The sequence below is a fragment of the Rhododendron vialii genome, chromosome 11a, assembly GCF_030253575.1.
Source record: "Rhododendron vialii isolate Sample 1 chromosome 11a, ASM3025357v1".
NCBI classification, from domain to species: Eukaryota; Viridiplantae; Streptophyta; class Magnoliopsida; order Ericales; family Ericaceae; genus Rhododendron; species Rhododendron vialii.
Window position 1 is genome coordinate 34,300,828 of NC_080567.1, and position 272,427 is coordinate 34,573,254.

At 39.2% G+C, this 272,427-nt stretch overlaps 30 protein-coding genes, 2 non-coding genes and 1 pseudogene across 50 annotated transcripts; 12 read left to right on the forward strand and 21 right to left on the reverse strand.

Annotated features, from left to right (window-relative positions):
- Positions 1 to 4,271: 4,271 nt before the first annotated feature.
- On the forward strand, positions 4,272 to 5,050 carry LOC131308645 (pathogenesis-related protein PR-1 type-like). Its single transcript, XM_058335599.1, has one exon. The coding sequence runs from the start codon at positions 4,287 to 4,289 to the stop codon at positions 4,779 to 4,781; it is 495 nt and encodes a 164-aa protein (XP_058191582.1). The 5' UTR covers positions 4,272 to 4,286; the 3' UTR covers positions 4,782 to 5,050.
- Positions 5,051 to 13,188: 8,138 nt separating this feature from the next.
- On the forward strand, positions 13,189 to 13,863 carry LOC131308646 (pathogenesis-related leaf protein 4-like). The gene has a single exon (XM_058335600.1). The coding sequence runs from the start codon at positions 13,208 to 13,210 to the stop codon at positions 13,742 to 13,744; it is 537 nt and encodes a 178-aa protein (XP_058191583.1). The 5' UTR covers positions 13,189 to 13,207; the 3' UTR covers positions 13,745 to 13,863.
- Positions 13,864 to 20,001: 6,138 nt separating this feature from the next.
- LOC131308648 (pathogenesis-related leaf protein 4-like) lies at positions 20,002 to 20,647 on the forward strand. The gene has a single exon (XM_058335601.1). It carries the CDS (start codon positions 20,031 to 20,033, stop codon positions 20,526 to 20,528), a length of 498 nt encoding a protein of 165 aa, XP_058191584.1. The 5' UTR covers positions 20,002 to 20,030; the 3' UTR covers positions 20,529 to 20,647.
- A 2,241-nt stretch (positions 20,648 to 22,888) lies between these two features.
- On the forward strand, positions 22,889 to 24,568 carry LOC131307150 (pathogenesis-related protein PR-1 type-like). The gene is made up of 2 exons (XM_058333557.1): positions 22,889 to 23,135; positions 24,081 to 24,568. The coding sequence occupies exons 1-2, from the start codon at positions 22,889 to 22,891 to the stop codon at positions 24,299 to 24,301; spliced, it is 468 nt and encodes a 155-aa protein (XP_058189540.1). The 3' UTR covers positions 24,302 to 24,568.
- A 727-nt stretch (positions 24,569 to 25,295) lies between these two features.
- LOC131308649 (probable xyloglucan endotransglucosylase/hydrolase protein 10) lies at positions 25,296 to 28,102 on the reverse strand. The gene is made up of 4 exons (XM_058335602.1): positions 27,856 to 28,102; positions 26,975 to 27,075; positions 26,677 to 26,870; positions 25,296 to 25,881 (listed from the first exon to the last, which is right to left on the reverse strand). Exons 1-4 carry the CDS (start codon positions 28,043 to 28,045, stop codon positions 25,479 to 25,481), a joined length of 888 nt encoding a protein of 295 aa, XP_058191585.1. The 5' UTR covers positions 28,046 to 28,102; the 3' UTR covers positions 25,296 to 25,478.
- A 2,690-nt stretch (positions 28,103 to 30,792) lies between these two features.
- Positions 30,793 to 41,921, forward strand: LOC131308650 (GPI mannosyltransferase 1-like). Of its 2 annotated transcripts, none has more exons than XM_058335603.1 (5): positions 30,793 to 31,172; positions 37,663 to 37,935; positions 39,960 to 40,142; positions 40,328 to 40,872; positions 41,055 to 41,921. In XM_058335603.1, exons 2-5 carry the CDS (start codon positions 37,665 to 37,667, stop codon positions 41,367 to 41,369), a joined length of 1,314 nt encoding a protein of 437 aa, XP_058191586.1. In that variant the 5' UTR covers positions 30,793 to 31,172; positions 37,663 to 37,664; the 3' UTR covers positions 41,370 to 41,921. The 2 variants fall into 2 exon arrangements, with proteins under 2 accessions (XP_058191586.1, XP_058191587.1); XM_058335604.1 differs by having other exon boundaries at positions 30,799 to 31,172; positions 39,972 to 40,142.
- LOC131309032 (small nucleolar RNA snoR100) lies at positions 39,305 to 39,412 on the forward strand. The gene has a single exon (XR_009194705.1). It is a non-coding gene; the product is annotated as a small nucleolar RNA snoR100 (small nucleolar RNA).
- Positions 41,922 to 44,793: 2,872 nt separating the features above from the next.
- Positions 44,794 to 46,439, forward strand: LOC131307811 (uncharacterized). Its single transcript, XM_058334503.1, has one exon. It carries the CDS (start codon positions 44,794 to 44,796, stop codon positions 46,198 to 46,200), a length of 1,407 nt encoding a protein of 468 aa, XP_058190486.1. The 3' UTR covers positions 46,201 to 46,439.
- Positions 46,440 to 47,737: 1,298 nt separating this feature from the next.
- Positions 47,738 to 48,871, reverse strand: LOC131307812 (agamous-like MADS-box protein AGL62). Its single transcript, XM_058334504.1, has one exon. The coding sequence runs from the start codon at positions 48,581 to 48,583 to the stop codon at positions 47,927 to 47,929; it is 657 nt and encodes a 218-aa protein (XP_058190487.1). The 5' UTR covers positions 48,584 to 48,871; the 3' UTR covers positions 47,738 to 47,926.
- A 992-nt stretch (positions 48,872 to 49,863) lies between these two features.
- Positions 49,864 to 52,281, reverse strand: LOC131307815 (uncharacterized). The gene is made up of 2 exons (XM_058334508.1): positions 51,552 to 52,281; positions 49,864 to 50,884 (listed from the first exon to the last, which is right to left on the reverse strand). The coding sequence occupies exons 1-2, from the start codon at positions 52,130 to 52,132 to the stop codon at positions 50,149 to 50,151; spliced, it is 1,317 nt and encodes a 438-aa protein (XP_058190491.1). The 5' UTR covers positions 52,133 to 52,281; the 3' UTR covers positions 49,864 to 50,148.
- Positions 52,282 to 60,155: 7,874 nt separating this feature from the next.
- LOC131307819 (uncharacterized) lies at positions 60,156 to 60,968 on the reverse strand. The gene is made up of 2 exons (XM_058334514.1): positions 60,527 to 60,968; positions 60,156 to 60,419 (listed from the first exon to the last, which is right to left on the reverse strand). The coding sequence occupies exons 1-2, from the start codon at positions 60,954 to 60,956 to the stop codon at positions 60,385 to 60,387; spliced, it is 465 nt and encodes a 154-aa protein (XP_058190497.1). The 5' UTR covers positions 60,957 to 60,968; the 3' UTR covers positions 60,156 to 60,384.
- On the reverse strand, positions 60,967 to 61,433 carry LOC131307151 (uncharacterized). The gene is made up of 2 exons (XM_058333559.1): positions 61,379 to 61,433; positions 60,967 to 61,310 (listed from the first exon to the last, which is right to left on the reverse strand). The coding sequence occupies exons 1-2, from the start codon at positions 61,431 to 61,433 to the stop codon at positions 60,967 to 60,969; spliced, it is 399 nt and encodes a 132-aa protein (XP_058189542.1).
- A 1,419-nt stretch (positions 61,434 to 62,852) lies between these two features.
- LOC131307818 (agamous-like MADS-box protein AGL62) lies at positions 62,853 to 63,789 on the reverse strand (annotated as a pseudogene).
- Positions 63,790 to 69,861: 6,072 nt separating this feature from the next.
- On the reverse strand, positions 69,862 to 71,539 carry LOC131307152 (uncharacterized). Its single transcript, XM_058333560.1, has 3 exons — positions 70,900 to 71,539; positions 70,763 to 70,792; positions 69,862 to 70,547 (listed from the first exon to the last, which is right to left on the reverse strand). The coding sequence occupies exons 1-3, from the start codon at positions 71,471 to 71,473 to the stop codon at positions 69,862 to 69,864; spliced, it is 1,290 nt and encodes a 429-aa protein (XP_058189543.1). The 5' UTR covers positions 71,474 to 71,539.
- A 5,735-nt stretch (positions 71,540 to 77,274) lies between these two features.
- On the reverse strand, positions 77,275 to 79,672 carry LOC131307153 (uncharacterized). The gene is made up of 4 exons (XM_058333561.1): positions 78,739 to 79,672; positions 78,558 to 78,587; positions 78,412 to 78,447; positions 77,275 to 78,224 (listed from the first exon to the last, which is right to left on the reverse strand). The coding sequence occupies exons 1-4, from the start codon at positions 79,670 to 79,672 to the stop codon at positions 77,275 to 77,277; spliced, it is 1,950 nt and encodes a 649-aa protein (XP_058189544.1).
- A 4,253-nt stretch (positions 79,673 to 83,925) lies between these two features.
- On the reverse strand, positions 83,926 to 93,048 carry LOC131307814 (aspartate--tRNA ligase, chloroplastic/mitochondrial). The gene is made up of 15 exons (XM_058334506.1): positions 92,571 to 93,048; positions 91,676 to 91,819; positions 90,573 to 90,682; positions 89,844 to 89,955; positions 89,646 to 89,717; positions 89,470 to 89,561; positions 89,040 to 89,160; positions 87,211 to 87,333; positions 86,782 to 86,977; positions 86,509 to 86,696; positions 86,340 to 86,411; positions 85,743 to 85,841; positions 85,554 to 85,634; positions 85,409 to 85,466; positions 83,926 to 84,421 (listed from the first exon to the last, which is right to left on the reverse strand). Exons 1-15 carry the CDS (start codon positions 92,940 to 92,942, stop codon positions 84,249 to 84,251), a joined length of 2,013 nt encoding a protein of 670 aa, XP_058190489.1. The 5' UTR covers positions 92,943 to 93,048; the 3' UTR covers positions 83,926 to 84,248.
- A 2,501-nt stretch (positions 93,049 to 95,549) lies between these two features.
- Positions 95,550 to 139,898, forward strand: LOC131307813 (serine/threonine-protein kinase TOR). The gene is made up of 57 exons (XM_058334505.1): positions 95,550 to 95,930; positions 97,874 to 98,212; positions 98,286 to 98,360; positions 98,760 to 98,932; positions 99,514 to 99,612; positions 101,134 to 101,293; positions 101,407 to 101,550; positions 101,669 to 101,838; positions 101,934 to 102,138; positions 102,214 to 102,408; positions 103,565 to 103,717; positions 105,593 to 105,714; positions 105,839 to 105,938; positions 106,018 to 106,113; positions 106,488 to 106,618; positions 109,488 to 109,590; positions 109,667 to 109,843; positions 109,919 to 110,011; positions 110,115 to 110,150; positions 110,714 to 110,812; positions 110,906 to 111,004; positions 111,093 to 111,255; positions 111,342 to 111,466; positions 111,570 to 111,622; positions 119,282 to 119,405; positions 119,492 to 119,677; positions 120,330 to 120,482; positions 120,552 to 120,704; positions 121,459 to 121,530; positions 121,616 to 121,750; positions 121,896 to 121,957; positions 122,122 to 122,219; positions 124,317 to 124,426; positions 124,503 to 124,676; positions 124,759 to 124,824; positions 126,623 to 126,691; positions 126,780 to 126,890; positions 128,130 to 128,270; positions 128,368 to 128,496; positions 128,612 to 128,771; positions 128,882 to 129,096; positions 130,741 to 130,947; positions 133,435 to 133,548; positions 133,659 to 133,862; positions 134,177 to 134,257; positions 135,059 to 135,133; positions 135,214 to 135,280; positions 135,376 to 135,536; positions 135,718 to 135,891; positions 135,981 to 136,109; positions 136,197 to 136,280; positions 136,915 to 136,976; positions 137,079 to 137,151; positions 137,259 to 137,393; positions 137,916 to 138,092; positions 138,178 to 138,443; positions 139,641 to 139,898. Exons 1-57 carry the CDS (start codon positions 95,814 to 95,816, stop codon positions 139,657 to 139,659), a joined length of 7,413 nt encoding a protein of 2,470 aa, XP_058190488.1. The 5' UTR covers positions 95,550 to 95,813; the 3' UTR covers positions 139,660 to 139,898.
- LOC131307816 (uncharacterized) lies at positions 116,753 to 118,395 on the reverse strand. The gene is made up of 2 exons (XM_058334509.1): positions 117,218 to 118,395; positions 116,753 to 116,903 (listed from the first exon to the last, which is right to left on the reverse strand). The coding sequence occupies exons 1-2, from the start codon at positions 118,335 to 118,337 to the stop codon at positions 116,869 to 116,871; spliced, it is 1,155 nt and encodes a 384-aa protein (XP_058190492.1). The 5' UTR covers positions 118,338 to 118,395; the 3' UTR covers positions 116,753 to 116,868.
- Positions 139,899 to 140,759: 861 nt separating the features above from the next.
- On the reverse strand, positions 140,760 to 147,922 carry LOC131307817 (inositol-tetrakisphosphate 1-kinase 4-like). 4 transcript variants are annotated; one of them, XM_058334511.1, is made up of 10 exons: positions 147,372 to 147,922; positions 145,310 to 145,391; positions 144,952 to 144,984; positions 143,629 to 143,749; positions 143,294 to 143,386; positions 142,948 to 143,067; positions 142,672 to 142,845; positions 142,265 to 142,320; positions 142,010 to 142,094; positions 140,760 to 141,348 (listed from the first exon to the last, which is right to left on the reverse strand). In XM_058334511.1, the coding sequence occupies exons 1-10, from the start codon at positions 147,578 to 147,580 to the stop codon at positions 141,257 to 141,259; spliced, it is 1,065 nt and encodes a 354-aa protein (XP_058190494.1). In that variant the 5' UTR covers positions 147,581 to 147,922; the 3' UTR covers positions 140,760 to 141,256. The 4 variants fall into 4 exon arrangements, with proteins under 4 accessions (XP_058190494.1, XP_058190493.1, XP_058190496.1 ...); XM_058334510.1 differs by having other exon boundaries at positions 142,265 to 142,332; positions 147,372 to 147,916; XM_058334513.1 differs by lacking the exon at positions 142,948 to 143,067 and having other exon boundaries at positions 142,265 to 142,332; positions 147,372 to 147,916.
- Positions 147,923 to 152,550: 4,628 nt separating this feature from the next.
- On the forward strand, positions 152,551 to 157,363 carry LOC131307820 (pyruvate kinase isozyme A, chloroplastic-like). The gene is made up of 7 exons (XM_058334516.1): positions 152,551 to 153,249; positions 154,199 to 154,286; positions 154,404 to 154,594; positions 154,809 to 154,927; positions 155,475 to 155,718; positions 155,958 to 156,192; positions 156,665 to 157,363. The coding sequence occupies exons 1-7, from the start codon at positions 152,719 to 152,721 to the stop codon at positions 157,048 to 157,050; spliced, it is 1,794 nt and encodes a 597-aa protein (XP_058190499.1). The 5' UTR covers positions 152,551 to 152,718; the 3' UTR covers positions 157,051 to 157,363.
- Positions 157,364 to 160,263: 2,900 nt separating this feature from the next.
- LOC131307822 (uncharacterized) lies at positions 160,264 to 169,960 on the forward strand. 4 transcript variants are annotated; one of them, XR_009194236.1, is made up of 6 exons: positions 160,320 to 160,726; positions 162,832 to 163,055; positions 164,736 to 164,843; positions 165,610 to 165,782; positions 166,499 to 167,801; positions 169,407 to 169,960. XR_009194236.1 is itself a non-coding variant. In XM_058334521.1 (4 exons), exons 1-4 carry the CDS (start codon positions 160,519 to 160,521, stop codon positions 165,730 to 165,732), a joined length of 663 nt encoding a protein of 220 aa, XP_058190504.1. In that variant the 5' UTR covers positions 160,264 to 160,518; the 3' UTR covers positions 165,733 to 166,077. The 4 variants fall into 4 exon arrangements, 2 of the variants coding, with proteins under 2 accessions (XP_058190504.1, XP_058190503.1); XR_009194235.1 differs by lacking the exon at positions 166,499 to 167,801; XM_058334521.1 differs by lacking the exons at positions 166,499 to 167,801; positions 169,407 to 169,960 and having other exon boundaries at positions 160,264 to 160,726; positions 165,610 to 166,077.
- LOC131307823 (amino acid permease 6-like) lies at positions 166,527 to 171,031 on the reverse strand. The gene is made up of 7 exons (XM_058334522.1): positions 170,051 to 171,031; positions 169,353 to 169,580; positions 168,991 to 169,084; positions 168,677 to 168,891; positions 168,410 to 168,552; positions 167,624 to 167,851; positions 166,527 to 166,952 (listed from the first exon to the last, which is right to left on the reverse strand). Exons 1-7 carry the CDS (start codon positions 170,130 to 170,132, stop codon positions 166,527 to 166,529), a joined length of 1,416 nt encoding a protein of 471 aa, XP_058190505.1. The 5' UTR covers positions 170,133 to 171,031.
- A 2,788-nt stretch (positions 171,032 to 173,819) lies between these two features.
- Positions 173,820 to 176,978, reverse strand: LOC131307821 (amino acid permease 6-like). 3 transcript variants are annotated; one of them, XM_058334519.1, is made up of 7 exons: positions 176,812 to 176,978; positions 176,119 to 176,346; positions 175,796 to 175,889; positions 175,482 to 175,696; positions 175,214 to 175,353; positions 174,430 to 174,657; positions 173,820 to 174,335 (listed from the first exon to the last, which is right to left on the reverse strand). In XM_058334519.1, the coding sequence occupies exons 1-7, from the start codon at positions 176,867 to 176,869 to the stop codon at positions 173,910 to 173,912; spliced, it is 1,389 nt and encodes a 462-aa protein (XP_058190502.1). In that variant the 5' UTR covers positions 176,870 to 176,978; the 3' UTR covers positions 173,820 to 173,909. The 3 variants fall into 3 exon arrangements, with proteins under 3 accessions (XP_058190502.1, XP_058190501.1, XP_058190500.1); XM_058334518.1 differs by having other exon boundaries at positions 173,910 to 174,335; positions 175,214 to 175,356; XM_058334517.1 differs by lacking the exon at positions 176,812 to 176,978 and having other exon boundaries at positions 173,910 to 174,335; positions 175,214 to 175,356; positions 176,119 to 176,470.
- A 3,985-nt stretch (positions 176,979 to 180,963) lies between these two features.
- Positions 180,964 to 183,606, reverse strand: LOC131307825 (RING-H2 finger protein ATL22-like). The gene is made up of 3 exons (XM_058334523.1): positions 182,784 to 183,606; positions 181,349 to 181,710; positions 180,964 to 181,307 (listed from the first exon to the last, which is right to left on the reverse strand). Exons 1-2 carry the CDS (start codon positions 183,388 to 183,390, stop codon positions 181,379 to 181,381), a joined length of 939 nt encoding a protein of 312 aa, XP_058190506.1. The 5' UTR covers positions 183,391 to 183,606; the 3' UTR covers positions 180,964 to 181,307; positions 181,349 to 181,378.
- An 852-nt stretch (positions 183,607 to 184,458) lies between these two features.
- Positions 184,459 to 188,628, reverse strand: LOC131307826 (tubulin alpha-3 chain). The gene is made up of 4 exons (XM_058334524.1): positions 188,246 to 188,628; positions 186,386 to 186,620; positions 185,919 to 186,289; positions 184,459 to 185,379 (listed from the first exon to the last, which is right to left on the reverse strand). The coding sequence occupies exons 1-4, from the start codon at positions 188,336 to 188,338 to the stop codon at positions 184,723 to 184,725; spliced, it is 1,356 nt and encodes a 451-aa protein (XP_058190507.1). The 5' UTR covers positions 188,339 to 188,628; the 3' UTR covers positions 184,459 to 184,722.
- Positions 188,629 to 189,374: 746 nt separating this feature from the next.
- Positions 189,375 to 193,897, reverse strand: LOC131308419 (protein SHORT HYPOCOTYL IN WHITE LIGHT 1-like). 4 transcript variants are annotated; one of them, XR_009194430.1, is made up of 5 exons: positions 193,674 to 193,896; positions 193,396 to 193,590; positions 192,243 to 192,308; positions 189,622 to 190,100; positions 189,375 to 189,463 (listed from the first exon to the last, which is right to left on the reverse strand). XR_009194430.1 is itself a non-coding variant. In XM_058335341.1 (4 exons), the coding sequence occupies exons 1-4, from the start codon at positions 193,839 to 193,841 to the stop codon at positions 189,945 to 189,947; spliced, it is 585 nt and encodes a 194-aa protein (XP_058191324.1). In that variant the 5' UTR covers positions 193,842 to 193,896; the 3' UTR covers positions 189,375 to 189,944. The 4 variants fall into 4 exon arrangements, 2 of the variants coding, with proteins under 2 accessions (XP_058191324.1, XP_058191325.1); XR_009194431.1 differs by lacking the exons at positions 189,375 to 189,463; positions 189,622 to 190,100 and adding exons at positions 190,206 to 190,222; positions 190,254 to 190,589 and having other exon boundaries at positions 193,674 to 193,897; XM_058335341.1 differs by having other exon boundaries at positions 189,375 to 190,100.
- Positions 193,898 to 196,927: 3,030 nt separating this feature from the next.
- Positions 196,928 to 198,455, reverse strand: LOC131308065 (F-box protein SKIP22-like). Its single transcript, XM_058334878.1, has 2 exons — positions 198,105 to 198,455; positions 196,928 to 197,266 (listed from the first exon to the last, which is right to left on the reverse strand). Exons 1-2 carry the CDS (start codon positions 198,409 to 198,411, stop codon positions 197,070 to 197,072), a joined length of 504 nt encoding a protein of 167 aa, XP_058190861.1. The 5' UTR covers positions 198,412 to 198,455; the 3' UTR covers positions 196,928 to 197,069.
- Positions 198,456 to 198,852: 397 nt separating this feature from the next.
- Positions 198,853 to 203,850, reverse strand: LOC131308064 (probable zinc metallopeptidase EGY3, chloroplastic). The gene is made up of 6 exons (XM_058334877.1): positions 202,977 to 203,850; positions 202,602 to 202,799; positions 202,206 to 202,430; positions 201,219 to 201,457; positions 200,066 to 200,220; positions 198,853 to 199,314 (listed from the first exon to the last, which is right to left on the reverse strand). Exons 1-6 carry the CDS (start codon positions 203,838 to 203,840, stop codon positions 198,959 to 198,961), a joined length of 2,037 nt encoding a protein of 678 aa, XP_058190860.1. The 5' UTR covers positions 203,841 to 203,850; the 3' UTR covers positions 198,853 to 198,958.
- Positions 203,851 to 205,475: 1,625 nt separating this feature from the next.
- On the forward strand, positions 205,476 to 223,471 carry LOC131307331 (pre-mRNA-processing protein 40A-like). 7 transcript variants are annotated; one of them, XM_058333787.1, is made up of 31 exons: positions 205,476 to 205,694; positions 207,126 to 207,226; positions 208,364 to 208,426; positions 208,524 to 208,778; positions 208,855 to 209,046; positions 209,157 to 209,230; positions 211,386 to 211,455; positions 213,103 to 213,155; positions 213,243 to 213,300; positions 213,388 to 213,716; positions 213,813 to 213,888; positions 213,996 to 214,094; positions 214,180 to 214,248; positions 214,321 to 214,398; positions 214,536 to 214,622; positions 214,737 to 214,771; positions 214,926 to 215,031; positions 216,723 to 216,803; positions 216,899 to 216,991; positions 217,066 to 217,119; positions 217,211 to 217,327; positions 217,460 to 217,558; positions 218,254 to 218,301; positions 218,377 to 218,469; positions 218,560 to 218,667; positions 218,778 to 218,842; positions 219,567 to 219,669; positions 220,039 to 220,326; positions 220,496 to 220,616; positions 222,435 to 222,519; positions 223,346 to 223,471. In XM_058333787.1, the coding sequence occupies exons 2-30, from the start codon at positions 207,155 to 207,157 to the stop codon at positions 222,491 to 222,493; spliced, it is 3,045 nt and encodes a 1,014-aa protein (XP_058189770.1). In that variant the 5' UTR covers positions 205,476 to 205,694; positions 207,126 to 207,154; the 3' UTR covers positions 222,494 to 222,519; positions 223,346 to 223,471. The 7 variants fall into 7 exon arrangements, with proteins under 7 accessions (XP_058189770.1, XP_058189771.1, XP_058189775.1 ...); XM_058333788.1 differs by having other exon boundaries at positions 213,816 to 213,888; XM_058333792.1 differs by having other exon boundaries at positions 207,175 to 207,226.
- LOC131309092 (small nucleolar RNA snoR100) lies at positions 215,639 to 215,743 on the reverse strand. The gene has a single exon (XR_009194759.1). It is a non-coding gene; the product is annotated as a small nucleolar RNA snoR100 (small nucleolar RNA).
- Positions 223,472 to 233,930: 10,459 nt separating the features above from the next.
- On the forward strand, positions 233,931 to 234,703 carry LOC131307796 (phytosulfokines-like). The gene is made up of 2 exons (XM_058334486.1): positions 233,931 to 234,188; positions 234,316 to 234,703. The coding sequence occupies exons 1-2, from the start codon at positions 234,069 to 234,071 to the stop codon at positions 234,436 to 234,438; spliced, it is 243 nt and encodes an 80-aa protein (XP_058190469.1). The 5' UTR covers positions 233,931 to 234,068; the 3' UTR covers positions 234,439 to 234,703.
- Positions 234,704 to 248,054: 13,351 nt separating this feature from the next.
- On the reverse strand, positions 248,055 to 253,411 carry LOC131307154 (serine carboxypeptidase-like 16). Its single transcript, XM_058333563.1, has 16 exons — positions 253,282 to 253,411; positions 253,182 to 253,218; positions 252,836 to 252,981; positions 252,411 to 252,487; positions 252,168 to 252,290; positions 251,964 to 252,066; positions 251,689 to 251,729; positions 251,238 to 251,339; positions 251,026 to 251,112; positions 250,578 to 250,746; positions 250,427 to 250,454; positions 250,192 to 250,311; positions 249,990 to 250,103; positions 249,870 to 249,885; positions 248,780 to 248,818; positions 248,055 to 248,348 (listed from the first exon to the last, which is right to left on the reverse strand). Exons 1-16 carry the CDS (start codon positions 253,409 to 253,411, stop codon positions 248,286 to 248,288), a joined length of 1,395 nt encoding a protein of 464 aa, XP_058189546.1. The 3' UTR covers positions 248,055 to 248,285.
- Positions 253,412 to 266,902: 13,491 nt separating this feature from the next.
- LOC131308637 (protein CYSTEINE-RICH TRANSMEMBRANE MODULE 11-like) lies at positions 266,903 to 268,127 on the reverse strand. The gene is made up of 4 exons (XM_058335591.1): positions 268,073 to 268,127; positions 267,871 to 267,975; positions 267,340 to 267,430; positions 266,903 to 267,136 (listed from the first exon to the last, which is right to left on the reverse strand). The coding sequence occupies exons 2-4, from the start codon at positions 267,971 to 267,973 to the stop codon at positions 267,064 to 267,066; spliced, it is 267 nt and encodes an 88-aa protein (XP_058191574.1). The 5' UTR covers positions 267,974 to 267,975; positions 268,073 to 268,127; the 3' UTR covers positions 266,903 to 267,063.
- Positions 268,128 to 272,427: the final 4,300 nt, after the last annotated feature.

Sequence of the window (272,427 nt, forward strand, 5' to 3'; positions counted from 1 at the left end):
TCTCCTATATGTTGTGGATGGATTGGGATGGAGGAGGAAAATGAAATAAAAAGGTGGAACAAGTCGATTAAAAACTTTAGCTCTCGTGTTTCTATCAGGTTAGAGACTATGACTAGGTAATTGACAAAGCATCGTAACGGTGTTCAATAGGATTTCATTAACCAGTTTTGCTTCATGCCTTTCTGTATAGACTGAGACGAAGTCCTTTGATCTGGATTCTGCAATCATTTTTCATTGTTTCAGGTTTCCGCAGTTTACGATCAAACCAAAGAAGACTGCAATCGTTTCTGTTCTAAGGGTATTAATTTGGTAGGCTACTAGTGGTGGCATGATATATCTGCTGAGTCGTCGACCATTCTTGTCCTTGGAACAAGTTCACCGCGTCAAAATCACTTTGCCAAAGTCGATTTTGGCATGCTACAGTTCTAAGTAAAAAAGGGGGGGAAAATATAGCAAAGCTATTGTACCGATGTGGTGCTACTGTGGCACAATTGTGACTTTTTTTCCCTTTTGAAGGACATGAGAGGAGAGAGGAGAAATCAGTTCTGTTTGGGGTGGCAAGGTTGCAAAGCTAAACTTGTCATCAAATTTGGCACAAAAACTGACTTTTGCAAAAGTTTGGCATCAAGTTTGACTACCTTTTAACCTCAAGGGGTTGGCGGGTGGTCAAGGTCTCGGACTTAGTGGTATCATCTCCTTTGAGGCCAGTCCCTACGATGCATTTGCAACGGCTTTTAGTGGATCCCCCGCTAGTGGACAGTGGGTTTACTTAACACATCACCCAAATAATGTGTTAAATACCATCCAGATTAAGCATTATTCAGGCGACTGGTCTTTTGACAGTCCAAAATTCGATGTTTTGATTATTCCATCTAATAGAAGATTTGTAATTTGACTACCCATGTTTTGATTAACGCGTACTATCTTTCAGTCCTTTTTTCTCTGTTCTTCTTCTATCTTAAATCCTGACCGTCACGTAATTGACCATAGCCAGAGGTGTGACGGTCTAGGCAAAAACATAATCAGTCTACTGATCGTCGAGTATGAGGAAAAGTTGATCTGAAAATTCTGCTCTCTAGGAATATTATTAGTACTCACTTTGATTACTAAATAATCACATGTGCTTAAGGTTTAGATGATTTGATTAAAATCACACATGCTTGATACATTTTTTTTTTGGGCTTGATACATTCTTGCAATGCATTTTATCAGAAATTTGGGGTTCTTGGGTTTATTCATGCATGCGTGTTGGAGTTTCTCGGTCTAAACCTATGGTTCTCTGACTCTAATTTCTTGAGCAATTCTGGAAATCAATTTTAGCTAATTAAACCGACCTGATTGTTCGCACCCGAAAGTGAATTAATCAATTCACCAGCTAAAAGGAGGGCTGTAAACGAACCGAATTGAGCCGCACTTGGGTTCGGCTCGGGTTCGTTAAGGTACTAATCTGGCTTGAGTTCGATTCGAGCCTGAACAACTTGGCTCGAGTTCGGCTCGTTAAAATTTTTCAAGGCTTGGGTTCGGCTCGGTTGGGTTCGTTAAGGTAGTGTCTTGCTCGAGTTCGATTTGAACCTAAACATCTTGGCTCGAGTTTGACTCGTTAAACACAAATGAATCGAGCCGAGCCGAATCTAAGCTCGAATTGAGCTCCTCAAGACTCGGGTTTGGTTCAGCTCGGCTCATTAAACTCAAGCGAACCCAAACTCTCTCGTTGATCGTATAGAATTTTGAAGAAAAATAAGTATTGAATTATATATAGAACCTTAAAATTTTTTATATTTACAAATAGACCCCTATTGAATTATTAATTAAATTTAAGTATAGGTTCGCGAGCCTAGCTAACCGAGCCGAATACCGTTAGGCTCAAGTTCGGCTCATTTACAGAACGAGCCTAGAATTGAGGTTCAGGTTCACTTCGTTTAGCAGATGAATCGAACTCGAACAAGTTCTTGCCGAACCGAGCCTCGAACAGTTCGCAAATGGCTCAGTTGATTTAAAGCCCTAGCTAAAAGTAATCCCAGTCAATTTCTACATCATAAATTTGCTAAGATGATAAACCAGAAGCCCAACCAACCCTTATAAGGTCAGTTATGTGTGCTTCAAGTCTTTATGTAGTTTTCCATGGAGGACTTGTTACTAGGTTGACCATGACAACGATCGAGGGCACTAAATAATTTTCCATATTTAAGGACTCGCTATAGTCTCCTGAGAACATGGCCGCGTGATTTGAGGAAGAAAGTAATGAAGCAAAATTATCGGGGGAAAGTTCTAATTGAATGTTATTTTTTTGACTTTTGTGTACAGAAGATTTCTTGACTGACGGTGAATCATGTCCGTCGATGGGTCATGAGTACTTCATCAACTTTGATATATAATTAAAAAATAAACATGGAGAAAAAGATACATGAAATGGAATGAAATGCACTTTGGAAAATCAAAGTATGGTTACTCATGAAACTCTTGTCAATGCATTTGTCATAGACGTGACCAAGTTGCTAAAGCCCCATATCTCACCTATGGTCGAACTCGATCGGGGAAGAAAAAATTCAAACTTGATAGGGGATTATGATGACTAGGTAATCGATCGGTGCCGTAAACATAAGTCTAATACTAAGGTATGTTTGATAAAACTGAAAAATGAAGTAATAATTGAAATTTTTTTTTTTGAACGGGTATTAATTGAAAGTTGAATGCTAAAAATTTTGGTGGTAGAGTGGTGGTCGTGGTAGTGGGGGCGACGGCGGCGGCAGAATGTTTGTGATAGTGGTGCGCGCAGTAATGGTAGTGGCGACAGCGATAGAGTGATGGTGGTGGTAGCGGAGGTGATAGCTAGTGGCATAGCGGTGGTGGTGGTCGTGATGGCTAGAGTGGTGGTGGTTGTGGCGGAGGTGGTGGTGACAACAATGATAGTGGCAGTGGTGTGGCGAGTAGTGGTGAACGAGGGATGGGTTGAATACAAGCACTAATGAATTCAGTCAGAATTAAGTAGGTCAAAATTATTATATTTTTCTCAATTTTTTAGCTTACATTTTAAGAAGCATTTATTTTTCTCAATTTTTTAGTCTTTTAAGTAACGTAAAATATAGTTATCGAACCTAATCACTTATTACTTAATTCCTACAGTTTTAAGTGCCGAATTTGGGTTATCTGGCCTTGATTGGCTTCTTGCTGATGTTGGTCTGTCTTGGGTCTTAGATTGGCACAAAATTGTTCTTAACTTTGTTTAAGTATATGATGCCGTTAAATTTTCGCTCCCGTTAGTCCTTGTCACAATTTCAAAGATTATTTTTGAAAAATTGCCTTTCAAAAAAGAAGAATTTGGGTTATCTGGCAATTTATGTATGATCGGCATTTCTCAAAAGTATACATGCAATTTTCGGTTCGTTCTTCAACACAAAAATATAAACCATAAATCACACAATCAGAAAAAGTAATCATGAAATCCGTCTGAATATTGTTAGAAAAATAGTCTCTTGTACGAGTATCAAATAAAATCAGAACTCCAAGCCTGAAACTCGATGGAAATAAAATAGTGATCAAAACGAGTGTGACACTCTGTACATAAGACAAATTTCGCACTACAATTAGAGGGCCTGGCGAGCCAAACTTGTGTGTTTGCACTCTCTCAAAGGATCGACTATGACTCAATGAAGTGCGTATTAGGAAAAATTAACCACACAAATAAATGAGGGGCATGATATTTATAGACGAACTAATGACTCTACGAATGGTTGCCAGGAGAAGGAACACCTTTGTTTATTTAAGACGCGTCCGTCCACAATGAACAAGTGTCACTCAAAAGACACAACTCTTACATTCGCACCTAAAACAAATTACCATTTCTAAAATATTTTCCAACACCTTCTATCTCGTTTGAAGGAGAAACACTTACATGTGGATGAAATTTGATGAGATTAAATTACATTCACCGGCGTTCAAAACAGTGGGTTTTCCACCACTGTCATTGTGGGCCCTACCGTGTGCTTAATGGTGATCCGAATCGTTCATCTTGCATGTAAAGCCCGCAAAGTAAACTATTCGAGCAAAAAATCAAATTGATTGGACATCGAACATAGATATATCAGAATCTAAATTCTAGTTTATAAAATAAATGGTCATAGTCGTTTTCTAACTTACCCAAAGGTGACGGCACTTAAAATCGCATGCATGACGTGTTCTAATCCCTTGAAAATTCTACCTAACGTACCATAGGATTTTCCACAATATTTCCCTATAAGTACCCCTTGACCATCTCCTACATTCTTCATTCACAAAATTAACATAAAATGGGGTCAAGTGATATCACCTCCTTGGCTCTTGTTTGTCTCACGCTCTTAGCAATGCTCCATTCCTCCCATGGCCAGAACTCCCCACAAGACTACCTCGACGGCCACAACTCCGCTCGATCGGCCGTTGGGGTGGGCCCCATGACATGGGATGACAACGTGGCGGCATTTGCCCAAGACTACGCCAACCAACGTATTGGCGATTGCGCTCTCCAACATTCTGGAGGCGGAGGAAAGTACGGCGAGAACATCGCCATCGGAAGCGGGGACTTCATGACTGGGGCCAAGGCCGTGGACTTGTGGGTCGGGGAGAGCGCCAATTATGACTATAACTCGAATTCGTGCATTGGTGGGGAGTGTGGGCACTACACTCAAGTGGTTTGGAAGAATTCGGTTCGGCTTGGGTGCGCTAGGGTTCAGTGCAACAGTGGATCGTGGTTCATTACTTGTAACTACGATCCACAAGGCAACTTTATTGGGGAGCGCCCTTACTAGAGGAATACTAGTATGTTTTATCAGGTCCATGCGTGAGTGATTAAAATGTCTCCGAAATAAAATTAATGGTAGTACTGTTGGTTGCAGTATAAACGGAGATGAAATAAATTAGTAACAATTAAGCGTTTACATCGTGGCTGTCCTCTTTAATTTTCTAAGATTCAACTTCATGTACCATGTGTGATGTTTACATAGTATGATATTGAGTTGGCTTACGTACATTTATAATTAAGCATCTAGTCAATTCCTATATACCTATCCATTCACCACAAGATTCTTTCCATAAAATTAATTTGTTTGAACTTGTTTCATGACTAGTTTCAATTCCTCTCCAGTGAATCGAAGCTTAATTTTGTGGAACTCTGAATACCAAGGGTTCTCAAGCTTAATTCGTTTTGAGATCCAAGTACATTGACTATGTACTGCTTAAAATGAAAAGAAAAGCACTCTTAATTGAATAACTCTTCACCGGCCATCCGATAAAGGCAACAAACAAGCTTTAGTTTCCGAAACAAGGGTAGAAAAAACGCTAAAAGTGACGTTGTTTGGTAGAGGTTTTGGGAAAGGTTTTTGAGGAAGTGAGTGAAGAAAGATAGAGAGAAAGACGCGCGAGGGTAGTAACTGAAGAAATTTTTTAGTGAAAACCGTGCACACAAGGAAGAAAAGTTTCGAGAACCCAAGGGGCAAATTAAGCTGATTGATCCAATTAAGTTACTCCACTCCCCGCGGATTAAACCTGTTTCTATGCAAGAATATTATTGTTTCAGAAAGTTAGGCTAATAGGCCAAATCCAATGACTGATGACTGGAAAAATTAATGTAAAAAGTTGACAAAGACCCCCACTATGTACATGACAACACAAGACTTGGACATTTGGGAGGTTTCTAGCTAGCCTTCTTCTGTAACCTTTGATCGTCACTTTCCTCGGTTTGCCATCTAATCTAGAGTCCGGTTTTGGTTCACGCTCAGTACCAAATGAGGGTAAATATTACCGTCACTTTTATTGGTTCCTTCTACCTTGTAAAAGTATCCAGAGTGGAATAATCAAAAGTTGTCACATCATCTTTCGATTATCCATTTAAGGGATTGCTGAAGTTAGCAATGTAAAAGTCCACAATAGTACAATTAAAATTAAATAATTAAAACTTGCCATATCACCTTTTTAACTTACAAAAATCTAGAAATTGTAACATAAAAAATAATTTTTTTTAAATAGTTTTCTAACTTATAAATGAAATCTGTACACCATGGCCCTTCTGATTGATTTATGAGGAAGACTGAAAAAGATATACAAAAGCTCGATCGTTCTATTATAAAAATATAGTTGAAGTTCAATCATCCGAGCACAAACGGCATCTAGATTGGATTTTCCGAGAAATAAGCACCATACATTGCCCGTTCAATGATCAGAACAAAAGCAGCAAGGGAAATACCAAGGTGGACTAACTATTTTTTTTTCCCTAAAATTATTTAAAAATCAAGCCCTGCAATGGATGTTTTTTACTATCGAAGTAAAAAACCAAGGTGCACTACGCAAATTTGAGTAATTTATACACAAAATAACACTACACAAGCCTAAAGCTCCCCCTTCATTCCTCACATCGCAAGACGCAAGCCACCTTCGCTTCGCTAACAAATATTAACTCATGAGTGTGTGGGTTATTGTCGGAGCTTGGCTATCATCGAAGTTCTTGTGACATAGTGCCCCCACTAATACATATTCCTGACTACGCCATTAGTACATTATGGTTAGACCTAGTGGAACCTATAAAGTTACAAAGAACCAATAAAAATGAAAATAATGTTCAACCAATGGTAAATGAAATCAGGCTCGATCGGTAATCTATTAGAACGTTTACCTTCAGGTTAGTTAGGTGTGCATGCTTCAAGTCTTTCTTTAGCGAGAGCTGCTACACGTACAGACAAACATGCACAGCAGCCGCGCACAGCAGGGTTTTGCGTCTGTCTCAAGTTCAACAAAGATGATCGGAGCCGTTCATTTTGTTCAAAATATTTAGTTTATGATCCCTACAAAAAATCAGCTCAAACATATGTCGATAAGAGCACTTATGAAACATCTAATTTTGCTTCAAAATTTAGGCCTGAATTCTAAAGAAAAGTTGAATGTTTTGTAAGCGTCTTTACCGATATCCAGTTGAGCTAATTTTTTATAGGGACTCTAAACTAAACATTTTGAACAAAATGAACAACTCCAATCATCTTTGTTGAACTCGAGACGGGCACAAAACCCTGCTGTATGCGGCTGCTGTACATATTCATCTGTACTGATATTCTTTCTGTTCTTTAGTTTTCCATGGAAGACTTGTCTCACTATATGGTTGACAATGACAACGACAACGACGGCAGGCAGCGATGTAGAAAGTGATGATGGCCACGATGAAAAACTCGTTTCATCCGTGAATAATTTCACGGGCAAGCCTATTTTAAGAGGAGTATTTATTTCGTGTTCCGTGGGCCGTGGTGCGTTGCTCCGACTCCTCTTTCACTATAACATTATACATTTGTACGTAGGCCATGCACTTTGTGATGAATAATACACATATTTGTCATGAAAATAAACGATGGGACAATATCTCTAGAGCACTTAATAATTTTTTCCGTCTTTAAGGACTCACTATAGTCTTGTGAGATCATGGGGGCTGCTATAAGCAAAACAAAACAGTGCACAATTTCACTGTTCATAAATATTTTGGACAGTCCGAACTTTAAAAGAACTCTTTCAATATTCTTTTAAAATCTGAATCACTAATTGTCAAGACAGACAATGAGATAGGGCACAGCTGCATGCTGTTGTGTTTGCTTACAGCAACCCCTACTCCCTAAGATCATGGCCACGAGATTTGAGGAAGAAAGTAATGAAGCGAAATTATCGAGGAAAGTTCAAATAGATGTTTCAAGTTTTTGGAGGGCGATTCATGACCGTTGATGGGTCATGACTTTTGAAGATCGATACATGAAATGGAATTGGACTTGGACTTGGATTTGCCAAAAAAAATTTGTTTTTTTTTTTGGAAATTTAACCACCCAAAAAAGACCAAGGGGATAGCCTTGAAAAATCCCAACGCATACATACAAATTCAAGCTAGGGGCTGAGAATTACAAGAAAAATCAGCTAATACTAAGAGCTTCAGAAGAGGCCTTGACAGACTTCCACGAACACAAATAAGCACGAATATCCTCGAAAATTTTCTTAATCAGCTACGAATTAGAGCTAGCCCGAGTTTGTAGAGACCCTAGAATTTCTCTCTCTCCACAAGTGGTATATATCCAATACTATATTGCTAAGTGACCATTAATTTTATTTTACAAGTACTGGTCATACGTAGGGTTTGTTTCCTCCGAAGGTCTTATAATCGAATTTTCTTAGGTGCTATTAACTTCTTTAAGGCCAATTTATACAAAATTTTGTTATGGCTTTAATTGGAACCCCCACAAGTAGGCGATGTGATTGATCCCCGAACTAATCAAGGTGCAAGTATGCTGACTTAGACAACATAATATGTAAAATAACTTCAGGTTTTTGAGGTAGTGAGTGAATAGAGATAGAGAGAAAGACGAGGATACATAATAACTGGAGAGAAATTTAGTGAAAACCGTGCACACATAAAGGAAGAAAAGTTTCGAGAACCCAAGAGACAAAGCTGATTGATCGATTCAATTAATTAAGTTACTCCACTTGAGATTGATCGGGTCCCCGCGGATTAAACCTGTTTCTATGCAAGAATATTGTTTTAGAAAGTTTGGCTATTAGGCCAAATCAATTGACTGATGCCTGGAAAAATTAATGTAAATAGTTGACGAAGACCCCCCCACTATGTACATGACAACACAAGACTTGGACGTTTGGGAGGTCTCTAGCCTAGCTTCTTCTGTAACCTTTAATCTTCACTTTCCTCAGTTTTAGTATGACACATATTTGTTGATGTTTTTTAAGTTGTTATTATTATTATTATTATTATTATTATTATTATTATTATTATTATTATCAAATTATAGAAATGTTTAAGATCATATTTTTTTCTTTTTTGATCCGATGTTGAAGATCGTGATACACAGAAAAGCTGTACGTTTGAGAGCCATTTCAATTTTCAACCACAAAAAATGCAATAACCAAGAGAATTTTGGTCCGATGAAACAATCCCATATGACAAAGCTTTCTTATATAGTAATTCTTTCCATGGTCCCACCTGAAAATAGAGATGTCTTGCTTGATGATAGAAAAGTGGATGTCCCTCCACTATGACACTTCGGAGTAGATCTGTCAATGGACCGAATTCGATCCGGATCTAATCCGAAAAATTTGATCTGAATTCAATAACGTAAATCCGATAATCCGAATTCGGTAATCCAAATTCAGATCGGATCGGATTAAATCCGTTATCAATCCGATCCGAACTTTATTATTAAATTTTTTTTAAGAAAATAGTAAATTTTTTATTTTGAAAAAAAAAATGTTTAAGAAGTTGTATTTTTATTTTTAATTTTTTAATTTTTTTTGGAAAATAATTTTTTGTATTTTTTTGAAAAAATTTTTTTTTTTTGCTAAAATTTTTGAAGTAAAAAAGTTTTCGGATTGGATTCGGATTTTCGAATCTGATCCGGATTTGTCAAATCCAGCTCATTAACAAGCCTACTTCGGAGTTATTTGGTAAATGTTTTGAGAGAGGTTTTTGGGATAATAAGGAGAGATATCTTTTTTAGACATACAGTATACATCAGTGGAGCCCGGTTAGTAGGGTGTTAATTCAACTGGGGGTCAGAGGCTATCCAGAATCCTGAACCCCAAACCTACTTCTCGTGGGATTGTCGAGAGCAAAGCCCGTGGGAAATAGCAGCAGTAGTGACAGACATCGAGCACTGGGCCTCACAAAGGAATTGGATTTTCTATGGTAATTTATAGATCAACTATGTTATATGCTTTCAAGCTGCAACCGTATAAATTAAACTCTCGAAGAAAATATTTCCCTTTGCACCGGCTTTTAGCCGGAATGTACATTTCATTTAAAATGGTGTCATACGGGTTCAAAATCTATTAGGTGTTGTCATTCTTTGCTGGATCAATTCATACAAGATTTTATCCTGACTTTAATTGAGGTGTGTTTGCGTAAAGTGGTCCGGGCACTCCGAGTTATCGGGAGAAAAGAACGTCAATGATGGATCCGAAATTCTTCACACTGCTCCATCGGTAATCTATTGGAAGGTTTATCTTCAGGTTAGTTAGGTGTGCATGCTTCAAGTCTTACTTTAGTTTTCCATGAAAGACTTGTCTCACTATATGGTTGACAATGACAACGACGGCAGGCAGCGATGTAGAAAGTGATGATGACCACGATGAAAGACTCGTTTCACCCGTCAATAATTTCACGGGCAAGACGGCAAGCCTATTTTAAGAAGAGTATTTATTTTGTGCCCCATGGGCCGTGGCGTTTCTCTGACTCCTCTTTCAGTACAACATTACACATTTGCACGTAGGCCATGCACTTTGTGGCGGATAATACACATTTGTCGTGAAAATAAATGGTGGGACAATATCTCGAGAGCATTTAATAATTTTTTCCGCCTTTAAGGACTAACTATAGTCTTGTGAGATCATGGGGGGCTGCTATGAGCAAAACAAAACAGCGCGCAATCTCACCATCCATATGTGTTTTGGACGGTCTGAATTTTAAAAGAACTCTTCTAATATTTTTTTAAAATTCGAACCACTAATTGCCAAGACAGACAGTGAGATGGGGCATAGCTGCTAGCTGCACGCTGTTGTGTTTGCTTATAGCAGCCCTCGCTTCCAGATATCATGGCCACGAGATTTGAGGAAGAAAGAAATGAAGCGAAATTATCGAGGAAAGTTCCAATAGATGTTTCAGGTTTTTGGAGGGCGATTCATGACCGTTGATGGGTCATGACTTTTGAAGATCGATACATGAAATGGACTTGGACTTTGATTTGCCAAAAAAAAAAATTTATTTTTTTTGGAAATTGAACCACCAAAAAAAGACCAGGGGATAGCCTTGAAAAATCCCAACGCATACAAACAAATTCAAGCTGGAGGCTGAGAATTACAAGAAAAATCAAAGAGCAAAAACATCACGTATGTATCCCGAATAAAAGTAAAGAAAAGCCTTCCGCACGAACACAAATAATTAAGCACGAATATCCTCGAAAATTTTCTTAATTAGCTACTGCACCGAATTAGTGCCCAAGTTTGTAAATTAAGACCCTAGAATTTCTTTCACTCCACAAGTGGTAGATAGTATGTATCCAATATATTGCTAAGTGACCATTAATTTTATGTTACTAGTACTGGTCATACGTAGGGTTTGTTTCTTCCGAAAGGTCTCATATTTAAATTTTCTTAGGTGCTATTAACAATAGACCCTAGAATTTCTTTAGAAAGATTTCATTTGTTTGACTCGTACTTAATGCCAAGCATTATTGCTTTGGTTTCTGTCCGGATGTTGGGTCCGGTTTTTATCCCGGTGGGTCTTCTCGTGGGGTTTTGTTCCGCTCTCATTTTTTCAGATCGGGTGATTGATTTTTCACAAGTTTAATGTTATCTTTCATACGGAGCTCCGCAATCTTGAGACGGTAGTATCTGGGTACTAGCTCCACGTTAGACGGCCATGTTAACGGTGTGAATAAGTGAACATTTGGCTCTTGTATAGACGCTAGACACTAGTTTCATCTCTTAGTCTTTTCATATATTGTGTCTCTATATCTCTGTATTTGGGTGGAAATATGTATTTACCATATGTCCTGTTCAGTATTCGGAGTTCATCTGAAAATGTCATATAGCTTGATTAATGAATTTGCTTCTTCCATTGAAAAAAAAAAAGTTTCTTTCCTATGCCCCCTATGTGCTGCAACATGATTGGCAGGGCGTTATATAGTTGTTCAAGGGTTAGCTGTGATTAAGTTATTCTCTTTTGTTTTTGGCTGAGCAAGACTAGCAATCTTTTTATTTTTTGATACACACCCTCTCTTTCCTTTCTTTCTCCTCTCATCACTACCAGTGTCTATCTCTATCTCGAGGGCACTTAATAATATTTTCAGTCTTTAAGGACTCGCTGTAGTCTTGTGAGATCATGGGGGGCTACTATGAGTAAAACAAAGCAGCGCGCAAATTTACCGTCCATAAGTGTTTTGGAATGTTCGAATTTTAAAAGAACTCTTCTAATATTTTTTTTAAATCCGAATTATTAATTGCCAAGACGGACTGTGAAATTGGGCACAGCTACAGGCTATTGTGTTTGCTTACAGCGGTCCCCGCTCCCATAGATCATGGCCACGAGATTTGAGGAAGAAAGTAATGAAGCGAAATTATGGAGGAAAGTTCCAATAGATGTTTCAAGTTTTTGGAAGGCGATTCATGACCGTTGATGGGTCATGACTTTTGTCCCAAAATAATTGTACTATTGAATGTAAAAAAAAAAAAAAAAACATGGAAAAGAAGATCGATACATGAAATGGACTTGGATTTGCAAACACCTACGTGGCTGTGTAGCGTCAGTAATAATTAAATTATATCCAAAAAAAAATTTGGTTTTTTTTGGAAAGTTAACCACCCAAAAAAGACCAAGGGATAGCCTTGAAAAATCCCAACGAATACAAACAAATTCAAGCTAGAGGCTGACTGGCTGAGAATTACAAGAAAAATCAAAGATCAAAAACATCACGTATCCGAGAATAAAACACCACTATTTTGCGCCACGTTGCAAAACAGTGGTCCCAATCAATAAAGCATAGTGACGTGGCGCAATATAATTGATTTAAAAAAAATAAATATTTATACTAACGATGTAAAGAATTTAATCTCATTCCTTAATACTAACAGCTTCAGAAGAGGCCTTGACAGCCTTCCACGAACACAAACAAGCACGAATAGCCTCGAAAATTTTCTTAATTAGCTACTGCATCCGAATAGAGCCCAAGTTTGTAAAGTCGACCCCAGAATTTCTTTCTCTCCACAAGTGGTAGATAGTATATATCCAGTATATTGCTAAGTGACCATTAATTTTATTTTCCTAGTACTGGTCATACGTAGGGTTTGTTTCCTCCAAATGTCTCATATTCGAATTTTCTTAGGTGCTATTAACTCCTTTAAGGCCAGTATATACAAAATTTTGTTATGACTTTAATTGGAATTTCCATAAGTAGGCGATGTGATTGATCTCCAGATTTATCCAAGTACGTGTATGCTGACCTAGACACCATTATATGCAACATAACTTGAGGATAAGGAAAAACACATGCAAATGGATCAAATTGGGATATGCTTATTTAGTCATTTTCTAACTTACCTAAAAGTCGGATCAAAAAAAAAAAAAAAACTTACCTAAAAGTGACGGCACTTAAAATTCTACCTACGGACCATAGAATTTTCCACAATATTTCCCTATAAGTACCCCATGACCATCTCCCACATTCTTCATTCACAAAACTTAAAAATGGGATCATCAAGTGATATCACCTCCTTGGCTCTTGTTTCTCTCACGCTCTTAGCAATGCTCCATTCCTCCCATGGTCAAAACTCCCAGCAAGACTACCTCAACGGCCACAACTCCGCTCGATCAGCCGTCGGGGTGGGCCCCATGACCTGGGACGCCAACGTGGCAGCATTTGCCCAGCAATACGCCAGCCAACGTGCCGGCGACTGCGCCCTCAAGCATTCTGGAGGCGGAGGAAAGTACGGCGAGAACATCGCCGTTGGAAGTGGTGACTTCACCGGGGCCGCGGCGGTGGGCCTGTGGGTTAGTGAGAAGGCCGATTACAACCATAACTCAAACACGTGCGCTGCTGGCCGGGTGTGCGGGCACTACACTCAGGTGGTTTGGAGGAAATCGGTTCGTCTTGGGTGCGCTAGGGTTCGGTGCAACAGCGGGTCGTGGTTCATTACTTGTAACTACGATCCACCAGGCAACTACGTTGGGGAAAGTCCTTACTAGAGGCATAATACTTTTCGTCGCATGTATGAATAAGTGACTAAAAATGTACTGGAAAAATAAAATCAATGGTACCATTGGTTACTCTATATGGAGATGAAATAAACTATAACAAGTTACTATGTGGTTGTCAACTTCTTCTAAAGTTATTCGCGCCAATTTTGTTTGCATGAAGCTAGTTGGAATTTTCTTTTTTTCTTTTTTTGAACGGCAAAGAATTTCACGAATCATAAATTAAAGATCAAAGATGAAATCAATACAATAGGAGGAGACATGCATTTGATAAGCCTCAAAGAGTACAATTACTTTTCTACTATCTCTATTCAAAAACAAAACCTACCTCCATACCAAAGTTCACAATTTTTCTACACAGTTATTGTGAGATCATCACGCTTTCAATATTTGATCCATGTGATGTTTTAAATACACTAATTTTGAGTGCAAAATGAACGGTGCCGATTAATTATAATGATGAGATCTCGGAAGATTCCATCAAGATCCACAAGAGCCGCATTTTGCACTAGTGCGCACTACAAGGTCTCCTCCTCCTGCAAATTGGCCGGAGTTATAAAAGAAATAGCATAAAATGATACTCCCTCCGTTCCTATTTAATTGTCTACTACAGTTTTGCGTGCATTTTCAACGATTTATATCTCTTGACGTATATCATGTTTTATATATTTGAAATCATTGTCTTATAGAAAAAATTGAGATCTATCAAACAAGATTCATATTGCATATTTTTAGCAATATACGTCGAGAGATATAAGCCGTTGAAAATGCACGTAAAACCGTAGTGGACAATTAAATAGGGACGGAGGGAGTAAGTCCCCAACTTAATTATTCCCCGTTCTTTTGAACTTAATTTAAACTTAACTTAAATCTATGAGTTTTATCTTTATTTGAATTTTTTTCGCATTTGTTAGTTTTGCGCCAAAATTTTGTAATTCGTCTCGACGAGAGGAATAGGAAAAGTAAATTTTTTTTTACTTTTACCCAAATATTTTAAGAAATAACTACTTTTGTAATTGGTTAATAAAATCTTCTTTTTCACCGTTCAAAAAAAAAAAAGAAAAGAAGAAAAAGAGAAAATTGTGAAACGTTGACGAAGACCCCGACTCTGTTGATGTCGACCCTCTCGGTCGGTCTCCTGAGCTTACCTGTCTTATGGGGTAAGAATGTAAGATGCAATGCGAATGGTGCTATTGGTAAAAACAAAAAATCTGTACAAGTGGATACAAACCCTTTTTTGGGTCCATTTTGGATCTCAAAAATATGATTGGAGTCGCTCATTTTGTTTAAAATATTTTGCTTATGGTCCCTACAAAAAATAAGCTTAATCCGATACCGGTAAGAGTATTTACGAAACATCCAACCATGTTTCGTAAATACTCATACCGATACTGGATTAAGCTTATTTTTTGTGAAGACCATAAGCAAAGTACTTTAAACAAAATAAGCGACTCCGATCATTTTTTTTTGAGACTCAAAGAGGAGTTTATACCCACTGGTACAATTTTTTTGTCTGTACCAGTAGACTTTCTGGATGCGATATTCTCCACACAAGACTTGGAAATTGGAAATTAAGGTTTCTACGTTCTAATCTTGTTTTGAAACCTTTGACAATCAGTTTAATTTACTTAGTTTCACCAGCTAGATTTGATGGTAATTTGATTATATATATATGCTCTCTAAGTCTAAGGTATTACTATTCATAATTAGACTAAATATCTAGAGCAAAATCAATTAACTTCTGTACTTTCGGAAACCCCAGTTAGCCATCAGTCTATATTGTTCAAACCCAGAAGCGATTTATGAATAATCCAACTAGACCTCAATTTGAATAATCTTTCTCCAATTTTGCGTTGAGAGATTAATTCAGTATACAGTTGACCTTAAGGAGAATAAATTATTTACACCGCCGGTGTAAACATTTGTTTCCTCCAAATCAATAACATTGCGTCACGTTGCAAAACAGTGGTCCCAATCAATAAAACATGGCCGTTCGGTCTGCCGCGGGGGTGGGCCCCATGACTTGGGACTACAACATCGCAGCATTTGCCCAAAACTACGCCAAGCAGCGAATGGGAGATTGCGTTCTGGAGGTGGCATAAAGTACGGCGAGAACACCGCCGTTCGAAGCGGCGACTTCACTGGGGCTGCAGGGGTGGGCCTGTGGGCCTCAAAGAAGCCCAATTACGTCTATAACTCGAATTCGTGCGCTGCTGAACAGGTGTGTGGGCACTACACTCAGATGGTATGGAGGAATTCGGTTCGGTTCGGGTGCGCTAGGGTTCAGTGCGATAGTGAATTGTGGTTCATTACTTGTAACTACAATCCACCAGGCAACTACGTTGGGCAGCGCCCTTACTAGAGGCATAATACTTTTGGTCGTCGCGTCTATGCATAAGTGATTCAATGTGCCAACAAAATGAAACTAATGGTATCATTGGTTACAGTATAAGAAGATGAAATAAACTAGCAAGTAATTATGTGATCGTCTAGTCTTCTAATTAATTAAGGTTTAATTTCATATGCTTTTGAGATTTGCTTACGTTCATTAGCACCTGATCCCTCAATTCGATCCTACATAGATCTCCATGATCTCCATTCGCGAGTAACAAAATTCTTTGCATCAAGCTAGTTAAGTTGAAATTTGTTTCACTAGTTTCCTCTCCATTGACGACCAGGGGTTGTAGCCTAGTGGTAAATTGCTCACTTTCAAGTGATTTGGGGGTACAGAGATTTAAAGGTTCGAGTCGTGGATCGAGTCAAATTATGCCCACTCAAACCTTTTCCTCCTGCGAAGCCCAGTATGATTTGCTAGCCCTTGGTGGGGAGGTAGAAACCTATGAGTGATTGGTCCTTCTCAAGTCTTGAGTTCTTATGATCACACCAAGGGAAAATTACTACTGCAGGTGCCCTTATCTCCACCTTTTTCCTAGGAAAAAACGAAGATAGAGTTTCCTTTCCAATGAACTGAAGCTTAAGTTCATGTGGTCTATATAGATCAACTATGTTATATGCTTTCAAGCTGCAACCGTATAAATTAAACTCTCGAAGAAAATATTTTCCTTTGCACCGGCTTTTAGCCGGAACGTACACTTCATTTAAAATGGTGTCAAACGGGTTCAAAATCTATTAGGTGTTGTCATTCTTTGCGGGACCAATTCATACAAGATTTTATCCTGACTTTAATTAAGGTGCTTTTGCGTAAAGTGGTCTGAGCACTCTGAGTTATCGGGAGAAAAGAACGTCAATGATGGATCCGAAATTCTTCACACTGTTCTACCAGGAATGCTGTGGAAAAAATAGAGGCAAATGCAATCATGCATTTCCCGAAGACTAGAGAAAATTGTAAAAAGTTGACGAAGACCCCACAGTGCATTCTCCACACATGACTTGGAAATTAACTACTCCTATTTTTTGGAAAAAAACTACAATACACACCCCTCATTTAGGTGTGTATTATATGCATCCCCAAAATGTTATGAATTATAGAGAAAATATTACGAATCGTATTGCTAAAAAGTTACGAATCGTATAAATGTTACGAAATACGCCAAAATGTTATGAATCATAATGAAAATGTTATGAATCGTACTGCTGAAATGTTATGAATTCTAGAATAAAAGTTACGAAACATACTAAAATATATGAATGAACTATAAAATATGTGCATATGGTACACCATTTTAAGATGTGTGTATTAATAACTTTTCCCTATTTTTTTCCCTCAAATTATTTAAAAATCAAGCCCCGCAATGGATGTTTTTTACTATCAAAAGTAAAAAACCAAGGTGGACTATGCAAATTTGAGTAAGTTTTACACAAAATAACACTCTACACAAGCCTAAAGCTCCCCCTTCATTCCTCACACCGCAAGACACAAGCCACCTTCGCTTCGCTAACAAACATTAACTCGTGAGTGTGTGGGTTGTTGTCGGAACTTGGTTATCATCAAAGTTCTTGTGATGTAGTGCCCCCACTAATACACATTCCTGACTACGCCACTGACTATGGTTAGACCTAGTGAGACCTACAAGGTTACAAAGAACCAATAAAAATAAGAATAATGTTCAAACAAGGGTAAACAAAATCGGGCTCGATCGGTAATCTATTGCAAGGTTTATCTTCAGGTTAGTTAGGTGCGCATGCTTCTAGTCTTTCTTTAGTTTTCCAGGGAAGACTTGTCTCACTATATGGTTGACAATGACAACGACGGCAGGCAACGATGTAGAAAGTGATGATGGCCACAATGAAAGACTCGTTTCACCCGTGAATAATTTGAAGGGTAAGACGGGCAAGTCTATTTTAAGAGGAGTACTTATTTTGTATCTCATGAGCCGTGGCATTGTTCCGACTCCTCTTTCACTACAACATTACACATTTGCACGTAGGCCATGCATTTTGTGGCGTATAATACACAAATTTGTCGTGAACATAAACGGTGGGACAATATCTTGAGGGCACTTTAATAATTCTTTCCGTCTTTAAGGACTCGCTATAGTCTTGTGAGATCATGGGGGGATGCTATGGGCAAAACAAAACAGCTCGCAGTTTCACCGTCCATAAGTGTTTTGAAAGGTCCGGATTTTAAAAGAACTCTTTTAATATTTTTTTAAAATCCGAACCACCAATTACCAAGACGGACAGTAAGATGGGGCACAGCTGCACGCTGTTATGTTTGCTCACAGCAGCCCCGCTCCCTGAGATCATGGCCACGAGATTTGAGGAAGAAAGTAATGAAGCGAAATTATCGAGGAAGAATAGATATTTCAAGTTGTTGGAGGCGATTCATGACCGTTGATGGGTCATGACTTTTGTCCCAAAATAATTGTACTATTGAATGTAAAAAAAAAAAAAAACATGGAAAAGAAGATCGATGCATGAAATGGACTTGGATTTGCAAACACCTACGTGGCTGGGTAGCGTCAGTAATAATTAAATTATATCCAAAAAAAAATTGTTTTTTTTTGGAAAGTTAACCACCCAAAAAAGACCAAGGGATAGCCTTGAAAAATCCCAACGAATACAAACAAATTCAAGCTAGAGGCTGACTGGCTGAGAATTACAAGAAAAATCAAAGATCAAAAACATCACGTATCCGAGAATAAAACACCACTATTTTGCGCCACGTTGTAAAACAGTGGTTTCAATCAATAAAACATAGCGACGTGGCGCAATATAATTGATTTGGAGGAAACAAATGTTTACACTGATGGTGTAAAGAATTTAATCTCATTCCTTCCTACTAACAGCTTCAGAAGAGGCCTTGACAGACTTTCCCGAACACAAATAAGCACGAATATCCTCGAAAATTTTCTTAATTAGCTACTGCATCCGAATTAGAGCCCAAGTTTGTAAAGAGCCTAGTATTTCTCTCTCCACAAGTGGTAGATAGTATATATCCAACAGTATATTGCTCAGTGACCATTAATTTTATTTTACTAGTACTAGTCATACATAGGATTTGTTTCCTCCAAACTAGGGCTGCAAACGATCCGAGCCGCTCGCGAGCGGCTCGGAGCTCGGCTCGATAACGGCTCGGCTCGGCTCGGTTCAAGACAAAAACGAGCCGAGCTCGAGCTCGAGTCCTGAGCTCGTTTCATAAACGAGCCGAGCTCGAGCTAGTCGAAACTCGGCTCGAATTGGCTCGCGAGCTCGATTATATAATATATTTATATATATATTTATATATATATTTTTTTACATATTTATATTTATTTATATATATATTTATATATATTTGTTTCATAAACGAGCCGAACGAGCCGAGCTCGAGCTCCGAAAATACCTATCGAGCCGAGCTCGAGCTCGAGCTCTGCAGCTCGTCACGAGCTCGAGCCGAGCTCGAGCTCATTGTTTTTGAGGCGAGCCGAGCCCGAACATGCCGAAACTCGGCTCGGCTCGGCTCGATTGCACCCCTACTCCAAACGTCTCATATTCGAATTTTCTTAAGTGCTATTAACTTCTTTAAGGCCAGTTTATACAGAATTTTGTTGTGGCTTTAATTGGAACACCCACAAGTAGACAATGTGATTAATCACCCGGATTTATCCAAGTGCTTGTATGCTGACCTAGATACCTTTACATGTAACATTACTTCAGGATAAGGAAAAACACATGCAAATGGATCAAATTGGGATATGCCTATTTAGTCATTTTCTAACTTACGTAAAGGTGACGGCCCTTAAAATTCTACCTACGGACCATAGAATTTTCCACAATATTTCCCTATAAGTACCCCATGACCATCTCCCACATTCTTCATTCACAAAACTTAAAAATGGGATCATCAAGTGATATCACCTCCTTGGCACTTGTTTCTCTCACGCTCTTAGCAATGCTCCATTCCTCCCATGGCCAAAACTCCCAGCAAGACTACCTCAACGCCCACAACTCCGCTCGATCAGCCGTCGGGGTGGGCCCCATGACCTGGGACGCCAACGTGGCAGCATTTGCCCAGCAATACGCCAACCAACGTGCCGGCGACTGCGCCCTTAAGCATTCTGGAGGCGGAGGAAAGTACGGCGAGAACATCGCCGTTGGAGGTGGTGACTTCACCGGGGCCGCGGCAGTGGGCCTGTGGGTCGGAGAGAAGCCCTATTACAACTATAACTCAAACACGTGCGCTGCTGGCCGGGTGTGCGGGCACTACACTCAGGTGGTTTGGAGGAAATCGGTTCGTCTTGGGTGTGCTAGGGTTCGGTGCAACAGCGGGTCGTGGTTCATTACTTGTAACTATGATCCACCAGGCAACTACGTTGGGCAACGCCCTTACTAGAGGCATAATACTTTTCGTCGCGTGTATGAATAAGTGACTAAAAACGTACTGGAAAAATAAAATCAATGGTACCATTGGTTACTCTATATGGAGATGAAATAAATTATAACCAGTTACTATGTGGTTGTCAACTTCTTCTAAAGTTAATCGCAGCAATTTTGTTTGCATGAAGTTAGTTGGAACCTCTCTTTTTTAACCGCAAAGAATTTCACGAATAGTAAATTAAAGATCAAAGATGAAATCAATACAATAGGAGGAGAAATGCATTTGAAAAGCCTCAAAGAGTACAATAACTTTTCCACTATCTCAAAAGTCCACATTTTTTCTACACAATTATTGTGAGATCATCATGCTTTCAATATTTGATCCGTGTGATGTTTTTAAATACACTAATTTTGAGTGATGTCCGCAAATTGAAGGGTGCCGATTAATTATAATGATGAGATCTCGAAAAATTCCATCAAGATCCACAAGAGCCGCATTTTGTACCAGTACGCACTACAGGGTCTCCTCCTCTTGTGAATTGGCCGGAGTTATATGAAAGAAATAGCATAAAATGATGAGCGGCATTTTGCACAAGTGCGAACTACATGGTCTCCTCCTTTTGTAAATTGGCCGGAGTTGATATGAAAGAAATAGCATAAAATGATAAGTCCCCAACTTAATAACTTGCATTTGTGGTGGTAACGATCACTTCAAGATCTAGCTAGTTCAAGTAGTGGAAACATCTTTGTAAATCTCTCTCTCTCTCTCTCTAAAGAAGCCGCCGCCCCCCATCTCTCTCCTTCCCCTCCCCCCAGGGTTTTATGCCCCAATGGGTGACGAGAGGAGAGGGATTTCTCCCCCTCGTGGGATTTTTCAATCTCCCAATTCTAGATCTCAGAGGTTTTCTCTCTTCCCCCCTTCACACCCATTCTCCTCCTCTCCAAACCACCATCTGCCGCCCCTCCTCCGCCTCTTCCGCCGTGCGATCTGGCGGCTTTTGGATGTAGTGGCTTGCAGATCGAGGTTGCCGAAGGCGTCCTCTTCCCGCCGGAGTGGGAGATCTAGGTGGGTGGATGAAGTCTGCTCCGGTTCAGCGGACTCCGTCTAGTTCAGTTACTGATTTTTCTTTTTTTTCTGGTTCTTTTCTTTGGTGTCCTCTGTATGGGATTTCTCTCCGTTTGCGGGGCTTCTATCACCTACGTGTGGGTGTTTTTGGTTATTTTCTGATGTGTTTCGTCTGCTGGAGTGATGGGTTTAGTTGGAGTTAGCCGTAGTCTTTGAACTGAGTCCCCTCCTATTTGATTTCTTGATCCCTTATTTAGGGATAGAATTTCCTCTTAATGTACTGTTTCTTGAATATATATTATCAACTGTTATCGTCGTGGAAAAAAAAAAGTAATGGAAACATTCTATAGTGGAGTATGCAGGAATGCTGCACAAAAAATGTTGCCAATTTCGTCTATCTGATGCATAAATATTTCACGATGGCTAGAGAAAATTGTGAAAAGTTGACGAAGACCGCGACTTTGTTGATGTCGACCCTCTTGGTTGGTTTCCCGAGCGTATCTGTACTCTTATGGGGGTAATATGCATGCAATATTCTCCACACAGACTTGGAAATTGGAATTAAATTAAGGTTAATTTCTACTTTCTCACTCAGTACCTTCTCTTTTGAAACCTTTGACAATCAGTTTAATTTACTTATTAGTTTCGCCAACTAGAGTTGATGGTAATTTGATTATATATATGCTCTCTAAGGTATTACTATTCATAATTAGACTAAATATCTAGAGCAAAATCAATTAACTTCTGTACTTTTGGAAACATCAGTACTCTAGACCCTATGTAATATCGTTCAAACCCGGAAGCGATTTATGAATAATTAATCCAAGTCAATTTCTTGAATCAAGAAATATAATTTCATGACCCAACCAGACCTTATAATATAAAAAATTACGGTGCTGCAAGTCTCTCTCCAATTTTGCGTGAAAGACTTGCTCAGTATACAGTAGGCCATGACTAATTTTCCATCGTGAGTACTCTTGTGACAGAGAACATGACAACAACATCTGAGGAACAAAGTAATTAATGAAGCAAAATTTTTAAACATTCCATTGTTCTTATATATTCTGCGCAGTAAACGTAGAGAGCGCGATAATTTGTGACCGTGGAGTCGTTAACAGATCATGATTGACATACAATGAAGAAAAACGAGGAGATCAGATTAATTAATGGGACATCAATGTCTCCTACTAATACAATCATACTGTGATCCCGTACCTATACCATAGAATTTTCCACACTCTTTTCCCTATATATATAATAATTAAGTACCCCATGACCATCTCCAACATTCTTCACTGGCAATAACTAAAATGGGGTCAAGTGATATCACCTCCTTAGCTCTTGTTTGTCTCGCATTCTTAGACTCCCCACAGGACTACCTCAACGGCCACAACTCCGTTCGAGCTGCCGTGGGGGTGGGCCCATTGACTTGGGACGACAACATCGCAGCACTTGCCCAAAACTATGCCAATCAGCGAATGAGAGATTGCGCTCTCGTTTATTTCAGAGGTGAAGGAAAGTACAGCGAGAACCTCGCCATTGGAAACGGAGAGTTCACCGTGGCCACCTGTTTACACCATTTATTAACACTACATCGAATGATGACACGTGTCATGATTAGTGGTTAATTTGGCCTAATATAGCAGTTTATCCTTCTTTCAAAGGCAGTCACACATAAGATTAATAAAATGGACTAAGTTAATTAGTCGAGTGTTTTCCTAACTGTTTGTTACACATGGCAGACGATTATAACGTGAACTCGATTACAAGAAGATACAGAGCAGTTCGTTAACCGCCCAACCCAGAAGTTTGAAAAAGGGAACTGCCCAAATTTAAATCAAGGGAGGGAAAGTACTCAGATTCAAATTCAAGATGAGAAGATGACTTATAAATAGAAGTATTGAAGAAGTTTACAAGGACACCCAATCGCCCAACGGCTTATCTTTTTATCTTTTCAAGGAGTAGTTGTAACTTGTAATCATTCACTCGATTGTTCCAATTACGGATGATGCTATGGTGTCCCCGGTCATTTTAGGGACACCATAATTTTTGGCATAACTTTACCATTATGAGTATAACTAAAACCAATTACAAGCATAACAGAACCCAAACAAGGCATAACCAAGGAATATCCAAAAAACCAACCAAGGCATAACTAAACCCAACCAATGCATAACAAATATCTTATGCCTTGCTATGGTTTTGGTTATGCCTTGCTATGGTTCTGTTATGCTTGTAATGGGTTTTGGTTATACCCATAATGGTTTTGTTATGCCAAAAGTTACGGTGTCCCCAAAATGACCGGGGACACCGAAGTCATTCCCTTTACTTTAAAGATTAATAAAGTCCATTTATTATTCTTCTTCCATATTTTATCCACTTCATTGTTTGCTTTCAAAGAAGTCCTGAAAACGGCAAGGAACCAAACTCTACTTTTCCGCATTCACATTCCAGCATATATTTCAATCATCTCCATTGATTTCAATCAATCGAGAAATTTGGCAAACACCGCTATTGTGGGCCTGTGGGCCGCAGAGAAGCCCAATTACGACTATAACTCGAATTCGTGCGCTGCTGGCCAGGTGTGTGGGCACTGCACTCAAATGGTCTCGATGAATTCAGTTCGGCACGGGTGCGCTAGGGTTCAGTGCGACAATGGATGGTGGTTCATTACTTGTAACTATGATCCACCTGGCAACTACGTTGGGCAGCGCCCTTACTAGAGGCATAAGTTCATGTAGTCTATATAAATCAACTATGTTATATGCTTTCAAGCTGCAACCGTATAAATTAAACTCTCGAAGAAATTATTTCCCTTTGCACCGGCTTTTTGCGGGAACACTTCATTAAAAATGGTGTCAAACCGGTTCAAAACCTACCAGTTCATACAGGACTTTATCCTAATTTTAATCAAGGTGCGCTCGCGTAAAGTGTATCCTGGAACTCTAAGTTATCGGGAGAAAAGAACGTTAACGATAGATCCGAAATTATTCACACTGTTCTACCAGGAAATAGGAATGCTGTGGAAAAATAGAGGCAAATGCAATGATCGATGCATTTCCCGTTGACGAAGACCCCATTGTCGACCCTCGGTCGGTCTTCTGAGCCTACCAGTCTTTATGGTGTAAGATGCATTCTCCACACATGACTTCGAAATTAACCTCTCTTTTTTATAACAAGGTGTCCGAAACAGCTTACGTGCATCTCCACTAAGTTTGGAGAACCATATATAAAATCACCGTCCACTAGCGAAGCCGACTTGCAAATTAACCATTGGTTTTATTATTAGTTTTGCCAACTAGAAGTTGATCGTTTTAGCATATGAAATCAGTTGGCAATGAGTGCAGAGCCTGTTCAAACTCGTATACTAGTGTCGACTTTGGAAGGGAATAATGAATTACTATGGGACACTTCTCCCTCCATCCCAATTTGTTTGTCCACTTTTTAACTTTTACTTGTCTCAAAATATTTGTCCACTTTGAAAAAGTAAGGGACCAAAAGTTACAAAATTCCCTTTTTGTCCCGAACCATTTGAACTAAAATATCTTTTTCAAAAAGTTAGGAGGACAACTTTTGAAAAATTGAGCATTTCATAGGTGCAATAACTGTGTTTTCTAAAAAAGTTGAATTTTCCAAATTGAACAAACAAATTGGGAGTCATATGTTTATTTTCCTATAGGCACACCTCATTTAAAATAAAGTAATGAGTACCCTCAAATATTGGAAACTTGTGCAAAAAGAGATAACAAAAGGTTCCTTTGCTTCCAAGCTAGGGTAGAGATACTTTGACCCAAATTACCTTAAAAAACCCTTCAATATTATTTAATGTAAATTATACACAAATTGATCATGAGAAGAAGCAAAAAGAGGGAAACAAATTGGCCATCAACCCTTTTTTGATCAATACTTTGGAAGGGAGCACTCCTTTGGGAGGTTGTTTTGGAATCTCTTGCTGTCCTGGCAATAGTCATAAATGAGGTGGTTCTTCCTGACCCATCTGAAAAGCCTCCTCTGCGCCCACGTTAGAGAGCTGGACGTGTCCTGGTTCCACCAATTCGCAGGGCTGGCTTCCCTGCAAAATCTCGGATTGCCCTTCCAGACGCAGGCATCGATCTTGTAGTTCCTGAACGAGGCCGTGAAGGGGCCCTTGGACCAATCCACCTTGTCTTTGCCACCGCGTGTCGCCCAGCTGTCACCGTTCCACAGGCTGGTTTTTATGCTCATCGGCTGCCGCCTTGGATACGCAACCCCCTTGTCTGCATGGTTTCTGCATGTTCTGATGGGCACCCAATCTACCATGAAACTACAATGGAAAGCAAACAGAAGGAAAAAAAAAAATTCAAGAGGTAAAGAGATAGGAATTGCACAGTATGCGACGAATTGTTTCTTCTTTCTATTGGCTGTTTTACAAACAGATTTTTTTTACGCGATTGATTCTCAAGAAATCATGATTTGGGTTGGTGTGGTTTTTTCGCTTGAAAACAAAATATCTACCAAGCGATAATCAGAAGTTTCATCAAGAATGATGTGACAGTGGTATTCTTAAAAGCAGGAAACAAAAATTGTGATCCTTGATCCTTGATTCGAGATGAATGGAATACTCTCTCCACCCCAAAATCTTTGGTCTTTTTCGATATTCGTTCCGTTCTTTAAACTCTTATATCTCTCAATTTATGATATTTTTCATAATTTTAAAAACTTTGTGTTACAGATCTAATCAAGAACTATCAAACTCGATCCATATTGTATATATTTGGAAAGTCATATTCGAAGATATAAGAGTTCAAAGAACGCCACAAATATCGAATGAGTCCAAAAAATTTGGGACGGATGGAGTGCAAAACATGACGTAATTTTGGAACGGAGGGAGTACAAAACATGACGTACTTCTGTGTGAGAATGTCTTTTACAAAAGCTCTGTTTGTATAGTACTATGTGTCCAAATATACCACTGCCACGTCATTCTCGATCGTGTTTTTCTCAGAAATTTGTAAATCTTTTTTGCTTTTGGAAACATCAGTTAGCCACCAATGCTTGGATGAATAGAATTTGGGGAAAAATCGACATGATGGACATCGTCGTGTAATCAAATACTTACACAATTTGGTTGAGGTTCCAGAGTATGGAATAGGTGTGAAACTCTGTTGTGGGATCAAACCACAGAGATATTCTCTCTTCTCTGTCACCGTACCCATCAGCAAAAACATTGGTTTGGAGCATATATGGCTGCCCGTTCACGTTTCCCAGGAATTCAAAGTCTAATTCATCGCGATTTGGCTGATCCGATGTCATCTGCATTTTTTTTTTTTGAAACCAAACAGAACCTTAGTTGGAAAAGTGATTATAAGAGCAATTAATGGCCAAATAACAGTACTAAGAAAGAAATGATCTCTTACATAAAAGGCCACGACTGTGCCTGCGGAGTCGCCTGGTATTAGCTTAATTTGCATATCAATCTGACCAAATAGGAACATGTCGTTTGATGCAAATCCAGAGCCTACACAGGTTTATCAATATAGGAATGAGTAAAAATAGGCAAACAAAAAGTTTAATGCTGAGTTATAATCTTAAAATGTCACTGTCAGGTTATTCTTGCTAATATTTTGTATAGAAATTCTCTACTATAATTTAAGAATGTCACTGCAACATTATTCTGCTAAATATTCTGTAACGAAACTGTATGATATAATCAACATTTTTCATAGAAGGAATAAGTTAAAAAGAAAAAATGATTAGGGTAAAATGTCATAGGGAATGGTTTTTATACTCTCCTTTCATCCACATCCGCATCAACTTCTTTTTTGGTCTTTATCTATGTGAAATTATGAATTAAGAAATTACCCCTACAGTCTAATTGCGCTTTTCACTCCTAGAAGGCAATCTTGTAACTTCATGTGAATAGATAAAGACGAAAAAGGAGTGCATGTAGATATAAATGGAGTGCAAATATTATTTCTCTAATGCTATTACTCTATTAGTGACATAATATAAATTGAGTTGTGAGCTTAGGTAGAACCATTCTAGAACACATGTGGGGAATTTTAGCATTCGTGGGATTTGGAGAAAATCTTATCAAATCAATGGAAAACCATATAACATTAAACCTATCAGTTCATGAACCTTTACTAAGTAAATAGCATTACCCAACAGATTAAACCTTTGAGAAGTCTTTCAGTTATGCACCATACTGCGAAAAATATTTGAATAAACATTCTGAAAGAACAGCATCATATTAGCAAAACTCGCGTCATATTACGTGTTTGATAGAGTTAACTACCTGAATCCTTGTCAAGCGTCAAGCTTCTAGTTGTGCCATCAGCAGAAGTGTTTACATGGCTAGGAGACCATGTCACGAAGAAATCTTTGTTGAAATCTCCGGTTGAGACGATTGAGGCAGTTGAAAATTGCAACAGATTCACAAAAAGAAGCCCAATGAAGATTACAAGGCGCAAATGTGATCTGATCATGGTTTTGGATGAAGTTTTTTGGAGGATGATACTGTAACAGTAACATGCAGAGGGTATATATAGGTACTTGCATTGTAGGGTGTCCAAAATGTGAAGGGAACAGAGTAAGGTTTCTGTTCAAGTAAGAATATCTTTTGGAGGAAGCAAAGAGGAATGTTGGGTTGTTAACCTCCCATGGATATGGTTTTCTTAAAGACCTTTACAGCCTCATTTCATGTTTGATTTTCATGATATTGTTATAAAAGAACTAATTTTTAGTCGGTTGTGACTCGTGACCTGGTACGATGACTCCTGTTCCGTCTTTAGAGAATTGTGACAGTGAACCAAGTCATGAAAATTATCTTCTTTTAACATGAGTAAAACTGCATACTGCCTATTACCTTCCGGACTCGGATGAGAGACTTCTTTACTTTAGTCACCTAATTTCATTCATATATAGGTCCTTATAAGTGGAGGTAATTCAGACAATTCTACAACCAAGTGATATGGAAGCAAAGCGGTGCCAGTTGTTCAAATTTTCTTGTGAAGGGGCATTATATTCCTAGTCTGAAGTGTACTCTTAGGTTTGATTATTAAAAAGTTTAGAAAAAGTTGAACTGTCAAGATGTTTTCTTTCTCTTGTGCTTTTCTTTTGAGGAAACCTTAGCTCTCTGAAGCTACTTTATTATAGCTTCTGGAAGATATTCCTATGATTTTAGTCTTTCTGCTGGGCTCTTCATCTAAGAGAAGGTTACATCTGTCAAGGTGTTTGCTTTGTCTTGTGCTTTTCTTTGGAGGAAACCTAGCTCTCTAAAGCTCTTTGTCATGGCTTCTTGAAGATATTCCTATGATTTAGTCTTTCTGCAGGGCTGCTTATCTCAGAGTTCTGACATTGGTCACATAATCCTTCAAAATACATTGCGCTTCCGCTCTCAATCTCCGCACTGCACTCGTGCTCTCAATCCCAGTAGCTTGAGATGTGTTTCAAAGACTCTTTCTCGCTCCCGCTATCCCACGCGAATTATGTGACTTAAGTTCTGACCCAATTCTCTAATTAAAAATGGCATCACTTCAACTAACTAAATTACTAACAATCTCAATGGCAATTGAGAATGATAAATCATATGCACTTTCTTTTTAAGTATAAACCAAGACCCCAATAAGGCCATGACTGCTATTTTTGCTCTAAGAACTGTTAAGAACAGAACTTCATCCTCATAGTTATACCGAAAAGAATAAAACTAATCCGCCACTACGGTTGGTTGCAGTGCCTTGGTTCTTACCGTTATTGCAGTTAGTACCTTCAGAAGCAAGAAGACCCATGTTTTGGGAGTATAAATGAAGCAGCTAATCATGATTTCTGGTATGTCCCATGTTTTGGGGAGTGTAAATGAAGCAGTTAATCATAATTTGTGGTATTTGTTAAGGAGATGATTCGGTGTTGATTTAGACGCTTTGTTTGTTGGATGGAAAGAACAAATTAAAGCGCAGAGTTTGGAGCTTACTGTAGCTTTAATCAAACTTTCAAATCATTAGCAACAACTAGAGCTGAATTGTAAAAGCCACAAGAAAAGCAAACCAAGTTAATGTAACATGAAGCTGCATTCTAGACCTCGTCGAGAACAGTAGTCTCACGATGGTATGTGGCGAATATTGTCGACGAGGTCTAAAAATTGAACGGTCTCGAAAATGAATTAGACTAGACTGTACAATCTATTTGAGGGACTAGAAAGTTCAAACTCCCAAATAAATCTACGGTCAAGATAAATGAAGGTGGTACTAGTTTGAAGTTAGGAGAGTACATAGAAACAAAATAAAATGAATTCAATAGCGGACAGTATTGTATTTTCTCAAAAGATAAGGGCGCCGCTATTCGCAGCCCTTTATTTTCTCTCATAGCCCACTACATTTCAGTAAATGGTTGTTGAAAATCATAAATAACATTTCGGTAAATTGCTGTTGAAAATAAGATTATATTTCGGTAACTACATGTCGAAAATATGTTCAACTTTCGGTAAACAACTGCCGAACATACATTTTCAGTAAATAGTTGTTGAAAAAAATATTATATTTCGGTAATTGAATGCGAAAATATATCTCAATTTCGGTAACTAACTGTCGAGTATAATTGAAAATTTTTAACGGGCTATGGAAGAAAATAGAGGGCTGCGAATAGCGGCGCCCAAAGATAAAGTACAGTAAAGTAAAGAAAAAATAATGATTTTTGCATGCATTTTGTTGACAAAAAGAATTTTGCAAGAGAACAAAAATTTCTCCCCTATATTAACATGATCTGAGGATTATGCAAAAAAATATTTCTCAATGAACAAATAGAATGACTCCCATAACTTTATCAACAGATGAACACAGAGATAATTACAAGAAAGTTATTTTTCTGTCCTTTCAATAAGCTTTATTTTTTGTAATTTTTTTTAGTTTTTGGTCGTAAATTTTGGCGTTAATCATTTGTCTCAAAGAAATGAATCAAAAAAGTATGACGTTGATCGAAGTTCAAAAAAGTTCAAAACAAAAATACTAATTGTTTAGTATTTTTTTCGTTTTTAATAAAAAAATTTTTGGTCATACATTTAAAAAAAATTTAGACTTCTATCATCGAAAAAATGATTAAATTAAAAGATTATATCGTGAATTTAATAAAACTATCAAAACAGAAAAGGAAAATAAAAATAATACTCCTACTTTGTTTTACTCCACTAAAATTTAGAGAGAATGGGTAAGAACTAAAGAACCAACCAACGCGGTAGTCCGGGTACCCGTACTCCTTTCTCTCGGGACATTCACGGGCCGGCCCAAGGATAGTCATTTTCCCCTGTTTCTTTGCCAAGAATACACCCTGCCCTGAATGGGGTGTTTTCCGATTCGATTCTTCCACCAGAGTCGTTACCGGCGTTGACCCCAACCCCGTCACCTCTCGCCGGAAAGTCGGCCTCCTCTCCGACCACTACTCCAACTGCTTCTGCAGTGCCGTCCCCACCACGTCGTTATCTTCAGTGGGATCAGTGCCGTATCCTCCTCCAGCATCCCCACTGCATCTCTCTCCTCTTTGTTCTCCCCTTCTCTCTCCCTCCCTCTCTAACTGTCAAAACATGGCAACAATGAAGAGATACAGGAGGTAGAACAAAACCAGGTATTTAATCTCTTATCTCCCTCTTTTTTCTTCTCGAGTGAGTGAATTGAGTAAATGCAATTGGAAAATAATAGCTCAGATCTGGAGGTCAATTGCACCTAGTATTCAATTGTACGTATTCAATCAACGGGGAGTACTGGGTTTGCTGAAAATTAGGTTTTTGGGTTACGAAATGAAAGCAATCTTGCATCAATTAAAAAGTAACTTTATGAAATTCACGAGCTCAAAAGTTATGAAATGCACGAGCTCAAATATAATGAAATTCACACGTTGGTTGTTGTGTTTCGAAATCCATTGAAATTTTCGAGCTCGGAGCTGATAAATTTCACTAGGTGATTCTTATGTCGTTTTCACCACAAAATCCAGTTAAATTCACGAGTTCGTAGTTAATAAAATTTACTAAGTGATCTTACGTAGTTTTGAAATTTCACTAACTTTTGTGAAATGTCAGAATTAGTGAATTTCACTAATTTTTTGTGAAATTAGTGAAATTTTGCCGGCCCAAAAAGGTCACCAGCCGAAAGTGGTTGCTGGGTGGAGGTGAGAGGGGGTAATGAAAAAATAGTAGAGCGTGAAAGTGTATTTAGTGAAGGATAAAAGGGTAATCTTCATTGTGAGGTTGTTCTTGAAGCCTGGAGGTAAATAAAAACTGATTTCATCTTTAATGGGAATTAATATGCATTTTTCTATCCTTAGAGGTAATATGCTGTTCTCTCTCTCCAAGTCCTGGACTGCCGATAGATCGCTCTCTGCTACGAACCACACGCACTTACACACCCATTTATACACACACTCACAAGAGCCCACACACGTGTGAGTGTGGGTGTGTAAATGTGTGTGTAATATGGAAAAACAAGAATATAGAGAGAGAATCAAGAGAGAGAAACATATCGATCTTTATTTCTTTTCCTTGAACTGATTACAGGACTGAGATCGTGCTTTATACCCAGCACTCTCTCTCAAACAGAATCTATAACAAACTAATTATACTCTGCAAACTGTAGCCAACTAATTACACAAAACTCGATTAACTAACCGCTAAACAAGATTTACTAACAGCTAAGTATACTTGGAAACTTAACTACCTAACTAACTAATGTGATTGCTTGACAGCCCCCTGCAAACTCATGGGAGTTGGCTGGACCATGAGTTTGGCCTTCAAGAACTGAAACCTTTCCACAGATAGAGATTTAGTAAAAATGTCAGCGATTTGAGCCAAAGTACCAATATGATGCACTGAAATGTGTTTACTCAGAACTTTATGCACTGAAATGTGTTTACTCAGAACTTTCTCTCAGATGAAGTGATAGTCAACCTCGACATGCTTGGTTCTTGCATGGAAAATAGGGTTAGAGGCCAGTGCAATAGCAGACTGATTGTCGCACCAAATCAAATGAGGCAAAGTAGGGAGAACATGAAGATCAAGAAGTAATTGTTGTACCCAAGTTACATCAGCAGCTGTCTGAGCCAGGGCTCTGTATTCAGCTTCTGTGGATGACCGTGCCACTGTGGGTTGCTTCTTAGCACACCAGGACACCAAATTTGAGCCTAGAAATAGACAGAAACCTGTTGTAGACCTTCGGTCTACATGATCCCCTGCCCAATCAGCATCACTAAATCCTGTTAAAGTTAAAGGACCAGGCATAAAGTGGAGACCCTGGTGTATGCTGCCCTTGATATACCTCAGAATACGTTTTACAGCTACATAATTACTCTGTCTTGGGGCATGCATATGTTGACAAGCAAGGTTGACAGCAAAAGAAATCTCAGGTTTAGTTAAGGTAAGATACTGAAGAGAACCAACCACTGTTCTGTACCAATGTGGATTCTCAAAATAAGGATCAGGATCTAAGAGAGCAGGTTTGGTAGAAGATGGTGAAGGACTAGGTTTGCATTCATACATTCCAGCTTTAACAAGTAGATCAGTAGCATATTTGCTTTGAGAAAGAATAATGTTCTTACCATGTCTCAGAACTTCGAGACCCAGAAAATTGCTAAGAGTGCCAAGATCCTTCATCACAAACCTGGAACTGAGAATCTTGATAAGCTCGTTAATGTAAGACGTGTTACTACCAGTGATGAGAATGTCATCAACATACACAAGCACTAAAGTAAGGCCTTGATCTGTCTTGAGAGAAAAGAGAGAAGGATCTGCCTTGCTATTGATAAATCCATGTTGAATAAGAAAACTGGAAAATAGAGAAAACCAAGCCCTTGGAGCTTGTCTCAGACCATATAGAGCTTTGTGCAACTTACAAACATGGTAAGGATGAGACACACTCTTGTAGCCAAGAGGTTGTTTCATATACACCTCTTCTTCAACAACTCCATGGAGAAAAGCGTTGGAGACATCAAGCTGTCTAATTGCCCAATCATAATGAACAGCAAGACTAAGAACAACCCTGATAGTTGGTTGTTTAATGACTGGACTAAATGTTTCAGTGAAGTCTAAACCCTCTTCCTGTTGATTTCCATTGGCAACAAGTCGTGCCTTATATCGTGCCACACTGCCATCAGAATTTTGCTTAATTTTGTAAATCCATTGGCAACCTATGATATTTGCCCCTAGAGGTGGTGGAACAAGAGACCAGGTGCCTTGTTTAACCAAGGCCTGATATTCTTCAGCCACGGCAGCTTGCCACACAAAATGTTTAACAGCCTCTGAATGGTGTGTAGGTTCAGTGTTAGGGGTGGGAACAGAAGAAGTGACAGCAGTCAAACTCACAATAGTTTTAGGTTTAACTATCCCATGCTTAGCTCTAGTGGCCATAGGATGCTGATTAGTAGGAAAAGGGGTGTGTTCTGTGCACGAAACCTCAGAGGAGGAAGAAGAAGAAGAAGAAGAATGGGAACTATTAGAAGAATGATCAACAGAACTAGAAAATGGAACAAGTTCAGAAGGAGAAACAGGAGATATAAGAGGAGCTAAAGGAGAAGAAGCAGAAATAATAGGAGTGCTAGAAGGAATAGAAGTTCTAGGATCAACAAGAGGAGTAGGGATAGAAACTGAAGTGGAATGAGATGGTGAAACAGATACAGGCACAGAGATAAGAAGATCATCAAATGAGGTTACAGGAACAGTAAAGGAAGAATCAACAGAAGATGAGTCAGATTTAGAAGAGACAAGACTGGGAGAAGGAAAACTATTTTCAAGAAATTGCACATGCCTAGAAGTGTATACCTTTGTGGTTTGAGGATCATAACATCTGAAACCCTTAGTGTTATCACAGTAGCCTAAAAATACACATGATCTGGATTTAGGAAGTAACTTGTGACTTGTGTATGGTTTAAGCCAAGGATAGCAACAACAACCAAAGGGTTTAAGATTGTAGTAATTGGGTGTGGTGTTATACAGACGAACATAAGGAACTTGATAGTGCAAAGAAGAATGGGGTAAACGATTGGCTAAGTAAACCGCAGTGATTAAAGCTTCGAGCCAAAAGGTAACAGGTAAACTAGCTTGAAGTAAGAGAGTGATAGTGGTTTCAATCAAATGCCGATGTTTCCTTTCAACAACACCATTCTGTTCTGGTGTATGAGGGCAAGTTGTCTGATGAATGACACCAGTGGAAAGAAATAAATGAAGAAGAAAGTGGTTAACAAATTCTCCTCCATTGTCACTTCTAACAATCTTAATGGAAGTACCAAATTGGTTCTGAACATAAGCCTTGAAATCCGAAATCTTGAACTTAACTTCGGATTTATAATGCATAGGGAACAGCCAAGAAAATCTTGAGAAATCATCTATGACAAGAAGATAGTACTTGAAACCTTTATTAGAAGCCACAGGGGATGGACCCCATACATCCATGTGTACTAACTGAAAAGGTGCTGTAGTGTGAGTTTCAGAGATAGGAAACTGAAGTTTGTGACTTTTAGCCATGTGACAACTATTACAGTCAAAAGAAACAACTCTGTCGACAGGTAAACTGAATTGTTTTATTAAGGAAACAAACAAAGGAGTACTAGGATGCCCTAGTCTTCTGTGCCAAAGCTCAGAGGAAGTAGATCTACTAAGGAAAGCAGGAACAACACCAGTGTCTGAAGTAGAAAGTGGACTAGAAGTGGATGACACTGACCTATATTGGCTCAGAATGGGGTATAAACCCTTGTGACATGGGCCTCTGTACAGAACTTGAAGAGTGTGCTTGTCCTGGATAACAAGACCATTGGAATCAAATGTAAGCAGACAATGATTGTCTTTAGCAAATTGATGAACAGACAAAAGATTGTGAGTTTTATGTGGAGTACAAAGAATGTGAGAAAGCTGAAAAGTAGTATGAGGTGTTGGAAGTAAACCCGTACCAGTGTGAGTGACCTGCAGTGTATTCCCATTACCAACCATGACACCTTCATTCAGAGCTGAGGAAGGAGAATGACCCAAATTGAGGTGCTGCATATTGTTAGTAATTTGTGGCCCCACTATCAAAATACCAAGGTTGTGAGACTGAATCATCATTGTAAACAGATGCAGAAGAAGAATCTAAACCATAGAAGGCAGTAGACGGTTGTGAGATGCGAGGATTTCCTTAGAAACCAGTAGAACTAGAAGGCAACTCATAACCACCAGTAAAACCAGCAAAAGCAGTTTGAACAGGTTGCATTGGGTGCACTGAATGAGTAGGAGGAGGTCTGAATCCCCCATTAGGTCTGGTCTGTCTGGTGAAATGCTGAGGAAATCTCGGTGATGATGATGAAAAAGGAGAATAAGGAGGTGCATGAAACTGATAGGAACCAGAACCAGCAAGCATAGAAGGTATCCATGGAGAGAACTGATAGGGATCTTGATAACCCCTCCACTGAGAACTTGACATACCAGTAAACCCATTGTTTGGTCTATAATAACAGTAATTAGTGGAGTGATTAGTTCTGCCACATATCACAAGGTCCTTTGGGATAATAAGGTCCTCTACTCCCTCTACCTCTTGGAAAATGTCTAAATTGCTGAGGAAACGGTTGGTGAGAGGTTGGTAGAAACTGATTAAAACCAACACCCTGAGTCGGAGATGGAAATTGGTTAAAATTAACCCCCTGAGACTGTGATGCACCAATATGAGATTGAGAAACAGAGTTAACCAAGGGCACAGAGGAAAGAATGCCTGTGTCATTATGAGATGATGTTGGATTTCCATGAGCAGCAACCAAAACGGTATTGTGCACCTCTGTCTCAGCAGTTTCTCTACTTAACTGTTGATCTTCACTTTTCATCATTACCACAAGTTCATCAAAACTCACATTATGACCTCTGGTGCGTACAGCCCGTACAGCAGTTCTAAGACCATTAAACAAGTTAGGTAAGCCATGTAAAGCACGAAAAACAAGTTCATCATCTTCAATTGGACTACCTGCTGCAGCCAATTTTTGTGCGATTTCCTTGATATTATCAATATAGACATCAATAGTAGATGTTTTGGTCAGATTATACAGCTGATCCCTAAGCTCTTGAACATGAGTTTCTGATAAGGTATTATAGCGATTTGATAAAGATTCCCAAACATGATGCGCAGTGCGTAACCCTAGAACATAGGGAAGTGTGGCTTGGGAGAGAGAAGCAGTTAAACAAGACCGAAGTTGTGAATCTATCAAACGCCATAGAGAAAAGGTATTATTCAGAGTAAGTTCACCTTGAGTATCACGAACATGTGTGGCTGGAATTTCAACCGTACCATCAAGATAACCAAGAAATCCATTTGCTTCGACAACATTCTCAACCTGAATTCTCCAAAGTAAATAGTTGGTGCTATCCAACTTGATGTTGACCAGAGAGTGCCAATTTGAAACGAGAAAGGCAAGCGCCGGAGGTAACGTAACAGCAGTGGTTGTGGTCGACATTGCAATAGTTGAATTTAATGTCATAATCGATAAGATCGATGACCTAATTTGCTGAATGTGGAAACGAACAAGATTGAGAAGATAACAATGACCTAATTTCGTCGAAGAATGAGAATGATGACCTAATTTCGCTGTTGTATCAAAGAACTGTGTTTTGATCGAAGGAATGATGACCTAATTTCGCTGTTGTATCAAAGATCAGTGTGTGAATCGAAGGATTTTCGTCTCTGTAATGGCTTTGATACCATATGGAAAAACAAGAATATAGAGAGAGAATCAAGAGAGAGAAACATATCGATCTTTATTTCTTTTCCTTGAACTGATTACAGGACTGAGATTGTGCTTTATACCCAGCACTCTCTCTCTAACAGAATCTATAACAAACTAATTATACTCTGCAAACTGTAGCCAACTAATTACACAAAACTCGATTAACTAACCGCTAAACAAGATTAACTAACAGCTAAGTATACTTGGAAACTTAACTACCTAACTAACTAATGTGATTGCTTGACATGTAAGTGGGTGTGGCTCTAGCATTTTTGTTTGAATATGTAAGAATTCTATTGTTCCTTACATCATTTTTGGATCCGTTGCAATCAACTTCAAGGTGACTACTCTGTTAATTTCATGATTTTTTTTCCCTCCTGTCTTGCAGCAATGCCGTCAATAAATCTGCGTTCTCTGCTTCTGTTCTCAGCAATTCTTCGACTTCTTTTGATTCTTTATGGAGAATGGCAGGACACTCATATGGAGGTCAGATATACAGATGTTGACTACCTTGTGTTTTCTGATGCTGCTTCCTTAATGGCCTCCGGGAAGTCCCCCTACGAGAGAACAACATATCGGTACTCCCCTTTGATTGCATTTCTTCTCATACCAAATTCTATGATCCATCGCTCATGGGGAAAGTTTCTCTTCTCTGCTTCAGGTATGGTATCTTATGTTTTGTATGGAGTTTTACATCTGTTGAGGAAAATACCTTTAGAGGAAAACATAGAAGAATAAAAGGAAACATTCACGTGATTGCATGTTCCACCATTCAAATTTACTGTTATATCCATTTTATATTTTTGTATCAAGGTGGATCTTTGGAAAATATTGGGTATTATCACCGATCATTAAATGTCTGAAGAGTGCCCGCTGGTTCTAATCATTGGACGTAGTACTTGTTATATTTGTATTGCAATCTATTTGCATTGTCTTAAAAGTTAAAGCTTTGTACCTGTGTTGCTGTGACTCATGCCACTATTTATCACGCTATTCAGTTTTGTTACTTTTGTTCAAACATCATGTACGTCTGTGTAGAATGGACACTTCGTTAGAGGTGACGTATTGCTGTTGGATACTTGTCGATCACCAACACGCGTCCGACACTCAAATCCGAAGTGTCCTATTTTTCTTTAATGTGTTTTATTTGGACACTCCAGAAACATTTTTAAAAATTTTCTGGAAACTCTTACGAATACTCGATGGACACTCGCAAGACACGTTGGGGGTGTTAAACGTTATAGTAGAGTCAAGTTAAAGCTTTGAATTTTTTTCCCCATATGACAGATGATGTAAGCAACCACTTTGTGCATATATTGCCAAAGGTTAGGTCTATCTCCAATCATCCCCCGCACATACCCCCAATGATTGGGGACTAGATGGGTTATGTTATGTTGTTGTTGTGACAGATGATGATATATTTATTATAAAGACAAAGGTAATGAAACTCTTTTTGTTGGAATTCTTTTGTGAATGGTCTAATGATAAACGAGATTTAAGTCTTTTATGGTGTTGAATTGGTAAATATATCTATGCGTGGCTCCTTAATTCCTTTCGCCTACTCTTGAAGAAATGGAAATAGACTTATTAAAATAAAAAACACAAAACAAATAAGGCGAGTGACCTTGCCTTGCCAAGGACGAGCTAACAGGGAGGGCCCACTAAGCACTAAATGGAAGGAGACCCCCTCTCAACCAGCACATGGGGGTTCAGAATTCAATAATGAACCAAGTAGAAAGGAGATTACACCAATGGGGGTTCTAGTCTATCGTGCATGGTGTCAGATTTATAATGATTACGACCAGGATCTGATAAAGAATCTCATACTGTAACCGCCAAAGAGAGAGGGGTGGGCAATAGACCATCCCAGCGGCAGTGCCGGATCCCAGATATATACAGTTCCTTCTTTTCCTGTGCTTCCGGGGCTTCCGTTTGAGCCGGAGTTTGATGTTCTGCTTCTCCATAAATATTTGATATTCAGCGTCTCCATAAATATTTGAGAACGTGTGCATACCGATGCTCTGGACTATCAATGAAGGAAGCATGGTAAAGTGTACATAAATTGATTTGGGTTTCTAGGCCTGCCTTCTCTGATGCCATTTGGCTTTGATTTGGAGGCATGGTTTTACAACAAAATGCCCCTGTAGCTCCTCGGTTCTTGGAGGTTTAGGGGGGCCACTGTTTCAGTGGTATTCTGAGAGCAGCCACTTTGTGCAAATATTGCCAAAGGTTAGGTCTGTCTCCAATCATCCCCCGCCCATACCCCCAATGATTGGGGACTAGATAGGTTATGTTATGTTGTTGTTGTTGTTGTAACGTGTCCTCCAAGTTTTTAAAATTTGCGTGCCAGCATGTTGGTGTCGCGTCGTGTCATATCACATGTCCGTGCGGGTGCTACTTAGAAGTATGTGCTTTTGCTAAGATATTTCTCATAAACATCACTTCTATCCAGCTGTAATTGTGGGAGGGGTTAATATATCTTCCAGACAAGTATGGGCATGGCTTGCAGGGAAACTCCTGATTCCCCATGAGTAATTTTAAATTCTGTCTTTAACTTCAGACGTTAACTGAACAATTTAATATCTGTCTATTTTATTTACAAGTTGGTAAATTTCTTTTTGTCTTTTGTCTCTAGTCTCATGTATTTTGTTTATCCTGAAAAGATTCATCCTGTTCGTGCTGCAGATTTACTTGTAGGGTTGTTTATCCATAACATTCTGAAGCTACGAAAGGTGCCTGAGAATCTATGCACCTGTTCTGTAATGGTATGGCTCTTCAATCCATTTACCTTCACTATTGGAACCCGTGGGAACTGCGAGCCTATTGTTTGTGCGATGGTTTTGTGGATCATTATGTGTCTAATGAACGGTATGACATCCTATGTCTCTGTATTAACTTTTGAAATGAGTATCATTACAGATGTCTCTTAGGGAACCAGATTCTAATTAATCTGATTTGATGCCTTTGATTAAGTTCGTTCCAATTAGGATCTACTTAACAGTTGCCACCAAAGGTAGACGCTAAAGGATATGTCATGTTTTTCCGTTCTGCAGGTAGTTTGTTACAAGCTGCATTTTGGTATGGGCTTGTTGTCCATGTACGAATCTATCCTATAATCTATGCACTTCCTATCATCTTAGTTCTGGATCCTTTCCACTTCCGGTCTCATAAAAAGCCTGCTCTTACGGAATGGAGTTCTAGTAATGGAAGGTCAGCCCAAAATTTAAGCAGCAAGAATACTGGTGCATACAATTTATGGGTTGCGTTGACCAGCATGTTTACAAAAGAGAGACTTATGTTTGGGCTTATATCGGGAGCTGTATTCTTCATTTGCACTGGGATTTTTTTCTATCTATATGGCTGGGAGTTCTTGCATGAGGCACTGCTGTACCATCTTACTCGTACAGACCCAAGGCACAATTTTTCGATCTACTTCTACCACATCTATCTGCATTATGAGCATGAATTCTCGGTTATAGAAAAACTCATCTCTTTTCTGCCTCAGTTCATAGTACAGCTGGCCCTTGTTTTCCGCTTTGCACTGGATTTACCATTCTGTTTCTTTGTTCAGACGGTAGCATTTGTAGCATTCAATAAGGTATGCTAAGTTCTGTGATTTATAGCATGTTGTAATATTTGAATGACTTTCTAACATTTGAATTTAGCTGAATGTACATGAGCTTAATAATGAAACTAATGCTTTCCTAGTTTTTACCGAGAAATTTGTTCTTGTCAGACACGTGATTTCGATTAAGGTTGAAAAGTTCATTTCTTTGACAGGTCATTACAGCACAGTACTTCGTTTGGTTCTTCTGTCTGTTGCCTCTGATATTGCCATGGAGTAATATGAAGCTTAAATGGGAAGGGTTGTCGTCCATTTTCATATGGATGGGAGCTCAAATCCATTGGCTAATGTGGGGTTATCTTCTTGAATTCAAAGGCAAGAATGTCTTCCTACAGCTCTGGGCTGCAAGCTTAATATTCTTAGCTGCTAATACCTTCGTCCTTATCAAAATAATCTTCCGCCAAAGATTCTCGCCATTGTTCAAGCAGTTGGGGCCTGAAAGTTCCAAGGGAACAACGAAACATGAGTGAGAGAGTATGGGCTCCAAACTTGAAATGGACAAAATGTGTGCACTTGGTTATGGTATTTGCAAACTCGGTCATCTGAAGATTTATGACGTGGACAATATTTCAGTTTATGATATGGATGATGATCAAATTGAGCTTACTTCTGGCTCATATCCGGGCAAGATACAATCTGGAGAAACACCAAATGGCCAAACGCCAAACGCATACCTCGTTATGACTTGCTTTTAGAAACTGATGGACTGGATAACTCTTAGTGTAGGATCGTAGGTCATTCTTATTTTTGATTTTGTGAGTTGAAATATTTTGCTTGACGAGTTGGAAATATTGCAACGGGGAGGGGTTTTTTTTTTTTTTCCAATGGACAACGAGCATTGTCAGAATCACCCAGTAGGGAGGAGGTATACGGATGACCACCTTCGAAAGGCATGTTTTCATACTTGGGTTTCGATAACCATCTACATTTTCAGCACTTCCTTTTGTTTTCATATCCTATTTGCTATTAGTAATTGTACTCCAGCTTTCTGGTGCAATGCATACCTAACATTACTTGTTTTATCCTTGTTTTCTGTGGATTTAAGTCAAACATGAAATCCGGTGAATTTGGTTTGACCTTGATTTAGTCAATAACTTGAATTGAAAAATCCTTCCAGTATCCCTTTCTGCGGATGTGGTCTCATCCTTTTACCAAAGCAACCATTTACTTGCACACGGTGGCCTCCACTAAGACAGTTGCTTGAATTGACATAACCATTTTTTGGGTCATTGGTTGGACCTATTTTTTCTATGTCATGGAGGAGATACTGTTGCTTTGCAGGGTTGTGGGGTCTTCGTGAAATTATACGATAGTCCGGAAGTACCGCCGCTCGGTATTTCGGACCACTTTATAATCACATATTTTCACAAGATCTACAACTAAGTGTATGAATTTTACGGAAATGTGTGATTGTAAAGTGGTTCGGAGTATCACGTGGCAGTACTCTCAGATTATTCAATACTCCCTCGGATTTACTCTTCTTCTTCTCTTGTTTGAGAAGCTATGCGTCCAGGGATGGTAAGAAAAAACAACCCCACGTACCCGACGCTAATGAGGAGAAACCCAATTTTCAAATGAGCCAAATTTTGAAGGAAAAACATTAAAAATAGTAGATTTGGATAAAAATAAAGATCTAGCTTTGAAGAAGGCATACCCAAACGAAGTTTTGACCCAGAATTTTACCAATCCATCTATGGGAACTGACGAGAAGTGCCAAAGGTGCACAGATTGATGTGGAGCCCACCTTTAGAATCCATACAAATAATCATAAGAGAGATGTTAAGAACACATCAATTTGTCACACTTCAATCACATCTCTCTCACATACATGTGGGTCTCTAGCGAGTCCCCAACATTTATTGTGGAATTCTCACACATGCATGTGAAAATTCTCACGCACGCATGCATTGTGGAATTCTCGCATTTTCCCAATCGAAACTATTTGAATGGTCTCGTGAAAAATCAGCTCAATTGTGCACTCCCCAATCTGTTAACGTAACTTTGAAATTTTATCGAAATTTAGGTGGAAAATAATCAAACCAGGGCCGGAGATGATCTTTACCACATTTAACCCGAATTAATTTCCATTTAAAGTGTGGTCAGTGGAAACCTGGCCCATGTTATTTACACTGTCGCGGGCATTAACTCACAAGTGTCCCGTTTCTGGACCCAACCTTCCAACAGGCCGACACTCAGAGAGAGAGAGAGAGAGATAAGATAGAGAGGGAGCTGTTGAGTCCACACCACACACGACCACTGAAGAAAAATCATTGACTGCAAAGAATACCTTCATTCCTTTGAACTTTTCAAGATCCAACAGGAAATCTACGCGACTAAATTAAAAAATTTGTACCTTTACAACTTCCTGGTGCTTCTTTAGCTTCTCCAGGTATGTCTTTTCTTAGTTTCTCTCTCTTGGTTAGTACCCATTTCCACAATCTGATTTTGAACCTCTAATACTAATTACCAATCTTTGGGCTCCATGAGAGGATATGAGATTAGAAGTGGAGTGATCATTCATATGACTCTGTGAATTGATTTAGCTAATAGTATTGCTCTTAAGGAGTTCTAGGGTTTCTAATTTCTATGTTTGTGGTTTGATTAGGCCAATTTGGGGGGGGCGGGGTGGTCTTTCATCAGTGATCACTTTACCTTCCTTCTTTGCCATTCTGGGTATTTCCTTTCTTTAGAACAAAATGGGGGCCTGAACTTGCGATCTGGGTTGTTTGATTACAGTGTAGAAGACGATTTGGTCGAAGTAGAAGGATTTAAAATCGTTTTTTGATGTATTACACTGCTCTCTCTCACTCTCTCTGTGGTTGGTTTGAATTGTGAAGGCAATGCACGGAACAAACTCACACTATTACTTTGTAATTTGTCCAAAGGGTATGTAGTCTGAAATGACAAGACAGACATTTCCTTCTTGGATTTGGATTTTGCACACTTTGTCTTTGTAAAATATGTTTTTCTTTTGGGGGCGTTTAGTTGGACTGAGATACGTTTTGCTTATAATCATTAGTTATTAGCTTAATTCTATAAATTTGCCGAACCAATTCAATTGATCAGAGTAATGCCCGGCTTAGGGTGGCTAAAATTTACAAATATTGAGTGGTGGCATCGGGTAAAATATGTTTTATGGGTTTGTCTGCTTATAATCATTAGTTATTAGCTTATTCTATAAATCTGCCGAACCAATTGAATTGGTCCATGTAATGCCCGGCTAAAGGCGACTAAAATTTACAAATATTGAATACACTTTTTTTTTTTGGGTCAACATGAATCCATTTCTTACAGCTGTCTTTGAATTGGTATTCATTATTTTTTGTGAGGAGTTGACTGGAGTATTTTCAAGAACTTAAAACTGTGACCAGGATATGTTTTCACTGTGACCAGGATATGTTTCCGAGGTATATTTTTTTACGTATATATTGTGGATAGATAGTTGGAAACTTGTTTTTACCATACATTAGGTTCACAACAGAGCTTGTAACTCAAGCTCACACTTATTCTTCACCCGAGAGAAAAGACCCTTCATTTTAAGTTTCCTTGCGTCGAGCTCCCCATTGTGGTGAGATGATGACATTTAATCTTGTAAATACTTGATAACCAAGTTTGTAATCGTTCAAGTGGCGGTGTATCTCCTTTAATTTAAATATAGTACTGTTCAGTTGTACATATTGATTTCCAGGAGCAGTAGAAGTTGAATTAACTAGTTCAATTTTTGTCAGAATTTGAAGCACAGAACAATTTTCCACCATATTGAACCTTTCCTGCTTGCAGTTTATGAAATTTTGGTTTGGTTTGGTTTGGTCTGTGATGCTTTTGTGTACAGGTTAAGTGACTCGTACTGAAACTGGAAGAAGATCAAGATTCGACTACTCCCAAATTACAATCATGGTCAAGCACTCTCCTGGTAGAAACTACAGGTCCAAAGGAGTCAGGGTCAAGCATGTTCTTCAAATTTGTGTGCTGCTTGCTATTTGCTTTTGGTTAATCTACCAAGTCAAGCATTCACATGATAAGAAGAAAGAGTTCGATGAAGATGATGCAAGGATGTCAGTGAAAACACACGCTTCAGATGAAGTTTTCAAATTTGGAAGAAAGGATCTCCAACCTCTATTGAATGAAGAAACTTTGAAAAATGGGAAGGTTGATGAAGAACTAGAAGAAGAAGAAACTGTAGCAGAAGGGAACAAGAACGAAGAGGAAGAGCAAGAAGAAGATAACAAGAATGAAGAGAAAGAGGATGAGGCCAAAGGTGGAGATGACGAGGGAGATGAAGGTGACGAAGAGAAATCTGAGACGGAGGTCGAGCTTGAGGATTTTTTTGTAGATGGAGAGAAGGAGAGAGAAGAAGTTGATGAGAACGAAGCTGAAGAAATGGATTCAGAAGATATAGAGGGGGGTCGAAAAGGGAACATGAGCTCTTTTCAGGAGCACGAACGTGATGGAGGTAGTAGTAGGAATACTCACGAGGCCCGAGAAGAAAATTACAGGGCTGATGATGCTTCAAGTGCAGTGACTCATGAAACTGAACCTGAAACAGGTATGGACAACTCAAAAGAGAATACTGAGACGAAAGTTGTAGAAGAGGTAAGTGAAAAATCTAATACCACTACCGGCGTGAAGTCTGAGAAAGGTGAAACGGGTGAAAATTTAGCAAATGTGACTGTGAAAGAAGATAGGGGGTCGGAAACCGGTTTGGACAAATTAGAGGTAACCTCACTTTTGAATTCTACAGTTACAGCACAGTCCAGCAATCTACTGGAAGTAAGCAATAACTCAACAGATGGGAGTCTGTTGCAGAACGGAACAGAGATGAAACCAGATGTAACTGAACCTCAAAATGCTACCATAGCTCTGGTAAAGGAAAATGATTCCGACACAGCTTCCAATAATGATCAATCCAACTCAAATTTGGTGATTTCTGGAAACACTGGAAATCCTGATGCAGTGGTCGCTGGAGAGTTCCCAAATTCCTCTACGACTACTACTTCAGATACTGCTTTATCAGAAAAGGTCGTTACATCTAATTCGTCAGTCGAAGTGGAGGGACAATCTGGGTTATCAACAACAGAGGAAAATGCCGATACAATGCAGATTGAGAAGTCAGAAACCAGCAATGGAACAAATAAAAGCCGGGACTCATCCGAATCTGGGAATGCAGATGCAGTTCAACACGATCCAATTGATTCTACTGATTCTTCTGCTGCCTCGGACGAGAAGGATGTTCGGTCAGGTGGTACTTTGCAAGAAATTAGAGCTGAGGGAACCGAAAATGGAGACGCTGCAGCTCAATGATAAGTTTGATTCACATGGCTTTTAGTTTTCTCGACGTTTGATATAGTAATTGTCTAGTTTGCTTTTGCTTGAGTATAGCATTCTGCATTGATTCTGGTTTGAATTAGTCACTAATGTCTAACTAATACTATGGCTTTTACTTTGCATGCTAAAGTGCAGGCAAATTGAAAATATTTAAGCCTTTAGTCTGTATTATCTACTGAACATATGGAACCGATATTTTAATCTTGTTTCTTCGACGCCATTTTGTTTTTATTTTATTGCCTTATCTCTTCTAGTAGCATAGATATCGGTTATGGGAGAACCTAATCGCAATAAATCATACAGTACTTGTGTATTTCTAAGGACATAAAATGCTTTATTACAGATAATCATCATAAGTGAACAAATAGAATTTTACTATTGCAATATATTTTTATTCGGTTAATGGTTTGGCAACTGTTAGCCGTACAGAATATGAAAAAAAATTCAAGTTTGTCTTTCTGCCCTTAGGAAAAAGAGTTGTACAGCACGAAGAATTATAACCCAGAAATCAAAATTAATTTTATTATTTGATTCTAAATACTATACTTTTGTGCTGTCAATTTTATTTTATTTTTAAAGCAGGACCTACATTTTATAGATCTTGACCTGACACCTAGGATATCTCTCGGTTTCAATATTTTATATAATATCCCAACTAACAAGTCACTAACGTAGGATCCCAACAATGGAGTACAAAACATAAGAAAAATTAATGAAATTATTAAATGTGTCTTTGAGTATACGAGTACGGGGATGAATAAAAAAATTGATAGTAGAACTTTTTTTTTTTTTTTTGATCCGATAGTAGAACTCAATTTATTGTTTAAATTATGGCAAAGCCAAACAGGTCACCAACATAGGATCCCAGCAATAGACAACAAGTAATAACAAGAAGAGTACTAGTCCTGCTATGGGTATATTCATTTGGTGTACATCAAATATACAACGTGTTTCACTGAATTAATGTCAATAAATAAGTAAACCGTTTGTGGAATTACACAAATTCCCAGGTTTGCTAAGTGAATCTACTATTATCACACCAGTTGATTGGATGTCCAAATAGTAATTTCTCAATCAATTATTTCATTGCAAAATAGTTACCTCAAAATATATGAATAAGAAAGATCATTTTTTTTTTTTGTGTGTGGCCTAGAGGAGTATCTAAAACTGACGACCAAATGGAACTAACGATTATTGCCATGATTTATAAAATTTGCATAAATTATCATATTCGACCCCTTTCAGTACAGGAGATGCTGCCGAGTGGCATCCCCGCCGGCAAAGGGTTGTCAAACGGCTGATATGGCCGTTCATCTCGGTATGAATGGTTTGGATTAAATCTGAGTCCATACAAATCTGAGTCGTCAATTGCTCAACAAAAATTCGAGCCGTCGATTGCGAAATAAATAATAGCCGGATCAGCCACTCTACATCCGTTTTCTAGGGGTGCTTGGTGGCATTTCTCATTCCACCCCTTTAGCGGCACATAATCCATATATCGTGTAAACAAAAAATGAAATCTTAACCGACAGACACATCCATTTTTAGTTAATGTACATTATTAATTGAACCAAGAAATTATTAATCAGCTGCATTAGTACTCATGATGGGTAAAAAAAAGGTGGATAAATGAAGACAATTAAGGCTAGTGGGCTAGTGAGTTACTAGCTTTGATACCACCACTAAATTGGACATGGAAAACTCAGAAAAATCCGTGGCCATAACCAATATTTTGGACATGAGGAGGGGCTGAAGAAGCATTCATCTGATAGGGTTTGATCTCAACCGAATCAACCATTCCGATACCGTTCGCTGAGAAAAATGGTGAAGGATTTACATTACCCTCCACGAAAAGCTTATCGGTTTGATTCGTCACGTTTTTCTTGAGCACCTCCATTGAATCCCTAAGTTGCTCAAGCTCATTCAACCCCAGCTCATCTATAGGTTTTTCCCACCAATACTTCCTTTGGCTAGCTAATTTTCTCATGTGATCTAGGGTTTCACCCCTTTTTTTCTCGGCCTCTAACTCGTTGAGAACTTGAGTTAGTTGTGAATTGAGATCTCGCACACTAGCGTTCCGGTGTGCATCAATGAGGTGGCGTGTGGTGGTGTTTGGTGGAGGGTTTCGACTAAGGAATTGGTCGACAATTGAGTCCACGTTAGGGTGACCAAAAGAAAATACTTTCCCGGCCGGAGAGAAAACTATGATAGATATTTCAACACCACAAAGCGTGCAGAGCTCACTCGCCTTTTTGAAGAGGCCAGAACGCCGTTTTGAGAAGGTGACTTGTAAGTGGTTTTTAATCTCTATTTTCGCGATCTTGATCTTTTGGCGACCCATGCTTGGCTTCTTTGCCATGACTAAAACTATTGAGGAAAAAAAAAATGTTTATCTTGTTTTTTCAGGTGTGCTTGTGGAGATGATTAGAGGTGAAAATGGGTTATTTATAGGACCTTGAAATTTACTCTTAAAGGTGTCAAAAATAATTGTCCATTGAAGTTTGATTGCAAGTTTCGTTTTGTGTCTTATAAATGTAGTGATTTGGGAGTTAGAAAATATTGGGATCTTAATGCGTGGATATGTGAAGTTAATTTTCTATTAGTTTGCATAATCAAAAGCTACTAGTTGACTTGGCATGTCAAAGTAGTCATTTGTTTAATTGTAGAGATTTCATAAGGTCTGACCTGTAAGAGAATAAAACCTAAAAGGGAAAAAAGGCTAACTGATCCTTTTAATAGAGTGGGTGTTCATCATAACGTAAAAAATCTTAAATATGAACGAAATCAAGCCCAATTTTTTTCATCTATTTTTCGTGTATATGTAAGTCACCTATCACCACAAGATTTGTAAATAGTTGGTCTCACATACTATAACATTATTCTCTTCCGCCTTAATTTGGATGTGTATTATGTTATAAGGCGTTAGAGCGTTTTACTCATGAAAAGCGGATAAGAACATATAGTAGTACTACGAAAGGAAGATTCATTACGAACTTATTAGAAGGGAAAGTGCAAGATTGAGAAGTGATAACTATTCGTGTCGTTGCAAATGGAAGGTAATAGGACGGAAACGCATCGCAGTTACCTTGAAAATTACCAAGGAAGTGCTCATAATCAAGGTGTAAATGCAATGCAATGCAATGCATTTTCACAAAGAAAAACAAAAAACAAAAGGATTGAAAACTCCAAAAAGGCTCATAATTCATGTAATCAAACTTTTTATTTGTCTGTTTCGTTTTGAGAAAATAATTAGTTTGGGAATGAAAGGTTTAATAGCATCATCCTAATGTTTGTAACGCATATGTAATGGAATCAATTGATAACAACATTGTAACACATCTGTTTTAGAACTTTCAAATAACAAATGTTGTCATATACTTGAGCAATTATCTTTGAGAGAACATCGTATATGTTCGTATATATCAGCAGTAAGCGCTATATGCGCACCATATAGTAACTTTTATCTTCGTATTTTCACTTACAACGTACAATAATCATAGCGATTAGTATTGAACAACGCCACCTCTCATTCCAAATCCTCGCTTCGCCAGCCCACGACATCTAGATAATCAGTTTCATTATTAATATCATGTCCCAATACAGGTCACCAACATAGGATTCCCCACAAAAGACAACAAATAAGAGAAATGACTAAATTATTATTAATGAATATACAAATAAATAAGTTGATGAATACAAAACCAATAAATATACAAATTACGACTTCCCCCAATAAATAAATAAAAAATTTCCTAAAAATTGGTGTGTCGATTCACTGTACACATCGGGTTCATTGTCTCTCCTGATAGTAATTTTGAAAGGGAAAACAGCTAAAAATCGCTGTTGGTTAATAAAAAGAACCCAAAAATCCAACCACCGGACCGGACGGTAGCCACAGTGACCAAAACGACACGGGAATCCGCATCAAACGACAAACTCCTGACTCTGCTGCCGCCTCAACCCCTTCAAACCCTTTCGCAGATTCTGACTAAACGGCCGGCAAGCCTCCACGCTCAGATCCATCGCGGCCGCGACCGCCACGAACGCCGCCGCGTCCTCCGTGCACGCCACGTGCTGCACCCCCACCTCCACCTCCGCATGCCTCCCGCCGCCCTCCACCGTCGACGACATCACGAACCCCCTGTACAGCAACTCCGCCCAAGACGCGGACCCGGACCCGGATTCGTCACCCGACTCGAGATCGAAACTGCTGCTCCGGCTGGACGCCGGTGACGCGCCGGCGCCGATATCGATAACGAATTTGCCTCCGGTTTTTGCACTGAGGGTGGAGCTGACAACGGTGAGGGGGGCGTCCCCGCCCCCGGCTACTGCCGCGTCGGGGAGGAGGTCGAAGCGGTAACCGAGGTGGTTACCGCCTCGGCTACCACGTTCGCGCCACGCCTCGAGTCGGCCCCACGGCTTCCATGTGTTGTCGCCGGGTTGGAGGATGAGCCACGCGCCCGGGTTGGACCGGCTGACCCGGTCCGTGCCCGGTGAAGGGACGAACGGGGTCACCATTGAGGCCGCGGCCACGGGCGAACCAGATAGGTCGTGGATCGTAATGGACCATCCTTTTCTTTCTTTAACGGGTTGGTCTTTGTTGCCCGCTTTGAGTGAATTCAGCCACTTCAATGAGGTGCTTGGCTCTAATACTGATGACCTGTTTAAGGAGGAAACAAATCAAGAATGCATCAAGTTAGATCCCATTTTAAGAACAGCCCAAATCTGATATATTGAGATACGATTATGAATGAATTTCTTTCTTGAAAATATTTTCAAAGCCAATTTTTGGGATTTGGCTATGCTGCCGAGCATTTCCTTGCTTAATGGGTGCAGAGCAAATCGACCTGATCGTTCATTCCGGTACGGACAGTTCAAATCGACTCTGAGAGCATACAAAATTGAACAATTTATTGCTCGGTTAAAATCTGAGCCGTCAATTGCCAAAATTAGCGGCCGCTCTGCACTACTCTATAGATGCTGCTTCTCCCACTCCCTTTTGTTTTGGGGAATTATGAAAATATTTCAGTTTCCTGTAAAGAAATTCTTACCCTTTTTCAACCGGTATCATTTACTCTCCAAAAAACTGAGAGAATATTCACGGCTTCACACAATCTCATTTGTCCATGCGCAATCAATAACTGAGACGTGTTTTTAATTCGGACCGTTCAAAACGCTTTGAGAGCGCGCAATTGAGTGCTGTAAATACTATTTACGGTAACAGCCATAAAAAGTTTTTCTGCTCTAGTAAACATAAAAAAATACTACAGTACATGAAGAAACTGGTTTTTTAATGCATCCCAACTTAGTCACAGAAAAAAACTAACCTGGATCTTTGAACGTGGTCACCGGAATTTCTGAGGCTGAACTTGCAAGTAAAAACAGGCTGTCTCACATTCCCGTTGACCTGAAACACTTGAGGACTGCATTCGGGTTCCCCATCAAACCGAAACACAAATCTCGGGTCGGGTTCCACCTTCACATTCAAATGCAACTGCATAGCCTCCCTTTTCCCCTTCGCTGCTTCATCAACCAAAACCCACCCATTCTGCACCACAACACTTCTGTTACTCTCCACTGTTTTCCCATCCAAACGCACCGCAACGCTCCCCAAAAGCTTACCCGAACTGAACCCGCAACTCTTCCCGCTCTGACCCGTGTAGATCTTGATTTTCAAGAGACAGTTTGACTTGTGAACCAGTTTGTCGAATTGGGTTTTGGATAGGTTGAAGCAAGTGGGCTGTGGCGATGGTATTGATGTGATTTGGGAAGGGAAGTTTTTGAGCTTGATTTCGCAGAAGCAAGGGGAAGAGGACGGGTGGACGGCTGAGAAAGCGGGTTTGGGTGATACCGGGGATTTTAGCGCTAAGGATCCGACTATGACCCGGATGAAGGGGCAGGGGTCCATGGCTGCTGAGGGCTTCCAATTGCGGTTGAGGATTTGATTCTTTCTCTGTTGCTCCACAAAGAAGAAGGGTTTTTTTTTTTTTTTGTGGGCAAGACAAAGGAGAAGTTAATTAATTGTAATTGTGACTTTTGAGGGGAAGAGGAGACAGAGCAATATATAGGGAGAGAGAAAGTGGGTTGACACTTGACAGAGAGAAGGGGACAGGCTGGAGCTAGACATGATTGGGCCTGGGAGAATAAAATATGGAGAATTTTAGGATTTCAGTCACTTTCAGAGTCTTTTCTTTTCTTTTCTTTTCTTTTTTATGAAAACACAATAGAAATTGATTACAATCTACCGTATTTAACTAATTCAAACAGATAAAACATCCAATTAAATGAAGGATTCGAATCCAGCAATGATGGTCAGATGAGCCGCGAATGCTATTTCGTATTGACCAGTTGTCACGGTAGTTGTATATTATTCTTGTTACTTGAAATTTGAAAATATAAGGAACTAGACTACAAGAGGCGTTTCATCTTGACCGACAATCTCGATAAGAGTTTAAATTGCAAAATGGAGTATTCTAAAGGATAAATAATCTTATTGTGTATAAAAGTTGTTCATAAATTTAGATCATTAAAAGTACTGCTACGATCTTGTAGGCAAAGTAGTCATATAAAACCATTTGGATTATCTTAAATGAAGTGATTTCATAAAAGGATAATGAAAGTCCGTTGATGATTGTCATTTAAAAACCAATCCTTGAGACAACTAATCAAGTTGAATCTCGAATCTTTAAAAACACTCTTCGTCAAATTCATATTTCCTAATACTTGAGTTATTCAGAAATTTAAATTATATGTGTTATGCGATGCACAAAGAACTTTCTTCTCTCTTTTTTTAGGGGATTTTCTATGTATCTAAACTTAGGATGAATTTTCCCTATTGACTAAATAGACCAAATTGATTAAAGTCTATGTTTTCACGAATTTCTAAATAAGACATTCTCCTCATATACATGAGATAAAATATTATTTTGTGGAAACAGTTTGATTATTGTTATTAGTCTAAAGATAGCAAAATTTAGTAGAAACTCACTTTTGTTTTCACGAACTTTTTTTTCAATCAACATTTTTCAGAACTTCGTATCCCTATTTGTTTAAGACCAAGTTTCTCTAAAACCCAAAAAATACGGATTTTAAAACAGGCATACATCAATTAAAAGTTCAAAAGGCGAAGTTAGCATTTTTAATTAAGAAAAACTAAAAAAATATTTCTGTAATTGACAAACCACATTAATTAATTAATTGTCCCATAAAGAAAGGAAAACCCCATTAAGGCAAGTCGATCGCGGGGCCAGTGTGGGAAATACGACGATAAGTAAAGCGGTGCGCACGTATTTTTCCTTAAAGAGAGAGAGAGAGAGGGAGAGAGAGAGAGAGTTGTGCGCATGTACTCAAAGGTTAGGTGCCAGCAAACCAATCACTGTAGAATTAACACCTCTGTCACCTAGCAGCTCACGCTTTATGCTTCCCAAGTCTTGTGTTGTCCTTCTCTCTCTCTCTCTCTCTCTCTCTCTCTCTCTAAATTTGCGGAATGTTTTTTAGGGTGGGCGTGGACTTCGATTCCTCCTACCAGGATACAGCCGTTAGACAGCTGTGTGATATGGGGCCTTGGAACAGTTGAACCAATGACTTTTGCTAAACAAAATGCCAGTTAGACCAAAGTTGGACTCTAGTCCAATCTTTCACCAAATTCTTGTTTCCTTTGCCTGGCTAAAATTGCACTCTCCACCCGTGAAGTCTGTAGGGTACTCCCAAACTGTCATCCTCAAAAACAATGAGTACAAACCGGCCTATACAAGGGTTTCCCGCCTCCAATTGGTATTGCTGTTATGATGTACTCCCTCTGTTCAAATTTGTTTGTCCAAATTGAAGAATAAAACTTTTTCAAAAAACACAATCATTGCACCTATGAATGCTCAACTTTTCAAAAATTACCCTTTTAACTTTTTGAAAAATAGTACTTTAGTTCAAATGGTAAGGGACAGAAATGTAATTTTATAGCTTTTGGCCCCTTAGCCTTCCAAAATGGAAAAATATTTTGGGACAAATAAAAGTCAAAAAGGGGGACAAACAAATTGAGACGAAGAGAGTAATGTGCATTCGTCCCGAGGCGGCAAAATGTATCGTGTAGGCTTTCCGGCCATTTCCAAAATGCATGATGTAGACCCCCCGTTTTCTCTCCCTTGAAGTCCTTTATGGATTTTGAGTTGGAAATAAAGCAGTGGCTTATTCTGTGTTGTGTCACCATTCATTCATTCTCGGGCATAGCTTTCCACGAAATGTGGCATGGGACATCTGGCGGCGGCTTTTCTCAAGGTTGTGATATGATTTGCTAACTTGTCGGATTTTAATTATCATGATCCGGTTAGAAAAACCTATGTAATTTTGGAATGTTTAAATGGATGCTTGTTACTACTCAATTTTAACCAAAAAAATTTATTGAAAAGTGAAACCTAAGTTTTCTTTTATGAACATTTTTCATTTTCCACACAAAGTCTCGGGGGATTAAATTTTTATCGTAAAATTTAAAGCAGAAAGAAGCCATATGCTACAAGATTCAAGCATCAACAAACATTCATAAGGATCACATTTTACCACCTTTCTGCTTCAATTGGACCAAAAAGCCAACTCTTTCCTTCCTTTGTTTGATGCTTTACTATCTCGAGCTTGAGCTTCTTTTGTGGAACTATCTTCGAAGCATTTTTCTCATGTAATGGTACACTTCCGGCCTTACCTGGCATTGGGAAAGAGATCTTATAAGTAACCATTTTCGTCAGAAAAGTTGATCGTTGCCTATTAGACCATATCGACCAAAAACCCAAGAAGTGCCCAGTATAGTAAAGGTTTAAAGTTTAAGGTTGAAAGTGAAAATCTAGTAATACCCCTAAAAAGTTTGTTCGCCTTAAAAAGAAAAGCTCTAAAGTTTGAGGATGAAAGTGAAAATTGAGCAGTATGCTGGAATATCAAAGTGATTTTCCTTTTTGGAATTGTATATATGTGGTTCTCTAAAAGGAAACGGTATAGGTCCCACTGCCTACCACCATCACCTAATTTTGTACTGTACTACTATTTGAGAACTTTTAATAACAATGGTGGACATATATTCTACTACGAAAGAGAATATTGAAGCTTCTAAAAAGAATTTTGGCCACTTCAAGTGTATATAAGAATAATATGTTGATTAATTTTTAAAAAAATGTAAAAAAAACAGCTGTGTTTGGAACTTCAGAAATAAATGGAAGGAAGGAGAAAAAAAAAAAAAAACCTTTTTTAGACGCAAAAGAAACAGAAAGTAACAATAAACAGTTGTTGAGCAATATTCAAATTTCTCTTCTTTTTCTTATAGTAATTACTTTTCTTTCATTTCTTTTTCTTTTAAGGTTGATAAATGGTGGGTGGGACTAAACCAAAATTGTGTTCGGAAGCTCAAACCTACCAATGCTAAACCCATGTTTAAAAAAAAAAAAATGCATTTTATATATATATATATATATATATATATATATATATATATATATGTATGTATATATATATATATATATGTATATATATATATATATATATATGTATATCTACATACACACAGTCTAACTTTATAGTTTTGCAAGGTCCAAATGATGCCGGAAAAATAATAACTTCGTAGGGAAATTTTTTTTAATGCAACGGTTATTTTTACCGCCCTCGCACATAATGCGGGTCCTCTGTATGTGAGAGAGGCATTACAAATAATCGTTACATTGAAAATTTTCTCCAAAAGTAAGCCCACTTCATAGGAAATACTTCCAGTTGATTAATCCGTTCCGGAAACGGAAAAAAACCCTTATTTTTTAAGAAGGTAATTTCAAACTCAAAAATTATGAATTTATTGAAATCTAGAAATATGCAATATGGATCTTGTTTAAAAGATCTCGAAAGATGCCAAAAAAATTGAAAAATTATTTTTCATTTATATTATTTTTGAGTTTGAAATGTGAAATAAGCTACTTATTTTTTAAGAAGATTTCTGGAACGGAGGTACAATTTTCTTCTACCCTTAGCGGCACATAATCTAAATCTCATGCAAACAAAAATGACAAAGATCGTTTTTTCACCTTCATTGCTACTCTCTGGGCGATATGGAAAATCATAAATGAGTCCGTAGGTCGATTGTGTGTTTTGTTTTCGGCTTTCCTCCGTGCAGGGCCGAGCAGAGGTCTAGAATTCTGGGCTGATTTATCCTGAGAACGGCGAGGCATTCACGAATTGCTTGCACAATGTGGGCAGTGATAAACCTATATGGGAGAATCAAAAATAAATATGCAGCGGAAAAATACTTTCCTTCTGCCATGGTGTTTAAATCTTGAGAAATTCGGACACCGTTTTGATCTTGAACCAAATTATGTAACACTTACAACTCTCACTGATTTGTTTGGAGAGAAATGGGTAGGATTTCCAATCTATTCTATATCACGTTAATCTCATAACTTTATGGTAATCACAGGCCTTTATATAGATAGACAGGGACCCTTTCCCAATAGTCACAACCTAATATGTGACTCTTCACCAAGAGTCACACCCTTTCCAATAGTCACACCCCTTAGACTTCCTTCCATCAAGAAAGTATTAGGCAACTATTCATAAAGGTACCATTATATGGGTAATTAACTTAAATCTAATATCCAAGTTTTAATAAATATAATACATAAATATAATAATAAGATGACAAGTCATGTGAGCCACACTTAATAAAATATAAAACTAACATTCTCTCACTTGGCACACATGATATATATATTTTAAAAATTCTTGGATAAAAGATATTAAACGCTGAATATGGCCATACAAAAACTACCCAAATAATAACCATTAGTTAAGAGACTTAACACACAAATCATGGCAGTTATGCTACTAAGATGAACATTTCCTTCCATGTATTACAATGTACAAGTCTCTCAATAACCCGTGATATAATGCTTTATGAATGACTTCCAACAAGTCATTCGGGTCCAAAAGTGGCATATATGTCCCAATAGACAACATGTCATAAAAATACCTTAGATGTGCACAAATTAACATGTTACTATATTAACAAACGCCAAAAGTACAAATAACAAGAAATCAAACCAAAAGTTAGCTAACTAAACCCATACGCTCAACATGCTTCGAAAATACTTTAACTGTGAGCCCTTTTGTCATGGGATCTGCAACCATCAAATCTGTACTTATATGCTCTATAATGACTTCTTGTTTCCTAACTCTCTCTCTAACAGCAAGATACTTGATGTCAATATGCTTGGTCCGACTTCCACTTTTGTTGTTGTTAGAGAAGAAAACCGCAGCCGAATTATCACAGTAAATTTTTATTGGCCTAGATATTGAGTCCACAATCTGAAGCCCTGTGATAAAATTCTTTAACCATATAGCCTATGAACTTGCTTCAAAGCATGCTATAAACTCTGCTTTCATTGTTAACGAAGCAACAATTGTTTCCTTAGCACTCTTCCATGATACAACACCTCCGGCTAGCATAAAAACATATCCCAAAGTGGACTTTCGAGAATCTTGACAACCCGCAAAATCTGAATCTGAATATCCAACCACTTCGAGACAGTCGACATGCTTATAGGTAAGCACCAAGTTCTTGGTTCCTTGTAGATACCTTATAACCTTTTTAGCGGCCTTCCAATGGTCTATCCCTGGATTGCTTTGGTACCTGCCAAGCATTCCTACAGCAAATGCTATATCTGGCCTTGTGCAAACTAAGGCAGGCATCAAGCTACCTACGGCAAATGCATATGGAATACTCGTCATTTTTTCCTTCTCCAAAGCATTTTTCGGACATTGAGTCAAGCTAAATTTGTCACCCTTCAAGATAGGCGCTGCATTAGGACTACATTCACTCATGTTGAATTTCTTCAAAACTTTTTCAATGTAGGCTCTATGAGATAGTCCTAATGTTCTTTTAGATCTATCTCTATGAATCTCTATGCCTATGACATAGGAGGCTTCACCCATATCCTTCATTTCAAAATTTTGAGAAAGATACAATTTAGTATCTTGCAGTAGGCCCAAATCATTAGTTGCAAGCAAAATATCATCCACATATAGAACTAAGAAAATATACTTACTCCCACTGATCTTAAGGTATATACATGTATCCACAACATTCTCTGTGAAACCATAAGAAGTAATGACATTGTGAAATTTTAAATACCATTGTCGGGAGGCTTGTTTTAGTCCATATATAGATTTCTTAAGTTTGCAAACTAAGTGACTATTTTTATCAGAATAGAAACCCTCAGGTTGCTTCATGTATACTTCTTCTTCAAGATCCCCATTTAAGAATGTTGTTTTGACATCCATCTGATGTAACTCTAAATCAAAGTGAGCTATTAATGCCATAATTATTCTAAATGAATTCTTCTTAGAAATTGGAGAAAAAGTATTATGGTAATCAATGCCTTCTCTTTGAGTGAAACCCTTGGCTACAAGTCTAGACTTATATCGTTCAATGTTACCATTCGAGTCTGTTTTAGTCTTATAGACCCATTTACAGCCAACTGCTTTGACTCCTCTAGGTAACTCTACAATTTCCCAAACTTGATTCTTAGCCATGGACTCCATCTCTTCCTTCATGGCTTCATACCAATAATTAGAATCTTCCCCGTTCACAGCATCAGTAAATGAAATAGGATCATCTTTAGGTCCAATGTCATAATCAGACTCCATCAAGTACACTAAATAATCACTAGACATGGCTAACTTCTTTATTCTTGAGGATTTTCGTATTTCTACAACCTCATTTACATTTGGAGGATTTTGAGTTGAAGAATCTGTGTTAACTTGCCTTTGTTGATTAGTTGGAGCTTCTCCATTTTCATGTTCATGAAGAATATCTTGCTGGCTATCTTGTATGACAACCAATTTTCCTTCATTCTCAGGCATAGTAATAGAATTCGGTGATTGCTCCTACTCAATTCTTTGGGATTTACTCCCACTTATGTCAATATCCTCAATGAACTTAGCATTTCTAGCCTCAACAATTCTAGGTGTGTGTGAAGGACAATAAAACTTATAGCCCTTTGACTTTTTTGCATAGCCAATGAAATATCCACTTACTATTCTTGAGTCTAGCTTCTTTAATTGTGGATTATATACTTTAACCTCAACTGGACAGCCCCATATATGCATATGTCTCAAACTCGGTTTCCATCATTTCCATAACTCAAAAGGCGTTTTAGGAACTGCTTTAGATGGAACCCTGTTTAAGATGTATACTACTGTCTTTAAGGCTTCACTCCACAAAAATTTAGGAACACTAGAGTTGCTAAGCATACTCCTTACCATATCCATAAGAGTACGATTTCGCCTTTCTGCTACACCATTTTGTTGTGGTGTACCCGACATGGTATACTGAGCAATAATGCCTTCATCCTTTAGAAAATTAGCAAATGGACCCGGTCTTGTCCCATTTCTGTGTATCTACCATAATATTCTCCACCCTTATCAGATCGGACTATCTTGATTTGTTTTCCTAATTGTTTCTCTACTTCTTTCTTATATTCCTTAAAAGCATCAAATGCCTCAGATTTATTAAACAGAAGATAGAGATACATAAATCGAGAATAATCATCAATGAATGAGATAAAATATCTCTGACCATTTAAGCAAGGAGTAGAAAATTCACAGATATCAGTGTGAATGACTTCAAGTAGTCCATCACTCCTTTTGGCACCCTTACTGTTCTTGTTGGTCTGCTTTCCTTTTATGCAGGCCACACAAGTACCGAAGTTGGAAAAATCTAAAGTCGTCAGCACTCCATCTTTTACCAACCTCTTAATCCTATCCTTGGAGATGTGTCCCAATCTCCTATGCCATAATGCGGAGGATGTCTCATCAATAATGTTACGCTTAGTGCCAATGTCAACATGCAGGGTTAAAAGACTTTGTTCAAAATTAGGATCCAAATTCAATTTGTATAAACCACTAACAAGTGAACCAGAACCAACAACTGAAGTATCTTTAATAAAATAAAAATGTGGTCCACTAAATTTAAACTCAAAACCATACGGTACTTGTTTAGATACAGAAATCAGATTCTTAGAAAACGATGGAATCTAAAATGTGTTTACAAGATCTAAAACAAAACCACTTTCTAAAACTAGTCTAAAAGTTCCCACAGCTTCAACGTGTGAACGCATCCCATTTCCAGAGTAGATGCCTTGTTCACTTCCAGTCGATTTCCTTAGGCTGAGAAATCCCTGCATGATATTGGCAATGTGAATTGTAGTACCCGAATCAATCCACCAATCATTTTGATGAACATTGACAAAATTTGACTCATAACACACTAGAGACCAAAGATTACCTTTCTTTTTAAGCCAGTCCTTATACTTAGAGCAATCCTTCATGTGTCCTTTTTTCTTGCAGAAGAAACAAGCATCCTTCTTGCCATGACGCTTAAAAGATTGTTTTCCAATCTTCTTCAAATTTGGACCATTCTTGCCTTTCTTTCCTTGTTCAACTTTATGTGTCGCAAAATGAGCACTCTCTATATTCTCATGCTTCAACCTCTCGTCTTCTTGAACACACATGGTAAGAAGTTCATTGATGGACCATTTTTCCTTATGTGTGTTGTAAGAAATTTTGAATGGTCCAAACTCAGCAGGAAGAGAATTGAGTATGAAATGAACAAGGAATGAGTCAGATATCTCAATCTCCACGGACTTCAAGCGAGCCACGATGTCCCTCATTTCCATAATGTGTTCACGCACACTCCTAGAACTGTTATGTTTCATTCCTGATAACCTATTCATCAAGTGCCTTATCAGAACTAACAAACTGCTCTTCAATAGCCTTCATGTAGTCATTTACCTTGTCGCATGACGGGATCGAGTTTCTGATGCTAGAACTGATATGAGTCTTTATAAGCATCAAACTTAAGCGATTAGATCGCTCCCAACGATCATAGGCAACCCTAACCGCAATTGAACTCTCGTTCGTGGGCTTTGGTGGTTCATCCTCACGAATTGCCAAATCGAGATCCATACACCCTAATGCCAAAAGGACTTTGTCCTTCCACTCCGAAAAATTTTCACCACTTAAGAACGGAATACGAGAAGACTCACTAGACATTAAAGAGGTAGTACCAACTGCAATATTAACCAAGAATATGTATGAATATCAATGCTTTGAAGTAATAAACTTAATCTGAACCAACCAATGTTAAATTCAGTAACAAATCTAAATCTTCCTGTGGGTAAAGATTGCAACATGCATTAGACTCGTTAATTTTTTATTTTTTTTTTAGTATAAGACTAGTAAGCAAACACTTAAAAGAAAAGATCTCATCCCTGTGGATTAAAGACATCTAAACTTTTATTGTCTAACTTACTATCTTAATCCAATTATGTATAATTACTCCCCTGTGGGGCCAAGTAAAATTCATAACCACATAATTGCAATATGAAAATGCCAAAGTAAATAACTCAACATAAGTTTATTTTAAGATGCTGTGGCTATTCTTAAACTATAGATTTTGGCATTATTCATCAAAAGTAAACTAAGTCGCATGAAGTATAGTTTAACCAAAGTACATATGCATTAAATGAATATGCCTTAATATCCAAGTTTTAATAAATATAATACATAAATACAATAATAAGATGACAAGTCATGTGAGCCACTCTTAATAAAATATAAAACTAACAGGCAGAGCCGCGAAACGTCTTAAAGAAAGCGGCCTAGTCCACGACTCAACCCAGACGGCATTCTACAATTTGGTATTCTGTTTTCAATAGCAGAATCTCGAGGTAATCCATTCTTGTTTTAAAGCAGTTAATCCAACACATATCATCGTGGATGGGGCTTGGAATTGAAAGAGGGGTGCCGGCCGCAGTGGTCTTGGTTTCCATGCATCCTATATATCCAGATGGTTCACTTATTCAGCAATGCTCCGTCGCTTGTTGCAGCTCAACCCCTTTACAAACAGAACTTATGGCTATTTTACTGGCAATCACCTGGGCACTGCACCGTAACTTTAACGTTATTTTTCTTTACTCTGATTGTTTAAATGCTACTCTCTTGCAGCTTGCGGGTCGGTCTAAATCCCATTATGCCGACACTTTTTTGTTGCACAATCTTGGCCAAGAACTCTTGAAGTTAGATTTTTGAAGGATCCTAAAAACCAGTGGAGGTACCAAAAAATGCTAAAAATTGGAAAAATACTGCAGGCGATAGCCAGCTGGATCAAAAATCAACCAAAAGGAAATATTGGGATTCCTTTGGGATATAGCCGTCTGGAGTCGCCCACTAATCATAACAACTTTTGTTATATCTATAAATTTGGTGTTGTACTGCGATAAGTTCGAAATGGAAGATATATTCTATAGAAGGTTGAATGCAAAGACGCACACCTATCCCATTGCCTAGCAAAACGGGTTTTGTTGTCCCATACTGCTTGTCCAGATGCAAGGGGGAACACCTTTTTGGACCGGAGTTGCTAGCCTACTACTGACCCTCAGCTTTTGTTTGCATCTTTGTTTGCATATATTTGTTGTTGTTTGCCCATTTTGTTGCCCCTTGTAATCTGTAAACTGTAATCCTTTATCAATGCATCTCTATTATGTTCAAAAAAAAAAAAAAAAATTGAAATCTTAGCCGGCAAATACATCCCTAGACAATTAATGTTCATTATTAGCCAAACCGAGAAATTAGATGAAATTAATCATCAGAATTACTGAATTAGTACTCATAATGGACTAAACATAACTGAAAAGGATTAATAAATTAACAATTAAGGCTGGCTAGTGAGTTACTAGCTTTGATTCCACCACATATAAATTGGACAAGGAAAACTCAGAAACATCCATGGCCATAGCCAAAATTATGGACATGATCAGGATTTGTTGAAGAACCAATATTGATTTGATAGGGTTTGGTCTCAACTGAATCAACCATTCCGATGACAGCGTTCGCTATGAAAAACTGCGAAGGATTTATGCTTCCCTCCATGAAAAGCTTGTTCGCATGATCTTTGCATTTTTCTTGTGCTCCTCCATTGAATCCCTAAGTTGTTCAAGCTTATTTAAACCTAGCTCATCTATAGGTTTCTCCCCCCAATACTTCCTTTGCCTAACTAATTGCCTCTTGTGATCTAGGGTCTCACCCCTTTTTTTCTCGGTCTCTAATTGGTTGAGAAGTTGAGTGAGTTGTGAATTGAGATTGCTCACACCAGCGTTCCGGTGAGTCTCGATAAGGTGCCGCAAGGTGGAGTTTGGTGGAGGGCTTCGACTAAGGAATTGGTCGGTGATTGAGTCCACGTTAGGGTGACCAAAGGAAAATACTTTCCCTGCAGGAGAGTAAACTATGATAGCGATTTCAACGCCACAAAGCATGCAAAGTTCACTCGCCTTCTTGAACAGACCAGAACGTCGTTTCGAGAAGGTGACTTGTAAGTGGTTTTTTTTGTCTATTTTCGCGATTTTGATCTTTCGAGGACCCATGCTTGGCTTCTTTGCCATGGCTAAAAACTGTTGAGCTAGAAAGGTTTATCTTCTTTTTTTCAGGTGTTGGAGATGATTCAAGGGTAAACATGGGCTAGTTATGGGGACTTTTACATTTACTCTTAAAGCTGGCCAAAATAATTGTCTGTTGAAATTTTATTTCCAATTTCTCTTTGTATATTATATATATAAATGCAGTGATTTAGGAGTTAGAAAATATTCTACTCTTAATGAGTGGATATGTGAAATTAATCTTCCATTAGTTGACATTATAGAAAGCGAGTTGACTTTGCATGTCAAAGTCAGTTGTTTAATCATAGATTTTCAATCATTCTGTTTGACTAGTAAAAAGAAAATGATTGAAAACTCTAAAAAGGCTCATAATTCAGGTAAACAATTTTATGTCTCTTTTTTTTTTTTTTTGGAAAATCATTAGTTTGTGAATTTAAAGGTTAATTATCTGCCTAGTGCCTGTAACGCCCAAGGATGAATGAATATTCATTAGTTTGTGAATGAATGTAATTCAGGTAAACAAATTTATGGGCTTTTTGACTTTTTGGTCCCCAAAATATTTCTGCCGTGTCATTTTGGTCCCCAATATTTCAATTGCTAACATTGCATCCCCAAAGTATCAATTTTGTCTTTTAATGGTCCCTGCGGCTCACGCCGTTCCTTCCCTCCATCAAAACCAAGGGCAAGCTTGGTATTTTCACCCCCTCTCTCCCTCAAAACGGAGTCGTTTGGTTGGAATTTGGAAAGATTGATTTTTTTTCTTCCTTGGTTCTCTTAGGGTTCTCATTGAAAGCCTTAAAGTCAAAAAAATAATTATGACTCTTTAGGATAAAATGATCAAAAAATTAAGATCTTCGCACAGGTTCAAACAGATTGAAAATTTGAACACTTAATTTTTTCACTATATTTTTTAATGTATAAACAGCCTAAAAAAATCAAGTGTTTCAATTTTCAACCCGTTTGAACCGGTGCGAAGATCTTAATTTTCTGATCATTTTATCCTAAATGGTCATAATTAATTTTTTGACTTTAAGGCTTTCAATGAGAACCTTAAGAGAACCATGGAAGAGAAAAATCAATCTTATATATTTTTAGGCTGTTTATATATCAAAAAATTAATTATGACCCTTTAGAATAAAATAATCAACAAATTAAGATTTTCGCATCGGTTCAAACAGGTTGAAAATTGAAACACTTGATTTTTTAGGCTGTTTATATATTAAAAAATACGGTGAAAAAATTAAGAGTTCAAATTTTCAATCTGTTTGAACCTGTGCAAAGATTTTGATTTTTTGATCATTTTATCCCAAAGAGTCATAATTATTTTTTTTGACTTTAAGGTTTTCAATGAGAACCCTAAGAGAACCATGGAAGAGAAAAATCAATCTTATATATTTTTAGGCTTTAAATTAATTATGACCCTTTAGAATAAAAAGATCAAAAAATTAAGATCTTCGCACTGGTTCAAACCGGTTGAAAATTGAAACACTTGATTTTTTAAGGCTGTTTATATATTAAAAAATATGGTGAAAAAATTAAGTGTTCCAATTTTCAATCTGTTTGAACCTGTGCGAAGATCTTAATTTTTTGATCATTTTATCCTAAAGAGTCATAATTATTTTTTTGACTTTAAGGTTTTCAATAAGAACCCTAAGAGAACCATGAAGAAAAAAATCAATCTTTCCAAATTCCAACCAAACGATATCGTTTTGAGGGAGAGAAGGGGTGAAATACCAAGCTTGCCCTTGGTTTTGACGGAGGGAAGGAACGGCGTGAGCCGCAAGGACCATTTAAAGACAAAATTGATACTTTGGGGATGCAATGTTAGCAATTGGAATATTGGGGACCAAAATGGCACGGCGGAAATAATTTGGGGACCAAAAAAGTCAAAAAGCCCAAATTTATGTTCTCCTGTTTTTTTGGAAAATCATTAGTTTGTGAATGAATATTGTAATAGTCATTGATAACAATATCGTAACACCTTGGACCAATTAATCTTTTCTAGAAACTTTAATTAACTACCTTGAATAATAGAGTGAGTGGATGACTACGTTCATGTAAATCTCAATCATATATGCATCCCTCGATTTCATAGTGGCGGAGTTAGAATTTTGGCTCAAGAGGGACCGACTTAATAGACATATTTTTATCTAAACATACACTTGTTATACTATAGAGTTTTTGTTTTCCAATGTAATACATTTGTATATTGAAATTATTCTACCATAATGCTTATATGAATCCTTTTATTCTATTTCTATAGGTTACTACTACACTCACATACTTATGCTTTATTTATGAAACAAAATGAGAAATAAAAATGTAAAATAACTTGGTTTTCATTAAATCAAACCAAAATTGTTAAGACTATAAGAAATTAATTAAGACACTAATAATTTCAAAATTACTCAAAATTATAAATCATATAAAGTTAATTTTAAAACCGCCTGACCCAATAGAGCTCATTTCCGGTATTACTTTTTTCTCTTATTTTCCACATATTTACATTTTTTTTGTTACCGATTTTTTGAGGACTGTAATATTCGATACACCATTTTCTATTATTCTAGTTATATAGATTAAATATCTCAAATCCAATGCCAAACTGCACAAGAATAGGCACCTGGCAATCAAACTCTCACACACTTTACTTATTTTTGTGTCTGGGCCAGTTTATATCGAGTTTTATCTTAGCTTTAACATGGACCTTGCAAGTGGACATTGAGAATCTGATGCCCAAATTAGTCGATTCAATAGGCTTGGATATCTAAGTTCTCAAAATAGAGATTTCAAATTTTAACCATAAGTTAGGACAACCAAGATACATAGTACTACTAATTAGGGCTGCAAACGATCCGAGCCGCTCGCGAGCGGCTCGGAGCTCGGCTCGATAACGGCTCGGCTCGGCTCGGTTCAAGACAAAAACGAGCCGAGCTCGAGCTCGAGTCCTGAGCTCGTTTCATAAACGAGCCGAGCTCGAGCTAGTCGAAACTCGGCTCGAATTGGCTCGCGAGCTCGATTATATAATATATTTATATATATATTTATATATATATATATATATTTTTACATATTTATATTTATTTATATATATATATTTATATATATTTGTTTCATAAACGAGCCGAACGAGCCGAGCTCGAGCTCCGAAAATACCTATCGAGCCGAGCTCGAGCTCGAGTTCTGCAGCTCGTCACGAGCTCGAGCCGAGCTCGAGCTCATTGTTTTTGAGGCGAGCCGAGCCCGAACATGCCGAAACTCGGCTCGGCTCGGCTCGATTGCACCCCTACTACTAATCAAGACTAGCCCAACTCTTGACGTGGCCTATAGCGAATGCTGAAAATGTCATTTGCGGGTATTAATTATCAAAACACATCTTTGGCCGTCATTTTCCCATTTCTTAAAACCCAATGTTGCAACGGAAAATTTTGCAAGCCAGCTCCGCTTTTAGAGTTTGTCTCTTGCAGACCCTTTATATTGTACGGGGCCTAAGCATCCGGTGGATGACCAAATGGGCCGGCTTGTAAGACCCCCAAGTTGCAAAACCTCTACAACTTGTACTCTTACACTGTGGGCCTTTCGACGGGGATATTAACTCTTTATTGGGCCCTTTTGATAAGGGAAATTTTTGCTACCTAAAACCTTGGGGAAGGAGTTTTGCTTAGGCCTTTAAAGGCCGTAATTGCAGTCTGTAACCCAAAAATATGGGCCCAAAAAATTGGAAGCCCAAGACCACTGCAGATTATAAATATGGGCCCATAATCAGGATTTCATATGCCTAGGGGCCACAGCATATACAACTCTGCCAATTATACCATGAACAACTCTTTATTATTAAGTCATATTTTGCATACAAAATCAGTGGGAGGCCAAACGTAAAGGTTTAAAAATAAAATAAATAAAAATACAAGATAATTATGGGCTTTTTGTTTTCAAATAGGGGTGGCCCTGCCCCCATAAGCCACCCATAATTCCGTCTTCGGCATGGATCATGAGTTAAATAAAAGTAGTATGCGTAATTTTAGAAAGGCGAAATCTCATGTATATGCTCGCAAATCACACCAGAAGTTATGGTACCACGAGGAGTAACTGCATTTAACCAAAATTTCCATGAGATAGTCATAGGTTAACATAATCAAGATGAAATATAGAAAACCAAGTAGTTGGAACTTTTTGAAAGTTTCAAGGCTGTTTTTTTTTTTGTGGTTGTTTTGGTTTTAGGCTGTTGGGTTGTTTTGCTGCTTTCGTGCTTCTTGTGGTGCTGTTCGATTGGCTCCTTACTTTCCTTTGAGTGTGGTTCTCGGGTGACTTTTGTCATTGTGCCCATGATCATTTTAATCTTCGTTATCTTCTTCAAAAATTAATAAAATATTTTTTTTGCCGATGAAAAAAAAAAGATGTACTTAAAAAAGCAATATTATTACTAGAAAGCTTTCAAGCTAAAACACAACAACAAAAGAAAAGAAAGCACACGCAAAAGATCGAGTACGGTTGCTACTCGCAAAACAACGAACATGTAAAAACATTAAAAGAAAGCTAGATTGCAGCCAAAGACCGCAACCAAGCACCACCACAACAACAAAGCAAAAATCAAGAAAAAAAAAAAACCAAAAATGGCCAGACCAACGATTTAAACGACACAAAAACAAATTGGGGATGCTTTTATTTCAATCCATCAACGAACTGATCAGGAGCTTGGACCCTCCCCAAGATCAAACGATGAAGGATTCGCGGCCTCCTGCTCCTTGAGTCCAACCACTCTCTCCCTCACCTTCTCCCTAAGCTTCACCATTTTATCTCTCAGTTCCACAAGCTGTTCCAAACTGAGTTCCTTCATGGGAACCCTCAGCAAGGGATTCTTGTTCTTTTCAGCCTCACCCGCTTTGCGAAGCTCTTCGGCTCGCTTCTTTTCGACTTCCAGTGCATTTTTCGATGCAATAAGCTCGTTGTTTAGCTTATCGAGGTTATGCTCTCTTGCCTGATTGGAAACGCAAGATCGTCGCCTAAAAAAGATTAGTCCTATTTTGCGCGCATTTCTTATTTTCACCCTCCTGACGTTTTGACCGCCCACATTTTTCTTATCCATGGCTTAAAAATAAGTCTTCTACCAAACAAGAGAGACTCTGAGGAGGTGTGTGTCATTTTGAATAAAGAGAGGGGGTATTTATAGGGGTTTTCTCCTTGCTTTTGGGTCCCAAATGAATTTGTTACGAATTAATGATTACCCAAATTTGCTGAGTAAGAATAGATTGTGAAAATCTGTATGCATTGAATTAGTAGCTATGTTTGGAGATTTTCGAAATCTCGTGTAAAGCACAACTAGGTTATGTGGTGGAACAATTTCATGCATTAATTCTGAGACAAGATCTTCTGTGTCGAAAATTTCTGTATCTCTCTGTCGAGGGGTAAATCACACAATTCAACGACTGAAAAACCCCTCGGCACAGAAATTTTCAGGACAGAGGAGATCAGACCCCCTTAATTCTCCTCGCTAGTAGCTATGCTTCTTGTATTTTTTCTTCTTCTCATACAATTGACATCAACTAACCAATTTTTTTTTTTTTTAACAGCGACATCAACTAACTTAAAATACAAATAAAATGTTCTTAAAGAAAATCATAAGAAAACATTAAGATCGAATTCAAAGGGTTTTCCACATAATAGTTTTAAAAAGAAAACTAATCGTTACGAGGATAGCACGGTTAATCTTTTCTTTTAGGAGGAAAAAAAACGATAGGGCATTATAAAAAATAGATTTATTTATGGAAAATTAAATGCCTATATGTTTTATCCTATAATGCTTGTTGCCATTACATCCCCTTATCCATGGAAAATTAATTCAAAAGCACAATCCAACTTACAATGATGAGCTAATGAACAAGAAAAACATCCTGCAAATGACAATGACAATGACAACGACAACGACAACGACAATAACAATAACAGCAACGACACCAACAACAAAACAAATTAAGAAAGAGAATGTCGTAATCAGCATCTAATAACAAGCGACAAAAAGACAAATGTGGCTAGTATTAGCTGAATCTAAAGCAACATAGAGTACCATTTTATTTCATTTTAGATTGCCAACATAAGAGACATATAAAAAAAAGAAAACAAAAGCTGTGGATAAAGGAACTTGTAACTAATTGGTGCTTATAAATCAGCACACATGCATCTAAGATAATCAGTAAAACCCACCACCAGAACCGGCGCCATCACCGCCACGTCCATAAGAACTTGTTTGTTGAGAAAATGGAAAAGCACCGCCGCGACTTCCACTGCCACTGCCAAAAGAACTTGGTCGTGAAGGAAATGACAGAGCACCACCTTGTCCAAAAGAACTCGGCCCTGGAGGAACCGGAAAGATATTGCCATCATCGCCACGTCCAGAAGAACTTGATTCGCCAGGAAATGGCAGAGTACCACTAATACTACTGATGCCTCCGAGAGAAGTACTAGGCCATGTGGAAAATGGCAGAGCACCATCACCACCTCCAAAAGAACTTGAACCCCTAGAAAATGGCAAAACACCACTGCCACCGCCTCTGGAAAAATCCTTCCCTATGGAAAATGGCAAGGCATCACCAACTCCAAAAGAATTCGGCCCTGTCGAAAATGTTGGAGTGCCACCACCTCCTCTAGAAAAATTTGGCCCTGTCGAAAATGACAGAGCACCACCAGAACTGCCACCTGCTCCAAAAGAATTTGGTCCTGTCGGAAATGACAGAGCGCCACCAGTACCACCACCACCTCGGAAAAGACGCGACCCTTTGAGAAATTGCGAAACACAAATACCACGTTCTCCAAAAGAACTTGGACCAGGGGGGAAAGAGAAAACATCAGTACCACCTCCTCCTAAAGAACTCGTCCCTGCGCCAAATGGAAAAAAACTTTAAGAAGTCGACATGTTCAAAAATTTCAAGATAAGTATGAGTCCTTTTTGTATAATCTTGCTATTAAACCCATTGGTTAGACATTTTCATTCATTTTCTTAGAAACTGTTGATCACTTGCATGGTGTGATTCATGTATGCAATTAATTAAATAACGCTAAAACGGAGAAAATAATTAATCATCAGGAAATACAAGCACCTCCACCTCCAAAAGAACCTGACCCTGCAAGAAATGGGAAAAGTTTAAAAATTGCATACCTCCAAAAATTCAACATAATTATGGTGCTTTTAAAGAACTAACGGAGAATTAATCGAATCAAGCACACGCACCTCCACCTCCAAAAGAACTCAATCCCTGCGAAAAGTTCGAAGGATTTTGTTGGTGCTCTTGCATGAACTTTTCACTTTGCTTTTCCACGTTAGCCTTGAGCCCTTCCATGGCACCTTCCAACTCCATAAGCTCATCCAAGTTCAGCTCCTGAAGAGGAGCCTTCCACTGGCATTGACGATGGCTCCTGCTCAAAGCTATAGCATGGTCAAGCACAGTTGCACGCTGCCTCTCGACTTCTAACATAGCCTGTATGTTGGCCAGCTTGATATTGAGGTCATGAGCACAGGCGTTCCGATGAGCCTCCATGAGCTGGTTGGTGGGGCGGGATGGTGGAGGGGTCCCAGTCAGGAACCTGTTAGTGATTTCTTCCACACTAGGGTGGCCAAAGGAGAAGACCTTATGGCCGGGTGAAAAAACGATGATCACCACCTCGACGCCACAAAGAATGGCTATCTCACTGGCCTTCTTGAAAAGGCCAGAACGACGTTTCGAAAAGGTTACTTGGAGGTTGCTTTCATTTTCTATCCTGGCCATGGCAATCCTTTGGCGACCCTTACTAGTCCTCCTTGGCATAGCTCTTTCCAGGGCTAGGGCGCCTATGAACTCACCGGGGGAGGGGGAGGGGGAGAGGGTAAAGAGAATGACAAGGTGGAGTTGTGCACTCTAAAACTGCTTGTGTTCAAGTGATATTTATAGAGTCATTTCGAAATTAGCTAGCGTTGTAAGCAAGTTACAATACACTATCAAGTTTGCGGGGGGCCGTACGCGCCTTTTTTTATTTAGATAACTCAGACGTCCGGGCCAGTAAGTGCCGTTATTCGTTGGAAATCTGCATATTTATGAGTGGCTAGTTATGGACAATTTGTTTTCTTTCCTATCTAATCTACATACGGAATTGAACATTCTTATGAGTTGGTTATTGTCCTGGTTGGGTGTTTTTGAAATGAGTTTGACTGATTATTGCTATGCATGCACCAAGTTTGTATAGGCCTTATTGGGAATTTTGCCTTGTTATAGTAAGTTTTTTTATTCCAGTTTTTTGGATATAGTTCCGAAAGCCAGCCACTTACGCCATAGGGCCACGAATAGAGGTTTTTCGAAAGTCCATTGTCTTCTGCCATTTTCTTTTGTTTTTTTAAACGACTACAAAGATTAAGCGAAACAATGGCGGCAAAAGTCACCCAAGACCACCGAAAAAAGACAACAAGATGCCAAGTAGGGTAAAAGCACAGTCGACAATGTTGAGAATTAAAAAATGTACATAAATTCTTTTAATAAATAAGCGGAACCTTAATTAGGACTCTAAACAGGGCCGCATTGGAGGGACCGCGCTTACGTGACATCATAAATGTGGTTAATTTTCCAGATTTAAGTCATATCTACGGAATTCAATGAAAACGCTCTTTGTGGAGTACTAGTATTTTGTCTAAATTAAGTTGCAAAATACAGTGTGTGGAATCTCTTAATTAAAAAATGGCGATGGAGACTGTGTCCTAATTAATGGAGAAAGTTAAAATAAATGTGTGTAGATTTTGCTTTAAATGATTGTGGTGTTGGCAATATCTGGGAAATTAAACCACGTTCAATTTCGAAACGGTAGGCGAAATTAAAATCACGATACTACTAAACGTGGAAAAATCATCAATGTGTCTCGAACTAGTTTTATTAAAATCACAATACTACGAGTTAATCGTGTTGAGCTTATCTCTATTGGGATAGTACGTACCCGTATATATATATCCGCGTGTATTTGGGTAGTGTTTCGAATTGACCGCATTATATGTTTTGAATTAGGCTTGTCTGCAGTCTATACGTGAACTGTCGGACAGTGTTTTTAACAGTTGAGATTTATAAAAAAAAATTCCCGGGAAAAAGTTTTATAAAGTTTGGATCATTTGATGCAAAGATGAACGGCTGAAATTAGACTGCATGGACTCTCTGTAGTCCAACTGCAAAGAATCCATCTCGTATATTTTATGCACATGTAATATATACTGTATAGTTGCAATACTTGAAGTAGAGAAACAAAACAAATTGACATACTTCGATATACCGTAAGTAACCTTAGTTTTAACACCAAGTTAACATGGTTAACATATTATGGACTCAAATTTTGTTTAATCAAATTAAAATTCAAACCATTTTTATTGAAGGAGAAAAAACTACACTTGGATTGTTGTACTGGCTGACATTCCGCTTCAGGCCGGTACAAGCCAGTGTTTTGGCCGACATCGCAAGCTTAGTTTACTGTTTTGTTTCTAATACTGGCTGGTAGGGGTGTGCAAAAAAACCAAGACCCGACGAACCCGACCCGACCCGAAGGGTTTCGGGCGGGGCCGAACATGTGGTTCGGTCGGGTACGGGTACAATTTTCCAAAAAAATCAGTTTTCGGTTCGGGGCTCGGGGTGCTGTTTTTTCTTACCCGACCCGACCAAACCCGACCGGACCCGACCAAAAAAATCGGTTACGCGGACGGGTATCCCCCCCTCCTTCGGTTCGGGTTCCAAAAAAGTGGCACCCGTCGGGTCGGGTCGGGGCCGAACCCGCCCCGTCCGCCCCGTGCCCACCCCTACTGGCTGGTAGCCTGGTACCGGACTGTTTTTTTTTTTTTTGCAACAACAAAAAGATTTCATTAATTTTTTAGAAAAATAACAAAGATTAAACGGATCTTGAGCATACTGACAAAAAACCACCCGAAAACCAACACCAAATGATGGCAAGAAGTCAATCAAACCAAAAAACCTAAAATCATTAAAACACCACAAGGGACAAGCCCGCAAACCAAAACCACCAAAACCACAAACGACTGCAGCAAAGGCAACCCATACTAAAGACTAGATAGAACAATTAAAACACAAACTACACCCACACCCGAAACACATAATACCAAATACTTCCAAACACACCCGAACCCCAAAAGAGACAAAAGGCGAACAAGATAGAAACCAAAGCAACAGAACTGCGCATTTAAAACTCCAAAGAAAGGGAGGCATCTTCCCCGAGATCGTCATCATCCTCCAAATCAACATCAATCTCCAAATCATCAAGAGCGTTAATCCTTTCTGCTAAAATTCGGCCGCCTGCATTTCGACAAAAGTCTAGCACCTAAATCCATCGTCTTACGAGCTTTCTTAAAAAGTAAAGAGTTTCTCAAAGAAGAAGGGATAGATCATTTTATTTTTAAGCATAGATTTATCGGTCTTAACCCCAAAATCCGCTAGAAACTTTTTCTTCTTAATCTTCCTCTTTGACCTTCTCAATCTTCTTTCCATTTTATGAATAGCCTTGAGGGAAGAACTCATGCCAATAATGTTATATCCACCCCTAGTCTGCTTACTATCCACATGGTTCCCAAAGTTGGAAGAAAGGGAAACGTCCTCAGCAATCCCCACTCTGTTTCTTTTACTATAAATCCACACGACCCTTTCTTTTGTTATGTATTTTCAGCAATCCCCACTCTGTCGAGATGCAAGAATGCCTTTTGTTGGGATGCTCCTTCCTTAATCTCTGTAATTTTTTTTTGAGATTGATAAAATTTCTTTTTTCGTTGTTTAAGGAAACTAAGAATATGAGATTAACCTCCGGATAGATTAGTGAATAGGAAGAACAGATGCGGAATTTATTAATTATCTTCAGAACCTTGGCTTTATAGAAATCTGATGGGGAAATTAAGGGAAATTCCAACGGTAAGACGATTTACACGGATTCCCATAAAATAGTTGCACTTTTGAGTTTCCTCTCGATGAGTATTTTGGTTGACATCTTGTCAACTTTTCTTAGGCCCTAGGCAGCATACGATTGTGACTTGTGAGAGTATGAGAGTGCCAACTTATTTGAAACGTACTATGCTTTTTGACTTTGTGGTGATGTCTTTGTAGCTTTGGTCCTTTTAATCTTTGTATATTTTTTCAAAGATTAATAAATCCTTTTCTGTTATTCCCAAAAAACTGTCAATAGATGCAGTTTGGTCTAAAAAAAAGACAAAATTATTCTATAGTTTGGCCCATCCGACAAGAGATCCTGGCTCCGTCTCCGAGCAACATACGGAGTTAGTCATCACATTAGGTATAAGACATGGTGGAACATGTCACGATAAACAATATTCATAATCTAATTCTCTAATTGGATCGTGATGAGTTAGCTAAAATCAATTTGGGTACATGCCCTAAAAGGGAGAAATCTACACTATAACTCTGCATCATTAAAAAAGTTATGATACCACAAGGGGTTTGACTGTACTTTTTTTTTAAACAGCAAAAAATTTCATTGATCTTTGAAGTTGTTAAAAAGATAATAAGACAAGGAGATAGGCATCATATGAATCATATTCTTAACAAAGCTAAAAACAATCCTATGCCTGGCCTGAAACCCAAACCCTCAATTGACAAGGAGCCAACTAAAAACACCCAAAAAAATGAGTCCACACCTAAAGGGTCGAAGCCCAGACCCACAAAAAAAAAAAAAAAAACCTAATCCCAGGTTTGACTGTACTTGAGAACATCGCGATTTCCAAAGACATCCATCATAAGTATGAGCACATGGTTTGTTTTTTTATAATTCAAATGTTCTGGTCAGTTTATACGCACTTCGACTGATTCTGTGAGAAAGTATATGCAAACGGTAAGTCGTAAATTATGTTAGAGAGTTGTAGTAGCGCATGAAAAACCAAATTATTAATTACTAGGGTCTTTCCAATCATAACAGCAAGCATCACTCTCTGGATCCCAAGTACAGAAGAAGAGAAAAAATACACACAAATACAAGACTCTTGAGGACTGTGACTACTAGTACTAGAACAAAAACAAAGCGATAACGGAAAGATGAAGCTAGAGTTGCGGCAAAAGCCCGCAACCAAACAACCCAAACAACAACAACAACAAAATATAAATGACAAAACGCGAATTAAATGGGGAGAGGAGAGATGCTTTTAATTCCATCTATCCGATCCGAGAAACTCAGGAGCTTGGACCCGCCCCGTGATGATCAAATGGAGAACGATTTGGCACGGCCAGCTTCTTCTCGATCTGATCCAATCTGTTCTCCACTTTCTCCCTCATCTCCACCAGCAATTGTATCGACTCCTCAAGCTGTCCCACGCTAAGCTCCTCAGGCGGAACTGTCAACAAGGAATACTTCTTGTTGTCGGCCTCCATTGATTCCTGACTTTCTTGACATCTCTTCCTTTCAATTTCCACCGCACTTGTCATCGCCGCGATCTTCTTCTTTAGCTCATCAATGTGATTTTGCTCTCCGGCCTGGTTGCAAAGGCCGATGTCATGCTCTCTGGGAACACCAAATCGGCGTTTCAGGAAAGTTAATTGTGATTTACTCGCATTCTTTACTATCACCAACATAACTTTTCGGCCATCCAAATGTATATTTTTCTTATCCATGGAAAAATAAATAAAATCTCCTACCAAGCAAGAGTGGTTCCAAGGAGGTGTGTGTCCTTTGAAAAATGGAGGACTATTTATAGGGGTTTCTCCTTGCTTTCCAGGCCAAAATATTTATTAATCATTTACCTATTATGCTGAGTAAGAATAGATTTTATAAATCTGGGTAAATTTAATTCGTAACTATCTTTGGAGATTTTTCAAAATCTCATGTATTTTGGTAATATAACTAGGTTATGAGCTGGAAGAATTTAATGCGGTATGTTAAAACGGTTCGAGTCTCACAGGTGATGAGAAAATTATAAGCAGACTTCTAGACAGATTTCAAAGGATTTTTCATTTCTAACTGTAAGTAAGAAAATTAATGATAACGAGGGTAACAAGGTAATTTTAATTTCTGTTTTCTTTTAAGAAGAGAAAAATGAGAGTGGAAAAAAGGAAAAGAGAGGACAAATTAACGCCTCCACCTGCGATAATCTGAACTATCTAGAACGTTTAGTCGGGCGGTACGTATATGCCAATCTAGTTTGGATGTACTTTCTTTGATGATGATGTTGTTGTTCCCTATCTCTATAATTGATCTATTATATCGGTTACTCAAGTTAATAGTAGAAGAATCGAAATGAAGAAATAACAACAATACGACAAACGAATTAAAAGTAACGAATGACGAAAAACAAATTCGGATACATATACATATAATATCTTTACTTTCACGGGATTTCTAATCGGTTCACTTAGAATTACTTCCAAAAATCTTGTATTTGGAATGAATGATCAAATAACAACAGGAAAGAAACAAATTACGAAATGACACGACGGGAATACGACCAAAAAGAAACGATAAGAGTCTATTGCTTCATGCGATCGACATCTAGGTTGTCCACGAAAAAACAAAAGCTGTGCTGCTGAGCAAAAAAACAAAAACAAAAGCTGTGTATAAGGAAACTACCGCTAATAAATCAGCGCAACTTAGATAATCACTGAGACCCGCGACCAGTGCCACGGTTAGACCCACGACCACGGCCACGGCTAGGCCCAGGTGGTCGCCCACGTCCACGGCCACGGCCAGATGGATTCGGCTCTACATGCAAAGCACCACCACCGCCTTGGCCGGATGGACTCGGCCCTATGTGCAAAACACCACCACCACCATGGCCGGATGGACTCGGCCCTATTTGCAAAGCGCCACCACGGCCGGATGGACTCGGCCCTATATGCAAATCACCATCACTTCCACGGTCAGATGAACTCGGCCCTCTTTGCAAAGCACGGCCACGGCTACGGCCGGATGGACTCAGCCTAATACCAGCACGGCCACGGCCCCTGCCCCTGCCCCGGCCCCGGCCCCTGCCACGGCCAAGGCCAAAAGAACTTGGTCTCGGAGGAAATGGCAAAGCACCACCGCTTCCAAAAGAACTCGGTCCCGGAGGAAATGGCAAAGCACCACCGCTTCCAAAAGAACTCGGTACCGGAGGAAATGGCAAAGCACCACCTTGTCCAAAAGAACTCGTCCCCGGAGGAAATGAACTTGATTCGCCAGGAAATGGTGGCAAAGCACCACTGAAGCTGCTGCTGCCGCCTCCAACGGAACTGGACCATGTAGGAAATGGCAAAGCACCAGCACCACTACTACTGCTACTTCCAGCAGAATAGGACCATGCAGGAAATGGCAAAGCACCGCCACCTCCAGAACTCGAACCTGCCGAAAACATCGGTCCTGAAGAGAACGGCAAAGCACCACCAACACCACCTACAAAATAATTCAGCCCTGTTGAAAATGCTGGATCAACACCGCCACCAACACCTCCGTGAGAAGTCGACCCATCGACAAACTGCGAAAAACCACTGCCACCTTCTCCCATAGAACTTGGACCAGGGGGAAAAGATGGAAAAACATTGTTACCACCTCCTCCGAAGGAACCGGACGCTGCGAGAAAATGAAAAAATTTGTAGTGTTACGTACGTGAATTTAAATTTTTGAAGACGAAAGTAGAATAGAACTACTTTGTAGTAAACCTAAAATATATACGTGCATGTTGTGATTCATGCATGTCTAATTAACTAGAAATTTCCTAAAAAGTGAATAGTAATTAATTATCATGTAATACAAGCACCTCCAGCAGCACCACCTCCTCCAAAAGAACTCGAACCTGCGATAAATAGGGAGATTTTAGTAATTATCTGCATTCAAATATTCATGTATGTAATTAAAAATTGCAAATTAAAGAGTGAAGAATTGATAATCATGAAGCAAAAATACCTCGACCTCCGCCTCCAAAAGAACTTGGCCCTGCGTGACATGGAAAAAATAATTCAGGAATTGAATAAATTCAAATATTTAACACAAGTGTGGTACTTCTCATATGCCTACAATATACGTTCATGTATGTAATTAAAAATGGAAAAATAGGGAAGAAATAATAATCATGAAGTACAAGCACCTGCACCTCCCCCGCCTCCGCCACCACCACCGCCTCCGCCTCCGCCTCCAGAAGAACTCGCCCCCGACTGAAAAGCCAAAGGATTTTGTTGTTCCTGTTGCATTCGCATTTCCACATGCTTTGCCAGGTTAGACTGGAGATTCAACATGGCACCCTTCAACGCCACAAGCACATCATGGCTCAGCTCATCGAAAGGAGCCTCCCACGGGTGCTGGGTCAGACTCACGGCGCTAGCGTGGTCGAGCGCGGCCTTCTTCTGCCTCTCGGCTTCAAACACAGCCTGCAAGTTGGTCATTTGGCTATTGAGTTGACGGACATTGTCATTCCGCTGCGCTATCATGATGTTGTTGGTTGCGTCAGACGGGGGAAGGGCCCGAGTCAGGAACCTGTCGACGATCTCGTCCACGCTAGGGTGGCCGAAGGAGAACGCCTTGTTGCCAGGAGAAAAGACGATCAACGCCAGCTCGACACCACAAAGGATGGCTAACTCACTGGCCTTCTTGAACAGGCCGGACCGACGTTTCGAAAAGGTTACTTGGAGGTTACTCTCATTTTTCATTTTGGTCAGGTGATCAATCTTTTGGCGACCCTTATTCCTCCTTGGCATAGCGTTTTGGTCTTGGTCTGGAACTTGAGGCGCCGCCTGGCTTGGGACTTGAGGCGTCCTGGCTTGGTCTTGAGGCACCCTGTCTTGGTCTTGGTCTTGGTCTGGGACTTGAGGCGCCTTATCTTTGTCTTGAGGTGCCTCGCCTTGGTCTTGGTCGGGAACTTGAGGTGCCCTGGCTTGGTCTTGAGGCGCACTGCCTTGGTCTGGGATTTGAGGCGCCTTGCCTTTGTCTTTGTATTTGTCCTTGTCGTCCTTGTCGTTGTCGTTGTCTTGGTCCCGGTCCTGGTCCTGGGCCCGAGTCCGGGCTTGGTCCAGGACTAGCGCCATACGATACGACTATATATATATAACCCCAACAAGGGAAGAGAGGGAGAAGAAAATGAAAGGTTTGGGAAATTTGTGAGTTCTAAAAAATACTTGCGTTAATTTTGTGGTATTTATAGGGTTCGAAGTCATACCTTTTGGGTCCACTAATTCCTTGTATGATTTTGTAATTAGGGCAGTAAGCAAGCTGCATAATCAGGTTCAGGGGGCCGTACTTAATTAGTACGTACCATTATTGTTTTTCAAAATTCACCTATTTATGAGTGGATAGTTATGGACAATTTTTGTTTTTCTTTCCTCTTTAATCTGCATATGGAATTGAACATTCTTGTGAGTTAGTCATTGTCCCGGTTGGCTATTTTTTAAAACGAGGCGGCTCATTATTGGTACGATATCCACCAAGTTCGTGATGTCGTACGTCTTGCTTCGTGTCCCTTTAATCTTTGTGTTCTTTATTCAAAGATCAATAGAATCTATTTTTTGCTTTTTAAAAAAAAGTTCGTGTATAGGTTTTTGCAGGGGAAAAAGAAGTAAAACACTAAAAATTCCCATCAAGTGTTAAAGAGATTTTTCAAGGGGAAAAAAATAGTTAAAAGAGGGTGAATGTCAGCTTTATTTTATTTTATTTTTTTGATACAATGGAAAGCAAAATTACAAAACTCTATTGCGAATAATGCTTCGCCCCTTTCCCTCATCGATGTACTCTCCTCAATTCTTAATATATGTCTTATTTTAAACTCGCCACTGGGGCAATTAGGCGCTAAGAAAGAAAAATGAACGCGGAAGAGCACCCAATTAGAAAATGCATTCTGATAACATTTTAGTAAAGAGATTAAATTATTTACACTGCTGGTGTATATAATTTATTCTCTTTAGTAAATTACTTACCAAAAAAACATTTTATTAGTAAATTAAAGGAAAGAAATTACTCCGAACCGGGCCACATCGTTGGGGTAGGTGACATCATAAATGGGTCGTAGACACATAATCGTGTGCCTTGTGAAAAATGGAAACGAATTAATTTTCCCGCAAGAAATAGAAAGCAAATGCTTCTTATTCTTTATTAATTTTCAAAGTACAGTGTATGGAATCCGAAAATTGAATTAGGTGGGGAGACCGTGTTTTAAATCTTTACCAAGTGAAGAAAGCCAAATCAAATTTTTCCAGATTTTGGTTTAAATAATTGTGGCGTCGGCAATATCTAGCAAACTAAGAACAAAATTTATATCGGTAGGCAAAACTATTAAAACAACTAAATTAAATACATAATTTGGAAAATTCATAAATTTTTAAATTTATTTCCTGTACTTAATAAATTTAGTTGACCTTATCTTTGTTGTGCTTACCAGGCAAATCTTACAACATTGCCTGGTAATTAATTAATGACCACAAAGAAATTCGAAAAGAAACCTCAAAGTAAATCACAAACAGAATCTACGGACGCAACTTTAAACTTAAAAGTACAGTTGTGTTCGGAACCTTTGGATGCATGTAAACTCATGTACATCGAACAGTTCAGATCGCAGTTATTTCTAGAGTTATGTTTTGAAGGTATGCACGTAGCATTCAAATGAGGATTGCAACCCCCTTAAATTATACAGGAAGAATGCAAAATTATGAAAAAATCAATTTTCCTCTGACGTCTAAGTGTCCAGTTACTAAGAAAATGGTAAGATCCATGCTTTCAATTTAAGGAAAAACTTTCGTGGTCAGAAGAAGAAGTAATTTTATTTTTCCTGCTAAACTCTCTGTCAACATTTTTATTTTATTTTTTTATTAGTCAATTCATTTCACAAATACCTAAAGGTAAAAGCCCAAAGGTTATAACGATTTCATTAGAAAATACAAGAAAGAATCAAAACTACTAAAACCTAGACACGAAGCACATTCACTAGAAAGCTCCTAAGCACATTCTGCCATAGGCAGGCCATACATAAATGTAGGGCAATGAACCCATCTTTGATTTTAGTAGTAGAGCTCAAAGGGACGTCCAGCTCAAACCATAGCCCTAACCACGAATGAAATCTGCTCCAAAACCAGAATCGCCGCCAACCGCACCACTGCCAGAGATCGCACCACGCCGGCGCAACCCATTTCACCAGTAAAGATGAACATCCAAACTCCGGAAACGGAGAAAACCAGAGCAGAAAACAAGAAAACTAACCTAGGCTTATTCGCCCACCCTTACACCCTCCAAATCTTGGGGAAACCTTGGAAACGGACTAAAGAAACTAGCCAGTAGAACCAGAACAAGCCGGAGACAAAAATAAAACAAAAACCCCAAACTCACCCACAGTGTTATTGGCCCAAAGCACCACCGATGGCCACTACCTTCCAAATCAGAGAGGACTTAAAGGAAATCAAACCAAAAACGGGCCAAAACAACCAACCACTGGCCGTGACCCTTTCGCCGGTTGCACTGCACAAATCCACCACTAGAGAGACAACACAAGACGGAGGAGGAGGTGAGCGGGGGGGGGGGGGGGGGGGGGCAAAACAACCAACCACTGGCCGTGACCCTTTCGCCGGTTGCACTGCACAAATCCACCACTAGAGAGACAACACAAGACGGGGGGGGGGGGGGGGGCGCCACCCCTCCCCTAGCCAAAACCCTAAGAAATAGTTTTTAGAGAGAGAAAGTTAGAGAGAAGAGAGAGAGAAACAACCCCAACTCTCTGTCAACATAACACATACAGAAAACTAGATCTTTTCTTCAATTCATTGTTCTTGAGAAATTCTTTGCGCAACATTTTTGACAAGTGAACGGAACTCAAGCTCTTCAATACCAAATTTGCCGTCTTTCAAAGATATATAATTCAAACTGTAATGTCAAAAACTAAGAAGAATGTCTCAGGGCATCGACCAGAATTTTGCAAGTCGTTTTAACATGTACTCACAAATGAAAAGTTAATTTAAAAAAAAAAAACAATTGGAGCAATGGACTACCAGCTTGTTGTGGAATTATAACCCTGCTCACCTTCTCCACTTAAACAACTCAAATGTTTACAAAAATAAAAAAATAAACTGAATTTTCAAGGTCAAGAAACGAATATAAATTGGAAAGATCACATGCATTGATCAACCTCTGCTGAAGACATCTGGTGATTTCTCTTCACAAAAAGAAAAAAATAAAGAAAAAATAAAAGTCATATATACTCATCCAGAAACCTCCTTTGTGACTTTTGAGATCACATTGGCGTTTCATGTCGCAGTTGTTATATGATAGAAGTACATGAAAATCGTGACTGTTTCTCTTACCTATTAGCATTACCATATTAAACCAATAGCCTAACAAAGCCTCCTTCTGCTCACCACCATTTTCCAGCACCTAAACTTACCCATTGTTGTAAGTTGCGACCACCTCCTCCATCGCGGCCGCCCCCCTCCCCCTCTCTGTTGTCTTTTCTACCCTTTATCGTGTACCTCGACCTCGACGGGAAAAATAATTTTCTCAAACACATGTAAATAAATACTAGGAAGTAAGGTCCTTAGCTTTTTAGAAAATCCATAAAGGAAACTTCCAACGAATATGCGCCTTTTACAGGATTCGCATCTAAGATGTCGTAATAGTTATATTTCAAAGAGAAATAAAGGACATAGCCCCCGGTACTTTTCGTGCTTTTAAGATTGCGATGAAATTAGGAAATTTTCCTTGAATAAGTACGAAAAATGTATGCATAATCCGCACATGGATTGATGTGATATTCACAGTTAGTAAAGTCAGAATCTCCTCAATGTATAATTTGACATGCTTGTTTTCTTATTATGAAAGCCAGATTATTCCCATTTTGGTCCTTCAGAAGCGAAAGTTGTAAAAACATTTGACACCTAAGAAAACTTTGGAGTTTGGACATTGCCGGTTGTTTTTCATCTTTTCAGCATACATAATTTGCTGAGATGAAAATTCCAAGGAATTTTGATTTAAGTTGAGTTACATCTAAAATGATATGGCAATTGCACTTTCAGAGTGCCAAGAGGCCTTTGGCCCACAACATCAAGAGTACACTTTGGTTCTAGGAGAAATGAGGTCAAGAGTTCAACTCTTCTTCTTTCAATGTGCTAATAACTATTCCAAAAAAAACTTATTTTCGCCGATAAAAGAAAAAACGATTAACACTTTCGGAGTTATTCCTGGTCTCGATGGTTGCATTTGGAAACTGTACAAACCTTATCAACCACAGAGACACAGTTCACTAAAAAGATCCTTAAACTTCTCATTTTTGAACAAATAAAGTAAATATATAAGAATGAGAAAGTTCATGTCCAAACACCAAATAGGGCCTTTTTGTTCCCATATCAATAAAGAGGATGGAACCCGTCCACAGCAACTGATTCCAGAGTGCAATGTAAAAACGTAAATAACTTGTGATCTGAATATTATGCTTCAATCACCAAAAAGGGATTCAAAACACTACAAAAGAAAGGAAAATGTTTTATGAATTAAACAAAATTCTTCCCTCAAGACTGTCGCTGGGCAAAACATAGCAAAGCTACTGAACCCCAAATGAAAATACTTGTGATGAAACCGACTGATGAGCATCCCAAATGAGAGAATGATTAGTAATATGACTAGGAAAGACTACTGGATAGTCTGGAACGAAAGATCCTTCAGTTGCTGAGGATCCACCTCCGAGGGTGTACGAGTAAGGGCGCATTGGGCGGTTGTCGTCTTTGGGAAAGCGATGACATCCCTGATGGAAATAGCACCGGCTAACAGCATTACCAACCTATCCAGCCCATAAGCAATTCCTCCTGCACCAGAGAGAGACAGGGCCAGTGGATTTAGCTCTAAAAGAGGGTCAGTAAATTTTGTTCTGAGGCCCCTTTTTTTGTTCGGATTAAAACGTCAAATGATCATAATTCTAAGAAGACCACATCCCGTGGTTGGTTGGGACTTTTGCAGCTGTGTTTCCATGGTATAAAAGATATAAAATACTATCAATCCAAGAGGATTATAGGTCATTTATCACTTGATTATTTGTCCGGTAAAAGAAACAAGGCATGAAAGTAAATACAGCCCTTCGTAACTAAAACAGAAACAATTCCAATTACCCAACAAAACAAATCTCAGAGCTAACAAATGCATGGCTTCCATTTGAGATATCTTCATATCAATGAGGAGATACTCTATATAAACCCATCAAGGCATCCAAGTTAACCAACCCACTTCAATGGCTATCAAAGCAGAAAGCAAAATTCTGCCTTGCCACTTGATTGGCTACCATCCATGCCCATGCTGAAAGAATCAAGGTGGAGTATGAAATCAATACTTTGATAACAAGGTAAAGCACTACTTTCCACCCAGACCAGCAATGCATCTGAGTACGGTCATGTGAAATTTATAGCAAGGCATAAATGTTATTCCAGAAAAATTCTGAGGGTGGAAAACGATCTCTTTTCCTAGAGACTATGGCAAGGAGCAGTTGGGCCTAGCATTGACAAATCCTTATGAAAAACATGAGGACAGTTCAATATCTCCATAAGCTATAGGTGGCTTTCTATTACACATCAGTATATCACCATTTACTTCCATGCCAATGGAGATTTTAGTGGCTTCAAGTTTTTGTCTAAAGTGATGGCATACCATCAACCACAAGGTCAACAACTATGTAGATACATGGCATAGTTAAATATAACTTGAAAAATACATCATACAGGATGGACGAAATATAACAAAACATGCTTGAAGATTATTGTTAGTTAGATGATGACAACCATGGAAAGGGTAGAATTTCATACCATGGGGAGGAGCACCCATGTCCAAAGCCTCCAAGAGATAGCCAAACTTTGCTTCGGCCTGCAGAAGAAAATACACTGTTACAGTAAAAACAAAGGCACTGGAATTAATAATTAGTAGTTACCAGCTCCTGAAGAGTCCCCTCACCTGCTCAGGGGAAATGCCAACAATTTCCAAAACTTTTTCTTGGATTTCACGCTTATAAATTCTCAAGCTTCCTCCACCAATCTGATAGCACCACACCGACCAAGTAGAGCAAGTTGAATTTCATGTGGAACTGATGACAACCTTCAAACAATTAAATGTATTAGCAAATAAAGTACCATGTGCACATACCTCAACTCCGTTGTAAACCATGTCATAAGCTAAGGCACGAGCAGAGGAAAGATCCTCCATATCCTCGGGGTTTGGAGCAGTGAAAGGGTGATGCAAAGCCTGCAATAGAACAAAAGTTTCACGATGCAGAGCATCAACAATACAGGGAAGATGTATAGATAAAAATAGGGGCCCACTGGTTCAGTGGTCAAAACTCAAGCTATTAACCTTGAGCTTATTCGTTCAAACATGAGGGCAATGAATCGGAGCACCTATCCCAGGCCCCATTAATGGAGACTAAACTGGGTATAGTTTTTTTCCCCCTCTTCAGCAGATGCTAGAAAAATAGCACTATTGACTTAAAAAACACCACGAGCAAGAGTAAGATATAGTACCACTTTACTCAAAAAGAAAAACTAAACATCAGATTCTTCTTGACTACAGACAGAACCACGCTAACAGTTTCCGCAATGACAATACAGCAAATCATACTTGTTTGCGAATAAAAAAATGTAAGTATTTCAATTTCCTAAAAAGAAACACAGAATACAAAACACAACATAGTATGGGAAACTACCACTTCTTTTCCATAGCAATTAACAAGCTAGACAGACAGACCTCAAGCCTTTGCTCTGAACTGTTCCATTCAAACATCGGGAAATCGGTCACCCAGAGAATTGAATGCCTGGCCTACATACCGGAAACCAAAAATAAAAAACAATTTGAGAGAAAGGGAGATAACTGGGGATCGAAAACTTTCCATGTTGAAGGCACAATACAAGCTTACCTGGTCAATCAAGCCCAACTCATGTGCCACATACACCCGTAGCCGGTCTAAGGTTTTATTAACTGAGACATGGTGACCCACAGCAAACAAGATAAGATCACCGGATCCAGCAGAGCATCGTGTTAGTAACTGCTCCTTTTTTGACGGATGTAAACTTGATACTAGTGCAGGAATCCCCTCAATAGCCCCTATAAGCAAAATTACAGACCCAGTGAGTTGTGAGCCATATAAATCCCTTCGCTAAAATTGAGATTGCCTGTTTTCGTTCATTACCATCATCCAAGACCTTAAGGAAAGGCAAACCCTTAGCTCCAGATTTGATTGCTTCATTGTAAATATCACCTTTCTTAAGGGCTGTGTTTGAATAACTTTTTACTCCTGAAGGCACACATAACACCTTTATAACTCCCCCACTTGCCAGGGTATCTGTAAAAACCTTGAATGAGGAGTCTGCAAAAATATCAGATACCTGCAGTTGCCACAAAGACAACAAACGTAGGTATTCTTTCAAGAAATACCAAACCACGAAGAACATTTGCTCATCAACATCAAACTGATTTGGAAATCGTATTCAAACTCCTCCTTATAGGCACTGATATGTTGTTTGTAGTCACATGAACAAATAGATCAGGAGAGAGAGAGAGAGAGAGAGAGAGAGAGAGAGAGAGAGAGAGAGAGAGAGAGAGAGAGAGAGAGAGTTACGTCTCTTAGTTCAAGATCAAAACGAGCATCTGGCCTGTCTGAACCATATCGACTCATTGCTTCAGCATATGAAATCCTTGGGAAAGGATTTGGTAGCTGAACACCTTTGATCTCCAGAAAAACCTACATTAAGCAGAACTAGTGATATGTGGCAGTGACATTTCAGGAACAGCAACACAGAACTAAACTAAGTAGGACATATATAATATGTCTTTAACATCTTGATGCAATAAGGTTTCGACTGTCTCACAATGTAGGTGCTAACTGTGTACACTAACTGTTGGTAAGCTAAGATAGCTTCATGCACTAACAAGTTTGGCTCCCTACAAAACTACGAATCAAGCTCAATAATTTTTGAAGGCTCAAAAGGTGATGTCAGACACTAAGCGAAGCTCATTTTGACTTAACAAGCCTGAGCCAAGCTGAAATGGATTATGCTCAAAAAGAACTTGGCCCGGTCATTTCAATTATAGATTCGCACGATACACAAGTTGTTGCAATAGAGATCCGGCTAAATAATCTAGTGCATGCTACATATTTTAAGTAAAACCTTGGTTTTGGAGCTTTGAAAAGCTTGCTAGATGCAATAAATTGATTGAACTCTTCTCCTTGCTTCAACCTAGGGTCCTAAGGACATACTCAGAACCAAAGCAAAGCTAACCCAAACCTAACCATGTCCAAGAAGAATTCCAGTGATCAGTGACCTGGTTCCACCCAGAATCAGCTTAAGAAAAGCCATCAAAAGATACAAAACATTTGATATAAGAATGCTGATTCATTGCCTATCACAAAAAAAAAAAGAAGAGAATGCTGATTCATTCCATGCCCACATAAAAACTGAACTAACTTGGCCAAGTTTTTCCTTAGCTGCTCATATAGTTGTATACCATGAAAATCTTATTATTCTTAAACTGGAAACCCATTCTCGTTATGATAAATATGGGTAGTCACAGACGGTATTATGACCAAAAAATTGAGGGGATTCATATCTCCAGATCGGCCTTGCCCTACTTCAAGTTGAGCAAAGGCTTAGCCAACCCCTACTCGAAGTCTAAAGTTGTAAATCGACAAGAAAAGGTTTCACTTTACCCCCACGTAAACACATAAAGAAAATGTTCAGAAAAAGCTAGCCTATGAAGCACCGACACCTCTAGAGGTCGACGTTTCGCAGTGTCCGGACACGGGGACACGTGAGGACACCTCGGGGACTCGTACAGGACACGCAACGTGGCGTGTCCCATAATTTAATATAAATTTTTTAGGGGGGACACGGCAGGGGTCAAAGTGTAATTTTAAAAAAAACTGGGGTCAAACTGTAATTTTTAAAAATTTTGGGGGTCAAACTGTAAATTTTAAAAAAAAATTCAGGGGTCAAATTGTAATTTTTCAATAGGGTTGTATTGAACTTATGGATATCTTGTTTTGTTTGAATGGTATTGGAACTATGAATTTTTCCTTTTGTCCACATTTTGCCATTTAAATTTGGAAAAAAATTGAAAAAATATATATAAACAAATAAATAAATATACATGTGGTGTGTCCCCCGCCGTGTCCGTGTCCCCATTTTTTTAGAATTCCCTTGTCCGTGTCCGTGTCAGTGCATCATAGAAGCAAGCACATCATATGATTTCCAAGTTCATCTAAATTCATGGGTGATTCCTTACAACTTGATAGCCTGAACACTGTCCGAGAACATTTACTTGCAACTGGTACATGTATCTCGCTCTCATACTTATCCTTTTCTCTATCGTATCAGTTGATTTTTTATCAGAGTGCTTCAGCATCTAGTTATATCAAAATTTTAACCACCTTGCAACAAACATTCTAACCTGTCTAATCAAATCTTCATTGAGCCTCAGCATGTTCTCCAGAGGAGTGAAAGCCATCTCCATATCCAGTTGTGTAAACTCAGGTTGTCTATCTGCCCTAAGATCTTCATCCCGAAAACATCTGCAAAGGACGAAAACTAAACTCATTTCTTCCACAAATTTGGAGGATATCTTGCTGATTGTTGACATCAGCACAACCATTAATAGGCACTCAAGAAAAACTACACATTGTTAACAGAAATTAAAGCTGTGAAGAGATCACTTAGGTAAAGAGAAAAAGAAAGGGAAGACAAGAGAATGTCAAAATAAAATCAAAGCAGGAAAGAAAAAAATATATTGGTAGAATACAGAAATCACTGAGCACAGTTGAGAAAGGAGCACAGCAATCAAATTATATCTAAGTATCCATTCAAAAAAAAAAAGGACTTACCTTGCTATTTGATAATACTTATCAAAACCAGAGACCATTAGCATCTGCTTAAACAGTTGTGGACTTTGGGGCAAAGCATAGAATGTTCCTGGCTTCAAAATATGCAGTAGAGTGAATCAGATCTGCAAGCCCTGATAGCAATAAGTAGCCAAGTGACAGCAGGGAACATTATGTACCTGAACCCTTGAAGGCACTAAGTAATCTCGGGCACCTTCTGGAGTAGATCTAGAGAGTATTGGAGTCTCAATCTACCTTATAACCATGAAAAAGGACAGGGTCAAAATGAAGTATGAACGTAGAAAATAAAAGCAAACTGAAAGCATTATATTCAAGAGAGAAGTTAAAAGGTGAATTCAAAATTCAAAGTACAGTACCTCCACAAAACCATGTACATCCTCTAGGTATCTTCGAATGAGTTTCACCACTCTATGTCGCAGCATTATGTGGGAATTCATTTGTGGCCGGCGCAAATCAAGGCAACGATATCTAGTAACATGCATTTAATACATTCTAATCAATAGTAATAATAGAATCAGGCATCAAAACGAACACAAACATGGACAAGCATATCTATCAATGTTAGAGGTATCCTAAAATGATTCAAAATAGTTTGTGGAAAGGAGAGTAAAGAATCTAGTAGCAACCTTATAGAATAAGGACGATAAATCTGAAAGGTAAACTCCAATGTCCGAATACCACTTGTATAATTCTAAAGGATTTATGGGTAACCTTAGTTAAATAACCGGTTGTTATGAGGTCGACCCTTCTGCAGGGAGAGGAAGGGGAGTCTCAGCAGTTCAAAGTTCAAACTACTCTTAAGTCTTAAAAGGAAGAGAAACTATAATAATCTCGTACGTGGGTCATTGTGACCATAAACAGGCTGATTGCTTATGTATAGTTTCTTTTCAGTTCAAAAGAGTATAATAAACATATGAACATTAAGCTTGAGTTATCAGGTGAGGGAAAAAAGAAATAAATTAGAAACCAAATAAGAGGTACTTATATGAGCTTGACAAACAGGTAAATAACTAAAACATCACCATGGACAAATGCCAAATGTAAAGATTTCTTAGCATAGATGAGCTCAATTTTAATCAAGCTACCTCAAACGGATTTCCTCCTTAACAGAATCTTTTGCATCATCTGAGGAAGTAACCAAGAAAGGCAATTTAGATCTCACGGCATTCAATACTTGTACATGCTCTGCAGCAACCTAACATGCATACCAAAATAATGTTAAAACATGAGGAAAAGACTTAAAGACGGGTAAAAAAATACATAAAGCACAATCCAATTGATAAACAGATAAAGCCTTATCATGATGCTCCTCACTTCTACCTCACCATTATCAGGTGCCTTTTATAATTTTTTCAGTTTACTTTGCCCACCAAAAAATGCTAAGCCCAGATTCAATCCTTTTGTCTTTTTTGGGCCACCAAACAATAACCCAACAGAAATGCTACTGGTACAGCAAGTACTGTACAGACAGCGTGTATAGCGCGCTTTTGGGCCCGTCTCAGGTCCAACAAAGATAATCGGAGCCGCTCATTTTGTTCAAAATATTTTTTTGGGGGTCTCCATAAAAAATCAGCTCCATCCGATATCATTAAGGGCGTTTACAAAACGTCCAATTTTGCTTCAAAATTTAGGCTAAAAATTTAGCAATTATGGACATTTCATAAACGCCCTTCACGATATCGGATGGAGCTGATTTTTTACAGGGACCTTAAAAAAATATTTTGAACAAAATGAGCTGTTCCGATTATCTTTGTTAGACCCGAGACGGGCCCAAAAGCCCGCTGTACACGCTGTCTGTACAGCTCTTGCTGTACCAGTAGCACAATAAAAACAAACTTTCAGACAGGCCAGCCTACGAGTACTGGTATGTACCACACAAACTGCAAAAACAGACAGCTAGTCACACAATTCTGACCAATACAGGATAGGTATCTATGCTCTTAACACCGTTCGTTTGGTAACTAGACCAACTATTTGATTGCATCTCACATTTCTCAATGGATATAAAACATTCGAGCTGAAAGAGGGCCTATGGTATCGAATAGAAACCAAGCTACCAACATAGTTGAGTGGAAAAACGAAATCAATAAGAAGTAATGATTGTCTTGATACAAACGTGAACTATGACATAGACTCGTATCCATGGGTCCTAACATTGATTGCATTTATGGAACACTTTGGCATTTACCTCTATCATCCCAGTCTTCATTTTCTTGTTGACTGACTCGCTGGGCCTACACCGAACAACACCTTCAACAGCAATCACAAACTCGAGCCTCAGATCATTTACAACAGAATGAGCATCCGGGAACTCATCTGGCAGTGTGGTAACCTGAAAGTAGGCAATGCCAATGTCAACTCTAAAGTCTATATGATATCACTGATAATAGTGCAACATTGCCAACAATTGCATTTAAAAAGACAATTCGAAAACGGGAGCACTTCCAACTTAATACTACTACCAAAAAAAGGCCCTACAAGCTGACAACAAAACACCCCTCCAGAACGACACTTACTTTCTCAAACGTAAATACAGTTGGTATGGTTCAAAATTGGTAAGCTAATCCACCACCGCACCCTTTAAAACTGTAGTAGCTCTTATACCGTGTTAGAAAAGTAAATTCCGTGACCAAGACACCTAAATGAAGTAAGAAACGGGAATACTAAACTCGTTTAAACAGGAAACAACATAATAAAACCTTCAAAGTACGACCGCGTAATAGTTCCAAATATCATGCTAACAAAAAAAAATCCTTTAAAATGAGATAATACTCCCTCCGTCCTAATTCATTATTCATTGGTCCCTAAGTATTTTCTAAGTATTTATTAAGAGAACGTCATCATTGCACTTATCATTTTTTTTTCTTTTTTTTTTTTTACCCTTCAAAACATCATGGCATGTACTTACTTTCAAAACGTAATTGATAGTAATGTAAAAGAGAAAACTCATCACTTTTTGACCATTACTTTCTAATTGGGACAATCTTTTGAGAACACTAAAAAGTGCTAAATATGACCCAAAATTCGTGGCAGAGTATTATTGATAAAAGAACATCAAATGGAATTCTTTTCATCTTGTAAACCTGCACAAGGCCAGTGTGGTCTCTAAGGTTGAGAAAAGTGAGGCCTCCGTGAACCCGGTGGAGCGCGACCCACCCGCAGAGCCTGACCCGGTTACCCACGTCGCTTTCAGACAATTCGCCGCACAGCCCAGTTCTGCTGACCCATTCTTGGAAGGGTGTTTCCGGTAATCTAGGGGTAGAACTTAGGGTTTTCTCTGAGGAAGTAAACGGAGTTAGCGAAGCGGAAGCGGAGTGGTTGGTTCTTCTACTTACTGGACAAGTATTTGGTTTGGTAAGTGTTTGGAAGTTGAAGTACAGGAGAGGGAGCGGGGGGAGGGAGAGGCGTTTGGAACGGATGGATATGATGGGTAGGGCTCGGAGGAGTATGGACATGGCGATTTTGGAGAGAGGGAGAGAGACGACGGTGGGACGGAAAGCTTGTCTGTCTGAGACAAGAGATGGGAGGAATATAGGACCACCCCGAGCTTAAGTATCAACGGCGTGTACTAACACAGGGGCCCCTTTGGGGTTAGGCTCCTGTCCAGTGAGGGTTACCGTCCAGTCCGGGCCAGTCGGCTTTTTTCCGGTAAATGTCGAGTTTGTTCAATGATTGGATTCGTCCATATTGTAGATCTCTTCGAGACGTATAACCCTGTCAAAAATCATATCCATCCGATATCATTCAATATGCTATTGTAATCAATTTATTTTGAAAAAAAAACATACCTACACTGGATTGGAACCCCTTTCATCCATTTCTCAAAAATAAATGTGTTCCTATCGGGTATTGAACAATATCGGATGGATATAATTTTTGACGCGATTCTGCGTCTCGACGAGATCTACAATATGGACGAATCCGATCATTGAACGAACTCGACGTTTGCTTGAAATAGGCCGGCCTGAATGGTAAACCTCACTGGACAGGAGCCGAACCCGCCCCTTTGAGAGGGGTTAATTTAAGAAACAACCCTTCAGCCAATCACTCACTATTCTCATTCTTGGTCTCTAGATTCAGACGGTTTAAAATACGTTTAGACGAGTTAGATGAATATTTAGATGTCACGTGAATTGTACTCTATTTGCATCCAAAAAATTCTCCTTCAACTGTGGCCTTATGGACCGGGCCAATTTGGCTAATAAAGAAGTGAGGATTATTTTTTTCCTCCATTCAAAAATTTTTTTTTTCACATTTATTAATTTTACTGCAATATTTTACTAGAATTAATAGTTTGCTTCGACAAGACAAATCAAGACATTACGAATATATGATCTAAACTCAAATTTTCTTATAAAGACGAAAATAAGTTTAAACAAATTGTCCGTCTTCTATTATTTTGTCTTTAATGACCTATCTTTAGTTTTTTATCATGACTTTTAGTTTTTTTTATTCCTTCCGCAGATAAATTATGTATCCAAAAATTAATTGTGGGAGAATCACTAACTCCCATATTAAAACCTAACAAGGGGCTATCTGAATTGGGATGGTGTTGTGCAGTGATGTGCGCAGTATTATGGTGCGCACCTTTGAGCCGTCGGATTATGTATTTGACGACTCAGATCTCATCTCAATAATGAATGACTCTCGATCGTTGATTGCCGAGATAAAATTCAAGCCGTCAGATGTACGATCCGGCGACTCAGAAGTATGCAGTATGATGTTGTGCAGCTCACTGCACAGTACCAACTCAAATTCCAGGCTATCAAGGGGAAAGGGATGTTGCCCAAAGTATATAATTAAGGACTTAAAGTTTCACTTTCGTCCCCATTGCTATTTAGATTTGTACTCAACTGTGACAAACTTTTTAAGCCCAACCATCAACATCCATTCAAATTAAAGACGAAACGCACGTGAACGGAACTTGAGCCAGCTGAATGTGAGAATAGTTTGGTATAGTTGTTGTCCAGGTCAAATACAAAAACTTCTTTTAATCCTCATCAAAATTATCACAAACGCGACTACTCATAACCATCTTCAATTCTTATCTTGTTTGCTAAAGTCTTCGGGATATCATATAAGTCAATCTCCATTCGTATGTGAAACAAATTTTGTTATTTGACTCAACAAGTTCAAAATCAAAGTTGATGTACAAAATTTGCACTATTAATGGCGCAAGAACAAAACAACAAAACAAAAATTTAGTAGTTTAGGAGATACGATCAATCTCACTAAAAGGTTTGAGACTTCATTTGGTTTGCTTGTTTTCAATTGAATTTTTCTGCTCACATCATATGTTTTGTTTAATTTAGTTTGTTCGGATTCCCCCTCATGCCAAGTTGATACCTTGTCGTTACTTCAAGCTAGTGAATTTCTAAATTGTCCGTCTAATATATACATAATGCAATAAGACACAAGTTTTCTTACTCCCAGATCACTGAAAAAATAAATAGCAAGAGATATGCAGAAAATGTGCTACCTTAAGTTATATTTGTTCGTAGTTGAAAATTGGGTTTTGTCACAAACCGAATATAATAACTTTATGTGCGTGTTACGTATAAAATAACCTTATATGAAAACTATTTACATGAATTATTAGCACCAAAACATAACTAGCTTGACAATAACCGTTGCTCGAAACAACGGTGCACATCAGATGAAATAACATGAAACCATTTGAGAATAACATAACATTATACTGTCTTCATCCAGCATTTTGTTTTCGGAGAAATAACTTTTGCGTCTTGTACGAAATGATGTTACATCTTGGTGTTAAAATGCATGACACCGTCTAAGTACAACACCGCACCCCAATGAAGACGATTGAGTTGCCATCGTGCTGTCTTAGTCCAATTTATTTGGGTTTGCAAAAAATACATAACCATTGCGCCATGAACGAAAGAATGTGGCAACTCGTATGAATATTCAGTGTACCATTTTGACAATAACATTGCCCTCGACCTCGACTGAGAAAACCGGGGTCGTCATTAGGAAGGGTATATTTGTCCGCGAAAAAACGGTCCTTTTATTAACGACTTCGTAAGTAATTTCGGAAAAGCGGACCAGGAAGGTGCGAAAAACCCACCCATTTTACTCCGACAATCAGAAAGTGCGAAAAACCACAGAGAGAGGGCCAATAAAATCGCGCGACGGCGAGAGAGAGAGAGAGAGAGAGAGAGAGAGAGAGAGTGAGAGAGTGTGTGTGAGCAAGAGAAAGAAAAACAGCTGTTGCTGCTGCTCCTCCTATACTTGCAGGCCCAATCCCTCCTCCATCTGAGCGCTTCGATGTGTCCAAGGCTGGGCTAGGGTTTTTGGGAGGGGGTGACATGGCGAGCACATCGCAGCCAATCCGTTTCTGTGGTCCCGCCACCGCCTCCGGCACCGGCAACCTCGATGCGCTCAACCGCGTCCTCGCCGACCTTTGCACCAGAGACAATCCAAAGGTAGTTTTTTTCTTTTTTGTTTCACTCAATTGAATTGCAGCTGAAGTACTCGGAAAAAGACATAATCTTTCGATCATTATCGTCAGTTTGGTTGCTCTCTATGTTAGAAATCTGTCAGTGTACCAGCATGTCGTCTGGCTCGACTAAAAATCGAAAAAACCGAACTGTATATGTCCGCACAAATGTGCGCACTAGGCGCCTGGGCGTACGCGATGCACGTGAGAATCGTGTTATGCGGGAAGGAAAGTGGAAATCTTCAATTGAGATTGATTGGTAATGAAATCTGAGATGCGGAAGTAGAAAAAGAGGGGAGAAGAAAATTATGGTGGCATGGCGGTTTCTCTAGGAAGTTAAAGGGTAGTTTAGGAAACTAAAGCTGCGAGCCGGCTTCATAACCTCTGTTCACACCAAGAGGGTTCTTCTGGCTTGACTAGGAATCGGAAAACGAACTGTGGATATATCCACACATATATGTGTGTCTACCTGGCCTACACGACGCTTGTGCAGATCGTATTATGGGAGAAGAAAAGTGAAAATCTTCAATTGAGATTGATTGGTAATGAAATCTGAGATGTGAAACAAAGAAAGTAGAAAAGAGGGGGGAAGAAAATTAAGGTGGCATGGCAGTCTCTCTAGGTAGTTAAAGGGTAGTTTAGGAAATTTAAATTGTGACCCGGCTTCATAACCTCTGTTCACACCAAGAGGGGTCTTCTGGCTTAGCTAAGAATTGAAAAACCAAATTGCATGTATCCACATATATGCGCACTAGACGCCTGGGTATACGGGGTGCGTGTGCAAATTGTATTATGCGAGAAGAAAAGTGGAAATCTTCAATGGAGATTGATTTCTAATGAAATCTGAGACGTGAAAGTACAAAAGAGGGGAGCAGAAAGTTAAGGTGGCATGGCAGCTCTGTTCACACCAAGAGGAGTCCTCCCTTTTGATATAGTCATAGTAATAATAGATAGTATAATACATGTGCACTGCCCTTAGGCTCGAACAAACAGTATGATTTTGGAGGTACCGTAGGCATATATGGGGCTTATATTAGTGCAGAAAGGTGAAAACATATCACCAGGCATGATTGTTGAACTAAATCAGTCAGTGCCGAGTAATCCTCAGCCTATCGTCCCATGGAAACAGTCTTTGAATGTGTTAGGCTCGGTGAGAGACCAAACATGTACAACATACTTGGTCTAACAAGGAAATAACCATCATGTATATCATGAAGGGACGTTTCTCTTCATAATTGGCATATCCATTAATGATAATAGCACCAATGTGGAACTGTACTTCTGATGAAAGGTTTACTTACTCTTACTTTAATTATTACTCACTAAATTTCAGTACGTGGGACTCACACAATTACAAGTAACTGGCGTAAATCACACTAATGACTAAACATGGAAAATGGAGAAGAGAGGAGCAATAAGCTTGGCGGTGTTAGGATTTGGGGTGCATAGTGCCGTGCCTTGTGTTACATTTCAATAAATAACATACCTCTAAGAGTCAGTTAACGTCCCTCGCCCCTTTGGTTGATTTTCATTTTATTGGCTGGTGGACAGAGTTTAGATGACGAACTGTAGTTTCTGAGTTGTTTTTGTATTTCTGAGAAAGATGGAGTCGTTGGTTGCCTCTTGGCTCCAGGTTTGCCTCAATTTGATTATGCTGGAAGTTAGTAATAGTCAACGGGCATAACTTTACTCTGGGGAAATGCCAGTTTCCTTCTTTCTGCATATGTGGAGAGAAAGGTGGAACGATTGTTGTGCGTTTAGAGGTGGATTTAAGGTGCCTTACGTTTCATTGCAGAGTCGACTTCGAAACCATGGCATTCAGGAAGTCTAACAAAATGAACAACTGGTTTAATGATTTGATATTTTGGTTCTATATGTTGCTTCCATTTATTTGTTTATGCATTTCTGGTTCGATGCTGTGGATCCTAGGATGGTGCTGCATTGGCTTTGAAAAAGCATTTGGAGGAAGAAGCTCGTGATCTTAGTGGAGAGGTCTTTTTTCGATTTATGGATCAGTTGTATGATCGTATTACTAGTCTGTTAGAGAGTAATGACGTGGCAGAAAATTTGGGAGCATTAAGGGCCATAGATGAGTTGATAGATGTGTCACTTGGTGAGAATGCCTCCAAGGTTTCAAGATTCTCTAACTACATGCGAACTGTATTTGAGGTGAAGCGTGATCGTAACATTTTAATCCTTGCTAGCAACGTTCTTGGTCACCTGGCCAGGGCCGGTGGGGCAATGACTGCGGATGAAGTGGAATGGCAGGCATGTTCTTCTATCTTTCATCAATTGTATGGTTGTCTGGATCTATGAGTATCTAATATAAGTGGTTCCTCAGGTGAAAAATGCTCTGGAATGGCTTAAAGGGGAACGAATAGAGTATCGTCGTTTTGCTGCCGTCCTAATCTTGAAAGTAAGTGAAACATTTATGTTGTTACTGGCCGCGGTTGTGATAGTGCTTGTCAAAACACCGAGGCTTTATTTTTGAATTTTTTTTTATAAATATCTTATCGTAAACTGCACTCTTTTTGTACTTGGTTAATTAATTCCTATTGTCTTATTTGGAATAATTTTTGTTCAATTTTAGGGCATAAGGAATTTGTGATTGCTTTATTGCCAATTTTTGTTTCGTATAATAGTATTGCATTTGATATTTTTGGATAGATTTATTTTGCCAACTACTGAGGTTAAACTTCATCTCAGTTTCATAGTCTTTTTTTTTTGTTTTCCGGAATTTTTTTCATTCAGATTGGGATATTGCCATCTCCCAGAGGATAATTTTCTATTGGTTTTGGTTTTGGCTTTATTGTAGGAAATGGCTGAGAATGCTTCAACTGTCTTCAATGTTCATGTGCCTGACTTTGTGGATGCTATATGGGTTGCTTTAAGGGACCCAACATTAGCTGTTCGGGAGCGGGCAGTAGAGGCATTACGAGCTTGTCTTCGTGTAATTGAAAAGCGTGAAACTCGTTGGCGGGTACAATGGTATGTATGGATAATTTTTTTCTTCAAATCTCGTTAGTGAATCTGAAATGGATAAATAACGAGGTTTTGCTGTGTGCAAGGCTGCAGTGATAACATGTACCCTTAATGTAAGAGGAAATTGTGATGCTGCAATGGATTCTATGAACTCAATTTGCCGTTATATATTAAATTTGCATACTAACAAAATTGTGTACAAGGTTACGAGACGGTATAAATTTTTGTTTCACTTTTTAGGATGAGGCATCAAGTATCACTTAAGTGAGCATGTTTATGCCTCATGAATGTAGATCACCGATATTAAGTTATTATTTGCCATTCTAGACTACAGTAGTGTTTAGGTTAGGGTTGTTTGTTGGTTTGTCTTGGTTTGCTTTTTCCATACGTAAGAGGCAATTGAATCTGGTAATCTTATTTTATCTATGAGGTTGTTCAGATTGTTTTGAAAGCTAATTGTATTGATCACTAGCAATTAAGAATTGAACCCTATCAATTAAGTAAATGTAATGCTTATAGGTGTATATTCCACTCCCATTTGGTAATTTATTGGGACCTTTTTTCCTTTGTTCTTGCACTTTTCACAGGTATTATCGTATGTTTGAGGCTACTCAAGAAGGTTTGGGTAGAAACGCCCCTGTTCATAGCATACATGGTTCTTTACTTGCTGTTGGCGAGCTTCTGAGGTTGGTTGAGATTTTGATTTTGCACTGTTTGCAGATTTGAAGTGCTTGTTCCAATGAATATTGCTTTCCAGCTTGATTTCACCTGCAATTCTTGCATGCAAATACTTTTGGTTGCTTGTATTTAGCCTCATATAGTGCCAAAACCTTGTCTTTTTGACCTCTTTTCGATCTCACTTATTAGCGAAAATGACCTTTTAATCAAAATCCTTGGGAAATTGAAAGAAGATCCCATCTCGACGTCCTCTTATTAGCGGAAATCTACTTTTAATCAAAATCCCCGGGCGTAGCTGGCGGAAATAGCTTAATGGTAGAGCATAGCCTTGCCAAGGCTGAGGTTGAAGGTTCAAGTCCCTCCTGCTTTGGGCTTCTTCGTTTAGTGGTAACGAGTGGAGTGCATAGGCTTCTTCACTCTTCTATAGCGCTTATCGAGGGAATTGAGCTTAGCTTGGCCCTTTAATCAGTGCTTATCGAGGGAATTGTTTCTAAGCCGACAAAGGCACTGTTTCGCCTTTTTTGTCTCCAGTCTTCCCCACCCATTTCCTCATCGATTTGGGATTACGTGGGTGCTACTATTTTTTGTGGTATTTTGTAGGATCATTATGTTTACATTTTTACATCGAGTTAACTAGCAACCCCCATTGATTCGTAATCCATGTTCTAGGGTCAGTGTGAATCTAAGCAAGTGAGAAGTTGATATTTGTGTCCATTCTTTTAGTGGTTGCTTCTCATGATCTCATGTTATAAGTTTTGTACTTGGTCGTGTTTCACATAATTGTTGTAGAAACATTGGGACTCCACTTTGGGTCTCTAAAACCAAACACCCCCCCCCCCCCCTCTCTCTCTCTCTCTCTCTGCGCACATTCCTCTTTAAGTTTTCTCTCAAATTATGACTCTAATTTCTCTCCCTCCCTCTCTCTCCACTCATCACCTCAAAAACCTCCCTCAAAACTCAAACCAAACAAAGCCTGGATATTTGTTCTGAAGTGTTGCTCAAAACAAGTATGGGGTATTAAAGGGGTTGAGGTTGAATCAGTTTTAAGCTCTCATTAGCTGTCTTGTAGAAACATTTCGTGGAAGCTCTAGTACTGTGATTCCCACCAAGACCAAGATCTAGATACTTTGATAATGTGCTGCTGGTGAAAGTATCGGATGGTTTTTGCTAGTACAGAGTTCGAGCAGAACTCTAGGTTGACCTTCTTGTGCCACTTTCGAGGAGCCGAGTCTGGTTTTGCAGGAAGTCAACTATTGCGGGTTATTTCTACTTCAAATGGGTCAAATCAGTGAGTTATATGCTTCCTGAGAAGTAGAGTTTGTGATGAGGAATTGTGTATGCTTCATGGTTGGAAGTTAGGCAGGATTATTTAGTTTCTGTGTACCAATAACGATAGTTCTATACATGTTGCCAAGTTTGTAGAATGGTGATTTTCAATTTCTTTTTCTGCCCACCAAGCACTCCTGTTTGCGAACCTCTGTTGTGTTGTTAATCCAGTTGAGGGTAAGCATAATGTTCCATGCGTGCAGGAATACAGGCGAGTTCATGATGTCAAGGTACAGGGAAGTTGCAGAAATCGTTCTCAGATTCCTAGAGCACCGGGATCGACTTGTTCGTCTCAGCATAACTTCACTTCTACCTCGCATTGCTCATTTCTTGCGTGATCGTTTTGTTACGAATTATCTAAAGGTTTGTGAACATTGCTTTCAGTTTTATTATGTTGGTTGGTGAAATTTTAAGCAGCCTTATGCAGCTTTGGTGCGTACCCATCTTTGCTCATGAAAACAGTTTTCCTTGTACAGATATGCATGGATCATATTCTTGCTGTACTTAAAACACCTGCTGAACGTGCCAGTGGATTTGTTGCTCTTGGGGAGATGGCAGGTGCTTTGGATGGTGAACTTCTCAACTATTTGCCGACAATAACATCTCATTTGCGTGATGCGGTATGTTACATGTGCCAATTGTTGCGGTCTCCTTGCCACATTTTCAGCTCTTAATTATCTTCTGTGCTCTCATCCTCTAGGAGAAACTTTCTGATGATTTGCCATTGTGTATTTATAGATTGCTCCTCGTAGAGGACGACCCTCACTTGAGGCTTTGGCCTGTGCTGGAAGCATTGCAAAAGCCATGGGACCTGCCATGGAACCTCATATTCGTGGTCTTTTAGATGCCATGTTTTCTGCTGGTCTTTCCTCCATTCTAGTGGAGGCTCTTGAGCAAATAACTGTCAGGTAGGCTAGAATATTCAGAAACAATTAGTTCAGGCATTTTTGTCTGACGTATTCCATTGGAGGATTTTGACCAACACTAATGGTGGACATTACAGTATCCCGTCCTTGTTGCCTACTATTCAAGATCGGTTGCTGGATTGCATTTCAACGGTTCTTTCAAAATCTCATTATGTCCAAGCTAGGTCATCCATTGCCATGACTAGAGGAAGTACGATGAATGCCACTCAGCAAGTTGCAGAGCTTAGCGGTTCCGCATTAGTGCAACTCGCTTTGCAAACCCTCGCCCGTTTTAACTTTAAGGTTGGCATACTTGCCTTTTTTGCACGCTTCCTTCTTATTCCATGCGCTTACCTGTGAAGCTACTATTTGTCCTAGGGACATGATCTTCTCGAGCTTGCAAGGGAAACTGTTGTAGTGTATTTAGAAGATGAAGATGGAGCGACAAGGAAAGATGCTGCCCTATGTTGCTGCAGATTGGTCGCAAGTTCTTTCCCTGGCATAGCTAGTGCCCAGTTTAGTTCTAGTAGGTCCAGTCGAACTGGGGGGAAGAGACGACGGCTTATTGAGGAGGTTTGATTTAAAATGTCTTTTTTCCTTCGCATCAAATTGCTGGCTAATTTTAGATTTCTGTTGTATTATTGACCTTTTCTGGCTTATATTATTCAGTAGAAAATTGCAGCCACCATTTTTATTTTTAACAAGGGAAAATGTATTTATTAAGAAGCACAAAAGAGAGGAAACAAACCATGTAAACACATACTATACGGAAGATAACTCCTCATTCCATGTGCAATAGTCGAGGCTAGGGACTGTCGAAAGAATGTATGCTTTTGTTTTTATGTTCTTGTAAATCCAGACAAGGCGTTTCCATTATGTACCAAAGCTTGTTTATTAGTTATGGCGTCAGTCACTTTTAAATCATTTATTCCTTATTTCAGACAGAATTACATTTTACTTCTGATGAGTTTAGCTAATTAGGAATATCTACAGAAAAACATACAATCTCTCTCCCTCCCTTTCCCTACCTCTATGTATACATCTTAGGAGTTGCATCCGCCAAAGGATGACCTTTCTTGTGCTAGGTGAGCATCCCATCCCTCTTTTTCTAATTAAGTAAAAAACATGTAGAGATGAATGTTATACGTATACTGTATATAGAAGTGCATACTTTAATCTTGGGTCAATTGTTTCTTCTTGGATCTGCAGAATAGTATTACCCAATACACAAGGGTCATCTTTGTGACTTGTAGGAAAGACCGAAGGTGCTCTTGCCTATCTTCCTATGAAGTCAATTGCCCTTATCAAGTTCTCTATGGGAATTCACCCATCCCCTTAGTCCTCTTCATGATGATGAGTAGAATTTTCTCATTCAGATTGAACACCTTACATCAAATTACCTCATTCTCTATTGTGAATGTGCCAAGTCTCCGCTCACGTGTTATTCCCACTCTGTGTATTGTGGAACATGTTTCCTCTCTTTCTTCATGATGCTTCTGGCAGCTTCTCAAACACCCATTGAATTTCAGAGTCAACCAATGCCACAGACTGCAGTATAAAATGCTTGTGTTTTTCCTATTTTGATTTACTATGTTACTTTGTTGTTTTGTCTCCTATTGATTCATTCTTAGACCTTGGACAGAGAATAGTGTAACTAAATGAATTAACTAGGGCTTATGAAAGTATGGCAGATTGCTCATTGTTTATACTGTTTGTGGTGTTTCCGCAGGTGGTGGAAAAGCTTCTTATTGCAGCTGTGGCAGATGCAGATGTCACTGTTCGGCATTCAATATTTTCCTCTTTGCATGCAAATGTAGGCTTTGATGGTTTTCTAGCTCAGGCTGATAGTTTGAGTGCTATTTTTGCTGCTCTAAATGATGAGGTATGATCTCACAGCAAAAAATATTTTCGTGTTAAATGATGAGGCTGATAAGATAAATGTTACAGCCTTGTGCGTTGCGATTTCGTGTTAGCAAGTTTTAAGCCAAGTCCTAGTTCATTGCTTTTTAATTCATATTGATTGCATTGTTTTGTTTTCTTCATTCAAGGGGCCAACAATACTGTGGTATGCATGTTTAATTGGCATGAGCTGTATGTATCAGTTGTCCCTGGATCTCTCATCTGTCTAATTTTGCTATTTGGTTTTTTGGTCTATGGGGATTGATTGTACTTCAAGTCAGAATTCTATAGATCTTAAAGTATCAGTAGGTTTGTTTGATATTTTGTTGAAGAATATTGATAAAGCATCCAACTCGAAGCCAATTGGCAATCAGTGGATAGGCGAGAGGCTGCCGAGGCTCATATATTAGTTTCGGAGGTTATAATTAATCAATGTGGGACAAGCTCTAACGCTCCCCCAAACGTGCGACCCCTGACCCGTATGTGGGGAGGTAATGAAAAACAACAAGGTGCTCTTAAGGCACAAACAACGGGGCAATTAATCAAGAGGATTTGGTCCAAAAGCCTCCGGAAGCCTAGCTCTGATACCATGTTAAAACATCCAACTCAAAACGAGTGGAGAGGCCGCCTAGGCTCGTATACTAGTTTCGGAGGTTGTAATTTATCAATGTGGGACAAGCTCTAACAATATCAAATGAGGATACGTGATTTTCAGATCATGGTGAGAGGGCTTTGGCTGGCACAGTTTCTGAGAGAGTTTCTAGGAGTTGGGAGTTCTAAGAATCACAGATATGTGCATGGCACGACATGGAATATGGCCCAGATGTTTTTAAAAAAATTAGGACACTGATGTTTGGGACACGTATAACATGTCATATATAAGGTAACTATATAAGTACTTGTAATTAAGTCAAAAAACAATTATTATTTCTGCAGTGTTAAGCATAAACTACACGTGAAGTTAACAATACACAGATATAGAAACAACAAAGTTAGAAAATAAGTAATGAAGAACTAAACATCAAAGGTCATTTTGGCCTTCCCCCAGCCTTTTAAATTTGTATTTTGGCATCCTACATGTCCCCTGGGTGTCTGACTCAAACGGTGAGGCCGATATATGTGCATATGCTTCTTAGGTTGGGACTAATGGAGATTTATTTGGCAAAAAAAGCTTCCGTGCTGTAGCAGAGTGGCAAAGTTCTTTCGCTGGAGGTGGACGTGTGGTTGAGAGGTAGGGGGTGTGAGGCATTTATTTTGTCACTTTGGTGAATACCTTCATTTATAGTCCAAACGACAGCTCAAAACTCATTTTTTAGTTTTTAGCGGTGGATACATCTTTTGGTCATATCACATGTGAGAACACTTGGACACTGCATGGATCTGGAAAATTGCAGTTATGTTTTAGGCAGCACTTACCATTATGCTACACGTGAAACTGGAATTTATTTATCCAAGGTATCGATACAGCTTTCTTTTCACAGAAATCAAGAGGCGAAATTGGCATTGTATGCACTGCTGGATGTGTGAAGCATTAACTTGTCTGGTAAAATAGTATACGATTGCCGAGTTTAGAGTCCAAATTAGGCAATTGTTTGTGGAGAAATAGAAAAGAAATTTGACTTGGTAAAAAAGGAAAATAATAAGGGAAAATAGCTGCCCTGCCGTGTTAGTCCTCTCCAGGTCCTTCTCCTTCTTATCTTTTAAGGTTTGTTTTGTGGCGGTGCAATCCTTACGTTCACTGTTGTCCATAGATGGATATGCTCATGTGACAACTTGATTTTCCGAGGTTTCATTGCATCTAGCAATGGCTCTAAGTTATATTGTTAAATCATGATTGTTTTGTACTTTGTTCTTTTAGGATTTTGAAGTACGGGAATATGCAATATCCGTTGCGGGAAGACTATCTGAAAAGAATCCAGCATATGTTCTTCCAGCACTTCGTCGCCATCTTATTCAGTTGTTGACATATCTAGAACAAAGGTAAGAGTATTTTAGTTGCTGGTAGTTGTTTGCAGGTTTTATTCACCGGGAACATGTCAGTGGGCATCATTTTCTTCCACATCATCTGCGGCCTCTGATGTATGCTATGTGGATGTGTTAGCAGTGCAGATAGCAAATGCAGAGAAGAAAGTGCTAAATTGCTGGGTTGCTTAATCCGCAATTGTGAACGGTTAATACTTCCATATATTGCTCCAATACACAAGGTTGACGATTTCTTCTGTACAATTTTTGTTTAATTTAATAAGTTACTCCCTTGCTCATTAAGTTCGTATTTAATCTTAGGCACTTGTGGCAAAACTCTGTGAGGGAACTGGGGCAAATGCTAATAGTGGCATTATAAGTGGAGTTCTGGTGACTGTTGGTGATCTTGCAAGAGTGGTGGGTAAAGTTTTTTCATAATCAACTTTCTTTCTTGCCTGTATATGTATGGAGTTGTTTGGATGTGTGCTCAATGTATGTTATCAATGATTTTTCTCTAGAAGAGACCTAGCAACTAGCCTGATGACTATCACCTCAGATGTGCTGGGGTTAACGAAGTTTTTTTGTGCTTTCTAAATGCATTTAAACAAATTTTCAGTGCAAACTGCATCCTCTGAAAGTGAATGGAAATCTACTCTCCCTTTTACATAATAAAGCAGTATATTTTGATGCTAGGATGAATGTTTGTCATGGTGTGGATGTTTTTATTCATTACATGGAATGCTGCTAACTGTTTTGCTTCTTCTTTTGCAAAACCTTTTCCTACGGTTCAGGGTGGTTTCACAATGAGACGATACATTCCTGAACTTATGCCGTTGATTGTTGATGCTTTATTGGATGGAGCTGCTGCTGCAAAACGTGAGGTGGCTGTTGCCACTCTTGGTCAAGTTGTACAGAGTACAGGGTATGTTTTTTCTTTCAACGGTTTACTTTTCCTCAACTATTTCTTGTATAGTTTTTGTTCAATTTTGTCTTAAAGTCAGCTCTGGCTATTGGTGAGGACTCTTAATTCTGTTCTTTCGTTAAACTTACAAATTCAGCATGTAGTTTCCTCCTGATATTGTTACATGGTAATTTCCAGTAGACTTTCAGTGTTACATTTGAATTCTATGTAGTTTTAACATGTTAATGGTACCTTTCAATTTTTGTGTTTTTTTTAAAGTTTGTGTGTGTATGTGCGTGCACGCACGTGTAAGCCGGTAAACTGTTTTCCTTTTACGATTATGAGGGTGCCAAAGGAACTATGATGGCTAATAGCTGAGCTACCCCAACGAGGAATGGTGATTTTAATGTTGCAATTACTGTTATGCATATTGAGACCTTGACGGTTTTAATCGATATTGAGTGTATAGAATCACGAACGGCATCTTGTTGTATAGCTCATAATACCTTAACTACTATTACAAGGTCCATTTAAGTTTGTTCAGACTATGCTATGGATGATTTTGGTGAAGTGGCTAGCGTGACGCCTTCTGGGAAGATTGTTGATAGCAGGTTGGCACAGGACTATCAAAGGTGGATGGCCTGAGCACAGCTGGTCTTAATCTCAGAGAGGGAGAGAGAGAAGAGAGAGGCAGTGATGTTCAAACCCATGGGAGGAGAGAAACTGTGCTATCTACTGCTACTGCTTTGATGCATAGGGGCTTAAGCCATGTGGGCCCACTCGTAACGTCTAATTCTCAAGGATGAGTGCTTTATCTTCTCGTGGTTTGATAGATTAGAGTTTTTTCAACTATTGAGTGTGCCACCGTGCATATGTTGGTGTAATGAAGTTGCACCTAGATATGTATGTTACTCCTCAGAGGTGATATCGGGGAGCTGCAGTGGGTAGCTTTTCCTAGAGTAAGAAGTATCATATCTTAGTCAATGTTCCTTTTGTCCTCATGTAGAAGCCCCTCTTGTTTAATGACTTGGGAGCTTGAGTTAAGTAAGGGGATAGAGGTGCCTCGATGAACCCCTAACTTCAATGTCTGAGTAGGCAAGTTCTCTGGTGAATTGGAATTAAGAAACTTTCACAGGGAAGATTTGGCTCATAGCTTATGGATTTTAGTGTCAGATTTAGGGATAAAGGTGCCTCAACAGACCCTTAGCTTCAATGTCTGAGTAGGCAAGTTCTCTGGTGAATTGCAATTAAGAAATTTAAACTCTGAGGGAAGATTTGGCTCATTGAGCTTATGGATTTAGTGCCATCATCTAAATCTGACAGATTATATGTGCTTTCCGATGCTCTGGACCATGAATGAAGGAAGCGGGGTAATTACGGAAATGGATTTGGGTCTCTAGGCCTACCCTCTCTGATGCCTTTAGCTCCTCGGTTCTTGGAGGCTAGGGGGGGACATTATGTTAATGATATTTTGGGAGCAACCACTTTGTGCATATATTGCTAAAGGTTAGGTCTGTCTCCAATCCTCCCCTGCCCATACCCACAATGGTTGGGGACTAGATGGGTTCTATTATTGTTGTACCTAATCTACAGATGAGTGAAACAGATGCTTTTGGACATGTGGTTGGCTGGAAGCCAATGGAATCCATAAATTATATGTGTAAGTTTACCAAGCGTTAATCCTCAACAAACTTATTAACGACTTCCTTCAACACATGCTCAAGAGCATCGTCGAGTATGAAGGGAGAGCAGCTTATTTAGATGTCGTTGATTATTTTTGGATATGTTACCATTTCAGCCTGATAAGCACCTTCTCAAGTAGAAGCATGTGTTAAACAGTTTGACAACTTGGCAACGAGCAATGTCTGCGTGGAATAAGCTAGTGATCTTCATCTTGGCTACTTTTGGACTTGTGGTTTATTAGCACATTTTGCCAATCTAGTTGATGCGGTTTCTGACCTACGTAAAACAGATGAGATTCCAATTAGTAGTTCATTGGTCTGACTATTTGACAAGGTTGTGAAATGGCATTTACTTTGAGATTCCAATTAGTAGTTCATTGGTCTGACTATTTGACTAGGTTGTTGAAATGGCATTTACTTTTTCCGAAGCTAAACTAATTTATTTTTTTGTTGTACTATTTGCAATGGGAAGCAAGAAGTAAATCTGTATTGTAATACCCATATGAACATGAAGCAATGCAGCTTGCGCCCTCTTGTAGCATCTATCTTGGCTCCAGTTATATTTGCTCATAAGTCCTATATTATAGATCTTTTAATACCAAAGGGTGCCTTTCAGTTCAGGGTGAATCACGAAGGAGAAGTACCTTGCATGACTTTCTTGAGTATTACATTCTTTTCCAAGCTTGCTCCAGAACTGAATCTAATCTGTTAATGGTCACCAAAGTCACCATGTTTTCCTACAAATAAATAATGAATTACGTCATGCAACAAATAATTATATGTTGAAGGAATTGACATTTATAAAAGTGCATTACTGACCAAGAGGGATGGAGGAATTACACACTTTTTAGCTCCACTCTTGAAAGATATCATCTCTGCTCTGTAGATCTTGACTCGACTAGAGCGTTTCTTTAGCTAGTTCGTGTTTTCGCCTAGTTGGGTTGAGAGCCCTTCTTTCTATCCCATAGCTGGCACAGTTTCACCCTTAAAGTATCCATCTTTTCAAGTGGACGAAAAGTGTAGGCATGTTCGTGTATTATAACTAGTCTATTATTTCTACAAAACTTGTTTTAAGGGAAATTGGTATTTGCAATTCCAATTTATTTGAATGGTTGCTAGGGTTAATGTAGGGATGCTTTTAGTTCTATGTTCGTGTTTAATCTCTTATATGCATGTCTTAAAAGTTTTTGGTTCGGCTATTTTGACAGGTACGTGATCACTCCATATAATGAGTACCCACAGCTGCTTGGCTTGCTCCTGAAATTGCTGAATGGTGAATTAGCATGGTCTACCAGACAAGAAGTTTTAAAGGTATTTAGCTTCAAATTGACTTTAGTTAGTGCTGTGATGTTCTTCCTCATGTTGATATTATGTTGGGTTCCCCTAGGTTCTTGGCATTATGGGCGCCTTGGATCCCCATGGGCATAAGCGCAACCAACTACGCTTGCCAGGGTCGCATGGTGAAGGTACCCGTGCAGCCAGTGATACAGGTCAACACATCCGGTCTATGGATGAATTACCAATGGAGCCGTCTTTTGCAACATCAGAAGATTATTACTCGACGGTAAAACATAAATAAAGCTTAAGACGTGACAATTTTTTCTCGTTCTTGCTAAATCTAATCTATGTTCTACTTCAGGTTGCCATCAATTCCCTCATGCGGATTCTTAGAGATCCTTCACTATCCAGTTACCACCAAAAAGTGGTTGGATCCCTCATGTTCATATTCAAGGTTCCTTTAGTGATAAGCGATTTTAGTTTGTTTCTTTAGACGTTCTCTTCTGTTTCTTTACAATTCTGATTTTAGCCTTATTAATTTGTTTTTGCGAGATCAGTCAATGGGTCTTGGTTGTGTCCCATACTTGCCAAAGGTTAGTATGTTAGTGTAGCTGTTAATTTTGGTTCCTGCAAATATTGATTTGTTGAGCCCTCGGTACTTGTTTTGATGGGACAAGATATTATGTTAAACTGGTGCATCTCTTTTCAGCACACCTTGGAACTTCATGGGTTTTACTGCATTATTTTCACCTTCAGATTACCTACTTTGTTCCTCCGTGATATTGTGGCATTTGTGGTTGTCGGGATGATCAGAGTATCTTACCTCCATCATAACTAATGGAGGTCTGAATAATGCATAAAAGTTGTGTATATGCTATAAATGGATGCCCTCGTTCTTGATGCTTTTTTTGGGACGAACTTAGGTTTGTACATATATAAGGAGGTGTGGTCTGTCAGTTAACATCATTGATACCTCCCAAACTTTTTGTGGACGTCTACTATTGGCACATCAAAAAATGCAATATGAATTGATACTTCCCCCAATGTATTGATTTCTGATTCATTCTTGCATGCTAAATGCTTTCCCGCTTGATTGTTAAGATTCGTTGAAGTGGGGCTGAACATTCCGGGTTCTAACCCCCTCATTAAATTGCAGGTTTTGCCTGATCTGTTTTACACTCTTCGTACATGTGAAGATGGTCTGAAGGAATTTATAACACGGAAGCTTGGAACTCTGGTATTTATCGTGCGTCAGGTAAGAATCGTATGAAATTGCGTGTTCATTTGCACATTGTTTGATTTTATGACCATTTGGGGAGTTTTATTGGATCATGGTGGACAATTGCAGCATATTAGGAAATATCTGCCAGAGTTGCTTCTTCTGATATCTGAATTATGGTCATCCTTTACTTTGCCAGCTGCTAACCGTCCTGTGCATGGGTATCCTGTAAGTGTTGCTCCTTTTTGGCTAAACTACCTGCATCTTGTTTTTCATGTGTGATTGCTGGCGTCATGTTTCTGGACTTTGTTCTTAGGTTTTGCATCTAGTAGAACAACTGTGCTTGGCCCTCAATGATGAGTTCAGAACAAAACTTCCAGATATTCTTCCATGCTGTATTCAAGTCCTCAGTGATGCTGAACGCTGTAACGACTACACTTACGTCCTTGATATTCTCCACACTTTGGAAGTGTTTGGTGGTGAGTGCTTGTTTCTTTGTTGCTATGAGGAATTCCTCATCTGATTGCCTCCATTTGGAAACCTCTTATATTAGTTGATTTTTTAGGGACATTGGATGAACACATGCATCTACTCCTTCCGGCACTCATACGATTGTTTAGAGTGGATGCTTCGGTGGACATAAGGCGTGCTTCGATTAAAACTCTAACAAGATTGATACCTCGTGTGCAGGTAGGCAAATACTCTTTCCTCACTTTGTTAGCCAGTGAAAATATTGTTGTAATATTCGCAAACCTTGCATTTAACTACTTCCCTTGTGCCTTTCTTTCATCAGGTCACTGGTCACATATCAGCCCTTGTGCATCACTTGAAGCTAGTCTTGGATGGGTCTGTTTTCTTTTTCTTCAGTTGCCCATATCAACAGGAAAATTGGCCTTGATCTATTTTATATCCAGTTTGCAAGATGCATTGATACGCGTATCTTGTATACACATACTTCGACTTGCTATGTCTTTATACCTGGCAGTGAATCTTTTTCCCTGCATCTATTTCACATCTAATTAGTGTTGGAAAATCGGTCCCTTATTTGCAGAAAAAGTAGAAAAGAAGTGGGACGATAGGTCCCTTGTTTCAAGCCTCTTCCAACTTTGACTAATCTCTGTCATCGTCATTATGTGGACGTCAGTATTTATAGCCTACATCATTGACCCACTTCCTCAATTTATCTTTAAAGCGTTTTTCTTCAACATGTGGTCTGAGGCTCTAACCAGTAAATACACTTTCATAAATTTGTGCTCAAACTATAATAATTGAATCTAGTATCAGCAATTTTAGATGAACACCCCAAGTTATCATAATTGGATTCAACTCTTTGGTTGAGCTCAAAAAGTCAGGTAACAATTTTTTTTTTAAGGCTAGTTTGTTCCTGTAAAATGGCTGTTTTGTTATACAACCAGATTGGTGCTCACTAATTTTGAACATCTGAATGTTGGAAACCAAACATATTAGATGGAACCAAAGTATCTTATTAGTTTGTAGCTACTTACTAGGAGTGATCTCATACTGGAATAAGGATTCCGTATTATATTTTGGTAGTCAAGTTTTGGACAAAATTGGTAGATTTTACCTCAATGGTTGGGGGCTTCATTTCGGAAGATCCTTTTTCACCCCACGTCTTCATTTTTTTTTATGGGAGTTTTACATAGGAGTTGTTGTGTGAGGTAGGATTAGTGACTCCAAGGTAGGAAGTGCGAGAAGGGTTAAGTTTTGGGATTGTGTGTGATGTTTGGAAAGGTTGAGAGGTTATGTGTTGTGGCATATCCTGCTACTTAGTGAATGGCTGTTGACAGGAAGGCTTTAGTTGGTTATTATATTTGCAGTGTATTGCGGCTTGGGGAACAATTGGTGTCGGATATGGTCTTTGTTGGGGGTGCAGAATTGGGAGATGGTTGAGTTATTGAACCTAACGGAGAGGCTAGACGCAATTCAGAGGATCATGAGAGAAGGGAGGACTCATTTCGCTGGACTCTTGCTTTGTTGGAGCCTTCCATGGCGAAGCGGTATTATAGATTTTTGTAGACACAATTCCACCCCCGTAGATAGGTGATTTGGGGAGCCAATGGTCCGCCAGGTTGCATTTTTGTGTTGTGCGGCTTATGCTAAGATTCTTATCATTGACAACCTAATGCAAAGGAGGAGAATCCTGTTGAATTTTTTTTTTGTTTGTGTGAGTGGAATGTGAAGTCAAGGCCACCCTTTTTCAGTTATTGTCAGATGGCTTGAGAACTTTGGACTTCGATTATCTCATGGTTTGTGGTGGTTTAGGATTTCTGAGGGGAGTGGAAGAACTTCTATAAGTTTTTGGGACGAAGTTGAAGGGGTTTGAGCGTATTTGTGAGATGACCTTGAGTGATTTTAAAGGTTGTATCTATTAATATACTACGTTTTTATGGCTTCAACATGCTTTTTTTTTTAAAATTCTAATTACCGTTTTCCTATTTTTAGTAAGGCGCCTTTGTATGGTGAAACACTATCCCCTCCTTTTATGGTACTTCTAAATAAAACTTATTTTTTGTGAATAAAAATTCAGAACTCCAAAGGCTTATGCCTCAACTCATTGAGGCTTACGCTGCCTTGCCTCATGAGAGGTGAACCGCCTCCATTGCGCTTTCACCTTTGAAAACTTAGGTATAAGCTAATGAACCTTATTGTTAGAAGCTTGCATAGTTGGGGGTCGAGGGAATGTAATCCTTCCCTTGATGTGATATGCCTTTTCCATATACACAGCAGTGTATCCCTTTTGATGCTGGGCTATTCCTATGTACAGGTGGCATTCCCTCAATGTCTTTTTGCTGATTAGTGTTTACGTATAGAAGGGGAGGGTGATTTTTTCTAATTGTGTCAAGAACCACTTTCTCATTGTTCGATTTTCCACCAAAAATAAGCATTTGTGTTCAGTTTTAGGGTAATCATAATAGGGAGAAAACCCATTAGGGTTAATTTCATTCAACGTAGAAAATATATATACAAGCTGTAAAATAATTGCACTACGGTCCTAGATACTTAAACTAATTACATGATAAGACATATAATTACACTAGATACAAATAGATCCATCATCTAACACTCCCCCTCAAGTTGGTGCGAAGATATCAATCAAGCCCAACTTGAACACAATAGGATGAAAACTCTTGCTACCCAGCCCTTTTGTGAATATATCAGCTAACTGATCTTCAGATCTCACAAACGGCATACATATCAAACCCTCGTTCAATTTTTCCTTGATGAAGTGTCGATCAATCTCTATGTGCTTCGTTCTGTCATGCTGAACGGGATTATGAGCAATGTTAATGGCAGCTTTATTGTCGCAGTAAAGTTTCATCGGAACACTATCAGCAAACCCCAAATCAAGTAACAAAGTTTGGAGCCACAAGAGCTCACAAACACCATTAGCCATAGCTCTATATTCAGCTTCTGCGCTAGACCTAGCGACTACCGATTGCTTCTTACTTCGCCAGGTAATCAGATTACCCCCAAGGAAAGTGCAATAGCCAGAAGTAGAGCGCCTATCATCCACAGAACCAGCCCAGTCAGCATCAGTGAATGCCTCCAATCGCAAATGGCCATGATTAGAGAACAAAATTCCTTTTCCTGGAGCTGATTTTAGATACCTCAAAATACGATAAACTGCATCTAGATGTGAAGTACGAGGATCATGCATAAACTGACTAACAACACCTACTGCATAAGTAATATCTGGTCGAGTGTGGGCCAAGTATATTAGTCGACCCACAAGTCGCTGATACCTCTCTTTATCAGTACGCTCCCCCACATCTCCACTAAGATGATGATTCGCCTCAATAGGAGAATCTGCAGGTCTACAGCCCAACATGCCTGTCTCTTCCAAAAAATCAAGTATATACTTGCGTTGGGAAATAAAGATACCTCTATCAGACCTCGCTACTTCCATTCCAAGGAAGTATCTCAATGATCCCAAGTCCTTAATCTCGAACTCTTGAGCTAGACGAGACTTAAGGTTATGAATCTCACTCACATCGTTGCCTGTCATTATTATGTCATCAACATAAACAATAAGGACAGCAATCTTACCATTACTTCGTCGGATAAACATCGTATGATCTGCATGGCTCTGCTTGTAACCAAAACTCAGCATAGCCTTAGAAAACCTGCCAAACCAGGCTCTAGGTGACTGCTTCAGCCCATAAAGTGCCTTCTTTAATCTACACACCTTTCCTTCACTTGCAAGAGAAGAGAAACCTGGTGGAATATCCATATAAACTTCCTCCTCTAAATCACCATGGAGAAATGCATTTTTCACATCAAACTGTTGAAGAGGCCAATTCAAGTGGGCAGCACACGAGAGAAGAGCTCGCACAGAATTCATCTTCGCTACCGGAGCAAACGTCTCCTCATAGTCAATACCATAAGTTTGAGTAAAACCTCTGGCAACAAGCCTTGCCTTGTATCTCTCAACTGTACCATCAGCCTTTTGCTTAATAGTGAACACCCACTTGCAGCCCACTGGTTTCTTCCCTCCTGGAAGTGACACTAGATCCCAGGTGCCATTCTTTTTCAAAGCCGTCATCTCTTCTACCATAGCTCCTTTCCACTTAGGTATCTTGAATGCATCCTGCCAATTCTGTGGAATAGATATAGAAGAAAGAGAAGAGACAAATGCATGGTACGAAGGAGACAAACGGTCATAAGAAACAAACTGTGAAATAGGATGTTGAGTACAAGATCTAACACCTTTTCGAATAGCAATAGGAAGATTGTCAGGATCCATAGGAGGAGGTTCAATAAGAGAAGAATCATTACCAGAAGAGTCAGCTGAGGAATTTGGAACTGGATTGGGTGATTGTGATTGACAAAGTGGTAACGTACATGAAGACTTTCCATTTTTCCGTCTAGCATACCTCTGTAAGCCAGCTCCCTGCAGTCGTTGTCGTGCAGGTAGTTGTTCCTCAATGTCACCACCAATATCATGTGTTTCCCTTTCAACAAATACTGGTTCCTCTCCAGTGTTTTCCTTCTCCCCTTCACTATGATTATAGAAAAATTTCTCCCCCTCACTATGATTATAAAAGGTAAACATCTCTTCCTCCTGTTGATGCTCCCCCTGAAGAGATGGTTTAGGGGAATAAAAAACCTCTGTTTCCCAAAAGGTAACATCCATAGAGACAAACATCTTCCTTGAATAAGGATCGTAACACTTATAGCCTTTTTGGGTAGGAGAGTACCCAACAAAAATACACTTATGGGCTTTATGTCCTAGCTTGCCCCCAGAAGGTTTTGGGGCATGAACAAAACACACACAACCAAACACCCTAGGTGGAAGAGTCGTAACTCGACAACTGCTTGGCAGGCACTCAATAGGTGTTTTAAAATTAAGGACACTTGATGGCATACGGTTGATAAGATATGTAGCAGTTAAAATAGCTTCTCCCCATAAATATTTGGGAACATTCATAGTGAACAAAAGAGATCGAGCGACCTCAGCAAGATGACGATTTTTACGCTCAGCGACTCCATTTTGTTGCGGAGTGTCAACGCAAGTCGTCTGAAAAATAATACCATTATCATCTAGATATGTCCGAAAATTCTTATCAATATACTCAGTCCCATTATCACTCCGAAGAATTTTAATATGTGTATCAAATTGAGTGCACACCATCTTATGAAAAGATTTGAAGCAGGAAAATACTTCATTTTTTGACTGGAGTAAGTACACCCATGTGGCACGAGAATAACAATCAATAAAAGTAACAAACCATCGATAGCCCTTTAAAGAAGTAACAGGAGAAGGACCCCAAACATCAGAATGGATAACCATAAATGGAGAATCACTTCGTTTATTAATAGGTGCATAAAAAGAGCGTTTATGTTTTCCAAACTCACAGGCTTCACAAAAAAACTGATCCCTAGGACAATGTTTAACTAAAGTAGGAAAAAGTTTCTCTAATATCCCAAAAGATGGATGACCCAATCTACGGTGCCACCGATGTAACAAAGAAAGAGTGGAACTCATATCTGCCCGTAGAGCTTGTCCACATGATAAAGATGGCTGAGATGGATGAGGTGCATGCTCCAGATAATAGATACCACCATGAGCTTTACCACTGCCAATCACCTTCCCCGTTTCCAGTTCCTGAAGGATACAGTGAGTAGGAAAAAATGTCACAGAACAGTTTGCAGAATGTGTAAAACTACTAACTGAAAGAAGGTTAGTGGCAAAGTTTGGAATATGGAGGACTGAAGAGAGAGAGATAGAGGGAGAATAGCGAACGGAACCTTTCCCTGAAATAGCAGAGAACGATCCATCGGCAATTCGAACCTTATCCTTACCAGAACAAGTGGAATAAGAATCAAAAACAGAGGAACAACCTGTCATATGATCTGAAGCACCAGAATCGATAATCCAAGGAATACCAGAGGAGGCAGTAAATGCACTAGCTGGAATACCTGAATGAGCAAAATAGGATGCAGTAGGAGCTGCTGTGGAAGTAGGAGCTATAGTAGAGGAAGAATCAGCCTGAGCCATAAGACGCCTGAGAGCTTGCATCTCCCTCTGAGAGAAACCGCCAACAGAATCAGAAGGTGACTGAACTCCTGTATTGAACCCAGAATCAAACAAGGTAGCAAACTCTGAAACATGTGCCTGAGCCTGAGAACGCCCGGGACCACGACCTCGACCTCCACGTCCACTGCCTCGCCCACGAGAAGGACGACCATGTAACTTCCAACAGAAATCCTTGGTATGTCCAGTGTTGTGGCAATAATCACACTGGAGTGACATACGGTCTATGATCCCACTGGTAGTACCAGACGGAGACTTTCCACTGCCAGACCCAAACTGTCCCTGCGGAATAGCAACCAATGCAGAACGATCAGAAGTAGGAGCTTGTAACATAGCACCCCTTCTGCTCTCCTCCTGTTGAACAATGGCATAGGCCTCGCCCAAAGATGGAAACGGAACACGACCCAACACCTGCACTCTAATTGGATCATACTCCACATCAAGACCAGCAAGAAAGTCATACACACGCTCTTTCTCTATTCTTTTTAACCAAGCACCAGCATCAACGGAACAGACTGCTTGAAACCCCTGATAATAATCAAATTCTTGCCAGGCCCCACTAAGATCAGCAAAGTAAACAGCAACAGATCGATTGTGTTGATCCATAGTACGAAGTCGCTTTCGCAACTCAAAACACTGAGCATCATTGCCCTGCTGAGAATAAGTCTGTGTGGCAATAGTCCAAATCTGATATGGAGTGTTAAGAAGCAAGAAAGGACTACGAATATCAGCCTTCATAGAATTAAACAACCAAGTCATGGCTAAAGATCGACGAGACTTAAACGTCTTGAGTTCAACATCAGTAGTAGGCTCAGTAACAGGGCCTTCAATGAACTCAGACATCCCTTTAGCTTCAATGGCTAATGTAAAAGTACGAGACCAAAGTAAATAATTTGTGCCATCCAGTTTGATGGGACAAATATCTAGTGGAGAGTTATCCAGAGTCCCTACACGACTCAACTCATCCTTGCCACTAGCGGAAGTCTGTTTTTTCTCTTCTGACATCTTGAAAGCAGAACAATAATGCCAAATAAACAATAAACAATGTTCCCAGCAACTTTAGAACTCCAAAAAATAATAAATAAAGGTTCCAAAAACCCTAGAACCTCAAAAAAAAATCAACTGAATACTTTCGGATCTGACTGAAACAGTGTTGAAAAAGAAAAAAAATAGATTTGATCGGCGAGAACAGATCTGATCGACGGTGACGGCAAACCCCGACTGATCAAAGAACTGTTCACAAGCACTGTTCACGCAATCACTGTTCACGATCACTGTTCACGCGATACTGTTCACGATCACTATTCACGGCACTGTTCACGCGGCACTGTTCACGATCACTGTTCACCCGAAAGTACTGTTCACGCAGCGACGAGAAGAACGTCGTAGGTCGCCAGGTTCTATCGCTTTGATACCATGTTCAGTTTTAAGGTAATCATAATAGGGAGAAAACCCATTAGGGTTAATTTCATTCAACGTAGAAAATATATATACAAGCTGTAAAATAATTGCACTACGGTCCTAGATACTTAAACTAATTACATGATAAGACATATAATTACACTAGATACAAATAGATCCATCATCTAACAATTTGAGATATCAATTTGGTCTATTTGTTATCAGATCTACCTATGTATGATCTTCCTTCCATTTGTTGGGGAAGAGACTTTTAAATACCTTACACTAATAGTTACACCTTGACGTCCATACTCGGTTATTTTAGAGGTTAGACTTGCTATTGCTGAGGTTTTGATGTTTTATAAACTTGTGGATCTGCTACGATTTCACATGCAATGTATATGCGATAGAATTATTTGTTTCGCTACCTTGGATAGGAGCATCTCTCTCTCTCTCTCTCTCTCTCTCTCTCTCTCCGAATTCACATGGTATGTAATTTGCTTACACAAATGGGTTGGTAGTTCTAACTGTCCAATTTTTATTTGCAGGAAAAGTGATGAGCTCCGTAAGGATGCTGTTGATGCACTTTGTTGTCTAGCTTATGCCCTTGGGGAAGACTTCACCATTTTCATACCATCAATTCACAAACTTCTTTTGAAATATCGCTTGCGGGTCCGTTTTCTGTCTCTATGATTTAATTCCATTATGATCATTCGTCCATTGGAAGATTTTGAGAGTAGATGTAACTTTGTTTTCAGCACAAGGAATTTGAAGAAATTGAAGGGCGTTTACAGAGACATGAGCCTCTTATCCTGGGGAGTTCCGCTGCTCAAAGACTAAGTCAACGCCTTCCTATTGCAGTTAATAGTGACCTTCTAAATGATAGTGAGAATGATCCCAATGATGATGGAATTGATGTGCATAGACAACCTAGAAGCCATCAGGTTATTTTTTTCCCCTGGTTTGGTATCAGTTTGTGTTTTTTCAGATGGTGTAAGTATAGCTAAGTGGACTTGCATCATACCTCTTTTTTATTCTCTTGGTTCTTACTACGGTGCTTAAGCTGTCTTCACATAGTTTTACCTCTTGGAGAAAGTAATTTAGGCTAATGGTCTTCTGTTCTTCTTCAGAACAATACAATTGTTTTAGGTAGGTGTGGTCTGGGTGGGTTTTTATTTGTGGGGGACGAGAGAACTGGGATGGGTGGGGGTTTGGGGAAGGGGAGATGAATCACAGAGGGAAGAGACGCAAGGAAAATAGAGGATGAGGAGTTGCACTGTCGAATAACCATTTCTATAGTTGTCCTAACTGTTACGTAATTGATCCTTTTGAGGTACTGTGTTTTAACCACAACTTGTTCCCACGTTAAGCAAGCGCGATCATGGAGGAATTATTCTGAAGCACCTTAAAAAAAATGATCATGGAGGAAATGCATAGCACACCTCAGATGAGAAAAAGCACATCATGCTAGCCTACTAGCAACCAAACTAAGGCACATCAACGCAGAAATGTGTACCTTTAGAGTTTGGTCTTTCTTCAAACCTACCTATTGAAAAAGATTTAGAGGATCTTTAAACTTCTTACAATTTCATGCAGGTGAATGATGGTAGACTACGCACTGCTGGAGAGGCTTCTCAGCGTAGTACAAAAGAAGATTGGGCAGAATGGATGAGGCATTTTAGCATTGAACTTCTAAGGGAATCACCCTCTCCGGCTTTACGAACATGTGCTAGGCTTGCACAGTCGCAGGTGTGACATTTTTTTGATGTACCTTTATATATCTAGAATGAGGTGGATTCTGATTTTTAGTGGTGGCAGCCTTTTGTTGGGCGAGAGTTGTTTGCAGCTGGTTTTGTTAGCTGCTGGTCACAACTGAATGAGTCTAGTCAAAGACAGCTGGTTCGGAGTTTAGAGATGGCATTTTCTTCTCCAAATATTCCTCCGGAAATTCTTGCGACACTTCTGAATTTGGTATTGTTTTTCATTATCCAAGTTGGTTTCCTTTTTCCCTCAGGGAGGGGGGCTTGTACGTGGCTTGTATGGGTTTTCTTTCAGTCTTTAGGTGGCATCTCCTATATAAAACATATGGTTTTATTATGGACAAATCAGGGAGCAATGAATGGATTTTTCCATTGATAGGCTACATGTCTTCTGCAAAAAACTTTTTTCACAAAAGCCACTGTATTTTAGTCTTGTCATAACGAGTAGTACAAGATTTACTATTTTGTTAACTACGATGAACGATTAAATGAACTAAAGAGGGTGAGATGAAGGTAACATTTCGAGGGCTCTGTCGGGTACTTGCAAACTGAAACTAATAAAAGATCTTTCTTTATAGAGTGAGGACTGAGGGCATCAATTTGAGCATGCCTCATATTGAAGGCATTGCTCATCACAGCCAAATGACAGATTCCCTCGTTGATGTCCGTTACTTCTCTCACCCTTCTGTTGGTTTTAAAGCAATAGGACTGTGGAGACTGTGGTAGAAGTTTTGTGGTTTTTTTCAAGTTGGTTTCTGTTGTGAAGTTCGTTAGATTCTGATTCCAGGAGATCTTGCTCATTGATTTGCCATAATTCTCTTAGTATCATGTACCAAACTCTTAGTCTATCTTGCTGAAGGAGCTGCAGCATGATTTATAATAATTAAACTGCACTCGGGACGATGAGGCTGTTCTTTTTATAGATGGAATCATTTTTGTGTATGAGTTGGCATTGATTATTTCAGGCGGAGTTCATGGAGCATGATGAAAAACCTCTTCCTATAGATATCCGCCTGCTTGGGGCTCTTGCTGAAAAGGTATGCTGCATGTGGCACCTGAGGAGCTATGTTACCTAATGTTGCATAATATTTGTGTCTTTTACTTACCACCTCTTTATTTTAGTGTCGAGCATTCGCAAAGGCTTTGCATTATAAGGAGATGGAATTCGAAGGTGCACGTGCTAACAGGATGGATGCAAACCCCGTTGCTGTAGTAGAAGCACTAATACATATAAACAATCAGTTACACCAGCACGAGGTGTTCATTTGTCTCTGTCAATAGACCGATTTATGCTGAGTTTCTCATATGATGTCTTCCGAATATTTCTCTAATTTTCTCTCCCTTTTTTTAGGATATCTTAGGTCATTTTTTTTTTGTTTGCTGATTTCTTTTCTTTTTTTAGGCTGCCGTTGGAATATTGAACTATGCCCAACAGAAGTTGAATGTTCAACTGAAGGAATCATGGTATCATTGATAATTCAACTACTGCAGTTAATTTTTGCTGCTGCCGATTCATCTATAAGATCATTATCATTTTATGACGTTTCCTGGTTTGCTCCTGTCATGCAACATCTTGGTTGTGATTTTTTCAATTAGAAAAATACTCACATCAGTTTGCACTGTTTAAGGTATGAGAAACTGCAGCGGTGGGATAATGCGCTTGTGGCATACACTACCAAAGCCTCACAAGTTTCAAGTCCACATCTTGTTTTGGATGCTACATTAGGTCTGTAGTCTGTATTTGAATTATGCAATTTATCATTTTGTTCTTTTTTATTTTACCTTGTCGTTTTGTAAGTGCATCTCATGTCTTATAGACTTTCACACATCATATCTTCATGTGAAAATGCATTTATGCTAAAAATCTGAGAACTGAAACTTGAATGCTTTAAGATATTGCTGCCAAATGAGAAGACAAATATTTACCGTTGTAATGTTGATATAGACACAATCTCATTTTTAAAGAAGTTTGGAATAGTAGAGATTCTCAAATGTATGTTTTCTAGTCACGAAATGATACTGGATGTGCTATTTTTGCTGCTTTTTGATAAACTTAACTAGGCTATGATTATTGTGGCGTATCTAGAAGGCCCTTGCGACAGGGCACTTACAATTGGCCCATGACGCAACGGCGTGGAGCAGACAAGAGAGCCCTCTGGACCCATGCCCTTCCCTCCACATCACTCTAAACATGTATATTATTTGGGCTCCATACCTCTGTCTCTAGGACCCCTCCATGAAGTTTCCATGTTTACAAAAGTTAGAGAGATCTCCATGGCATCTCCTATCTATCTACAGATTTTACACAGTCAAATAAGCCTCCATTGAGCCTGGCAACTCCACAAAACCTTAGGTCGGGAGCATGGCCTAGTTACCTTGCTCAGGACCAAAGGAAGCACGTGGTTTGGAGGCTAGAGCAACAGGTTGTCAAGCCTTTCTCTACGAGGAGAGCTCCACGTTCACCAGTAGAGAGAGAGGGGGGGGGGGGGGGGGGGGGGGGGGGGGGGGGGGCGGGGGCATTGGCCAATAACTACCTATGTTACCAGAAAACACTAATACCCTTCCAATTTACGGATTGAAAAACAAATTGTCAAAATACTCCTACAAAGGTGTTTTGTTAGATGTTTGTTTTTTCTAGGATGTACATTTTAGTGTTATCCTGATTAGTGCACATGGCATACTGCGTTTCCTGTTCCTGATCTTAGTACCAGAATGATCCGCATTCCGGATATTCTTGCATCTTACATCTCGGAGGATGTATGATAGCTACCACCTGCTAGCTCCCCCAATGCAAGTTCCCATAACCTTTGAAAGCTCAGCTCTACCCTTAAGATTTGCAAAGGAGATCACAATTAACATGCCTTATGCTAAGGCAACGAGGAAGGGCCACCCGTCCTTGGGTGATTTGTACCCCTCCAACTCTCCTATATAAAGGGAGGTCCAAGCATACAGGGTCACTACCCTACAACTGCATTACATCAATATTTGGTTGACCACTCTCTATTGCCATCCTTTTCCCTCCAACGCTAGCCCGAGCTCTCTCCTATTTCTACCTCATGTGGTCCCGAGTCATTGTACTACCCATCTTATTCCCGAAAGGCGCTATCTTGTGAATAATGTCTTGACAATGCGCTCTTTTGGGCCTTGTTCTCTATACAACTATAGGTCGACTCGTGATATCATGCCATCTCAAGCCATGTCATTTGGTCTTCCTCAAGTCATTGTGTTTTCTTAAAATCTGCCCAACAAACCTTTGTAGTCACCTTGAGTTAATTCTTCACGTTTTTGTCCGCCCTCCTCTCAATATGCAATCACACTAAGCCTATGTGTTGGTCATGCTTGCTTGCAATGTACGATTTTTGGTCGTCTACCTTAGGTTCACCTGTGAATGTAAGTAGTTTTGAAGATCAAACCGATACCTTTGTCCCTAGCTCACAATGAAACAGTAGATGATTGGCCATGTTCGTCTTCTTGCATGTACAGAAAATTCAGCAGGTGTTCTTCTCTCTCGCTCTGAGGCAGCTGATCAAGAATTAATGGCCACTTACATTCCCTGATTCTAAGGATTTAGTGTGACCATCTCCTTAGTGGGGTTTCCTCTTCTTTCTGTGGGGAGAGAGGGCGAGAGGGGCTGGCAAAATATATTATAGTTGTAGTGTTATATCTTGTTGCACCTACAAAATGGAGTTTCATAATCTAGAAGGGAAAAAAAGAAAAAAAAGAAAAAGTACAAAGATCCTTACACTCTAGTACTCTACCAATAGCTTTCTCTTTGATTGTTGCTTATGTTACTTGCTATGTCTAACATTTGTGTGCTCTTCAGGACGGATGCGATGCCTTGCTGCATTAGCTCGTTGGGAGGAGCTTAACAACCTTTGCAAGGAATATTGGACCCCTGCTGAGCCAGCTGCTCGGCTGGAAATGGCACCACTGGTTTGTTTAGACATTGAGTGGCTGTCAAAACGTATTCTTTCTTCTGTTACTAAAGTATCTGGTGTGGATGTCCCAGGCTGCTAGAGCTGCGTGGAACATGGGAGAGTGGGATCAGATGGCAGAATACGTTTCTCGGTTGGATGATGGGGATGAAACCAAACTTCGGGTTTTGGGAAACACTGCTGCTACTGGGGATGGAAGCAGTAATGGCACATTCTTCAGAGCTGTCCTACTGGTTCGAAAGGGAAAGGTATGCTGCTTTGTGTTTGTTTTTGTCTACTACGGAAAATTAGGTTTCTTAATTATCTTTTTAAAGTTTACTTTTTCTCCAGTATGATGAAGCACGCGAATTTGTTGAGAGAGCAAGGAAGTGTTTAGCTACTGAGCTTGCTGCTTTGGTTAGTTTCTGATCCCTTCTCATACGTTTTCAATTCCATCTTGCCTTCGCTATTGTAGTCTTTGACAGATTAATTTGTGGTCATTGACCATATTAGATTACGTTTATACGTTAGGAGTGCTGTATGCACTAGATGGTTGGTGGGTCGTGTAAATTTCTTTGATGCTGGGGTAGCAAGACAACAAAGTTGTTAATTTTATCTTTTACAAGCCACATCAATGTGGTGCAATAGTTTTTGTTGTTTCCTTTATTAAAAGATAGATATGTCTCAACCATTTTTCCATGTTGTAGTGCTCTTCAGCGGTTAGCATTCTTGCATAATGTTGTATTGCTCTTCAGCGGTAAGCATTCTTGCATATTTATCCAATAACGATTTACTGATGACACAACTGATGTAGATGGCTTTTGATACACTGGTGCATCTTTGAGTTAATTTCAGAGGTATCATAACCACGTTTGATTGGTCGTGGAGCTTACTTAGTTCCAAAAACTCACCTGTTTCAATAATAGCAGTAGCTTTAATTTTTTCTTCTCATTCTTATCATAAGTCAAATAATCAGTCTTTATATTGGTCTGTGCGGAATATGGTTAGATTGCTGGTATTAGTTTCCATGTTGTGATGAAGTGATCTTCTGAGAGAGACCAATAAGATAACAAAGTGATGGCATGTGATTTGATTTTTTCCTACATTGTGGTGTTCATCGTGCCGTTTAAGAGTGTCTGGCAGAGAGTAGCATGCTACAATGGTTTTATACGTTTTACATTAGAATTAAGCTTTTTGAATTGCCTTTTGTTGTATTCTGTTATATTGGAAAGTCTGAAAGTTGAAGGGGACAAAGTGTCGCTTATAAAATTACTCGTGAAAATTTGGACCAAGATGGCTTTTGCCGATTTAGCTCTTAGGAATGTGAATGTTTGAGTGAGGAGTGTGATGCAGGACAATAATTTAAGAAGAATAAAGCCTTGTGTGATGCAGGACAATAATTTAAGAAGAATAAAGCCTTAGGAATCTGCACATAAAGAACCCTAGAAATCTGCATGTAGGGGTTGAAAAGGCATCCACACCAATACCCAGAAGAAATTCATTTAATTCCGTAAACTATCCCAAACAATATCTGTTGAATCCTTTAGATAGGCTCTTCCAAATGATACCTACGAATGAAGATAAGATAACGTAACATAATGTTGTTACGAATAAATATCCTTATGTAGATAATTATTTCACGAATAAGTATCCTCCAGAATAAAAAACAACTAACTTTTTTTTTTCTTTATCAAGGATTCTCTTTAGTACGACATCTACGTCACCTCCAATCTCTCCATCTTCGTGACTAATCGAACCGACGTTACGAAAATGTTTTACCTTTTGGTATCTCATGATTTTTATATTTGCATTTCTTCTTTATTAATAAATTTGCACAAGTAACTATACTCTGTTTCACTCCTACTTTCTTCAAACCCCTTTTACACAAGCAAGCCAATCATAGATGGCGAAAACAAAACAAAAAACAATGTACATATGGTTGGAGGAGACCCGTAAGAAACAGATACCTGCTCATAAATTCTCATTGTTTTAGAAGGCAAAAGTAATAAATATGTGAATTCCTGAAAAAAAAAAATGCTTGATTAAGCATGCCTGATTAAAGCTCTTGTGGAACAGTTGTGTTTTTGTTTGAACATCTGCCTATTGGAGTTAAGTTTAACAAATGTCTTGTAGTAGTGCCAAAAAGACTTGGTGTGTCCATAATGATAAAGTAATACAGCATGGTGTGTCAGTATTAAACTTTGTTGCTATTCAGGTCTTAGAGAGCTACGAGCGTGCATACAGCAATATGGTTCGTGTTCAGCAGCTGTCAGAGTTAGAGGAGGTTTGCTCTCTTTTATTTTCTTAACCCACTTCACTGCTTGAACTGAAGTTCTAATGAGTTAGAAAATTTGTGTTTCAACTTTCGACAGGTCATTGATTACTGTACTCTACCTTTGGGGAACCCTGTTGCTGAAGGGCGGCGTGCACTTATTCGCAATATGTGGAATGAGCGCATAAAAGGCACAAAACGAAATGTTGAGGTAAATATGCTTTCAGAGCTTCTTGACTTGGTTTTTACAGCTCCGTCTCACCATGTGCATTGTCACATCCAATAAAAATTTAACAAAAGGGGAGGAGTCACACATTTGCACAATATCTGGCTTGAACTCTTTGTCTGAATCATGATGAGGCATCCTGTGAGACTTTTTTGAACCCATTATTGTTGGAAATTGGCTTCAGAAGTTTAGACAGAATAAACATCTGCTATTCTTCTGGACAGACAGAAAGTAAATAATTGCCCTTGGGGAAAGGAAAAATTGTTGTCTAACCCTAGAAAATTTGCAGAGATCTACTGATATTTGTTCTAGGTGTACAAGTGGCGGTCACCAACCATTTGTAGTTTGACAAGTTAAAGATATTAATAAAAACGCATATGCAATGCTTGTGAAGCAGTTTTTTCACATTGTTTCTCAGTTGTTGACTGGTATCTGGTAATGAGTCTTTTTATAGTGGCAAAGAAGCACAAACACTCGAGTTTTGTCTGCCATGCTATACAACTATGAGCTGATGAGGTAGGAAAACATGGTACCTTCATTTGACCGTAGACGTGAAGGATTAGAAGACAGAAGGCTGGTGAGTTAGGCTACAATGCTACATAGCGGTTGCACTTTCTACTCAACAGTGGGGGTTGGGAAAACTGATGTAGTTGGATAGGCATAGTGTGGGTTGGAAAGTAGCTTGCCACTTAAGGGGGAAGTGAGCAACTGCTCATTGTTCAAAAATTTCCCCCGTAGTTGGCGAACTAAACAGCAATAAGGCCACCCCTTTGAGGTTTGAGGGGAAAAAACAAACTCGAGTTAACATACGTTGAGTGGATAGTTGAATGGTATGTTGCTGCTTTTGGTATGCAAAAGGAAGGAGGTTTGCGGCAGAGAAGAGTCTGGTCAATCAATTCCTGAACCATTAACATACCAACTAATGTCCCGAAGGGTTCAAAAACCACGAAACAAGCCTATAAGAAATGCCACTAGTTAGGTTGACTTAAATATTGTTTAGAGAAATATGCTTTAGCAAATGCATGCTTGTGTCCCCTTCAAAATGGAATATGTGTGGACGCCATGGTTTCTATATTGTTTGTTTCCCAAAATTGTTGTGACTATTTGGCTCTTTTTTTCTGATATTCTGCTGTTTTCAAGGTTGTTTTTATGTTCACCCTATGCTTCAGTATAGGGTTCTTATTCGTATAACCTCTCATATTTCATGACCACTTGGTAGTACAGGTTTGGCAAGCACTTTTGGATGTTAGGGCATTAGTACTGCCTCCTACAGAAGATGTTGAGACTTGGCTTAAGTTCGCCTCTCTGTGTCGGAAAAGTGGCAGAATTAGTCAGGCTAGATCTACTTTAGTTAAACTTTTGCAGGTCAGTGGTGCTTTTGTATGGGTTGTCTTTAGTGAGCAATTTGCTTTTGTACTTTTATGAGATTTAGTCAATTTACGCTTTATGATTATTGATTCAGTTTGATCCAGAAACAAGCCCTGAGATAATACAATACCATGGACCTCCTCAAGTGATGCTGGCATACTTAAAATACCAATGGTCTCTTGGAGAGGACCATAAGCGTCGGGAAGCCTTCGCTAGACTGCAGGTATGGATTAGATTTTTCATTTCGGTATGTCGACATGCAAATAATACACTATCTGATGCATTTTCCGTTTCTTGATTCTTACATCTTTGCTTTTCGGTTGCTGTCTTTTTGTTAGGATCTTGCCTTGGAGCTCTCAACGTCAACAAATCTCCAACCAGCCACACCGAATGGTGTGATGGGTGTTTCAAATATTCCACTTCTTGCCCGTGTAAATCGTAAACTTGGAACATGGCAATGGGCACTATCTCCTGGTTTGGATGATGATTCTATAAAAGGTAATCAGCATAATGAATTTTCTTAAGTGTTCCCCCTTCTTTTCTTCAGTCCAAGACTTCTCTTCATGTTTCACCGGTCCTTTCTGACGATTCATCTTCAATTTTCCCAGAAATCCTGAATGCATTTGGGAATGCAACTCACTATGCCTCAAAGTGGGCAAAAGCATGGCATACATGGGCTCTGTTCAATACAGCAGTGATGTCTCAGTATACTGTCAGAGGGTTTTCTACCATGGCAGGGCAGTATGTTGTTTCAGCTGTCACTGGGTACTTTCACTCCATAGCATGTGCAGCTAATGCTAAGGGAGTTGATGACAGTTTGCAGGTAAAGTCATTTCCCTTGATCTAGAAGCTTGATGCAATGTAGAAGTCATCCTTGATGCGTACTTACTAGTTATACAGTTGTTACAAACTTACAATATTCGTCAGTGCGATCCATTTGTCTAATGTGAACTATTCATGTGAAAGCCAAGTCATTTGCTTGCACTTTTCCCCCTCATGAAGTATCTGCCTACTTTTTGTGTTACTGGTTTTTTGATCAAGAACTTAAAGGCCATGTTTGATAATCTGTGTAGGAGGGGGGATTGGACTATGAATCCTGGGTCCTATTAGTCTGGGGTTTAGTTACATTTTGGAGGGCTGGACTATTAGTCCACTCAAACTGTGAACCCCCAAAATGGGGGGATTAGCAAAGGCCTACACATTATCACGTTGCTACACATTTTCATAGTCCAGTTCACCTGGATTTGCCTTAATCCATACATTATTGCATTAATCAACTCTCATTCCTCAATCAAACAAAAATGGTTATAACATGCCCTACAGAATGCTTATCTCCAATCTAACTACCAACTTCACTATTAATCCCTATTTAGTGCCAATCCCAATCCCCTCCAGACTCTCTGTCCCCTCTAACCCATAACACGCATCCAACAAGGCCTAAGAGAACTTGAAACTGAGGATTTGTAAGATAAAAGGGGCAACCTTTAAGTAGCAATGGGAACCATGGTATGCCATGCTCTAATTGCTTTACATGCATAGAAGCTACTTGAAAGAAGGATTTTAGTAGCGCGTACTCACTTCTTTCTAGTTTTTTTTTTTTAATCTTCCAGTGTCTCAGTAACAGGTGTGAAGGACACAACACTGCAGTCACCATCTATTTTACGTAGACCCTTTTTAATTTGTGAAATTAGTTGTAGTACCTATGCTGGTCGCTGGTCACTTGATACTTGGATATGGGCATGCAACATTCATTCAATGTGTCATTCATTCAATGTGTCTAGTTGGACAATGGACATGCACACAAGTTCAGTTTAAGGAGTTTAATTTGTGTACGAACTTATCCAAAAATAAGACCCTCTCTGCTTGTAGCTCTGTAAAGACTATATTGGTTTGGATTAAATATTAAGACAAGAAACATGAAATTTTGTCTCCCAATATTCCTGGGCATGAGAATTAGATGAATCCAAGTCCAACACTTAGACACGTGCCCACACTTCACACAAGTTCCGACTCCATGTAACATATGTTAAACATTAACTTGGGGTGCTTACCCTTTTATCTTTTGTGTAGGATTTAGCACAAACAGTACATTTGATGGTAGATTAAGTTTGGTTTCTGATTATTTTTCTATTGATTGGCTCTACTCAGGCTCCCAATTTCACTGAAAGGAATTACCATAATTAGGATTAAGTGGGACAATAGTGTTGTGTATTTGTTCACACACTAATTTAACATGAAAACTCTTCTTTTGAGAGGTCTGTCCTTGTCTATATCTGGGATCAACTGCATGTGCCTTTTAAGTTACCAATTATTCCAATGCTTGAGCTGTTAGGAAATGGCGCAACATTGTATATCAAGCTGTCCAATATTGCCTCGTCTTGAAAATGTTTTGTTTATTGGGTAAAGAGTTGTAACCTTCCAACATATTATTTACCTTCAATTTTCTTTTGGGTATCGTGTCTTTCAGGATATACTTCGTCTTCTTACTTTGTGGTTCAACCATGGAGCTACAGCAGAGGTTCAAAAGGCACTGCAGACAGGATTTTCTCTGGTTAATATCAACACATGGTTGGTTGTTTTACCCCAGATAATTGCCAGAATACATTCGAATAATCAAGCTGTGAGAGAGCTGATACAATCACTTTTAGTGCGAATTGGGCAGAATCATCCACAGGTCATTTTTTTATGGTTCCGTTATTTGTTTATTTCCTAAATTATAATATTCTTGTGCTACTTTAGCAATTTGACCAATAGGAATACTTTATTTTACATAAGTTATTCCTATTTCCTATTAAGATGTATAGGAGGTGTGTGAGTATTTGTCAAACTCCTTTATTGCCAGAGGGTTTGAGGGAATCCACTTGATGGTCGAAATATTGTTTAGGTTGAACTGCAACACCTTTCCTAGACTCTTTGTTTCTTCTCAATTTCAGAATGACTTCATTGGTACGTTCAAATAGAACTAGATGCTCTTGTTCACAAGAGATTATGCATGCTGGAATTATATCCTGTGCATCGCTAGCGAGTAGCGACATACTTTTCTCTAATAGTCAACAGAAATGAAAGGTAGAAGTCTCCCCATGGCCGAAAAGACAGAATAAGTAGATTCCTTTCAGGCAAAGATGAATATATCAGTAGTGGTTTTCCTAATGCCCCTCCTTCTCCATGAACCCATGTGCTAGTTCTTGACCAATTCCCCAAATTGGGCCCGAACTTTCGCCTAGCATGTTACACAATGAATGGCAAGTCAAGTCTGTTTGATTTAAGTTGAAGTGAAACTTCACATTGAACGGGTTGGTGTTTGCATGTCATGAAATGCACTAACTAATTACTAATGCACTGAATGTTTTCTGTTGCTGCCTGCATTGTCTAGTTCAGCTATCGGTACCCCTACAATGCGATCCTTGGATTAGTTTTCTAGTGCATACTTAATTGTAATCAACTGAAGTCGAAATATAATTTTCTCGACTTCCATGCTGATTGAAACTTAACCTAGTTTGATAGCCTATACATTCAGTCACTGGAATAGCATTTAGTCAAATAAATTTGTTTAGTTTTCCTCTCCTTTTACGTTTTTGGATTCCTTGACCCATGCCTTTCATATTACTTCCCTTTTTTTTTTATTTTTTATTTCACTATAATTTCTTCAATGCCAAGAAAAAAGAAAACCATGTATTTGACCATATGCTACAAATGGTTTGACATGCATGATATATGACGGCACGAAGAAACTAAATTACCAAACCAACCAAGCCTTAAGGCCCAACCAGTTCGGGTCGGCTACATGATTCCGTTTTCTCCATCGAGGTCTGTCGAGTCGAAGACATCATTTTATATGATTTTTAAGAAACCTAGGTCTTTTCAAACTCCCGCCTCGAAGGTCAATTTCGGTCTATCCCTCCCCTTAGTTCTACCATCTACCATGATCATATCACCCCTCCTAACTACCGCATTGAGTTATCTGTGATAAACCTATCCAAACCACCTTAATCTATTCTCTCTCATCTTACTTATCTTCTATCAGTACTACCCCTACCATCCCTCGAAGGTTTTGTTTTTTCTTTATTCTATCTTGCAAAGTCTTACCACATATCCATCTCAATATTCTTATTGCAGCTACACTCATCTTACTCGTTGCTTTTTAGTGGCCCAACACTCCATGCCATATAACATGGCTAGTCTTTTAGCAATACGGTAACTTTTTCCCTTCAACGTTATGAATATCCTACTTCACAGTTCACACAACACTCCTAAAGCACTTTGCCACTTGACCCATCCAACTTGTACTATTACTATGTACTTATTAACCCTAATTACGATTGTCGCTTGGTTGGTAAGTTCAAATATCTTACTATTACGCTGACTGATATTTCATTTCTCGTTAGTAGGTGCATCAGTTTATGTTTGCACCTAGACTTCCACAGTGGGAAGCTGCTTTTAGAATTGTAAAGTATCTTAAAGGATATCCAGGATGTGGTCTATTTTATGGTGCCAGTGGTCGTTTGTGTGTTGAGGCCTTTACCTATTTAGAGGGGGCAAGAGGACCATCCGATAGAAAATCCACTACTAGCATTTGTGTGTTCCTTGGTGGAATCTTGTTACTTGGAAGAGCAAGACGCAGACAGTTGTTGCAAGGTCTAGTCCGATCCTTCCTTGAGGAGATAGGTTTTTGCGTGCAATTACCCATGAAGCTGTATTGTGATAATTAAGTGGCAATCCATACTGCATCTAACCCTGTTTACCAAGAGAGGACTAAGCATATTGAGGTAGATTGCCACCTTGTTCTGGAGAAGGCAGATAGTGGTGTGGCAACTACTCGTTTTGTGTCCACTAGTGCTCAATTAGCTAATGTTTTCACCAAACCATTGTGCCAGCCGTGCTTAGAGTTTCTGTGTAACAAGCCGGGTCTCGGTGATATTTTCCTAGCTTGAGGCGGATTGTTAGCAATTATGTGTTTAGTATTAGTTAGCAAGGGTGTTTTAGTCTTTTTTATTTTGTACTCTCTCCTGATATATGTCTTATGTTTGTGTTACGGTTAATGAACACCCAAAACACTGTTCCATTGACAACACGCAGTTTTGGTTTTTGTAATTCTTCTTGTACCCATTGTTCCCTCTCAATAATGTGTTGATGAATTAAAGGAATTCAACTTTTTTCACAGGCTCTTATGTACCCCCTTCTTGTGGCTTGTAAATCAATAAGCCCTTTACGTAGAGCTGCGGCTCAAGAAGTGGTCGACAAAGTTAGGCAGCATAGTGGTGTTCTTGTTGATCAGGTGAAACAATAACTCTGTCCTGCACACAATTCCACTTGGGAATCAAATGGTAACAAGTTGGGGTTTTTGCAGTATTTATGTTGATCTGACGATTGGCTTTTATTATGAAGGCACAACTTGTGTCAAAGGAGTTAATCAGGGTCGCAATACTTTGGCATGAAATGTGGCATGAGGCACTTGAAGAAGCCAGTCGTTTATATTTTGGTGAGCAGAACATTGAAGGAATGTTAAAGGTGTTAGAGCCAATGCATGAAATGCTTGATAATGGGGCAATGGCAAACAACACAACCACGAAAGAGAAAGCTTTCATTCAGGTAATTGTAGTTTTGATTAAAAATTGCATTGGTGCTTCATGAGTAAAAGTGACAATAAAAACGATGGGTATGCTCTGGTTGTCTTAGCATTAGTATTCTGGTACTTATTCTGATCCATGTTACACTATGCTTGAGTGATGTCAAGGTGAAGCAATTTCTCCCAGTTATTGGCACCTATGATTTTTCCAGTTTAACATGTAGTTTATGGCATCAGATAAGGATTGTCGATCTTTCAATGCATACCGATACGGCAACACCTTTGGTATATGATATTGGAAACTTTGCTAACAATTGCACCTTCGATTTGATTTCAGGCATACCACCATGAATTGTTGGAAGCCTATGAGTGCTGCATGAATTATAAGAGAAGTGGAAGAGATGGAGAACTTACACAGGTATTAATGATCTGTCTGACTCTGGTTTTCTATGTTGCTTGGATTGTTTATCTTTGTAATAGTGTGCTTGTCATGTTGTTTCCAAATTTGGTCCTTTTGTTACTAGTTATGAGTTGACACTGCTGTCCTACAGCTTCTTAGGATTGATAAGATTTGCCATGCGTAATCTGTAACAGTAACATTTCTATATTTGCTGTTTTCCTACATCTAAAATTTCCCCCTTCTCTGCTATGATTTTTCCTTGCATTTCTTATGCCGATCTTCCTGGAGTAAAACAAAAATGGTGATTTTTGTGTAATTATTCTGTCATGCAGAGCAACTTCCTCAAATTAAGAACACAAATATGTCTATCCGGTTATTCCGTGCTTTCTTTTTTAGTGTGGATAATTTGGGAAGTTCTCCGATCAAATCTGGTGTATGTTTCTTAGACCCCTTGAGTTGTTTTTATTACAGGTTTTTCATATCTTTATCATTGGTTTTTAAAAAAAAAAAGGGGGGGAACATGTTTTATTGGTGAGTCAATGGAGTGCTGTCAATTTGTTTTGTACTTCTAAAAATCAACATAACATGGATAAAGTTTGACCTATACCCGTAAATAATTAAGAATAATGTTGTTTCTAGTTTCTATATTCTCTGAGATGTTTGCAACAGACTTTTCTGGTGATGTTTAATGTCTTTGAACTTAACTTGCATCGGCCTTAGTTTACCTAGGGCTTGGAACTGTTGTTTGGCCCATCTATTGTCAGGACCTGGAGTTACCAAGTTCAAGTTCAAATTCTTATTTTCATTTATTTTGACCAGGCATGGGATCTGTATTATCATGTCTTTAGACGGATAGATAAGCAGCTTCATTCCCTTACTACTCTGGACCTACAGGCAAGAATCATGCTGTCTTTGTATTGAATTCTTTTCTATTGCTACTCCAAGACTAACCTGTATTTTCTTTGCATGATCAGTCTGTTTCCCCCGAATTGTTAGAGTGCCGTGATTTGGAGCTTGCTGTTCCTGGAACTTACCGAGCAGGTAAAGTCCAGGTCATGGTTTGTAATATTTAATATTCTCTTAGAACTATAATAGTTCTGTTTTGTCGGACATTGACGCACACTTGTATATTTCAGATTCACCAGTGGTAACAATTAAATCATTTGCGCCCCAGCTTGAGGTCATAACCTCGAAACAGCGACCTAGGAAATTGACAATTCATGGGAGCAATGGAGAGGATTATGCTTTCCTATTGAAGGGCCATGAAGATCTACGCCAAGACGAACGCGTCATGCAGGTTTTTACTCCTCTCTTTGACTCTTATAATGAGTGCTAATGGAGAATGCTGTTGTCCAATTGGATTCCGAGGCTTATCGACTATAATTGGTTATCTTTTTCCGCCATAGCATGTGTTGTTGGTTTCACTGTTGTCTAGTTACTAACACTGGTATTTGAATTGGATGTTAAAATTTTTCCAGCTCTTTGGATTGGTGAACACACTGCTGGAAAATTCTAGGAAAACCTCAGAAAAAGATCTTTCCATCCAAAGATATTCTGTCATTCCGCTATCTCCAAACAGTGGATTAATAGGGTGGGTCCCAAATTGTGACACCTTGCACCATCTCATTCGGGATTACAGGGATGCTAGAAAGGTCGGTAGAGTTCCTTTCCCACCCCACCTCAAACCCTCTCCTCCGTGCCTTCTTTCATCTTATCCTTAATGCATGCTTTTGGTTAACAGATCACCTTAAATCAAGAGCACAAACTTATGCTTAGTTTCGCTCCGGATTATGATAATTTGCCACTTATAGCTAAAGTGGAGGTCTTTGAGTTTGCACTGCAAAATACAGAAGGAAATGATCTGGCAAGGGTATGTTATGTTAGAGTGGTATGCTGCGTGTTTTGCTCTCTCTCTTCTTTTGTATTTTTTCTCAAGATTGTTATTTGGTTACTATAGGTCCTTTGGTTAAAAAGTCGCACATCTGAGGTCTGGCTAGATAGGAGGACAAATTATACAAGAAGCTTGGCTGTTATGAGCATGGTATCTCTTCCTTCTCAATATTGTTTGAATCTCCTCCTGAAAAACAAGCAGGACCGAGCTTTTTGTGGTTCCACATAATCAGCATGGTGTATCTTTGATATACGATCTGATATACGATCTGTTTCTGAATTTTATATGGTTTAGAAAATTCCCGACACCTAAAAAAGTAAGATGGATGTACTTTTTTTTACGCGAAGTCTGTACAAATGATTGTACTTATTGTTATTTGCTGATGGCTCCTAATGCGTACTCAATTTGTTTTTTGGTAAATCCTTTTAAATCACTTTTTTAGATCTGACCTCGGTCCATATTTTCAACCCTATGTCAGAGGTGGGATGATTATGAGTCACTGGTTCATTTCTGTAACATCCCAAAATCAGGGGTTGTTATGGTGTTGAAACTTACTGTTATATGAGGTCAATTAGTTTATCAGGAGTTGGAAATGTGGGCCGACGCACCTCTCCTGTGGGTGTCAACCATATGCTGCACAATGTGGTTTAGATTGGTCAATTATATATTTTCGGCACGTAGTCTTGTCGACATTGTGTGGCATGCCTGACTGCAACCTGTGTATTTCTTTTTATTTGGATGTTGTTTTGGCAGTGTAATTTAAGATAGCTGGCACCTCTTTCAGGTTGGTTACCTTCTTGGCTTAGGTGATCGGCACCCTAGTAACCTAATGCTGCATCGTTCCAGGTATTTTTGTGGTTGGAAGATTAAGAGTAGTTTCATGACGCACTTTCATCCCTGAGTAAGGTCTAAAATTAATAACTTAATTGTTGCACATTGATCTTGCAGTGGGAAGATATTGCATATTGATTTTGGAGACTGTTTTGAAGCGTCAATGAACCGAGAGAAGTTCCCTGAAAAGGTATGTGTTCTTGTTTTGAACTTTTTTGCAGATAGAAGTTTACTCACTTACGGTATCTATGGCATTAGCTTTATGGTATATCCTCTTACATGAAGTTGACAATGTAGGTTCCCTTCCGGTTGACTAGAATGCTTGTGAAAGCTATGGAGGTTAGCGGTATCGAAGGCAACTTCCTCTTGACGTGCGAAAATGTGATGCAGGTTCTTCGAGCAAATAAGGATAGTGTCATGGCTATGATGGAGGTATAGGAACCATACTTCCTCTGTTCTAGATGTGTTTCAGTGACATCTTCTCTGGACTACTTTCAATCATATCACTTGCACTGTTAACCAAAACCTGAAAAGTATGGGGAGTACCCTGTAAGGTACTTTGCAAAATTTAAGATCCCCTTCCAATCAAGGTTTTTCTACAAGGAAATAGAACAAGTAATGAAGAAAATTCTCTCTCTCTCTCTCTCTCTCTCTCTCTCTCTCTCTCTCTGTGCACGCGTGTGTGGATGTGTGCGCGTACACACGTTTATGTGTCTCTTCTTTGGGTCGATGAGGGGTTGACATGAAAACTTTTGGTGGGCAGCCATTGACAATAAAACCCGTTTTGTGTGTATCTCTCTCTTATTTGGGTGGATCACCTTGGATGAGGCATTGACATGAAAACTTGTGGTGGATGGCCATTAAAAAATGAAACCCTTTTGTAGTATCAAAGCAGAAATGGCTTATGTTCCGTTATTTAACAAGGGAAGCTAAATTAGCTCCACCTGCTTTCAGGCCTTTGTTCATGACCCCCTAATAAACTGGCGCCTTTTCAACTTCAATGAAGTTCCTCAAATGTCAACTCTGGCCAATACTCATGTTCCCGCAGTTGTAAATAGTGAAGAAACTGCTCCCAATAGAGAGCTGCTTCAACAACCTCAACGGGGTGCTCGAGAGAGGGAACTTCTACAGGTATATTCAACAACTCTTTTGTCAAACGGAGTTATTCTGATGTGCTTTTGAATCATTCTTTAAAGTTTCATTGTGTAATATGCAGGCTGTCAATCAGTTAGGTGATGCTAATGAGGTCTTGAATCAACGTGCTGTGGTTGTTATGGCTCGGATGAGTCATAAGCTCACGGGGCGTGATTTTAACACTAGTCCTTCGGTATCAACAAACTCCATTCAACATGCAATAGATCACAATTCGTTGATCTCTGGAGATACTCATGAAGTTGAACATGGATTATCTGTTAAACAACAAGTTGCGAAGTTGATTCTTCAAGCTAGGTCACATGAAAATTTGTGTCAAAATTACGTCGGGTATGATATCCATGGTTTCTTCCATGTTCTTGTTTAGGGTCATATGCATCTGCTTAGTTGGTTTTATTTCACAAGCAAAGCTTATATTTTGTCCAGGTTTTTGCCTTGCAACAACTATGTGTAAATTTGCTTATTTTTGCAATTAAAATTCCTTTGAGGTTGCTAAGCCACCTCAAAGATGTTTAACAAAACCTGTTAAAACAGGGCAAGTGAACCTCAAAAAAAAGCAGATAATAGAACTCCTAAGAGGTTTCTTACCAACACAAGCCTTTGAAGATTTCAAAACCACTAAAGAGAGTTGTAGGCTTTTAGTTGAATGACTAAGGAGCATGGATGCTTCATTGTAGTTGTAGTAGCCGTATCCGACACGTCTCACACAGATTTCCTCAGACACGCGAGGACATATCGCGTGGAGTATTTTTTTTTTTTTTCTTGTATTTAATTGTTCTACTTGAGGAAATTAGGCACAGACTGATCTACCGATATGTTTGGGCAATTTGTTCATAATCATATGTTTCCAATTTCCATAAATAAATTCTAAACTAAGTTTCCAATAGTTTGTTGCGTCTATGTAACCTATATTAGGACTTCCATCGTGAAAAATATTCAGTTTGAAAATATTCTACATTCAGCTGACCACTGCAAAATGGTTTCTTACCTTATGGATTGTCTGGAATTGTTGCCATTTCGTATTTAGTTGCATTGATCCTGTGGTCATAAGGTGGTTGTCCATTGGTTCATTGATCATTTCCACTACGATATCAACTTACCATCTTTGACATATTGTTGCCTTCATTGGGCCTCTTCTGAAATAAACTGTTCGAACTGAATTCAATTCTGGGGTTGGTAAACAATTAAACGTTAGTGGAACCATTCTTTGAACGATCAAGTCCACTGCCCATGCATATTATACATGTAAAGACATGTAATACCACTATCATGATATGCTCGATTTTTCCATATCAATTCTGAAGTCCCAAGATTCAGAAGATCATTATTATATCTTTTTCTTTTCCTCTCTAAGATGGTATCAATCGCCTGTATGCTCAGCTTGTAACCTGGAAATGCTTAATTACTGGAAGAACCAATAGGGATGTCGTACTCTATGAATCTGAGCTGTTTCCTCCTCTCTCTTTTTGTCTAGCTATGAATCTGATTTCACTTTGTCTGACAGCTGCTGTTTTACGCTCTTTGCAGGTGGTGTCCTTTCTGGTAATTGGAAAGCTTGACCACGTTGTACATATGTTGTACATAGCTTTGTAGTACACGTAGTGTTGTATGTCTTGTCCTTGTTTTTTTCCTAATTTATGTCTGATTGTTATGGCTGTATATATAGCATCTCCGAAGCTTTTCTCGTGTAAGGTCCATGTGCAAAAGCTGAATAGAATTTTTTGTAAATCATAATGCCTAGCAAATTCTTCTCCAGGTCAATCCAGAAGTCACTTTTGCCTGCTAGTAGTCCTTGTTGCAACATCTTTTTTTCTCGCGTAGAAAAACAACTCCATCTTGTGCATGGGTTTGTTTTATGCATGGGGTTGGGAGGTTGAGTCTCCCACTCCGAGAGAACGCGCTCTTCCTTGTATCGTCCACAGTTTTTTGGACTTAATCGTCACAAAAAGACTTTTTTGGGTGTTCTTAATCCAACCATCCGTGATATTCGGAGCTGTCTGGCAAGCTGCTTCCGCATGCTCAATAATGCAGAAAATGGCGAGGATTGCAGATTTTTAGTTACTTTCATGGTCTCGAATTCTTTATTTTGTATTGAGGACTGGAAATTAATAGTCGTTTAGCTTTTAGACATAGGGCCTTTGCAGAGGTAAAAAGTGCATCAGACTTGTAGCGGTTGGAGAATGCAACCATGTCGATTCACGTTGCTGAAGGAATATGCATCACCAAAGTTTGAAAACATTAGCTTCTTTTATTTTTGGATAAAAAAACACCAGAAAACTCTTCGCTGCATTCTATTCCTGACAGGCTATGGTGCCCCGGGGTGGGTGGGTATGGATCGAGTCCATATCGCCAGAGAGCAACAGCCGCCTCCAGATCTTTATCTATCTACTTGACAATTCATAGCCCCAAGAGGAATCAAACATTTCTGTTGCGATCCACCAAAGAAGCCCCAAGAGCAATCAAACATTTCCGTTGCAAACCATGGAGCAATTCTTTTTCTTAGATAGCACGCACTAGCTCCCAATTTCGACTTCATAAAAAACAGTGAGATGGATCACAAAGAGAATGAAATGCACGTGCTACGAAACTATTGAGCATGGGCAAAATGGTGATATGTAGATAATTTTGAGTGCGTTCAGACCACCACTAGAAATCAGACAATGACTGAGGCCGCCTGTTATTGATCAACGTCTTAAGAACAAGATTGCTCGATTGAAGGAATGAGGCACAAGGTGAATTGTAAGCCCCAATGACGAATGAACTTACACACCCACGTATTAGCACAATATTCAACACTTGGTGCAGTCAATTTTTTACGAAGAAATGGTGAAATTGAAGAATCTACTCAACTGTGTGAGATTGCTAGATCAGGCACAATCAAATTAGCACAATCAAGAAATTTCACGATGTAAACACCGATGCTTCCCAAAAAAAAAGGCTGGAGCAGATCTGGTGCAGATCAAATCGTTATACACACCATAATCACATATCAGCTCATTTGACAGTACAAAAGCGCCAAGAATCCAGTTAAGGTTGCATGGGGATTTGAGAAGCATCCATCTTCAAGCGAGGCCTGAGTCATTAAACCATATCCTGTTTCAATTTCTAGACCAAAATGTCATGCACAGAGGATACATTTCCATTTATGCAGCAAGTCGCTCCTTGTACTTGCTCTGCATGAGGCTTAGAAGAAAATCTGTAAATATATGCTCGTATTCTGGCATTTTTCCAAACCCTGCAATGGCTCCCAAGAGTTCAGTTTAGAAACAGAAGGCTGCACGATTGACTCTGATTAACTCTAGCAAAACTGATGCATAATGCATTAGCAGATTCTAACAAGTACATGAGACCGTGTAAAATAGAAACACGACTAACTTACGGTCAATGTTACGCTAATGACTACCCAAAACTGTGCCATCGTTACATGGAGTATTACCGTGCAGATGAACCCTGCACCTTCAACCAAAAAAGAAAAGAAAAAGAAAGAGAGAAAAACATACTCCTCCCGCTTAACAAGCAAAGAAAATAAATTTGCTATTCTTTAATGCATTTGACAAAGAAAGGGAATTGTACCCCAAATAATCCTCCAACCTCACGGTCATTCAATATACAGGCACAAGGTATGGGATTTCAGATATGGCATTTAGATGGTAATTGATCATTTTCACAAGTACCTCCAAGGCTCCAACTACTGATCATATTACTTCATCATGCACTTCTTCATACTCAAAAGGTGAAAGTGTTCTTGGGCACACGTGTATCAGTGTGACACACACACACACAGAGAGAATGGAAAAGCACCTCCAAGACTTTTCGTACCATATTTCCAAGGAACCAGCTCAATAGAAATAATCAACAAATAAGAAATATTGACTGAGAAAAGGTTTTTCACTTGCCAGGGAAGTAGTTGATATCAATAACATAGTATAGATCTCTGGTTCCATGCTCTCGAATGATATCTATGTTGAACAGCCGGAGACCCTAAAAGATGAATCCCAAAGTCAAAACCAATTACCAGCAAGATGAAACCAGATTTATATACACTATTTGCTGCATACGCACTGTCATAAGATAATAAATAAAAAATATTCCTCTATGATGCACCTACACAACAAAAACCTGAAAAATAAGAAATGACATCAGAAAGGTACCAGGCGATGACGCAGCTCCTTTGCAAGCCTCTCAAGCAAAGGTGTTGGCGGAAGTTCTGCAATACATGCTAAATTCATGTAAATGAACCTATAAGGCTCAAAAATAATCTCACACATTCTTTACAAATTAAGCAATAACAGCATCTGTGCCTTCAAGTGGAAGTGTAAGTTGATCTCTAGTGTGGTACGGGACCATGGGAAGTGGGGGTTTGAGACTTTGAGTGGTAAAGAAGACTATTTTTTCAAATTAAAGGCAAGTTCTTGAAGCAATCTACCATTTGAAAGCCAGGTCTGACCCATAAAATTCACCCAAACATACAAGATAAAAAAAATCATATTATAGGCAGGAGCTTACTGAGCTAAAGATATCGGGAAAACACATAAACGAAGAACTCACAAAACCTCACCAGCAACAGCAGGGTCAAGATTAGCATCCTCAGCAGAAGCTGCAGCACTTGACACCCTAGGGAAACGGAATACGCCAATTTTCGATAGTTCAGGATTAAAGACATCAGGTAGAGAGAAGCGCCTAACCACCTTAATGGTTTCCCCGATAATGTAAACCTTAAAGAGAACACCACCTACAAGGAGGCAAGGAGAAGATGAATTTATGGTAGAAATATGGCTCCAAAGGAAATACATGGTTTGGTGAAGCATTTCTGAAACAGAACAGACAAAAATACCATGATTGATAAACTCCTGTACAACGAAAGGAGGTTCAAGGTTTGAGAGGGAGAATTCATCATAAGCAATAAATAATTCGTGTGATTTTGCAGTTCCATCCACAAGCAGCGGTTTCGCGACTGGAAAAGCAAAAGCAAAAGTATAAATAGCAATCTTCAGTTAGGAAGACTGACCGAAAAGACACAAAAATGTTATCACACCTAGTTAGCCTTCCCTTCCTAAAATCCCTGAGGGTAGCGAAACTCAAAATGAACAAGTGACTCAAAACCAGTTCTTGAGGTGTCTACCACTTGAACCAGCAGGTTTACATGTAAATGCTGAAATGCTGCAACTGTGAGGGCATACCTAGAGGTAGCTTTAATCCAGCTTTATTAACTTCATCAGGAACAGACAATGGATCTTTTGTGATAACCAGCTGCCGTGGGACGCCAACTCTTCCTACAACAATAGTTAATAGTCAAAAAACAAACTGATCATATTTACAAAGATACAGGTCCATGAAAAAAAGTGCCGATAAAAAAATGGAACAAAAAAAGGTTAGTACATTAGAACTCCCTTAGCACGAGCAAGATTACATGGAATTTGATCAATAAATCTTCAAGGAAACAACAATTAGTCCCGTCACTGAACAAAAAGAGTAAATCAATAACAAGGGATCAGCAACGTTATTCAGAGCCTACCATAGCACTCAGGCAAGTTGATACCAGGCACGTCCTCAAGCATAGACTGACGGTTGTACACGTGTTGTATGGAATATGGGGGATCGAGAACAGTAACTTCTGGATGTTTTAGCCTGTAATCCTTCAAAAAATTAAGAGAAAAAGGGAGAGGTAAAAATGAAGGACCCGCTGTCGGGGAATGGAAGATTTTGGGCCACAAAGCATAAAGGCTTATTCAAGCAGGACAAATTCCAGGTCGTTTGCCTGTAAACCATAGCTAATAAACACTCATAGATACCCAGTAAGATTCATCAAATGATAACTATTTCCTATCAAGAAATTGTTCTTTGTTTTCATTTTAGCAGTTCTCTAGAAGATCAGTTCAGTTGTTGCCTACAAATTATAAACACGTTAAAAGCTCGGAAATAAAGGATAAATGGTGGTCAGTTTTGTAACTCCACACAATGGAATATCATACTAATATCAACTTTACACGTCTGGGGGAGCATTACTACCTGCCATCTATTGTACACACAGCACAACACTCGCCTAGTTAAAAAGACAAATGAGCAATGCCTTAAAAACTGCCGTAAATTGCTCCCATGGCAGTTTTGAAATCAGTGCAGAAGACTTAAAATTATAACTACAGGGTTAAAAACTACACAGTAACAGAAATAGCTTTTCTAAATCCCAAGAATTTCCCACTGATGTCTGGCTTCATGCCTGCCTAAACGCCTAAATGTAATAATCGAGATATCAAATTTACCAGTCCTGCTTCTTAAGAAACTTTGTTGGTCATCTTATAACTATTCAACATATCAGAGAAAATGAGCTGAAATATCTTGGCAGTGAGCCTACGAATCATTCACTTGAAGTCCAAAATTTAGAATCAACTCAAAGAAACCAATCAAGCATATGATAGAATGGGAGAAGAAGTACTCTAAAACTGCTAGAAGGATGCATTTTTGCAACTGTGCAAAGCAAGGCCTGAACAAATTCTAGATTGATCATTGAAAGTAAAATCACTTGTTTGATCTCTTGAGGGACCAACTTGATCACAATTAATGATGGAGCAAAGATTCTGCAACTATGTCAGACAAAAATCATTTTTAATGCCTCAGGCCCTCAGGAGATCTGGGTGTTCAACCACTGACCCTTCAGTTCACATCTTATCTCCGACATGAATAGGTAGCATGATTATGTTTCACTAGTGTCATGAAATTGTGTGAATTCCGAAAACAAATGCCATTTACTGTATTAAAACGAATTCACTGCACAATGAATACAGTCTTCATCTTATGTTTTCCAGTAGAAATAAGGATCATGGGTTTAGATTGAGCGAACCTCGACAACCTGGCACCATTCCTTTCCTGACAACTGAAATAAACAAAAGACTTGTCAGATGTATAATAAACTAAAGAGTTTTATTCCACATAATCAAAAGGGAAGTCGATAAATAAAACAAATGTTCGCAAAGGAAAAAGAGAGAGGAAAGAAAAGGAACTTGTCCCTACTGAACATTAAAGATGGTCAGCATAGCAAGGACATACTGTAAAACATACTTTCCATCCCTTTCCCAAAAGGGGGCAAAAGAAAGGAAGATAGAAGTAATCACGACCTGGGTTTTGGAACAGTCAATTGAAAAAAGGAAGGTATCAACAATTAGGAGTGTGGGTTTCCCTATAGAGAAATCAACACAAACCTTATGCAAAACAACGTCAAAAGGACCTTGATCTGACAATGGCCTGCTTCGATCAATGGCAACAAAAAATATACCTTTATTTCTGCAATGCACATAACACTGCACAGTTAGAGAAGCAGCAAGAAACTTGGGCCTAAACCAATCTATTTCATATGTGACTTCATATTTATTTATGGCATAACAATTCAATGGACACATGCCTAGTAAAAACATTGTAGTGATTGACAATCAGATTTCAGTAGCAAAACAAATATCAACAACAAACTAAACGAATAAACATAGAAAGGCATGAATAATGATATCACGTGATATACACTGTCAAGAAACATCCCAAAATAATTTTAATCCTTTCACCCAAACGTAGATTTCAAGATTATGATGCTTTCGTTCAGAGTTTTGCCTTCTTTTATGACTTGTCTGTTTCTCTAGTAGAACATCCTAGCAAGAGGGCAACCCATTCTCTTGCAAAACAAACCCGTTTAAGGGATAGGATGAAGAGCTGGAGGAGGGATGCCCCCAACGACTTAGCCTCTGAGGCCTTAGCCCTTTCTGACGTGTAACCCTTGATTTTGTTACCAATCTTTGCATGTGGATTTTGTTTACCGTCCGTTGTGTCCAAAAAATTATAACTCCTATGTGTTAACAATGCCAATAAGATGCCAAGAGGCCTTTGGCGCATTGGCATCAGAAGTACACTCAGGTGCTAGGAGCAAGGAGGTCAGGAGTTCAACTCCTCTTCCAATGTGCTAATCTAAGTATTTTAACAATACTGACTTCATCGATAAAATAAACAATGCTAAAAAGATGAATAGAAATTTATGCACTACAAGAAATGAGAGATTGAACTGAAAACCACGTTATAATATTCTAAACTTCCAAACCAAACACCCAAGAAGTAGCAAGAAGAAGTACACAAGGGGAAAACGAGTACAATTTTATTCACCCTCCTTAAAAGTTAAAAGACAGTGAACATTACCTTCCCTTCTATTGGTTGAAATAGCGTGGATCCCGCCACAAGTAATGTCATGCTTGCCCCTGCAATACAATTTTTGATAAGCATGACATTACTTGTGGGATCCACATCATTTCAACCAACGGGAAGTAGGGTGATATTCACCCTCTTTCAAGGAGGGTGAACAAAACTCAACTCAGGGGAAAACAGATGATCTAAACAAGTTAGCAGGAAGAAGGGTAACGTCAAAAAAAGGATGAGAAATTGTTTTTGGGCAAGTAAAAGGATGAGAAATTGACTCTGAATATCACTGTAAACAAGTCTTAATGGGTATATCTTTGGGAATATTCCCATTAAACAACAGTAAAATATGACAGAGATTCCAGATACCAATGGGTCTGCGAGGGATAAGTCAAGCAAACAGTTGCCCGTAACTAATCCCAATAAATTACTAACCACTATGGATAAGGACACCATTCCCCCTAAAACTGCAGAATCCACTGTTTTACTAGCAAATTGCAGGGAAAAAAAGTTGGAACTCACATGCAAATTCTTCCAAAATAACCCCCCTTTTTTTGCTGTGACCTTAAATTAAATTGTCAGGTTACACGGAAAATCAAATATTTTCAGGGGAATTTTTACAAAATAACCCGTTTCTTTTCTGGGAACCTTAATTTAAATTGTCAAATTCTTTAAAAACCATTTCGGGGAATGAAATATGAAAACGAGAAGGTTTTTTTTTTTTTTTTTTTGGCGGGGGGGGGGGGGGGGGGGGGGGGGGGGGGGGTGGTGGGGCGTAAGTATGAAAACAAGAAGTTAAATTTTGTTTTCTCAAAACCCGTTCTCCTTAGAACATTTCTAGAAAACTGATACAGAAAACAAAAACTGAAAATCGGGAGATCATTTACGGGAGTGAAATATTTAAACAAGAAGTGATTTTTTTCTCTCTCTCAAAACCATCTTCTTTTTTTATAACATTTCTAGAAAACTCATACAGAAAAACCGAACTGAAAATCAGTGAGACCAATTTTGATCCACCCCCGAGTGAAGAAAAATTGGAATAATTTAAACTTGAATAATAATACTACAAAGACAATAATAACAATATACCTGGCTAAAGAAAGGAGTTTGGGCTGTAAAAAGCTCTGCTTTTTCTTCGATGTGAGAGCGTAACCGACCACCAGATTCTGGGTCAGCGTGAACAGTCCTCCATCGCCGATCGAACACGCTTTCATCAGTTCTTCGGCTTCTGGTTCTTCTCTCTCCTCTTTATCATCATCATCATCAATGTCCTCTGAGATCTCTCCGTTCAACCTCATACCACCCTCAAGATTTATCAAGAATTACCAATTTGCAGGTCAATCTAGGGTTCTCCCCCGGTGGTTACGTCGCTTCTGTTTTCTCAGATGTTAATTTCCGTTGAGCTTCTTTCGTTTCTCGGTAGTACGCAGATACACATCACTCACTCGCTCTCTCTCTCTCTCTCTCTCTCTCTCTCTCTGCGTTTTAGTGCAAAGGAATGTTAAAAAACTGGGGGAGTAGTTCTGCTTTCTAGATGGAGTAAAATGGAAAATACTAGTACTAGGAAATAGTAGTGCGGACGTGCGTATGGAAATAGTACCGCTAGAAATTGATCAGTTCGGATCATTTTTATAGGACCTGAAACGAGTCTAAAATGCGAATGTACATAAATGTATGAATTTTTTTATCAGCAAGTACATAAATGTATGTATCCATAGACTTTTCTGTTTTTGTAATCACGCTCTCTTTTTTATCTCTTGTGCTTTAAATTTATGAAATTAACTTTTATTTACATATCATTTCACATTGAGAATGATAATACTGTAAATTCACATTACAAGAAAACAAAAAAATAATAATGTGACTATAAAAAATGAAAGTGCAAAAATCATCACATTTGAAATTTATCATCTAAGAGCATTTGGGCTTTACTAAATTGTTTTACCCAAATTAGTGTACAAATTTGAGTAAAATCTCCATTTTGTATAAAGTACTGGAATATGAAAATCAAATCTAAGCATAAATTTAAGTAAAAAGTTGATAGATATTAGTGGTATAGTTGTAAATTTAGATGGGAGAAAATGACCTTTAAAAATTGAGTAAGAATTTAAGTCTTTCTTGATTTGGTTAAAGAGTTTAGCAAAACTCAATTGGATATGGATTTGAGTTAAAGGTTGGAGAGAGATTAATGGCTGAGATGGCCCCGTCCTTGAAAGGAAAATAAGTACTTATTTTTTAAAAATGCAATTTCAAGCTCAAAAATCATGTGTTTACGTAAATAATTTTTCTATCAATATGAATCTTGTTTGATAGATCTCATTGAGATTTTTTATACGGTGCAAAAAAAATTGAAAAATTATTTTTCATTTACATTATTTTTCAGTTTGAAAATATAAAATAAATGCTTATTTTTTAAGAAGATGTTCTGGAACGGGGCCGCTTTTGTTGGGTGTAATTTTAATTAGAACCAATTTTGGAGTATATTTATACTGTAGTAATAAACTGTAGTTTAAAAATCATTACCCATATAATTATTATTAATTTAAAAAGACCAAAAAAGTCTTTGTTTTTTAATGAGGTTAAAGAGCCAAACAGTCTTCCCCCTCCCCCGATAGAAGATAAAAAGTCTAGATATGAATAAGTGACATCTTCCTATCTGGTGGAACCCGATGCCAAGCGTCAAGTCTACATCCAATATTGTATTCTTTTGTTGTAAAAAGAGTTCTCTTGTTGCCATTGTTTTTGGGGTAACACATAGGGTTTCGGGCCAGTTTGCGCGTAATTCTAACTAATTTTTACACCCTCTTCTACAGCAGTTTCACATTTTACGCGTGAGAATGAAATGATCCTTAGGGTTACTGGTAACGATAATTGAACCTAAATTTTAGAATGGAACAAACTCTTAAGTCTCAAAGCAAAACCGTTTGGCCAATTCTTTGAGATTCTCCATTTGTTGTTGATACTAAAGAATGAAGCTGCAATACTTGGTACCAATTTGATGGCATTTGCTTCAGAAAGCAATGGTCAATTTTGCTCGCTTTATCTAAGTCATTTGATTTGCATTAAAAAAATGAGATGAGTTTAATCGATTTGTGATAATTTGAGACAGTGTCAAAATAGCATCGAATTGGTGTAGCAACAATTTTATTTCTTACTAACATTTTGGCAATCCAAAAAAAGGATTTAAGTAATGCCATTATGGTACCAACATGTGAAATTGCTCTTATTAATTATGTGTCACCCTATTACAAGAACGATCAATCCAATAAATTGGAAAAAGCAGTACCAGACGGTCTAGACGCAAACATTGGTCATATATTCCAAAGTGAGAGGTAGGGATGTTAATGGAGTAGAAGTTCGGACTGAGTTTTTGCCAACCCGAATGCAACCAAAATTTGCAACCAAAGTCCAGCTGGTCCCCGTCGCATCTTTGTTCGTCGTTGCATCAACTAAGGCTAAGTTCCGCTAAAGAATTTTTGGACTTTTTTATTTTGTTCTTATTCAAAAATTTTCTGCGTTTGTTTGTCTCGCGATAAATTTTTTTTACTTCTATTGATTCATCTCAACTGGAAGAATCAGACAAATAAATTTTTTATTTTTTTTGCCTGAGGGGCTTCGATAACTGCACCTCCATTGTTCCATAGGAGTAAACTACACTTCTCATTGCATGCACGTTAGTATTAATTAAAACACCATCTCAATTTCTAGACTTCCACAACAGCCAGCCAATCGACAGATTTTTCAGTGCCGGGTGGGCATAGGTCACGTGGTGCCGAGCACGCATTTTGGTCGTCTAAATGTGTTTTGGACGGTCCAGATCTGTTTGGACTTGAAGGGATGTTTTGGTAATTTTATACTAAAAATTTGCCCAAACAGATCTGGACGGTCCAAAACACGTTTTGACGGCCTAGATCATGCTCGGAACCACATAGCCCGTGCCCACCCGGCACTGAAAAACTTCTCCAGCCAATCACACCCGTAGCGTACCAAACATTTTGATTTACTAGTACTATCATTTTATCGATTCTCTCGGTACCCACATTCTTCTCCCTTCCCACAGCACCACTCTATCATCACAATCACCATCAGTACTACTGCCGCCACCATCGGCATCCCCCTCGCTCTCCCATCACCTCGTTAACAGCTAACACCTCGTTTTTTGTCATTCTCCTCCATCACTACAACCCCCCTCTCCACCGCCGTCCGCCGCCCCACCTCCCTCGCCCCAACCACCACCATCACTACCCTCATGAATTTTTCTCTTTCACACAACCATCGATCCTCCCTCGCCCCAACCACCACCATCACTACTCTCATGAATTTTTCTCTTTCACTCGTTGCCAATGCATCTTCCCACATACACAACTAGCCATGAACCGTATTCATGTCATTTTGTGCACCTCATGACGTACTATTCTTTTTGTCCATCCTGCTACAATCATATAAAACCAAATTCACTTCTCCAAACCTCGACGTCCGAAGCATCTAAGTTTGTTTGGATCTTTAGATCTCCTTGTCCATAGCACTTGGCAGATTATGAATTAACTAGTAGGGGAATATTCTCAGTTTAGACCAAAGTTTTTTTTTTCCTTCTGTGATTGTGGTCCCATTAATTTTTCGTCTTTTCTACGTGATTTGAACTCTCAAAACTAGCCTTCAGCAAAATTCTCACGTTGGATTTTACTTGTGTTTGCTTCAATTCAAAATTTTAGGGAAAATGACGGCTCAAGACGTGTTTTGATAATTAATACCCGCCAAGGATTGTTAATACTGAAAATGTCTTTGGCGGGTATTAATTATCAAAACACGTCATTGGCCGTCATTTTCCCAAAATTTTATTATAAGAGCATGATTCTTAACTTCGACGTGATCTGTTTAATTAGAGTGAAAAAGACAATTAGAAAGAAAAAAAAATAAGAGAGAGATAAAAGAAAGAAAAAGGAGAATAATGTTTTTGACATAACACATTTGACTAGAAGCAGCTAACTCGGGCTTTATTTTATTTACATAAACTAATCATCCTCATCTTCTAAAAAATAAAAAAATCATCAAAATATAGTAGATCATCAAAGAAAATTACTAACATTATATATAAGTGATCTATGAACTGGACCAACTTACTAATAAAAAAGAAAATAAACAACTTAATTTTTTGACGGTTTTGTTGAAAATCAAATAGCTTTTTTCAATTGGGCTTTGGCGGCAGCAATATTATATTAAAAGGCGGGAACAAAAGAATAAAAGTTCTCAAGGGAATTTGCTTACCAAAATCACAATAAAAAAAAAAAAGTGGATGTGAGAATGTAAAAAAAGAAAAATCATGTTAATTGTTGCTCATCCTCCCGAAAAAAAATTAAAATTTTTCGTACCTGATAAAAACTAAGATAGGTTTTTAATTTGGCTAAGTAGAATTGTCCCAAACTGAACCAACGAGACTTGTGGCTCAATAAAATTGTGTGGATTAAATAAAAAACCTTCACTTTCCAACACTTTTTAGAGTTTCTTGCTAGGCCACGTTTCCACTAAATATTTTTTTTCCAGTACGATTATTTGGCTTTAGTAATTAAGTTGTTCATACAAAACCAAAACTTTTTGTCGAAAGTTAAGTTGTTTTCATTAAACTAAAACATCCAATACATTTTCTTTCAGTAACCCAATAATTTTTTTACAAATTTTAGTTTAGTGGAAACACTTGACTATAGCGTACAACAAGTCCACAATTTTTAGCTTAGCAGAAATTCCAAAACAAAAAAATTGAGATTTTTTACTCTTTTCATCATTATTTCGGGAATCTAGGAAGAATGATGTCCTATGCTAGAATTAAATTATTAGTATTATTTTGTTCAAAAGCAAGAAATTTTCTGTACTGCACTCATAATTAAGAAAAGTCCACCCTAAAATTCTATGAAAGTGCTTAAATTCTACGGTACCCTACCTTATAGTATCCTATGTCCCTACCTTACCCTGAGGAAGTTTTTCCGTGAAAGTATATTTTTGTCTTTATGACTTAATAACTAAAAAAATTAAAAGACCTCCGCTAAAAATTATTTTGATGACATTCTTCGCTAAAATAAAACTTATTTTATCGTACTTATGACCAATATTCCGTAAATATATAGGAATATTCCTTATAGTACCTTCAAAGCCACCGCCAACAGTCCTTTTCATTACAGTTCAAACAAACAACCCCCCAACAAGGGTAGTTGACCGTTAAATTCGGACAGCTAAATCGTACCGCCAACATCTCTTTTTTAATTTCTCTCCAAAACCCTAGCACCCCTTGTCCCTCCCCTCGTAAACTCCGAAACCAAAACCCACCAACCCCACGGACGCTTTTATTTCTCAATTGCCATCACATTCCATCACTACCCTCTCTACTTCTTCACTGCACTTCATTTCATAACCCTTTTCTTGATCTTGATCTATCTTCAAATCCATGGCTATTTCCCAAGATTCAGCCATTTTCTGCCGCCAGATCATCGCCAAGAACCCGGCCGTCGATTTCAAGAGCCGGTTTTCTCGCTCTCCTGTTAGTCCCATCAGATTCTGCTTCAACGTAGAGAAATTCAAGGGTAGCGACAAGTTCAAGATTGGAGTCATGGCAGGGGTTGAAGTGGTGGGCGCGAAGAGCGCCGCGAGTTTGAGCCCCAGTTCTAATTTAGGCCTTGATGTGGTGACCGACAGGGAGCCGAGGGAAAAGGGTTTCTTGGGATTGAGGAAGACGAAGCTCGTGTGCACGATCGGGCCGGCGTGCTGCTCTGAGGAGGATTTGGAGAGGTTGGCACTGGGAGGGATGAATGTTGCTAGGTTTAATATGGGTCATAACACGAGGGAGTGGCACCGGGAGGTGATTCGGAAGGTTAAGAGGTTGAATGAGGAGAAAGGGTTTTGTGTTTCAGTTATGATTGATACTGAAGGTAGTCAGCTTGAGGTTGATCATGGGGAGCCCTCCTCTGTCAAAGCAGAGGTAAGTATTGGCAGTTTGATACTCATGAATTTGTTGAGTTGTGTGATTTGAACAATCAAATATAGCTAGGGGTCAAGGCTTGGGACTTAAGAGTTTGCTCCCTCCTAAGCTCTCAGGTTCGAAATCTTGCAGGTGCTATCAATTCCTTTGGGGCCAATCCTGGATTTAATCGGGACTCCGAAAGTAAGTGAGCAGTGGGATTGGTCCCGGGATTAATCGGGGTGCGTTAGCTGACCCAGACACCTGAGTTGTCCAAAAAAAAGAAATATAGCTAGAAATTAGGAAGAGAAGTAACTATACATTCCTGTTGTTTACTGTTTTTGAATAAAAATTTCAGAGCACTTTTTGGATATCATTTGGGAATATAAACATTGATCATTGGCTGTAACCGTAATCAAGGTTATTTTTCGGCAGATGTTGTCGAGAGTATGAGAAACTTCCATCTTTAGGGGGGTAAAAATAGGTTCTTTCACACAAAAAAATTCCTTGTAAACCAGAGGCAGCTACAAAATTTTAGTTCATCGGTGACAAAAACATAAAGATTTTTTTTGTACAAAGCTCTATTTAAAAAAATAATTTTATTTTGATTCAAAATGAATTGGGTCTGATTTATTTTGTTTTGTTGAGCTATATTATGTACATACTCACAGATTTAAGTGAAGTTTCTTTTACTTTGACTACATATGAACAATTCAGTGCAGACAGTATGAGAGAAAAATCAAATTATATGTTTAAAAATACAAAATTTTAGCACATTTTTTTAGCCCTGGCGTTTGCTTGACCCCCCTCGACTACAGGTGCAGCCGCCTTTGTTGTAAACAATGTTCAGAATCTCTCCACCATACTCTTTTTCTGAAAAATGTTTTCAGAATTCTGTAACACAATCTCCAGAATCGTGTACTTTAGAAAGACGCAACTTTGATGGTTTATTATCATCTTGGAGTATCAGGAAGGCTCTATCTGGTACTTTACTTCTAAGAAATTTCGGGGTTGTCGTCCATTCATTGTTCAAGCAAACTGTGAAGGCTTCTCTGAAGGTAGTGTTATAGAAATGAAGCAAGTTTAGTGATTTTTTCCCAAGCAAAGGAACGTTTCTTTTTTTTCTTTTTTTTTTTCATGTGCGTTAAATCTGCCACTTTATATGTCTATATCAGGTGTCAGGTTGGGAGATGAACTTGTTGTTGATGGAGGAATGGCAAGCTTTAAAATCTTAGATAAGATTGGGGAGGCTTTACGGTGTAAGTGCACGGATCCTGGTTTACTCCTGCCCCGAGCCAAAGTGAGCTTTTGGAGAGATGGAAGGCTTGTTGAGAAAAATTATGAGCTCCCCACTCTATCAGTCAAGGTTTCCTTTTCAGACACTTATGCTCGAGTTTTGAAAGCCTGCATGGTGCACATGCCTATAGCCTTTAAGTTTGAGATGTAACTTGATTATCCAGTTCAAGCTTATGAGAAATGGTTAAATTCATGCATGCAAGTGTTTCTGTGGAGGTATATAAAGATAAAACGGGACAATACATTCCCTGCTCGTCATTGAGTTTATGTTGTATGGTTTGCAGGATTGGTTTGACATCGATTTTGGCATTTCTGAAGGAGTCGATATGATTGCCTTGTCATTTGTAAATGATGCTGATGCTGTCAACCAGTTGAAGAACTATCTCTCATCCACATCATCCAAGTGAGTACAAAATAGCTAAAGTTCCTTGATGCAGCCATAAAGATCTTTAAAGTAAGTAAACTGCCAATCACTCTTACAAGATGCCATATATTAGGAAAAACAACAAATATGGGTAATGTATCAAATGATGCACGCTAATGGCTTGCCAAATTTGTAGCCAAGATTTCCACATCACCAATGTGTGCCTGTGTGGTTCAAATATACAGGAGTGACTCAAGTAATCCAATAGTTGTGATGCCAGCGAATGGCTTTGGCTAAGATTTGACATAATGGCAACGTAGCAAGCCCAACAAATGACTTTGGCTTTTGAAAAAAATGGCTACAGACATTAGAAGTAATGTATGCAATTATCTTTTGACTATTTCACTGGATGCATGCTAAATAGTTGAAGTTGATTCAATCATTTTTGTACATCAACAAGAAACGTACAAAATCATAGCAACTGTTGATATCTTTCATGTTCCATTTACATGGTAGATGCATTTTTCAGGCTTTTTTTAGGCAGATCTATCTTCTCGAATATAAAAGCTTTTTCCTCCATTGCCAGATCCATTAGAGTTCTAGCAAAGATAGAGAGCTCAAAGTCTCTCCAGAAACTGGAAGAAATTGTAGAGGCTTCTGACGGAATAATGGTGGCAAGACGTGATCTTGGGGTTGAAATTCCACTTGAGCATATACCAGCACTGCAACAGAAAATAACTCAAGTTTGCAGGCAGCTTAACAAGCCAGTGATCATAGCTTCTGAACTTCTGGAGTCGATGATTGAATATCCTACTCCGACGCGTGCTGAGGTACTAAACTTAAATCACCTTAAAACAAGCCTAGATGGATTACAATATACTTAAAAAAATTTGTTGTGTCTTAACTTTTTAAGGCCTTTACTGCTGCTTTTATGATTTCATCTCCCTTGAATGTTAATAGGACCTCATAATTATCAATGTCTGCACGATTTTTCACATTTCTTCTTCCAACTAAGACTTGTGGTCTAAATGAATCTTTCTCTCATGACAATGTTCCTTACTCTCATAAGGTTGCAGATGTTTCTGAAGCAGTTCGGCAATTTGCTGATGCCCTGATGTTGTCTGGTGAGTCAGCAATTGGATCTTTTGGACAGAAGGCTCTTTCTGTTTTGCACACAACCAGCAGTAGGATGGAGCTATGGAGTCGTGAGAAGAACCAACACAATGGTCTCCATCAGCGTCAACTTGGACTTTCTCTAGCCGAAAAGATTGCTGAGCAGATTTGTAATTGTGCAGTGGAAATGGGTAATTTTTGGTTTTCTCACCATGCCTTCTCTAACTTAAGAGTAGTGTTCTAAATTTAATGCCTCGGTTGTATAGAAATTATAACCTTTAGTAGCGACATTTCAATATCTGGGTGATTCATAAATTTCAATCTCGAGTCTTCTTTGGATAAAGAATTAAAGATATGTCCGCTTGTTTTTTCAGAATCAGTTTTTCGGCACTTTCAAGAAAACTCTTCTTGATAAGACAAACACTCGTAATTTTCTTGTTGCATCCCCATTTTTGTTAGCGGACATTGTTTAATAATGTGGAACATCTTTTTCGTGCTTCTGATTCTTCTATAAGTTCCTTAAAATTAGAAGTTGCAAAATCCGATGCCTCCTGAGCTTTCTGAAAAATGTTCTGCAATTCTGAAAATGGTCTGCTAACTTGATTCTAAACGACAATCACATATTACACTATATGTTCTATAAGTTGTTTGCTCTTTCGGCAGCTAACAACCTCAGCGTGCAAGCTATCTTTGTGTACACAAGGCAAGGACATATGGCATCCCTCCTCTCACGCAACCGTCCCTGCCCTCCCATAGTTGCATTCACAAATGATGCAAGCACCCGGATGGCTCTGAATTTGCAGTGGGGAGTTATGCCCTTTCTAGTTGATTTATCAGATGATGCGGAAGCCGACATCTCAACAACCATTGATCTAATGAAAACTAAGGGCATGGTGAAAGAAGGAGATGCTGTTTTGGTGGTCTCAGATGTCATTCCAAGTTCCCAATCAAATGTCTCTTTTTCTGATAAGTTATTCCAATCGAAGGTCATTCCAAGTTGTGCAACTGCAGATGTAATCCAATCAATCCAGGTGAAAAACATTGCTTAGGATGTAATTTATTGGAAGTGGAGATAATTATTTATGTACCTTCTGAAAATAGCGGCAAAACTATCCTTTGGACCTGAACAAGTCCCTACGGAATAATGCGATTCTGCACTTTTTTTCCCCTTTTGGGAAATTTTTTTTCGTTTGATGACCATCTGCTTTAGTTGATAATGTAATTTTGTTCTGCTGTAAGCTGGTCCATAATCGTTTGTATTATACTCATGGGATTTTGCTTCCATTCCTTTGTACTCAATGCAACTTTATGCGAGGAAAGGCAAAAAAAAGTTCCATTTTTGGACAGGATTCACTTCAAAAAGGATTTCTTTTAGGAAAATGGTGCCGCACTTGATGCATGGATAGGTATGTTTGTTGGAGCAAATGGCCACAACTGGTGCTGGCTGGTTTTTTGAGAATAAAGCAAAATTTTCTGTTTGCCAATTGCAAGATTCTGCCATGGAAGTCTCAGGGAGGTGCGTTCCTGGTAAACTAAATGGACTAATGGCAGTAGTCAAGTTATCTCTGCAAAATGGTTCTTTAGTTGATGTATGTCAAGAGAATGATCCGTCTAGAAATCCATAAAAATATGGGCTTTAATCTATTTAATTTAGTGAAAACGCACCCGCAGTGTAGCTATGCTGCTATTGTTGAAATTCTTTATCTTATGCTTCATATTCATAAATAAATTGGAGCCTGAGGAAGTGCCATGAAGATAAGATAAGTATTACTATCTCCTTCTACTAAGCTAAAGACCCTTCCTTTTTTATTAATCATGATCTCCATTCCATTATTAAACAAAAACGTTTGGGGAATGGGAGACTCAGTTTGCCTTGCTTTCGTTCGGTTATCTCCATTATAGGGAGGATCCACGGCCACGCTACAAGTTAAAAAGACGATTCTTGTGACTCGACTCTGTGCCGTAAATTTCTCTTTTATTATAAAAAGATGTCTAAAGGTTATTTAAAGTTTGGATCGTTGCCAATGGAACATGTATACAATACAGTGGTTGTGCATGCCGACAATAATTAATCTAAGGAAATTAAATATGACACAAAGATAATCATGAAATTATATATGATGGTTCGCGCCGGTTACAATCGTGAAGTCCAGCATACTAAACATAAATTAACATTTAGCTTAACATCAGAGCTTGAATTAGACCAAAAGTTTTTTTTTTTTAAGGTTTTCTACATGTGGGACTGATCAAAATTAAGGATAAGATCTGATGTCATGATTCATACAATAATAGTACAGTATGTGAGAACAATAATAATCGAGCTTCAATTATTTCATCACTCTAGAAGGCCACCATCAGTCTCACTGAAGGGCTAACCATAGGTTAGGACTTTGCTAATATAATACCAACTCTTCCTTATTGTTGTTTTTTTACTTCATCATCCCAAACCTCAATATTGTATCAACCCTCGTGTATCCCGTAAGAGGGTGAATCCAAATACGAATATGCGTAAGAGCTAGAAACACGTACACGGAGATCGATTAGAGTAGAATGACTTACAAACGATTCACATGGACAATCCCAGTTGAATAGGACACAATCTTCTTGATTTCATTTAGTTCAGGAAATTGCTGATACAGACAAGTCTGGGGAAGTTTGTCTAGTTTGGGATTGCTTAGACAAGATGCGATAGCGCATGTAGACAAAATTCTTAGGGCCATATTTCTGGACTGATTATGACTGTACTAGAACCAAAACCTAATGTTGTTTCGTGTGGACATGTCCTTTCAATTACTTAACGAATATGGTACTGGTAGCATGTGATGGCCGTCAATTTGCATAAGTTAGTTGTAACTTGACAGTGACAAAATCCCGAGGGGTAGTGCACTTGGTGATCAGCTAGGACGGAGAAGCTTACCATCTCGAGGTTCTAGGTTCGACTTCTCTGCGCTGTGAAAAAATTCTTGGGGCCACCTATGCGTAAAAAATTCTTGGATTACCAAAGGCTAGTGGGAGCTGTAGAGATTTAGTCCTGTGGTATGCGCAAGCTGACCCGGGGACACGCTACGTTACCAAAAAAAAAAGACAGTGACAACAGGGCCATGCAAAATGTGCTCTGGAAAAAAGCACCGTTCTCCCTTCATAATGCGAGCTACTAAAATTTTATGATTATGATTTTTAGGGTTGGTAGACCAGCTGAATTAACGAATGGCAAAAAAAAAATCGAGCCGAATGATATAAGCAATTTGTTGTTCAACTTTAATTTAAGAAAAATAATTTCTACATTCTTTTTTTTATTAAGACACTCCATTTCTTGTCTTTTAATGACACTTTTGTGTGTATTTTTTCCACTAAAGAACAAGAAAAAAGTGCCATAATAAAAAAATAGAGCGTAAAAATCATTTCCCTAATTTTAATCCTCTGGACCAACTCGCCCAGTTTTAATCCTCTAGTATAGTCCAGCTTTGAGCCTTTGGGGCCTCAGTCGTAGTTCGTCCAGCTTTGAGCCGTTAGGGCCTCATTCGTAGTTCATCGTATTGATCCGAACTACTACATAATATGTCTCGTACAAAAATGTGTTCCCGTAAAAAATAATATTTGATTGAATAACAATAGCTATGTCAATAACTTACGCTTTTTTTCCTCCACCTGTACCAATTGTAAACATAGTTATCGATGCTCAATCGAGAATTATGTTTTTATAAATTTGTAGTAGAAAATATGAACCTTCTGATGAGTACGTTTTTTATACGAGAGAAACTTATTCACGGTATGTCGTGAATAACTTATTTATGATTCCGTACAATCTCAGTCATCTCAGTCACCCGTAACGGCAATCAATGGTCCGGAAGGCTCTGTCTGTGCCTAATTTCTTCAATCCAGCGAAAATATGAACCTTTTGGACAGAAGGCTCTGTCTGTGCCTAATTTCTTCAATCTAGCGAATAGTTTCTTCACCGCAATTTTTTTTTTCTCTTTTTATACTCCTGTATGATTATAAATTGGACCGTCTCCATCGCGAAATTTTTGGGCACCGAGTGGCTATCACATGATGTTCGCTCAGCACATTTGAACTATTCATTTTGGTTTTGAACCGCTCGGATTTGTATAGAGAAAGAGGAGAGAGAGTGGTGGAACGAGAGGAGAGAGAATTTTAATTTAAGCCGTCTAATATACTTTTAAACGGTGCAAATGAACTACTCAGGCATAACATGGGCACGGCCATAGTCAAAAATTCCTCGTCTCCATCTCCCCGCGTGTTTCCCTTGTGTTCTGCTTTTAGCCACAAAAAATCAGCCATAGAAATCTCCCGCGCATGATAGACAGTTAGACACCACAACCCCCAAGGCCCCAATCATTCTAATCGACGCCCTTCTCACCTAAATTCCCCTCTCTCTCTCTCTCTCTCTAGGAACTCTGGTCACACACTCCATCTTCATAGGAGTGTTCCTAAAATGGTATACCCATGACCCATCTCGTTAAAGTTCCAAATTTCAACACTACCCTCTTCAAACAAGCATGGCTTCTCTCCAGATTCTGAAATACAGCTTGTCTCCGTTCTCGGTTCCTCACTCGAATTCCCCTCGAAAATCGTGCTGTTTTTGCTCGGAATCCAAATCCCAACTAAGCAATAGAAGGTTCCTCAGCTTTCAAAGCTCGAAAGTTTACGTTTTCAGAGGTTGTAGGATTTCTTGCAAGGTTCAAGAAGGGGACAACAAAACTAACGGTGGGTTCTTTCTTTCTTGCCGTATTCTTATCTTGGCCCTTCCGATTTTTGTAGATGCCGTACTATTTTCCAGTGTTGAAAAATAATCCCTCTGTCTCATAATTTAAGTTTATTTTTCTTTTTTGGATGTCCCGAAATACTTGTCCACGGGTATCTTGTGTAATTTTTTCGAGAATATCTTGACAAACTCTTTGAATAATGATAAACCTATGTGGGAGAATCAAAACAAATCCGTAGCGGAAAAATTACTTACCTTCTGCCATGGTGTTTAAGTCTTTAGAAATCCGAAAATTGTTTCGAACTAGAACCAATATACTTTCACCGACACGAACTCTCACTAATAGTTTTCGGAGAGCAATGGGTAGATTTCTAATCTAATCTATATAAATGTTTACACACTTGAAACTTGATGGTAATCATATGCCTTTATATAGATAGATCGGGACCATTTTCCAATGGACACAACCCTTCATACTTCATTCCATCAACGAAGTAATAAGGCACCTATTCATTAATAGTTGCAACCTTACACATAAATGGTCACTAAACCCATTCATGGATAGTCACCATATCTATTCATGAATAGCCACCAAACATTTTCACGAATAGTTACCAACTATTTAGGCAATATTTCATTTAAATCTAATACCCATATTTTAGTTACGAACATAAATACTATAAAATATAATTAGGATTGATGGCATGTGAACCACATAAATGAACTCCAACATGGTTGAGATAGAGGGGGGACAATTTTGATAATTACTACCTTTTAATTTGATTTAAAATGCATTAAATATATGCCCCTTTAAAAAGTTGGAATTTCGAAAAAATGACCAAAATTTTGTAAGGAGGAGTATCATTTTCACTTCAGAAAGTGATTTTGAGCCATAGATTTTTCAAGACTAAAAAAAATATCATTTTCCCTTCATTTTTCAGCTATGAAGATGGTTGGGTGGCTATGCTCATCATCTTAAACCAACTATAACTATAACTATGGCTTCCTGATACCGATAGGCCGCCTATAATTTAGTAACACAGTTTGGTTATATTCTCGCTCTTAAGTAGATATAATTCCATTATCTAGGATGAAGCTGGGGAATTAATCTGAAGTTGTTAAGGTGATAGGCAATAGCATTCTCATTGAGGTTCCGGAACTGTTCTGTCTTTCTCTGTTTCTTTTTTTGGGTAATTTAAGTTTATAGTCAACAGAAACCCATTACAGGTGCAAAGGGCATACCCTTGAACAAAGAAACACATACAACACCAATGGGAAACAAAGACCTATAGCAAAGAGCCAAACAAGACAAATGCTCAAACTAACCAAAGAAACAAAGTAGACAGGACCATGAATTTGCATCAAAGACTCTGCAAATAATATCCCATTTAGAACAGATGAGCCTATTAGCATCTGATTTCCCAACATTTCTCCAGGTGCTAACGCAAGCCCTCATAAGTCATATCCCTCTCAATTGTGGAAATAATATGCTCTGGGCTACACTCCTTTTCTGGAATACACGAGCATTTATTTCTGATCTGGGGACCCTGTAGTGCACCTCTGCACTACAAGGCTGTAGTTCATTATCCGAGCCATTGAATGCTTTTGCTGAGATGGACGGTTGGGATAATGCACTATAGGTCCCCTATTCCATTTCTGTCACCACTCACCACATACATAGTATATGCAAGCTGCAAAGAAAAACCTCACTAGAACGTGCTAAAGAGAATTACCCCTTATGTGCATCTCAAACCAGTTTACCTCCTCAGCAAGGGGAACATATTGCCTATGAATCTCATTTCTAATGGGAAGATGAGACCAAATCCTGTTCTGTCTTCTATTTGTGACATTTCTGGAATACGGGTTGTGTGGCTTTCACAGTTTTGAGTGAAAGTTGCTAAAGTATGATATTGATTTGGACAAACTTGAGTCTTAGTAACATCACTTTGGTCTTAAGATCATGTTTGTGTTGCATTGCTTTCTGATCAACTGCTCACTTGCATAGAGTTAATTGTTCAATTGGTTATGTGCATCTTTCTTTTTTGCTTCAGCTCAAAATTAGAAAGGTTTATCCAGATCCGTGACCTTCTATTCCCTGGCTTTTCAGGTGAAGAACCTCCAGAGTCATTGTTTATGAAAGAGTTAAGAAAGCGGGGGATGACTCCCACTTCATTGCTTGAGGAAACCGATAGGAGTGTCAAAGATGAAGAGATAAAACTGAAGGAAGAAGAGGGAGGATACTCAAAAAGAAATGCGGTGTCAACAGATTATGAGAAAAGTTTATCTAATCAAAGGGAACGTTCCATGGCACTGAACAGTGAAGGCCTTGAGGTTGACTTGTACTTCTTTTTACAGCTGTTGCCAAATCTGTTGGCTCAATGGTTCTTTACTTCTTTTTGCTGATAATGTTATTAAAGTTCATTGTGTCATTGATTTGTTTTCGTTCATCTCAAAGTTTGGGTTCGTGGTATTATTGCTCGAAATAAATATGCTTCCTTGTTTTTTAGTGGTGCAGATTCACATACTTTATGCTATTGTTTGCACCCAAAATTTCATATCCAGAGAGAAACCAGTTCGTAGGTTCTGGGCCTGCCTCCATCACACTAGGTATTTTGTACCAGAATGAAAGCAAGAAAATGCATCAAAGGCAAAGGGACCAAAAGCATAAACTTAATACTCTTACTCCGTAGCATTCTATGAGCAACTTGAATCCACCAAAGGACTACACCGCTTCTAATTCTAGAGAGTTTTATTTGACGACGTTGGGGGGACTTCTTCAAGTGTCTTCTTATTCTTTTATAGATGCTGGAACTAACTTTCATGCACCATCTTTGTCCACACTTCTTCTAAGCTTTCCATGAGTCCATGATGAACTTCCTTCTTCATGGAAATAACTTGCAACTGTCCCAATGACGCCCTTTGGCCTGTGCTTGTGGAAGTAACTTCCAACTCCTTCCTTTTGATAAGGGTTCATGGCATGAACTTCCACTAAGACCAGTTTAGGATTACATGGATATACGTATACATAAATATACACACACACACACACACAAACATATATATATATGTGTGTGTGTGTGTGTGTGTGTGTATGTATTCATTTGTATATGTATGCATATACATGGGGTTTATAGATTGGCATGCGCACATAATACAAGACCAAGTCTGATGCTAAATTACTCTCAAGATAATGGCATTGATACATAACATGTCACCAATCATCGTGCTATGTGTGCGTCTTGAAGTACAATCTTGACGTAGCTTTCTCGAGACAATCAAAAGATGAACTTCACCTTCTTATAAAGGTTAGATAAACTTATAAAGTGAATACACCATCTCTAGCTTCTCGAGGCAAATATATTTTATGGCAAACATCTAATTTTTGTACTAGAATTTTGTACCTTCACATATGGATCTATATCCTTTGAACTTTGAACTTGAGTGGTTTTATGTGCTGTCATCAAGGATATTTAATCCTACTGGCTTTTGCTTTGTATGAGCAGGCATTAATAACCTGATTGGTAGTATTCTTCTGTAAAGGGTTCTGCCAATGTTGTCCTGAAACAAACCAATAAGAGTTTATATCAACAAAAGGAGAAGACATGGGATACCAATGCATTTCCATCACTTTACTTATCGGAAACTAGGGAACCACCTGAAGAATAATTTCAAATACCGTCCAGTGCAGCCATAGATTTTTTGACATGCAAGAGAACATTGACTCTCAGGATAGTATGGGTCCAACAATCAGATTACACTATGCGATCTAGCATTGTAGTTAGCCATCATAATGACTAATTTAGAGCTTGAGACGTGAGCTGTTAGGTTATGCAAGTAACGAATATCATTAATTGTAATGCATCACCATGGTATTGTTGGTGGACTGACGGTGTATATCAGTGCTGTACTTGTACGCATTGGAAGTATCATCTATTGTTGTTTTCCATGTTTGCTATGAGAGTTAAAATTTCAAAGTCATCTAATTAACCTAACATGCTTCTATTAATTCAGGGATTGATTCCACGGGCTAAACTTTTGCTGTCTACTGGTGGAACATTTTTCTTGGGATTCGGACCATTAATCCTCATAACGGTTGCATCCTTCTCGGCTCTGTACCTTGTGAGCTCCTCTACGATCTTGGTGTCTGTCCTCATAATTTTTTTTCCTAACCCAAATATGCTTGATGCTTTCTTCAATATTTACTTTTCAATGCATTGTGTGGCTAACATGCCATTGGCTGGTATTTGCTTACCAAATGGGATTCATAAGAAGTTTTAATTCCATGTCAATCTAAAATCCCTTGGCTGCATCACTGATTTATTTGAATATGTGGAAGAGAATTAAAGGTGAGCTTTTCTAGAAGTACCCAACTAGTGCTGAACCAAGTGGAGGTGGTTTTGTGTTGGAAAGTAGCCATGCATTGTGCAAAATTTGACTACTAAATCTTGTTGGATTCTGCTATTGCATAGTTTGAGCACATCAATATATCGAAAGTGGGCTTTCTCATAGGGATGTTTGTACCATTCTATACTTGTTTCCTTTAGGGTAAGGAAGTTGCTGGTACGAATACGATACTATATATTTCTACACAAACAGTAACTTGTTAGTAGTCTCTTTTGCTTCCTCTTTTAAGGTTTGCCTAGTGATATTTGCTTCATAACATTGATTTTGTGTAAAGAATGACTTGAACAATTCCTGTAATTCTTTTCTGTATTGTCCTAACTGGTATATGCAACATTGATTGCTGCCTATTGGTTGAATGTATGTTGTTAGCTATATTTATTCATGATGTATGGAAAAGGCAATGTAACCTTTGCTAGAAGGCTAGAATACTGGGAAGATGAAGCATTGATTATTTTCTGTTTTTTTTTTGTATTTTTGGCAGTATTTTGGACCAACTTTTGTCCATGATGCAAGCAAAATACCAATAACACCACCTCAGTATATCGACCCCTACGTGCTTCTGGAAGATGAAAGGATATCTCAAATGGCTCCTCTTGTAAAATGAATGAAAAACATCATTTCACGGACACCAGCCATTTCAAGCTTCCCTTGCAGGTTCTGTTGCCTATTTTCATCCATGCCATCTACAAATCTAAAAACAATGCAGAAACATGTTTTATCTTAGCTTTGTTCTGTCAGTTGGAATTGTTATGAACCAACTGTTGTCAAGACCATTAGAATCAAATTGATGTGTTCAATATCTGATATCTATGGGTTCAGTTCATTCATGGGATTCCCATTGAACTTCCAAGTGACAAGAAAAGAGCTTGTATATATCTTACATATTAAATCTACTAAATTTTAAACCTGTATCAGTTAGGAATGGAAACAAACATTGTTTAGACCTGGATATATTGTGTATCCCTCCTAATTTTCCATGATTTAGGCATGTGTATGAACTGCCACACTCAATCCATGGCAACCCTTTAGTATGACGTGGCTGAGTTTTATTTTTTTGTAAGAGATGTTCTACGATATGTATGGTAGGTGCATTTACATGTAAATAAATGGACTGGTCTGATGCTTCAAAATTTCTGGATTATAATATCAAGTGCTATTTGATAGCGTCCATTTGATTAATGATGTCTAGAGACATTTTTTCTATAAGATCCATCCTTTTGAGAACTTCACATAACACATGTGAAGAGCTTCTGGACACTATGCAGTAAACAAGAACACGTCCAATTAGGAGAAGTCATTTCTTTGACTTGTTCACCTATACGTTTAGCATATCCATTTGTTTTCAACTATTTACGTTAACTTAAACACAGGGAGATTTAGGATGTAGATTGGAAAGAGCTAAGATATGGATTGGAAAGGCTTGTAGGTCTGGACAGACTTGATGAGGCCCTGTATAGATCCAGCTGCAGCAAGAAGTGACACAATCAAGCAGAGCATGCTGAGTAGCTGCATATAAATCCATGTGGGGGAAAATCTACGGATCTGTGCCTTTGATATGTACATCTCAATCGGAAAATACACGGTCAATGGCCAGAAAGTAGCAGCGCCCATAAGACCCAAGAAATCGTTGAAGAATGGGAGCATCGTCGCGACCACTGTTGTGAATATTACGTATGCTGTTCTCCAGACAAGCCTAAAGAAGTTGAAGTTAAAAGTAGATCCAAATGGTATGGGAATGGGGTATTCTCTTGCTATGAATCCACTCTGCGGCCATTTCTTCCGGCACCAACTTTCCACAAATCCATACACAGGCTGACCATATACCTACACATATGCATGATACAGTATACCATAAATTATAGAGAAAATTTGCCTGCACTAGGTAGGGAAGGGGTTCTGGATAGAGAAAAACCCAACACAACTAGGTAGGGAAGGGATTCTGGCCTGTTTGCATATACATCTGTGTAAATGTGGTTTAGAACCCCTAAATTATAAGTTTTTAACAAACAGATGATATTTGAGGCGTATATGTCTGAATCTAACTAGGGTAAATCTGCTTCTCCTCCCCCCTTTTCTTTCTCCTATTTTCTCTTTGCCAATGATCAATCAAACTCATGGCATTCAATTTATTCAGTTCCCCCCTTCCCTTTGTGTATCTTATCTGAAGTTATATGAGTGGGATGAGGTGAGGGCGGGACCAATTGTTGGGGTTAGGTGCAGCGAGGGTGGGGCCAATTGTGTGCCGCCCGTGGGGTAGTAGGGGTATGCGCATGACGGGTTTGAGGAGGGGTACCCTATCTTAATAATGAGCCTTTGGCGTCCCTAGTAATGATCCTTTGTTTCGGGTTTCAAATCCCTTGTCTTGACTAATGAAGAGGTAGAAGCGCTCTCTCTCTCTCTCTCTCTCGGCATTCTTGGAGGCAAATGATAAGAAGCTCTGCAAACAAAGGTACACCACTGGATTGCCATTATAGAGAGTATGTTTGATGGTTTACCTGATAGGCTCCAACAAGATGAACAATAATGCACAAGTTGGCGAAGTCAACCAGCCAGAAGGGTTCATAGAAACCGAATCCGGTCAGAAAGTTCCCAGGTGCATTGTTCCCAAATGCCGCATAACCCAGAACTCCGCATAGCATGTAGAATGTGGTGCTGATTGAGATTCCAATCAAGGTAGCTTTTCTCATCACCGTGTTCGCCGGTGGGCTAGATTTCAGTGTATCCTGCGATTCACAGAAATTTTATTTAAATTTACCAGAAGAAAATCCGTTGTTTGCCAAATGAAACATGATTTGCAACAAAACTAGGTGTCTGGCTACCTTCATAATCTTATATTCATTAGGGCTAGGGAGAGCTTCACTTAAAGCCTAATGGTTGTTGGACTCGTTGCAGTGAGTCAACGAAGGCAGTAGTCTGTACAAGTTTACATTGTAGGATTGCTGGTCCCACACCACTAGTCGAACCGAGGTTACCATCTTAACAAAACCCAAACACAACCTGCCATTTTACGAGTGTGGATCTGGTCCTAGACCTGACACTAGACACAGGCTACTATGATCAATAAATTAACAAGAATAACTACCTACTATATGACTGAGCATAACATCCGAGTGTACCCATTTTACTATTGATTTAACCATGATTTGCTGAAGCTGCCCCTAATTGTCAGAAAAATGTGTCAAAGACCCTTTGGATAGGAACTATTACAAGCACCATTAAAGAAAATTTGCATGTTTGCTGCATTTTAGCATTGATTTGCAGATGATGATAGAATAGCTTGCCTGTATCTCAACAAGGACAAGAGAGTAAGCATAGGCAAATGCAATGTTTCCAAGGGCTTGGAAGCAGCTCCATATTTTCTGTGAACTTGAAGGCTCATCCCTGACAGATACTCCTGTTAAGCTCGTCTTCACGTGTGCCCCTCCTTCAAAATAACCACCACAATATCAGACATGCTTGCGATACACACACATGGTACACGTATGTTCATATTCAAAATGAAAACTTCTGATGCTTGCAATACTTAGAATCCATGCATAGCTACTGACCTGCAATTTTGGCTATGGAGAGACCAAGGCCGATGGTAGAGTAAGTAAAGGACATGACGGCTGCGATTATGGAGAGCATCGAAAGCTCGTTGATGTCTGGAATTTGGCTGAGGACAATCTGTATTACCCCAAATATCATCATGAACAGATTGTTTGATGTATGACACCCTGCAGCGTGGCCGTGCTTGTGGAAACAATCAGATCGTTTAATGGCCCTATCTCACAGGAAATTCGAAAAACAACCGATATACTTAGATATATATACGAAAATCATTAGCTTATGACAAGAAATGATTATTATAATTAATGCTTACGCCATGCTAATAGCCGTAGTGATTGTGTATCCAATGCTTGTTCCAATTAGATTTGTGTACTGAGCCAATCCGCAAAGCTGGATTTTGATTCCTCCTGTACATGCACGCGTAGATGAAAGGAGAAAAAAGAACAATGAAGAATGAATATTTTGCAAGGGGGTTTTTATGGAGAAGAGCAGTGGTACAATACAGATGTCCGGACACAGATGTGTCTAGAATCGTTGGGCGTGTAGGTTTCACACGATGCACGTGGAATCCACACATGTGTATTTCACTCGATGCACGTGGAATCCACACATATGTAGTTCTGGACACAATTGTCTCCGCACATTTGTAGCTCAAAAATTCTGGAAAGTAAGTACCTAGATTGGCTCTAACGACCTCACTGTAAGTGTGGTTTCTGCTACCTGTGACAGGATGCCTGTAGCAGTCGGCAAGCAGAACAGAAGTGAACCAAGTGATGAGAGAGAATGTAACCAGAGCAATTGGACCAGCAATCCACCCCAATTGAGCCATAGCCCATGCCAAGGACAGCACCCCCGACCCTATCACTGCTGTTATTATGTGGGCACTTGCAGTCATCAAAGTACCTTCAAAAACCAAAACCAAAACCAAGACCAAAACCGAAACATTTAGGATCTGTTGGGTATAAACCGTAGCAAACAAAAAGATGTTAAGTTCTTTTGGAGCACCGTCAAGGCCCCTTCCCCACCACATATTGATATAGGTTTCATCACAAAGTGTGTGGCTCCACACCAACATTTGGCGGAAAATTGTCTTAGAGCACCACATGGCCCAAGAACACTGAAAAATCACTCGTATTGCACATATTTTATGTTCTTATTTCAAAAGATGCAGAAAACTTGTTTGATTAATACTTTTCCAAACTTGTTTTAGGAAGAGAGTTTCGAGCGCAGCCCATTTTTCTGAAAAACACCACTGATGATTCCAAATTCTGGAAATTTATTTCTGCTGAAAATTGCGCACGATATGGAAAGTGATGGCTGGTTCTGCGTTAAAAATAGTTTCTGGAGCATGATATGTTGTGAATTGTGTGTACCGGTCCTAATGGCGCGACCATCATCATCAAGCTTTTCATTAGCATTGCCATTGTCAATGGCAAAGCTTAAACTCCTCTGCATCTCTCTCTCTCTCTCTCTCTCTCTCTCTCTCTCTCTCTCTTAATGTTCTTGACAACTCTCCCACTCCGGCAATAGAAATGGCGGTGAGCAAGTTAATTTAAAGGGAGTGGACTGTGCAGCAGAAAAGAGAAATCTTGGTGATGCAATAGCCGCTTCATGCCTTTGTCAAACAGTGGATATTCTAAAAAGGTCACTTGTTCATTCACACTGTGATGCACCACCACCATCTGTTACCACATTGCGTTTTTGGATTTCACAACAAGAACCCAACTTCTCAATTAATACCCAGATCTCAACAGATGTTGCATTTGAAAATGTGGAGACAATAAATACTACTATGAGTCAACTGGTAATACAGAATTTTAGGACAGTCAAAACATGTCCACACACATCCACCAAGGTTGTCCAAAAATGCAGGTGGAATCCAAGATTATTCTATGGTTATTTATTAGGGGAACTTATACGGCACCCGGCAATAATATACGTCGCCCGACAGCTTTGTGAATGGTAAATACTAGTATACGTCACCGGACGCATTTCTCAAATTTCTTTCACCCGTTATTTGTATCCGTACAGCAAACGTCACGTAATTAAGTACCGTATCTTCATGTAATACCATGCGACGGGTCAAGATACATGGGAGCTAAATGATTTACTAATATAGTAGTATTACGGAGATATATAAGAATCCTCTTTGTGAATTGTGGCATTGAATTAGTTGTCGGATTCTAGAATTACCCATTCAAAAGATGAGTTACAAATTCACCTACTTTGATGCCCCACTATAATCTGAAAAAGAAGAAGAATCAAGACTGCTCTGTAGTGAATAGCATTCCAATTGTACTTTACAACCACCTCCCTCAACAGTTACGCCATCAGTACTGCTTACAACATAATGCAGAATCGCAACACAGATTCGCAGAACCTTAGAGTCAATGCATGGGACAAAAAGAAGGTAGAATTCTTTTTGGCCTCACTATGTGACGGTACTTTCACGATAACTCAGATGTACTTTAACGATAACTCAGATGTGGGGCCAGGACAAAATCCCAGGCAAAACTGGCCTCAAAATATTTAAAAAGCAACTATAAAGTTTCGAACGTTAAAAAGATCAAACCACCCGAGTCTTAGCTTTGACCTCCCGCCCAACCCCTAGGCTTAGCTCTCATCAAATAGAAGTTTATTGCGATTCCATTTCCTTACGGAATTTCGTGGAGTTGGGTGAAGATTTCCCTAGTTCATGTTTTCTTTCTATGAGGTACTAATTCATTGGAAATTGAATTTTAAAGCACAAGAGCACAGATTAATCTGTCACACAAACCAGAGTAGCCCTTTTTTTTTTTCTTGGCAAGACCATTCTTAGTCGCATAATGCACTGTGTGAGCATAAACATGAGCAAAAATATTTCGAAACCTCTCAAAATAGTTAAATTCGCGAGAGCATGAGCATATATCGAGGATTGAGAGCTGCATTTTATTGTGGCCTAGGCGCACTAAATTGCACTTAAAGCACCCTGAAACTTCATAATTTGTCAAACTTTGTGGGCTTTTACCGGACACTCCTGACATTGGTAGTGGGTGATGGTTATTAGATGCTAAAATGATGGTGGTGGTGGAGGTGTAGTAGTCGTGCTGGAGTTGCAAGTGTAGGTGTGATCGATAGTCTTGGCACTGAAGTTTTGGTGTCTATGGTAGTTGCTCAATGAAGGCGGAGGTGGTAGGGTTGAGGTGTGGTACCAATGGTGGTCGCAAAGTGGAAATGTGGTGGTAAAGTGATGGTGGTGTAGGTGGTCGAGTGATTTTGGTGGAGGGATTGTGTTATAGTGGGTGACAGTGTTGGTGGTAAGCAGAGGAGTGGTGCTTCTATGATCTTTGTAGTGGCTTGCTTTCTATTCATTTTTTATAAACTAACTTTATTATTTGTATTATTGGATTCCATCATCATTTTGTACTTTATAAATTCTCTTTATTGATATATAATTGGCCTTTATCCGATTTAAAATGAAGGAGATGCGAGCGTCTTACTGGAACGATTTATTTTATGACTCATTGAGGGTAAAATAGCCATATATGTTGATGTAAAAATAATTTTGAATCAGAACTACTTGGGTTAGAAAGTAGACTCACAAACTTTTTAACGGTTCAAACCTTGCGAAAATCAGAGTTCAGGAGTGTAAGGGAGAAGCCCGTAAAAATTTGACAAATTGTGGACTTTCATTGCGCCCCAGGCGCACTAAATTGCACATGAGGCACTCTGAAACTCCACATTTTGTCAAAATTTGCGGGCTCGTACCAAACACTTCCAAACTCCTATTTTCACGAAGTTTGAACCGTTAAAATTTTTGTTGGGTTTATTTTTTTAACCCAAGTAGTTTTGATCAAAAAAAATATTTACATCAAAAGATATGACTATTTTACCATCAGTGAGTAGAAAATATAAATCATTTCTGTAAAATGCTCGTATCTCCCTCATTTTAAACCTGATCGAAACACATTTTATATCTATAGAGGGGGTATTTGATGTACTAAGAGATAATGGGATAGAATGATAAAATGAATAGACTGTAATTTATGAAAAGTCGGTCAAAAGGAAATCAATTCAAAGATTGTTCGAGCTACTAAGGCAAAAACACATTTTCGAGCCCTTCCATTCATTTTAAGTTCCATTAGATACTCTCATTCCTAGTTTTAAGGTACTCTTTCATTTCTTAAGAGTTCTAGATGAGTTCATAAGGCTTTTAACACTTCATCAAAGCGCATAAAAACTGCTTAATCATAGGGATATGCCAAAGAAGTACGCTTGACAAACACGTTTTAGCTCTCATCAACTAGAAGTTTATTGGGTTTCCATTTCCTTACGGAATTCTGTGTAGTTGGGTGAAGATTTCCCTAGTTTATGTTTTCTTTTTATGAGTTACTAATTCATTGGAAATTGGATCGAAAAGCACAAGAACACAGATTAGTCTTCCACAAACCAGAGTAGCCCATTTTTTTGGCAAGACCGTTCTTAGTCGCATAATGTGCTCTGTGAGCGTGAACATGAGCTAGTATGTTCAAAGCACTTAAATTCCCGAGAGCATGAGCGTATATCGAGGATTGAGAACTGCATTTCATTGTGTCCCGGGCGCACTAAATTGCGCCTATATTGTCCTGAAACTCCATAATTTGTCAAACTTTGCGGGCTTATACCGGACACTCTTGATATGGGTAGTGGGTGATGGTTATGAGATGCTAAAATGATTGTGGTGGTGGTGGAGGTGTAGTACTCGTGGTGGAGTTGCAAGTGGAGGTGTGATAGTCGTGGCGCTGAAGTGTTGGTGTCGGCGGTAGTGGCTAAATGAAGGCGGTGGCGGTAGGGTTGAGGTGTGGTGCCAATGGTGGTAGCAGAGTGGAAGTATGGTGGTAAAGTGATGGTGTAGGTGGTCAAGTGATCTTGGTGGAGGGATTGTGTTTACAGTGACAATGTTGGTGGCGGATGGAGGGATGGAGTGCTCCCATCATCTTTATACTGGTCTGCTTTCTACTCATTTTTTATGAACTAATTTTGTTATTTGCATTGTTAGATTCCATTATCTTTTAGTATCTTACGAATTCTCTTTATCGATATATAATTGATCTTTATATGATTCAAAATGAAGGAGATGCAAGCGCCTTACTGAAACGAATTATTTTATGACTCATTGAGGGTAAATAGTCATGTATTTTAATGTACAAATATATTTTGATATACAAATAAATAGCCATATATTTCAACGTACAAATATATTGGAAAGATCAGCTAAGATATAGATTGGAAAGGCTTGTAGGTCTGGACAGACTTGATGAGGCCCTGTATAGATCCAGCTGCAGCAAGAAGTGACACAATCAAGCAGAGCAAGCTGAGTAGCTGCATATAAATCCACGCGGGGGAAAATCTACGAATCTGTGCCTGTGATATGTACATCTCAATCGGAAAATACACGGTCAATGGCCAGAAAGATGCCGCGCCCATAAGACCCAAGAAATCGTTGAAGAATGGGAGCATCGTCGCAACCACTGTTGTGAATATTACATATGCTGTTCTCCAGACAAGCCTAAAGAAGTTGAAGTTGAAAGTAGATCCAAATGGTGTGGGAATGGGGTATTCTCTTGCTATGAATCCACTCTGCGGCCATTTCTTCCGGCACCAACTTTCCACGAATCCATATACAGGCTGACCGTATACCTAAACATATGCATGATACAGTATACCATAAATTATAGAAAACAAAGGTACAACCGCTGGATTGCCATTATAGAGAGTATGTTTGATGGTTTACCTGATAGGCTCCAACAAGATGAACAATAATGCACAAGTTGGCGAAGTCAACCAGCCAGAAGGGTTCATAGAAACCGAATCCGGTCAGAAAGTTCCCAGGTGCATTGTTCCCAAATGCCGCATAACCCAGAACTCCGCATAACATGTAGAACATAGTGCTGATTGAGATTCCAATCAAGGTAGCTTTTCTCATCACCGTGTTCTCCGGTGGGCTAGATTTCAGTGTATCCTGTGATTCACAGAAATTTTATTTAAATTTACCAGAACAAAATGCGTTGTTTGCCAAATGAAACAGGACTTGCAGCAAAACTAGGTGTCTTACTACCTTCATAATCTTATGTCATTAGGCTAGGGAGGGCTTCACTTAAAGCCTAAGGCTCGTTGGACTCGTTGCAGTGAGTCAATGAAGACAGTAGTCTGTACAAGTTTACATTGTAGGATTGCCGGTGCACACCACTAGTCGAACCGCGGTTGCCATCTTAACAAAACCCAAACACAGCCTTCCGTTTTACGAGTGTGGATCTGGTCCTAGACCCGACACACTAGACACAAGCTACTATGATCAATAAATTACCATGAATAACTACCTACCATATGACTGAGCATAACGTCTAGTGTACCTAATTTACTATTGATTTAACTATGATTTGCCAAAGCTTCTCCTAATTGTCAGAAAAATTTGTCAAAGACCCTTTGGATAGGATCTATTACAAGCACCATTAAAGAAAATGTGCATGTTTGCTGCATTTTAGCATTGATTTGCAAATGATGAAAGAATAGCTTGCCTGTATCTCAACAAGGACAAGAGAGTAAGCATAGGCAAATGCAATGTTTCCAATGGCTTGGAAGCAGCTCCATATTTTTTGTGAACTTGAGACCTCATCCCCGACATATACACCCGTTAAGCTCGTCTTCACATGTGCCCCTTCTTCAAAATAACCACCACGATATCAGACATGCTTACGATACACACAAATGGTACACGTATGTCCATATTCAAAATGAAAAACTTCTGATGATTGCAATACTTAGAATCCATGCATAGCCACTGACCTACAATTTTGGCTATGGACAGGCCAAGGCCGATGGTAGAGTAAGTAAAAGACATGACGGCTGCGATTATGGAGAGCATCGAAAGCTCGCTAATGTCTGGAATTTGGCTAAGGACAATCTGTATTACCCCAAATATCATCATGAACAGATTGTTTGATGTATGACACCCTGCAGCGTGGCCGTGCTTGTGGAAACAATCTGATCGTTTAACGGCCCTATCTCACAGGAAATTCAAAAAATAACCGATATACTTCGATATATATGCGAAAATCATTAGCTTATGACAAGAAATGATTATTATAATTAATGCTTACGCCATGCTAATAGCCGTAGTGATTGTGCATCCAATTCTTACTCCAATTAGAGTCGTGTACTGAGCCAAACCGCAAAACTGGATTTTGATTCCTCCTGTACATGCACGCGTAGAGGAAAGGAGAAAAAAGAACAATGAAGATTTTGCAAGGTGGGTTTTATGGAGAAGACCAGTGGTACAAATACAGATGTCCGGACACAGATGTGTTTAGAATTGTCGGACGTGTGTAGGTTTCACACAATGCACGTGGAATCCACACATATGTAGTTCTGGACACAATTGTCTCCGCACATTTGTATCTCAAGAATTTTGGAAAGTAAATACCTAGATTGGCTCTGACGACCTCACTGTAAGTGTGGTTTCTGCTGCCTGTGACAGGATGCCTGTAGCAGTCAGCAAGCAGAACAGAAGTGAACCAAGTGATGAGAGAGAATGTAACCAGAGCAATTATACCCCCAATCCACCCCAATTGAGCCATAGCCCATGCCAATGACAGCACCCCTGACCCTATCACTGCTGTTATTATGTGGGCACTTGCAGTCATCAAAGTACCTTCAAAAACCAAAACCAAAACATTTAGGATCTGTTGGGTATAAACCGTATCGAACAAAAAAATGTTAAGCTCTTTTGTTGCATCGACAAGGCCCCTTCCCCACCACATATTCCTGTATGTTCCATCACATAATGTGTGGCTCCACACCAACATGTGGTGGAGGATGGTCTCAGAGCACGGCATGCTGGCACTCTAGGAACACTGTAAAATCACTCGTATTGCACATATTGTATTTTCTTAATTGTCAAAAGACGCAGAAAACTTGTTTGATTATTGCTTTTCCAAACTTGTTTTAGGAAGAGTGGTTCGAGCGCAGCCCATTTTCGCAAAAAATAACACTGATGATTGATGATTCCGAATTCTGGAAATTATTCTGCTGAAAAATGCACACAATATGGAAAGTGATGGCTGGTTCTGTGTTCAAAACAGTTTCTGGAAAATAATATGTTACGAATTGTGCGTACCGGTTCTAATGGCCCGACCATCATCAGCAAGGTTTTCATCACCATTTCCATTGTCCATGGCAAAGCTTAAAATTTAAATTCCTCTCTCTAGATCTCTCTCTCAATGTTCTTGACAACTCTCCCACTCTGGCAATAGAAACGGTGGTGAGCAGTAAATTTAAAGGGAGTGGACTGTGGAGCAGAAAAGAGAAATGGTGGTGATGCAATAGCCAGTTCACACTGTGATGCACCACCATCTCTTACCACATTGCCTTTTTTGGATTTCACAACAAGAATACAACTTCTCAATAAATACCCAGATTTCAACAGATGCTGCATTTGAAAATGTGGAGACAATAAATACTACTATGAGTCAACTGTATTTCGATTGCCAAATGGTGATACAGAATTTTAGGACAGTCAAGACATGTCCACACACATCCACCAAGGTTGTCCAAAAATTCAGGTGGAATCCAAGATTACTGTCAAATTATATGCCACCCGGTAATATTATAGGTCGCTTGACATCTTTGGAACGCTGTAGTGCACTCTGTGTAGTGCATTGTGTAGTGCGGCACTGTAGCCGTCTAAAAGTATTTTCAACGGTTCACATTAAAAACAAACTTTTCCAGGGAAGACCCCGGAAAAGTTTGTTGTTAATCTGGACCGTTAGTTGATGGGATCCTTGTCACTGGACGCATTTCTCGAGTTTCTTTCACCTGTTATTTGTATCCGTACAGCAAACGTCACGTAATTAAGTACCGTGTTGTCATGTAAGTACCATGCGACGTATCTGAGATACACTAGAGCTAAATGATTTACTAATATAATATTACGGAGATGTATAAAAATCCTCTTTGGGAATTGTGGCATTGAATTAGTTGTCGGATTCTAGAATTACCCATTCTAAGTATGAAATAGAAATTCACCTAATTTGACGCCCCACTATAATCTGAAAAAGAAGAAGAATCAAGACTGCTCTGTACTGAATAGCATTCCAATTGTACTTTACAACCACCACCCTCAACAGTTACGCCATCAGTACTGCTTACAACATAATGCAGAATCGCAACACAGATTCGCAGAACTTTAGAGTCAATGCATGGGACAAAAAGAAGGTAGAATTCTTTTTGGCCTCACATTTAAAGAGCCAACACAAAATAAAGGTATGTGCCGGTACTTTCACGATAACTCAGATGTGCGGGCCAGCTATATGCGCACCTCAATTAATATTGGGAGACCAATTTCACTGTCCACCCAAAAGGCCCCAATTAAATCCAGAACAAAATTCCGGGGCAAAACTGGCCTCAAAATGTTTAAGAAGCAACTGTGAAGTTTCAAATGTGAAAACTTGAAGTGGAGCAAACGTCCCCCCTAGTCTTAGGCTTTGATCTCCCGCCCAACCCCTTGGGTTAGCTCTCATCAAATCAAAGAGAAGTTTATTTGGTTTCCATATTCTTATGGAATTCTGTGTAGTTGGGTGAAGATTTCCCTAGTTTATGTTTTCTTTTTATGAGCTACTAATTCATTGGAAAATGGATCGAAAAGCACAAGAACACAGATTAGTCTCTCACACAAACCAGAGTAGCCCATTTTTTTTTTTGGCAAGACCATTCTTAGTCGCATAATGTGGTGTGTGAGCGTGAACACGAGCTCATATTTCAAAACGTCTCAAACACTTAAATTAGCGAGAGCATGAGTGTGTATCGAGGATTAAGAGCTGCATTTCATTGCGCCCCGAGCACACTAAATTGCACCTAAGGTGCCTTGAAACTCCATAATTTGTCAAATTTTGCGGACTTGTACCGGACACTCCTGACATTGGTAGTGGAGTGAAGGGGTGGTGGTTATGACATGCTAAAATGATGGTGGCAGTGGCGGTGTAGTAGTCTTGGTGGAGTTGCATAACGGTGGTAAAGTGATGGTGGTGTAGGTGGTCAAGTGATGATGGTGGAGGGGTTGTTTTAAGGTGGCAATGTTGGTGGCAGGCGAAGGGGTGATAGTGCTCCCATGATCTTTGTAGTGCATTTTCTACTCATTTTTCATGAACTAAACTTTATTATTTGTATTGTTGGATTCCATCATCTTTTAGTACTTTAAAAATTATCTTTATTGATATATGATTGGTCTTTATCCGATTTAAAATGAAATAGATGCGAGCGTCATACTAGAATGATTTATTGTATGACTCATTGAGGATAAAATAGTCATATATTTTGATGTAAAAATAATTTTGGATCTAAACTTCTTGAGAAAGTAGACTTAACAAACTTTTTAACAATTCAAATCTTGTGAAAATCGGAATTCGGGAGTGTAAGGGGGAAGCGCGTAAAAATTTGACAAATTGCGCCTGAGGAGCATTACATTGCGCCCGGGCGCACCAAATTGTGCCTGAGGCGCCCTGAAACTCCACAATTTGTCTAACTTTGCAAGCTTGTACCGGACACTAGGGGTGTGCACGGGTCGGGCAAGTCGGGTATGGCCCGCAACCGACCCGACCATGTCGGGTAAGGAAAATTCAGGCCCGCAACCGAACCGAACGATGGTATAGACCTGTCCGTGAGCCCGATTTTTTACTTCGGGTCGGGTTGGTCAGTTTAGCCTTTAAGTGGGTCGGGTCGGGTCGGGTCGGGTCCGGCCCCGCGGGTAAGGAACGCACAGACTCGAAGTCCAAACCGAAACTCGTTTTTTTAACAGAACCCAACCCATACCTGACCGAAGCACCTGTTCGAAGCTGCCCGAGACCCTTGGGGTCGGGTTGGTCGGGTTGCGGGTTTTTTGCACACCCCTACTGGACAATTTCGAACTCCGATTTTCACAAATTTTGAACCTTTGGAAAGCTTATTGAGTCTGTTTTTATAACCCTGTAGATTTGACAAAAAATATTTTTACATCAGTAAGATATGACTATTTTAACCTCAATGAGTCGAGAAATAAATTATTTTTGTAAAACGCTCATATCTCCCTTATTTGAAACCGGATAGAAATATATTATATATCGATATAGAGAGGGTATTCGACATACTAAGAGATTATGGGATCGAACAATAAAAATAATAGATTTTGGTTTATGAAAAATTGGTCGAAAGTAGATCAATTCAAAGATCGTCGGAGCCACTAAGGCAAAAACACGTTTTCGCGCGTTGCCACTCTTTTTAAGTTCCATTCGACACTCTCATTCCTATTTCTAAGGTACTCTTTCACTTCGTAAGAGTTCTAGATGAGTTCAAAAGGCTTTAAACACTTCATCAAAGCGTATAAAAATTGCCTAATCATAGGGATATGCCTAAGAAGTACGTTTAACAGGGCTTACACATTTTGGAACTCAAATATTGGTGTCTCTACCTGTCTACCACCAACCATATCACTTGACAGCTACGGCTTCAAAACCACCGTACTTCCACCGAACCTCCCTCCACCGCCAAAGTTTCTGCCGCCGGGAAAAAAAAAATTGTGGAGTAAGTCTATCTTATCCATCGTCTGAATCCCCCTTTCATCTACATCCATGGAACACATGTACATATGCATTACCAAAACTTCCTTTACAAATTTTAGTTCAACCAACAAATCTACACGTGCTTTCTAATGGACGTTGGCATAATGCACACCACGTGTTCGTTTAAATTACTAACACATGGTTTGGTTATGGATGATATGGTTCTAAACGTCCAAACAATGCCAATGTGTAAAGCTTGCACAACCCAAAACAAATCAACTTCAGTTTGATAGTTAATAATTAATAATCCAACTTGAGCAATGAAGAATTCGTTTGGAAAAAAGAGAGAGCCGTAGACTATGGTAAGAGTTAAACCGTAAAAGAAACACTATGTTAAGTTCCCCTATTTGGCTTACTCTACCCAAAAGTTTTATGTAAATGCAGGCCAAACTCGTCTTGAACGTAACAAAGACATTGACCGAAATATGTTCTGAATAAATCTACAAAACTTGAACTTTGTATTTTGACGACTACCCTGGGGCAAGATATTAGCACCACCACTTGCCGAATTTTATGCTCTGCCCCTTGTCCCTAAATTGTTTTATTGAGAGCTACCAGTGGGTTCATGAACTCAAATGGTGCATGGTCGCTGGGATTGAGTATAAGCGGGGCAGTCCAACATGTTGGGGATAGTGGCCTAGCCGTAGGCAATCTGTTGTAAATCCCAAGAGGAAGCATTTAAGGAAGCAATGTGTTTCGATTACTTGCTCTGGTAGTGCTCTTGTCTAGGCAATATAAAAGCCAACAGTTCCAAGTAAGATAACAACCCAAACACAGTCAATGAAATGATATATTCTACTAATGCTGCAATAACCTGCTCCCCTAAGCCTAGGAAGAGCATGAGAAGCTTAGGAGGATGGAAGTTGCTTCATTTGTGTGTGTGTGTGTGTTTGAAATATAGGATTTGAGGGCCTATTATAGGCCGAGTTGCTTTTTTATTGCATGTTTGAAATATAGGACAAAAAAAACCCATTATTCGTGTATTCCCTCCAAGAACATTTGCCTAATGTCACATTTCTTCCTTTCATTGTGTTGTGAATTTGTTCAGGCCACTTTTCAAACCCATTACTTGCATGTGAATTTGTCGGAAACTCAGAACAGCTGTGGAGCTTCCGTTCCATCTTCTGACTTCTGGAATTGGAAACTTAACTCAGGTCGAGGATTACTAACAGAAGCTTTTCCATCAACGCAGTCTTTCCAGGTAAAATTTTCATTTTCGAAGAGCATGCTTCTGAATTCACTTCCGTGATTTCCGTATCCTGCTGATATCTTAACCTGATTTCTCACTCCCCTTGCGGAGAATTTTGCATGTTTGAGGGTAGCATAATACCCGCATAACTTGTCGATCAAAGCACTTCTGGAGCAATAAGTCTTGACACTGACAAGGGCTCCAACCATGAAAAAGAAGACGAGGATACTCAGGACTGCACAAATGTAACAGTAAAAGTTAGTAACTCGGTATTGTGAGAAAAATAAAGGGCAAAGTCCACTTTCACGCCTGTGGTTATCGTCATGTGGGGATACCCCCTTCATGGTTTAAAACTGACCGCATAACCTACCTATGGTTTTGAAAATGTGCGGATAGACCCCATGTTGTTATGTTTTCCATCCATATTAACGGAGGTGTATCTCACATGTCTAGAATGTAATTTGAGTCGTTCATAATATATTAAATAAAGAGTAGAGTATCTCTATAAAAAATATCTCGATCAGGCATCAATAACCCAGTGATTTAATTTTTAGTAAATTCAAATTTGATATTTTAATTTCATAACAAAATCGATTCGACCATGAGCTTTTCATTTTTCGATTGCCTTGAATTTTGGCATAGATGTAGTACTCATCAAAATTTACAATATCAACGGTTTGGATTCAATTTTTGGTATAAGGGATGGTGTGGTTAGATTTAAAAAAGAATAAGAATCAAGGGACATGATGTGGGTATATCGGTCTTTTAATGTTGTGTCTGTTAATATGGATGGAAAACATGACGGCATGGGGTCTATTCGCACATTTTCAAAACCACAGGTAGGTTATGTGGTCAGTTTTGAACTATGAGAGAGGTATCCCCACATGGCAATAATCACATGGGGTCAACATGGACTTTGCCCAAAAATAAAAATTGGTTTTGAGTTGTGTAGAAAATTAGTGGATTGGTTTACACAGAAATTATGCCAATAGATGGGATCTATAACTTCATTTATTCCTTGCTTCGCTCACATGAATTCAATCGTTAAATATTCAAACCATGTGCTTGCTTATGCAACCCGCATATGCTGTTAAAAATATTCTGAAAAAGTGATAAAACTATGTGAACTTTTATTCCAATACCCCCACTCCACCTCTTGTACTAAATAATGAGCATTAAGAAACTAATTTCTTGATCACTGTCTCTTGTTTTCATCAAGTATATTTTGGTCAATTTTTTCGGAGTTAAACTAGTCGATAATTATCCAAAGAAATTCACAGTGGAAAAAGAGGAGGATGAAGAATTTACCCTTTCTGCCTGCTGCACTGAAACATGTGACAGAATCTTCTCGCCGAGTCACGTCCCAGGTAATTCCCAGTCCAAAACTATCATCAGCGAGATAAGGACTGTACGAAAATGGAGTTGCTATGGTCTTCACAGGCTTACAAGAATCCGGAACAACCTGAAACGGCGCGACAACATAAACATGATGCTCGGATCCACTCATACACGGGACTTGCACGAAGGGACGTGAAAGCGGAGCAGAGCAGTTGAGGTACGTGTAGTTTTTCAGAATGTAGTAGTAACGGAACGGGGTTCGAGAGAGATCAAGGTTTAGAAAGACTTCTTGGACACAATTTTTGGGATCAAGGAGACTCAGTCTTTTGGAGTCGTAAGAGATGGATTTGACAACCAAATCCCCATATGATGGAAAGTGGATTGTGGTTTTGTTTTCCTTGCAAACTAGTTTGAAACCAGGGTAGCTGCAATTCTGGGGCTGAAGCCCTTTGATTGAGAAAGGAAACAGGATTTCAGGGCCATTTGGGAAACACTTAGCCGGTGGACAATTCTTATCTATGGCTTCCGTATTTAGGAACATTGAGGAGAAGAGGAGGAAGAAGATGATGACATCCATTAGGTAGGAGTATCAAATATCAAATGACACAAGCCTAGTACGAGAGAGAGAGAGAGAGAGAGAGAGAGAGAGGTGATAAGCACAAATGACTGGATGAGATACACTAGACCTGATCCCTGAAGTTCTTACAGAAAAAAGTTGACCAATACTCTGCAAAAGTTCTGAAGAGACCAACTAATATCTCTTGAGAGAGAGAGAGAGAGAGAGGTGAGTGGAAGACCCGTAACGCAAGGGATGAAGAGGACAAAGGCGAAAGAGATGTGATCTGAAGAAGTCTTCTAGTATTAAAAGTCATTGGTCGTTGTTTTTGGTACAAACAATACTCGAAAGCAAAACAAGAGGGGTGGGAATTTCCAGTTGACTTTTACAAATGGAGTCTTCTAAGAAATTTCAATTGTTTAGTTGCGTTAAAGTGTTACTAGTAATCATATTTCTCCCGTGGAGTTGTTCAGATAGATTTTGACATACAATAAACTTAACTTTTAGCATGGACATTAAAATACACCAAAATTATAAGACAAATGGTTCGGATACTTAAATGAAACTGCGAGAGATTTAATTCAACATTACATAAAGCAAGTGGAGTGGTAGCTAAGTGGTAAGCACCGTATACTCACATGCGTTTAACAGTGGTCCAAACCTCATAACTACAATTTACTACGTTGACTTACGAAAGAAAAACGAGTATCTTTTTCACGGAGCCTCCATGAATAGGATGTTCGCGGAATTGCTCAATCTCACGTGTCCAGTTCAGTTTTGGACGGTTCAGATTTTAATAAAACTTTTCCGGAGAAAAGTTAATCACAATCACTTATTATTAGTCATAATTGATTTTCAATCCGAATCGTTCAAAAACACTTTGGACGGTCGCGATTGAGCCCCGTAACTTCTTTTTTATGGAACAGCCATAAAGAAGATTTTCTCAAAATTAAACAACACATGGGAAGCTACACGAGATATAAGCACATGAAGAGAGGATCTGGAGTGGGGAGGGTCCTGCCGAAGGATGGGTAGTTGTAAATTGTAACAGCCAAGTATAACAGCAAAACGCAAGAATACGCCGCAGGATTTTGAAGCGATCCAAAAAAAAAGACATTGATAATATCAGCACCAAAAACCAAGGCACAAACTAAAAGACACACACGTAGTACCAGACAAGATAAGCAGCACACTTAGGATTAATACTCATTTAAGAACAAACATTGCAGCTCCAAACAATAGATTTGATACCACAACCAACACAAACAGCTAGAAACACACAAAGTGGTTCCAGTATGTGACCATGACACGATCAAACTCCGATAGACATAGAACCATAGACACAGAAACCAATCAGTACTCGTCCCCTTCATCCCCGTCCTCTCCCTCGGCCAACTCAGCACCGACCTCCTCATAATCCTTCTCCAGAGCCGCAAGATCTTCCCTTGCCTCCGAAAACTCTCCTTCCTCCATGCCCTCACCCACGTACCAATGCACAAAAGCCCTCTTAGCATACATCAAGTCAAACTTGTGATCAATCCTTGAGAACACCTCAGCCACACTGGTGGAATTCGAAATCATGCAAACAGCCCTCTGCACCTTGGCAAGATCGCCACCAGGGACAACCGTGGGTGGCTGGTAGTTGATGCCACACTTGAACCCGGTGGGGCACCAATCCACAAACTGGATAGTGCGCTTTGTCTTGATGGTGGCAACAGCAGCATTGACGTCCTTGGGGACCACATCACCACGGTACATGAGGCAGCATGCCATGTACTTGCCGTGGCGGGGGTCGCACTTGGCCATCATGGAGGAAGGCTCGAATGCGCTGTTGGTGATTTCGGCGACAGAGAGCTGCTCGTGGTAGGCCTTCTCTGCGGAGATGACAGGAGCATAGGATGAGAGCATGAAGTGGATTCTGGGGTACGGGACCAGGTTGGTCTGGAATTCAGTCACATCGACGTTCAGGGCACCGTCAAATCTGAGAGAGGCGGTCAAGGAAGAAATCACCTGAGACCCACAGTAACAAGATCTTAGTTTAGAAAAGTACGTCGCCATCAAGATAAATGAGACATCATCCTGCAAATCTAGAGAGACTTGGAATCCTAAAAAAATGTGTTAGGATGATAATTTGTGAAATTATTGCAGATGGAATAGAAGATATATTAGATTTCTCTTCCCATATTAGTCAAAGGTATTACTGTTACCCACCATTTTCTTTTCCCTCTACGAATTCCCATGCAAATCCTTCATCCAAATATGCCCTAAGCTTGCTAAAGGAAAAAAAACAACTAAATTTTCTAACGAACTCTAAAATGATCTTGCTTAAAACTTCTACAAAGTAAAAAAGTTGTGTTTTCTCAGGTTGTGAGAGTTTATAGGCTTGGTAAGGCATTTCGTTATGTTCTTTAATGAGTTTTCCTTCTATGATCTCATTTTCCCCTTAAAGGTGTGCATCAAACCTCTGCAGTATATCTTTTATCGTCATTCAAAATATGGTGAATTAACGAAACAAAAAGTCTAAGAAGCCAGTTGGGAGCATATGTTACCTGGGAAACAAGGCGGTTGAGGTTGGTGTAGGTGGGCCGGTCAATGTCAAGAGAGCGCCTGCAGATGTCATAAATGGCTTCATTGTCAAGGAGCACAGCAACATCAGTGTGCTCAAGGAGGGAATGGGTTGAGAGGACACTGTTGTAGGGCTCGACAACAGATGTGGAAACTTGAGGAGAAGGATAGACAGTGAAACCAAGTTTTGATTTCTTGCCATAATCAACTGAGAGGCGCTCCAAAAGGAGAGACCCAAGACCAGACCCAGTACCCCCTCCAACAGCATTGAAGACAAGGAACCCTTGGAGTCCAGTGCAGTTGTCAGCTAGTTTACGAATGCGGTCTAGGCAGAGATCAACAATCTCCTTTCCAACTGAAAACAGTGTAACGAATCTTCAATTAGTGATTCCACGGAATAGAAACAAGTTCACAACCCAAAAAGATACAAAATTGTGAAACAAGCATGTACTTGTGTAGTGGCCACGGGCAAAGTTGTTGGCAGCATCTTCCTTGCCACTGATGAGCTGTTCGGGGTGGAAGAGCTGACGATAGGTTCCAGTCCTTACTTCATCTATGACAGTGGGTTCCAGATCTACAAAGACAGCACGAGGAACATGCTTTCCTGCACCGGTTTCACTGAAGAAGGTGTTGAAGGCATCATCGCCTCCACCAATAGTCTTGTCACTCGGCATCTGGCCATCAGGCTGGAAGAAGAAAAAAGAAGTGATTTTAGAGATGCCCTATAATATAAAAGATGGCCTAAATCAGAGGGCACAAGACGAAAACATGGTAGTAGTATTAGTAGTAGTAGTAGCAGAAATGACACATTTTTTGCCCAAGATCAGAACAGGGTGATAAGAAGCAATTTGAACACACACATGGAACAATGAAAAATTTAGCCGGTAAAATGAAAAGGAGTTTCTGTTGAAAAAGAAGCAATAATACATGAACATGGGCCTGCCACAGATGTAATCACCAAGAATTAGTGCCACAACACAAGTCACTAGTATAGGCTGATCTGACAATTTCAATCGCAGATTTGTAGTTCTTATGCAAGAATCCGTACATAACTGCATACACCAACACTATTTACACAATTGAAGACTGATACTTTTGTTTTGCAAAAGGGGTCCAATGTACTGAAAAGGTAAATATCCAGCCACCTTCAAGAAAAAGTATCCAAATTCCTTGAATTACAAAACCAACTCTCCAAATTTAATAGGCTATCCATTCAAATCTACTGCCTAAACAAAGGAATCACATCAGACGCAAGAAGTGTGATATAAAGAACCCATTAAACCACAAGATCTTATTAAAAAAAAAAAAAACCATTTTCATTCATGACATAAAGGCTAAAAGTGTGATCTTGAGAAGTTGATAGGAATAATATTTAGTTACCTTATTCATTACTTTACTTTGTTTCTATCAATGCATGATTTTAGGTCTAAGTGCTAGAGCGTAGGATATTATGTCAGTCATTTATGTCCTTTGATTGCATTTCCTTTTGAGTAAAGTCTATACAAAACTACGTGGATGCCGTATGACTCATTATGCAAGAATAATACCCCAATTGCGCTTTGGAGGTTGGATCCCCTCGAGGCCTCGAAGTGATCAATTCCTTCCCCATTCCCTGTTTTTTCTTTTAATTTTCAGAAGTGAACCAATAAGAAGCATATGGATTTCGATATTACCAAACCAATGTACCAAACCAAATATTTACATTTTACAAATAGAACCAGAACTCGATCTAACATGCTTCAGATCGTAGAATACGAAATACATTCACTTTGCCCAATCAAATTAAGCATCGTCATTCCATGCAGATGAAATGCACATCTTTCTTATGAAATATCAACAGATCTGACCAACACTCCAGAATTGAAGCACACATAAAATTACAGAATACCAGATCTAACAAATCTTAAGGGGTCTTGCTAACTAGGCGGTGGATAATGTGTGCATATGATGCCAAACATGTTAGAATTTCCATACACATCACCCCAAGCTAAAATTCCAAAACACATCTCACGAAGATCAATACGCGTTCACAATATCTGTACATTGATCTTGGATATTCATATGATGTACCACTAAAAACTGATATTCACGAGCGATCCACACGTTTATTACGAAATACCAATTGATCCACACGTTTATATACATTTATTTTCGCTCGATAGGGATCGGATCAAACCGTCCAAACGCAGACCAGAGAGGATCCACTTCCCAGACATTACCAAATCTAACAAATCTAACAGATTTTAACAAACTAAATACACAGAAGAATACATCCGTGCAATGAAAGAGGAGGAAGAAATGAGATGGTTACCTGGATGCCGTGCTCGAGGCAGTAGAGTTCCCAACAGGCATTGCCGACCTGAATCCCGGCCTGACCGATGTGGATCGAGATGCACTCCCTCATTTTTTTTGTTTTTCCGCCGCTGCTTGGATGGTAAGAAAATCGCAATCAAGGAAAAAGGGGGAAAAAAGAAGAAGAAACGAACGAAACAGGGCGTTTATCAAGACGCCTTCTGATAATGCGAAGCGCTCTCGGATGCCCGCATTTATAGGGGAGAGGGAGAGGGAGAGGGAGAGGGAGAGGTGGTTGTTAACCGCAGTTAGTTTTTGCTTTGTTTGATCGGAACCGTAGTTAGTTTGCCAAACCGACGGCCTGTAGTTGAGTGGGATCTGTGATCCTAACCGTTTTCGGTGACCGTGGTTAGCTTTATTGGAGTAGTATTTTAAAAACACAAAATTTGCCGCGCTGCGTCAGATTTACAACTACAGTTTTAGAGAATTTTTGGGTGCCGGGCAGGTACTGCACACATTTTCCTCTCTCTTTTATCTCACCTGACCACTCTTTCCTCTTTTTCTCTTTCTAAAATTCAGATTTCACAAAATACGTTTGGGATCACCGTCGGGTACAGTCACGTGGTACCCGCTGAACACCCAAAAATTTCTCCCATTGTTATCTTCTTGAGTGATTTTTCATTTTTACTATTACGCATTGAGGGGAAAAAAAAAAGATTTAAAAAGTAAAGAAAATTGCCAACTTTTAGCCCGTAGAATTTCTAAGAGAAATATTTTTTCAGAAAAACAGAGAAGGCAAGAGTAAATATTTTTCTTACTTAAATCCTTCTTTTGCCACTGTCATTGCATTTTGAGAATGAAGATCACCTCTCCTGTACAGATTACGAATGAGAGAGGTGGGCTTTCGAACTCTACAATGTCCTTGACAGGCGGAAACCGGACCGGTTAGTTTGAGTCGCGGTGGTACGATTCTGCTAAATGCTCGCATGGAGCACTTGATGTGTTCGCCACTTTAATTAGTCAATGCAAAAGGTAGCTGAAGCTCATAGCCGTAAACCAGAAGCAAAATAATTCCCAGTTTTCTCTTGGACAGTGTTTGAAATTCGAATCAACGGGTCATAGCCGATTTACTTATGACAAACACGAAATGAAGCTACTAAATTTACTCTTATTGCTTCCATTTTGTTTACATCTTCCTTGCGTATCCCTCCACAAGTTCAATGGGACAACATTTCGGCTTCCTGACACAATAAAAAAGTCACCCTTACAAAAATTGGTGAATGTCCGTATATTGTAACTAGAGATCATCTGTAAAGGCAACAAACTCTGGTCCCAAAGTATGAGTAAATTACAGTTGACGAATGACAATCAATAAGCATCTTTTGCTTGAGATACCAGCAGACAAAAAGAGTGGCTTCCTGAAGAGGCTTTCTCTTTTGCCTGATGAGTGCAGCTGAAGCAATGGGTTACTTTGCTAGTAATCTACAGTCCACCAAAAGCCAAAGAATCACCAATGCTCATGCTGGCTTTCATTATCGACGCCGGACACGATTAGCTATTGTTGATTCTTCACATAGGCTAAGGCATTTTGATAATCCCCAGAAACAGGAGCCAAATCTGGTCTCTTCCCATCAGACTCCCTTGTTTCCTTTTAGAAAGAAAGACGGTACTTTCCCGAGATCATCCAGAACTTGTTTTCTGTTTGGGAAGTGGGGAATTCAAGATACAGGCTGTGCACCAGTCCATGCATGATTGTCGTCATCATATTCATTCGCCCTATAGTTGCGGCTTTGTTGTAAATAGGATAAACCAGACCAAATACCACGGATAAGCAAGATACTAACAAACACGACACTTCCAATTGTGCAGACCACCTGCACTTGATATAAACATAAACAAAAATGAGTGGGGATACTCACGTAACGACACTGCAGTAACTAAGAAGATACAAAAAGGCAAAACTGCAACAAACAAACAGACAACTAGCTCTGTCCGTCTTGGTTATCACAAACTAAAGCACCTATAACTAACCATTAGTGATTATATTGTGAACGTTTGAAATGTGGACCATTAAACTCACGACAAAGCATTGGTTCTCAAATTATTTCCAATATCTAGGACAGGAGTCTGTTGAGCTCAAGGACAATATGAAAACAGAGTTGCTTGAATGCATCTTTGCAAACTTTCTGAATCAGGTTGTAGGCCCAAATATGCCAGAAGATCTCTATAGGAGTTCCAACATTTCTTAACTTCCAATACAACCTCAACCTTGAAAAGTTCAGCACGACAAATCAATTTTTCTGGTAAAAGATAGCACGCCAGAGTTTTCTACTGATGTGGTCCACAATCTATTTCTACCAAACCTGCGAAATAAAAGAACTACAAGTTTGCAGGTAAAGACTAGAGAAAAGTTCCCTACAAAATCAATCACTTCCGAGTTCTGAGCTATTGTAATGGAATCGGCCAAACAAATGCCATTTGTGATTTCACTATTGAAAACCATTCGCTCCAGTATTTGGATCGCATTTATCCTAGATGGCTTTGAAAGTTGTCGCACAAAAGGATAACACATCAGATTTGAAATTCCATTGAAACAAATCAATTGAAAGGACCTGGTCTCCGGAGAGCATATAATCCTAGACTAGTGCCAAATACTCTTTAAACTGGACAACCAAGAAACTGCAGGATTGTCCTAATTTTTCAGCTGTACTATATGGCTATATTGCTTGATACCTTTATGCAGCACTGGGCTGCACAACATGCATCCACATGCTATCCACCCAACAAAATTGTAGAAACCTAGTTGAATTGTTGACCAACTGAAGATTGCGGGGGAAAGAAATGGCATATCATCAAAACCATATAAAGCCCATAAAAAGAACGAACATTATATCAACAAACCCCGTCAATTCTTCTCCCACTATTTCACACAAATGATGCATTAGAGCCTGATCAAGTTTACCATCACATCTCCTTCAAAGCTTAACTGAATGATGACCTCACCAGCGGAGTCCCCGAAGCTCAAAAAGTATAACCCCACTTGCTGTTTAGGGATTCCACTCAGGCTGAAAATTAAGAATTTAGAAAAAACTCTTTCCAAACACTTTACATATAACCACTCGCTTACCAGAAAAAAAAAATCTAACAACTCACTAGAGAATCCATGGAACATAATTGGGCATGAATCCACCCATCATGAAGAAGAATAGGACTAAGGCATTTTGGAATTCCTGAGAGGGGCACACCATGGATCCATACAGCCACCTGATTCAAATTTGTAGGCACAATCCTCACGCCCTTTTGCTAATGATTGTGCTGCCTACTATAACGACTAAAAATGATAGATCTTCATTCCAACATGTTTAACTTTTCCTCCATCATGACTTGCAGTCCATATGTTGGCATATCTGCCTTCTCTGTTTCCTATACAGCTCTCTGCATTGTTATTGCATTTCAAGCCCTCTCTAGACTAACTGATCCATACCGAAAACAATCATAAGTGATTGCTTGAATACATAGATGCGACAACCATGTGCTAAACTCACCAAATAAAATCATCTCTTAGTTTTGGAAACTAAAAGACAAGTAGAAATCTAATACACGCGGAATGCAGAGGAGGACCAACAAGCGCAGAAGGAAGAACCATTTGAATACGAACATGCAATGAAACCATTCAAGTCTTGAATGCTATGCATTTGAGATGTATATGTCAAATACATGTCCAACAGTAACTAAGTAAGCAAAGTGAACCAAGAGTTCAACCATAGAACTGAGGGCAACATTTGAATGGCAAGCAATGTACTTCCTCCAAGACATGACATGAAAAATGGCCTAGTATGATGAAGATAGAAGAAAGAGAACTACTAGAAGAGAAAGGGCGCTCCTACCTGCCTTATCCACGTAAGAAAGTTCTAACTCGTCCCAATAAAAATGGCATAGACCATGATTCGACAAATATACTTTTTTGATAGACCATACATCTAGATATTCACAACAATAACTTTATCTTATATTACCTCAAGGAATGCTTTCAAAATCCACAAGAATGCCAGCAATATAACCCCATTGACAGAGAAACCCACCTACATTGAACAGCAAATAGACCACAAGTCAATGAGCAAGCCAGCGGCTTATCTAGCAGAAAGCATGAAGTGCTACCTAAACCAACATTACATCATGCCACCAAAGCACAACATCAAACTATGATTGAATATAGATCAACAAATCAACAAGAATGTCAGATGATGCACAACGATAAAAAGTACCAATCATTCTAAACTCCCCAAAATAATTCAAGTTTTGCATGTCTTGAACCCACTACCATATGAAAATTCTATGAAAAACTACAGATGTCTGGAATCCATGTGCAATGTGTACCATGTAGGACATATGTCAAGCAAGAGAAGCCATAAGGGCATTGGTATAGCAACTACGTAACCCCCTGATAATATTTGCTTTACTTAATTTTCTATATTTTTTGGTTTTTATAACGCGGGTGTGCGGACCACCTTACGCGCACCTCAACTAATTCTCGAGGACCAATCTCACTGTCCACTAGCGGGGGCCTATTTAAAACCGGAGCAAATTTCCTATGGACTGACCCAAAGGAGAGTTCGATTTTGCTATGTAGAAGGTCAAATCTTACCTACCGAAAAAGTGTATATACCTCGTTTCCTGTGCAATTCAATCGCATGATTACACAATAGCCTCTTTTCAGGGAGAGTCTTTTGTGCAATCTTGTGGTTGACATTGCACAGGAACATAACACTTTTGGGTACAAGTGACCTGATGTGCTTTGGCACTGATTGCTTAACATTGGATGCTTAACTTTTCGATAACCACGAATCCATCTCAAATTGTTACGAAAGGCATGCTCGACAACAAAGAATCCTTTACTGACTTACTACCAAAGAACATGAATTTTATTTTTGGATGACTCAAGTGTCCGACCAACCTCCACGCACCTCGAGGTTGAGGAAAGTGGGGCAAAGAAAAGAAAATAAAATGGGAGGAAAATGAGAGGGAAATGGTACTGTGCAGAATACTAAAATTTCCTATTTACTCTCCTCTTTCTCTCCATACCAAACAATGGAGGAGAAACATTTTTAAATTTTCATTTCCTTTCTCTCCTTTTCCACAAGTTCTAGAACACGAGTTTGAGATGAGTACCAATTTCGAAGAGATAGTGACGGGCAGAACAGATCGAACGGCCTTCCTCGCTCTTCTCGACACCTTCTTAAAAACGTTCTCGACAAACTTCACCAGAAGATCCAAACTCCGATCCTCTTCTTGCTCCTCCTCGTCATCATCTCCATCATCATCATCACCATCACCATCGGCGTAATCTTCAATCCCTAGTCCTACCTGCGTACAACACGAAGCTAAATTCAATACTGATATCCGCCATATCTGTATACAAGTATGCACAGAAGAGAGAGAGAGAGGACCTGGGGGAAATTGGAGATTCGTCTGGAAGCTTGGACGCGGGGGTAGAGTCGACGAAGCTGAAATTGGAGGATGGTGGAGTTCTTAGGAGGATTGGATGAGTGGGAGAAGGTTTTGGGGAAGGAAGAGAGAGAATGGGGAGGAGAGAGAGTGACGGAGGAAGTTCCCATGGTTGAGTTGGGGTAGCAGAGACAGACCAGAGAGAGCTTCAGGTGTAGTTGGAAACTAATGGCTCAACGTTGTCGTTTTGTTTTTGTGGGAATTTTTTGCATTAATGATTCTTTGTTTTCCTGATTTGGTCAAAAATACCAAGAAATAATCCAACCCGGGCTAAAACACAAAAAAAAAAAAACTCACAATTTACATCCCTCGTTTCTTTGTTCCTTTTGAATATTGAAATTGTTTTAACTCTAATTCTTTAAAAGAAAAACGTTAATCACAGCTCAGTGAGCAGTGGTTAATGTGCAAAAAAAATACACTGATATCTGTGAAATTTGCATTGATATTTGTGAAAGTATATAGATAATTGTGAAAAGAGCATTGAAATACTCACTTTTCTTGACAATTGTGGTTAGCGAAACCGTTCTTTTGATTGTTTAGATATTGATCATCTGTTTTTAGGCCTCTAGCCCTTGGCCGAACATTTTACTAGATCTGTTCTCTATGTGCAGAAAAGGTCAAATTTTAGAGGTCACTCCTATATGTCTCGAGACCTAGTATACTTGGCCAGACTCAAAATCTTCCAGCAGATATCTGTCTCTTGACATGTATTTTATCCATTCTAAACTGATCGGTTCGAAACTCTATAAGCGTTGAAGTATAGTTCTTGAAATATAGTCATTGTAAAATGCCACATCATCTTTTGTAGATGCCACATTTGCAAAATAGTTAAGTTAGTTTCATAGGATGTCAAAAATAGGAAGGGTTCGACTGCATAGGTGAAAGGTAAAATAAGCAAATTAAAGTGTGTATTTTTTCTTGTACTATTGATGACTAGTTAAAATGCCTAGAGTGTGATGCTCTAACCAAAAACGGATCACACCTAACGAAGGAAAATCTTTTGTTAAATCCCCCTGGCACTAGAGAATTACTAGGACATTGCCAGTGTAAATGACTGTATCTAGATTCATTATTCACTTAAATACAAATAAAATTGAGTTAGTTTTAGCCAAAGTGTGGTGACTATTATCTATATTGGACCTTTTCTTTTGCGAAAAAATGAGAAGCAATCTATCTATTCATTCTAATATATAAAAGGAGAGTCCTTTTTGGTATAACTATTTTGTAAAGCCATTTCACAAAAGTGATCCTGAATCTGAATGAATAATGAAAAAATTAGATCGAGCATGTACACATATTGTATTGAGCTGATTTTTTACAAGTTCACTTGGTTTTTTTAAAAATTATTTAACAGCCTGAATTTTTCATGCAGAACCCGGAGGGAGCCCTGTGTGGCTGTCCGTGTAGAATCGGAAAGCCACATGTCAGTGGCTGTAGAAGGACCCATTGTAGATTATGTATGTAGTTTTATAATGCTTCGATTAGCCCCTTTTTTTTTTTATTTATCGGCTTCGATTAGACATTCCATTTGCAGCGACTTTTTTCCCCGTAGAGTTCAGTTGTCCATCTTTTATGTTCCTGTTTTTCTCTTTTTCTTTTTTATTCACTTTATGTTCCCTGTTTTCATTGAACGTGTAGTTGTAACCAATGCATGGGACTTGAATTCATGGTTGTGAAATGAAAAAAAATTATTAACTGGTTTTGTTTCTTGAAACTGTATGATTTGATCTTGTTTATCAAAACACTAGAGGCCATGGCACATGCGATGTATTCGCTGTCAACAGTACACTCACTGCTAAGGAATAGTCATTGTTCCGACAACCAAGTTTAGTCATTGAAGACGTTTAGGTTTTCGACCTCCACCTCTCCCCTTGTTACCCTTCCCCACCTCAATCACACCAGCTGATGAAGAGGCAATAGTATCTGAGCAACCACCAGCCACAGTCTCCTTTGCAGACAAAGGAGAGAATATGTTACTAGTGAGAGCAGGCACCAGGGCTTGTAACAAAACCAATATCCCTCATTATCATGCTCAGAAGGGAACAAAGAATCCTTAGTATACTGAATCACCACCTTCTCAATAGTAGCATCATCACAAATTCGAATTCTAGAAGGGGATCGAGCAACAGCCTTAGCACAAAGAGTAGCTGGAACAGACATAGGAAGCACAGGAGAGCTTCCCAAAACCGTAGGGCTACCCTCCCTAGTAGGGCAAACAGCAACAGCAGGCTTTGTACCCCCAAGAGAACCAGGCCCATCTTGAATAGAAGTTCCTACTTCCTCCACAAGGACTGGCTTAGGCTGTGCAGGGCAGTGAATATCCGAATGTCCAAAAACCTTGCACCTCATACACTTGAGAGGATGCCAAGGATATCACAGAATCACCATTGGGGCAGGCAAAGAAGATCAACAGACTTGGGAAGAGAAGAATCTAAATTGACCTCCACACATACTTTGGCAAAGTTCATCCGTTTGCATTTACTAGTAGTCACCTCATCACAGTATAGAGGCTTACCAATAGAACTAGCAATATAGTTGAGACCACTTGCGGTCCAGTACTCAAAAGGAACATCATAAAACTGGGCCCAGATTGGAACAGATTGAAGCTGCTCCTAAATCAATCCCAAATGAGGTTGCCACTTCTTAAGAACTAGCAGTTTGCCACCAATAATCCAGGGACCAGCTTCTAACACCTTAAACAGATCTCCATCAAGAGCGAAAATAAAGAAAAAGAAGCCATTGTCGTGGCAAGGACATCACTCAGCCCAAACTTAGCCCAACTTTTCATAGTAATATACGCACCACCTGAAAAGGTACTTTCTTATCCAGAAAATGGCCAACCAGGCAGCACTTCCATCGATCGAAACCTGTTCCTCAACCTCTGCAGGGGGAGATATCACAATTCTATCATTGATCACCTGTGGAGGAATAAACTCCAGATTAACCCGACCCACAGAACTATCACCTACCTTATCCTTCCAAGCACCCCTTGGAGAAAGAGGAGGCACAGATTTCTCAGCCAAAAGCTTACGTAACATAATATTTTCCTTACTTAAATCCTCGAGCTGTTTGACCGTAGAAGTTTCACCAACAGAAGAAACATTGCTAGGAACCGTAACCATTTCAAGGAAATCAAGCAATTTAGGTTTAGGAACCGAAGAATTAACCATCACAGAACCAGAATGAGCTTTCACAGAGTCAGAATGAACAAAATTAGGGTTCAGACCCAGAATGAGCATAATTAGGGTGCGAACTGAAAAAACACCCCCCTTAGATCTAGTAGGAAGTGCAGGAAATTCTACCAAATCCATGACAAAATCTATCAACAAACAAAGAAATCAAATTAACCAGAGAAACGAACAGATCATAATGAGAGAGAGAACCTGGGAGCACACCAAATCGCCCTCACCGCAAAATCGCCCAGGAGTACTTACCATTCTATCCCTTAGTTTTGGTCTCCAATCCAAATCCTCCTTCCAGCACTTTGCGAATTTCTCTTTCCAGTGGAGTTCTTTTTCAGTGACTATGCCCGGATCTGAATTGTGTAGATACAAAGAAAACAACGCTAAAAATTGTCGCAAGATCAAGTTTAGTTCGAATAATTCAGTTTAGACCAATTTTATTTACGTAAAAATTCAATCTTCTCACTTTTTCTCCCAAATTAAAATTATAAAAAGTTAGAAATATTTTAAATTTTTTTTCAAATCTTGATCTCAAAAAGGTACCGCTTGTATTTTTTTCATAAGTTACTAGTAGGGAGTATTTAATAGTAGCAATTCGCTTATTATATCAAAATTATACTTACATAGTTTGCCATCTGGAAAGTTTATAGAGTACACTTTGTATAGTACTTTGAAGGCGCCTCAAAATGCGAAGAATTAAACGAAATCTTCATTTTCAGTAAGTCAAAAAATGAAATATGTTTGAAAAGGTTCCACAGTGTATTATAAAGGTTAAAGAATGGTCTTGATTTTCTTGAAGATTTCAAGAAGGAAATTGATATTTGCGCTTCCTTTTTTGATGCAGACGTTCATGAAATTACTAGTAACTTCTTGTTGAAAGTGAAGTGTCTGCATCAAAAAAGGAAGAAGCGTGAATATTAATTGCATAGCGGGAATGAGTTGTAGCGGTTGAAAATTATTTTGAAGCTGTTTTTGACCCCAAAAAAAAAAAACTTTGAAGGTGCCTAAATCACCCATAACTGTCGAGCATCAGCCATTGGTAATAACGATCTATATGTAACAGGGACATATCAATACAACACGTGCAACTCTTCACTCCACAGGTATATTGGGATGTAACGGTAATAAAAAAAGGCGGCCCAAAAACATGGCTGATACGTTACAGAACAGACAATAGTCAACAGCTTGTACCCTCACCATGCAACCTCTCCATGTTGCCGAACATCTCCAAAAAGTGCTTCCATAAATCATCACCACTTGTACCTTCACCATGCAGCCTCTCCATATTGCCGAACCTCTCCAAGAACATGTGCTTCCATAAATCGTCATCTGAAGCCAAACAGCGCAATCTGGAACAAACACATGCCATTCTAGCAACATCATTGCTGGGGAGAGACGCCATGATCTTCAGTATGAGGTCATTCGGGAGGAACACAACGCTTGTTGGAGGCGGCAAGCCAGCAATCTTCTTATACCACGAGTTCAGTATCCCAAGCATGGTGTTGAGGTTTCTTTCTCTTCGGGGTTTTCAAAGCTCTAGGGTTTTGATGTTAATGATATTAGACGATGGAGAGAGTTTTACTGCGGGATACAACCTATTAGGGTTTCCTAACACCGTGGTTTGGGTGGAAAAGGTACAATAAATATAAGAGCAATGTTACCATTACAGAGAGACATCTTAAATTCACAGAAGATGTATTCGGAAATCTTACGATGTACGTTAGTCCCATACATATCGGATGATCCCCTGTATTCGGATATACTTTGGGCTAACTTTTGCTTTTTTGAATAATTATTAGCTTGGCTTTTTTTCTTTTTCTTTTTTTTCTTTTTTAAATTTCTCCGGTTGCAAAAAATTATAATAAAATTCAGTACAAGAAAAAAAAAAGTCAAATTAAATTGACAGTTTCTGAACAATTAGAGGAGAGCATCATTTTACTGAAAATGGTCTTATATATGCAATATGTTCCAAGGCAAGCAAAATGCAAAAGATTTTAAACGCACTAAAATAAGAGTATCAAGATTGTCACAGAGAGAGAGATTATTTACAGATCCCCTCTGAAAAAGGGTGCACTGAAAAATGAGCTAGAGAAAGTTCCCCCTCCATTGGGGAAAAGGGTGAGGAAACAAATGAGGCCGAGTACAATACCCCAAGCATACCTATCATCTCCCAATGGAGTGATCTCGTCCTTTGCCGGAATTTCTTCTCCACCGCGGAAGAAGGTTGCGAAAAGCCCCCATGCCAAACAAAGGACACTTCCACTCAAGCCTCCGATGCCTAGGAGAAGCGAGGTGGCAAACGACAACAGAGTAGCAGTGCTTCTCCCGAACATGGCTTGCGCAATCCGGCCTCCTTCAAGTCTTCCGCATGGCAACAAGTTCAAAGAAGTCACCACCATTCCTACATAAAGGCAAGATTCAACCAGTTGAGAACTCAATGGATGAACCTGTTTCTTTAATCTTTTTTCTTTCCCGTAGTGATACTTCGTAGTTTTTTGTTCGCTGGTATGAATTTTGGAAGGAGATGAATGGTGATACCTTGGCCTCTCGATGAAATGGCTATTACCTACGTTGGTCAATGATGATTCGATTTGTAATGTACGTTCTTTCATTTTTCAAAGAACCAAACATTGGATTGAGACCATTCCATTCCAGCTTCATTTGGAAATCAAACACTGCCTTATCATAAGGAAACACACATAAACGAAAACAAGGAGAAAAAGTTTCAACTTTGACTCGAGCATACTAGCATAGCAGCCCAAAAGGGGGACTGAGAATTCAAATCGGTTTCCCCTATTAAATGTTTAACCAGCTTCATTAGTACCCAAGAAACGTGTGACTTACGAGAGTCACTTTTCGGCTATAGGCTAAAGCGATTGTCAGAATCCGGTAATTGCATTTTGGTAGTCCGCAAATGTATCCGATACAGGGAACTAGGGAAGCATACTTTCCATAGCAAAGAAATAAGTACTAGCTACAAATAACGTGATATATCATCTGTTTGGCTTGACCTCATGAGTATTACTTCGATAACCAAGTTGCGTCGTCAATGTTATAAGCATAAGCCATGTATGCTCGAGAATAGCAGCTTATGAAATGGAGTAAGAAACATTGTATGAAGGGCATATAACGAATGAATTCGGCAAACTTACCTAAGAGTCCAGCAAAAGCAAGGGGATCAACAGGGACTCCCACACCTTCAACAGCATAGGGCAATACATTCCCAAGATCATCTGTATATGGTCCAATGACAAATTGGATGAAAGAAAGCAGTGGGTTATTGTAAAAAAATTGAGGCCTTATGTACCTGCAAAAGAGAGAGAAAAATAAATGGATCTGAAGTGGAAATCTTAACTAACCAAATCAGTCCATGTACTCGACACATGCAAATTTGCATGATACCTACAAATCTTACCTACAGCCCAATGATTTGTTGACTTGGGAAGCAGAAATCCCAAGAAAACAAATATGAAATATGATAGTGGCAATGCTACATTGTTAGAGGGGGTTATTTTTGAAAAGGTGTTGAGAGAGGTTTGTTTCGTGAAAGATTGCAATACCTTTTCACATGAGGTGTGACTTTTTGTGAATGGATATAACACCCATTAGTTTGGGATGTGTCCATTAGAAGGGATGTGTTTGTTGGGAAAAGGTGTGAAACATGGAGGTGCCTCCAAGAGGCATGACTCTTCTAATTAAATGTTTCATGAAAGGGTGCCTTGGAAGAGGCATGATTCCTTTTAATTACTAATTGTCTTTAAAAGACATGATCTTTCCTAAGTAGTGTCTTTTAAAGACATGACCTTTCGGAATGTGTGTTTCTTCTAAAGACACAACCTTTCACAAAAAGGTGCCTATAAGTCTATAAATAGGCTCATTTGTAAAGTCTTTTGTTATACCAAAAATTCCATATTGGATTGCTCTCTCTTGACACACTCTCTTCCTAGAATTTTAGGCATACCGGTATTTTGTTATTCTGCAGAAATAGAATATCGGTTCTTGGTTCCATTTAGATCGGTTCAGCGGATATTTTGTCTATTTTCGTTAGTGCAAACGCAAACGGAAAGAACTTCGAGTTCGGGCTTTGATTTATCTTGAAGGCAGATTTGTTGTAACCCTTTGCATACCGTTTGGTGGGGGCAAATACTGTCTTTAGGAAAGCGACATAATCGTGACTTGAAGTGTATTTCAGTATTTGTTACTTGAAGTGTATTTCAGTATTTGTTAAGATTTCGCCATCCTTTTTCTAACATATATATCACAAGAAGGCATTACTTTTAGTCGAAGGCATGAACGATAACTTACAAGGCATTGTCACCCCCATTAAAGCTTCCATCGGCCACAAAAGCAGCAATTGCAAGAGCTAGAGATGTCAGATACGCGCTTGCTGTGCGTGCTACTGGAATATCAAAAAGTGCCTTTTTATTTGGCAGAAGAGACTCATAGTTGTTCATCACTCCCAAGCATCCTGTCCAATTAGAAGGCACAAGAAAAGACGGGCTGAGTTTCACACCATAGCGAGCTGCTGTTAACCTCGTGGCTATCTGCAAAACACGATAGATAACCAGGCCTTCAGGACATGAGAAAGACACTTCCAATGCTCAATACTGCAAGGATACAAGTAGCTTGAAAGCATTTTGACAAAACTTGACAAGTCTATGGTTAAAGACCTTACTTATGTACTCCCTAATCTTTTATTAGGAATCAAACATAGGCCCATGTTTACCATATATGACTAATAGAAACATGTGTTGCTCTTCCTCCATTCTAAAACTTGCGTCCTATTGTTTTGTTTTGATTCCCAATTTGCAAAATCAAGCTCATAAGAGATACTACACTCCTTGATACTGAAGAACCTTAACCTTCTGCTAAAAATGTTTAACCATCCAATTCTTGACTGAACTTGCCCATCTTGTTATTTTTCACTTTCCAACCCTCACCAAGTTTACCGTTCAACTTTTCATTACAAAAGTACATGACATTGCAGATAGGCCTGAAGTTCAAATTAATACAGTAATATTTATAACTGTCATTCAAGAAAATATCCTCCTATTTGGCTGAATTCCGAAAACAACAATGGCGAATATTTACAGTCTTATAACCCAAGTGGCCCTCTATTGGGATTTTGAAAAGGACTTAAGTTTCAAACTATATTCTACAGCACAAAAGACAAACTGTTGAAACTGAAAATGGAAAACAATACCAGATGGTATCCTCAGAATATTACAATTAGACAATACGATTATGAGCTCAGAAACAGACTAATGCAGTGGGAGTGCATCCGCAGCATACCTCGGAAACTCCTAAAATGGAAAGGAAGCCGCCGAAGAGAGGCACAACATCAGACACATAGTCATCAAAGGTAGCATCAGGTTTGAGGAAGAATCCACTCATCAAAGCTATTGTCCCAAATGTTGTAACACATAAAGCTATTGCACTAACATAACCCCAAGTAGTGCTCAGTTTGGTTGATTCAAACTGAAGATCCATCTCTGCTTTAGGTTGTACCATACAAACCTTAAAAAAGCCAATAACAACGAATGTCGGGGTCATAAATCGTGAGATAGATGCAATAACGAAGAACTAGTGCTGTACACTCTAGGAAATGCGACCCCAAAAGCTTGATCACCAAAAACAAATTTAAATGACAGAATTTGATATTGTCCGAATCTTTGAGTTATCAAGTACCTGTTTTGTAATGTCATTATCTCTCTCCTCCATAAGCCATAACACAACCTCCCTCCCCGCTGCTTCTGATAGCTTTCTCTCCAATTTGGGTATGACTTCTTCGATTGGTTTCCTCAAGTTTCCAATGAAAATTCCCCCATCTCCAAACCTCCTGACATCGGTCGCGAAAAATGTATCAAACCCGAAACAGCTTCTCAACTGCATTCCAGAACCCTCAAAAAATCACACATTTTTCCAGCTCGACTTAAAGAAAGACAATCCCTACAGTTAACTCATACCCACTAATAGAAATAAGTAGGAGTACATAACAACATACATGAATGTAGAGAATTAGAGATATGATGAATATCAAACACATGTGAAAGAACCAAATACCTTGTTAAGATCAAGAGCCTTGAAAGTTTCCTCTGCTTCCTCCAACATCTCCTTCTCTCTGGTCAGATTGTCACGAGCCAGTTTGATAAGAAAACCAATAATTGGGTTACCATCGCTGCTTTCTCTGTCAAGCTCCTTGAGCTTCCTATCAGCCCTCTTCTTCTCGAGCTTTATCGCGGCCTCGATTGAAGGATTACCCATGAACTTCTTGAACTCCTCGTCAGTCTTCCAGTCCAATTCTTGCTGCTTCTCTCTCTCCCCAGCCTCCACCTCACTTTCTTCACTCAACTCACCCTTTCCCGACAGTTCCCCCTTCTGGGTGTCCTCAATATCGGGTTTTTCGGATACCACAGCAACAGACGCTGAAGAAGAGGAAGAGGGTTCATCTTCTTTCTCAGCTTTCACCAAGAATTTAGGAAATCTTTTGGGATTGAGAGTTGAGGAGAGAGGAAATGAGAGGTGGGTGTTTTGGCCAAATGGGTGTTTGGAAACAGTAGTTGATGGAGGGGTACAACTGGAAAAAGGGTTGTGCTTGAGAGGCCATGAAGAATGAGAGTATGAAGCAATAGTAGTGAAAAGGGTGGCCATTGGAGGCGTTAAGTGTGAGTTTGGAGTTGAGGGATCCGGGCATGTTTGGGTTGTACAGAAGAAGTAGGATTTTGATTGGGGAGGAGGAAACAGAGAGATTGGTCTAGAAATTTGGAGAAGTTCTACAGGTGGATTGGTTTGGGGAAGAAGTGACAAGCGATGGAAACCCCACACGAAATCTGGTGAGAAACTGAGAATGTGGGATTTTTTGTGGTGAATATCTTTTCGCTCTTGTTTTTGTTTTTGGTTTGGATTTTGAATAGGATAGGAATGCATTGCAACGATGGGGACCTCCACGAACCATCTTATTTCTGAGCTAATATTAACAGCTCAGAAAGATAGTTAGCGAGAGCGCAATGTAGTTTACTTAAAATATTTTAAGAAATCAGTGGTTGGGTTGAGCTCAATTTGAGCTCGCTCTCCATCGAACTCATCCGACTGCAAAGTTGGGATTCGGGAGTTCAATTTTCACCAATCTCTTTCCTTCCATTTTAAATAGGATAAATTTATAATTTGTCTTGTCACAAAAAAGAAATAAATTGTGCTGTCGTGATCACGAATTTGTCTGAAAATAAAAAACATTAACTACTACTCCATTCGTTGTTACCTAAAGTTTTTGGTTGAAGTTTCGAGGTGGGCTAATCCCTAGCTAAAGTGGCTGAAAAATAACGGGCAAAAATGAAAAACAAAAACTTTTTTGTTTTTGTTTGTTTATTATCTCTACAAATACTTTTGATCTTGCATTAATGCTTTGAACCCTGCTTATGTCAAGTCTCACAAAAGAAAACGTTTCAACTCAAACTAACACATTTCACATGAGAAACCATCCGAATCATTGTGTGAGTCAAAGATGAGACCACTAGAGAGAGTTTAAAGCGACGACGACAAAATAAAGTGGAGTTTAATACAATTTAGTCCCATTCATTTTTTGGATCGGCAATCCAATTCAGTCCTTCAAGTATGTATTTTTTTACCCTCCACTTAGCCTCAAAATAACAGGGGTGAAGGTCGACAAGTGACCCAATGCCTGTGTTACGCATCGTGTAAAAATGCTACATATTCCACGTTGCTCTCAATAATGGACTAAATCATTGGAGTACGATATTAGAAAAAAATGACCTAGAGCTTGCAAAGCATTAGAGCTGCCTCCAATACAAAAAGGTCGAAGTTGTCGAACACCTCCCAGTCGTTGTGGTAGTACAATTCAGTGCAGACTATCGTCTACTTCTTTATTAACTTTTTTTTTCCCTTTTTTATAATTGGATGTCGGACCAACTTGTACATAATTTGACTAATTTAATGTATTTTTTTTATGGTGGTGAATAGAAGAAAGAGAATACAGAGTAGATAGATTGATAGAGTGACAGAGAGATGGTTTTTGTATAATAGTAACTTAAAAAAATATATATATCCAAAGATACACACACAAAATTACACTAATACTTGCATACAAACACACATAGATAGAAGGTTCTAAACATACTCCACCATCCATTGTGTTGGGCCCTCCACCCCCGTATGTAAGCGGGTGTGTAAGTACGTGTCTATAGCCTCATCCGATCTGTATGTAAGTAGGTGTGTAACAAGGAGTTGTATGAATTTTGTTCATAATATGGGCGAAAGATTTGAATTGGACCGGATTAGCTATAGTTATGTCATAGGCTTTAGCTCCTGTGGTCATTGAGGGGCGTAGTGGTGCGCTCAATTGGTTAATTGAGGGGGCTTAATGGTGCTCACGAGAGAGGAATGAGAAATGATAACAAACAGAATTTTGAAAACACAATTATGGATTCAATTGCGTCTGAAATTGTTCCATTCACGTTATTTCCCATATATCAAACGATTCCAAACACATTTTGTGTTCGAGAATTGAGAGGTATACTCTAGATACTCCACTTTTTCTACCCAAAAAGGAAAAGGAAAACCGTCAACAAAGGAGCAACTTTCGACGTGAAAGATCCCCGCGTAACTTCACGTTTCCCCTCTCCTCTCCTATTCATCTTCTCTCACCTGTACATACACACACGTATAAATACGCATCACCTCCCTCTCCGCGAGACTCGACCGAAGCCGAAACCAGTGTCGCCTACTTCGCCACTCTCTCTCCTCTTCCAACTCACCCAACCCCTGGTTCGATCTCTCTCTCTCTCTCTCTCTCTCTCTCTCTCACACTTAAATCATTGCACACGATCTTTAAGAATAACGCATTTTTTTGTTGTCAAAACCAAAGAATAGGTTCAATGCGGTTGATTTTGGCACCATTAAACGCTGTATTAATAGCTTGTTGGTAGTTGCAATTAGGGCGCGATGGTGTTTTTGGGGTTCGTAAGGGTTGTGCGTGTCAATAAGTGCTCAACTTTCGGAGCACTGAATTTGGGGGTTCTGAATGGAATTTTTTGATTAACCTGTGGAAATGAGCTTAATGGACCAGAAAAGTGACTATCGTGATAGTACTATCTTTACAGCAAAGGTTTGAAGTTTTTTGTTATTTATTTTTGTAAGCTGCGAAGTTGGTTCCATGCTAGGTCACATGGTACTCCGGTTGCACTCTCTGCTTCTGCTCTTAGTCCTTCATTTTACGCCTCTGCTCTCAATCCTCGCTCTCACTAATTTCAATCCTCGCTCTCACGACTTTTAGTAGTTTGTGACGTTTTTAAAGCAATTTCATGCTCGAGCTCCCACTTTCATTTACGCTCACGCACGTTCAATATGTCTTTAGGTTCCATATCCTAAAATTTAGAGTCTTAGTACATGGAACTCAAAATTTAGAGAATTGATTTTCATGATGGTTCGTATCTGGCGTTACAGAATTTGTGTTTTGGATGGGAAGGTTTTCCATGAAAATGAGCCAGAAGAGGAAGAAACGATTTAGACAGTGCTCGGGAATTGTTTTATTTTTGTTAATATTAGAGCTTATAGTAAGATGTTTACCAAGACAAATGGCAATTAAGAGGTGCCTGTGTGGTATTCTATTCTTGCTTCTGTTTTGTTGAGTCAATTGTTCTTGGAATCAACACTATAATAAACAAATGTGGCCCTGGGAAAGGCAAAAGTTAAATATGGTAGGGTAGCTGGTAATTTGAATCAAAGATATGGGGTTATTGTTCTTTCTATATTTTCTTTATCCTTTCACTTTTTTTCCAAGTGAGACCTGCCTTGATTAATATGATTCCAGTACATGCAACAAATTCTTCATTTATTGTTAAGTAATTTCAGAACAGAAAGGATAGATATATTATGTAGCACTACGAGGTCAAGGAAACCTTTCTTTTCCTGCTATAGTTGACCTATGGAAACCTTTCTTTTCCTGCTATCGTTGATCTATTGGAAAGTTGACAGGAAAATGTTTTAGTTCAAAAAGTCTGCCCATTTGTTTTCACGCAAAATCTCAGGAATTATCTGTTTTGGAATTTTCAAGCGTTTGATTTGTGGCAATTCACTATTTTTTTTTCTCATGGAAATGGAAGTTGCATCGCACCTAAGTCTTGTAAATCATAGTTATCCATGATGTTTAAATCAACTTGATGAAATCCAGTATGTGGTTGATGCATATTCTACCAGGGCTTTCTGAAGGTCTCTAACATGTACTGATGTTTGTGGTTTTCTTCAGAGATTTTTCTTGCGCTGCCATGGCCAATAATGCTCAATTTTCTGGAATGCAGGTAGTTCATCTGAAGGATAACTTTTATATGTTTCACATATTATCAAGCCGTTTGTTCCTAGGGTTTTGTTTGTTTGTTAATGGCTTAGCCAGCTTGTGATGCCTATTCAGGATCTCTTCTGAGATTATTAAACGTATCGTTGGTAGAATGTAGTATAATTTTTCACTTGCATACGTTAACAGCAAGCCTTCAGTTTGAAGGTGGCACTCGTGGGCGTAGTTTCCAGGAAACATATTTTGAGACGAGAAACTTCCCCTGCAATTGACTGGGACCATATCTTAAGACATTCTAGGGGAAACTAGCCTTCAAGTACATTTATGAAACTTGGGGAGATATTTCCTCCCTCTAGATAAACTTACAAGAAGCATGTTTTCTGTAGTTTCAAATGAAATGAAATATTTCTTAGAAGATTGTTGTCACTGATATACTAATGTGCAAATTTCTTGGATGTTTCTTTGACCGTTTCCTTAAATTCTTGATTACTAGACAGCTTATGTGGTGTTTATACTGGCTTTAGAGAAGTTTTTTGTACTTGCATTTAAGCTTCATATTAGTTTATGAACCATTTCTTGCTTCCCGTTTCCCATAGCACGTTAACCAAGGCGTGGAGGTGAGTCCTTGTTGGCTTTTAAGCACCTGAGATTTTTGGAGGAACATTGATTCATTGTTCTATAAGTACTCATGACATGCTTGTGTGGCGTAATCTAGGCGAATCTTTGATGGTATGTCAACCTCAAACTTTCAACATCAATCATTATTAGGTTTTAGTACCTTTTTTCCTTTAGCAACATAAAAATTGAGGTGGTATGCTTGTACCTTGTTGCTCAAAACCATCTTTTCTCATAAAATATCTGCATCACGAACTAGAAATAAGTTTGGCAATGTGTTTGGGCTGTATTGATGTCCATCGTCCGATGATCTGACGGAGGAGAGGGGGCATATGTAATGAATGTATCCAGTATTTTTGAAACTTCAGTAATCTTACGTTTTCCCTGTACTGTTACTTTTACACTTTGGATGGAGTGGATGATTAAGTTTTGCCTCTGGCTATTGTCTTCTAGAACTATGAATTTGCTTATTTAGTGAATTTGCTATCGTTTTAATTTACTGTTGCTGCTGCTTTGGTTGCTGGGAAAGCCTCTTCGGCCTCCTATACCGCCGGGCCCTCCTCAAGGTGCTCCTCCACCGATGCCAATGCAAGTAAGGTCTTCATCTCTGTGTTTGAGGAAAACTTCCGACCTTTTCTGCTGGCATTCAATACGAATTAGCAGATACATTAACCAAAACTATGTGGCAGTTTCGAACTGCGGTTCCAGCACCACAATCACAGGTCTATATCCCAATGGCTTCTCAACAATTTCAGCATGTTGGCCACACAAACATTGGAATGCCTTTTCACAGTCAGCAATTCCAGTTTTCCTCTGTTCAGCAACTACCTGCAATACCGGCCCCTGAAGTTCAGGCAAACCGGCCCCCACAAAATCCTCAGATTGCCGGTACTTATGGTGCTGGGTTAAATGGTCCAAGAATGCTTCTCTCTTCAACATATACGGTGAGATTTTACTAGCTTGTAGATGATTTATTTTATATGGACTATCTGCAACCCTTGACTGGATTCATTGTCTTAGTTTGGTGCATCACCTGGTGGCCAATTACAAAGAAATGCTGATGCCTCAGTCCAGTATCAGCTGACTCCCCAGACAAATGCGTCTAGTTTTTCTGGTGGGGCCCAACCTTGGCTGCCAACTGGACCTCAGAGCATGATTTCTGTTGTACAGAATACTGGTGATCAATCATCGGCTACTCCTCCGGTTGTTCCAGTGAGAACCTTCTTATTTTCCTGTTAAATTCTTTTCCAATTTTTTCGACAGATCTCTTTTACTCTTTAAATACCACATTTTGATATATATATATTCTTTTAAAATTCCAGGCAGCAACTGAGGAGCCTAACCACATAGAAAAGCTACCATCAGATTGGTTGGAGCATATTCGTGCTGGAAAAAGGTATGCAATTCAATTATGGCCACTTCTCTGTAGGTTTGCCTATTTTCACTGTTGTTTTCCGGTATCATAAAAGGTGGTCTTGTAACGGCTGCTGAGAGATGGCTTTACATGTGTATATGTGGGAACTACTCTCTACCCTAAAACAAGTTAAATACACCTGGGTTAAAAGATGCTCCAAAATACTGAAACCATAATAGTTGGGGTACTCTTTTTTTCTTTTCCTCCATCGCAGTTGAATGAGATTAGGAAAAGACGGTTCCTTTGTATCACTTAATAAGAAGTTCTGTATCTAATATTTGGTAGATGCAGCTTGCTGATAACACTGAAATCGTGAACAATAATGCATTTGTTATTTTGTATCTGTCGTGTCGTGTGTCATGACACTACTTTGCCAAATTAGCTTGTGGATGTGGACCAGGAGGGGGCTTTTTTTCTTTTTAATTCGAAGTGATGTTCTAGGGAAAAAAAAGATGAGAGGAAGACTTCAGAAGAGTAGGATCAAAGAGTCTTCTACGTGCTATTGCTCCCCCATTCCTGCTCCTACTTCGTGCAACTAAGGTCCTATCCTATTTAAAGCTATATCCTATTTCATGCTATATCCCATTTTGTTGATGACTCAGTAATCTCCTGAGTCTAAGTGAGAGCTATTGTCATTAACTTGTAGTGTCTCTAATATGACTGCTGGGAATTGCTTAATGCATTTCCTTCTAAGTGCTTCAAGCCCTTGTTTTGCTGGTTGAATATTAGAGTCCGAGTCTTTCTCCAGAAAGCCCTTGGAAACTTGGAAATTGTGCTTATATTCTGTTACATCAGAAATGTATTTCAGCTTCTTAAGAATTCCTCATGTCATTGTAGAGCACACAAGCAGCCGAAGGAACACAAACTTTATTACACATACAAACACTTGTACATAGCCACAATATACACTTGGATTGTACTCTCCCACTTTGGGTCTCCCTACCTCACCAAAGGGAGGTTATGTCACCACCATCTCAATGAGGATTCTAAGCCTCCTATTTATACTTGCGTACAACATTCTAGATTCTTACGCCATGTTCTTACGGGGGTGCAAGAATTGAATTCATGGAAACCACTACATCCCGCTTTCTCCTTTTGCTAGTGACATGAATTCAAATCTCTAAGAGGAGGAGCTGCTGTATTCCGGTTTCTCTCTTGGTGAACGCTGTCACAAAATAAAATTAACTTGTAGCTCCAATAGGGGGAGCTATTGCAGTCCGCTTTCTCCCCTAGCAAGCACCACAGAAAAATAAAAAAATTGACAAATTTATGGGGATGTCGAGGGCAAGGGGGTATCCCTCTTCCACCCTAAGTGTAGAAATTAATCCATAACTTATTCATACAAGTGTGTAAAGTGAGAAGTATGTGAATTCACTTTATATGTCTATTTACAAGCACCATAATTTGGAAGGAAACAAGCAGTAAAAATAGTACCAAATTTGTGGGAAAAAAATTAATACCCAAATGGTTCACGTTCCTCTCCAATTAGTAAGAGAAATCACCAGTGGAAATTTATGCAAAATTTTAGTGAGAGAGCACTAGCTGAGAAGAGCTTTTGGAAAAAATGAAAAAAACACCCTGCTCTAAGGGCTCGAACTCTGGTATGGAGCTTGGGGCGCATATCATAGGCACATAACTTAGCCGCTCGATCAAGTACAGGTTGTGTGCAGTTTTACATACATTATTTTAATTTAAAGGTTTTTCATATATATATATATATATATATATATAAATTATATATATTTTGGGAAATCCCGAAACAGGGGTGGCACGTGCCACAACCCCCCCACCCACACACACACACCAGCTAGCTCTGCCCCTACCCTAATCAATATATATATATATATATATATATATATATATATATATATATATAAATTATATATATTTTGGGAAATCCCGAAACAGGGGTGGCACGTGCCACAACCCCCCCACCCACACACACACACCAGCTAGCTCTGCCCCTACCCTAATCAATAAACATATGTTTCCATGCATTATAGAAATCATGACCGAATCGGAGCGATTCACGATTCAGAAAAGGACCATTTCGATTCTGGATTCAATTCACGATTTGATGACCTTAGGTATTTGTTTCATTTTTTTAGCATAATTTTTTTTTGTATGATGATTTCAGATATTATTACAACAAGAAGACAAAATTTTCAACGTGGGAGAAGCCTCTAGAATTAATGACATCAATTGAGGTGAGTCACTTATGAGTGTTTGCCTTGATGTTATAACGTTCATATCTTTGTATTTGTGCTGTTGCGCTTCTTATTGAGGTAAATAGTTTATGTAGTTTTTTGCTTTGCAAAGATCCTTTTCCTGTACTTTGTCATATGCAATTCTTTGAAAGTGTTCTGATTCAAGGACGGATCTTGCTGGTTTGGTCTTCATTTACAATGCTTTCGTGGTTGGACTGTTCTTATTTTGGAACTTCATTCTAAAATAATTTGCTGTCCCTGTATGAGTTGGTTGACTTATGTACCCTTCGAGGGGCTTACAGGTACCTGCTGTGCTACACTATTGAGAGGTAGGCTATGGTAGGGTCTTTGCTGCTTGCATTACCCACTAATTGCATAACTGTCATTTAAAATCTTCAATCGAAAATACCTCTCTGCTTGTCATCGTTTTATCTTCTTATATGTGCATCTATCTTTTTGTCGCATTCTTAGTATAGAAGTTATTGTTTAGCGGCACTAGGACTTATTTTGGTACAGCTAATGAGCATTCAGGAGAGAACAATACTTCAATTTTGTGGCCTACATATTGTTGAGTATACTTGGGTGTTCAACAAAGTTTCCTGTCTTTATTTTTTTGTGAAGACTTCTGCAGAACTGTCGATATGTGGTAGAACTGTAGAAGCTCCACTGTAATATAAGTGAAGATGTGAAACCTATAGTTATCATGGTGCAAACCTGTGCTCATTTGATTCTTAAGTACATAAGTCAAGTTAAATGTTACTTAGAAATGAGATTGGGAATGTGGAATGCTAAATGCTTTAAAGTGCGTCTTGAGGCATAGATAATATGACATGAATTGAAACTGCTGTGGTGTCAGTTATTTATCTTTTGCTGGTCGTATTGTGGTATTTCTGATAGGATTTGTTATGATAACAAACCTCTCTTGGAAAACTTTTTTAAAAACTTTGTTAGTTTGATTTGCCAATAATTCTAAGGTCAATGGGCATTAATTGTGTGATGATAATTGTCGTGGAATGGATTATGTCTCCAGAAAAAAGATTCAGTTCAGAAACAGTTGTATGGTATTAGGATGACTAAAAGAAGCCTCATGGAGAATAGAAATACTGTAGCATATTAGGGTCAGCCTTTTGTTTTACCTGTGACAATGTGTAATGGCTGGCTATCCTCTTCGTTTACATATGTAGTCAGTATTATCATCAGATGGAGAATTTCGCTACGCTATTCAAGGATGAGGTGAATACAGTTCGGGCAATGCAACTTTCATAATATGTGAAGGAGTTATATCTTGAGATCACCACCAATGCAGAGTCACTTTCAGTGTTTCTGTATTGTCATGGGAAACCTCTTTTTACGTGAGTGTCAGTATACCATCTGCTGGTTGGATTTTGGTAATATTCTGTTTCATTACTTCTGGACTCCCTACCTGCCTTGATCCTTATGTCTCTTTAATTGAATTTTGTTTTAGTTTATTCTCAGTTCCGTGACCCTAATTCGTTCTTCGTGAATTTTTCTGGATGAGGGCTTTTTGTTTATGTTGGTTCCTGCTTAGATTTGAAATGTTTCACTTTCATCACTGGAGTAGCTCTTACTAAAAACATCCTTGTTCTATCATAATTTCCCTCATACTTAATTTTTGCCAATGAACAGAGAGCAGATGCTTCCACTGATTGGAAGGAGCATACAAGTCCCGAGGGAAGAAAGTGTGTAATTTATTACATTTTGTGCTGAGTTCTGTATTGATACTTTTTCCTGTGATAATGATCTTGACTAACTTTTTTCTTTCTCAGATATTACTACAACAGGGTTACCAAGCAATCAAAGTGGAAAATCCCCGATGAACTCAAGGTATCATCATTCATCTCCTAGCAAACCCTTTGACTAATACTATTTTCCTTGATTTATTTATCCTACTCTGTACATCTGTGCTTTCAGCTGGCTCGTGAAAAAGTGAAAATGGCATCTACTGGAGGAACTCTGGCAGGAAATGATGATAGTCCTGCACCAGTCCTCAATGCAGTTACCCCATCTTCCTTGGCCCATGGGTCAGTATCCAGCCCTATTCAAGTGGCAACAGTTTCTGCTGGTGTTAGCCCAAAGCCTATGGCAACTTCAGGGCAATCATTCTCACCTGTTGCCCCCTCTATGGTGGAAGAAAATGCAATTCAAGTCCAGACACCTGCACAAACCATCCCACCAAATGCTGCTGTTTCAGAGAGTACCAAAACCTCTCACATTATGCTCGATGCCACTGTGACACAAATGTAATTCCAACTTGGACCATCCTCTATGTTCTGGCAAGAGTTTTACAGTTAGTAGCGGTTCTAATCTGCTTTTGATGTGTTTTTTTTTTGTAGTAGCAGTAGTAGTGTTGATACTAAAGCAGCTCAGGATGTTGTCGATACAGTTGACAGAGTTTCAACAGGGGATATTGAGGTAATGTGTTTTCTTTGTAATTCAAGCTTGAGTGATTTGTGCTTTGGTCAATTGCAAATACTTTTTTGATAACTTCTGTTTCCATATTCTGGTTTTATGGTTTGAAGGAAGCTGAAAATGGCAAGGGAAGTGCTAGGAATGTCAATGTTTCTGTATCGGGAGAGAAAACAGTTGTTCAGGAGCCTGTGGTCTACGAAAATAAATTGGTATCACGCAGAAAAAGACTTCTTGCTTTCTTTTTAACCTTTACATGGGTTCATATGATCTTTTTTCCCCCCCTTATTTTTAAAGGAGGCTAGGAATGCATTTAAAGCACTTCTGGAATCTGCAAACATTGGGTCTGATTGGACATGGGATCAGGTAAGTTGGTTAGTATGCATATTTTTTTAACCATGTTTAGCAGTTTCTTTACAACTTCAGTAACTTTGTCAGGCTATGCGAGTAATCATTAACGACCAAAGGTATGGTGCTTTAAGAACTCTTGGAGAGCGGAAGCAAGCTTTTAATGAGGTATATCTCCACATGGATGAATTTATGAGTACTTGTTGAGTAAAGTGGCAGTTTGGCTGCCCAAACTGTTTACCATATTCCATTTAGTCTTTCAGTTTGTTAGTTAAATTAAACAATTTAGAAACATCATGCTTCAGTTCCTGGTGCAAAGAAAAAAAAAGGATGCCGAAGAGAGGCGCGCTAGACAGAAAAAAGCACAGGAAGATTTCCGGAACATGTTGGAAGTAAGTTGGTTGCTGCTTTTGGATGTGTTTGGTTCATTAGGTTTTGTAATATTTCTCTCCGACAAAGACTTATTCGTTTTCTCATTATGTTTTATTGTCTGGGCTTCTGCATAGGAGTCCAAAGATCTGATGCCATCCTCAAGATGGAGGTCTGTATTAATTTTTCCTTTTCCAAATATGATCATCTTTAGTCCATGTCATGCTTGTTTGAGCCTTTGGGATTTGTATTTTGGTTAATGTTTCATATGGTATGGTGAACAAATAATTTTCATGTATTAACTGACTGTCTTGACAATCATTCAGCAAAGTAATCACTATTTTTGAAGACGATGAACGTTTCAAAGCTGTAGAACGAGCTAAAGACCGAGAGGACCTTTTCCAAGACTATATGGTGGAACTTGAGAAAAAGGTGTAGTTCCTCATTCTATGATTTTGTTCCTTGTGACAGATGTATAGAGTTGACCCCCTCCCATTCTCTAGCTAGCTCTTTCTGGATTCGTATCATTTGCCGCATCTCTCTCTCTTTCTCTCTGTGTTGATACGCTATTATACGAGAGAAGCACAGTTTAGCATGTATACCTTTAGTAGATTGATTTGCCTATGGCCACTGAGATAATGTGAGTATTTTGAACTAACTAACAAGTAGTGTGGAATACGTGAATGAGGCTATTTTGTGCGAGGACACACAGACACTCCATATCTTAAAAAATTGGGATACGGACACGATGCAGGCGCGTCAAATATAAGATATAAATAAAAAATTTATTAATATTTCTATGTAATAAATTAGTACAACAATAACATTACCCATGTAATCCCCAATCAATGGGTATGGGCGGAGTGGGGCTGGATACAAACCTATCCTTTGGCAATATATGCACAAAGTGGCTACTCTCAGAAAGGTTTAAGGCTGAATAGCGTCCCTGGCAATATATGCACAAAGTGGCTACTCTCAGAAAGGTTTAAGGCTGTATAGCATCCCTCCTATACCTCCAAAAATCGAGGAACTCTAGGGACGCCATGGCTTGGAACCATGCCCCTAAATCAAAGCCGGAAGGCATAAGAGAGGGCAGGCCTAAGACCTGGTTCAATTTTGATGCTCACTGCCTTGCTTCCTATTCAAAATACAGATCCTCAATATAAGGCACATAATCTCACAAATTCATATAAAAGTCAAAAACATATTTCTCTAGAATTAAGAAAATCTAACAGTATGAAGATACAAAAGAATGGTCACTACATAAGTATCCTTGAATTAAACATCCATGCAAAATCTGACTCCGGGCCAAGTTTTAAAAGTTGCACTTTAACCTCCTAATGTCTCCCCAACGTGTCCCAAGAGTGTTCCCAATGCGTCCTAGAGTGTCCTCATTGACTTAGTGTCCTAGAGTGTCCACGTGACTGAGTGAAAAAATAGAATTAAGGAAATCTGACTGGTATTTAGGTGTATCCAACTAGTGTTCAGAGAGTCTTGTGTCGTGTCTGTGTTGGACACGTGGACACGAATATGCGAGGCCGGCAGACGTGCCCGTGTTTCTTATAGCCCAGATCTTATAGCCCAGAAGCTATAACTAACACCAAAAAATGAGGAAACTTGGACAGCTATAGTTTCTCTCACCCCATATGCCAACAACCTTTCCCAAATAAGACCAATAGACTGCAGCACACTTTCAGCAGAAATTAGACAATCCCTTATCACCAATAAAACATATTGCTGAATCTATCTACGACTTTCTAAGTTGACTATGAAACAAGAGAGTCAGGAAAAATCAACCAAACAATTGAGGTCCAAGTGCACCCTGTGTCAAATTTGTGATTTTCTCCTTAGTTTGTTGTTCTTATCTTCATCCTTGTTCTCTTTAATTACAAGTATATATTGTATGCTTCTCTAGAACTGCCTAACACAAGACCTGGGGTTTTTGCATGGTAATTGAATGAAGCGTTGCAATTGCTTTAGTCTTATCATAATTTTCTGGGGAAGGTAGGCCGACTGGTTATTTTTTTTGCTTTTGTCAGGTTTCACTATTGTAGATTCTGTTCAAGAGACTGATGGCATTCTGCTTGCGAACCCTTATGCTTTTGTATTTGGATTTTGACCAGGAAAGGGCAAATGCATTGGAAGAGCTCAAGTGGAGTAGAAGGGAATTCTTGAACTTCCTGAAGTCATGTGACTTTATTACGGTATTTCTACAGATATCAAATTCCTGTGCAAGCCCTCTAACTGGGTTCCTTTTATGATCCATACTTTTGTGCATCTTTTTATGTATCCTTCTTAGGCAAGCAGTCAGTGGAGAAAAGTTCAAGATCGCTTAGAGGCCGATGAAAGATGCTCACGTCTTGAAAAAGTTGATCGCTTGGAAATTTTCCAGGTAATTTTCCTCATTTATCTTTTCAGTACATACAGTTTTAAGTTCCCAGTTTTTCTAATTTTGACTTGCCGCAGGAATATATTCGTGATCTAGAGAGAGAAGAGGAAGAGCATATGAAGATTCGGATGGTACCTCATAGATAATAGAACTCTTTCTGTAGTTGTGATCATTCTTTGCCTCGGTTTTAATTTGTTCTTTTTCATTTTGTTATTTAAACAGGAAGAATTGAGAAAAGTGGAGCGCAAAAATCGTGACGAGTTCCGTAGATTGATGGAAGAGCATGTCGTGTCTGGAATACTTACTACCTCAACTCACTGGCGTGATTACTGTATGAAGGTTAGTCTTCCAACTTGGTTCTTATATTATACGGGGACTATGATTGTGCTAAATTAGATGGCTGACTCCTCGGTTGTGATGTATAGTTTCGTATATTGTCTTCTCTTGTTGTAACTTTATTTTGGCTTTTAGGTCAAAGATTTAGCTGCATATTTGGCAGTCTCATCAAACACCTCTGGTTCAACAGCAAAAGATTTGTTTGAAGACGTGGCTGAGGAGCTACAGAAACAGGTAGCTATACTTGCTTCTTAAAATTAACAAATGAAATGTAAACGAGAGACTGCATTTTTGCGTATGAAAATGGTTATGAGGTCTTGGATCTAATGCTCTCTTGCATTACAAATGTCCTATCAGAAATTTTGTGCACTTTCTGTCACTGATGATCCGAAGTTTATGAAGGGTCTTATCGGGTAGATGGTTCAAGGTTAATATGAAGTAGGACCTTTTGTACACCTTTTGACTTTCTATACATATTTACCTTCGTGACCTATTACGCTAGTGCGAAAACAGTGCTCAAGTTTTGCCAAGGAAGTCTTACAAGAGTTAATATATGTACTCCTTCCGTCCCTCAATTTTAGTCCTTTGGGAATCCAACTATTCAAGGAGACACCATCATTGCACTTTGAAAAGAATAAGTTGCCAAAATTGTCCTGTACCTTGAACATGGGAGCTATTACTTCACTTCAAAAGACAAAGGAAAAAAAGGCGGATTTGAATTTAGTAGGAAAATTACTGTGTTGAATTTTGTAAAGCCCCACGATATTCTTCATTTTTTCAGTATTATTTCTTACTGATTTGTATTCGAAGCGAAGTGTCTTTGGCATGGTGGACAGAAGATTTTCAATAAGATTTGCGAGTCATAGCAGAAGCATTGTTCTGTTTCCTTGAGCTTTTAATATGAGTCTGGACTTCTGTTTAAATTGCAGTATCTGGAAGACAAGGCTCGCATAAAAGATGCTATGAAGTCACGAAAGGTGTAAAATTTGTCATTATCGTGTTTTAGCACATTATTGTTTTTTTTGGGCATGTAATGATTCGTGGTGCTTCAGATTGCTCTGTCATCAACTTCGACACTTGAAGACTTCAAAGCTGTACTTTTAGAAGGAATTTCCTCTCAACCATCATCAGAGATCAACTTAAAGGTTTGCTTTTTCTCATTCTTGATTTATTGATTGATTAATTTTTACTGGTGATGTTTATTTATTGGTGATGTATGTTTTCATGCTTTGTAGCTTGTATTTGATGAGCTGCATGAAAGAGTGAAGGAGAAGGAGGAGAAAGAAGCTAAAAAGAGGAAACGCCTTGCAGACGACTTTTACAATCTCTTGTGCACTTCCAAGGTGTTGCAAACAACCCACACCATTAGTTTTTTTATTTTTTGATGTTTAAGGCTTTGAGCATTGCAAGAAATCCGTACTTTTCGTATAAAAAAGTTGTTTACTTCATGCAGGATCTAACGGCATCTTCAAAATGGGAGGATTGCAAGCAGATAATTGAAGATAGACAAGAGAGCTGGTATTACTTGAAATGTGAAATTTTGTCTTGGGACAATATACTGTCATTTTTGTATTTTCAATTATCTTCTATCAGGAAATTAGAATTTTCTATCACCTTTATGGTTCTGCTTTGAATGGTTAGAACTAATAATTGCGAGATGCACACTTTATGGCCTGATAAAAGTGTTTGCATGTGCTTGGCACCGTTTTCAACTTTCAACCTTCGAATTCTATGTACCCTGTAATTGCTTTTGAAACACTCAAAAAGAACAGGCATTTGATGTAACTGATCTAGGACTGCAAACTACTGCTTTTCCTAATAAATGTGATCATTTGAGAGGCTTTAACGGACTTACTTGTGTCATGTTTTCTTGTGTATGCTGAATTGTGATAATAATCATAACTGCTCAGATCATAGGGAACAATTATACATGCATATATGATGAGTTCACCACAGATACAAATTTACAGATCTGGCAGCGGGTACACTTTTTGATTTTGCAAGTGGCTGTGTTCTGTTTCTGACAGAATATATGCGCGCCAGAGTGTGATATGAATGGTTATATACCCATAATTTGCATTTTCACACCAGAATTCAGTCTCTGTGTCTTACATTTGTACATTTAGGTAGTTGTCATCCTACCCTGCTTTGAGTGTTAAAACGCTCAAAACTTCTTATGACATAATATTCTCTATCTGCTAGAAGTCTGTCAAGAAGTACAATGGAATCTTTTTCTGCGCAGGTTTGTTGGGGAAGATAGCTTCTTTAGAAACATCTTTGATGAATACATAACAGAAATGAAAGAAAAAGAAAAGGAGAAGGAACGGAAGCGAAGGGATGATAAGGTATCTAAAGATTTCTCTCTCATTTTTCATGTGGATGTTTCGTTCCATAATGGATGAAGGATCTTCTTTTGATATGAATCTTTCAGAAAGTGTTTTTGAAATCTTGGTTTATGCTTAAGAAAAATTGCAGGCCAGTTACCACTTTATTCTGCCTTTTTTTGTGCGATATTTGGTTTGTAGGAACACATCAGCCTGCACTTGCCAAATGATGTTTTCTTTCGTATTGGTCTATTAGGGCTATTATTGGTCATTTCTGTGTTGTAACTGATTAAGATGGTGTATTATATGTTCTAAGCTATATAATTATGTCATGGCACGTTCAAAGCAATGGGATTTGAAGGTACGGTTTCAAATTTATTAATGTTGCAGGCCAAAAGAGAGAAAGATGCGAAGGATAGAGAGAAGAAGGAAAAACACAGCCGCGAGAAACGACGACGGTATGCAAGCAAATACGGGAAGGATAGAACACACAGTGAAGATGCTGGTAAATATGAACCTTATGTTTTGGAAGAGAGCAAAAGATCTGGAAAAGATAAGAATAGGAGACATCGAGAGCGGTATCTAAGTCATGTGGATGATCTGAGTGTGGATGAAAATGAGAAAGATCGGTCTGAGAACTCCCACAGGCACAGCAGTGACAGGAAAAAATCAAAGCAGGTGCCTTGAATTCTTTTTATTTTTACTTTGAAGAATTTCTTGTTGATGCATGTTTTCTTGGGCTTTTTGTGTTTATCATGTACTTTTATATGGATATCCAGCTTATGGTGTAGTTTGGACATTTCTAAGGATGATTTTTTTATTTTTATTTTTTTTATGTGGGTGATAGATGGAACAGCGAAGCCCTTCTGAACAAGATAGTGAAATTAGGCACAAGAGACACAAGCAAGATCACCAGGATGGTTCTAGCAGGAATGATGATTATGGCGAGCTTAGAGACAGGGAATTTGGTGAGGATGGGGAAGTTTGGTAGTTATTTTTGTGCACATAGATTCCATATTCTTGTTTGCGTCTTGTGATTATCTTCCATAATAGTTGGATAGATTTTGTGCCAGTATACCTGATTCTAAATGCAACCAAAATATTTTGAATGTAAAGTTGTTTTGGTTTTAACTATGCACTAAAATGCTAATGGTGAGTAGCATTTTTGCACAAGGAATGAAGTGACAATTGCGTCCTAACTAGGTAACTGGATTTTTCTGATATATTTGGTGGTTTTGGTGAACAAACTCAAGTCAGGAATTATTGTCAATGACTGAGTTGAAACAGCTTTCGGAACTTGATTTGTTATATCAATGCAATAGTTTTAGGTCATTATTGGTTTTAGGTTTTAGCATTCAAACTCCATTTTCTCCTATGGAAAGATAGGTGATTTGTTGATAGCATGAAGTTGCAAAACATGCTCCCTGTTGGATGGTCGTTTTTTGGTATCAGTTTGAGAATTTTAATATGTTAAATTGAAGATGTTTGTTTGTTAGCCATAAGAACTTGTACACAAATTTACTTAGTGAAACCAGTTGCTAACAATAACGCCCAGTTAGTACCCATTAATGGGTGTTTGGAAGGGGTAGATTGTAATTTGTATGCAAACTTAACCTTCAACATTAGATGCACAAAGTGTATTCTGGGACTTGAATCCGCAACACTTTTTTTTTTTTTCCAGATCTTTGCTTCATGGGCCTCATTATACCTGCACCCATAAGGGAAATAAAATCTCTTTTTGCTTCTTCCTGACTAGTTTTGTAAAGCTAAAAGGGTTTGAGGTTATGGTTTTAATGTCTGTAGCGGCTCAAAATGTGTTGGGGCCTTAGACCGAACATAGAAGTGAGGCCTATTTTATCGGTCGAAGTTGGTGCCTTTGGCAAGACAGATTTTTTAAAAGCATTAGTGGGTCTTGGGCGATGTGCCAAGTGGCCTCATGGTTAAGCCACCTCAGTCACTTGGGTGCTGATGTTGGTGTTAACATGGTTTGGCATTTACTTGAGTTATGGAGTGGAGGTTAGCATTTAGCTTCAATAGATATGTTTACACATGCAGCTGAGCAGATTTCAGTGCTTATCTTTGTTTGATTTGCTAGAATTTGGTCTGATCAAGTTATCAAGGTGTCAAATTGTGACAATGTATTGGGATACTCGACCTTTATGCCTTCAGTTTTTTCCCCCCCGAGTTTTGGACAGAGGATCTTCTTTGATAGGAGACCATATGTCTAGTCTTTAAAACTCAGCATATTTAATTGTGAGATCTTGGGTTCGAACTTAAAGGTGGCCACTATGTTTATATTAAGCCAAAGGTCAGGTTACCCCTCCCAGAGCCCCAGTAATGCAGGCTAAACTGGGCGTAGTTATTGAGAATCTTCTTTTGCAGTTGTATTATCTTTGAGCAATGAGCGTTGCTTGCTTCCACTAGCCTGTATTACAACGGTACCTCCTTATGCTATTCTATTTTTCAGTTTCTGTGAAGTGCGTGGATTATTGGTCTCCTTTTTGGTCCTAATTCAATGTCAGCGTAGCAAGAGAAGGGAAAAATAGAAGAGTAGATTCTTTGACAAAATAGCTAATTCTGAAAAGCTCAATGACCATATACCTCAAACTATCATTTCCATGACAATATCATACAAGATAGTATCAGCTATCTCTATTCCAATCTTTTCCTGTACTAGTTGAAAATCTCTCCATTCAGCTGTCGTGTCCGAGAAATCTAAATGTATCAGGTGGTTTATGGTTTTAACACCTCCATATTGCTTTCCCAATGAGCTGATTTGATCGCAGATTGCTTTCCGAAACTCCTTAGTGACTTTTCCGATCAAAAGCTGCTTCCTTTGCATTGAGACCAGTTTGGGCTTCGGGAAATGAGGTGATTTTCCCTTCATCTGAAAAAGTAACTGACTGTATCTATAATAAGCTCGATAACCATCAGGTGGTAGTTCTTCTAGTACAGATACTGGGCTGAGCTGTTTGCTGTCTTCCATATATCCCCACTGGTTTGTGTCTGTAGCTGCCTGTTTAACATTTGTTACTAGCATTATGCAAGGTATGTAGATTGGAACTACGTTTGTCCAAGTGCTTTATAGTCACCAACTACAGACCCTTGACCTTGGATGAGGGTCTCGGCAATGTGTCCAGCATTTTCGTTGGACATTAATTAGGAAGCATATTTTGTTCTTCTGGTTTACTATTTACCTTGTAACTATGCTTAAAACTCCCGTATTACGCGTAAAATTATATATCGCACCTTGCAACTTGGGGACATGCCAAAATACACATCCCTTTAAGCATAGTTACAAGGCAAGCTAGATGAATCAGACACTTAGACTCATACCGGTACTGTCACCAATACTTGAGTCCATGCAACAAAGTTCGCCAAAGTAAAACAGAAATCAGATTAGTAATGTTCTCTACCTCTAGTTCATTCAGGTTGTCGAGTTTCAAGGCTTGAAAAGTGCACCAATGATTTTGTCTTGGGCAATGGAAATGCATTTTAGCATCTCCCTCTGAGCTGACATGGATCAAACTTTTTCCTCTCGATGTGGAAGGCTGGTTCCTTGCGGCATTGTTCTGCTGCTTTTTTGCGTTGCCATAAACTTGTTTACCTCTATCCTGTTGAGCTTTATTTTTGTGGTGCATGAGTTTCTGGAAATATTTGTTGGAGATGAGCTTGTTGATTGCCAATCTCAATATAGGTGTGCCATCTGGAATTGCCGTTCTCCCCGTCACTTGATTGTCACCCGATCTGTTGACGTTCTTTGCTAAATTGCCCAGTTTGAAACCGTTACTATCTGACCTCGAGCTTTTCTTTCTGTATCGCCGCTCTGAAAGGTAAACTTCCAGTGCAAAAGGCTCTTGTTTCTCTTCCAGGAGTTGAGCAAGCCGTTTCATTGACACTTGCTGAGATAAAGAAGCCATCTAATCCTTCTGTCTGTTTTGGAGCTTATAGAATGAGAATGTATGGTGGTGCTAGTCCAAGCAGTTGAGACTAGAGGAGATGATTAATGGAACAGTAACTCCATGTTTGGCAACTTGGGCTTGAAGAAGCTGGTGTGTGTGTGTGAGAGAGAGAGAGAGAGAGAGAGAGAGAGAGAGAGAGAGAGAGAGAGAGAGATTTCTTGTATCCAGGCTATCTTATAATTGATTGGAGACAGCTAGAAGTTAGGAATGATTATAAAAAATGGTGGATGGTGCAGAAATAATATTTGAAAGGCAAAACTTTTGTCCGGGCAATCTTGTAGATTGTAGACAACGAAAACTTACCAAACAACAACGCCCATTCTCTCTCTCTCTCTCTCTCTCTCTCTCTCTCTCTCTCTCTCACACACACACACACACACACACCAGTTTAAGAAGTACGTTTGTCGTCATATATGGTGGTCCTCCAAAATTTCTGTCTTGCGTTGAAGGATGCCCATGAGACGGGAATCAGAAATGGAATTAAATGGTATAGATCGGGATGGATTGAATTGATCAGTTGTATGCTTCAGAGCCGGGCCTAAAGCGAAGATTACATATGTGGTTCTTTTTTATTGAACTATTGTAAGGGATATTAAATTAGCAGGGGCCCCAAATATTTGCAAATTTTCTGGGCTTAAAGCAGCCACACGTCGAGCTTTAGCCTAGGGTCAGTTCTGGTATGGATACCCGACGCCCGTTACAGTCTAATGAATAGAGTCACTTTGTATGTTTATTTTTGTGTATAATTTTATGAACATTTTTGCCCCTAGATTACTCTTTCTATGTCCCTTCCCATACGCCATCCAATGATTAATTTAGGTCGTTGTACACTCTTTAGGTTTTTATGCATGTGGATGGGTCCCACGTCGGGCAACATGCCTAGCTAGCCTTGTATTCGAAGAACGCAAAAATTGTGTAAATAAACTAGTACGAAAAAGGGACATCCAACATGATTATAAATACACCTTAGAAAAAAAAAACATGATTATAAATATATGTTTTCCATCGTAAATTTCACTGTCTTTTACAGCTGCAGATGTCTGAATTAGTTTACACACCTTTATTAATTTATGGGGTAGCAATTCAGTGTCTCTCTCTTTTTGTGTGTGTGTGTAATAAAGGAGTCTTTTTTTTTGGTCAATAAATACTTCAGGATGCAAATCCAAAAAGGTGAGTCTTGCGCGCAACATATGGAATCGATGTAAATTGAACGATATCAGACATGTACATCTGAATTAATGTGTGGAGATATGGATCTCTAGTACTGTCCTTTTTCCTTCCTGATGATACTAGTACTTATCTCAGGTGCATTATTATTAACAGGTAGCAAGGAATTAATTCCCATTTTTTTGGTTTAATTTGTGCAATGTTAGTGACAGGACAGAGAAATTTCCGATTGCATCAGACAATTAAAGGTCTAGGATCCCTGCATCGTTGTCTGTTATACAGAAAGTCTACACGTGGGTGAGCGGTGGAAAAAAATCTTCAATGCAACGGTTTTATGTAACGGCAACTCACATAATGTGAGATCCATGTATGTGTATGTTCCATCTCATGTGATAGGGGGGCGTTAAAAATAACCATTGCATTGAAAATTTTCTCAAGTGGTGGGTGGAGCGGTGGAAGTCGATGGCGGGTGTAGACTTCATGTGAAATGGAGAGCTCTTTTATGGATCTGGAAAAGAAGTCTTGCTACAACCACATACAATCACACAAACACTTACACAAACTCACTCACATCACTTGTAGGGTTCACACACACTACACACCTCCAATGTGTGTGGGGGCCCACATGTGATGTGAGAGAGTTTGTGTAAGTGTTTAGAATTAGTATGTGTACCTGATGATATCCCAGCTCTGGCAGCTTCAGGTTAGCTCTCTCTTCCTCAGTCAATTCGGGGCCTTCATTCTAGTTTTTTTTTTGGTTCTAAAATTAAGAGGCGTCTTGGCTTAATAATCAAGCAGGAATTTTTTTTTTGCTTTGTTCAAAATTTTTTCGTATTTGTTAATTTTGCCCCAATTTTTGTGTGGATTATTTGTGTTTTGACGAGAGAAATCTAAAAGGTCTTATGATCAAAACTTTCAAAAAATTCACTAAAGAAAAAAATAATCCAAATGAATTTTTTGATAATATTTGTCCTTATCCAAATTTTTTAAGTTTGGTTAATATTTTATTTATTTTTCTGATTACTCTTGTTGAGACAAAGTAATAATAAAAAAAAGATGCAAAACTAAGAAAGGCAAATTTTTCTTGAATAAAGATAAATATAATTCTATTTATAGTATGAAGAACTACATCGATCATGTGAGATTTACGTTAATTAAATTAAGCTCATTACACCACAATTGAATGAATAATCTTACACAGGAAAAAAATAATCTGAGAACGGAAGACTAAGAAAGAATTACTCCCTCCGCCCCATAATATTTGTCCGGTCTGCAAAATGGAGACGTAAAAATAATACTATTTTTGTAAGAAAAGTTGAAAAAAAATTCAACAATTTACTAGATCTCGACGAATTTTTATAACTAATGAAAAAAATTTGAATTTTTTCTCGAAAGAAATGTATTATTTTTTAGTCCTCGTTTCGCGGACCGAACAAACATTATGGGACGGAAGGAGCAGTTATAATCAGTTCTTGGCTTACTGCATTCAGCAAGATTTTGAATCCATTAACCTCTGAGTAACGATTGTGCGAGAGTGGCTATGGGCCTTCATGCTTCTTATTAATCAGTTCTTGGGATGCAAATCTTTGATGCTAGTTAATTACTGTACTACACTCTGCAAGCATTCATGCCATAAGTCTCTCTCACAGGAGCTAACAGTGGAAACAGAGAGAAGACGCCAAGAAACAGAGCGAAACACGAAACAACGAGCAGATTCGAAGGTTTGAACTAATTATACCCAAACGAGGAGAAGACGCTGGAGAAGTAGGTGGGGATGGCAGCAGAGAAGATGTCAGAGAAGTCGCCAGAAAAGATCTCCACAACCTGGAAGGTACGCCGGAAAAGAATTGCCGGAGAAGAGGGGTGAGTCTGGAGGTGAATACTGGGGATTTGGGGGAAGTTCTTTTTTTCTCTCCCCTGTTTCCAATCTCTAAGTTTTTCGTTTCAATTTTGGGAGAAAATGGGCGGGAGTTGGAATTGGCAGGGAGAGAATGGGCCCCACTTTTTCCCACTTGAACTGCCACGTTGGCTTGCTGTGTAAAATCTGTTCCAAATGTATGTGTGGGTAGTATTACTGCTGCACAAAAAACTCAGAAAAAGTAATACGTACCATTACACATTCAATTTTGTACTATTTTTTGCGGTTATTGCCCCGTCACACTACTTCACTCTCTAGTAAGGGACCTCACAATATCTATGTTGGGGCTGAAGCTATCACCTCTATGGTGGAGTATTGCGGCTATATATTGTTTCATCACACAACTTCACTCTTTGGAAGGGATCTCACCGTACTTACGTTGGGACAGCAACTAATTAAGGTTTCCATCACGGGTGAGAATTCAAACATGGACTTTGTCCAACAAAATCTGAGTTTTCACCATTCAACAAATCTCTCGTTCGTCCGGGCCTAAAAATTGAGACAATAAGTTCTGGAGTGTCTTTGATATTCTTTTTCTGGTCATGCTTTTGGTGACAAATTACCAAATAGTTGACCTTTCTATTGTAGTTCTTGTATTGTAATTGTACTACCATCTCTACCCCAAGCACGATATTAAGACGTTATTGCACGTTCATTTTGACAAAATCATAATTTGTTGAGCATATTAATGCTGTATCAAATTAGTATGGTTTCTCACTGGTTTAGTTAAGTGTTATAACCTCTTCATGGCTACATTAAAACTATGAAAAATTGGCTTGGAGAGAGAGAGAGAGAGAGAGAGAGAGAGAGAGAGAGAGAGAGAGAGAGTCCTCTAGAAGCTGATCATCAACCACAATGGAAGACTCTTGTGGTGGGTCATCTACTCAAATGGGGGCATAAGCATTCATTAATTATTGTTTTTATTGTTGTTTAGCCAAATCCGTTTGCTAATTGTCAAAACAGAGAACCGTATCAATGATCTATATATGCAGTGTTGACTTGAATCTTAAGATTTACGTCATAGTTTTTCAGAACAGAAAATCTTATTTGCAGATCATTCCATAAAGAAGAGATTACGGAAGCTAATCGCGCACGTCCAAAGTGTTTTCGGACGGTTCAAATTGAAAATCAATTATGACCGGTCATAATTGAAAATGAATCTCAGTCATTAATTGCATGAATGAAAAGCTGAGATTGTGCCGCTCCGCCTCCGGAACCTCCGAGAATAAATTTCTCTCTTTTCAGAAAGCTAGCTAGCTGTATACGAACAGAGAGAAAAATCATCATATTCTGTGGCAGTTTTTTTTTTTTTTGTTTTTTCCCAAAAAAAAAATCACGGGACAGGGTCTTTAGTTCGTAATGCTACATTATTCTGTATGAACAATGAAAAGCTTAATAAATATTTTGTACCCAACCGGGGGCGGACGGAGGGGGTTTCAAGCGGGCGCCCCCAATTATCCAACTAATTATACTACATATTCAGGTTTATTTGAAAAAGTTTTTAAAGATCGGTTCCTGCAAGTCTCTTGAGTAAAAATAGTTGATAAAGTTTGTATGTATGTTCGAAAAAAATCTCCCTAAAATTTCAAGTTATCGACAATTTTTGGATCGTGGTTATAAAATTAAATGCGCTTATGTATATATAGGCAATCTCGTCTTCTTCTGAGAGCTAGTGAGTAGCAATACTTGTATCTATATAATAACGGAACTCAGTTTTTAAATCTTATATACGTAGCTATAAATCTAGACTATTCATTTCTAATTCCTATGGTTAGCAAGTGTTAAGAATTTCTATAAATCTAGATCATCCACTACCAACGGTTAAGATCAATTTCCCAAATACTTATCTAAAAGGATTGGTTTTAGACTGATTTTATTTGTTATGGAAGCAAAACTTGAATTGATATATATGGTAATCGACACAATCCATATTGATTTTATTTGTTAAGGAAGTAAAACTCATATACTGTAGAACTTCAATTGAGCGTTCGAGCTGTACCTTCAAGCACGGGCAAACACTAATTCACAATAGGCAAGGTCAATAATATGATGATACTAGCCATATGCGCGGTGCATGGATTGGATTACAAACCTTATTTATTAGAGATTTATGCATATTATATACACTATTTTGCCAATAGTTGTTAAATACCTACAATATATGAGATGTATTCTACGATTTGTATCGTCTCATTCGGATAATGATACGTATCCCACCCTGTATCATTTTTATATAGAAATTACACTATATGACTGTGTATCCTACGATTAATACGCATATCCTAATTCGATATGTATCGTCTGATTTTTTATTGGGAAAAGTCAGACTTTATTTCAAGAAACGGAACCTCAAATGCATTAATCTAAGCCGTTTGATCTAATTATGAAATCTTTTAAACTATTTGATAGACATTCAACCTCAATGTATGGCTTGTATAGAAGAAAGAACCATACTTTGATTGTATTTTGCTTACTTTTTTTTCCCTAACAAAGGGTACAGAAAATCTTAATGTAATAGGTCCCAATTGAGAGACTTGAAATTTTACATCTTAATTTTTTTAAAATGTAAGCATAATTTGTTGGTCGTATTAGGTGTATCTACTTTTTAATTTTTTATTAATTATGATTAACATTGTTGAAGTATAAACTAAATTTAGTATTTGACACAAGAAAGTTAAGTCTAAACAAGTCTAATCGACAAAACCCAAAGATAGAAGATATTATTGAAGAAGATATAAATGGTATCTAGTTTTTAGAAACTCTAAAATATCTAGCTTTAGAAACTCTAGAATATACTTGTGAAATATCTAGAATTTTTTGTGAGAATTAGTCACATGTGTAATTCTAGAATTATCTCAAAGTTTAGCTTGCATGAAAATATCTTTGCACTAGAGTCTTTCATAGAGTACTATAAATAGGGATGAGTTCTAGCTATTTTGTATCAACCAAAAAAAAAAAAAGAATTGAGTTCAAGTGCGTAATTCCCCACTCTCTTTAGTATTCTCTCTTTTCCATAAATCTTGTTCAATTGAACAATAGAAATTCCTACTCTTCCAATAAACGTATCTTAAGATACGTGATATTTATCCTGATACGATTTATATAATTGAAAACACTGGTTTTGGGTTAGCCCGGGGTAGAATCAATTCTTGGTTTCGCCCTTGCCACGGGGATACCAAAATAGAATCCCCTGTTCGATGCGCTGCATAGCTATGTGGACGGCATGAACATCCGCGCCATGAAGTAGAACGGCATTGTGTTCGTGGAAATGGACGCGGGAAATGTGGACGGCACGAACATCCGCGCCATGAAGTAGAACGGCATTGTGTTCGTGGAAATGGATGCGGGGAATGTGGACGGCACGAACATCCACGCCATGAAGTAGAACGGCGTTGTGTTCGTGGAAATGGACGCGGGGAATGATACGCCAAAATTGCCGCTGTAGTGTCGCACGTTGTTGCACTGCAGCGTTAATGTCTTGAAGTAAGTCTGCTGGAGGTTGCAGATGTAGTCGTAACAACCTGGATTCCCTTAGTAGGAGAGCATCACAGTGGGCCTCCACCTCATCCAAATGCTCACTACATTGTTTTAGCAAATTCCATCACATTTTTTTGAAAAAAATGTAAAGCATAAATAAGTAGGATGATAAGAACGGTCCGTAACAGATATTTAGCACAAGTAAAGAGTTGCTTATATATAACTTGTATCTGAGACAAAGAGATAGACGAAGATAGAAGAGAGACTAGAAGAGAGAGAACTTTGATGTCGCATGCCTTGTGCTTTCACGAGCAAGAAAACGAGGAAGATTGGGAGGAGAGCGAGTGTTCGTACATGGATTACAACGTTGCTATGGAGCATTTGTTGCTTTTTGGATTTCGGCTGTAAAATGTTTTGAATTACGCTACATCTAGATAGGTACCCTATACATTTTGGGCAAAAAATGGGACACCCCTTCATAGATAAGTATGTTTAGTGGAAGTGTTTTTTGTTTCACATAAAATGCCTGAGTTCAATTCTTGGTAGGATACTTTTTTGAAGTGTCTCTTTGCCTTTTGAAGTGTTTGTTTGCCAAAAAAAAATTTCTCTAGTTCGTGTACGAGAGGGCTACAACATAAACAACAAGATTTTGAAATTTTTAAGAATCTAAAACATTTAGATGTATAACTAATACCCAATACGAAACACAATACGTAAGTGCTCCTACCAAACCAAAACAACCAAAAAGTGAAAAAAAAATAAAAGTTTTTCAATTCATATTGCCTCAATCATGCGTGTACAAGTTCACAAGTGAAAATATACTACTCCCTCCGTCCCTTTTTAAGTATCTTGCTTCGTAACTTCAACTTATTAAAAAGACATCATCATTCTACATTTCACATCAACTTTTTCCTCCACTTTCCTTACTTACCCATCATCATTACACTTTTACTCACTAACTTTTCAAAATAGAATCTACTTTTAGGGGCAAAATGGAAAATTCACCAACTTTTACGCACTAACTTTACAAATGGACACTTATTAAGGGACAACCCAAAATGGAATACTGGACTCTAAAATAGGGACGAAGGGAGTAGATAATTATGGACTCTTCCAAATCGGGGGTGGCCTTGGCTCCCCATAAGCCATCCTTTAGTTCTGTAGCTTCGATCCTTACTATAATCAGACTCAGTGGCGTAGCCAGGAATATATATCAGTGGGGGCATTATAAAAATAAAATCTCCGACGATAGCCAACTCCCGACAACATCCCACTGACCCATGACTTGATGGTCGTTAGTGATGCGGCGTGATTTTCGTGTTGGTTGTTACATCATGTTACAAAGGAGAGTTTTCAAGTTTTGTATTACTATTTTGTTCACCCATGCACTTAAACACTAGGTGAACATATGCGCATTAATCTTCAATAAATTCACCGAATCTTTACTTTGATATGATTGTAGACATTGATTTTGTAGAGCTTATTTGTGCAACAATTCAAACAAGTCATTCGTATTTTAACAAGTATTTAATCTAATAACATGTGTCTTGCTTTAAATATTTGGTAAACTCAAACTACCAATTTCAAAAAAAAAAAGAAAAAAAAGAAGAGGTGTAGTGGGTGCAGGTGCCCCCAGTGGGAATAGGGATCAGACTCCTCATTAGCGGACTTGCGTTCAGTTCTATCTTTGATCCTGACTATAGACGTACTCAGCTCGTTAGCAAACATTGCGAGCGCATAAACTGAACCGGACTCCAGAGGCCTACAAAACTAATTAAAATGCGTCATTATTCAAAGAGGTTGAGGCAAAGGTCTAGCTAGCTGCAGAAACTAGTCAACTGGAAATCAATTTTAAAAAGTACACACATATGTGTACATGAATATATATATACACACGTAGCCGTAAATTAATTGCAACGGGCCAATGTAAAATGCTGACCAAAGATGCTTATTCTAGAATCTAGATAGATATACGCGCCTGTCAAATGGGTTTCAAACCACCCAACCCTAACCAACAAACTACATCAAAAAACTAAATGCGGAAGGCGCAAAAGTCTACGACTAGCTCTCTTTATCACCCCTTCCTCTACTACGGTACTCAATTTCATTTTTCAAGAGTGTTTTGGACGATTTCGATTTTAAAAAAGTCTTCCAGAAAAAAGAGTTCTCTTAAAATTCAGACCCATTGATTGCCGAGAATTGAGACAAACGGTGAGATTGGGGGAGCGCCGAAAGTGACCAAAGGAAAAAAAAAAAAAAAAGGAGAGGAAGAAAGGGTCAACTGTGCAGACACTTTTCATTGCTCCAACTTGCAAAACATTAATGCATGGTTCATTCAATGAAAGAGATGATGTTACCATGCATGCATTAAACTCGATCAACTTCGATCATCCAATTTTCATGACCCTACCTGTCCCGTTATCATGCTTGTGTGGCCCTAAATCATTTTGTATCTATATACGTACGTACATACTATAAGCATTGCCACAAAATGATATATATATGATGATGATATGGATCCATTAATTAATTGTTGATGAATAATAATGTAATTAATCCTCCTCTTTTCCAAATTCGTTCTATCGCACAATTGGCGTGGGGTCCAAGATAAGTGTGTAGGCCGCACTCCAATATGCTAAGAAAGGGGTGGCACGTGCATGTGGCATTGTGGCGGTGCCCCAGGAGCACTGAATAATCACTTATTAGATAAATTTAAATAAGCAATTTGAACCAAACATATCCTAAAAAAAAAGATATCAAAGAAAAAAAGAAAAGAAAAGAAGGAAAATTACATTGCATTTGTTTAGTCACGGGAAGCATTTGACAAATGAATTGACAAATCCAATTTAAAACATAGACTTTTAAACCATATTCTAGAACCACGTACCAAATGGCTCTTTGTCTTGTACTAATGAACAAATTACGCGTGATTATTTGGTTTAAGTTATTTAATTAGGTAGAAAGAGAGATTATTTGGTTTTAGTTGCTATTTTTGCCATGCTGCATGCACAGTGGTAATGTATTAGTGATCATTGATATGTTGCAATAACATGCCGACGTTGCTCCGGCAAATGGAACCGATCGAGACCTCCCCAAGGGCCATAAAGATCCCCTGACGACCACTCGGACTAGAGCCTAGCGTCATTCACGCGTAGGTTTGAAGATATGGTAATATATTTATTCCTTTTTCTTGTCAAGGATTGATAAATTTTGCGCGCGACTGACAAATTCTAGTGAGAACAAATAACCCCATGTGAAATTTCTTTTTATTTTCCTCTCCTGAAAACCCTCAGTAGAATTTAATCTCGGAAAAATTCGACATTCTTATTTGACGCAAAAATTTGGTGGGGGGGTTGGTGGGTATTAATAAGTGGATTTCTTTTTTCTTTGGTATTTAGCCCCTAAATTTCCTTTTTAAAACAATTCCAAGTGGTTTATGAATTTTAAAAATCCATTTTTTCACTAAACTTAGTTATCAATTCTTCCCAATTTTCGCTATTTTTTCTCAGCACGGTACTATACAGTATACACCCCCGCACAAAAATCGTACTATGCACCATTCAAACCGTTCGTTTGGCAATCCAACGGCTCGAATCTCATCTCCACCATATAGCATCAGAGCCGTACATTACGAAACAGTTTTACATTTGTTTCTTACATACTCACCACTTCTAGAAGTTTTTCCTAATTTTCAACTACAGCCCCCAAGAAGAGTAAACCCGGCCGTACTAGAGCCGTCCATTATTTTCCTGCTTTTTTTATTGGCGACGTACTCCAACAAAATTCCCAATTTGCCCCTCCCTGGATAGTTTGCTCTATAAATTCACTTCAACACTGTCCCTCTTCTTCATTATATCTCAGCTAGCTTTCGTTCCCATTTCCTCACCGCATAGAAGATGTCTAAGGCGAGCACCATTTGCATAACAGCCCTCCTCCTCTTCTTCGCCCTGACGTGCACCGCCCGGCCGGGACCTCCGTTTTCCGATGCCACACCGATGAAAACCCAACATGATCAGGTACTTCAATCTCGTAAATTAAATAAAGTTTCATCGTCATTTACGTCCGAATTTTTCTGGGTACGTTTCTGGTAATTAAATTGATCTTATCTTATCTGATTTGAGATTTTGTTTTTTTCGGTCAAAGGATGTCAATGAGGTTGAAGTTGAGGGGATTAATTGTGAAGGAGTTGGAGAAGAAGAGTGCTTGATGAGAAGAACACTGGCGGCCCATGTTGATTATATATACACCCAGAAGCAGAATCCATGATACTTTTTCATGTTGCATATATATATATATATATATATATATATATATATATATATATAGATATGTATATAGTAATATATATAGATACACATATATTAATGTATTAATTAATTCTTCACCCAGTCTTGGTTCTTCTTGATTTTCCATTTTTTCCATAGGATGATGTTCTATATTGTATGGCACTTGCATGGTGATCATTATTGAGGTACTATATCGAACATTTCAGAGATATATAGCATATATAGATGCTTTTTGAATTTCCAAATTGTTATTTTGTGTTTATATCTTGGCCTCTACTCTCCACCACGAACAAGTCTTTCAAATTTGAAAGCGTTACAATTCAAACATGTTTTTATTACTATCCACGTACTAGTACTCCCACGTACCGATATTACGCTCTTTCTTAAGTTAATTATGAGTGCCTTATGATCTCCTCGCATCATGTGGTAGTTTCAAACCCTACAGGCTCCTATCTAGGATGTTGGGGATAGGGATCAAGTCAAGAAGCTAGCGATGACATGCATTATGTGTAAAAATGTGGAATACATGTTAACGTCAAAAAATGGGAAACAAAAATATGAGATTTTTGACGCCCAATGTAAACGAATTGGCAGTAGATGAGGATGAGATCTTATGATATATTAACCGACACTGGGTGGTTTAGGTTTAGATGACCAATGTGAAGAATGACAATAAACAAAAAGGAAATTAACCAACCTATTTTTTTGGCCAGGCCGGGCTCCACATGTAATTATAGTCACGCCAATATGTTTTGCTCTAGCTAGCTTAGCTAGCCTCCACTACACACTGAACTTTTGATGTGGTCTACGCATGCCCTGTTATATTCATGACTATTAATCATGCATTGACTTTGAATAGCTGGACCAAGGCAAAAAGTTTCATATATTGTATATATCTTCAATTATATCCTCAAATATATACTTTTGGACGAAGGCAAAAGTTTCAGTAATTTCAGAAATGGTATTTGTGCTCGATTTTTTCTTATAAATGAACTTATAAAATCACACAGAATATGATATTCAAAGTTCACTAAAAGGCAAAAAAAAAGAGTACATTTGAAGAAACAAAAATGATAATGCCAAAACTGTTTGAAATGAACAACTCGTTTCGTGTAACTCTCATTTAAGGGGACCCGAGGATCCTGCCAAGCGCATCCTGACAATCCATCTCAGCAATCAATGCTTCAGATTTAAAAGCAAACTCTTCCAGAAAGAGTTTAATCCGGACCGTTGAAAATACTTTTGGACGATCCAAATGAACTCGGCAGGGTGTTTGGTAGCGTCTTGTTTGGCAGCATCTCCTAATCCCATTCAAGGCCGAGGTGGTTCTAGACTTTAATGAGAAAGCCATAGACAGGCACTATTCTAGAACACTATGGATGGATTTTCCAACAATGATTGACCAAATTACTGGCCAACAAAAATACATTTGACTCTTATTACGTACTCGGTCCAGAAATGGTACTAGCGGTCACCGCATGCATTAACGATGGTTGAATTTTCTTGCATTCCTCTTTGGTTTGATTAGCTGGCTGGGTCGTAGCAATTATAACTTACACGTTAGTACTCTTGGAAAAAGTCTACTATAACCAGAAAGGGCCAATCGATCTATTCTCCAAAATATATATTTCTCCCTCTCTACCAAAATTTATATCCGGTCTGCGAACGATAGCTTTAAAATAATGCATTTTTTTTTTACTACGGCTCCGTTTGTTTGGGCATAAAATGTTTTCTGGTAAACTACTTTACCTATTTTTCGGTGTTTGGTTGTGTAAAAAATGAAAAAAAATATTTTCTATTAATTGGATAAAAATGACTTATCATTAAATCTTCTGTAAGTTATTTTCCGAAATGAACCAGCTGTCTTCTGCTACAATTCTCACTACTTAGTTTCATCGATCGTTAGTCTTGACCCACGTTCAATTCTAATATTCTCAAATCTCTCAACCGTTTAAGCCATCATCTCTCTTTCTACACTATTTTGTCGATTTCTGAAAATATTTTTCAAGTGCCAACTAAATACCAGAAAATAAAAGTTTGAAGTTTGTTTTCTGAAAAACATTTTACATCGAAACAAACAGAACCTAAATATCAGTTTTTTTTTTTTTGAAAGGTACTTAATATCAGCGAGTTCTTCTAAGTTTATAGAAAAAAGTTGAAATGTATAATATATTTTTTCTCTTATAACACTGACACTCCCTAGTATCTTTGTCAAGTTTCTAAAAAAAATTTCTTTCATGCACTTGTTTTTTTTTATGAACACCCAATATCAATCTGCAGATTTTAAAAAATTTTACATTCTAAGTTTATTCATTTTATGTTATGGTTGTCTGCTATGAAATTAAGATAGGAAATTCTAATATCATATTAATTAATGTGTCCCCACCGAGCTAAATTCCTAGCTACGCCACTATCTGGATTCAAGTCTAAGGGTTTGTTCTCTTGGGCTGTCAGAACTCCCTCCTCCCTCCTTTCTGTCTCTTGCATGATTTTCAATAATTTTCTCTTCACTTATTATTTTTAGGGAAAAAAACTGAAATGGTCCCTATAGTTAAGTGTTTGTGTCAACTTGGTCCCTGTAGTTGTAATTGGCTTAATTTACACTATGTACTTTCCATTTTGTTCCAACTTGATCCAATTACTAACCGCCGTTAGTCTGCCGTTAGTCCTTTTAACAGCAAAATCAAATGGCCCCTTTTTTGGGAATTAAAACAGTAATTCTCTCATTCCCCTCTTGCCCTAATATTAGGGGTGAGCACGGGTTGGGCGGTCGGGTTTGACCCTCGAACTTGACCCGATATGGCGGATAACAAATGTTTTAGGCCCGCAAACCGAACCGAAAAGGGGTAAGAACCGTCCACGATCCCGATTCTTTACGTCACGTCGGGTTGGGTCGGGTCCGACTAAAAATCGAATTTATCTTTATGAATTGGTCGGGTCAAGTAAGACATGCACCAACCCGGAACCCGAACCAAAATCTGATTTTTAACAGAAAATGAACTCGTACCCGTTCGAAGCACATATTCGACCCCGCCCGGGACCTTTCAAGTCAGGTCGAGTCCGCGGGTGGACAAGTTTTTTGCACAGGCCTACCTGATATACCTCTGAACCGAAACACAGCTCATTCTTCCATTCTCCATTGATAAGGAGGCACCTGAGAAGAAATTTGGCTATAGTTTTCTGCAAAAAGTTGTCCTCTAATTCAGCATTTTCATGATCAGCCATGAGGTAACATAATCACTGGTATTGTCTACCTATTTAACTTGTAGACAAATAGTGAGATGCCTTATTTTTCTGCATAGTACTGAAAATGCATGTAGAACCATGTTCAAAAGTCACAATATGATATAGATTCAAAGTCACAACACGATAAAGAACCATGTCCAAAAGTCAGAATATTACATAAACTTAGGGATTGTTAGGCTAAATAAGCCTAGTGGCTTAATTTTTTATCCTTATTCAATTTTTTCTGCATTTGTTAGTTTTTTTATCAATTTTTTTGGGATTATTGCTTCGTCATAATGAGAGGAACCGAAAAAATAAAAAATTACCATCAAAATCCATTTTTTTGAATAAAGACGAAAAAATTGGCTTTTTGGTTTAGTTTTGTCTTTATTAGCTTATTTTTGTCTTTATTTAAAAAGACTAACTGCGGACTAACGGCAATTAGCAATTGGACCAAATTGGAACAAAATAGAAAGTACAGAGTATAAATTGAGCCAATTACAACTACAGGGACCAAATTGACACAAACATTTAACTACAGGAACCATTACGGTTTTTTTCCCTTATTTTTATTTATCTATCTCTATCTCTCCACTCCTTACAATCCATATCAAACAACCGCTTAAATGTCGCCTATCGCCTATCGATTTTTAAAAGAGAAAAGAAGAAAACAAGTGGAGTTTGTAACTAGTAGAGAGAATAAAGTAGAACAAGGTAGGTGAAAATTTGACGATTCCTATGGGAATTTTCAAAACGCTTTTAGAAAGGTTTGGTGGCAAGTCGTAGAACCTGGACAGTTTTCTGAAGTTTCGATTTTAGCATGCACCAATTATTATCACATATTGTAAATGCGGTTACAACATTTTTTTGGGTGCACGAAATGGAAGTGCAGTATGACCTACGCGAGGCAGTATTGTCCCATCACAGCGCACCACAATTTGTAGGGAACACTACCTGACGTATGTCGGGACCGAAATTAAGGCCCAACCGCATGTGAGTGGTGTTATATAAGGAGTATTTTTAGCCCCAACAAAAGACTATGAAGACTCGAACCTAATCATTGTCCGATTAAGTCCGAATTTTCATTACTGAACGAATTCCCTACCCAAATCCTTACCCATTTACCTACCCAAATCTAAAATTTGGTAAAAACACTTAAAACTCATCTCCAATGCCATGCTCATTTTCCCACCAATTTTGAGATTTACCCTTTTTTTTACTCAAATTTGGAGAGACCCAAACCCATATCCATTTTCCTCAACACCTCTTTTCACTTCTTAATATTTACCAACGTGCCATTTTAATTCAAGTTTTGGAGAAAAAGCCTACCAAACACTAGATTTGGATAATTAAAAAAAGGGGTATAGCATTGGAGAAGACATACCCGAATGAGGCTTTTGACCCAAATTTTCACCCAAATTTAGCTTGAAAATTGGGTAAGAATTGGAGATGATCTATAGCGCTCCTTTCCATTTCAGCCCATATAGATTGGGCCTAGTTCTTTTGGGAACCCCCCTCATGCCTTCTTATCTCCAGAATATTAGGCCAAGCCCAAATTTATTACTTGACAGACCTACCGCCCAAGTATAAAGAGGCTGGTTGGGCCCAACTACAGAGTGTATGTGTGTGTGTGTGAGAGAGAGAGATGTGGCGGGAGACTGCAGTGAGTGTATCATTTTGTCATCGTAACGAAGAAGCGGAAGAGGCGCAAACCAGATCGCACATAGATAGATAGATATAGCGATAGATACTGATTTCTCAGGTATTAATTACTTAATTAAAATGGGGAATCAGTTGGAGAACCTCGTGGAATCCATCAAATCCAAGGTGAGATCGCTGAAGAAGAAATCCAAGTCCAAGAAACCGTACGTGAAGATGGATAAAGATTTTCTCACACACTTCAGTTAATGTTTGGGTACTTTGGGCAGGGGGTCGATGTACCTATAGATTGTTTCTTATAATCAAATCCGTGACCTTTAGGCATGGAAATGGGGTTCGCCTCCAATTCAGTGCCTTTCCTCCAGTCTATTGTCTGTAGGAAAATACTGCGGAAAACAATAAACGATTTTACTAATTTCTGAAAATTACAACATGAACATGAATTGCAAGATTACAGAATATGAAATGTAGACATAAACTGTAAATAGGGAACAAGAATTTGCAAACCGAGACCCGTTTTGTTCAACAGTGCCCAAATTCGCCGCCTCACCGGTTCTAGAGGTTGTGTCGGTGTTTGTCTTCCAGGGTTAACTCAGTTCCCACTCAGACGCCGAAGCACTGCCGTAGACTGTCCGTCGAACCAACTTGTGCATGTACTCTCTTTCTAGAAGAAGAATAATTTCAAGAAGAAGGAGAAACTCTTGGATTTCTTAGTGTGTTCAAATAAATGAACCGAACTCCTTTATATAATCGATAAGAAGGCTTCTCATTGAATACGAGAATTCAATAGGGGGAACCTACCCATTCAATAGGGCCAATTCAATATTCATACTGAATATAGGGAATTGAATATGGGGAATTCAATTTCTGGAGAAAAACTGCTACAGTCATTAATCCAGCAATTGATTCTATAATCAAATCGTGGGTTTTATTCTGGGCATTCAACCCAACGTTAATCAGTCGCGCACAACTAATTCTGTAACTGGACCATCCAAACGCGAATAGTTCAGACGCAATAAAGCACAATCAATTCCAAATCAATCTAGATTAGACTATAGACCACAAATCTCGAACCACAGGTCGCGGGCCCACGAATCCTGAGCTCTGGCCCCGACCCCGGTCTAATTTAGGTGTTTGGTGACGACGCGCACACACGTCATTTGACTTTTTCAATTCCCATAATTAGACAATTTGTCATTCATCTCTTAATGGAATTTGTTCACTGTTGTTGGGCACACCTCACGAGGTGTGGGTCCCACCAAATTCTCTTTGGTTAAATTCCATTTTCCAACAATCCTCCACATGAATGAAATTGACGGAAACCGACTTGAAAGACAAAGCTGACACGAGAGAGAGAGAGAGAGAGAGAGAGAGAGAGAGAGAGAGAGAGAGAGAGAGAGAGAGAGAGAGAGAGAGAGAGTACAATGGAAAAATCCCGCATAGGATAGGTAGCTTTTGGTCTTGAACCTTCTTTTGTGAAGACCTATCGGATTTACTGGCTGACCAGTGAACATGATGTCTTGAACTGTTCTGCCGTTTGTGTAAACCGAGACAACAGGCCTCACACGGAACTTCTCCAAACATAGTTTAGTTCTCACTGTTGAGTTCACTTTTGGCCATGACACCACTTCCTGGTTCTGCAAGTATTTTTTCGAGAATTTCGCCTTCCTAAATTCTCAAAGAAATGACCCCACTTCATGCTCACAGAGGTGACCTTCTTATAAGGGTATCCTGCTATACTCCGCCTGACATTCCAGCACATAAGAGTCATTAAAAGCCAATGTTTAACCTGTTTCCATTTGCAGGTATCACTGTTTCGCACCATAGGAATGAGCAAGAGATCTTGTCTCCACAGTGATCGTTCTCCATTACTCGCAAGTAGGTTGTCCCATTGAACCTAGATCTTGAGATCTCCAGTCAGTTAGGTTGGGTTTCCTTCACGGTAACACGAGCGTAGTAAGCTTTAGCCCCATTCCTTTTGATACTTTCTCAACTAGCTCTTTTAACCATTTGGTTAGCGGATCCGCAATGTTGTCTTTTGACTTCACATAGTCAACAGTAACAACCCTAGTTTAGAGCAATTGTCTAATAGTATTGTGTCTACGACAACTTACTATTATACATGTTACACTGTGCCCTTCCGATTGCTAATTTACTATCGCAATTAATGCAAATTACTGGCACAGGTTTCGACCATCTTGAAATATCTTCTAAAAACTGGCATAGCCATTCTGCCTCTTCAGTTGCCTTATCTAAAGCAATGAATTCAGATTACATCGTAGACTGTGCAACGCACATCTATTTTGAAGATTTCCAAGAAATAGCTGCACCATCAAATATAAAGACTTATCCACTCGTGGATTTAAAGTCTTTCATATCAGATATCCAGTTCGCATCACAATACCCTTCTAGTACTATTGGATATCTAGCGTAGTGCAGTCCCAAATCACGAGTATACCTTAAATAGCGTAGTACTCACACTATCGCCTTGCAGTGGTCATCCCCCAGATTACTCGTGTATCTACTCAGTCTGCTAACTGAATAGGCTATGTCGGGCCTTGTACAACTCATCAAGTATATTAGACTCTCAATTATCTGAAAACACTCTTTCATATCAGATATCCAGTTCGCATCACAATACCCTTTTAGTATTATTGGATATCTAGCGTAGTGCAGTCCCAAATCACGAGTATACCTTAAATAGCGTAGTACTCACACTATTGCCTTCCAGTGGTCATCCCCCAGATTACTCGTGTATCTACTCAGTCTGCTAACTGAATAGGCTATGTCGGACCTTGTACAACTCATCAAGTACATTAGACTCTCAATTATCTGAGAACACTCTTTCATATCAGATATCCAGTTCGCATCACAATACCCTTTTAGTATTATTGGATATCTAGCGTAGTGCAGTCCCAAATCACGAGTATACCTTAAATAGCGTAGTACTCACACTATTGCCTTCCAGTGGTCATCCCCCAGATTACTCGTGTATCTACTCAGTCTGCTAACTGAATAGGCTATGTCGGGCCTTGTACAACTCATCAAGTACATTAGACTCTCAATTATCTGAGAACACTTCAATTGGGATACTCCTACTCCCACATTCTTGGATAAGTGAAAATTCACATCCACGTGAGTCCTTGTTGTACTTGTATCAGACTTGCTAAACTTTCTCAAGAATCTTATCGACATAACGAGACTGAGATAGCGCAAGTCTGTAAGATATTCTGGTGATTTTAACACCCAGTATCACATCTGCAAGGCCCATATCTTTCATTTTTAGGTGGGGGTACAACTACCTTTGCAAGATACCCCCACATTCGAAGGTAACTGTAAATCACACACCTCAGTGTGGATTAAATTCAACGCGTCGGTACTTCTTTCAACTCATTGATAAGAAGTCTTTGTCACTTGGACCCTCACAAGGCGATCACTTGCCTATCCTGCTCATTCCCTGAACTAGAGGAACTTGTTCCTGCAGGAACCACCGTTGGCGCACCAAACAGATGTGGTCACACCACTTGGGACAATACCATCTCAAGTATTCCCATGGTTGGAGCCATTTCTACAAGCACTTGGCCCCAACAGAGCCGAGTACAGAAAACTATATCCACCGAGCACATCAAACATAGGATCGCAGTCGAGCAATGTCAAGGCCAAAGCGAAGTAGACTACTCCAGAGGCCGAAATAATCCAATGATCTGAAGCCGAGTCGCGCATGACTGACCGAGGGTGTGGCCAAACAGTTTCTCTCTTCCATTAGTTTTTCCCCAGCATCATTCTCATGCTTGAATGTGGTACGGTTATACATGCATCATAAGATCACCAAACGATTCCCATGAGTACCAACCAAAAAAGCACTGATTATGATCCCTAAACTTTTTTCAAAAAAACTGATCTCAAGGACCACTTATCTTTAACACAGTACTAACGGGGAAAAATAATGGAGTAACTCAGTTTTTGATTTCCCAAAACCCAATTAAGCACACCGTTTAATGCTTTTACTAATATCCCAAAGCACTTTTCGGACAAAACAGTAGCAATGTTTGACTACTCAAAAATATACTCTGTAGTTGAAAAGTCCACAAGGATTAGTATATATATATATATATATATATATATATATATATATAGAAACCACAAGAAATGTTAGACTATCAAACAAACTAACAGAAATGAGATAAATGAAACATTAACATTTTCCTTTCAAAACCGATAGGAACAGATAATGCCATGCCTTCGATCAGTTTCTTTTTCCATTCCACCAATGGAAAATAGAACAAGAAAAGTTTTCGCAAACCTTCGAAACAGGTTCGTTGGTTCTTTTCCTTTGTTCCCTTCCGAACACCCTCTCTGTCCAAAAAGTTTTCCACTGCACTGCCAAAGCTTTCACAAAGAAGTAGTAGTACGGCGGTAAAGGAATTAAACCCAAAATATATATTTGGATACCAAATAATAATTAATTGCATCACTAAGTGCCGCATTAATACAAAATTCCAACGGTCCAAATCCAATCTGTTTTCAAGACTCTACCACAATGGAATCATAACGGTTTTTCCATATTAAGAGTACAGAAGAATCATTTAGTGGAGAATCATCAGCTGCTGATATGAAACCCAAGCAGAGTACTACTCAACTCCGTGAAAACTACTACTAGTACATTTCTTTTTTCCTTTTCCAAAAACACAACACTGCTAGAAAATTCCACGTGCTTGAAACTGCCCAAACCAGCTCACAAACAACTGTGAGAACAGAACATGTCATATGGAGATGGAATATAAAATAGAACTAGATCATTTGACAACCAGAATCAAAGAAATCAGTCCAAGTAAATATTATGTATGCATATACATAACCAATTAGCAAATCCATTACCAAACGGTAATCACTATTTTAATACTATAATAATAATAAAACAGTCAACACCAAATAACAAGTAATAGCCCACTGAGATGGAGTAGAACATTATTTCAAATAATTTGAAACAAAACGTAAGTTGTAAAACTCGGTTTTCACAATTTCCAGAAATCGTTTGTAAACGGTTTTACAATCCTTTTTTTTTTTTTTTTGAATATGTCAATTTCATATCACCAGCCCGAAGGCAAAACAGATTCCATCAGATATACAAGAGTGAACCAAAACTACCAAGATTTCGACACAGGCACCCCCTGTAGGAGCAGGACCGACGAAACGCCTAGATTAAGAACCAATCTAGGTCTAGATAGTAGAGAATCCCTCCGGATCCCAGTTCAAACCCGCAATAAACATTTTGCTCTGTTGAAATCTGAAAAAAAACCAACAACAACCAAGAAACAACTAAAGAAAAGCTCAGCTCTCCTGCCAGAGTAAACACCGAATGGTTGATTCACCCATGGTTCCCGGAGATCTGTACGCCTCCTCTGTCGGATCGGGTCGTTGAAGCCGAACACACCAAGAACTTATCGCCGCACAAAACCGGCATCGATTACATCGGCAGACTCAAAACATTACACAATAATCGTAGATGCAACCAATAAGCTAAAAAAGAGGGAAAAAAAACCGAAAATAAAATCAACTGAAGGGAACCCAAAGAACACTGATTTCTTGCGCTGATTTGACCCACTGAGTCGCCCCACTGAGTCACACCATTGAGTAGCCGAGTGAAATCGAGTTCACAGTCAACCGCTTCCCCGGAAGAGAAAACAAGCTCCATAGCCGCCGCCGTCGGCAACTGGAGGCTTTATTCGCCGGAGGGGGCACAAGCCACCCAACATCAACCCAGGTCAGATTAGTCCCAAAACAGACCTACCGAGGAGGAGAGGCGGGGGAAGAGCAGGGTAAAGATGTGTTTGCGGTGGGAAGGACACGGTGAGGGGCGAACGGCGGCGGCGGTCAGTGAAAGGCGGTGGAAGAGGTTAAGGAGGTAGAGGATCCGGTCTGGAAGACCGGCCTGAGGTTGAGGACAGGTGGCCGGCGAGACAAAGAGGGAGGGGAGGTGGGCCAAGGAGAACGGCGGCCCCACCTCCCCGAATCTGTGGCCGAGAAAAGCGAAAAAAGGCGCGAGGAGAGGGGTGGACTGGAGGAAGAAAGTGAAAATGGATCAAAATCAAGAAACAATCTGGTGAAACCCTAACTAAGTAAGGAAAGGAGGGATGATACCCTAGAGAGAGAGAGAGAGCCGCAGCCCCGCTCAATAGTTTTGATCACAAAACCATCACTATTTTCTAACGGAGACTTTGTCTTAAGATTGTAGGAAAATAGTGCGGAAAACAATAAACGATTTTACTAATTTCTGAAAAGTACAACATGAACATGAATCACAAGATTACATAATATGAAATGTAGACATAAACTGTAAATAGGGAACAAGAATTTACAAACCGAGACCCGTTTTGTTCAACGGTGCCCAAATTCGCCTCCTCATCGGTGCTTGAGGTTGTGTCGGTGTTTGTCTCCCAGGGTTAATTCGGTTCCCACTCAGCCGCCGGAGCACTGCCGTAAACTGCCCGTCGAACCAACTTGTGTCTGTACTCTCTCTCTAGAAGAAAAAGGATTTCAAGAAGAAGGAGAAACTCTTGGATTTCTTAGTGTGTTCAAATAAATGAACCGAACTCCTTTATATAATCGATAACGAGGCTTCTCATTGAATATGAAAATTCAATAGGGGGAACCTACCCATTCAATAGGGCCAATTCAATATTCATATTGAATATAGGGAATTGAATACGAGGAATTCAATTTTTGAAGAAAAACTGCTACAGTCATTAATCCAGCAATTGATTCTATAATCAAATCGTGGGTTTTATTCTGGGTATTCAACCCAATGTTAATCAGTCGCGCACAATTAATTCTGTAACTGGACCATCCAAACGCGAATAGTTCAGACTCAATAAAGCACAATCAATTCCAAATCAATCTAGATTAGACTATAGAACACAGACCTTGAACCACAGGTCGCGGGCCCACGAATCTTGAGCTCCGGCCCCGGTCTAATTTAGGTATTTTGTGACGACGTGCACGCACGTCATTTGGCTTTTCCAATTCCCATAATAAGACAATTTTTCATTCATCTCTTAATGGAATTTGTTCACTGTTGTTGGGCCCACCTCATGCGGTATGGATCTCACCAAATTCTCTTTCGTTAAATTCCATTTTCCAACACTGTCTAGTCCGCGTTTTGTGAACCCATTTCGGATTAACGTCGATAATCAGAACCGTTGGTGTCCCATTCTGCAATAATAGCAATTCCCACCAAAAAGTGAGTGTTAGATGACATGCACGTGACGACCAAACATAGAAAAGGAAAGGTCTTGTTGCCTAGCTAAGGTATAGTCCGCGTCCGTATGAATAATGCCATGTGGTGCAATTTTGTTCCTTCCAGTTTCATTTGTGGACCTTTCTGGATTTTCTCTGAGAGACAAACATGCTCAGGTTACCACTAGGGGTTATGCCCAATTGACAATGGTTATTTTTAGGTTTTCGAAATTAGTTGAGGTGTGCGTAAATTGGCACGAATATCCGATTATCAAATTTTTTTTTAAAGGGTCTCCCTAACCTATACCGAATGAGAATATTCATTAATACCCAATTATGATACCTTTCATTTTCACCGTACAAATCAATTTTGCCTCTCTTTGATAATTCGATATCTGAAGGGGAAAGAATCACTACTGTTCATTTCAAAACACGTGAACTTCCAAGATTATCTCCGTCCCAAAATTTGTTCCATTATTCAATTAAATTTTAGGAAAAATGACGCCCCAGGACGTGTTTTGATAACTAATACCCGTCAAAGGCATACTGAAAATATCCTTGACTGGTATTAATTATCAAAACACGTTCTTAGCCGTCATTTTCCCAATTTTTTTTTTTCGAATGTCGCATGATCTCTGTCCTTTTTAACGTTAATTGACTCATTGTATTTTCCGTCCTTCAATAATTCCATATTCAAATTGAGTCACAAGGGTGGTGAGAACAAATCATTTAAGTTAGAAAAAAAGAAGTGATGAAAATTATTAAACTCTAAAATTAGTCTCTCAGTGATCGATTAGTTGATGTGCTCGTAAGCTAAGGAATTGCTATTAAAGAAAAACACAAAAAAAATACCGGAGCTCACCTTTTTTTTTTTGTTTTTTTAAAAATCGGCTACTGGAGCTCACCTGTTGTTTAATATGCGTAGTACTACCCATCACTCCATCTCCATGTCCTATATAAAACCAGACAAACTCAAAAACCAAACCATCATTCTATATATGATTTCTATCTCCACTCCCCTTTCAAGAAGTACTCCTTCAACATTTTCCCGTTTGGAAGTAAGGTAGGAGGTTTCTAAGAGAAGCAACTCCTAATTTTCCTCTTAAATAGTCAAATTAGACAAAGAATACAGGACATCCTACGTACCTTAAGATTACTCTTAGCGTTGTGGATCGCTTGGATCTCGGGTTAGGGGTTTGATGTCATTATTCATTTTTTCTATTAATCTTTGTATCATTTTTAGATATTAATGAAAATTTTTTTCCCACTAAAAAAAAAGTTGGTTGGAGTAAGGTTGCAACTTGCAACTAACTTTCCAAACAAAAAAACAAACACTTATTGCTGTGCCACATGCATGTGCACATCTTTCAAACCACGCATTCATGTCTCTTATTGGATAATATTAATTTAACTCCTTAATTTATGAACGATATTAACGAGAACGGAAAAAAATGATTGGGCAATAATTCTAAGTACCCTGAACCATTGATTTCTCTTTTCGTGATATTTTCAGGATAATTTGTCGGGTTACGTAGCATTGCTCTTATCCTTAAATAAGTTCTCTTCATCAATTCAATCCACTGTTTATGATTCAAATATCCTCAAAAAACATCTGATAAAGTCGGTATTGAACAGATGTACACCAAAGAAATTATTGAATATATTTGTCTGTTGATCTCGTGTTCGTCAAAGATAGTAAAAAGCAGGTCACATTTTGATCATGGCAAGAGCTTCTTTAGGCTTGTACTCTAGAGCTGTGTGACCTCCTCCCTGTATAATAAGCAAATAAAAATCAAATACCATTATGTTCTCCTTTCGAAATTTTAAGAAATACTCCCTCCGTCCCTTTTTAAATGTCCTGCTTCGTAATTCCAACTTATTAAAAAGACATCATCATTATACCTTTTACATCAACTTTTTCCTCCACTTTCCCTACTTACCCATCATCATTACACTTTTACTCACTAACTTTTCAAAATGAAATCTACTTTTAGGGACAAAATAGACAATATATTAACTTTTACCCACTAACTTTACAAAATGGACACTTATTAAGGGACAGCCTAAAATAGAATACTGGACTCTAAAAAAGGGACGGAGGGAGTACATAATAAGGTAATATGAGCACGCCATCTTTTTTGGTCGATCGCGACCAAAATAGATGGGGATGTTCAATTTGTTGGGGTTTTTTTTGTTCTTGCCTTGAGAGTTGCAAACGTCAGGTGGTATCCTTTCTTTACATAACTGTTTATGCCCATTTTTGGCATCGCGGATCGGGTTAGCCGTGGTTGGCCATTTAATTAATTCGTTGATTAAATTGGCCCGAAAGCTAAGTAATTTATTGGGTAATTCTTGGGCCATGGGTATTTTCCATTTGGGCCCAAGAAACACGTAGCCCATATGAGGAGCCCGCAGCTCATGGTCACGATTTGGGCCCAAGATGGCAGCCCACGGTTTGGCCCACGGGGGAATTGTTAACCTGACTCATGAGGTAAAGCCCACGGTTTTAGGCTTATAAAGAGGGTGCCGAATTGGTTTGGGAAGCAAGGTCCACAATTGTAGGGAAGTGGTTATTCTCTGGCAGTTAGTTTCTCCACATTCAAAGGCCAATTAACTTGGTCAATTGACCATGTGTCACGCAGGAGCACAAAAAGGGGAAAGTGGGGAGATATTTTGGCAATACATGGGACACATGTCAACGAATGAGAGGCCCACTACCCATGATCTAACCCAACTGCTATTTACCTCTGGAAACCGCCTCCTATTTTGCATGCATGAAAAGTGGAACAATCATGAGACACGTGTCAGCTTATGGTGCAACGCAGAATTCGGATTCAGGCTTGAATCAGCTTGAGGTTTTGCTTAAAAATACAAGTTTACAAGATGAAAAAGGGATCCAACACCAATCAAAACTCAACGCTTACAAAACTTTCATACTTTCAGCAAAGTAGCCTATTGAATACCTAGTATTCACCCCCTTCAAACTTACTTCATCAAATAGTTTGGATTTTACTTTTCTTGTACAAACTTTATTATCCCGGAGTAATAAAGTTCACGTTTTTCACGTTCCATTTCCTAGTTCCATTTCCTATACGATTAGAAAATTTTAAGTCCACAACCGTGTGGCAAACTACGAACCTCATTGTGATCTTTAACTTTTGGGTCACACACAATCGCTTACAAGTTAGAAGTTAAGATTCGCGGGAATCTACATCAAAAGTTAGGCGCTACTAGTCTTGGCAAGCTCGCGCACCACGCATTCACACCTGTTGCCAAAAACGAGAGTTTTCAATAACTCATTGTGTAGCTACACAAACAAAACCACAAAAATAATTAAAGGGCAAACTGTACTATATATTAGGTTATATTTAAATACTAGTAATGATTTAAGTGCAAAAAGCAAGAACGAACCCTCCATTTTGGCCATCAACAAACCATGTTCTCCATTCCTCGTCAACAGTTAAACCCAAGGACTCTATCCATTTGTGGGTTCCCAGATATGGAACTAACATGTCGTGATCCCCGCTGTTACGGGACAAGAAATTTGGTGACATAAATCGTGCCGATGGTTATAATGTTTAGTCATGATCGCGGTAAATAAGAGATCAATAACGTGTAAATGAGAGCTCGAAGAGTTGTATGGCTTAGGTTTTCGGTGGTAATCGAGGCTATTGAAGACGACTTCTGTATAGGCCATGGACTCGTTGCACCTCGCCCATTTTTCCTTTGTTCCCTGTTAGTTGCAATTAGCAATGAATTACTTCGCAAATTTATTACAAATCTAGTCCCAAAAAATCACGCAACTCTTACCAAAAAAAAGAATCAATAGTAGTCAGTAGACTCGGTACCTTTCGGAAGTGAAGAGCTTGTCGGACCCTTTCATTGTTTACCCAAATATAAGACGGAATATAATTATATCAAGAGAACAACATCAAAACGGATTACTATGTAATTTGTACGGTTCTATCTAATGCAATAATTACATTTATTTTAGGAGAGAGAGAGAGAGAATTACTCGGCACCAGAATTTAGGAAGCTCTGGTAGAAGTAGGAAATCTGTTGGTTCCTCTTCAATAAATCTTTTATCCCACTTCAATTTACTTGAATTTTTTGAAGCATAAGCACAGTTAGGTTCCAGAATTTGTGCAGTGTCAAGGTTGGCGAGGCACTACATAATAATAGTATAAAGTTGCACAGATCGATTCATTACTAATAGAGGACTAAAACAGAGGGAGCCTATTCGGTATCGTTTTTCATTTTCCAAGAAAATACCGAAAACGTTGAAAATGTTTTCCAAAAACTGCTGCGAATAAACTATTTTCGAAACAATTTTCACGTAAACGCATGAATGTGTTTTGAGACTAAAACGACGAAAACAAAAGCGATTACAACGAAAAAAAACCCCTAAGTAATGGATATCATCTCTTGCATTATCAAGCCTTTATACCTCAGTGACCTGCGTGAGATCCTTTATACATGATCCATTGTTTGGATCTATATTCACATACTCCCCGTGACAATTGTGTTTTATTGACTACAAAATGAAGTTACAAAACAAGCAGAAAAACAAGTGTGTAAGACCATGAAAAAGTGAAGCTAGGAAACCATTTGCAATTAATTAGAACATATATGGCTTAAGATTAACAAAAAAAAAAAAACCTCGTAGAGTTTATCCGATAATAGTGCGAGCCAGTGTGCAAATTCAATTCTTGCATTCTTATCATCATGTTGACTTGTTAATGGATTCCCAAGTATGTATCCCTAACTCAATATCAAAAACATCAGCTCGATCCAACGATGAAGTATATATAAATGGATTAAGGATCCATAATTAGTGCCGTTCCGCTTTCTTTTTAAACCTTCTTTTTTTAAAAAGAATGTAATTTCAAGTTCAAATATAATAAAAATAAAAAATAATTTTTTAATTTTTTTTTGCACCGTTTAAAAGATCTCGATGAGATCTATCAGACAAGATCCATATTGGTGGAAAAATTATTTGCGTAAACTCATGATTTTTGAGTTTAAAATTATCTTTCTTTTCTAAAAGTTCCTTTTTTTAGAAATTGGAACGCGGCCTAGATCAATCCAAAGTTAAACTCTTTATATTTACTAGGAGCTTAAGTAGACGCCGCACTCCAACCTCAGAATTTCCTGCAACGAAAAAGAGAACTAATTCGATTTATAAATAGTGGCATAATCAGAATGTTCATTCGAAAGGTCAAGCTGACAGAGAGAATTTTATTGACAAAAACAAAACTGTCATTAATTAATATTGTTTTCCTTTCATTTGTAAGCAATGATTATGTAAACAAAACTCTCATTTGGTATGACTATGAGACGACAGAGAACATCACATTTGAAATGTTGTAATTCTTGCAAACGTACCGTCATATGTTTTCTGAACAATGATTGGAACGATTATGCCGGAATATGAATCGCCGCCAACATACAGCTCATTCGACAAAAATGTTGGGTGATCCATCAGCCACTGCATTACTCAGCTACTTTATTCAAGTAAATTGCTTAAATTGAACAAACAAGCATTGAATCGTTTCCCCCTTATTTTCATGAGTTGTAATTTGCTCCCGCCTTCAGTAGGAAATTGTAATTGTATATTGCAGATAATAGGTCATCAACAACGTAACTCTCCACATTATCAGCATAGGAGAATCCAGTGCCGATCAGTGCGTCTAAAAATATTATGTTGGCGACCTGAAAATATTATAATGTACAAAAGACACGATTGCAAATTCTTTCCTATTGGTATCTCTACATCTCACAAAAAGAAAAAAATGGCATAGTCGACATGGTTCGATATATTAATTTCTGCACCTTTGTCCATGAAAACGGATTCAGTGTTAAATTCGGAAACTTTCCATCAAAATGTTCTGTGTCGAAGTGTAAGGGTCCTGCAAATGAAGTAAATAAGAAAATTCAACTCAAATAGGAATCTTCTGAAACATATTTGCGGACCATTCCATAATGAAGGCTTTGCCGAGGCTAATCGCGCGCGTCCAAAGTGTTTTTGGACGATCCGGATTGAAAATCAACTGTGACCGGTAACAATTAATTATGACCGGTTAAAATTAAAAATGAATCTCAGCCATTGATTGAGCGAATGGATGGCTGAGATTGCTCCGCTCCTTGAACAACCGCCTCCGTAAATAAGTTTCCCTCTTTTGATATACATAAAGATACATACTACAGATTGGTTTCCCAGATTGGAAACTTAAATTTGTATGATATGAGAAAATCACCTATTTCATAAACAAGTCCACAAAAGCTAGAACAGCCAGGTCCTCCAGTAAGCCAAAGAACGAGAGGGTCTTCTCCCGGATTCCCCTCGGACTCTATGAAGTAGTAAAATAGGTCCACGTCATCCCACTTCCCCACACTCACATATCTTCAAAGCCGAAAAAGAAAACTAATCAGAGTCACACCCTCAATTGCAAGTACATGAGCACAGAATGGCTTTTCTACCGTTCGGGTGTGAACATGAGACACGCACACCCGGTCTCCATTCATACTCGAGCTGATGAGAAACCGTTCTCGTTTAAATAGCGATCAAATGTAGCTAGGCATTGAGTTAAATCAAAGACAGACCCGGTTTCAAGTTTGAAGGGAAGATCTCCTGGGTAACCTGCAGAGTCTTGACAATGGATTGAGAGAAGGCAGCGACAGTACTAGTAGTACTAGAAAGAACCAACACCAGTTGAAGTTGTAGGACGTTTAGCGCGGATATAAGTGGTGAATCGGTGTTGAAGGCTGTGGAGCAGATTCTTGAGGAAGAGTTGGCTGTTGTAATGATCTGCTTTTGACGTTTCTGTTGCCATATTTCTCTCTGTTTCCTCCGGGATGTACTTCTACACTGAAGGGACAGAGACATGGGTTTTTATTATGTGTTATTAGAGAAAGTCTACAATACACACCCTTTAAAAGGGTGTACCATATGCATTTATTTTATGGTTTATTCATAACATTTTAGTGTGTTTCGCAACTTTTATTCTAGAATTCATAACCTTTTAGCAGTACGATTCGTAATATTTTTATTATGATTTATAACATTTTGGTGTATCTCGTTACTTTTATACGATTCGTAACTTTTTAGCTATACAATTCATAACATTTTATCTATAATTCATAACATTTTAGAGGTGCATATGATATACACTCAAATAAAATGTGTGTATTGTAGTCTTTTCCGTGTTATTATAGATAGATATGGAGGTTTGCTCCCACTTTAATTAGGCTTCTTACAAGTGGGTGGTGGAACTATACCCATGGAATTAGTCAAAGGACGCATAAGTTAGCCTAGATAATTGTTTATACCATTCATTAACACTAATTCAGATGAGAACACGTGTCATGATTAGTAGTTAATTTTATTTTATTTTCAAAAGATAGCAGTTTAGCCTTCTGTCAAGCTGTGTGGCCCGTGGTCCTCGATCTAGGTTCTTCCTCCGCTGGTTCGTGGGTTGCCTAGCCTCTTCGCTCTAACCTGCACAATGAACGCACAACTAAGACCTGGTCGAGGTTGCCCGGCAAGGCCCTCCGGCGAGAGGATAAGTATGTGCAGAGAGTAAGTAAGAGACAAGGGTTTTAGGGATTGAGTAGTGTGTACCTTTTAGGGTGGCTATCCTTTGGTATTAATAGAGTCCCCCTTAGCTTGCTCCCCAAGTACGGGCATGTGCCCAGCACGAGTCGAATGACGTCAAGTTGACATCGTCGACTAGATCTGGTAACCGTTTGGGTGTGAGCTGGCACCCCCCATGTGCGTTCATCATTATCTTTTGGCATAATTGCTTCAATCACGTGAGAGAGCACGTGACCCAGCGGGTGGCTGAGCTCCACATCTGGCCGAGCCTAATGGGCAACTGAGGCGGAGAATTCCCCGACAGAGCTGTCTTCCTGAAGGTGGCCGAGCCCGAGTGACACTCACCCGACGCCAGGCGTAAGATGAGCGCAGCATTGATGACTGATAGGCCTCGGCATGGGGGGACGGCTGGCATGTGTGAAAACTTGCAAGGTCGTCCTGTCATCGTCACTTGTCGAGCGTTGATTGGCCGTCAGTTCAGCAGTGCAGCGCTGGGCGGGAATTTCGAAACCCTAACCCACCCCTATATAAAGAACGGTGAGAGGAGAGAGAAACATTACAAACGTTTTCTCTCTTTAAACCTCCATTTGCAAAGCTTCTCTATCTTCTTTCTCCTTCCAAATTCACTCCAAATCCAGCCCTTGCAGCAAATCTTGCTTCGAGATCACTAGGTATGCTTCGTTCTTCTATTCTCTTCACATTTCTGCAGTTTCTGTGCACTTTTTCTTCGTTATTCTGGGTTTTTTTGGGGATACTTTGTTTTGTATGAACAGTACAAAAGTTGAGATGAATAGACTGTTCATCTTCACCTTTAATCTGTTCTTCCGAGCCCCAGCGAAAGTGATGGCTGGCTTAACCGACACTGGGCCACTTACCGAGCCGTATAACTCGAGTCTTAATGTTTCCCGAGCTTGAGTCTATAGGGTGGACCAGTAGGGTTGCCGAACGTAGTGAGATCCTTACCTTTTGGCCGACGAAGAGGTTCCTCATTATTTTCTTCTTGTTTTGTTAGGTCTGGCTCACTCGATCATAATCATCTCTTCCGACTCTAAAAGCTTGGGGGACGATTCCGGAGACTTGATAATCCGTGAGTATTTGGAAAGGCGTAGAAGCCGACGCCAGACCTCTTCAATTGCCTTAAATATGTCAGCCGACACCAACGATTCAAATGCAGAACGTGATTATGAGTACGGTGGGGACGGGTTTAATACCAAGCTTGAAATCTCGTTCATGCCGTTAACCCATTTCGAGGCTGAGCCCCAGCTAGGGCGAGAGGCCGAATCCAGGTTTAACTCTCAGGCCAAAGCTACTTCCTCTGCACGATCTGGGCATAGTGAAGTTCCTTTTGAGGATAGAGAGGTTGCCAACCTCTACAAGAGGGGTCAAGTTTGTTCCCATGCTCATTTCTTCAATGGGGAGCTCGGTGAGTACGAGAAGTTTTGCCGGGATTATAATATTTCCGACGATGTTGTTGTTAGCCAGGTGGCCAGCAACCGTATTAGGGATAAGAGGGAGCATTATCCCGATCACATCACAGTTCCCTTGATGGCGATTTGTGAAGCTGGGCTGCTGTTCCCACTCCATCCGTTCTTGAGGGAACTTCTGGCTTGGTTCAGCTTGGTTCCCCATTACTTCGCAATCAACAGCTATAGGATCGTGATGTCAGTGATTGCACTGAAGGAGCTCCATGGTCTGGAGTTCACCGTCGCCGACCTTTTCCATACGTACATAATGTCTAGGCACGGCTAGACTGAGCGTCGATACTTGTCTACTTGTAGGGACAAGATGCCCTTAATAGATGGTTTACCCGATACTGATAAATGGGCAAACTTTTATGTCGAAGTAAACGGCAACTATGAGTTCGGCAACCAAACCAACCATCGGTACGTCGTGCTGAAGATAAAAGATTTTCGAGGTAGATTTCCTTATTTTGCCATTGCCGAGCCTTATTTTGTTCTCGCATGTCTTGTTTTTAGTGTTGATTGTTTTTATTCATTGCAGATCACAGGTTCATTACTCAGACTCAGCAGTCTTTGGCCATCAAGAAGCACATAGATATTTTGAAGGCACAGGTTTGCAGAGACGCACCGACGTTGCTCGGTTACGTCCCATCTTAGAAGGGAAATCTCAAAATGAGGGAAAAAGAGGCGGGGCTGAGCAAGAGGGCGGTTGGACAAAAGAAGAGTGCAGGGCAAGCTGGGGGCAGTAATAAGCCGAAGTCGAGCAGGAAGGAAAAGGAACCGAGCGTAAAATTCCCCACATTTAGGAAGCCGGCTAAATTTTGGTTCCAAGAGAGCCAGCAGTCCGAATTTCCAGGTATAAACTTCCCTCTTCAGGCCCTCATACCTGAGTTTGCCAGAGAGATGGGAGGAAGAAATGTGGTTCGTGTGAATATTAGGGACGGCGCCGTTGTTCGGCAAAAAGATACTGAGGTGACCAAGCCTGTTGAGAAAAGGCAAAAAGTCACTCATGACTTTTTTCCAATCAATCAACCGACTCCACTTCCGAGTGAGAAGGATAGGACCGAGTCATCGGGTGCAAGTGGCTCGAAAGCAGTTGAAAAGTCAATGAGATCGGTTGGACTAGTTGCTATTCAGGAGTTCGCTCCATCCTTTGCCCTGGCCGAAGGTAGGGTCGTTACGGTGGAGGACTTTGTTAAGTTGGAGCCGGGGCTAGCTGTTACAATGCTCCAAGGTCTGGCTCTGCCGAATGATATGCAAAAGGTTCTAGAGGATCTTAAGCCGAGCCTAATACATGCAAGTGCTTACCTCGTCCAGGTACGTCCGAACTCGACTCGTTCCAACACTTTTCTTTGTGTTCATTTCCGAGCCTATCTACAATTGTTAACTTCCTTGAGCTTATCTTATCTTGTTTTGCAGGCTGGGCAGGCTTTGCTCCGGGCATCAAATAAGGCCGAGCTTGTTACCGCTGAGAGGTCTCGTTATCGCGATGACCTCAAGGTCGAACGTGAAAAGGTGAAGTCACTAAAGGCTAGCCTGAAGGCGGCGAAGGTTCGGGTGGCCGAGTTGGAGCAAAAAAATGATGAGTGTGAGGTGAAAATGAAGAAAGTCGAACGCGAGCTCGGGAAAGTTTTAAGGAGGGAGAAGAGAAAGATGAAAGAGGTTGATGAAAAGGCCTATCAGGCTGGTTTCGACCGAGCTGGAGCCGAGTAAATCAGAGATGCTCGAAAAATGGTAAACAAGGAGGTGGAGAAGAGGGTGCCTGTGGCTTGTAGGAAAGGTTACAAGGATGGCGTGACTGCTGCTGCCAACGTTCTTTAGTTGGAGTTTGACTCGAACTTGTACAAGTCAATTCCAGCAGTTGTTGTTCCCGAACTTGTGTTGCCATATACAGATGAGGAGTGTGCACCACTTCCTCCCAAGGAGTTCCTCGAGAGTGAAGAAGACATTAAAGATGTCTCTGGGGATGATGCCGAGGGTGAGGATGGGGCTGTTGGGCAGAAAACTGGTGAAATTGGGAATGACAAGGTGGCCGAGGATGCTGAGAAGGTTGCCGAGGATGTTGAGCAGGAGCCAATGAATGTTTAGATAAATGACGAGGTCAAAGTTGACGTTGCTGCTGAGGATACTGCTCGAGTTTGAGTTACCCTTTTCCTTTCTAGTCTGTTAATTTTTTGTTTGAACATCTATTTTTGTTGGACTGGACGGATCCGAACTTGGATTTTGCCGTTCCAGATGTATTAGTTTGTAGGGGGGTCGGCATTGAACGGTGTACCACGCCATACCTCTCATCTTAGGGAATTCTTCTGCACTTGTTTTGAATGAATGCTTTTGTAAAATTCCTCGTTTGTAATGCTTTTCTTTCCCCTTTGCCTAACTTGATTGATCCTATTAGTGTCTTGGGATAATTTGATAGGTTTTCTTGTTTGGATGGTAGTTGTCCATAGCCCCCGCTTTGGTCTTGGTTCAGCTAAATAGTTGAATATGGACCAAAATAGAATGGTCAAATTGTGTTGATAGGTGCCCCCTACCTGTAGTTGGGGCTGGCATTGTGGCCGAGCCCCTAGCCAAGGTATTAATGATTGAAGCTATTGAATGTTTATGGGTTGTTTGCTCACCGAATCGTTAGTGTAACCGGGCATTGGCTGACCTTGGTGTCTTGCCAGACCAAACCGAAGCTTAAGTTCCTTCCGTAATGCTTGTCTTAGGCTCGATGGACCATATGTCCTATTTTTGCTTCTTAGGGCAGTAATAGTGGCCGAAGCAATGGCATGAAAGTCGTTTGTGGGTGTGACCAAAGTCAACGTTTGTGGTTGGGGCAGTAATAGTGGCCGAAGCAATGGCATGAAAGTCGTTTGTGGGTGTGACCGAAGTCAACGTTTGTGGTTGGCGAGATTTGCCGGCAGTAAATTAGAACATTGAAAATGTAATTGAAACAAGCTAAAAAGTGCAGAAGACATCAATTGCCAAACAAGATTTTTTCTTGGTGTTGAGAAACGTTGGAGTACAAGAGAGAAATAAAAACTCAGGGCTAAAGCCATTCTTGAAATGCAGTGAAGTGGATAATGAGACCGAAGCCAGTACTCTGACAAGATGTGAAGTTGATAAATCAAAGATTTAACTAATTGTGGTATGTGGCCGAGCACAAAGTGATCTGGAAATGGTCAGTCACATGTATGCCTTCTTCAGATTCTGTGCATTCCACGGGTTGGTAAGAACTTTTCCATTCATGTCCTCTAGTACATAAACACCTTCACCAGCAATCTTGACGACACGAAATGGTCCCTCCTAGTTTGGCTTGAATTTCATTTTCTTGCTGGCTTACACAACTTTTCGCCAAACTAAGTCATCTGGCTTGAAGATCTTTGTCCTCACACTGCGATTATATCCTTTGGTCACCTGTTGCTGATATTTGGCGAGCTTTAGGCGAGTGTCATCATGTTTCTCTTCGCCCAAAATGAGTTCTTGCTCCACGGCGGCATTGTTTGTTTTAGGGTCAAATGTCTCCGTTCTGAGAGTTGGGAACTTCGATTCTAGCAGGATTATGGCCTCCATGCCGAATGCCATTGAAAAGGGTGTCTGACTGGTGGAGCGCCTTGGTGTAGAATGGTAAGCCCATAGAACGCGTGGTAGTTCTTCTGCCCATTTTCCTCGCTTGGAGTTAAGCCGACGCTTGATCCCGGCACAGACTGTCTTGTTCGTGGCCTCGGCTTGGCTGTTTCCTTGTGGGTACGCTGGAGTAGAGTTGAAGAAGCGTATCCCAAATTCTGCGCAGAGGCTGGTAAGGTCCTTACCGACGAATTGGATCCCATTGTTTGAGACAATGGCGTAAGGAACGCCGAACCTGGTAACAATGTTACGCCAGACAAATCTCCGAACGTCAGCTTCCGTGGTTGTCACAAGGGGTTCAGCCTCTACCCATTTTGAGAAGTAGTCAGTTGTTGTGATTAGAAACTTGAAGCCTCCAAGGGCCATTTGGCTGTTTTCCCACGATATCAAGCCCCCATTGTGCAAAGGGCCAGGGACTTGTGATGGGGGAAAGATTCTGGGCAGGTTGCTTCGGGATGGGGGAAAAAAGTTGGCACGTGTGGACAACTTCTTCGCAATCTTTCTTCATGTTCTTCCAATAGTAGCCCTGACTTATTGCTCGTTGGTAGAGTGAACGGCCGCCAGAGTGGCAGCCGTAGCTTCCTGAGTGAAGTTCGGTGAGAATCTCGAGTACTTGGGTTGGGTGGACAATGAGGAGATAAGGGCCGGAGATAGATTTCCTGTAGAGTTGGCCACTTTCGAAGAGCCAGTAGTAAGTGGCTTTGTTCCTGATGCGATAAGCTTCCTTCTTGTCTGCTGGTAGAGTATCATGTTTGAGGAACACAACGATCTTGTCCATCTAGCTTGGCCCGAGTTCGACGTTGAGTACTTTTGAAGTGGTGTCAAAGCTTGGGTGGTTAATGCTACCAAAGTTGATGGTCCTGAATTCGGAGGCTTTGGAAGCTGAGGCAAGGCCAGCAAGTGCGTCTGCATGCGCGTTGTGTTCGCAATTGATCTGTTCAATTTTGAAATTCTTGAAGTGTGTGATGAGCTCGGCTGCTATTGCTTGGTATTTCAACATTCGTGGGTCACTAGCCTCATAGTCCCTAAGTACTTGATTAACTATGAGTTGGGAGTCACAATAGACAACTAGATCAGTGATATTCATTGCAATTGTGGTGCGTAAGCCAGCAAGTAAGGCTTCGTATTCAGCTTCATTATTGGTGGCGGGGAAGTCGACGCTGAGAGAGCTTTCACGAAGTGTACCACAAAGAGAAACTAAGACAACCCCTGCTCCGGCTCCATATCTGTTAGAAGCCCCGTCGATAGGTAATTGCTAAATGTCGCCCTGAAAAAGTTGGCAAGGCATTGGTGCCTTTGTTTGTTCGGCCATAGGATGAGGAGTGGGAGTGTTGAGAATTTTCGTATCCTCCGGCATTAATTCTGCGATAAAGTCGGCGAGAATTTGCCCCTTGATTGCCGTCCGCGGCTCGAAACGAATGTCAAAGTTTGCTAATTCGACTGCCCATTTAGAGACCCTATTGGAGAGATCAGCTTTTCAGAAAAGGCTTTTAAGAGGGTGTTCTGTTAAGATGGTGATGGTGTGGGATTGTGAGTACCGCAAGAGTTTCCTAGCCGCCGAGACAAGAGCGAATGCCAACTTCTCCAGTGGTAGATAGCATGTTTGCGCTGGGAGGAGCGTCTTGCTGGTGAAATAAATGGGCATGTCATTTGTGCCATCTCGCCGAACCACGGCTGAACTGACTGTGTGTGCGGAAATTGCAAGATATAAATACAAGGTCTCGAACTCCTTTGGTTTCACCAATAGTGGGGCCAAGCTTAGGTATTCCTTTAGTTCGGCCAAGGCGAAGTCGCAATCTGGGGTCCACTCAAAATTGCTTCGACTTTTGCCCTTCTAGGCGTGGAAAAATGCATGGCACTTGTCTGAGGATTTGCTGATAAACTGGTTTAAAGCCGCTGTCATCCCAGTGAGCCTTTGTACTTCCTTGATTGTTTTTGGTGGGCGCAAATCTACAACGGCCTTGATCTGGTTTGGGTCGGCTTCAATACCACATCGAGTGACCAAATGTCCAAGAAATTTCCCTGCACTTAAGCCGAAAGCACACTTTTCTGGGTTTAAGTGGAGCTTATGGAGTTTAAGGATTTCAAAGACTTCAGCCAACTCTTGGAGGTGGTTATATTCATTATGGCTTTTGACAACGAGGTCGTCGATGTAGGCTTCCACAGTGTGACCATTTTGGGCATGTAACATCTTGAATATGGCGCGGTTGAATGTGGTGCCTGAGTTCTTGAGCCCAAAGGGCATGACCCGGTAGCAAAAGATGCCATATGGTGTGATAAAAGCACTTTTTTCCATGTCGTCCGGGTCCATGGCTATTTGGTGGTAGCCATGGTAGGCATCGAGGATTTAACTGAGCGTGGCCTGCTATTGCGTCCACAAGTTGATCAATCTTGGGGAGGGGGAACCAATCATTTGGACAGGCATCGTTAAGATTGGTATAATCGATGCAAACTCGCCATTTGCCGTTTTTCTTCTTAACGACTACTATGTTGGACAGCCAAGTTAGGTATTGTACCTCTTGGATGACATTGGCTTCTAGCAAATGGTTGACTTCTTCCACGACGGCGTTGACGTGTTCGGCTGCTAAACGCCGCGCCTTCTGGACAATGGGCTTAGCGTCTTTCTTTATGTTGAGAGAGTGGCTGATAAGTTGGGGTCGACCCCCGGCATCTCGTTGGGGGTCCAAGCAAAAACTTCAATGTTGTCCTTGAGAAATTGGAACATTTCTTCGCTCTTTGCGTCACAAAGGGAAGAGCCGAGTAAGAAGAAACGAGAGCCATCCTCATTGATGGGCATTTGGAAGAGGTCTTCATGAGCTTTGTCCTCGGCTTTTTTGCCGATGTCGTTTATAACTGCCATGTCTATGACCTCAACCCATTAAACTTGCTTGGGTTTGGTGGAATTGTGGACAGTTGAAACGTAACACTTCTTAGAGGCGACTTGATCGCCGCGCAAGTTTTTCTGTCTTCCATGTGCGCCAATGAATCGGACGACCTGGTGGTAAGTGGAAGCGATGGCTTGCATGCCATGGAGCCAGGTTAGGTCGAGAATTGCATTGTATGGGCTCGGTACATTGACGATAATGAATTCAATGCTCAACGTTTTTTAGCGGACAATGACTAGAAGGAAGATTCGACCGAGTGGCCAAACAGGTGCTCCGTTGAATCCGATGAGAGGTACCTCAGCGGGTTGCAGCACCGACTCTGGTAGATCAAGTTTCTTGAATAAGTTATAGTACATGACCTCTGCTGACCTTCCCTGATCAATGAGGACGCGTTTGATGTCATGGACTTCATTTTGGACTGTTACAACGAGGGCATCGGAGTGAGGAGTTTGCACAAGCTCAAGGTCGCGCTCAGTGAAAGTGATTGTCCATTTAGGCGATTCTTCTGGATGTGGGCGCTTGGAACCAGGTCCTACTACGAGTACCTGCTTGGAAGTGGAGGCGTGATTGAGGTCGACTCGAAAGTTGTTTTCAGATTCTTTCGTTACTGGGCCGTGGATAACATGTATCATCGGCTGCGGCTCGTTGGGGTTGGGATTTTCGATAGGTTGATGGGCGGGCATTTTCGTTCGATCAATGTATTGGTAAAGATGACCTTGGGCCGCCAAACGCTCTAATAGTGCCTTGTATGGGGCGCATGCGTTGTGTAGTGACCGAGCTTATTATGATACAAGCACTTCTTCCTTTGGTTCTGATCTGGTTGGCCAGTGTCTATGCCAAGCTTTCCTGTTGACCACTCGAACCATGGCTGCCTCATGATCTCCTTTAGGAAAGACCAGATGGGCCCTTTGAAGTATGTGGTTTCGGCCACGTAGTCGTGCACCTTTGGCGGGCATTTCTTTCCTTCTTTGATATTGTTGATGTGTTTCTTTGGCTGAGATTGTTGGGTTATGATTGGTGTCAGCAGCTGGGGCGTAACCGTTGGCAAGGGGGTGGTTGAGTTAGGAATTCCTTGAGCCGCACGGTCTGCATAGAATTCTTCAAGAGCACAGAATCGCTCAACTTTGCGCATCAATTCTCCCATGTCGTGTGGAGGGTGAATGGCTAGTTCGTCTAGGATCTTGCTGCCAAACTCCAATCCATTTTTGAAGTTGCGTGCGGCCCAATATTCATCAATTCTAGGAATCTCATTGAAGAATTGCCAGTAGCGCTCGACGTACTGTCTGAGTGTTTCGTTTGGGAGCTTTCTCATATGGGACAAAGATTTGGGCTCTTTGGCCATCCTGTTTCTTGTGATAAAGCGAGTATTGAAGGCGCGTTCAAGGTCGACAAGGTTCCGTATGGATCCAGCGGGCAGTTTGTTGAACCACTGGAGTTCAAGGGAGCCGAGGCTGGATGGGAACGCTTTACATTTGATTTCGTCCTTCATGGTGCACAGCTCAATGGTTTGATGAAAGTGAATCAGGTGGGTGTAAGCTTTGTAGGTGGTTGGGTTGAACTTTGTGAACTTCGGCAAGTGGAAGTTGGGTTCGGCCGTGCTGTTGATTATGTGGGACGTGAAGGGCGAGATGCTGAGATCCTTCAACTGCCGCTCAAAGCCAGGGCGTGGCGGCTTGCTGTGGTCATCTATCCTCGTTCTTTTGGAATCTCTGTCAGAAAGTTTTTCATGGTCTCGGTGGCGAAGCTTGTCGCGCAGATCCGTCGTTGTTCGGTGAGGGCCGTCAATGGACTTCTCTATGTCCCGACGGATCTTGGTATCATTGTTCGGCCCTTCGATTCATACGCCTTTTCCATTCCGCCGAGCTTGAATTCCGTTGTCAAAGTTTTCTGATGGGATTTCCCCGAGGTGTTTGGAGACATGGCGCCTGGTTTCCACGGAGCCTTGGCTATGGTGTGAAACTGTTGTGCGAGAGAACTCCGCTTGACTAGTTGGGTATGTGCATGTGAACGACTCGGTGTCCTTTGTGTTGGTTCGCTCATGGTGACCATTCGAGCGATGTGTTCTTGATGTTTTAGGCTGCTTGTAAAGGATTATCTCCCTTGCATCACCCGTGTTTGGTGTGAAACCAAGGCGGTCCTTCACGGAGCCACATTGGCCTATTTTTTGAGGATGCTCTAGCGGTGGTGGTGGTTGCCTTTGTCGCCTCCCGCCTGCAGTAGATCTGGATGTGGCGGGAGCGGTATCTTGCTGCATTTGTTGTTTCATTTGGGCCACCTCCGCCCTCAGAGCTGCCAGCTCATTGTCTCTGTCATCATCGCGACGCTGTAACAAGTGGATGTAGGCCACTGTCACGTCGTCCGCTGCCGGGAGAGTCCAGAGCCAGGGGGGAGGGAGATGGACATGTGCCTCTCTGGGGGTGATGGAAAAATGGTGTTTCCGCTGGTGTCTTTGGCCCCTGAGATAGTAACGTCCGTCAGATCTCTGCCCATGGTGGTTGCGATTGTGGTTATTTTTGGGAGGAAGAAGGTGGTTTGAAGGAGATTGGAGTCGTTCGATTAAGAAGCGTTTCATGTCAGGTTCACCAATTGTGTGGCCCGTGGTCCTCGATTTGGGTTCTTCCTCCGCTGGTTCATGGGTTGCCTAGCCTCTCCGTCCTAACCTGCACAATGAACGCACGACTAAGACTTGGTCGGGGTTGCCCCGCAAGGCACTACGGTGAAAGGATAAGTATGTGTAGAGAGTAAGCAAGAGACTAGGGTTTTACGGATTGGGTAGTGTGTACCTTTTAGGGTTGGCTATCCTTCGGTATTTATAGAGTCCCCCTTAGCTTTCTCCCCAAGCACGGGCATGCGCCCTGCATGAGTCGAATGATGTCAGGGTGACATCGTCGAGTAGATCTGGTAATCGTTTGGGTGTGAGCTGGCACCCCCATGTGCGCTCATCGTTATTTTTGGCATAACCGCTTCAATCACGTGAGAGAGCACGTGACCCAGCGAGTGGCTGAGCTCCACACTTGGCAGAGCCTAATGGGCGACTTAGGCGGAGAATTCCCCGACGGAGCTGTCTTCCTGAAGTTGGCCGAGCCCAAATGACACTCACCCGGCGCCAAGCGTAAGATGAGTGCAGCGTTGGTGACTGATAGGCCTCGGCATAGAGCTGAGCCTTGGCTTAGGTACGGCCACAATGACTCGACATGAAAAATTATGTCCGGCCGGCTACACAAAGGCAACACAAACGAAATTAAGAAATGGACTAGATTATTTAGTCGATTGCATGCTTAACAGTTTGTTACACGTGGCAGTCGACTGTGAAGTACATTCGATTACAGGAAGATGCAGAGCAGTTAGATTAACTGCCCAATCCATAATTTGAAGAGGGGAATTGCCCGAATTTAAATCAAAGGAGGGAAAATACTCAGATTCAAGATTCAAGATGGCCTATAAATAGAAGAATCGAAGAAGTTTACAAACACACCCAATCGCCCTACGGCTTATCTTTTTTATCTTTTCTAGGAGCAGTTATAACTTGGAATCATTCACTAGACTATCTTAGTCGGTTGTACTTCTACTTTGAAGATTAATAAAGTCCATTTGTTATTCTTCTTCCATATTTCAGCTACTTCATTGTTTACTTCCAAATAAGTCCTGAAAACGGCAAGGAACCAAACTCCGCATTTCCATATCCACATTCCAACTTACGTTTCAATCATCTCCGTTGATTTCGATCAATCGAGAAATTTGGTAAACAATTTTGGCGCTAGAAGTAGGGCTGCTTACTAATTTGGAAGTAATGGCACCATCAACAAGAAAGCAAAGCAATCGACCACAGGCAGAGCCTAGTAATGAAGGTCTCTGTCCAACGAAAATCAATCGAATCCTGAGCAATGGATTCCAGAGGATGTTCAAAACAATGGCTCTAATTCTGCCATGTTGAATGTAACAAGCCTTACTAGGCAATTGGCACAAGTTTTGTCCAATTTTGAGGATGAATCTGCACAGGAATTCATCACACTAATATGTAGGGTAATTATCCCTTCACCATCGTTATCAGTGGATGGTATTGGGGTGGTTCATGAATGCGTGAATTCAGAAAATGATCTGCTTCGACAGCCTTCTCCACAGGTATACACAAATCCTACTTTTGATTTTTGTGCTCCTGCTTCAGGGGCAAATCGTGTTCCATTAGGACCTAATACTATAAGGCCTAATGAGAATCGACCAGTGACACCTAACGGTAGGAATACAGGAGTTGGACAAGGCGTTCCAACTGTAAACAACATCATTCCTAATCATTATAGATACCAAGGATTGCATGGTAATGGCCAATTTGGCCACATGCAAGGGAATGGGTATGGTGGCCCGGGTTTGAAAAGGATTGAGAAACCTATGTTTCGAAAGCTTTACCCTTATTGGATTGACAATGTTCCTTTACCTAGAGGAAATAAAATCCAAGAATTATCTCTTTTCAGTGGTGATGAGAATCAATCCACAATCGAACATGTAGGTCAATTTTGCTTCCAAATAGGTGAAGTGGGACTTGACGATGTGTTCAAATTAAAATTGTTTCCGCACTCGTTAACAAGAACTGCTTTCACATGGTTTATTGGTTTGCTCATATGTGGCAGGACATGGAAGAACAATTCCGTACTTAGTTTTATAGGCATGAACCAATAGTGTCTACCGCTGACCTGGCCAAATTAAAACAAAGGACAACAGAAACAGCAGAACAATTTCTAACCAGGTTTAAACGACCACGAAACCAATGCCACTTCTATGTTCCAGAAACAAAAATCGTTAGAATAGCACAAGATGGTTTGGAATACAGCTTTAAGAAGCAATTCAATGGATCTTACTTTAAAGATTTTTTTGAACTTTCAATGAGAGATTCACAGTTTGAGGCTATTGTCCAAGAAGGGGAGCAACTTAAGAACAAATCACTAGAACGCACAACAAACAGAGGGGTCACCGCAAAAGTTGTCCAAAAGGCAACAGCAACCCAAAGCTGCACGGCTGCAATTCAAAAAACAACAATTCAAATTAGAAATTGGGGAAAAAAATTATGAAAGCCGAGAATAATTATAAAAAATTATGCAAAAAATTTTAATTTTTTTTCCACCAATTTAAAATTAAATAACTTTTCTGATCAATATAAGAGTAATTCTAAAAATTATGCACAAAATTTTTGTTGCATCCGAAAATGATACAATACATACAATCCCTCTAGGAAACCGTTTTCCTTTCTCGGCGGAGCAGTGTACTGGGGTGGTGGTGCATTCACTGGGGGCCCTTGATGATAATAATAACCTGCACCCAAAATTATATTCCAATGATTTACCCACAGAAATAAAATTTGCAATTAGAAATTTTTGTTTTTTTGTCATCTTCCATTCTTGCCAAGAGCCCCCATTTTCCTTAAAAAAATTTCTCCAACCCTAAAAATCTCTGACTTTTCAAAATCAACTTTGCTACAGCCACCGACTGGGTGGCTATTGATTCTACAGCGACGACCCCCTCTAAGTCAATTGGCTACTGATTCTGCCATTCTTAAAAAAAAATTTGACGCGAAACTATCAAATGCAAATTTTTTTTTAAAAGACAAAAATAAGCCAATTGACTTATTTAGCCAAAAAAGCCCAGGTAAAATTAAATGAGATCTATTAAATAAGATTCATATTAGAAGTCAAAAATATCATCAATTAAAAGAGAGAGAGAGAGAGAGAGAGAGAGAGAGAGAGGGGGTTTACCTTGAGCAGGGTGATAGGGATTATTGGGAGGGAAACCTTGAGGAGGGAAACCTTGGGGAGGGTAACCTTGAGTGTAATGATAAACATACTTGGGATCATTCATCGCTGCGACAGAGTAAGAAACAAAAGATTTAAGAGCAAGAAGGGAAAAAAAAAAAAGAGAAATGATTGATTAGGAGATTAATAATTACTCGATCCGTACCAGAACCAAGAGTTGGGTAGGTGCAGCCGTGAAGGAATGAAGGAGAATATAACTCGTAATTGCGTGCATAAGAATTAAGAGGACTTTATATAGAGTTATATAAATTGGTTGACTCATGAAGTCACTAGAAAAATGAGTTCACTTACAATTTACAAAATATTTTGGTCAAATTTGGGGAGTTTTTTTGGTTCAAAACACAAATGAATTTTCCCTTTCTCGCTTTTTTTCCACCACAGGAGAAAAGTCTAAAAGTGGGGCTTTGTTTTGCGTGTCAAACTTTATATATTTTTTAATCCGTTTAAATTTGCCCACTTTTAACCCAATACAATCCACCCATATTATATAATGGGTTGAGAAGGATTGAACCCATATACTCATATTTTCAAGAGTTTAAATGGGTTAAACATGAGTTTAAATGGGTTAAAAACGAGTTCACTATGGGAAGACCCATTCTTTCAGAAGACTGAATTGGACCAAGACCCACCAACCCCTTGAGCTACAAGATATAATTATGATTGATGCTTCTTCTTGACTAAAATAAGTTAATTGGCTTATTATTTTTGTATTTATTCAAATTTTTTTCGCATTTGTTAGCTTTTGTCAATTTTTTATAAATTATTGTGTCCCCATGATGAGAGAAATCTAAAAAATAAGAAATTAAAATCGAAATTCAAGTTTTTTATTGGATAAGACAAACATAAGCCAGTAAACTAATTTTTTTGCCTTTATTTAAAAAAAATTAGGTTTGGATCATAATTTTTTTTACCTTTTCGAATCTTTTCATTGAGTTGAACCAATAATCAACAAAAAAAATTGATGTGAAACTAAACTAAAGTCCAAAATCTTGGATATTACAAAAAAAAATACTATTAGGGTAAAAGTAAAAAAAAAATTAGTTTTCTGATTTCTTTCGTCAAGACGAATCAATTGGGGTAAAATTTTTATCGCAAAACGAATCAATGCGAAAAAATTCAAAGGAGTGATGATTAAATAGATCAGAAAAACGCGGAAATCAATTTTCTTTTGCGTAAAAACACAACGTACTTTCGAAGATAACGTAGTCAATGAATGAGAAAAATGTAACCGGTTGGCAAATATGCTTCATTCAGGACAAAACATCCTTTGTCAGGACTCAGGAGGAGTTCTTTTCTTTCTCTCTTGACAAGAATGAAGGTAGACAGAAGGTCACAAACGGCAAACCTAGACTGGGTCGTAGCAATTATAACTTAGGTCATTCACACAGTGATATAATTCAAAATTAATTATTTTTAAAATTAATAATATTGGTATAATAGATGGTTCACAATAATATAATCAAACTTAACAACATTTTTAGAAATAATCAAATTTTAGATTTTGAATAATCAAAACTAGCAACATTTTTTAATAATCAAAATTTATAAATTCCACACCATATAAGTTAACTGTTGAAAAAGTCTAATGTAACCAAAGTCTTGGAAGGGCCAATCGATCTGGATCCCGCGTCCCTACCGTGTCTTTTACTCAATGCAAACTGCAACCCCCCAAAACGATGTTTTGGGGGTATTTTGGATTGCTCTTCTAGCACGTGAATCCCCCACAGACCAAAACACTCTCTCTGTCTCTCTCTCTCTCTCTCTCTTGAATCCACCACAGACCAAAACACACACACACACTCTCTCCCTCTCTCTCTCTCTCTCTCTTGAATCCACCACAGACCAAAACACACACACACACACTCTCCCTCTCTCTCTCTTAAATACGTTTTCTTCTTCAAGTTTCTTCCTCCACAACAATAATCAAAGAGGGACTCAAGCAATTAATAAACCTTTGATAAAGTATCATAAGAAGATAATTACGGTAAAAGAAAAAACTAAGATAGGAATTTGATTAAAGGCTTGTTTTTCTCTTTCTTTTGGACTTGAAATTTGATTGGGTTTATATGGGTTCTTGTGATTTAGTCTAATTTACTAATTGATTGGTCAAGTAGGGATTTTCTGGATTCGATTAAGGAAAAAAGGACCTGTTTTCTACTCAGGTTTTTATACTAGTGAACCCAAAATTAATTCAAATCTCCATGAACACGGGGTTGGTTCTCTCTCTTCTTTAAGAAATACTACTTGATTACTAATTGTTTCCTTCTCAAATAAAATTTGTAGATAGAAACTATTTTCCCATGTTTGATCTGATCTAGAAATGAAGTTTTGCTTGATGACCATAAGAGATGGGGGATTAGGGGAGCAAATTTTCAGTATGGGGCAGTCCTTCACTATACTTTGGCACTTGGAGTTGGAGAAGAAAACTTTAGCACTAGAGAAGAATAGCCACACAGAGAGAGAGAGAGTGGTCAGACGGGGATCGCGTAAAAGTTACTGCAGTTAGATTTTAAATAATCAAAACTAACAATTTTTTTCAATAATCAAAATTTATGAATCCCACACCACATAAGTTAACTGTTCGAAAAAGTCTTGGAAAAAGTCTACTGTAACCAAAGTCTTGGAAGGGCCAATCCATCTATTCTCCAAAATATATATTTCTCCCTCTCTACCAAAATTTATATCCGGTCTGCAAAACAATAGCTTTAAAATAATGTATTTTTTCTCAACAATTTACTACGGCTCCGTTTGTTTGGACGTAAAATATTTTTGGTAAAATGCTTTACCTATTTTTCTGTGTTTGGTTGTGTAAAATATTTTCTATTAATTAGATAAAAATGACTTACTTTTAAATCTTCCGTAAGTTATTTTTCGAAATGAACCCGCTGTCTTCTGCTATAATTTTCACTACTCAGTTTTCTTGATCATCAGTCCTGACCCACGTTCAATTCTAATATTCTCAAATCTCTCTACCGTTTCAGCCCCCCTCTCTCTTTCTATACTATTTTATCGATTTCTGAAAATATTTTTCAAGTGCCAACTAAATACCGAAAAATGAAAGTTTGAAGTTTGTTTTCTGAAAAAATATTTTACATGGAAAACATTTTACATTGTAAAATATTTTACATTGAAACAAACGGAGCCTAAATATCAAAATTTTTTTTTGAAAGGTACCAAATATCAGTGAGTTCTTTTAAATTTATAAACAAAAGTTAGAATTTTTTCTTGAAAAAAATGTACTAACAAACATTTTTGAGACAGACATAATGCGATAGAGAGAACATTTGATCTCCAAATTAATGTGGGGTGACATTTTCTTTGATACTGAAGCTTCACACTTCAACTACATCATTTCGTATGCAAGGTCAATATAAGTTATCTAAATTGGACTAGGTACTAATTAGCTGATGTCTGGATAATTCAGTGGTGGAGGCATGTGCGTGCCCCCCACGGCAATATTTTCTCATAATATCAGTTTTATTTTTAAATTATAAAGGTCATGACAAAATTTATATCCAAAATGTATTATATATATTTTTATCTTATAACACTAACATTTCCTAGTATCTTTGTCAAGTTTCTAAAAAAAAATTCTTTCATGCACTTGTTTTTTTATGAACACCCAATGTCAATCTCTGGATTTTAAAAAATTTTACGTTTTAAGTTTATTCATTTTATGTTACGGTTGTCTACTATGAAAAATTGGAAATTCTAATATCATATTAATTAATGTGCCCCCACCGAGCTAAATTCCTGGCTACGCCACTATCTGATTTCAAGTCCAAGGGTTTGTTCTCTTGGGGTGTCAGAACTCCCTCCTCCCTCCTTTTTGTCTCTTACATGATTTTCAATAATTTTCTCTTCACTTATTATGTTTATTTACCTATCTCTCTCTCCACTCCTTACAACTCATACCAAACAACCGATTAAATGTCGCCTATCGCCTATCGATTTAAAAGAGAAAAGAAGAAAACAAGTGGAGTTTGTAACTAGTAGAGAGAATAAAGTAGAACAAGGTAGGTGAAAATATGACGGCTCGTATGGGAATTTTCAAAACTGTTTTAGAAAGGTTTGGTGGCAAGTCGTAGAACCTGGACAGTTTTCTGAAGTTTCTATTTTAGCATGCACCAATTCTTATCACATATCGGAAACGCGGTTACGACTTTTTTTGGGGTGCACGAAATGGAAGTGCAGTATAACCTACGCTAGGCAGTATTGGTCCGTCACAGCGCACCACAATTTGTAGGGAACACTACCGGACGTATGCTGGGACCCAAATTAAAGCCCCACCACATGTGAGTGGTGTTAAGGAGTATTTTTAGCTCCAACAAAAGACTATGAAGACTCGAACCTAAGCATTGTTCAATTAAAGTCCGAATTTTCATTACTCAACGAATTCCTGAACCCGTCATTGGTATGAGTTATGATGTTACCACTTTCTAAAATTTGGGTAAAAACACTTAAAACTCATCTCCAATGCCATGTCCATTTTCCCACCGA

Coding starts and splice junctions, on each gene's coding strand:
- LOC131307823 (XM_058334522.1), bottom strand. CDS start 170,132: ATGCAGAGGAGTTTAAGCTTTGCCATTGACAATGGCAATGCTAATGAA. Junction 169,581..170,050: donor TGGTCGCGCCATTAGGACCG/GTACACACAATT, acceptor TGGTTTTTGAAG/GTACTTTGATGACTGCAAGT. Junction 168,553..168,676: donor CTCCATAGCCAAAATTGCAG/GTCAGTAGCTAT, acceptor GTTATTTTGAAG/GAGGGGCACACGTGAAGACG.
- LOC131307153 (XM_058333561.1), bottom strand. CDS start 79,672: ATGGCGCTAGTCCTGGACCAAGCCCGGACTCGGGCCCAGGACCAGGAC. Junction 78,588..78,738: donor CGGAGGCGGGGGAGGTGCAG/GTGCTTGTACTT, acceptor CATGTCACGCAG/GGCCAAGTTCTTTTGGAGGC. Junction 78,225..78,411: donor AGGAGGTGGTGCTGCTGGAG/GTGCTTGTATTA, acceptor ATTTTCTCGCAG/CGTCCGGTTCCTTCGGAGGA.
- LOC131307817 (XM_058334510.1), bottom strand. CDS start 147,580: ATGAGGTTGAACGGAGAGATCTCAGAGGACATTGATGATGATGATGAT. Junction 145,392..147,371: donor AAACTCCTTTCTTTAGCCAG/GTATATTGTTAT, acceptor TGTGCATTGCAG/AAATAAAGGTATATTTTTTG. Junction 144,985..145,309: donor TTGACGTTGTTTTGCATAAG/GTTTGTGTTGAT, acceptor TGTTTATTTCAG/TTGTCAGGAAAGGAATGGTG.
- LOC131307150 (XM_058333557.1), top strand. CDS start 22,889: ATGGGGTCAAGTGATATCACCTCCTTAGCTCTTGTTTGTCTCGCATTC. Junction 23,136..24,080: donor CATTGGAAACGGAGAGTTCA/CCGTGGCCACCT, acceptor CGAGAAATTTGG/CAAACACCGCTATTGTGGGC.
- LOC131307814 (XM_058334506.1), bottom strand. CDS start 92,942: ATGTCCATACTCCTCCGAGCCCTACCCATCATATCCATCCGTTCCAAA. Junction 91,820..92,570: donor ACCACACTGGCCTTGTGCAG/GTTTACAAGATG, acceptor GCCTACTTTCAG/GTTACCACACTGCCAGATGA. Junction 89,161..89,469: donor AAGTATTATCAAATAGCAAG/GTAAGTCCTTTT, acceptor CGTCCTTTGCAG/ATGTTTTCGGGATGAAGATC.
- LOC131308637 (XM_058335591.1), bottom strand. CDS start 267,973: ATGAATGATCCCAAGTATGTTTATCATTACACTCAAGGTTACCCTCCC. Junction 267,431..267,870: donor TCCCTATCACCCTGCTCAAG/GTAAACCCCCTC, acceptor TTTTGGGTGCAG/GTTATTATTATCATCAAGGG. Junction 267,137..267,339: donor AACGGTTTCCTAGAGGGATT/GTATGTATTGTA, acceptor TTTGAATTGCAG/CCGTGCAGCTTTGGGTTGCT.
- LOC131308065 (XM_058334878.1), bottom strand. CDS start 198,411: ATGCTTGGGATACTGAACTCGTGGTATAAGAAGATTGCTGGCTTGCCG. Junction 197,267..198,104: donor GGAGAGGTTGCATGGTGAGG/GTACAAGCTGTT, acceptor TACACAATTCAG/ATCCGGGCATAGTCACTGAA.
- LOC131308650 (XM_058335603.1), top strand. CDS start 37,665: ATGCCGTCAATAAATCTGCGTTCTCTGCTTCTGTTCTCAGCAATTCTT. Junction 37,936..39,959: donor GTTTCTCTTCTCTGCTTCAG/GTATGGTATCTT, acceptor TTCGTGCTGCAG/ATTTACTTGTAGGGTTGTTT. Junction 40,873..41,054: donor CATTTGTAGCATTCAATAAG/GTATGCTAAGTT, acceptor TTTCTTTGACAG/GTCATTACAGCACAGTACTT.
- LOC131308645 (XM_058335599.1), top strand. CDS start 4,287: ATGGGGTCAAGTGATATCACCTCCTTGGCTCTTGTTTGTCTCACGCTC.
- LOC131307825 (XM_058334523.1), bottom strand. CDS start 183,390: ATGGATGTCATCATCTTCTTCCTCCTCTTCTCCTCAATGTTCCTAAAT. Junction 181,711..182,783: donor CAGTGCAGCAGGCAGAAAGG/GTAAATTCTTCA, acceptor ACATTTGTGCAG/TCCTGAGTATCCTCGTCTTC.
- LOC131308648 (XM_058335601.1), top strand. CDS start 20,031: ATGGGATCATCAAGTGATATCACCTCCTTGGCACTTGTTTCTCTCACG.
- LOC131308646 (XM_058335600.1), top strand. CDS start 13,208: ATGACCATCTCCCACATTCTTCATTCACAAAACTTAAAAATGGGATCA.
- LOC131307826 (XM_058334524.1), bottom strand. CDS start 188,338: ATGAGGGAGTGCATCTCGATCCACATCGGTCAGGCCGGGATTCAGGTC. Junction 186,621..188,245: donor GCCTCGAGCACGGCATCCAG/GTAACCATCTCA, acceptor TTCTTCTTCCAG/CCTGATGGCCAGATGCCGAG. Junction 185,380..185,918: donor TCAACCGCCTTGTTTCCCAG/GTAACATATGCT, acceptor TGTGGGTCTCAG/GTGATTTCTTCCTTGACCGC.
- LOC131307822 (XM_058334520.1), top strand. CDS start 160,519: ATGGCTTCTCTCCAGATTCTGAAATACAGCTTGTCTCCGTTCTCGGTT. Junction 160,727..162,831: donor AGGGGACAACAAAACTAACG/GTGGGTTCTTTC, acceptor CTGGCTTTTCAG/GTGAAGAACCTCCAGAGTCA. Junction 163,056..164,735: donor TGAACAGTGAAGGCCTTGAG/GTTGACTTGTAC, acceptor CTATTAATTCAG/GGATTGATTCCACGGGCTAA.
- LOC131307821 (XM_058334517.1), bottom strand. CDS start 176,455: ATGTGGTGGGGAAGGGGCCTTGTCGATGCAACAAAAGAGCTTAACATT. Junction 175,357..175,481: donor GTCCATAGCCAAAATTGTAG/GTCAGTGGCTAT, acceptor GTTATTTTGAAG/AAGGGGCACATGTGAAGACG. Junction 174,336..174,429: donor ATCTTGTTGGAGCCTATCAG/GTAAACCATCAA, acceptor GCATATGTTTAG/GTATACGGTCAGCCTGTATA.
- LOC131307331 (XM_058333786.1), top strand. CDS start 207,155: ATGTTTGTGGTTTTCTTCAGAGATTTTTCTTGCGCTGCCATGGCCAAT. Junction 215,032..216,722: donor TGGTGGAACTTGAGAAAAAG/GTGTAGTTCCTC, acceptor GATTTTGACCAG/GAAAGGGCAAATGCATTGGA. Junction 218,302..218,376: donor ATGCTATGAAGTCACGAAAG/GTGTAAAATTTG, acceptor GTGGTGCTTCAG/ATTGCTCTGTCATCAACTTC.
- LOC131308064 (XM_058334877.1), bottom strand. CDS start 203,840: ATGCATTCCTATCCTATTCAAAATCCAAACCAAAAACAAAAACAAGAG. Junction 202,800..202,976: donor AGGCTCTTGATCTTAACAAG/GTATTTGGTTCT, acceptor TCTGGAATGCAG/TTGAGAAGCTGTTTCGGGTT. Junction 200,221..201,218: donor AATGGGGGTGACAATGCCTT/GTAAGTTATCGT, acceptor TCTCTTTTGCAG/GTACATAAGGCCTCAATTTT.
- LOC131308419 (XM_058335341.1), bottom strand. CDS start 193,841: ATGGGAACTTCCTCCGTCACTCTCTCTCCTCCCCATTCTCTCTCTTCC. Junction 192,309..193,395: donor TCACTATCTCTTCGAAATTG/GTACTCATCTCA, acceptor TGTTCAATGTAG/GTGGGTTTCTCTGTCAATGG. Junction 190,101..192,242: donor TTTTGAAAGCATTCCTTGAG/GTAATATAAGAT, acceptor TATCAAGTGCAG/GTGGTCTGCACAATTGGAAG.
- LOC131307816 (XM_058334509.1), bottom strand. CDS start 118,337: ATGTCAGAAGAGAAAAAACAGACTTCCGCTAGTGGCAAGGATGAGTTG. Junction 116,904..117,217: donor ATCCTATTTTGCTCATTCAG/GTATTCCAGCTA, acceptor TGTATCCTTCAG/GAACTGGAAACGGGGAAGGT.
- LOC131307812 (XM_058334504.1), bottom strand. CDS start 48,583: ATGGCAAAGAAGCCAAGCATGGGTCGCCAAAAGATCAAGATCGCGAAA.
- LOC131307154 (XM_058333563.1), bottom strand. CDS start 253,411: ATGGCAACAGAAACGTCAAAAGCAGATCATTACAACAGCCAACTCTTC. Junction 251,730..251,963: donor TGTTCAGAAAACATATGACG/GTACGTTTGCAA, acceptor TTTTCGTTGCAG/GAAATTCTGAGGTTGGAGTG. Junction 251,340..251,688: donor GGCGTCTACTTAAGCTCCTA/GTAAATATAAAG, acceptor ATATTGAGTTAG/GGATACATACTTGGGAATCC.
- LOC131307811 (XM_058334503.1), top strand. CDS start 44,794: ATGGTCAAGCACTCTCCTGGTAGAAACTACAGGTCCAAAGGAGTCAGG.
- LOC131307820 (XM_058334516.1), top strand. CDS start 152,719: ATGGCTATTTCCCAAGATTCAGCCATTTTCTGCCGCCAGATCATCGCC. Junction 154,928..155,474: donor CTCTCATCCACATCATCCAA/GTGAGTACAAAA, acceptor CTCCATTGCCAG/ATCCATTAGAGTTCTAGCAA. Junction 156,193..156,664: donor TAATTGTGCAGTGGAAATGG/GTAATTTTTGGT, acceptor CTCTTTCGGCAG/CTAACAACCTCAGCGTGCAA.
- LOC131307815 (XM_058334508.1), bottom strand. CDS start 52,132: ATGGACCCCTGCCCCTTCATCCGGGTCATAGTCGGATCCTTAGCGCTA. Junction 50,885..51,551: donor GACCACGTTCAAAGATCCAG/GTTAGTTTTTTT, acceptor CTCCTTAAACAG/GTCATCAGTATTAGAGCCAA.
- LOC131308649 (XM_058335602.1), bottom strand. CDS start 28,045: ATGATCAGATCACATTTGCGCCTTGTAATCTTCATTGGGCTTCTTTTT. Junction 26,871..26,974: donor GCACAGTCGTGGCCTTTTAT/GTAAGAGATCAT, acceptor AAAAAAATGCAG/ATGACATCGGATCAGCCAAA. Junction 25,882..26,676: donor TGGAACCTCAACCAAATTGT/GTAAGTATTTGA, acceptor TTTCCATTGTAG/TTTCATGGTAGATTGGGTGC.
- LOC131307796 (XM_058334486.1), top strand. CDS start 234,069: ATGTCTAAGGCGAGCACCATTTGCATAACAGCCCTCCTCCTCTTCTTC. Junction 234,189..234,315: donor TGAAAACCCAACATGATCAG/GTACTTCAATCT, acceptor TTTCGGTCAAAG/GATGTCAATGAGGTTGAAGT.
- LOC131307152 (XM_058333560.1), bottom strand. CDS start 71,473: ATGCCAAGGAGGACTAGTAAGGGTCGCCAAAGGATTGCCATGGCCAGG. Junction 70,793..70,899: donor GAGTTCTTTTGGAGGTGGAG/GTGCGTGTGCTT, acceptor CATTTCTTGCAG/GGTCAGGTTCTTTTGGAGGT. Junction 70,548..70,762: donor TTTTGGAGGTGGAGGTGCTT/GTATTTCCTGAT, acceptor CATTTGGCGCAG/GGACGAGTTCTTTAGGAGGA.
- LOC131307819 (XM_058334514.1), bottom strand. CDS start 60,956: ATGAAACATAACAGTTCTAGGAGTGTGCGTGAACACATTATGGAAATG. Junction 60,420..60,526: donor GGACTGGCTTAAAAAGAAAG/GTAATCTTTGGT, acceptor AATATCATGCAG/GGATTTCTCAGCCTAAGGAA.
- LOC131307813 (XM_058334505.1), top strand. CDS start 95,814: ATGGCGAGCACATCGCAGCCAATCCGTTTCTGTGGTCCCGCCACCGCC. Junction 109,844..109,918: donor CAGAAGATTATTACTCGACG/GTAAAACATAAA, acceptor GTTCTACTTCAG/GTTGCCATCAATTCCCTCAT. Junction 110,012..110,114: donor CCCTCATGTTCATATTCAAG/GTTCCTTTAGTG, acceptor TTGCGAGATCAG/TCAATGGGTCTTGGTTGTGT.
- LOC131307151 (XM_058333559.1), bottom strand. CDS start 61,433: ATGTTGCAATCTTTACCCACAGGAAGATTTAGATTTGTTACTGAATTT. Junction 61,311..61,378: donor TGTTACTGAATTTAACATTG/GTTGGTTCAGAT, acceptor TTAATATTGCAG/TTGGTACTACCTCTTTAATG.